The sequence below is a fragment of the Notamacropus eugenii genome, chromosome 3, assembly GCF_028372415.1.
Source record: "Notamacropus eugenii isolate mMacEug1 chromosome 3, mMacEug1.pri_v2, whole genome shotgun sequence".
Classification (NCBI taxonomy): Eukaryota; Metazoa; Chordata; class Mammalia; order Diprotodontia; family Macropodidae; genus Notamacropus; species Notamacropus eugenii.
In genome coordinates, this window is record NC_092874.1 from 157,604,884 (window position 1) to 157,861,415 (window position 256,532).

General features: G+C 36.0%; 1 protein-coding gene and 3 long non-coding RNA genes across 9 annotated transcripts; 1 reads left to right on the top strand and 3 right to left on the bottom strand.

Annotated features, from left to right (window-relative positions):
• Positions 1–4,990: 4,990 nt before the first annotated feature.
• LOC140533464 (uncharacterized) lies at positions 4,991–37,454 on the bottom strand. Of its 2 annotated transcripts, none has more exons than XR_011976929.1 (3): positions 37,334–37,454; positions 6,577–6,705; positions 4,991–6,102 (listed from the first exon to the last, which is right to left on the bottom strand). It is a non-coding gene; the product is annotated as an uncharacterized lncRNA (long non-coding RNA). The 2 variants fall into 2 exon arrangements; XR_011976930.1 differs by lacking the exon at positions 37,334–37,454 and adding an exon at positions 13,588–13,785.
• Positions 37,455–54,677: 17,223 nt separating this feature from the next.
• LOC140533465 (uncharacterized) lies at positions 54,678–65,759 on the bottom strand. Its single transcript, XR_011976931.1, has 3 exons — positions 65,603–65,759; positions 60,709–60,910; positions 54,678–55,183 (listed from the first exon to the last, which is right to left on the bottom strand). It is a non-coding gene; the product is annotated as an uncharacterized lncRNA (long non-coding RNA).
• Positions 65,760–100,322: 34,563 nt separating this feature from the next.
• LOC140533466 (uncharacterized) lies at positions 100,323–110,366 on the bottom strand. The gene is made up of 3 exons (XR_011976932.1): positions 109,955–110,366; positions 105,213–105,342; positions 100,323–100,418 (listed from the first exon to the last, which is right to left on the bottom strand). It is a non-coding gene; the product is annotated as an uncharacterized lncRNA (long non-coding RNA).
• A 9,453-nt stretch (positions 110,367–119,819) lies between these two features.
• CD36 (CD36 molecule (CD36 blood group)) lies at positions 119,820–242,679 on the top strand. Of its 5 annotated transcripts, none has more exons than XM_072653203.1 (16): positions 119,961–120,045; positions 195,988–196,072; positions 202,595–202,686; positions 203,145–203,362; positions 215,871–216,031; positions 219,917–220,061; positions 222,236–222,415; positions 223,047–223,138; positions 224,858–224,904; positions 227,726–227,795; positions 231,362–231,549; positions 234,625–234,743; positions 236,273–236,346; positions 239,039–239,093; positions 240,408–240,572; positions 242,469–242,679. In XM_072653203.1, exons 4-15 carry the CDS (start codon positions 203,243–203,245, stop codon positions 240,570–240,572), a joined length of 1,416 nt encoding a protein of 471 aa, XP_072509304.1. In that variant the 5' UTR covers positions 119,961–120,045; positions 195,988–196,072; positions 202,595–202,686; positions 203,145–203,242; the 3' UTR covers positions 242,469–242,679. The 5 variants fall into 5 exon arrangements, with proteins under 5 accessions (XP_072509307.1, XP_072509304.1, XP_072509305.1 ...); XM_072653202.1 differs by lacking the exon at positions 119,961–120,045 and adding an exon at positions 192,387–192,519; XM_072653206.1 differs by lacking the exon at positions 195,988–196,072 and having other exon boundaries at positions 119,820–120,045.
• The last annotated feature ends 13,853 nt before the right edge of the window (positions 242,680–256,532 follow it).

The following is a 256,532-nucleotide window of genomic DNA, read 5'->3' on the forward strand; positions in this document are numbered from 1 at the left end:
TTTATTATTGAGACTTCTTTTTATTTATTATCTCCAATTTATCAAATATAAACATATATGTGCACATGCAGAGAAAGAGAGAGAGAGATTGCTTGCACGTATTATGTGCATATTGTCTTCCCCATCAGACTCTGAGTTCCTTGAGAGTCTTTTGTTTCCCAGTGCTTAGCACTGACACATAATTGGTACTGAACAAATGCTCATTTACTGATCTATTGTCTTCTCTAATATGTTCCGTTGTATCTTAATCGCATAGTTCAAAGTGTTCAGGTAACGTGAGAGCAATAGAGTTTTTAATTAAGTTTTTACTGTCCATTTGGATTTGGAAGGACCTTACTTTATGAAGTTAAAATATGTACATCTTCAATGGGTGTAAAGTTATGAAGTCCCTGAAAGTAGGGAACTATGCCTTATTTATTTTTGTATTTTCCTATAGTACCGGAAATAACACCATGAAAATATATACATATATGTGTATAATATGTTTATACGCACTTGTATACATGCATGTGTGTAGATGTACACACATTTGGAAGGGTGAACCAGACCTGGGGTTTCTTTCATTGGTATTGGGAATTCCCAATGAAGAAACTCCCTACTAATGCGAATAAGAAATTTAGGGAATTTCCTGGGACATTGAGAGGCGAAGTTTTTTGCTTAAGATCATTCAGTCACTGTGCCTCAGAGGCAGGACTTGAACACAGGGCTTTCTGACCCAGAGAATTTTTCCTTATCTGCGGTTGCCTCAGCTCTGAATTCATTAGCTGCTTAATGAGTGTTTACCGAATTGAATTGAATTCTCCTTGATTGACTGGTGTTCAGTCATAATATTTGTCTTTCAAGTGCTCAAATATATCCCAGCTTCCCATTAGAAGGCACAATGTTATGCTTCATGACTCTCAGTCCACTGGTTTTCCAAAAGAGTAATGAACAATCTTAATGAAAGCTTTTTCTTCCTGAAAGCTTATAAACTGTAACCAAGAATGTCTGGGCAAACACACACGCACACACACACACACACACACACACACATGCTGGAGATGAAAATTTAGAAAATTTCCAAACCAACTTTTTAAAAGTGTTCATTTTGATTCATTTATGTATATAACTCAAGTCACTTTTTTCAAGTCTGCATCAGGGCCATCATTTTGCCTATGATGGATTAAACTATTCGCCTTAATACTCCTAAATTTACTTTCTGTAATCCCCCCCATCCCCCACAATCTCAAACTCTAAGATAAAGAAAAGAATTTCCACCCTACTCCCTAATGTAGCCACAGTACTGCACAGCACAAGATAGCCTAGCTAACGTTTATATAGCTCTTTAAAGTTTGGAAAAGGGCTTCCCAAATATTTTCTCATTTATCCTCACAGCAATACAAAGAGATAGATGATATTATTTTATAGATGAGGAGACGGAAGCAGACAGAGGTGAAGTGACTTTCCTATGATCACACAGCTAATAAGTGTCTGACACAGAGTTTGCTACTTGACTCCAAGTTCAGCACTTTATTCACTGCACCAACTAGTTGCCCATGCAAGAAACCACTAGAAGATACGAGAAAAAGCAGCTCAGTTTAGTGTTTTGCTTTTGTTTTATAGACTAAAATAGAAATTGTCTTATTCATTACTTTTTTAAGTTTGAAAAAGAGAACAAGAACTTTAAATAAATTTTGTTACATAATACAATGTCATATCATATTGTAATATTATCACATCATACTATACCATAATATATTATTATCATATTGCATTAAAGCATCATGCTGCATATCATATTCAAATTATACATAATGCATATTTTAAATCCCTTCATTTTCATATTATGGGCAACTAATGCAGAGAGAATGGAAAAGAGAGAAAAAGACAGATCACAGAATCTCAGAATCATAGACTTAAATCTAGAAAGAACCTTCACGGAGTCCAACTTTCTCATGTTATGCACGAGGAAACTGGTAAGATAAGTAGACAGGGAGGCACAAAGGCACATATTTTCATGGACACACAGATTTGTGGGGAGACACACTTCCATGTAGACCACAATGAAATTCAAATAATCCCATAACAAAGAAAAAAAGGAAGATAATCACAGAGATAGGCTTTTAATGGAATAACATTCCCATCTTGTGGCCTTTTAGGATATTACTGCTAATGGATTGTTAAATTATGTTGCATTTTTACACCTACTGTATAAACAGAGAGAGGAATGCAATTTCTTATCCCTGCCCTGTGTCCTGGCAAAGTGAAGCTGGGCCCTGAAGTCAGAAGGAAGTTCCTGGACCCTAGTTTAAAAGAGAGAGCCAGTCTAAGGAAGAGGCTAGAATCTGCAGATTTCTGCAGAGAATTGATGTAAACTATCTAAGGTAGCATAAGTCCACAGAAGGGGCTAAGGAATGTTTGAAAACATCTATACTGAAGTTATCATTTCTCCCAGGCTTTTGAGGTGCCAGGTAGTTAAGGTTCTGTTTCCTATCTGCGTTAAAAAAAGAGAGCTTTCCATGTGCTCACTCTGAAATGACTTTCTTCACAATTATCTATATCTATGTTCTTGCTGCTGTCGAGAGGAATGTGCTTCTGTGGGCATTGATCAGATCTAATTTTGAGAACTAGTCACTGGCTCTCAACTCCCAACCAGTATAGAAGAGTTTAGTTCTTGATATCAGGGAAAATGGGGAGTTGCTTTTTGGAAGTTAACGTAATTTGTCTACCTTGGGTAAATAGCACAAGACCAAGGCCCAAGAGAATAACAAAGAAGGCAACCTCAAAAGATGCTAGGAAAGCAAGGTTCAAGAAAGTGTGATAAAAATCCACAGAGCTGAAAATATCCAGGACAACAGTGTCAAATCCTTCAAAGAAGCCAAGAAGGACAAAGATCAGGTAATTAAGGAATCATTGGTGACTTGGAAAATGTAGTTTCAATGCCATGGTGGCCAGAAGCCAAATTGCAGTGGGTTTAGGAGCAAGTAAGTAGAAAGGAAGCAGACATAATAGAGCTTTTCTTTAAATGAATCAGTAGGTGAAATTATCTGGGGCAATCACCAATGGGAAGCTTCCTGTTTTAACTAATTATTATTAAAGCTGGAAGAGGTCTGTATCCCAAAGAGATTATAAAAAGGAAAAAAGAACCTGTAAAAAATATTTATGACAGCTCTTTTTGTGGTGGCAAAGAATTAGAAATTGAGAAATCCACACCCTGGATTTCACCATTACCCATTTCCTTAAGAAGAGAGTTGAAAAATCCTCTATCTGAATAAAACCTATCATTCCATCTCTCCCCATGCCTCACTCCTCCTGAATGATTTTTTCAACTGTATCACACATTCCAATACTTTTAAACATCAGTACTTTCTCATACCATTACTCCACACTTACCTTCAGTTTTTCTTTTCCTTTCCAGTCTTACCTCCAGAGTTAGCAAACTCAGGGGTACACTGTCCTCTATTTTTGAATTATTCTATTGTATTTTCCTAAAACCCTAGCCTTTGATTTGCCACCACCACCACCACCACTATGCACCTATCTGTCTCTTCTGCTCTTAATCACATGTGGATGAATGGAGGTGGAAAAAAGTCACTACTATGATGATGAAATAGATAAAAATTTATTTCATCCATTTTCAGCTAGACCCTTGCACCAAGGCAATACCTTTATTTCTCCTGGATTGATCCTATCTTGTTCCTCACAGAAGTTCTCCATCTTTCTGTACTTCTTTCCCACTTACTTCCTCTAGGTAAGGACTTATTTTTACTGAGAAAATGCAGATGATTTTCCATGACATTTCTCTCCTCCCCTTTTCTTTATCTCAAAAGCTCTCAAAATTATTTTCTATTCTTTTTGAAAATTACATAATTTATTTTTTCAGTTTTCAATATTCATTCCAAATTTAAATTCCAAATTTCTCCCAATCTCTCCCCATGCCCCACTCCAGAAAAGTGTGCACCCTTTCCACTTCTTTCTTCAGTGTGTCCTTATTCTATCACCCTGCCTTCTCCCATTGCCCTCCCCTCTATTTGCCTGTAGGGCAAAATAGATTTCTAGACCCCATTGGCTGTACATCTTATTTCCCAGTTGCATGCAAAAGCAATTTTTAACATTCATTTTTAAAGCTTTGAGTTCCACATTATTTCCCTTCCTCCCTCTCCACCTACCCTCATTGAGAAAGCAAGCAATTTGATATAGGTCATACATGTGTAGCCATGCAGAACACTTCCATAACAGTCATGGTGTGAAAGACTAACCACATTTTCTTCTGTCCTGTCCTGCCCTACATTTATTTTGTTCTCTCCCTTGACCTGTTCCCCACAATAGTGTTTGCTTCTGATTATCCCTTTCTCCAATTTTCTGTCCCTTCTATTATCTTCCCTCTCCTATTCCCTTCACCTTGCCTTCCTGCAGGGTAAAATAGATTTCCATATCTAATTGATGTTGAATTGTTGTTGGTGTTGGTGTTGTTGATGTTGGATGTGTGTTATTCCCTACTTAAGCCAAATCCCATGAGAGTAAAGTTCACTTATTCCCTTTCATCTCCCCTCTCTTCCCCTCTATTGTAAAAGCTCTTTCTTGCCTCTTTTATGTGAGATTATTTGTGGCATTCTACCTTTCCCTTTCTCTTTCTCCTAGTACATTCCTCTCCACAGTAAATTTTATTTTTTAGGTATTCTCCCTTCATATTCAGCTCACGCTGTGACTTCTCCCCCCTTTTCTCTCTCTGTATATATATATGTATATATATATATATATATATATATGTATGTGTGTGTGTGTATACACACATATATATATATACACACATATATATACACACATATACCTATTATACATAATATGTATATATATATACACACCTACACATATACATGTGCAGATATACATACACACATACGAATATACATGTATGCATACATTACACATATATATGTATGCATACACATACATATATCCACACATGTATGTGTGTATATACTGAAAAAGGTCTCATGAGTTACAAATATCATCTCTCCATGTAGGAATGTAAGTAGTTCCTTATGTAGTAAGTCCCTTATGATTTATCTTTCCTGTTTACCTTTTCATGTTTCTCTTGATTTTTGTTTCTGAAAGTCAAATTTTCTATTCAGCTCTGATCTTTTCAACAAGAATGCTTGGAAGTCCTCTATTTCATTGAAATTTCAATTCTTTCCCTGAAGTATTATACTCAGTTTTACTAATTAGGTGATCTTCATTTTAATCTTAGCTTCTTTGACCTCTGGAAAGTCATATTCCAAAACCTCCAATCCCTTAATATAGAAGCTGCCAAATCCTGTGTTATTCTGATTGTATTTCCACAATACTTGAACTGTTCCTTTCTGACTGCTTGCAATATTTTCTCCTTGAACTGAGAACTCTGGAATTTCACTACAATATTCCTAGGAGTTTTCCTTTAGGGGTCTTTTTAGGAGATGATTGGTGAATTTTTTCCATTTCTATTTTATCCTCTAGTTTTAGAATATCAGGGTAGTTTTCCTTGATAATATCTTGGAAGATGTTATCAAGGCTAATTTTTGATCATGGTTTTCAGGTAGACCAATAATTTTTAAATTATCCTGGATCTGTTTTTCAGGTCAATAACTTTTCCAGTGAGATATTGCACATTGTCTTCTATTTTTTTTAAATCGTTAAGTTTTGTATTATAATTTCTTGATTTCTCATGAAGTCATTAGCTTCCAACTGCTCCATTACAATTTTTAAAGAACTGTTTTCTTCCGTGAGCTTTTGAACCTCCTTTTCCATTTGGTCTATTCTGATTTTTAAGGCATTCTGCTCCTCATTGGCTTTTTGGACCTCTTTTGCCATTTGGGTTAGGCTATTTTTAATTAAAGGTGTTATTTTCTTCAGCATTTTTGGGGATCTTCTTTAGCAAACTGTTGAATCATTTTTTTGTGATTTTTCTTGCATCACTCTTATTTTTCTCCCCAATATTTCCTCTCCTTCTCTTATTTGATTTTCAAAATCCTTTTTGAGCTCTTCCTTAGCCTGAGACCATTTCCTATTTCTTTTGGAGGCTTTGGATGAAGGAGCCTTGACATGGCTGTCTTCCTCTGATTGTATGCTTTGATCTTTCTCACCCTAAAGGATGGAGGAAAATAGCTTTTCACCAAGAAAGTAACCTTCTATAGTCTTATTTTTCCCCTTTTTGGCCATTTCCCCAGCCAATTACTTTGACTTTTGAGTCCTTTGTCCTTTGAGGTTTAGTGCAACTGTTTTCTGAAATATCTCTAGGGAACCTATACATTTTCAGTTCCTCCAAAGTGTCCTGCACTCTGGTGTGTGAGCAGCCACAAGCACTCTTTTTTGCCTTGGAACTGTGAATAGGATTCCTTCTCCACAGCTGCCACCAGCTCCACCATGGCAGTGCTCCTCCTCTCCCCAGGACCACCATCCAGGACCACCATCCAGAACTTGATCCAGACCAGCCACTTGATTCCCCCCACCATCTATAGGCTGAGAGCTCCTGAAGTGGTCACTGTGTCAGTGGCTGCCACCACCCTGAGGCTAGACCACTCTCCCCTCTCACCCAGGTGAAACAGCTTTCTCACTTACCTTTGAAGCTGTCTTTGGCACTTGTGGGTTGAGAAATCTAGAAACTGCTGCAGCTTCTGGTGCCCTGAGGCCTGTTCCTATTCAGTCTGTGCAGGAAGCGTCCATACTGTACTGTGTTCCACTCCAAGCCTGTTAAAATAGACCATTCCTGTCAGCCTTCCAGCTAGTCTTGGGCTGTAAATCTGTTTCACTCCACCATTTTGTGACTTCTGCTGCTCTAGAATTTGTTTAGAGTCATTTTTTACAGGTATTTTAAACTCTTTGGGGGGAGGGTTTGAGCAGGTCCATGCTTCTACTCTGCCATCTTGGCTCCACCACCCATTTTCTATTCTTTACTCTTTTTCCCAGTCCTGCTTGTCAAGTCCAAACCCTCTCTATACGCCCTTCTTTATATCTACTTCCATGTCTTCTAGCAGATTGTTCCCTCATTCACACGTACTCCTAGTCTTCTATTGGTTTTTTCCCTACTGCCTTCAAATATGCCAATCTCTTATGTCCTAAAAAAAAAAAAAAAAAAACTTGCCCTAGAACCTACCATTGCCTGAAGCTATCCTTTTAAATTAAAAAAAAATTCTCAAAAAAAGCTCTACATAACCACATAATCTCTAACTTTTCCTCTCACTTGTGCCTTAAACCTTTGCAATTTGGCTTCTGACCATCAGCCAACTGAAAATGCATTCTCAAAGTTATCAACAATTTCTTGAGTGTCATATCTAGATCTTTCCTTAGGCCTTATCGTTCTTGACCTCTTTGTAGAATTTGACATTACTGACTGTATTCTTATGCCTGAATAATTTCTTCTGTCTGGATTTTCACAGCCTGCCCTTCTAATTTTCTTCCAATCAGTCTAACCGCATTAGGATTCTTTGCTTACTCATCATCCAGTTGACATTCTTTTACTATGGGTCTTTCCCAAGACTCTATTCTGGGTTCTCTTCTCTCTCTGTCTCTCTCTGTCTCTCTTTCTGTCTCTGTCTCTCTGTTTCTGTTTCTGTCTCTATCTCTCTGTCTCTCTGTCTCTCTCTCTTTCTCTTTCCCTCTCTTGTTGACCTCATCAGCTCCTATGAGCTCGTTATCCATGCAATAGATAGATGGGTCTATAAATTCAGTCTCAATCTCTTCCCTCCATTTCAGACCTGCCTCACCATTATATATTCATACTGGATGTCTCACAAACAGCTCAGACTCAACATTTTCAAAATAAAATTATTATCTTTCTTTCCAAATTAATCACTCTCCCAAATTTTCCAATTTCTGTCAAAGGTACTACAATTCTTCCAGTTTCCCTGGTTTGTAACATCAACTTCATCCTTAACTCCTTACTCTCCTTATCCCACATATCAAATCAGTTACCAGATATCATTTCTGCCTCCACACCATCTCTTTCTACAGTCACATAGGCACTACCTTTATTTAGATCCTTTTGACTTCTGATCTAGGTGGTTTCAGTTGCCTTTAAACTGGTTTCCCTGACTTAATTCTCTTCTCATTCCATTCCATCCTCCACAAAGCTACCAAGGAGAATTCCCTTAACTGGAGATCCCACCCTACTCAGTCATCTCCAGTGGTCACCTTTTCCACTAGGATAAAATATAAACTCATTTCCTTAGCTTTTGAAGATGGTTTGAACCAAAATCTTCAGTTTCATTTTATAAGAGCCCATTTCCCACATCCAATGTCCTAGCTCAATTGGCTTTTTAGCTGTTTTGGTTTTCTTTTTTTTATAATTCTTTTTAAATCATCTATCTCCTATTCATCCCTTTGCCTTTCCCATCTTCAATACCTGGAATGTACTCTGTCTTCACCTTCACTGCACAGCATTCCCCTTTCCTTTAAAGACTCAGTTTGAGGGGGCGGAGCCAAGATGGCGGAGTAGAAAGACGCACATACAGATAGCTCCGAACCCACAACCCATAGAACGGCTACAGGGAAGTAACTCATGGCGAATTCTGCACCCAGAGGCCACAGAACATTGGAGCGAGGGAGATTTCTGTTCCGGACAGACCTGCAAACCTCTCGTGGGGGGTCCTTCGCCCTGCGGACTGGGCGCCGGGACTGGGAACTGAGTGCAGCCTTGCCGCAGTTGTGGCACCGAGAGGAAAAGATCCGAGCAGGCTTCAGGGACAGGATCTCCAGCGGCCGCACAAGTCCCTCCACCCACAGGTAACAGGGGTCGGTGAGAGAGTCTCTTTGGTGGGTTGAGAGGGGAATGGGGTGCCCACATAATTCAGGCCCCCCCCTGGGGAGGTAGAAGATGAGAGGAACCTGCAGACCTGGGCTCCCCAAGGGGGCAGGAGCCTGGATCCATTGTGGAAGGTCTGTGCATAAACCCCCTGAGGGAACTGAGCCTGAGAGGCGGCCCTGCCCCCAACCTGAGCACCTGAACTTAATCTCACAATGAAGAGCAGCCCTGCCCCCGCCAAAAGCCCCAAGGTTGGAAGCAGCATTTGAATCTCAGACCCCAGACGCTGGCTGGGAGGTTCAGGAGGTGAGGTGGGTGTGAGGAGAATACTCAGAGGTCAAGTCACTGCCTGGGAAAATGCCCAGAAAAGGAAAAAGAAATAAGACTATAGAAGGTTACTTTCTTGGTGAACAGGCATTTCCTCCCTTCCTTTCTGATGAGGAAGAACAATGCTTACCATCAGGCAAAGACACAGAAATCAAGGCTTCTGTGTCCCAGCCCACCCAATGGGCTCAGGCCATGGAAGAACTCAAAAAGAATTTTGAAAATCAAGTTAGAGAGGTGGAGGAAAAGCTGGGAAGAGAAATGAGAGACATGAAGTCAAAGCATGAACAGCAGATCAGCTCCCTGCTAAAGGAGACCCAAAAAAAGGTTGAAGAAAATAACACCTTGAAAACTAGCCTAACTCAATTGGCAAAACTGGTTCAAAAAGCCAATGAGGAGAAGAATGCTTTCAAAAGCAGAATTAGCCAAATGGAAAAGGAGATTCAAAAGCTCACTGAAGAAAATAGTTCTTTCAAAACTAGAATGGCACAGATGGAGGCTAAGGACTTTATGAGAAAGCAAGAAATCACAGAACAAAGAGAGAAGAATGGAAAAATGGAAGATAATGTGAAATATCTCATTGGAAAAACAACTGACCTGGAAAATAGATCCAGGAGAGACAATTTAAAAATTATGGGACTACCTGAAAGCCATGATCAAAAGAAGAGCCTAGACATCATCTTTCATGAAATTATCAAGGAAAACTGCCCTGAGATTCTAGAACCAGAGGGCAAAATAAATATTCAAGGAATCCACAGAACACCGCCTGAAAGAGATCCAAAAAGAGAAACTCCTAGGAACATTGTGGCCAAATTCCAGAGTTCCCAGGTCAAGGAGAAAATATTGCAAGCAGCTAGAAAGAAACAATTCAAGTATCATGGAAATACAATCAGGATAACACAAGATCTAGCAGCCTCTACATTAAGGGATCGAAGGGCATGGAATAGGATATTCCAGAACTCAAAGGAATTAGGACTAAAACCAAGAATCACCTACCCAGAAAAACTGACTATAATACTTCAGGGAAAAATTGGTCTTTCAATGAAATAGAGGATTTTCAAGTATTCTTGATGAAAAGACCAGAGCTGAAAAGAAAATTTGACTTTCAAACACAAGAATGAAGAGAACCATGAAAAGATGAACAGCAAAGAGAAGTCATAAGGGACTTACTAAAGTTGAACTGTTTACATTCCTACATGGAAAGACAATATTTGTAACTCTTGAAACATTTCAGTATCTGGGTACTGGGTAGGATTACACACACACACATGCACACACGCACACATACATAGAGACAGAGTGCACAGAGTGAATTGAAGAGGATGGGATCATATCTTAAAAAAAATGAAATCAAGCAGTGAGAGAGAAATATATTGGGAGGAGAAACGGAGAAATGGAATGGGGCAAATTGTCTCTCATAAAAGAGGCAAGCAAAAGACTCATTAGTGGAGGGATAAAGAGGGGAGGTGAGAGAAAAACATGAAGTCTACTCTCATCACATTCCACTAAAGGAAAGAATAAAATGCACACTCATTTTGGTAGGAAAACCTATCTCACAATACAGGAAAGTGGGGGATAAGGGGACAAGCAGGGTGGGGGGGATGATAGAAGGGAAGGCATGGGGAGGAGGGTGCAATTCGAGGTCGACACTCGTGGGGAGGGATAGGATCAAAAGAGAATAGAAGTAATGGGGGACAGGGTAGGATGGAGGGAAATATAGTTAGTCCTATACAACACAACTATTATGGAAGTCATTTGCAAAACTACACAGATTTGGCCTATATTGAATTGCTTGCCTTCCAAAGGGAAGGGGTGGAGAGGGAGGGAGGTAAAGAAGTTGGAACTCAAAGTGTTAGGATCAACTGTCGAGTAATGTTCTTGCCACTAGGAAATAAGAAATACAGGTAAAGGGGTATAGAAAGCTATCTGGCCCTGCAAGGCAAAAGAGAAGATGGAGACAAAGGCAGAGAGGGGTGATAGAAGAGAGCAGATTGGTCATAGGGGCAATTAGAATGCTTGGTGTTTGGGGGTGGGGAGGGGATAAAAGGGGTAAAAATTTGTAACCCAAAATTTTGTGAAAATGAATGTTAAAAGTTAAATAAATAAATTTAATTAAAAAAAAAGATTCAGTTTGAGTGTCATTTTCCCCATTAAGTCTTTTCTAATCATCTCCCCATGCCCTTCTCCCCCCCACACACATTGCTCCTTGACTACCTTGTATTTGTTTGAATTTCTGGCACATGGACAGAGTGCTAGGCCAGGCGTAGGGAAGACTTCTCCTTGTGAGTTCAAATCTGACCTCAGACACTTACTAGCTGTGCAACCTTGGGCAAGTCACTTAACTCTGTTTGCTGCCATTTCTTCATCTGTAAAATGAGCTGGAGAAGGAAATGATAAACTACTCCAGTATCTCTGCCCAGAAAATCCCAAATGGGGTCATGCAGAGTCAGCCATGACTGAACCGAATGGAATTGAAATTTGTTTTCTCTCCTTTTGTAACATAAGGACCTTGAGAGCAGTTACTTCATTCACTAACATATCCCCAGAACTTCAACACAGTGTCTAGATAGTAAGCACTTAAGGAATGCTTGTTGATTGATTAACAGATACTGCTAAGTTAAGCTGTTTCCATGTTGTTTAAGGACTGCATGTGTTTTGAGTTTTCACCACATTTTGGCAAACTGAAGTAAAGCCCCCATTGTTCTGCCTTAGGTGTGACTGATAGTAATGGTTTATATTCAGTTTGGGTAACTAATTTTCTTTTAGAAACTGAAGGTGTTGACTACAATCTTTAAGGGCCTCGGTGTTTTGAGCTCTGGCTACCTTAGTGATCACCTTTATCCTTGCATACTCTCAGGGCAATTGAGATGAACCAGCAAACCCGTGTTAATGGTTCTCAAATATGCACTTCTGGGAATCAACAGTAGGACCTTTTCTCCAGGGGGCTTTTGCCAGGCAAGGTTCCCAGGGAGTTCTTTTATGTTTAGGGAATAAATATAAGACATTTGTTTCTTGTTTTGAGTTCACCTATTCAGGTAATATGCTCATTTCAAATTCTACTAGTTAGGGTATTTTTAAATGCCTTTAATGCTAACATGGTATTTTAAACATGTTTTAATTTCCTGATATTTTTCATGACTTTGAACCAAAGAGGACTAAAATTGAGGAATCTTAGACTATAATGTGAGATCGTTGAAATTCTGTGAGTATATTATACCTGGATTTCCATAAGGCATTTGACAAAGGTTTTCATGGACATCTTTGTTGAGGAGATGTAAAAAATGTTGACTAGATTGATCAGGTGGTCAAATGGATTTCAAAGAAGCTGAACAACCAGACCTAATGAGTATTTGTTAATGGATGGATGAAAACATGGAGAAAGATCTCTGGAGGAACAATAAAGGGTACTATCCTTGACCCTGTTCTGCTAAACATGTTTATCGATGATTTGGATAAAAGCCTAGTTTAGGAAAAGAGCCCAAAGACAGAATTATGAGGGCTAGTTAAGACATTGAAAGCCTGAATTATGATTTGTGATTGTGAAAACTCTCAAGTCTGTTAGTAATAGAAGAAATTTAACAGTGACACAATAAAAATCAAGCTCTATCACCTCATAAAGAGCAAAAAAAAAAAAAAAACAAATGGAGAAGGCACAAAATGTAAGTGAGATAAATCATCCAAAGCTACTCATTAACAAAAGTAGAACAAAACAATTTAAAACCAAACAGACTGTATAGCTAAAAGACAGAATATGTAGCTGATTGCCATTATCTCTAAAACAGGCTTCAATAGGAATGAAATCATTGTATAGCTATTATCCCAACATTGAAATGCCATTTAAGGAGACAGTGAGGGAAAGTGACTGAACAAAAGCCAAGTATAAACAAAAAAAGCACTTTCTGGAGGATATACAACCTTGTAAACATTGAGGGTTTATGTCAAGATGTCTTAGGGAGAAGATATCAGAAGGATAAAGGTCATGGGAGATACTATTACTGAAAAGAAGGGAATGACAGAACATTAATAACCTTTTACCTATTATAGTTGTCCTATGAAATCTTTGTGATAATAATAATAGCTAGTGTTTATAAATCACTTTGAGGTTTGTAAAGTGCATTACAAATAATATATCACTTTTTTATCCTCACCACAACTTCATGATGTAGGTACTACTATTAACCCCATTTAACAAATGAGGGAATTCAGGTAAACAGAAGTTAAATGACTTGCCAGTGTCACACAGCCAGTAAATATCTAAGATTGGATTTGAACAAAGGTCTTCCTGATTCCAGGTTCAAATTTATAACCACCATACCACTTGGCTTTTTCTGTATGAGTCGTGAGGTAATAGGTATTGAGATGTAATAGAGAAATGGAGTTCCCCAGTCAGTACCAAGTTAACACATCACTGCACGAGAAAATTTTCCTGCCCAGGCTCTCAATTTTCTCAAGAATTAGGGGATAGGGGGCGGAGCCAAGATGGTGGAGTGAAAGCAACGACTCACCTAAGCTCCCGCTCAAACTCCTCTGGATATCTCTGAAAGGAGAATCTGACCAGACTTTGGAGGTGTGGAATCCAGTGGGTGACAGACTTTGACAGATTCGGAGCCCAGGTTGGACTGGAAGGTCCATGGGAAGGATCTGTTCCACGGGGGTAAGCCCCCAGCGCACAACGCAGCGCGGTCAGCGGAGCAGGGCGGAAGGGACCTGAGAAGCCCGAGAGTGGCGGGCGAAACCAGCGGAGCAGGAGACAAGCCAAACCGAGCCGGTGAGAGCCACTGAGCACCAAATATCAGCGCAGCAGCCCTTGAAACCTTCAGCCTGAAGACTAAACTTCGGTAAGTCACCTACTTGAACTTCCGGGAGCTAGGATGGCTGAGTGATCAGTAAATGCTCTCTCCTCCCCACTGACGACCGTGAAAGAACCATAAAATTCTCCCCCAGATAAATCCTGGATCAGCGGGAACAGCAGAAGGGGGCAAATAGTCTCATAACACCAGAGGCTAGAAAAATAGCAAAGGGGGATTCTTCCTACTGTGGCAGAGGCGATCTGGAAGGACAGATGACCCAGGGCAGAGAAAATTCGCACTGAGACCCAGGCAAGCCTCAGAGCCGGGAGACAAGCCCCAGGAAGGGCGGGAACACACATTAGCTTCTAGGCGTGCCCCAGCCCTTCAGGGGAAAAGGGAAGACAAAAGGGAAGCTGGGATCACCATCCCCTGACCTTGCCTTTGCCTCAGGTCAGCTGAGGAGATCTCCTGAGACCAGACCACCCCTCCCACACACCTTACAAGCTGACCCCAGGGTTGATCTGGGAAACAAAAAAAAAAAAAAGCCTCCTTTTAGCCTACATCAGCTCAACTTAAAGATCTGTACCTTCTGACTGAAAGAACCAGAAGCTACAACACTCAGCCAACATCATGAATCGGAAAAAGCAGACGAAAAGTGAAAAAACCATAGAATCTTTCTATGGGGATAAGGACCAAAACACAAACACCAAAGAGGTCAGAGCTGAGACTGTACTTCCATCTGAAACCTCAGATGGGACTATGAATTTCTCGCAAGCACAACTAGATTACCTGGAACATCTGAAGAAGGATATAAAAGAAAAAGTGGCCAATGATTTTAAAATTATAAAAAAAGAATTCACTGATGAGAACATCACTCTGAAAAAGAAAATTGAACAAATGGAAAAGGAAGTTCAAAAATTAACTGGAGAAAATAATTCCCTAAAAGGAAGAGTTAATCAAACGGAAAAGGAAACCCAAAACCTAATTGGGAAAATTGGTCGAATGGAAAAAGAAGTACAAAAACTAAATGGAGAAAATAGCTCCTTAAAGGGAAAAATTGGTCAGATGGAAAAGGAGATGCAAAAGCTAACTGAAGAAAACAATACGATGAAGATTAGAATTGGGCAAGTAGAAACTAATGACTCAATGAGGCAACAAGAATCAGTCAAACAAAATCTAAAGAATGAAAAGATAGAAGAAAATGTAAAATATTTAATTGGAAAAACAACTGACCTGGAAAATAGATCCAGGAGAGAAAATTTAAGAATTATTGGCCTGCCAGAAACCCATGATGAAGAAAAGAGTCTGGACAATATCTTCCAGGAAATCATCAAGGAAAACTGCCCAGAAGTACTAGACTCAGAGGGCAAAATAGTCATCGAAAGAATTCACCGTTCCCCTCCCAAAAGGGATCCCAAACTCAAAACCCCAAGAAATATCGTTGCCAAATTCCAGAGCTATCAAGTGAAGGAGAAAATACTGCAAGCAGCCAGAAAGAAACAATTCAAATATCAAGGACATGCAGTCAGGATCACACAGGACCTTGCAGCTTCTACATTAAAAGATCGAAAGAACTGGAACCCAATATTCCATAAGGCAAAGGAGTTGGGACTTCAACCAAGGATCAACTACCCAGCAAAGTTCAGCATAACATTTCAGGCAAGGAGAAAGTCATTCAACGAAATAAGGGATTTCCAGAGCTTCCTGACCAAAACACCAGAACTCAATAGACAATTTGATCTTCAAATGCAGGTCTCCAGAGAATCATAAAAAGGTAAACAGAGGGGAGAAAACAAAAACAAAAACTTGCTGCTTAATTAGGGCAAACTGTTTACCTCCCTATAAGGGAAGATGATACCTGTTAATCTTGAGAACTGTGCAGCTATTATGATAAAAGGGATATATGTAGCGGGAACGGGCATAAAGTAAATGATGTCATGTCAAAAATATGATTTAAGTATGAGAAGGGATTGTAATAGGAGGTGTGAAAAGGGGGAAGCAGAAAATGGCAAATTATATCACAGGAAGAAGTACAAAACTATAGTAGAGGGAAGGAGGGGAGGGAGATGAGCATTGTTTGAGAGGTACTCTCATCTGATTTGTTCAAAGGAGGGAACAATAATCTTAAGTAAATAATCCTAACTAGCTCTATAGGTACTAGGAGGGGAAGGGGGAAGAAAGGGGAGGGTGGCTAAAAGGGAGGAAAGAAGCAATAAGAGTAAAGGGGAGTAAAAGGGAGGGGGGCTAAAAGAAGGAGGGGAAGGCTGCAGGAGGAGGGGGAGAAAAGTGAATACTATTGAGGAGGGGAAGGGAGACGGGAGAGCTAAAAGCACAAATGGTAGGAAAGAGGTTGGAGGGAAATACACAGATTGTAATCATAACTGTGAATGTGAATCGGATGAGCTCTCCCATAAAACGGAGACGGATAGCAGAATGGATTAAATGCCATAATCCAACAATATGCTGCTTACAAGAAACACATTTGAAAGGAGGGGATACACATAGGATAAAGGTCAAAGGATGGAGCAGAATATATTGTGCTTCAGCTCATGTAAGAAAGGCAGGAGTAGCAATCCTAATCTCAGACAAAGCAAGAGCAGAAATAGATCTAATCAAAAGGGATAAGGATGGAAACTATATCCTGCTAAAAGGCACCATAGACAATGAATCAATATCATTACTAAACATGTATGCTCCAAGTGGTATAGCATCCAGATTCTTAGAGGAGAAGTTGGGAGAGTTGAAGGAAGAAATTGGTAGCAAAACTATACTAGTGGGGGACCTCAACCTCCCCCTCTCTGAACTCGATAAATCCAACCTCAAAATAAACAAGAAAGATGTTAAGGAGGTAAATAAAACTCTGGATAAGATAGATATGATAGATCTTTGGAGAAAATTAAATGGGAATAGAAAGGAATATACTTTTTTCTCAGAGGTACATGGAACATTTACAAAAATTGACCATGTACTAGGACATAAAAATCTCACAATCCAGTGCAGAAAGGTAGAGATAATCAATGCATCCTTTTCAGATCATAATGCATTAAAAATTACATGTAATAAAAGGCCATGGAAAGAGAAACCAAAAATCAATTGGAAACTAAATAATCTAATTCTAAAAAAGGGTTGGGTTAAAGAAGAAATCATAGAAACAATCAACAATTTCATTCAAGAGAATGACAATAGTGAGACAACATACCAAAACTTATGGGATACTGCAAAAGCAGTTATTAGGGGAAGTTTTATATCTTTGAATGCTTACATAAATAAAATAGAGAAAGAGGAGATCAATGACTTAGGCTTGCAGTTGAAAAAGCTAGAAAAAGAACAAATTGAAAATCCCCAAGTAAATACCAAATTAGAAATACTGAAAACCAAAGGAGAGATTAATAAAACTGAAATAAGAAAACTATTGAATTAATAAATAAAACCAATAGTTGGTTTTATGAAAAAACTAATAAAATTGATAAACCTTTGTTCAATCTGATTAAAAAAAGGAAAGAAGAAAATCAAATTACTAATATTAAAAATGAAAGGGGTGAACTCACCTCCAATGAGGAGGAAATTAAAACAATAATTAGAAACTACTTTGCCCAACTTTATGCCCACAAATTCGATAATCTAAATGAGATGGATGAATATTTTAAAAAATACAAATTGCCCAGATTAACAGAAGAGGAAGTTGAATACTTAAACAACCCCATCTCAGAAAAAGAAATTGAACAAGCCATCAATGAACTCCCTAGGAAAAAATCTCCAGGGCCAGATGGATTCACAAGTGAATTCTATCAAACATTTAAAGAACAGTTAATTCCAATACTACATACACTATTTTTGAAAATTGGGGAAGAAGGAGTCCTCCCAAATTCTTTCTATGATACAAATATAGTTTTGATACCCAAACCAGGAAGAGACAAAACAGAGAAAGAAAATTATAGACCAATTTCCCTAATGAATATAGATGCAAAAATTTTAAATAAGATTTTAGCAAAACGAATACAGCATCTTATCACGAGATTAATACATTATGATCAGGTAGGATTCATACCAGGACTACAGGGCTGGTTCAATATTAGGAAAACTATTAGCATTATCGATCACATCAACAACAAAGCTAACAAAAACCACATGATTATCTCAATAGATGCAGAAAAAGCTTTTGACAAAACACAACACCCATTCCTACTAAAAACACTGGAGAACGTAGGAATAAAGGGAACTTTCCATAAAATAATAAGCAGTATCTATCTAAAACCTTCAGCAAGCATTATATGCAATGGGGATAAGTTAGATGCATTCCCAAAAAGATCAGGGGTGAAACAAGGTTGTCCATTATCACCACTATTATTCAATATGGTACTAGAAATGTTAGCTGTAGCAATTAGACAAGATAAAGATATTCAAGGAATAAGAATAGCCAAAGAAGAAACTAAGTTATCACTCTTTGCAGATGATATGATGATTTACCTAGAGAATCCCAGAGATTCAAGTAAAAAATTACTAGAATTAATAAACAACTTTGGCAAAGTTGCAGGTTACAAAATAAACCCACACAAATCTTCTGCGTTCCTATATATTAGCAACAAAGTCCAACAGCAAGAGATAGAAAGAGAAATCCCATTTAAAGCTAGGGTAGACAGTATAAAATACTTAGGAGTCTACCTGCCAAAACAAACCCAGGGATTATATGAACACAATTACAAGACACTTTTTGCACAAATAAAGTCAGATTTAAGTAAGTGGAAAAACATTAGTTGCTCATGGGTAGGCCGTGCTAATATAATAAAAATGACAATTCTACCTAAATTAATATACTTATTTAGTGCCATACCAAGTAAACTATCAGACAATTACTTTCTAGAGCTGGATAAAATAATATCAAATTTCATTTGGAAAATCAAAAGGTCCAGAATATCAAAGGGACTAATGAAAAGAAATGCTTGGGAAGGTGGCTTAGCGCTACCAGACCTCAAACTCTACTATAAAGCAGCAATTATCAAAACCACTTGGTATTGGCTAAGAAACAGAGAGGTAGACAAGTGGAATAGACTTGGCACTCAAGATGCAGTAGGCAAGGAATATAGCAACCTTCTGTTTGATAAACCCAAGGACCCCAGCTTCTGGGATAAGAACTCATTGTTTGACAAAAATTGCTGGGAAAACTGGATAACAGTGTGGCAGAAATTAGGCATAGACCCATACCTGACACCGTACACAAGAATAAAGTCCAAATGGGTACATGATTTAGGTGTAAAGATTGATACCATGAATAAACTGGAGAAGCAAGGAATAGTGTATTTATCAGATCTATGGAGAAGGGAAGAATTCTTTACTAAAGGAGAGATAGAAAGCATTATGAAATGCAAAATGGATAACTTTGATTACATTAAACTGAGAAGTTTTTGCACAACCAAACCCAATGCAACCAAAATCCGGAGGGATGTAGTAAATTGGGAAAGAATTTTTACAGCTAAGCTCGGGGATAAAGGCCTCATTTCTAGAATATATAGAGAATTGACCTAAATGTATAATCATACAAGTCATTCCCCAATTGATAAATGGTCAAAGGATATGAACAGGCAATTTTCAGAGGAAGAAATTAAAGCTATCTATAATCATATGAAAAAATGCTCTAAATCACTATTGGTTAGAGAGATGCAAATCAAAACAACTCTGAGGTACCACATCACACCTATAAGATTGGCAAACATGACAGAACAAGAAAATGATAAATGCTGGAGAGGATGTGGGAGAGTTGGAACACTAATTCATTGTTGGTGGAGCTGCGAGCGCATCCAACCATTCTGAAGAGCAATTTGGAACTATGCCCAAAGGGCTACAAAAATGTGCATACCCTTTGACCCAGCAATATCGCTACTAGGACTATATCCCCAAGAGATCATAAAAATGGGAAAGGGTCCCACATGTACAAAAATATTTATAGTAGCACTCTATGTAGTTGCCAAAAACTGGAAGTCAAGGGGATGTCCATCAATTGGGGAATGGCTGAATAAATTATGGTATATGAATGTAATGGAGTACTATTGTGCCATAAGAAATGATGAACAAGAAGACTTCAGAGAGGCCTGGAAGGACTTATATGACCTGATGCTGAGTGAAAGGAGCAGAACCAGGAGAACTTTGTGCACAGCAACGACCACAGTGTGTGAGAGTTTTTTCTGGTAGACTTGGAATTTTGTAATAACGCAAAAACTTCTTATAAAAAAAAAAAAAAATCCCAAAGGTGATTCTCAAGGCAAAATGCCTTCCACACTCAGAGAAAGAAATATGGAAGTCACTCACAAAATGTAGCAGATCATGTTTATGTATGTGTATGTGTTTGTGTATCATGTTCTGATTTGTTATACGATTTCTTTCATTTATTTTAGTCTGACTACCTAGCATGACTATAGTGAAAATATACTCAATAGGAAAGTATATGTAGAATCTATACTGAATTGTATGCAGTCGTGGGGAGGGAGGGGGGTAGTGGGGGGTAGGTGGGGGGGGATAAAATCTCAATTGTATGGCAGTGATTGTTAAACATTAAAAAAGAAAAAAAAAGAATTAGGGGATAAAAAAATCATGGTATATATTTATATGCTCTGTTATTTCTGAAAAACTCATATTTGCTCAGAAAAGGATGTGTGTGTGTGTGTATTTCTTTATTGTATTTCAATATAATTATTTTCCTTTATAAATCTGTGTGGCTTTTTTTGCATTAAATACATAATTCTTAGAAGGGGTCCATAGGTTTCACCAGATTGCCAAGAGTCCAAAAAAGTACAAAAAAAAATATACAAAAACTTATTAACTCCTGACCTGGGAAATACGATTATAGAATACTCTCTCCCAATGGAAAAACCAAATGGGATTTATATTCATTCCCCATCTGTGAGGTTCATGCTGAAACAGGTATAGTTTCTCCTCTCTCCTTAAAAGAATAAACATCTTTTCCCCAAAATCCCTATCTCTCTGTGCATTAATGACCAAAACAAGATTGTATGTAGTTGCTAGAGTTTTCCTTTCCTATATAAAGGTTTTTCCTTTCCTTTATAAAATTTCCTTGATAGTCAGGCATATAGACATAGGATATATGACAGTATCAGTAAACACTTCTTTGGGGTTTTTGTTTGTTTGGTTGGTTAATTTTGCCTGGTAGCCAGGAGGGTCCGCTCTCTGTCCTTCACGTTGTCTTATCCTCCTTAACAAAGTAAAAACAAGTGGGTTAGGTAGCAAGCACCTCACTTTTCACATTATCCCTGTACTGATTCTCCAGCCCACCAGAGTCCTAGAGGACAAAGGATAAGGAGGTAGGGAGCTGACATCCAGGGGTATGACACAGTCAGTTGGTCCCAAGCTTCATTTGCTTCCTACATGGTGTTGTATGATGGAATCTCTTCAGTAATCATCTTACCAAAAGTCTCTAAGTGAAATTCCAAAAGATCAGGAAGTCTGATTCTCTTTACAAGAGAATCTATTTGACCACTTTTCCATGGCAGCACTCTTAGGGCAGAAGCTCAGGAGCCAGGAGATTATGTCCCTTTATAGTTAATTTATCCTCTTTGAAAAATCTTCATGAGGCACATCAAAATGTCTGTCATGATATTCTTGATGCAAATGAGAGAAGGGAGCTTTCACAAATGATTTTCTCCAAATCGTATATTTACACTCAGACAAAGGACTCAATGGTGCAAAAAAACACCAGATGCTTCTGTATTTATTATTTATGTATTAATGAACAAAACTAAACATTTTTTATGGTGGAGCAAACCACAGCCTTCAAAGCTCTTTTACAAAATCTCTCATGCATTATGTGAAGATAATACAAGATGCCTTGATATAAATGCATATATTGAACAATTTCTAAATTTATTGAGGTATATAAAACTCTTGATAAAAAAAATAAATCCCTGTACCCCCAAAAAACCTGCAACATAAATAGTTTTACAGAAATTCCTGGGTAAAAGTAAAATGTCTTTTTCCTTGGGCACAGACAGGATAAAACAGAAGAAAGATTTGAATACATATCTTCCTGGCTTTGAAACTATTTGTCTTTCTATTTTTCCAAGATATTTTTGATAAATATAATCCCTGAAATAATTCCTCAGTGACCTTCACATTATTTATGCTAATTGAAACCTAAAATATTTGATTTAGAGCTGGAAGGAGCCTTGAAGGCCATTTAATCTAATATCCTCATTGGGAAACCAAGGCCAAGAAGTGTTATATGATTTGCATGAAGTCAGATAAAAAGGATAATACAAATTCTTCTTAGGTTTTCATTACCATCTCAGTTGATGCTAGAGTCCAAATAGATATCCTTACAGAAGATATGGCATTTCATATTATCCTAAATAAGTATGTCAAAAAAATTAACTGTACTAATATAAGATGAGGCACACCCATATAAAATATCTCTGAATAATTTAGCAAACTTCAAGCTTGTTGCACTTGTGATGTGGCAAGTAAAAAAAAAAATGATTTATTTTAGGGAACATAAAGACAATGCAGAATGTTAATATATACAAATTTTATGTCTGTGCATGTGTATATGTGTATCAGATTCAGTCAGTCTCACAGACATTATTGCTCTCAAAAGCGTAGTGCATGGGTTGGAGCCAAGATGTCAGAGAAAAGGCAAGGATTTGTTTCAGTTTTCTCTCAACCCCTCCCAAATATCTTTAAATAATGTCTCCAAATAAATTCTAGAGAGGTAGAACCCCAAAAAAGTGTGGAGTGAAACAATTTTCCAGTCCAAGAAAACTTAGAAGTTTGATAGGAAAGGTCTGCTTCATAAGGTGAGAGTAAAGCCCAGCCAAGTGCAGAATGTTCCAGGGCAGACCCAACCCTAGCAAACAAGGGGCAGGCCTTGGGGGCAACTGAATCAGTGGAGATTCTGGATCTCTCAGATGGGAGATAGTAAGTGGGTTGCATAACCAGACAGAAGGTGATTACAGAGGTCCCTTTGCCAGCACTAGAGGCATGACTGTTCCATTGCCCATACTTGAATCTGGGTCTCAGTTCCAGACCTCAGTCCCAGGGTGAGGAGGAGCATTAGCACACCAGAGTTTGTGGCCACAATAGAGTAAGGACTTTGGTCACAGTTCCAGGGTGGAAAAGAGTGTTTGTGGTTGCTCACAGACAAGTATACAGTACGGAAAAGTAGTTAACACACCTCTCCCTAGATAATACCACCTTGGAAGAACCAAAAACTTACAGGTTCCCAGAATTATCTTGGAAAACAGCTTCACAAAAAACTGAAGCTTGGGATGGTTCCCCACCACTCTGAAAGCAGAGCCCCACCTTAACATAGAGTTAAAAGTCAAGAAATAGGATGGCAAATGAGCAAACAGCAGGAATAATCCTGAATATAGAAAGTTATTATGGTGAAAAGGAAAATCAAAACACAAACTCAGAAGAGGACAATGAAGTCAAAACTTCTCTATCCAAAGCCTCAAAGAAAAACAAGAATTGGCCCCAAGGCAAAGAAGAGGTGAAAAAGGATTTTAAAATTCAAGTAAGAGAGGTAGAGGAAAAATTGGGAAGAGAAATGAGAGTGATGAAAGAAAATCATGAAAAAAAGATTCAATTGCTTAAACAATACCTTAAAACACAGAATAGGCCAAATGGTAAAAGAGGCACAAAAAAATCCAAATGAAGAGAATACCTTGAAAAGTAGAATTGGCCAGATGGAGGTAAAAAAGTTTGCTGGAGAAAGTAATTCCTTAAAAGTTAGAATTGTGCAAGTGGAAGAAAATGACTTTGTGAGTCATTAAGAAACAATGAAACAAAATAAAAAGAATCAAAAATTAGAAGAAAATATGAAATATCTCATTGGAGGAAACAACCAACTTGGAAAATAGATCTAGGAGAGATAATTTAAGAATTGTTGGACTACCTGAAATTCATAATTAAAAAAGAAAAGCCTAGACATCATCTTTCAAGAAATTGTCAAGGAAAATCACCCTGATATTCTATAACCAGAGGGGAAAAATATAAATTGATAAAATGTATCGATCACCTCTTCAAAGAGATGCCAAAATGAAAACTCCCAGGAATGTCACTGCCAAGTTACAGAGCTCCCAAGTCAAGGAGAAAATATTACAAGAGATCAAAAAGAAATAATTAAAATATGGAACCACAGTCAGTATAGCACAGAAGTTATCAAGTTCTATGTTAAAGGATCAGAGGGCTCAGAATATGATATTCCAGAGGGCAAAAGACCTAGGATTACAACCAAGAATCATCTACCCATCAAAACTTAGTATGATCCTTCAGGTGAAAAAATGGACATTCAATGAAACTGAGGACTTTCAAGTATTCCTAATGAAAAGATTAGAGCTCAAGAGAAAATTTGACTTTCAAATACAGGATGTAAAAGAAGCATAAAAAGGTAAAGAGGAAAGAAAAAACATAAGGGACTCAATAATTAAACTATTTACATTCCTATGTGGAAAAATGATACTTGTAACTCCTAAAAACTTCCTCATTATTAGAGCAGTTTGAAGGGATATACATAGATAGAGGGCATACGTGTGATTTGAATATGATGGGATGATTACCTTAAAAATTGGGATGAAAAATGAATATTCTGTGAGAAGAGAAAAGAGAGAGATCAATGGGGTAAGCTGTCTGACATAAAAGAGCCATGAAAATACCATATACTCTGGCTCTAGGAAGTTTTCCTGGATTCCCTTGAAACAACAAGGACCCTGCCATGCACAGGAGGGCCTGCTATACAGGTTCATTTATCTGCTTTTCTAAAAGGAAAGCAACTTTTGAGGGGTCAGTAATCACTTTAATCAAGCACATATATCATTCACTTAGTTCAGAGGAAAAAGTCAGCACCTTGAACTTCAGAGAGACCAACAGACAGGGCTTCCAACTGTCTGACTATAAGCAATACATACACCACAGATCAACAGACAGATCCAACCACACATGTACATAGTTACCAGGGAGAGAAGTACCAACATCTGGGTTTTCAAAGTCTGGGGGCTCTTTAGAGGCTTCCCAGGCCAAATAAACACTTCCAATGAGTACACCCCAAAGTAAAACCTCATCTCAGAGTATATATACACTTTTCAGAGCCAGAAGGCATCACAGTCCTTGAGAACCAGTGCCTCATTTGAAAATTAACAAAAGATGTGGGCCTCCCCTAATCAAGCTTCCCTTAATGGACAGGTCCATCAATAGGGGGGGAAGATCTTTAACTCTCATTAGCATTACACTCCTATCCACAAGTATGAGTTCATTCTCACTAAATTACCTTGTATTTGTTTATCTGAATGCTTGTCTTATTCCCACAGGAGAATCAAAGGTTGAGGGCAAGGACTGCTTTGCTGTTATCCTTGCTTTGCATAGTGTAAGCATGTTTGTTGAAATGCATTGGAACACTATTTTCTTGTGGGAATTCAAAATATTTTACATGTCTAAAAGAGCATCTTAGGATTTATGTAAAAGTTGTCACTTGACTGAGCCTTGAAGGAAACCAGGGAGGGTGGGGAGAGAGTGCATGGAAGGATAGCCATTGCAAAATCATGAAGTAAGAAGATAGAGTTCTGTGTGTGCAGAATATAGTATAAGGAGTATATTGGAAAGGTAGGAAGAAAAAAGAATGAAGGGGGGTGGAGCCAAGATGGCAGAGTAGAAAGACGCACATACACATAGCTCCAAACCCACAACCCATAGAACGGCTACAGAGAAGTAACTCATGGCGAATTCTGCACCCAGAGGCCACGGAACATTGGAGCGAGGGAGATTTCTATTCCAGAGAGACCTACAAACCTCTCGTGGGGGGGTCCTTCACGCTGCAGACTGGGTGCTGGGACTGGGAGCTGAGTGCAGCCCTGCCGCAGTCGCAGCACCGAGAGGAAAAGATCCGAGCGGGCTTGAGGGACGGGATCTCCAGGGGCCATGCGGGTCCCTCCACCCACAGAGGGACCTGCAAACCTCTCGCAAAAGGTGCATTGCGCTGCAGACGCGGAGCCCAGCCCAGACCTGCCGTGGCCGCAGCACCAAGAAAAGCAGATCCGAGCAGGCTTCAGGGATGGGATCTCCAGCAGCCACACAAGTCCCTCCACCCACAGGAGATGGGGGTTGGTGAGAGAGCCTCTTTGGCGGGTCGAGAGGGGAGTGGAGTACCCCCATAACTCAGGCCCCCCCGGGAGGTAGAAGCTGAGACGCGGCTGCAGACCAGAGCTCCCCAAGAGGGCAGGAGCCTGGATCCATTGTGGAAGGTCTGTGCATAAACCCCCTGAGGGAACTGAGCCTGAGAGGCGGCCCTGCCCCCAACCTGAGCACCTGAACTTAATCTCACACTGAATAGCAGCCCTGCCCCCGCCAAAAGCCCCAAGGTTGGAAGCAGCATTTGAATCTCAGACCCCAGACGCTGGCTGGGAGGATCAGGAGGTGAGGTGGGTGTGAGGAGAATACTCAGAGGTCAAGTCACTGCCTGGGAAAATGCCCAGAAAAGGAAAAAGAAATAAGACTATAGAAGGTTACTTTCTTGGTGAACAGGCATTTCCTCCCTTCCTTTCTGATGAAGAAGAACAATGCTTACCATCAGGCAAAGACACAGAAATCAAGGCTTCTGTGTCCCAGCCCACCCAATGGGCTCAGGCCATGGAAGAACTCAAAAAGAATTTTGAAAATCAAGTTAGAGAGATAGAGGAAAAGCTGGGAAGAGAAATGAGAGACATGAAGTCAAAGCATGAACAGCAGATCAGCTCCCTGCTAAAGGAGACCCAAAAAAAGGTTGAAGAAAATAACACCTTGAAAACTAGCCTAACTCAATTGGCAAAACTGGTTCAAAAAGCCAATGAGGAGAAGAATGCTTTCAAAAGCAGAATTAGCCAAATGGAAAAGGAGATTCAAAAGCTCACTGAAGAAAATAGTTCTTTCAAAATTAGAATGGCACAGATGGAGGCTAAGGACTTTATGAGAAAGCAAGAAATCACAGAACAAAGAGAGAAGAATGGAAAAATGGAAGATAATGTGAAATATCTCATTGGAAAAACAACTGACCTGGAAAATAGATCCAGGAGAGACAATTTAAAAATTATGGGACTACCTGAAAGCCATGATCAAAAGAAGAGCCTAGACATCATCTTTCATGAAATTATCAAGGAAAACTGCCCTGAGATTCTAGAACCAGAGGGCAAAATAAATATTCAAGGAATCCACAGAACACCGCCTGAAAGAGATCCAAAAAGAGAAACTCCTAGGAACATTGTGGCCAAACTCCAGAGTTCCCAGGTCAAGGAGAAAATATTGCAAGCAGCTAGAAAGAAACAATTCAAGTATCGTGGAAATACAATCAGGATAACACAAGATCTAGCAGCCTCTACATTAAGGGATCGAAGGGCATGGAATAGGATATTCCAGAACTCAAAGGAATTAGGACTAAAACCAAGAATCACCTACCCAGAAAAACTGACTATAATACTTCAGGGGAAAAAATGGTCTTTCAATGGAATAGAGGACTTTCAAGAATTCTTGATGAAAAGACCAGAGCTGAAAAGAAAATTTGACTTTCAGACACAAGAATGAAGAGAAGCATGAAAAGGTGAACAGGAAAGAGAAGTCATAAGGGACTTACTAAAGTTGAACTGTTTACATTTCTACATGGAAAGACAATATTTGTAACTCTTGAAACATTTCAGTATCTGGGTACTGGGTGGGATTACACACACACACATGCACACACGTACACATACATAGAGACAGAGTGCACAGAGTGAATTGAAGAGGATGGGATCATATCTTAAAAAAATGAAATCAAGCAGTGAGAGAGAAATATATTGGGAGGAGAAACGGAGAAATGGAATGGGGCAAATTATCTCTCATAAAAGAGGCAAGCAAAAGACTCATTAGTGGAGGGATAAAGAGGGGAGGTGAGAGAAAAACATGAAGTCTACTCTCATCACATTCCACTAAAGGAAAGAATAAAATGCACACTCATTTTGGTAGGAAAACCTATCTCACAATACAGGAAAGTGGGGGATAAGGGGACAAGCAGGGTGGGGGGGATGATAGAAGGGAGGGCATGGGGAGGAGGGTGCAATTCGAGGTCGACACTCGTGGGGAGGGATAGGATCAAAAGAGAATAGAAGTAATGGGGGACAGGGTAGGATGGAGGGAAATATAGTTAGTCCTATACAACACAACTATTATGGAAGTCATTTGCAAAACTACACAGATTTGGCCTATATTGAATTGCTTGCCTTCCAAAGGGAAGGGGTGGAGAGGGAGGGAGGTAAAGAAGTTGGAACTCAAAGTGTTAGGATCAACTGTCGAGTAATGTTCTTGCCACTAGGAAATAAGAAATACAGGTAAAGGGGTATAGAAAGCTATCTGGCCCTACAGGACAAAAGAGAAGACGGAGACAAGGGCAGAGAGGGATGATAGAAGAGAGAGCAGATTGGTCATAGGGGCAATTAGAATGCTTGGTATTTGGGGGTGGGGAGGGGATAAAAGGGGTGAAAATTTGTAACCTAAAATTTTGTGAAAATTAATGTTAAAAGTTAAATAAATAAATTCAATTAAAAAAAAAAGAATGAAAAGAAGTTTAAACCTGATCATTGCTACTGATGAAATTTTTGGTAGCAAAAATGTTTCTGGAGAAGTAGAGTTTCTGATATTTTTAAATTAGAATTTTGAAAGGAGTTTACCCTGTTCAAGTACTACTATTGAATTAATTTTATTTTAGGCTGAACACCTGTCTTTTGTCTGTCACTTACTTCAATATATTTGTCAATGTGTGTATTCCATGAGCTGACACAGATGGTAACCTCTCCATTTCTTTGTGTGTGGCTATGGCTGAGCAAGGATGGGGTAAGGGAAGATGGAGGAGGAACTCATCAAAACATTGATGACAACTTTATCTGAGTTTTTCAAAGGAGTTCCTTTGATAAAAGACATGCCATCCATTTCCAGGTACTTACTTCAATCCTTTCTGGCATCTTAAGGTCTGTATGAACATAACTTTCCATAATTCAGTGTTCATCCTTGAAGAACAATGAAGCACCAAAGCTATTCTTTTGTAGAAGAGAGGTATGTTTATCATGTCCAAAATATCAGTGCAGAATTATTTCCCTTAAAGTTGGTAGAGATCTCCATGTCAAGATATTAGAATGAATAAATCAAATTTTCAACTGACAATATATTTAGGTCATGTCTTCATCAAGGATTAAGTTGATCTTCCTGTTCTATATCTACCACATCCATTGTTAATACAACATAATGTCTTTTGACCCAGTGAGCCAGTTACTTAACCAATGATGTCACTGGAGCTAGGTAGTGCTTTGGATAGAATACTGGAATTTAAATCAGGAAGACCTGAGTTCAGATGTCTCCAAATTACAGATCCCTCCAAATTACTTAATAGTTGTGAGGCTTTTGTCAAGTCCCTTAACTGCTCCAGTCTCAGTTTCCTCACCTATAAAATGTGGATAATAATAGCACCTATCTCATAGGGTTGTTGTGAAGATCATATAAGATAATATATATAAATTGTTTGCAATCTTTAAACTACAATATAAAAGCTTGCTGTTTTGATATTACCATATATAATACATATGTGTATATGTACATATGTGCATATACAATATATATGGATATATATATACATATATATATCCATATATATATCCATATATATGGATATGGATATATATATATACATATATATATATCCATATATATATATACATATATATATATGTATACAAAAACAGAAATAAAATATTCATGGTAGTAGTTTTTGGGGTAACAAAAAATATAGAATCAAAGTTGTACCCATCAGCTGGATAGTATTAGAATAATAAATCAGGGTATGTGATGAATACAAGAAATCCTTTTGATAGATAAAAAATAAATTAAATTATCAAATGACTCAGAATGAATCAATTAATAAGCGTTTTAGGTACCGGGTATGCGGAAGGCACTATGATAGATACTGGGGATCCAAGAACAAAGTCAAAACAATTTCTACTCTCTATGAGTTTAATTCTAATGAGGGCATGTAACAAGTACATATAAAAATACAGCGTATTTATGAAACGAATAAATGCATCTATATGTGAATTAGGAGGTAAGATGGACATGTATTCTAGACAAAGACACAGTTAGAAGACTGAATATTGTAGGTCAGAAGGCCAGTTTGTCCATGTCTCGTTGTGTGAAAGCAAATGTAAAGTCAAATGGAAGGCAACGAGGTTCCATAGTGGACAGAGTGCTAGTCCTAGAGTTCGGGAAAGGCAGTTCAATTCCAGCCTCAGATACTTACTAATTGTGTGACTCTGGGCAAGCCAGTTTTCTTCGGTTTGCCTCCGTTTCCTCAACTTCAAAAAGAGGGTAATAATAGCACTTATCCACCAGAGATATTGTGAGGATAAAATGAGATGTTTGTAAAGTGCTTAGCACAATGCCTGGCACATAGTAGATGTTATAGAAATGCTTATTCCTTCCCTCCTAGTGAGGTTGGAAAGATAGCATGGGACCAAGTTTTATAGGTTGTGAAGAAAGCAGAACAAGGGGGCAAAAAATTACACATTGACTATAGTAATGCAAAATAAAGCCATAACTGAGTAATAACCAACCATAGCCCCAGAGGGAAGAGGAAATGTGTTTTCCTCCTTTAATTAGAGAACTGAAGGACTATAGGTAGGGAGCATTGTATTTTCTGCCAGCCATAGTCACTGACTCAGTTTCACTTAACTGCTTTTCTTGTTCACAATGTAAGTCCATTGGATGGTAGGAGTATTTCTGGAAATGGCTATGTTGTGAAGAAAATTAATTAAAAAAGACCTATACGTTATTTTAAAAAATCAAAACCAAGTAATTCTAACACTTTTCTATTGAAGGGAATAAGTAAGAATAATCAGAACATGACTATAGAATACTACAAAGACCAAGAAAGATTATCTTGGTGTTCTCCAACTTTAGGCCAGGGGCAGGAAGCCTATAGCCCTATTTAACTCTTGACTTCATTTCACCTAGGTAATATCCAACATGGTGGGATCTCTTTGTTCTGGATAGTTTTTGTTTTGTAGGACAGGATTGGGGGGAGGTAGGTGGGGTAGAACTTAGAAAAAATTTCACATAGAAACTCCCCCATCTCCCTTTTCCATTCCTTTACTCCCCATCATGCTACCTTCTCTTCAAAGGCATGCTAGTAAGTATTCAACAACCAGTACTCCAGAAAAAAGAGACGCAGACATACATTTTAAGTTTAATCTAAATTACTAAAATTTTCTCCATCACTTTCTTAAGTCTAGACAATAACCAAAACAGTAAATCAAGCTCTAATTTGTCTAATTTGAGGGGCAAGTGTTCAAAGTGATCATTTAACCATACACATACATGCTTAAACTCAAATCACTCATTGACTGGCCAACTGTAAGTCACAGAACAAGCTCCACTTGGTCATTGTTTGGGCCCTAACTGCCTTTGAATGAATATAAATATCAATTGCTTCTGTTTTGTCCAGAAACCCCAAGGGTCTTTCCCTCCCAGATTTATTTTTTTTCTTTTTTCTGACAAGGTAAAGAGGTCATTCTCTGTCATTTCTCACCTAACCTCAGTTACTGAATGGTTGTTGACTTAGTCAAATTGAGACCTGTTAAAGTTCTTAGCTTAAAAAAGCTAAGGTCTCCCACTGCATCGTGGGCCACTTCTAGTTGTCCTGAACTACATCTTGCCAATGGACCCAGATGGTTCTAGAAGAGAAAGTCAAGTTGGTGACTTTGCAGAGCCCCCTCTCACTTAAATCTAATTTATTTGCATGTCATGGCATCATTTCCCTGGCATCATGGTTCTCTTAGAGAATGAAGGACAAGTAAGAGTAACGACAACAATCGCTACTAGGTCTGTATCCCAAAGAGATTAAAAACACAAACAAAAAGGAAAAGGATCTATATGTACAAAAATATTTGTAACAGTTTTTTGTGGTGACACAGAATTGGAAATAGAGATCATGCCCGTTAACTGAGGAATGACTGAACAAGTTTTGGTATATGATTGTGATGGAATACGATTGTGCTGTAAGAAAAGATAAGCAGGATGCTTTCAGAAAAACTTGGAAAGTCTTACCTGAACTGATGCAAAGTGAATTGAGCAGAGCCAAGAGAACACTGTGCACAGTAACAGTAATATTGTGTGATGATCAACTGTGAATGGCTTAGCTATGCTTAACAATGCAAAGATCCAAGACAATTTTAAAGCACTGAATAAAAAATGCTATCCATCTCCAGACAGAGAAGTGATGGAGTCAGAATATAGATCAAAGTATGCTATTTTTAAATTATCTTTGTGTGTGTGTGCATGTTTTTAGGGAGAGATCTGTGTTTGCTTTCACAGCTTGGTTAATATGGAAATTCATTTTGCACGATTGTTATGTATATATAACCTTTATTAAATGGCTTGCTTTCTCAATCAGGGAGAAGTGAGGGAGGGAGAGAGAGAATTTAGAACTCAAAATTATAAAATATATGAATAAAACCATTTTATATGTAATTGGAAAAATAAAATTAAAATAAAAGCAAAACAAAGAAAGAAAACAAAGCAACTGACTTCTGTTAATAGATGCAATTCCTTCAACTATACATGTCTAATGGACATCTTTCCCCTTTGAGAATCTTTAAAGGCTCCTTATTTTTTATATTACACAGTCCAAAATTTTATTAATTTTTCATTCATGTCCCATCACGACTTGATGCCTTTTTGACATTCTCCCCCATTGATTCATGGTATAATGAAAAGAATACTGTTTTGATCATTAGAAAACCTGAGTTCTAGTCCTAACTACATCTACCTAGCTATATTCCTTGTTCTGTAACTCACACAAGCTCTGTGGAATACAATTTCATCATCTGTAAAATAAAGAATTCTAATTAGTAGGAATGCAGCATCCCTTCTTGCTAAATAAAATTCTATAAGACTCTAGTAAACTACTTCCATCTATGAAACCTCTGATCCAACCTACCTGTTCAGTGTATTATCTCTGGACAAAACTAATTACTGCTTTTGTTTAGAGGCAGAAAAGTAGTGCAGTGAGTATAGTGCTGGACCTGAAGTCAGGAAAACTTGAATTTGAATCCAATATCAGGAACTTAAAAGCTCTGTGAACCTGGACAAGTCACTTAACCTTTATCTGTCTCAATTTCTTCATGTAACACTGGTGTAATAATGGCACCTACATCTTAGAATTATTGTGATATATTAAAGGAAATAATATTTGTAAAGCACTTTGTAAACCTTAAAGCCCTCTGGCTTTTATTTGTACAAAACAGGTTTTCTTGCTATTTATCACAGACAGCACTGCATCTCTCATCTTCATTCCTTTGCAAAGGTTGTCCAAAATGGCTGGAAAGCACTGCTCTCCTTGAATGTTTAGAATCCCTTAGTTCCATCAAGGACTACCTTCTACATGAGACCTTCCTGATCATCTGAGTTTTTACTGCTCCCGTAACCTCCCCAATTCTTTACAGAACACACATATGTATACATATTCATAGGCACACAAGTACAGACACATGTGTGTATATATGTATGCATGTATGTGTGTATATACATGCATATGGGGCAGCTAGGTGACACAATGAATAAAGCATCGGGCTCAGAGTTAGGAAGACTCATCTTCATGAGTTCAAATCCAGGTTCAGACACTTACTAGTTATGTGAGTGAGTCACTTAACCCTATTTGCATCAGTTCCTCATCTGTAAAAATGAACTAGAGAAATGGCAAACGACCCCAGTATCCTTGCCAAGAAAATCCTAGAATGAGGTCACGAAGAGTCAGATGCAACTGAAATAACCAAGCAATAACATACATTCATGTATGTACACAAACACACACATGCATATCTATCAATGAGGTATGTAACTATAAAATACTCACTCATAAACATACTGTCTCTTTCTCCAGATAGAATGGTATTTGCTTGAAGGCAGAAACTTTCATTTTGTCTGTATTTCTCAGGCATTTAGCATAGTTCTAAGTGTATAGTAGATGCTTAATACATGTTTGCTGATTAATTAATTGATTGATTTCCACTCCCCCCCCCCCCACACACATATTTTCAAAATGCCTTTACCTCTGCTCCACTCTGTGGAGTTCTGTTTCCTTTAAAGACCCAGCCCTGCATCCTGCCCCTTCTCCAAACACCCCTGGCTTCAGTGATCACTCCTTCCTCTTAACTCCTTATTAATAACTTAATGTTCACTATTGTTTATTTCATTAGAGAACAAGAACTACTTCTATTTTTACTTGTATTCCCAAAACATAGCACTATTCCTGGATTATAGATAACACAATAAATTTGTGTCAATTTATGGTGAATTTATATGTGAAAAAATTCTTTAGAACTGGACTATAAAACTCTTAATCAAGGACAATGTTTTAAAAAATCGGATCACCTGTACCTAATACAATGCCCTGAACATGTACATATCCATATATTCTTTGGATTTTCCTTTGAACTTTTTTTCTATTATGATAAAACCATGGAGAACTTTTTAGTCATATTTTTCATTTCATTTTGCAGAATCAGTGTTTTATGTATATTACTTTCCCTTATTCCTTTATTATGATCATAGCATAATTTTAAAATCTAGTTTTCTCTCTCTCTTTCCTTGCCCTACCTTCCTACTCTCCATCCCCTGCATTTTTCAACCTGTGCTGGACCTGGATTCAGAAAGACCTGAATGCAGATTCAGTCCTAGACTCTTTTTGTGGCACTGGACAAATCACTTTATCTCTTTTTGTTTGAGTTTCCTTGACTGTAGTAGGAGGATAATAATAGCACTTACCTATTAGGATTGTCATAAGGATAAAAGGAGATGATATCTGTAAAGTGTTCTGTAAACCTCACAATGGTATATAAATGCTAATAACTATTAGCTCAGTAGAAGCTAAGGTAAATGTAGATTATTTAGATTTTTGTCCTAGTTCCCATGTAGCCCAGCCAGCAAGAAAACTGATTTTTGGTACTAGTGCTCACATTCAAGACTGCTTTGATACATATTTAAAACACAGGTATATGTCTCCTTAACTGGAAGCAACAATAAAGAAAATATTAAGGTCTTGATGTCTTTGCTTTTGAAAAGTGACATGTCACCTTCAGATTACTCAACCTCAGTCACTGTCTCTATCTCATGACTATTTTTGAATGACTCATCCTCCCCCTCCCTCTTGTACTTTATTGCTGTTGCTTTTTTCTATCTTTATATGACTCCTTTCCTTTTCTTTAAAGAACTGATGCGTACGTCTGCATATACACTGAATCATAGAACTTTAGAAATGGGAAAGAAATTAGAGACCTCCTTGTCCAACTCCTACATTTTACAGATGGAGTATTGAGGCTCAGCAAGGTTGCGATTTACCCTTCACTTAATTCGGCTAGTTGGTGGAAGGAATGAAAATGGGAACTGGTTCCAATTATGCTACTAAGTTGATTTTAGCAACCTTGAAATCCTTGCTGTGAGTGATTAGAAAACAAAAATAAACATTTGTTAACCGCATATTACATGCTAGATATTGTGCTAAGTTTTTACAAATATTGTCTCATTTGATCCTCATAACAATCCTGGGAGGCAGATGCTTTGATTATCCTCATGTGACAATTAAGGAAACTGAGATAGAAAGAGGTTAAGTGACTGTCCCAGAGTCATATAGTTAGTAAATATCTGAGAAAGCCTAGATCACATTTTCTCTTTGGAGAGGCAAATAAAAGATTGCAGCCTTCATTTCTGAGGGAAGTATCAACATATCCTCAGAGCCACAAGGAAAAATAAAATCATGTCATCCTATTCCCCTTTAAATACACTGTGTAACCCCATTTTTGGCCCTAACTACAAAGGCAGTAAGTTGAAAGCCTTGGAGTAAGCACAACCAATTTGTTAGCTGGACAGTTCACCCAACAGCACCAAGTTCCAGGATCAGCCTCTGACTTTAAACAGGAAAGGACTTGTGGGAAGAAGAGGAAAAGGCAGGCACCAAGACCTCCAGTGCCTGCTGGGAGAAAACATCAGAGCTTCCAGAGATAGCTCCAAGATGAGGAGAGTGATGGCCCAAGTCAGGGAACAACAGAGAGTTTTTTAAGTTTGATCTATGGGATTCTATGAGTCTGCAGTGCTGACTAAAAAGAGATCACTTTTCTTCTCAGTCAAAGTCATAGGGCAGTTGGCATTGGGGATGTCCCTACACAGAGGTCACTTTGAAAGGAGAACATTTTTCTCCTCTCTCCTTTACCTTAGTATATTTTGGAGATGGATCATCATGAAACTGTGACCAATCCTCTTTGGTACAGGATCACTACCCTGCTGCCCCACTGCCACATCTAAGGTTGCACAGGACCCAGTGGATGAACCAAGAAATCTTGGATGTGAACATCCTTTAGTTAGGAGCCAGATGGAAAGTTCCATAGGTTTGCCCCTGGTACATCTATATTTCAGGCCAGATGGATGGCATTGTTTCCCTTTCTCATCCAGCTTCTCTTGCCATCTCCTATGTTCAGAATAGACTTTCCTCAGACCTACCCTTAACCTACTGCCATAACCTCCATCTTTTAAAGGCTCTTCTTTCCTTTCCCACTTCTCATCCTTTAGTTGAAATTGAGCTTTCTCTCCTCAAAATTTCTCTCATTTTGTCCAAATTTCTCTTTTGCACTTATGTCCTTGAATCATAGTTATTTGTGTAGTCTGTTCCTTCATGGCCCCCTCAACATACCTCATTAGACTATAAGGTCATTCAGAGCAAAGTTCACGGTGTGCATATACTCTATAACTACATATATGTATATATAGTATATGCATGTGGATAATATAGATGAAAGTATATGTATATCATATGTATGTGCATAATGTATGCACATCTGTGATATATAATATAATATGCAATACAATACATATATATTTGTGTATATGTGATATACATGTATATTATATATTGCAATATAGTATATATGTAGTATATAAGTGCAGATACCTAGGCCTTAATCAGCTCTAAGACTTAATGAGTAGGTTTTTGACAAATGTTTGTTAACTTTGTTGTTTTTTGTCTGTTCAATGAATGTATTTATTCTCTGTGGAGTATGTGAGGTAGAATGCTTTGGAAAGGCTTTTTATTTACTTGTTCATTCAATCAAGATGTCTTAAATACTTGCTATGAAGGAACCATGCTAGGCCCTGTGGGGGAAAGAAACACTGTCCATTAATTTAGCGTATAATTCTTTTTCTGGGCGTATATATTGAAGCTCAAGCTAGAAGGTACAAGGGAAAACTAGTTTGTTTGTTTTTTTGACCTTTTAAGAGCAGTGCTCTCTTATCTGGAATAGGATTTGGAAGACACCTTTGATATTGCTAAAAGAAATTCATGGAAAGATAATGAATCGAAGGAACAAAGGCTCAGTGGCAAAAATGCACATGATTCATGCAGAAGTTCAGTTAAGAGATTTACCTGGAGTATGCAGACTGTGGTTCAGAATTTGAAAGAAGTATGGTCTAAAATGACATTAATACTGGATATGAAGACAGAAACATTTGTTTTCAGATTCTTTTCTCTGCTCCGTTCCTCAGTTTTCTTGTCTGTAAGAAAAAAGGAGCAGGACTTGGTAAGCTCCAAGTACCTTCCTACTCAAAATGCTTTTGTCCTATGCTCTTTGTGTGTGCGCAAAGGGTTCCCTTTGGGGAAGATTCTTATTAGGAATACCTCTGACCAGGTGGGAACATAGATCCTGAAAGAGACCAACCCATTTTTACAGAAAAGATAAGACTATTGTTTTCAATTTGTAGCATAAGTGAGTTACTGGATTTCTACTTATTTCACACTTACAAAAATGTTGTATCAATTTCTACCTTAGACCAAAATTTTAACCTAGAGACAAGTCTTTGCACTTAGTCAAGTAAATAACTTCCTTGATAGTGTGATTTCAGGTTTCTCCTGAGGAAGAATAGAACTCTTTTTCTAAGTAAAGGGCATTACACGATATTTTTTACTATGGGGGCTTCTTTTAATTAATTATCCAAAAGCTTTGATCTCTGTTAAAAATACTGTCATGTATTTGTCAGACATAGGTGACTCTATTCTTGTGGGGGAAGGAAACATTCTGAAAAATACCATGATCCCAGTCTGAGGTAAGCAAAAAAGAAAGAAAGAAAATTAACCTAAATTGCTACCTGCTTACTTGTGGCTAAAAAGTTGTTCCTGACTGAATCCACATGCCTATACCTCCTGTGGATCTGCCTATGAGTTCTACTCTCATTCCATTTGAGTCTACTTCTGTTTTGGGGGCACTGCACCCACAGCAGTCATTGACTGAGCCTCTTCTCAGCCCTTTATTATTTTCCCTTCTCCCCAAAGCTTCATAGCAAAAACCAGAAATATTAACTGCTGAGGAAATCCCTAGAAGACACATAATGTGCACCTGGCACTCGGTGGAAGGAAAGACTGGGTATTTCCCAGTGCAAGAAGCCATAAAACCCAGGAACCTTAAATAGTATAAGATACTGACTTCAATATCCCTGATTCCACTGAGGAAAACAAGAAAATAAATGAGAAATCACCACAGTATGCTCAGGTCCTTTGTAATAGTAGGAGGACTTTCATACAAGAATTATACAATGGTTTAAATGATTTGGGGACTGAATTGATAACAGTTGATTGAATTAACAAAATCAAATTATCATTTGGATATTATATATAAATCACAATCAATAGAATGCTATTAGCACATGTTTTCATGAGGCATCTTTAGGGATCTCTTGAAAAAAATCATTACAGTTTGTCATCTAACTGGTGATTGTGCCAAAGTGAATTTAAGGAAACTAAGTTTTTGGGGATGTTTTTCTGCTCTAGGAGTTAAGTTGGGAGTGCAGCTGCTAAACGAAACCCAGGAACTATACAAACAAAATTATAAAAAAAATATCTTTTTATACAAATAAAATTCCATCTAAATAATTGGAGAAATACTAATTATTCCTGGATAGGCAGTGCCAATATAATAAACATGACACCATGCCATACCAATCAAAATGTAATTTTTTAAGAATTAGAAAAATAACAGAAATCATTGAGAAAACAAAAAAGAATATCAAAAGAAATAATGAAAAATAATGTAAAAGAAGGAGGTTCAGCAGTACCAGACCTTAAACTACATAGGTAGTATTTTTCAAAACTGTCTGCTACTGTCTAAGACATAGAAAGGTAGATCAACAGAATAGAGTAGATATACAATTTACAACAGCAAATGAGCATAATAACTATGTATTTTACAAGTATAAATACAAGATATTGGGATAAGATTTCATAATTTGGCAAAAAATTGTTGGGAAAACTGAAAAGTGCTACAACAGAAACTGGGCATAGACCAATTTCTTACACAATTTACCAAGAATAAGTCAAAAATGAATACATGACCTAGAACTAAAGAAAGATTTTATAAGAAAATTAGAACACAGAACATTACTTATCAGACTTAAAGATAGGTGTACTATTTATGAATAAACAAGAGAGAGCAAAGTTAGGTATAAAATGAATAATTTTGATAACATTAAATTATACATGCTTTTGTACAAATGCAGTCAGATATAAAACTGGGGAAAATTTAAAGAGAGTTTATCAGATTAAGGTTTCATATCTAAAATATAAAAAGAACTTTCACAAATCTTTAAGAATATGAGTAATCATTCTGCAATTCAAAACAGTAAAAGGATATGAACAGGTAGTTTTCCAACCAAAAAAATCAAAACAATTCGATATCATTTTATACCTACCAGACTGGTAAAAATGATAGAAAGGGAAAGTGACATATTGGAGGGAATGTGGAAAAACTGGAACACTAATTCATTCTTGATGAAATTATGAACTGATCTAACCATTCTGGAAAGCAATCTGGAATTATACTCATAGAGTTTTTAAACTACCTATGCCCTGTGACCCAACAATACCACTATTTGGTTTATTTCCAAAGATGATTTGGGAAGAAGGAAAAGAATTTATGTTTGTAGAAGCTCTCTTATTAGTGGCAAAGAACTGGAAATTGCAGGATGCCCATTAATTGGGGGATGGCTAAATAAGTTGTGATATATGATTGTGATGGAATGTTACTGTGCTATAAGAAATGATGAGCAAACTGATTGCAGAAAAACATAGTAAGGGAGGAGGGGGAAGAGTCAAGATGGTGGAAGCTAAGAAGTAGCCTGAGCTCTCTGCAGTTTCCTTTGGAAACAACATCAAATCAAGCCTGTAAATGGATTCTGGAGCAACAGAACCCACAAAAAGATGGAGTAAAAACCATTTTCCATTTTAAGATAACTTAAAAGGACTTTAGGAAAGGTCTGTCTTATTTAGATAAAGGAGGAGCACAGCCCAGCACAGATGATGTCTGGGCAAGCCAGTAGGAAGCTCTTACATTTCAACAGCTGAAGCCCCTTGGTCATCCTAGCTCATCAGGCCATTAGTGAGACCTCCAGAACAGAAGGCAAATTGTCAGCCCTGGAGCCCCAGCACAACAAGGGTGACTAAGTTAGGCCATCCCTACTGCAATGGGTATGTTGCAAGTGCCTGAGGCCTTGGTGGGGAAAACCAATGACCAAGGTCCCTTGGTACCCAGCATAAAAAGCTTGAAATAGTGCCCCCTTTCCCCCATAAGCAGAGCTCAATTTTAAAAATCATGAAATAGGCTGAGAAATGAGTAAAAACAGAAGAGATCCCTGACCATAGAAAGATACTATGGTGACAGGGAAGTTCAAAACACATACTCAGGAGAGGACAACATCAAAATGTTTAATGTGAAGCCTTAAAGGGGAATATGAATTGATCTGAAGCCAAAAAAGTCTTCTTGGAAGAGCTCAAAAATTATCTTAAAATTCAAGTAAAAGAGGTAGAATAAAATTGGGAAAATAAATGAGAGTTATGCGAGAGAATTATAAAAAAAAAAGATTCCAATTGGAAAAGGAAGCAAAAAAACTGTCTGAAGAAAACAACTGCTTAAAAAAATACATTTGGCCAAATTGGAAAGAAAAATCCAGGGATATGAACTCCTTTAAAAGTAGAACTGTCCCAGTGGAAAAGGAGGTACAAAAGCTAATTGAAGATAATAATTACTTAAAAGTTAGAGTTGGGGAAGTGGAAGCTAATGACTCTAAAAAACAGCAAGAATCAGTCAAACAAAATAAAAAGAATAGAAGAATGAATCAATAAAAGAAAATATAAAATGTTTTGTTTGAAAAACAAGTGACCTGGAAAATAGATTCAGGAGAGATAATTTAAGAATTATTAGACTAACTGAAGGCTATGATAGAAAAAGGAGCCTGGACAGCATCTTTCAAGAAATCATCAAGGAAAAATGCCCTGATATCCTAGAACCAAAGGATAAAATAGTAATTAAAAGGATCCACTTATCACCTCCTCAAAGAGGTCCCAAAATGAAAACTCTGAGGAATATTGTAGCCAAAGTCCAGAATTATCAGATCAAAGATAAAACACTGTAAGCAGCCATAAAGAAATAATTCAAATATCAAGGAGGCACATTCAGGATGTGCAGCTTCTACATTAAAGGATAAGAGGGCTTGGCATATGATATTCTAGAATGCAAAAGGGCTTGGCTTATAACAAAGAATCAACCATCCAGAAAAAACTGAGCATAATCTTTCAGAGGAAAATATGGACATTCAATGAAATAGAGGACTTCCAAATTTTCATGATGAAAAGACCAGAGCTGTGCAGAAAATTCGATCTTCAAATACAAGACTCAAGAGAAGCATATAAAGATAAACAGAAAAAAATACATTTTTAATAAGATTTAAACTGTTTTCCTTACACAAGAAGATGATACTTGTAACCCTTGAGAACTGCATCTCCGTTAGAGCAATTAGAAGGAATACACAAAGTCAGAGGTTATAGGTATAACCTCATTGTTGTGATTATTTAAAGGATTGTACTTGGAGAAGAGGAAAGACAGAGGCAGAATAGGGTAAATTACATCACATGAAACTCAAAAGACCTATTACAGTAGAGGGAAAGAGGAGAGGAGGTGAGCATTGTTTGAACTTTACTCTTATCAGATTTGGCTTGAAGAGGGAATAATACACACTCAGTCAGGTATAGAAATTTATCTTACCCTATAGGGAAGGAGGGGAAAGGGGAAAGAAAATCATGGAAATACTTACATGAAATTATGAAGAGTAAAATGAGCAAAACCAAGAAAACATTGTATATAGTAACAACAATATTGTTTTAAGAGTGACTTTGAGTGAATAAGTTATTTTGACTATTATAAATGCCTAAATTAACTATAAAGGACATATAAAGAAAGACACTACCTGCATACAGAGAAAGAACTGATAAATAGAAGTTTGTATAGAACAATTATATATATATGTATATATGCGTGTGTGTCTAATGATAGCCATTTATAGGTCAGAGAGTGAGGAGAAGAAAAAAAGGGAAAAAAGAAATTTACATAACAATTTAGTATATTTGAAAGGAATAGCAAGTTGTGCTTAGTAGATTTTAAGTTTCATGTGCAATCATCTTTTTATTGTATTATGTTATGGAAATTCTTGTTTTATTCCCTAAATTTAAAAAATTGAAAATAAGAGACTGCAAAGATAAGAAGGCAGCAGGTTATGAAGGTCTTCAAAAGCCAAACAGAATATTTATATTTGATACTGGAGGTAAGGGGGAAATCCTATTAGATTAGCAGTATTGATTTATAGGGGCTAAGTGAGGCAAAGACTTTGATAAGAATTAAATTAACATTAATTAATATAGGCTTGGTAATACTTTGGTCCGTTAGACAGATTGGGATTAAAAGAGAAGCTAATGTTTAAATGGTTAGAACACTAGACAAGAAATGGAAAGATATGGATTGTACCTTCAACTTTGTGGGTTATTTATATTTCAGATTTCCCAGAATCAAAATAAAAATATTGATGTGCACCACAGCTTTACCTGCTTTATATTAATGTTCTGAGATGCTCCATATGGAACCTTTATTTTCATCCAATAGAAATCTGTGAGGATAAATAAGATTTCTGAAATGTGTTCAGAAATGTTTTATCACTTCAAGCTGTTATTATTGCTGTTATTATCTCTTGAGTCTAGGGACTTTTTTTCTTATTCTAAATTATACAAATATTTTCAAGAAACATAGTGATGAGTTCAGTCCTAACATATAGTTCTATGTGGCCAAAATTCTCTTTTTCTTTTTAAGATACTTGACCTTGAAAATTATGTGCAACTAACTCCTTGATAGCCTGACTGATATTTATTAGGATCACAGATTTAGAATAAACCTTAATGTCCATAAGTTTGCAACAAAGTTTAATGAATTATTTGTATGCTGGTAAGTTTCTGTAGCTGTATGTAGAGTAAAATTCTAGTAAAATTTCAAGACTTTATCATTTTAATGTTGTCTCAAATATAATTTCATTTAACCCTTATTTCATTCCTTTAGAGAAAAGCTGTTTTCTTAAACTATATGCTTTCTTTTTGTGGTCTTGTTTCTTGTGGTTGGGAGGATAGGAAGTTAAGGAGAAGAATGTTTTTTCCAATATTTAATTTTCCCCTCAGTTACTCTTGAGAATGCTGTGCAATTGTTCTTTGTCCAATTTCACTGTACACAAGCAGCCTAATCTTAATCTATTTCCTTTCTCCTTCCACCACAATATGCTATTGTACATAAAGTCTTCATAGTTGAGGTCACCTGCAGCCTTGAGCAATTTGAACGTCATCAAAAATTATACCACTCCTAAAATATCACCACTAATCACTCTGAATGCCTGAAATTCTCACCATTAACAAATATTTTCAGGAGTCCAGAGCCACATTCCTTATTATTGTTTTCCTGAGCTAAAGACTTATTTTGTAAAGTCAACACATGAGCACTAATGAATTAACCTGCATATCTTACAACTTCTCTGTTAGACAGCAGTTTTCAAATCTCAATTCTATGCTCTGATTTTTTAGGATCAGCAATATCTTGCTCATTTTTACAAATAGAATCAAGTCAGTTAGCACAGAAAGGGAAAGAGCAGAAAAGAACATACTATCAATACTATTACTATTGCTACATTACTATATCCATCAATCAATAAGCATTTAATAAAGACCTACTATGTACCAGTACCTACCATGCACTGTACTAGTTGAAGATACAATGACAAAAATGAAATGGCCTCTACCCTCAAAGAGAATATATTCTATTGGTGAACATTGTGCTCTATTGTATTCATTTTTAATGCTTCAACAAGCCTCTTATCTTTCTTTTCTTTTTCTTTTGGCCTGTCAGTAGCTCCCCCTTTCAAAAACCTACTGCCCAAGTGAAAAAAGAAAAACACAACTCTTCTAACAAATAAACATATTGAGACTACTACTATGTTATAAGAAATGATGAGCTGGTTGATGTTAGAAAAACATGGAAAGGTTTGTACGAAATAATGAAAAATGAAATGAGCAGTAGAAAGTTGTACATAGTAACAGAAGTATTGTCTTAAGAATTACTTTGAATGGCTAATACATCTTCAGTATCATAAATATTCAAACCACCTGCAAAGGACCTACACAGGAGGTTGCTATAATGTAGTAGAAGTGCATATAGTATGATCTTACATATATGGTTTTACATATAGATAGAGAGACAGACAGAGACAGAGAGAGAGAGAGAGAGAGAGAGAAAGGCTTATATTTGAGTGTAGCCTTACCTAGGGTAATATTGGGGAGTGAGGGAAAGAGAAAAAAAATACACAGCACAGAACAATAGAAAATTAGAAGGAAGCAAAGAATGGCAGGGTAACATTGAAAACAATATGTAGTATTTACTATTTAGTTTTTTTAAGTAAACAGTCTGAAATGAAAATTCATGGTTTTATATTAAATCTTCTCTATGTTGTACACATGGAAAACTTTTATACCCTTTGTTTTTAAGTTAAAGTGAATGCAATATTTTTAAAAGATCAAATTACATAGATTTGTGGAGAATTTAAATGCAAATGATATCAATAAAATTCTCATATCAATTAAAAAATAAATAAGCATAGTCAAGCAAAATAGATTTATGTATTTGCCATTTCTAAACACATCCCATTCTATACATTGAATCCATCACTCCTCTTTCAGGAGGTGGATAGCATGTTTCATCCTCTGGAGGCATGATTAGTTATTACTAATATCAGAATTCTTCAGTCTTTCAAAATTCTTCTTATTTAAAATATCATTGTTAATGTATAAATTATTTTCCTGTTCTGTTCACTTCACTCTGTATCAGTTCTTACACATTTTGCCAGGTGTCTCTATAACCCTCTCTTTCATTGCTTCTTGCTTTTTCATCTATTTTTAATTGGGTTTAAGTCAAATGGAAAAACAAAACAAAAAACTTATTAAGTGCCTGTTATGTACTAGTATTTGAGATCAAAGGAAAGGCAAAACTAGCACCTACTCTTAGGGAGTTCACATTCTAGTGTAAGAGACAACATATAATTAACTAGGTATATTACTCTATGCCAAACTATTATTACATATTGACAAACTATATATAGAACAAATGGAAGGTGATTTCAGAGAACACATTAGCAGCAGGAGAGGAGCAGAGAAAGATTTAAGCAAGAGGCAGAGGTAAGGAAGAAGAATATTGCAGACATAAGGGACAAACAGTACAAAGAGACAGAGTTGGGAGACTGTTGTGTTTAAGATCAGAAAGAAGGTTCGTGTTGCTATGTCATGTAGCACATGTAGGGAAGTGAAGATAAGAAGGTTGAAAATACAGGAAGGGGGCAGATTATGAAAGGCTTTACAAATGATCTTGGAGGTGATAAGGAGGCATTGGTGTTTACTGAGTGTGTGTGTGAGTGTGTGTGTATGTGTGTGTGCGTGTGTGTGTGTGTGTGACATAATCAGGCCAATGTTTTAGAAATATCACTTTGAAAACTGAGTAGAAAAAGATTGGAGTCAGTAGAGATTGAGTCAAGGAGACCAATGAGAAAGCTACTGAAATATTCAGGGTATGGTATGGAAGATCTGTACCCAGGGTCATGGCTGTGTGCATAGAGAGGAAGGGAGGCATTTGTGAGATGTTGTAATGGTAGAAATTTCAAGTTTAGCTACAGATTAGGTATTTATGGGGAGAGTTAAGATTCAAGGGTGATGCCAAGGTTTAGAATTTAAGAGATTGGGAGTATGGTGGTGCTCTCAACAGGAGTAAAGAATTTCAGAAGGGGAGAAGATTTAGGGAAAGGGAAATAAAATTAAATCTACTTTGGACATGCTGATGACTATAAGTCACCCAAGTCAACCAAAAAAGCGATGGTTGATGTTCTAGCTTAGAAGACATACTTGGGTTACATATATAGATCTAGAAATCACCTGCATAGAAATAACAATCCTTGGAGCTAGATGAAATCACTAAGAGAGCATGTAAAGACAATATGAGTGCTTAAGACAGAGCCTTGGGGGATATCTATGGTTGATAGAAGTAAAGTAGAAGCAAGGAAAACTAAGAATAAGCATTTAGAGAGATGGACAGGAAGAGAACTAGGAGACAGTAGTATCACAAAGTGTTATTCTTTGTTCTCAAGGAGGACCATGATATCAGCAAGGTGATGCCATGACTTGCAAGTGAATTGGATTTAAGTGATGGAGGGCTGTGTAAAGTCACCAAACTCGCTCTCTCCTCCAGAGGCCATCTGGGTGAACTGGAAATATACAGATAAAGATGACTAGAGATGGTCCCAGACACAGTGGAAGACCTTGCCCTTTCTAAGCTAAGTATTTTTCCCAGGTCTCAGTTTGACTGAGGCAACACAAATACTGGGAGAGAGGAAAATTCATTCAAGAAGAAAGGAAAGCAAATGGCCTTAATTTGGGGGAGGTGAAGTATGAAGAAAGAACTTCACCTAAGAGGGTAGAAGGAGGGAAAGAAAGAAACTTGGAAAGAGAAGGTTACCAAGAGCTGCTGTGGAGAGTGAGATAGCAAACTGATAAGGAAGGAACAGAATTTTTGTCTTGCTGCAATAAAATTTGAAAATGTAAATTTGTATTGGATTTAGTAAACATGATTTCATGATTTCCTTCAATCTGATAGCATGTAATCAGAGAGAAGGAGGTAGTAAAGCAAGGAATAATCTAGGGTTGGGTTTAGCAAGCCATGATTGGCAGCACGAGGAGTCAAAGGATTTGAGGGTAGTAAATAGTGTAAAGTTGAGTTGATTCACCAAAGGATAAAGACAGAGAGCAGAATTGAATGTAACAAATGTAGAAGCAGTAGCCTGGCAAAGAACTGGTGGGTGGAGAAAGTGAATCACTATCAGAATGAAGAACTTGATTAGGGTCATAAGACAGAAGGAAATGATATTCTCCTGATTCTGCTAAAACTTATTATACGATAAAGGGATGTCAGCATTTCTGAATGTGGAAGCAGAATTCTTGTGGGTAATGGAAGATCAAAAGCATGACCATCTTTGTGTATAGATGAGGTAGGATGGGGGAGTAGGTCATGGGAATTAAATAGATTGAGGAATATGTTGAGAAGATAGAATGAAGCATTAATATAGATAGGTACATATACATATATATGTATATGTACATATATACATGCACATGTGTACAAAAACACATATATATAGTCCTTGGGACTGTTTTGATCCCCTTCTAATTGGTCTCCCTTCCTCTGCTCTCTCCTGACTTTGATCTGCTTTCACTCAGTTGCCAGAATGATTTTTCTAAAGCATAGGTCTAACTACATCACCCCCTTCTCAAAAATCTCCCTATTATCTCCAAGATCATTATCTATCTAAAGAGCTACAGAAATCTATACCTATGTGTAACTATATCTAATCTAGATAGATATAGATAGACAGATAGATAGATAGATAGATAGATAGATAGATAGATAGATAGATAGATACCATATGATATGACATAGGAATTGAGGGTGAGAGAAAGACTGAGCTAGTCTTTGCCCTCATTAAGGAAGAAAAGAGAATGTCCTAGAGGTTGATAGATAATAGCCCCCAGGAAGTATGTTATGTGATAAATTTGTTTAGTGTGAAATTCAAAATAGGATTGCTTAGTTGTGATGGTAGACAATCTAAAAATGATAATGGGGAGCAAGGAATATTCTGGCTATACCATCATGACCAGAGATTTGGCTCATATGAGAGAAAGTATAGTGAGAATTAGAAAGGAAGCAATGTTATCAGGAAAGAATAAGGTAGTGAGCATCAGATGATGGAAGTAAAAAAAAAAAGTTTAAGATGGAAAGAAGTTTGCTACTTATTGAGCAGGCATTCTAGAAGGCACAGCAGAAGGTGAGGCTTACTCCAAGAAGGATTGCTGATTATGGTTAGGATGCATATGAAAACACATGAGAACCAGGAATGGGGTTTCTACATCCACAGGGAAGGGGTCAGAGTCATTGTGATGGGGAGAGTATAAGGTGTGGAAATATGCAAACCACTAAGAAATATATCCAAGCAGTGTATCAGTGTCGGGAGAGAGGTCCATTGAGGAAGCATGTGATTAGCCTGAGGTCTTTCCTTGAGGCAGATGGTGATGTTCTAATCCTGTCAAATAAAGGCCTGCCACAAAGGAGGCAAGGGGCATCAGGATCCAGTCATACCTTGTCTTCAGTGGAAAAAACCCTGAGTGTGAGAGGCATGGACTTTTTGGATAGCTGATATGATACAGGTCAAGTGGGTCCCTTGGCTGAGTTTAAATTCCCTGTACTAGATGAATTACTTAGTTAGGTACTACAGGAAACAGATAGGTTTGCTGAGTCACTATCAGTGTTCTCTGAAATTTTTTAGAAAATAGGAAAGGTGTTACAGTATTGGTCCCCTTTACATAAAAGGAAGATAATGGGAGTCTAAAATTTATCTAGCACCAGATTATTGTTGACTGTCCTGCAGAAGGTAAACTAACAGCATAAAAATTCTGAAAGTACATTGTCTCGGCACATTCAGCAACCAGAGATGGAACTCTCAGAGTTTTAGGGCTATGCAATGAAGGCCTAAAATCTACTAACAGAACTAGTAACAGCACAAGTAAAGCAAATTCTACCGATGGGGCCCTCAGTCAGCAGACTTCGGCCTAGGAACAGGCTTTCAGAGGGGAATTCCCTCTCTAACTCAATGATTTGACTGCATCACATTGATACCAGAGCCATGTGTAGGAGAGTGTGAGTAGGATCCTGGATAAGAAAACCCTTGCATATCCTATTCCTTTTCCAAAAAAGGATGGATGCTTCCATAGAAGGAGCAAGGAACAGGACTTTTACCACTAAAAACCTCAATTGTTACCAGGGAAGTTCAAAGAGTAAACTGATGAGTCATTGAAGCTGTAGCTATGGAGATGTAATGGCAAGTAAAACAGGATCTTTCACTGTTTTTGTGTTAGTATAATCAATAACTATAAGGCCTCTATTTGAATGTGATTGCGGAGGATCTTTCTCACCCATTGATAGACCAACCCATTGAGGGAAGCTTGATTAGGGGAGCTGTTTTGTAGGAGGGTCCCAAATACTTTTTGTTTTTTCTTTTGAGTCACTGGGTCAGATGGTTATGTTTCTGGCTCTGAAAAGTGTGTAAATACTATGAGAGTGAGGTTTTATTTTGGGGCTTAGTTTTTGGAAGAAGGTTTGACTACCAGATGAGAGTCTAGGAAGCTGCTAAGCAGCCCCTTGGCTTTGAAAACCCAGATAATGATGCTTCTCTCTCTGGTAAAGATGTATATATATGTTTATGGTCAGGCAGTTCGGAGGCACTGTCTGTTGATTTTTGATTTCTCTGAAATCTTAATTTTGATTTTCTCTGATACCTGTGCTTGATTAAAGTGATTGTTAACCCCTCAAAAGTTGCCTTTCCTTTTGGAGAAGTAGATCAAAGAACCCGTGATAACATCTTTCCCTCCACCAACCCTATGTATGTTGGGGTACTTACTGTTACAGGAGATCATTGTCTAATGGTGCCAGTGCAGAAACTCTTTCAACAGCAAACTTTTACATACCAGAGAAGCTCTATTGGGATTTTTATTATTGCAAAGCTGACTAAATAAGTTATGTGCACTACCTGCAGTCTGATCTCTGTCCCATTTTAGGTGTCTAAGAAGGGGAGTTATGGATATTATAAAAATGAATTTCCATTGCAGTCAACTTCCTAATAGTGATCTTCAAGGAAGGGGATAAGATTCCTAAAAGAAAAGATTTAATGGATTTTATGCATGCACTCCCACTTGCCATATCGTATGACCAACATGATTTTCAAATAATTAGATATTACCTCCTGGGTGAGGTCCCACTTGAACGGCTTTGAAATTTAGATATGAGTCACTCTAGATACACAACTACACAGATGTGTGCTGACCAACTGGTGAAATTTGAGTAGGATCTGTGACCTAGGTAAATATTACTGTCAGTATAATAGGTTGATAGAGGGTGATGACACCCAATTCTAGAGGGAGATTTGGATGTGGTTTCTGAAACATAGAATATATAAGTGGGCAATTGATGGCCAGTATATGGTGGTTCTTGGAACATTGTACAATGAAATTGAGCACCAGGATTGTGGGAGCACTTCAATCTTATAAAAACCCAAGGCTCTGACCTATTTGAGTTATTATACAGGAAGGAGTTCAAGGTGGGTGGTAGAGGAGATGGCTGCAGAAGAGAACTCATAAAGGGAAGAGCTATCATGAGCTCTTGAAAGTCAGAATCTAGTCTTCTATGCTGGTTATTTATCCTATGCACGCTAGGACAAAATAGAAACCCTCAGAAATTCCCAAACTATCCCATACAGATAACATCAAACAATATAGGGTTCCTTGGGAGCTAAGGGATGAGAACAGTGAAAAATATTTCTTTTCAAATGATGTAGATGAAAGAAATTGGAGCCAGGTTCCCTTAAAACACTCCTCTGTGGCTTGTGAGGAAGGCAGATGGTACCAGCAGCTAATACTGGACTTCAGGGAACTGAACAACATCATGCACAACTCTAGAGGTATTCCTGACCTTGTCAATATTGTAGATCAAGTAGCCCAGGTTCAGGATGAGAAGTATAGCATTACTAAATATTCCAATGCTTGTTTCGCTAGATATGTAGCTGATACTAGTTTGATATTGCTTTCACTTGGGAAGGAGTGCAGTATACTTTCATTTACTTTCCCCACAATCGAAAAAAGAAGCATGGAGGCTTACTGGACTTTTTGGATTCCTACCTGGGTATTCTGATGACCCTTTATTTACTGAGTTACCTATAGTTCCACAGATATACAAAGAGACCCTGAGAGTCTACACGTTACCCTGCTGACTAGACATATTTAAAATGTTATATATTAAGCACAAGTAGGTACTGGCCTTGGATAAAGTGGTAGAGTTAAAAAGGGCTGAGTTCAAATTCAGCCTCATATACCAAGTTGCTATGAACCTAGGCAAGTCACTTAACATTTGTCTGTCTTAGTTTCTTCATCTCTAAAGTAAGGATAATAATAGTATCTGCTTTCCAGAGTTGTAAAGAGGATAAAATGAGATAATATTTGTAAAGCACTATGCTGGTCTTAAAACATTATATAAATCCTAGTTATTTTTGTATTTCCATATGTAGATGAGTAGGGCTAAGCCAAGGACTAGGGGATCACTGTTGAATATCCTTTTTATATCATGGATCAGTAAGCCTCCATTTTGTTAAATGTTGAATTACCCACAAGTACTCAGTTTGTTTTAACATCAAAGTAGAATTAATAGGGCACCAGTCTGTGTCAGGCCCACCACTAACATATATATTCACTAACGATCCCTCTAATAATATGTGGATTTTTGCAAGTAATGAAAATCAATTTCACTAACCTGTTTTTTAGGCTCCATACTCGTTCTTTTTTGAAAATGGGGACCAATCCTGTGGTATCTCCCAAACTGTCTGAATTTTTTCAAAGATCAGTGATAGTGGCTCAACAATCCCCTCAATCATTTACTTCAATACACAAGGATGTTGCTCTAAAATCAGCACCCTCTTAGTTCAAGTACATGTTGAGGAGAAATGTCACTGAACATGTAACAAAGAAGAGGTTTACTTTTTCTTAACTTAGCAAGGACGTACAACAAAGATACAGTGGTACTTAATGTCTCTAGATATGCTGCTGAGCCCCCAACGCATCTGGTCAATGGGCACTATTTGAATTTCCTGATTCAATATGTATTTCTTTGTCTTGAAAGTTTGCACAATTTACATGGATTCTGATTTTCTTTTAGTTCTCAGTCTTTTGACATCCTGACCATGGAACAGTGAGTATATCAATAAAAATCAATTCTATCAGTCAATAAACATTTGTTAGTGTTTCTTGTGCCTATTTTGTGCCAGACACTGGGCCAAGCTAGGGAAGCAAATGTGAAAAGATCATCCAGGTAAAGCTAATGTAATGTTCACAGTAAGATGAAAACCTGAAAAGAGATGAGGAAGGCACAATGGAAAAGTCCAAAGAAGTCTAAAAGAGTATAACTGAGTGGGAAAAAAAGAGAAGGCTGGTTTGGGCCCTTGCTTAAATGGTGATATTGGAGTTCATGACTCTTCTCTCCAGTCAGAGGAGCACAGGACTCTAATAATTAGATAGGAACATATTCATTTAAACAGTATCAGAAACAAAAATCTCATTATCCTGTAAGAATGAATCGTCTGATAATCACATCTCATTAGTACGCTCTGAGTGGATACTCTGACTAGAGCGCAGGGTCACAGACTCCATTTAAGAAAGAGACTAGCAGAGTCTTCTCCCCATTTCCCAACAGATACCCTGCTTTTGGACTTCTTTAAACCACCCTCTCATGGCTTGCTTCCCCAGGAAACTCATCATTGAGAATCTCATTATTTGCCTGGTACTCACATCACCTAAGTACCTTCTGCCCCTGTGATTGGACCCTGTGACTAGAGGTTGAGGTCATGGGCTCTAGGACTTCCATAAAGGAGGAATAACTTCTCCCCATCAATCCAGACTGCTTCGTCTTCCTTCTTTGTGTCATCTCCCATCAGATTGTAAGCTCCTTGGGGACAGAGATTGTCTTTGTTGCATTTGTATTTGTGCCCCCAGCACTTAGCACACTTCATAGTAGGCACTTCATAAATGTTTATTGAGGGACTATCTCAGCCCAAATGTCTCTTACCTGAAAATGACCTTACGTCATTAGCTTAGGTGGGAGGTGATGAGGACCTATACCAGTGTTTGGGGAGTATCAGAGGAGAGAAGGGGACATATGGGAGAGATGTTACCAAAGTTAAGTTAACAAGACTTGACAACAGATTTTATGTAGAGGAGAATGAAGAGTCAAAGATTACACTTACATTATGAGTATGGTTTACCAAGAGGATGGCAGTGCCCTCGACAGCAACAATGAAAGTAGGAAGATGATAAGGGCTTGTGGGGAAAGACAGAGAGTTCAGTTTTGGACATATGGAGCTTGAAATGTCTATGGGACATCAAATTATCAAGTCCAATAGGCAGTTGGAGATTGAGACTGGACTTCAGAGAGGTTAGGGCTGGATAAATTGATTGGATTATCATCTGTGCAAAGATGACAATTGAATCCATTGGAGCTGATGGAAAAAACAAAGCAAAACTGAGAGAAATGAGGTAATATGAGAGTCATTTAAAATTATTATTATAAACACAAAATTAGACGTAACCATACCCTTAAATATTGTTGAAGTGTAGCTAATGAAAGAAATTTCTCCCCTTTTTTTACAGATGGGGACACAGAGAAGTAACTTCCTCAAAGCCTGGAGAGTGAAAAATGGTTGGTGTGTACCCTTCCTCAAACTGGAGCTTAGTCATTTAGTTTCTTTGAGTCTCAATTTCCTCATTTGTAAAATGAGGCAGTTTAGACTAGTAGGCCTCTGAGGTTTCTTCTAGATCTACGATCCTATAGATTTTTTTCATATCCCATTTATTAATATAATAACATGACCATTACATTTTTCTACTTTATAAATAGTTCTTACCACCTGTGTGGTGCATTGTAAACCATATTTGTAGTCATTGTGAAAGGGAGTTGCCTTTTGGAAAAACTCCAGGACCCCTGGCCTATAATTTACAACATTTACTTAATGGCACAAAAGAAAATAAACAAAAGAAAATTCCTGAATATCCTCTGAGACTTTCCCTATTAACATCCTCTTCCAGATTGTTTCAATTCCTGCTGATAGAGACATCCCTTTGTACCCTTGCAAGTGAGGAGACAATGGTGAAAATACCTAATCATTTCAACCTTTCCCTTAGAAATGTAATTAGCATGAGAAGAAATAAACACACACACAAAAAAAACCCCTCACTATACAGGATACATACTTTCTTTCCCCATTAATGAACAAGTTCCGGATGGCCACCTAAAATAGTAAGCTGTTCAGTCAGTTTGACTCCTAGATGCAATTGGGGAAGTATATCTTATAAATGGAAGAAGGTTATGTTGAAGATAGAACCAAAGGACCAAAACACCAACCATTCTTATAAATAGGACTTGCTAATTATCTTTTCCTTCAGCTGCCAGTGCATTGGGTCATACGACTCACGTTCACTGTATTGACACTGTTTCTGACATATGCCAGGAAGGGAAAATATTTTCCTGTTAGTTACTGAAATGTGATAGATTTCTCTTGAAATTGGGACTTTGGGTTTCAGCATTGCTTTCTGAAAATCTATTCAAAACTCTTAGACTAACACTAGAAAGGGAAATTAAGGAAGGGAAACAAAAAGCCACTTCTGTTTTGTATGGCTGATACCATTCCCTGCATGGTAAGAGTAAGGTGATCTTGCACACATGAACATGCCCCAGGAATTTCATATTTATTCATTTATTTTTTAATGGAGGAAAGGCACAAGGTCTGAAAGTCTCTGTTCTGATTGTGTTTAAAATAAATTTTGCTGCCAGAAGAGGAGAAGTTACTGCTCTCCCATTCCTAAACATCAGGGAAAATGCAGCAAGTTTAGAAAGTCATGTCCATAGGTTACATCTGGAAGTCTGTATTTTAGAATACTTAATCTCTTTCACTTCTGAATGATTGCTTCTTTTGGTGGATACTTACAAATGACAAAGAAAATCCCTTTTATTCCAAAGGACTGCCACTTTCCTAGCAGCCACTAGTTTAATAAAAGCTACCCTAGAGGAGGAGTGCTATCTTGGCTTCAAATGTGTTGCTATGCAACATATCAGCACAGAACTATGGAGGCTGGATTTGGAGACTGAGAAGTGAGGCTCAAATTCTTCTGCTGACATCTGTCACCTGTGTGATCGTAGGCAAATCATTTAAATTCTCTGGCTCTCTGTTTTCTCATCTGCAAAATGAAGCATTTTGGTTAGATAACCTCTAACATTTCTTCTGGTTCTAAACCTATGCTAAGAATTCAAACAAATATTGGGTGATAAGCACAATGTCTGACACATAGCAAGAGCTCAATAAATACCTGTTGATTGGCTGACTGATTTACTCATTGTCTGCTATGTATGTGAGAGGTATTGAGCTTGACAACTTGGACAATTTCAGAAATATTTCAAAATTTCCTGAGCTCAAGAAACTTGCATCATTAGGAGTTCATGTTTAAGAAATATAATGTTCCTTTCCATCCAAATAATTTGATTTGGAGAAATAACCTTTTCTTTGATACAGTTAAGAGTTGAACTTCATCTAAAGATTCCAGATTTATTTTTCTTTGAAGAACATATGTTGAACATATTGCTTAAATAAATGAATACATGTACATATATGTCTTAGAAATCCTATGCCAAGGAAGTATTTCTTAAGCACCTACTATATGCACGGTTTAGTGCTAGGCTCCCAGGATACTTGAAAATACAAAATAAAACTCTGTGGTCTAGTCAAAATACTCTTCCTGCTGTTCCTCACACAGTTTTCAGTAACATACACCATATTAAGCTCTGTGCTCCCAGAGAGTAGGATTTATGTTTTAAAATGTAAAGGGTAGGAATAGAGGAAAATAATGTTTTTTTCCTACCTGTATGGTAGAATGTGTGTATGTATGTATGTAGTTTAACAGTATAGCTAATTCTCTGCTTAAAAGCTGTTGTTCTTGGTTTCAAGATCTGTCCTTAGTTGTTTATCTTCTTTCTTCTCCAATGGATGAAGGACAATTTGATTTAAATGAGTTATCTCATCTCCCACAAGATTGTTTTTCTTCTGCTATCACTTTTCCAGTAATCAGGAGGTATGACACACTGCTTGGCACTTTATTCATGACTCCTTTTCTAACTACTAAATGACTCTGGCTATCTTTAATTGTAGTAAGAAATCATGTCAAAGAACTGAAAAACATGTATGGGTTAGTGCTCTTGACTGGATTGTTTGTCATACATCTAGTCGCCTGATAAGAAAATTAAAGGAGATTGGGAGGAGGTGCCTTTTACCACTATTAGAGAGATGGAGTGGACAGACATTTAGTCAAAGGGTGATTGAAGAAGATCGCAAAGGCACATTAAAAATATTTTGTTTTATGGTGACTCATTAATCCCTGAAGACACTGGTAGAAAAAAATGTAACCTCCCCTTTTCCCTAAGCTTCCTGTCAAAAAATGAAAATCGAAACCAGATGTTTACAAAGTATAAATGAAGGAAAAATGTATAGAAACCATTTTCATGCATGTTGATCACTTGTATTTTTAGGACAATCTTACACTGTCCCCTGGGTGAGAGGACACGTCATGTCTGGGTCTGTAATTGACAACTTGTAAACATGAAACTGTTGGGAACAGATCAAGAGGAAAGGTCACCCTGATGTTTCCTGACTCCCTGCTAGGACCTGTAGCTCTCAAGATTTTATGGTGGATATAGGTGGATCTGCCCTTGTCTTCCTGTTCTTAAGTCACCTTTAGCCTACATCTTAGTAGCCTCTAGATAACCTTTTTTTTTTTTAAATTATTATTCTAAATTTCTCTACCAGTAGAAATTCTAACTGTAGAGATTCAATCTCTCATGTCTCTCTTTGGAGCACAGTTGATGGAATTCCCAATACCTTTGAATTCTGGCTATATATGAACCAGTGATTTATTCCAAGTAGTAAGAAGAGGAAAATAGTTATCCTATTAATCCTGCATTCTCTCCACTTGTATACTGCACAGAAACTGGAATTCTAATCCAAGGAGTGGGACTGAATTCAGGCCATTTCATGATTGTGTAAACTTGGACAAATCACAGTTGCCTCATCTGAAAAATGTTAAACATAAAAAATGGTGTTGAGAGGAAAGCACTTTCTAAACCTTAAGACATGTATATTGTAACATTATTATTAAATGGCACACAAGATTATTTATATGCATTAACTATGCATACCTAATGTGTCATTATGCTCATTTTGCATGCATTTAAGACCTAAAAGAGAGACAAGAATGTGAAAAATGATAGCACTTCATTTTATTTTTTTCACTACCTACTGTCTCTCTTTTTGCAGACTTCCTGTCTCTGTCTTCTTTTCTCCTGTTATCTTTACTCACTTTCCCTCACACATACTCCATTTCCCCTCTCTATGCAATCACAATTGGCTCTCTTTCATGCCTGGAATGTTTTCCCTCCATCCCTTTACTTCTTTGAAACCCTACCTTCCTCCAAAATTCGGTTCATGTGACACTTTCTTCATAAAGCCTTTCTTTCATTTTTTAGGTTAATTAATTTATTTTTAGTTTTCAACATTCACTTTTATAAGATTTTGAGTTCTAAATTTTTCCTGTCATTCCCTTACTTCCTCCCCAAAATGGCATGCAATCAGCTATGGACTATACATGTACAATCATATCACATATATTTAGACATTAGTCATATTGCGAAAGAAGATTCAGAAAGAAAGGGAAAAAACATGAGAAAGAAAAAACAAAGAGAAAATTGCATGTTTCAATCCACATTCAGACACATAGTTATTTCTCTGGAAGTGGATAGCCTTTTCCATCATGAATCTTTTGGAATTGTCTAAGATCGTTGCATTGCTGGGAAGATTCATGAAGCCTTTCTTGATGCCTCCATTTGCTAACATTCTCTCTTTCAAAATCCACTCTGTATTTTTTAAAATATGTTTTCTATACATAGTTTCATATGTATTAGGCATCTCTGATAAGGCTAGTAGAAAACCTAGTGAATCTGCTTATAACAATTTTCCCTTTTCCCGGCAAAACCTCCCTGGTAACTCACATTTCTTCCCAAGCCACTCATTATCCTTTAGGAATATAGTGCATTTTTCTTTCTTTCTTTTTTTTTTTTTAATTTGGCCAATTTTAAAGAAAATTAATTCTCCAGGACGAGAATCACATTTCTGCTTGTTTACAGTAATGATAAAATGCAGTGTTATTCACTCTTCTCTCTCTGTGTCATTCAAGTATTAAGAATGATTATATTTACACAGTGGCTTAATTTTTTAAAAAACTGCTACTGCACTCAATCTTGGATACAAATTTGAGTCTTTGAAATTTTGAAAAGCTGCATGGAATGATCTCTTCTGGTGCATTTAATCAATTTTTTAAATGGTGGGCCCAGAAGAAACACCTCCACATTGGACTGTTCTACTACCTGTGAATACCCCTTGTGCTATGGTACAATTTAATAATGAAGGGGTTGGAGACCTTCAGTTCTTTTGTCTTATAGTAACATTCTTCCTTCTAAGCAATCTGGTCCTTATTGTTTATTTCATTACATTTATCAAGGATATTTTGTTTGTCCTCATCATGAATTTTGCTTCAGAGTTTCTCATCCTTCACTATAGCCTTCATGTTGGAAGTATTAAAGTAAATTCTTGGAAGATAACTTGTATCTCTGATTGTCATCTTTAGCCATATATTTCTCTGCTTCTTGGACCATACACTTAGTTTCCTCTTCTCTCAAGTGACCTCCATCATTGGTGACAGCATTTATGAGGGAAAAGAACACATAAATGAAAGCTGAAAAGAGGGGGAGGAGATACATGGCAAAATGAAGCCTGGAAAAGAACCAGACTGACTCTCTTGGTCTGACTCCTTCTTAAATAGAGATTCTGAAAGGAGACATTCAAGCAGACAGAGAGGCCACAGAGTTAGGTTACTTCTAACGTGTGAAGTCCTGGGCTAGACTGAAGCTTCATGATGAAGAGTTGGGGTATGGAAAATGAAGTCCAGAGGGCAGCTTGGAAAGTAAACAAATCATATTCATTGGGCAAGTAACAGATAATAATTCAGCAAAGGATACTGAAGTGTAGCCAGACAATCTGAAAAGACCTAGGAGAGTGTAGTGTCACAAAAGCTAAAGAGGAGAGCCCCCACAACTAGAGGCTTTGAGCAGTGTTAGACTTTTGGAGGCCAGAGCACATGGAGGTTAGAAGAAGACCTTGAAATGTCTCAGTTACATCTCTCATTTCTTCAATCCACCCTCCACACAACAATGGATGTGGGTTGCTGTGGGAGTTGCTGCTGCCCTATGTGACCTCTGCCTCACCACCTAAGGCTGGAGGTATAGGAAGACCTGCTCCCTTCTTGGCCAGCTGAAAAAACTCTCTCACTGACCTTTGGCACATGTGGGTTGAGGGATCTGCAAACTGTGGCTACTGCTGCTGGGGATTCTGCCCTCGAGGCCTACTTGGGTCCTCCTCCAAGCGCTGTGCCATGCACAGTCAAGGCTGGGCTGGGCTCCACTCCACATCCAGTGCAACAGACCTTTCCCATCGGCCTTTCAGGTCACCATGGGATGGAAATCTCCTCCACTTCAATGTTCTGTGGCTTTTGCTGCTGTAGAATTTGTTGAGAATCTTTCTTTACAGGTATTTTATGGGCTGTGGGGGAAGAGCTAGTGTATGTGCATCTTTCTACTCCACCATCTTGGCTCTGTCCCCCAAAATACTTTCCTTATATTGGCCTTAAAACTGTATAGACTGGTACATCATTTAAATAATCTGTCAAAAGACCCATTTCTAATCTGTATCCTTAGTAATGCTGACATGAAAGTTAACAAGCTGGTCAGCCAGGTTACATATCAGAATATTGCAAAACTGTCTGGGTAATGTAATCAGATACCATGATATAAGTTAGAAGCAGGGACCTTGAAACACAGACAAACAAATACCAAAGGGGAAAAAGAAAAGAGAGCAGTAAAAAGTTTCTATACCAAGGGTTCTTTCTGACACCACCAGTATAATGTTTCCAATTTATAAAGTTTACCTTTGAAGAGGATTCAGGATGTAAATGAAGGCAGATACTCTGATTAGAATGGAACACAAACTGTTCTAGTATTCTCTCTGTTGCTTAGTGAGATTCAAGGTGGGATTGATGATGAGGAAATTTAGATTTGAACACGAGTTTGCTCATCTATATTCCTTACCCCATATTTGACACCAGTTTTTGTGAAACCTTGGTAGGTTTTTGTTCTGAAGTAGCAAAAAGAAAGTTGAAAATTTTTAGACAAGTAGCATGGTATATCTTCTTAGATTTAGAAGCTGTCTCAATCAAGTTCCAGGCCTGAAACACACTAGACGTGTGACACTATGGGCAAAACAGTGCAGCTACATGCTACCTGGCTCATGGAACTATACAACAGCTGCCCTGTGCATCTGAAATGAGTCCATCCAGAAAGTAAATACCTTTTGGTGTTGATTCCCTTAGAGACTGATGTGAATCCCTAAGAGACTGGTTTTCTTTGTCAGTTTCAAAGATAGTGCCCTCTTTTCAGATTTACTTTTTCCTTCGGGAGTGAATATTTTCAGATCTGTTTTCCCTTAGGAGATGGGTGTACAGAGCTTTTCTGTATTCCTATGATTTAAACCTGGAAGGAGTCATTTCCTTCAATACTCTCATTTTGCAGAGGAAGAAATGAGAACCGGAGAGATGATGTGACTTACCGTGCAATAATAAGTGGCCAAACTCAGTTTTGACTTCAGGTTCTTAACTCTAAGGCCTCTGCTCAGTCCATTGCACCACACTGTACATAGCATTCTTGAGATCATTTCCCTTTTAAAACTTTGCATACTTCTGCCAGAGGCCTCTCCTCAGCCATGTTTGCCTGAAGTACTCTGAAAGGGTGCGGCACAGGTGCTCTGTATACTGCAAAGATAAGAAGATGAGTATCTGAAAACGCTCCTACATTTCTGCCTACTCCACCTGAACTTTAACCTTATGAGCTCTTTTTAACTCATGTTCAAGCCGTCCTTTCAGACAGAATCTTTAAGGTTTTCCATTCTTTCCTAAGTATTTGTGGCACCCTAGTAAAAAATACCTTGTGGTAATATGATGCAGGAGAGGCATCTTGATTTCAGAAGATTTAAGACGCGAGCTCACTGTGCTTAGTTTACCACCCAGTTGCTCTAAGGAGGAAGGATGTTCCCTTCCCTTTTCCAGTGAGGTCCCAGGTGAGAGTTCACATACTAATTCATTCCCTCCCCCTACTCTCTATCATTTTATTTAGTGTTTTTTTAGTGTTTCATAAAGCTTAGAATTAGCAGCAGGACTTAGGAGACTGAAAAGTAATGGTATCAGAAGAGGAAAGGCTAAGTTTGCTTTGTTTTTGATCTAAGACAAATGATTTGAAATGCACCTTCTTGTTAAAATTCTGAATCTCTAAGGAGAATGGAGCCCATATTTCCTCAAACTGAGCCCTTTGTTGATACAGAAACAAAGACAAGGAAGATAACAATAAGAGAGCTGACCTTTCTAATCTAGCTCTATAAAGTAGGGGAAAAGTAGGAGAAGGAGCAGGAAGAGAAGCTTGGAGCCTGAAGTCTGAAGTGATATTCCCTTTGAAAAACTAATTTTCTCATTTTCAGGAGGGGCATCATTCTCATCGTAGAAGTAGAATATGCGAATCTTCATCTCTAAAATGAGGGGCATAGTGGAGATGATCTTTAAGAGCCTTTCTAGCTTTACATCCAATGAACTTGTGACGTAATTGATGTAGTAAACATCAACTAACATATTCCTAAGATGGGAATTGCGAAATATGATGTTATCTTTAGTTATGAACTGGAAGGGCTCACTGAAAGCAGACAGCCGTAACTATCAAGGCTGAAATGGACATGATTGTCTCCACCATTGTGACTTAGTCTAGTTAGATAATTTGTTTGTTTTTTTCCTTTGGATCTCCACTGATTCTTCACTGTAACACTTGTTAGTCAGGTTTTCTTGATATTGTGACTACTAAAACATATATTGAGAGGTTATTTATCATGTTGAATAAAGTGCTGATATTAGAGCTAGGAAGACCTGGATTCAGGTCCTTCCTCTGATACATATGGACTATATGACTTAACCTCTCAGTGTCCTGGGAAACAGGCCATATAACAACTTCAGCATGATTTCAATGGGCTGTCATGGAATGATAGGTCTGGTAAACACACACACACACACACACACACACACACACACACACACACACACACAGAAAGAGAGAGATGATAGTTGACCCCAGTTTTCGACAGGTAGCTGGTACAGTGGATAGATAGAATATGGAACTTGGAGTCAAGCAGGGCTGAGTTCAAATTTAACTTCCCATGCTTACTTGCTGTGTGACTCTGAAAAAGTCATTTAACCTCTATCTGCTTCAGTGTCCTCATTTGTAAAATGAATATAGTGGTAGCCCCAGTCTCAGGGTTGATCTGAGAATAAAATAAGATACTCTTTGTAAAAACTTTTGCAAACCTTGATGTGTTATAGGAATGCTTTTATTACTATTAAAATCATCATTATCATCATCCTAAAGTAATATCTGACTTAAACATCAGAAGTCCATAAGCACAATGTTCTAAAACCTCTTAGAGATAGCTGAGAATCTCATGCCATCAGTTCTTAAAAGGTTATCTAGGGATAGATTTTTTTTTTTTGAGAAGACAACTAGGTGAAATAATTTAAAAATGAAAAAAAATATTGCTACTTGATTCACCAGTTATTCGTAACTCATACAAAATTGCAGGTAAGAAAAAAAAAGGATTTTGGAATGGGTCCTGTATTGAATTGTCTTTCAGAGTAGTAAGATGATGGATTCTTATTCATGTTCAGATTATCCTGTGAAGTATTTGGGAGCTTGACTGATAGACAATGAAAGGGAACTGTGTTCTTCTCTACTTCTTACCTTGATAGTAGAGCCACAATAGCATCAGAACCACACTCTCAGATAAAAGACAAATATCTAAACCCTTATTAGCTTAGTACAGAAAGTTGGCCAGTCAGATGACTAGAGTTCCAGCTTGCTTATGCATCTTTTCTCCATCTGCTGCATTCTTCAATCACTGAAGCCCCAGCTTCTCCATAATTTAACTGATACCTCTGATGGTACATATGGCAGGGCCCTAGCTCAACAGTTTTTTAATATGATCATTTTCTTCAAGGTTCCTACATTCTGAAGCTATGAATATCGGCTAACATTAGCAGACAATAGCCACAATTCTAGTGAAATGGAAGGGGCAGCGTGAAAAAGTGTCTAATGAACAATTTTACATCTCCATAGTCCTATGTATTAGTGCTATCACACTGTGTATAAGCAGTTTCTAGAAATCTCTTGTTCAGTATTCAGTATCACTTCACAAGAACCTAAGAAATCCTGTCTGGTAGCTTGATAAGAACTAGACTACTCAGCTAATAATGATGATGATAAATGACATTTGTGAAGAACTTTAAGGTTTACAAAATTCTGTGCATTTTGGTTTCATCTAATCTTCATAACAACCTAGGTAGATGGGTATTATTGGTATATATATACATATATATACTTATACATATATGTGTATATATATATACATACATATGTATATATAGATGCATACACACACACACACACACACACACACACACACATATATATATATATATATATATATATATATATATATACATATATATATTCCTAATTTTACAGATGAGAAAATTGAGTGTAGGAGGGATTAAATGACTTGGTCACCATAACTGGCTAGTAACTCTCTAGTAACTGTGAGAGTTGGGATTTGATCTATTTGATCTATCTATCTCTCTATTGACTACATGCCCAGAACTCTTTTCACTGTATCATACCTCTTGAAATTAATTAGATTGAATAAATACAACTTCAGTTTTCCTTATTCTCTCTACTAAATGAGCTGCTATTCAGTATCAGTTGTATGATTATTATGTGGAGTTTAACTTTAATTCTAAATGTTGAGTAGTATACCTGAGTATATAGCATGAAATAATCCTACCACATCAGTATCCAAATTCTTAGGAGAACTTTGGGTGATGAGAGACAGCATGGCATAGCATTGAAGGAGGCCAGCTCTGGAATCAGGAGAATCAGGATTCACTCTGTGCCTCTGACACAGGCTAGCTTTGTGACATCTGGCAAGTTTTTTTTGTTTGTTTTTTTACTTCTTAGTGCTCCAGACAAATATACTATAAATTTTGGATAAATTGTTGATCTGCATTGGTGCAGGCAGTTTCTACCCTGAAAGTGTCCTACACAAAGGGAGTTTTCACACTGGAATAGCCCTGGAATCCCCCACTCTCACAAAAGAAATTTTAGGTCGACAAGTAAACAGCTAAATTCCTTAGACATATATTTTTAAGCATCTAGAAGAAAAGTCAAGTAGCAAAATCAAGAAACAGCAAATAATGAGTTTGAACATGGTACCCCCATGATACTAAAACAATGGAAGGAGAGTCATTGGGAAGATCTTCTTTGAAGGCAAGAATCATGCAAAATAAAATGATATGAAGGATGTGACTTCTGTACTATGTGAGGAAGTAACATTCTTAACTATTCTTAGATAACTCAAAATATCTAACATATAAAGCATTATTGGAAAAGGTTCTTTGGGATGTACAAAGTTCAGGAAAGCATATTCCCATTCCCTAAAGATTTTATAGTATATTTACTAATACTTTATCGGGGACCATGTGTCCTGCCATTGCTTTCCAAGGTCCTCAAGGCCTTGCCTTCTGCCCTGCTGATTTGCTTGTCAGACCCTAAGTAAAACCTGGCTTTCTACTTGTCATGAGAGTGAGCCTTTATTTATGTGTTCTGACACCCAATTATAATAGGAGTTCCTTGAAAGCAGAGACTCTCTTCTCTTCTATTTGTATTCCTAGCACTTATCACAGTGCTTAACACATAGTAACTGCTAAATATCTGTTTTTTCTACTCCATTTCATTCCATTTAACTTAAAGACTGCCAACTCTGAGGAAATCTCTATGCTGGGAATTATGAAGCCAAAAGAAAAAAAATGTAGTACATGACTCCTGTACTCTAGGAGCTTCCAGTTTGACTGGAAAGGCAAATCACACATTAAAAAATAGCCAACAATACAAATCAGTATATTTTAATTTCCAAATGAGCAGGATGGACAATAAATCCTCTCAGAGGATGGAGAAGTTACTATTGGCTTAGGCAACCAGAAATAGCTACACAGAAAGGTAAAGCTTGCTCTGGCTCTTTAAGGATGAGCAGGAGTTATATTGTGATGGTAAGTTGTCTGGGTTTCCAAAGAGACACTGAGAAATGGAAGTTCTTCTTTACTAGGGAATCATCTGGGGGTATTCTCTAGATCTATTTTTTGACTTCACTCTTGTCACACATGCAGTTCATTCATTATTTATTATTTTTTAGCTTTTTAAGGGGTTGGAATCAGAACCAAATCTAAATAGAGACATATTCACTGTTATTTCCTGAGCACATTTCACATCTGCCTTTTAGAAAAGTCATGCTTTAGAGAATGTAGTGGAAAATTACTGGGGTTAATCCAAACTTCTGGGAATGAAAGCACTAAAAAACTCACTGATGTTTAGGAAGGAAGCTTCTAGGATTCACCCTTCACATGCTATGACCAGGAGTTGTCACCCATCTCCTTTTTAAAATCAGTCAAAATCCGGTCATTTTCAAGGAGTAAGGAGACGGTCTGGAAATGTGTATAAATTGAATCCTTCACGATGCAGCTACGTAAAAGCAATATAACAAAACAAAAAACAAAGAACTTAGCAAAGCAGCTTCCATATGATGCTTGCCATATATCCCTGAGGGAAGACATGATCACAAAATCAATATGATCAGCATTTAGAACAGGTGATTCCCCAACCCATTCTACTCCAGGACTAATACAATCTATGTAAGCATAAAAACTATCATGAAACATGAGTTCTTCTGTCCTGCTAATATGTATTAATTCATTAAAGCGCATAGTACATTTGTCAGTGTGGAATTCAGGACATTATACATTTTTGGACTCACATATTCATATGTACATATGTATATACATGCTTCCATATTATGTTGGACAAGCCTCTTTAGTTCTCCAGTCTTTCATTTTCTCCTCAGTAAAATGAAGAGGTTGGACTCAGTGATCTTAAAAGTCCCTTCTGTCTCTAAGTCTATGATCCTATTTTTGAATGTATATTTTTTAAGATAATATCCTCAATTATATCAAATTCAGCAGTTCCTCAGCCTCTTGATTATTGATGCAGAATGGTAATATTTCAATTTAGTCTATCAGTCTAAAAACATTTCTTAAGGATCTACTACCCCAAATATTGTTCTATATGCTAAGGACACCAATACAGAGAAGAAAATAAGGTTTACTTTCAAGAAGCTTAGTCTTTTTAAAAGTTATTATTATTGACTAATTTATTTATTTTTAGTTTCCAATATTCACTTCCACAAGATTTTGAGTTCCAAACTTTCTCCCCATTTCTCCCCTCCACTTACCCCAAGATAGCATGCATTCTGATTATCCCTTCCCCCAATCTGCCCTCCCTTTTATCAAACAAACTCCTCTCTTCTCTTATCCTCTTTCCCTCTATTTTCTTGTAGGGTAAGATAGATTTCTATACCCCATTGCCAGTATATCTTATTTCCGACTTGCATGTAAAAACAATTTTTAACATTCATTTTTAAAACTTTGAGCTCCAATTTCTCTCCCTTCCTCCCTCCCCAATCACCCCCATTGGACTTCTCCTAGTCCAGCTTGATAGATGCTTCCCATCCACCTTCCCACTGTCTTGGGCTGGAGATTTGCTTCACTCTGTCATTCTGTGGGTTCTGTAGCTCCAGAATTTATTTAGAGTCATTTTTTACAGGCATTTGGCTGGGTTTGGGGGGAAAGTGCTAGCAAGTGTCTGCTTCTACTCCACTGTCTTCGGTGTGCCCCCCCAAAAGCTTAGTTTTTACAAAACATACGCATATGAACATATATGCTTACACATGCACACATATGTGTTCTATATATGTATATATACATATATTTAATATATTCATATATTATCCCTGTCTCTCTTACACACACACTCATACACACAATACACACACATGCCTCCCCTTGGATATATCTCATTTCCCCTCTTGAGGTATCAAGTACTCTTACCTTTTCTCCGATTTCCCTCTGACAGAACCTCTCTGGAAAGGAAGCATCTGGTGGTAATCATATTCACATACAGGTTTAAATGACTGATAATTACTTTGATAAACTTTATGTGGTCTAAAAATATATCTCTTTTGGGACTTGATTTCCTACCATATAATTGTGGGATTTTAGATTAAGCAAACAGAGGAATCTGAAGTGGTTATGTCAGAAATTGCAAAAACATGGCACAGTCCTATGAGAATGTGAAGGATGATACAACATGGAATGAACTGATGCTGCAGAAGAATTCCAAGAGAAAGAGTGTGTGTGTATGTATGTGTGTGTGTGAGAGAGAGAGGGAGAGAGAGAGGGAGAGAGAGAGAGAGAGAGAGAGAGAGAGAGAGAGAGAGAGAGAGAGAGAGAGAGAGAGAGAGGGAGGGAGAGGGAGAGAGAGAGATGGAGAGAGAGAGTGAATATAGTATTGCGGCTGCTTGACACAATGGCAGTGGACAATGAAGGGAAGGAAAAATGAAAAATTACTTGTCTTATTTTGAGTGATATCATCAGGATAGTGAAGATACATGTCATTAGAGTCTAAGATGAAAAGGGAAACCAGAATTTGTTCAGAGATACACTTGGGGCAGTAAAATCCTATTAAAAGAGATTCAAATCAAATAAACATAATACAACATGGAATAACGATGCAGATGGTTTCTCCTTTGCATTCTCACTGCTATCTCTCCTCTGTGTGCCCTCATTTACCGACCAACTGACCTACTGAAATAGCATCCTGGCAGTCATTTCCACCTCCCCCCTCTCCTTTGCCATTCATATTTCACATTAGCACCAGACTTAATCTCCTTTCTGCATACTTCTGGTCATGCCATTTTTCTGCTAAAAATAACTCAGTGATTTCCTATTGCCTGTAGAGTAAAGTTCAAACTCCTTATGTTGAAATCTGAGGCTTTCCACAAACAGATACTTCCCTATCATTTTCTTCGTCATCTTACTCTTTTATCCTCTATTTCACTATTCCCACTTATGTAATCTGCCCTCTTGTCAAACCTGTGCTCTAGATCCTCAAATGCCAAATGTTTTCCTACCTCTGTCTCTTTGCTCATCATGTTCCTTATGTTTATAATCTCTCCCCTGTACTGTCTGGCAAATCCCTGCTTTGCCTTTATAGCCCAGCTCAAATGCTACCCCCTTCATGAACCTTACCCTAATTCTCTTTTGTTGCTAGTGACATTTTCCCCTCGAATATTAAAGGGTAATTTGCTTATACATCTGATGTGGTTATAGATTAGTCTGGAAAATAAGGAGTTTTTTGTTTTGTTTTGTATATTGGGTATATTCCCTTAGACCAGCCTCACATAAGGCTCTAGATTTTTAAAAAATTTCAATCCCCCACTGCTTTCCCACACACACTTAACATCTACTAGCACACATTTTTTTCTGCATGCATTTATTTGACTACACCAAATTCAGAAGCTGACACTGAAAGACTGCCAATTATGAGAGCAGTTTCATGTGATGAGTCAAGAAAATCTAGGCCAAAAGTGAAGAGATTTGTTATGTGTTCCAGGAAAGGCAAAATTTTTATTGCAGGATCACTTACATATGAATGTGTCTCCTTACTAATCTGGAGAATTGAGCTTTGAAAATTCTGCGTATGTGCAGAAAGAGGGACTGCTTTTGGAATGTACAGAGTAGTTGGCTACCTGCTTGGCACGGTTTCTGAATCACTAATATAAATCCCTTTTTTCTGCCAAGAAAATTTTTCTCCTGTTTTGTTAATTATTAAATTCCTTAATTGATTCCTTTGATATTAAAGCATAAGCCAAAATAGGGCTTTATCCTCTGCTACAATATAAATACAGAGTTGGGAAGCAGAGGAATAAACATCATTAGTTATTTGTAGCTGAAGGTGAACATGTTCATAAGATCCTTTGCTAAAGATTGGTTTGAAGGTTAAAGATTCTAGGATTCTGTAAGAAGAAAGGAGGCCAAGGGAGGTTAGGGGAGGATAAATGTCAGCCAGTGCTAGATGCAAGGGCCTGATAAATGGATATTTATTCAACTCCATTTACTCATTCATTTTAAAAGCTCATGAATTACCATATGCTTGTTTTTAGGCTAAAGATTTAAAAGTGATTTGTAAATATGTCTTTTGTAGATATCAAGAGGGTGTTATAGCTTTACAGGAAAGGTGAGATTACAGGAAATTAATAAGTAAAATATTCAGTATTTTTGTAAGACTTAGCAAGGCTTCCTTAGCCACAAGAAAGAGCTTCTTTCTGTATGAACACACACAATTCTGCCTACCTAATCATCTTCTAGATTAGAGTTCAGTCATTGAATATTTATTAAGAAACTACAGTGTGCAGAACACTGAACTAGATGATAGGAAAGATCAAAAGTTTAGTTGTAACAAAACACTGAACCATGGTTCAGTCCAAAGTCTGGAGTCCTTGGTACCAATCTGTTTGGACCAGTTTTATCAATGGGGAGCCTGATCTCTAAAGGGGGTGGGGTTGGCTTCTGTTCTTGCACAGTTTAACTGTTTGCATTTCTATCCAGGAGCTCTGGGGAAGATCACTAGGATAGGAGCTCTCCTGAAAGACAGAGAAAGAGAAAGCATAGTGAATGGAGTACTACTGGACATGGAGTTAGGAATACCTGAGTTGAAATCCAGCCTCTGTCACTTATTAGCTGTTTGACCCTGGGCAAGTCACTTAACCTTTGCCTACCTCAGTATTCTTATCTGTAAAACAGGGATAATAATAGTTCCCAACTCTCTGAGTGATAGTGAAGAAAAAATGAGATTATAAAGTACTTTGTGAATATTAGGGGACTATATGTTAGTCATTTTTATTGTTGTTGTTGTTATTATTAAATGGGGATAGTGACTCTGGGAGCAGCCACATCATTGAGACCTTTGGTCCTGCTTGCAGCCCAGTTCCCAAAGCCATCATTGAAAGAACAAATCCTTGTGGAAGGACTCACCTTCATTATGGCTACCAGCAATAGAGTGAGCACTTATCAGGGAATTCAAACCACCATGGCCATCTTGACCACTATCTTCCCTCAGATTCTGATGAAGACAATCCAGGACCCTGACCACAAGAGCCTTTGAAGCAACCCAGTTTCCAGTCTACAGCCCTTGGTCATCATCCTGGGAAGCAACACCTGTGGTGAAACAGCCTGAACACTACTCATGCAGGTGTTATAGCAATAGCTAGTGAAGAACCAGAAAAGAATTCTCTTGCCACCAAAGTCCTTGACATTGTCAAATAGTTCAACATCCAAAACTGATATCATTTTTAAAATATAATGACATTAAGGAAGTTTTAAATATCTGCTTTGCTGATGCACTCGAAGGACAATGGAACTTTTCCATTTGACTTGCCGCTGAAGCCTTCCATATATACTGTTTCCCTCATTAGAAAGAGAGCTCTTGAGAGTAGGAATTGTCTTCCTTTTCTATTTATATCCCTACTACCTTGTAAATAGTAAATGCTTAATAAATGTTTTAATCAATAAATCATTTTAAATATATTTTTATACCATTAAATATTTCCTGATTACATGGAACTATTTCAGCATTCATTTTTTAAAATTTTGAGTTCCAAATTTTCTACCCCTTTCCTCCCACCCCTCCTTGAGAAGGCAAGCAATTTTGTATCTATTACGCACATGAAGTCATGCAAAACATGTTTTGATATTAGTCATGTTGTAAGAGAAAACAGAAAAAACACACAAGAAAAATAAAGTAAGAAAATAAATTCTTAATTCTGCTTTAGAGTTCTCTTTGAATGTGAATAGCATGTTTCGTCATGGGTCCTCTGGAATTTTCTTGGATTATTTTCTTGATCTTGAATACCTGTCTTTTCCTTATGATATTGCTGTTATAGTTATCCTGGTCCTGTTCATTTCACTTTGCATCAGTTCATATAAGTCTTCTTGGATTTTTCTGAATCCATCCTGCTCACCATTTCTTGTAGCATAATAGTATTCCATTACAATAATATACCATGGCTTATTTAGCCAGTCCCCAATTGATGAGTATCCTCTTGATTTCTAGTTCTTTGCCAGCACCAAGAGCTACTATACATATATTTGTTCAAATATGTCCTGTTTCCTTTTCTTTGATTTCTTTGAGATATAGAGCTAGTGTGGTATTTTTGTGTCAAAGGATATGCACAGTTTTATAGCCCTTTAGGCATAGGTTCAAATCATGTTGGACTAGTTCACAACTCTACCAACAGCGCATTAGTGTCCAAATTTTTCCTCCATACTCTACAATATTATTCATTTTCTTTTTCTATCATGTTAGCCAATCTGATAATTATGAAGTGGCATCTCAGAGTTGTTTTAATTTACATTTCCCTAATCAGTAGTGACTTACAGTATTTTTTCATGTAATTATTGATAGATTAGATTTCTTCTGAAAACTATCTGCTCATATCCTTTGACCATTTATCACTTGGGGAATGACTCTTATTTTTATAAATTAGGTCAGTTTCCTATATATTTGATAGATATTCTCTTATCATAGAAACTTGTAAATTCTATCTCCCATCCCAGTTTCTGTTTTCTTTTTAATTTTGGACTACATTGTGTACATGAAATCTTTTTAATTTCATGTAATCAAGATTATTCATTTTATTTCCTATGATCCTTTCCATCACTTGTTTGGTAATAAAGTCTTACCTCAACCCTAGATCATACTCCTCTGATTTACTTATGATGTCAACCTTTATGTCTAAATTATTTATCCATTTTGACTTTATCTAGGTATAGAGTAAGAGATGTTCTATACCTAGTTTCTGTCAAACCACTTTCCAATTTTCTCAGTAATTTTTGTCAAATGATGAGTCCTTACCCCAAAAACATGAATCTCATTGTTTATCAAACATTAGATTACTATGGTCATTTTCCACTGTGTACTATGGACCTAATCTATTCCACTGATCCATGACTCTGTTTCTTAGCTGGTACCAGATTGTTTTTGATGATTACCAGTTTGTAATATAATTTGAAATCTGGAGGTCTATGCCACATTGCTGTGCATTTTTCCATTGATTCCCTTAATATTTTTTATATTAATATTAGTTCTTCCAAGTGAATTGAATTATTATTTTTTCTAGCTCCATTACATAGTTCTTTGGTAGTTTGATTGCTATGGTACTGAATAAATAAATTAACTTGTCATTTTTAATTATATTGGCTCACCTTACCCATGAATAATTAATGTTTCTCTAATTGTTTAGATCTATCTTCATTTCTATGAAATGTGATTTGTAATTATGTTCATATAGTCCCTGGAATATTGCTCTATCAAGTATTATATTTTAATATTACAGCTATTTAAATTGAAATTTCTCTTAATGCTGAATTGTCATATATATAGAATTGCTGATGATTTATGTAGTTGTCTTGCAAATCCTGCAACTTTGTTGAAGTTGTCCATTGTTTCAACTAGTTTTTTAGTTGATCCAATAGGCATCTCTAAGTGTATCATCATATCATCTACAAAGAGTAATAGTTTTGTTTCCTCATTGCCTATTCTAATTCCTTCAATTTCTTTTTTCCCTCATTGCTATAGCTAGCATTGCCAGTACATTACTGAATAGTATTGGTAATAAAGGACATCCTTGCTTCATCCTTCATCTTACAGGGAAGGCTTCAAATTTATTCCCATTACAGATACTGTTTACTCTTGGTTCTAGATAGATACAAATTATGATTTTAAGAAGGATGCCATTTATTCCTATGCTTTCTAGTATTTTTTGATAGGAATGGGTGTTGGAGATTTTCAAAGGCATTTTCTTGTACCTATTGATAAAATGTAATTGTTGTTCTTGTTATTGATGTGAGCAATTATGCTTACATTATACTGAAGCCACTCTATATTCCTGATATAAATCCCACCTGGTCATAGTATATGATATTTGTAACAAGTTGCTATTACCTCATTGCTAATATTTTAAATTTTAATATTTAAAATTTTTGTATCAGTAATCATTAAGGAAATTGGGATATATTTTTCTTTTCTGTTTTTTTGCTGTCCCTGATTTGGGCATGAAAACTATATTTGTGTCCTTGAAAGAATTTGGTAGAACTCCTTTACCTATTTTCCCAAATAGTTTATGTAGTATTGGAATTAATTATTCTTTAATTGTTTGGTAGAATTCACTTGTCAATCCATGTAGCCCTGGGGATTTTATCTTAGGGAGCTCATTAATGACTTGCTCATTTTCTTTTTCTAAGATAGGATTGTTTATTCTATTTCCTCTTCTGTTAAAAAGGAAAGTTCAGATTTTTTGAATGTTCATCTATTTTTATTTATCAGTTTTCGTAGCATGTAAATGCGCAAAATAACTCCTAATAATTGCTTTAATTTCACTTCCATTAGCCATGAATTAATGAATTAATTAGCCATGAATTAAGTTGCTTCAATTTGCTTTTATTTTTTCATCTTTTTGAAGCTATATTTACCTTTGGTTTATCTATTTTATTTTATTTTCCCACAAAACTCGTGCCCTTATTTTATTTATTAGATCAATGGACATTCTTACCTGTAATTTTATTAATCTCTATTTTGATTGTCAGGATTTTCATTTTGATTTTTATTTGGGGATTTACAATTTGCAATTGTTCTGTTTTTTTCTTTTATTATTTTTAATATCTTATTTATTTTTAGTTTTCAACAGTCACTTCCACAAGATTTTGAGTGTGAAACTTTCTCCTCATATCTCCCCTCCCCCCACCCTGTTGTAATTACCCTTTCCCCCAATCTGCTCTCCTTTCTATCACACCCCTCCTTTCCCTTATCCCTAAATTCTCTCTTTTTGTGTAGGGCAAGATAGATTTCTATTGTCCATTACCTGTATTTCTTATTTCCCAGTTGGATGCAAAAAACAATTGTCTTAAACTTTGAGTTCCAACTTCTCTCCCTTCTTCCCTTCCCATCCATTCCTACTGAGAAGGCAAGCAATTCAAAATAGGTGATATATGTGTGTGTATATATATATGTGATATGCTAAAGACTTCCATAATAGTCATATTGTAAAAGACTAATTGTATTTCCATCCATCCTATCCTGCACCCTATTTATTCTATTCTCTCTTAAGAACTTGTCCCTCCCCTAAAGTGATTATTTCTTATTACTCCTTTCTCCCATTTGCCCTCCCTTCTATCATTCTCTCATCCCACTTATCCCCTTCTCCCATATTTTCTTGTAATGTAAGATAGATTTTCATACCAAATTGAGTATGCATGTTATTCCCTCCTTAAGCCAAATGTGATGAGAGTAAGCATCACTTTTTCCCTTTCACTTCCCTCCTTTTATTCTCCATTGAAAAATTTTTTGTTGCCTCTTTTATGAGATAATTTGCCCCATTCTAGTTCTTCCTTTCTCCTCTCAATATATTCCTCTCTCACACCATAATTTTATTTTTTTAGATATCATCCCTTCTTATTCAACTCACCCTGTGCCCTCTATCTATCAATCATTCAATCTATCTATCTATCTATCTATCTATCTATCTATCTATCTATCTATCTATCTATCTATGTATAATCCCTCCAACTACCCAAATATTAAGAAAAGTTTCAAGAGTTACAAATATTGTCTTAACATGTAAGAATGTAAACAGGTCAATTTTAGTAAGTCCCTTATAATTTCTCTTTCCTGTTTACTTTTTCATGCTTCCTTGATTCTTGTGTTTGAAAGTCAAATTTTCTATTCAGCTCTGGTCTTTTCATCAAAAATGCTTGAAAGTTCTCTATTTCATTGAATGATCATTTTTCCACTGAAGTATTATACTCAGTTTTGCTGGGCAGGTGATTCTTGGTTTTAATCCTAGTTTCTTTGACTTTTGGGATATCATATTCCAAGGCCTTCAATTCCTTAATGTAGAAGCTGCTAGATTTTGGGTTATCCTGATTATATTTCCACAGTACTCAAATTGTTTCTTTCTGGCTGCTTTCAATATTTTCTCCTTGACCTGGAAACTCTGGAATTAGACTACAATATTCCTAGGAGTTTCTCTTTTTGTATCTCTTTCAGGAGGTGATTGGTAGATTCTTTCAATATTTATTTCACCCACTGGTCCTAGAATATCAGGGCAGTTTTCCTTGAAAATTTCATGAAGATGATGTCTAGGCACTTTTTTTAATCATGGCTTTCAGGTAGTCCCATAATTTTAAAATTATCTCTCCTGGATCTATTTTCCTGGTGAGTTGTTTTTCCAGTGAGATATTTCACATTGTCTTCTATTTTTTCACTCTTTTGGTTTTGTTTTGTAATTTCTTGGTTTCTCATAAAGTCATTAGCTTCCATCTGCTCCATTCTAATTTTTAAAGAACTATTTTCTTCAGTGAGTTTTTGAACCTCCTTTTTAATTTGACTAATTTTGCTTTTTAAAGCATTTTTCTTCTCATTGGCTTTTTGGGCCTCTTGCCATTTGAGTTAGTCTATTTTTGATGGTGTTATTTTCTTCAGCATTTTTGGGGTCTCCTTTAGCAATGTGTTGACTGCTTTTCATGATTTTCTTGCATCATTCTCATTTTGCTTCCTAATTTTTTTCCACTTCTCTTACTTGATTTTCAAAACCCTTTTTGAGTTCTTCTATGGCCTGAGACCATTGCATATTTATTTTGGAGGTTTGGGATGCAGAAGCCTTGACTTTTATGTCTTTCTTTGATGGTAAGTATTGTTCTTCCTCATCTGAAAGGATGGAAGAGAATACCTGTTCACCAAGAAATTAACCTTCTCTAGTCTTATGTTTTTTTTTTCCCTTTTGGGGGCATTTTACCAGCTCTTTACTTGAGTTCTTAGTCCTTTGTCAAAAGGATGGTATACTTTATGGACCTGTAAGTTCTCAGTTTCTCTGAGGTGGTACAATCAAGGGAGAGGAGTTTACTCCTCTCATGATCTGTACTCTGATCTGGGAACTACCAAAGCTTTTCTACCCAGGATCTTCAAGTAGAATTCACTTTCCAAAGCATTCACCAGCTCCACTATGCCAGCACTCTTCCTCACCCCAGGGCTGCCACTCAGGGCTGAGACTCAGATCAGGAGCTCAATTCCCCCAGGTTCTTTAGGCAGAGGGCTTTAAAAATGAGTGCTGCTGCTGCTGCTGCCTGGAACTGGAGCTAGCAGAGGACCCTGTTGCCTTGTCACCTGGGTGAAAAAGCTTTCTTATTGATCTTTGAAGCTCTTTGGCATTTGTGGGTTGAGGAATCTGAGAACCACAGCTGTTGCTATGGATTTCACCCCCAAGGCCTGCTCTAGTCCTGTTCTCTCAAGTGCCTCACAGCCAAGTCTGGGCTGGGCTCCATACCATGCCCCATGCAATAGACCTTTCTTGTAGACCTTCTAAACTTCTTTGGGCTGGAAATCTCTTTCATTCTGTTGCTTTGTGGCTTCTGTTGCTCTAGAATTTGTTTAGTCATTTTTTACAGGTATTTTACAGGCTGTGGGGGAAGAGCTAGAGTAGGTACATCTTTCTACTCTACCCTCTTGGCTCTGACCCCTTTTATAGGTTTTTTTAACTTAAATACCCAGTTCACTGATCTCTCCTTTCTCTCTTTCATTGACATACAAAGTTAGAGAGATACTTTTTCCTCTAAGTATTATTTTGGCTGTATCTCAAAAAATTTTTTGTCAATTGTCTCATTATTGTCATTCTCTTTAATGAAATTACTGTTTCCATGATTTGATCTTCAACCCATCCATTTTTTAGCATTAGATTTTTATTTTGCAATTAAATTTTTTAATTATTTATTTTCAGTTTTCAACATTTACTTCCACAAAATTTTATATTTCCAATTTTTTCCCCTTCTTCCCCTCCTCCCACCTCAGGACAGCAAATATTTTGATTACCCTTCCCTCTAATCTGCCCTCTGTTCTATCACTTCCCCCCATCCCCTTTTCTTCTATTGTCCAATAGGGCAAGATAGATTTCTATATCCCATTGCCTATATATCTTATTTACTAGTTGCATGTAAAAACAATTTTTAACATTCATTTTTAAAGCTTTGAGTTCTACACATAACACACACACACACACACACACACACACACACACACACACACACACATTCCCTCCAACTATCCTAATCCAGAGAAAGGTCTCATGACTTAGAAATATCATCTTCCCATGTAAGAATGTAAACAGTTCAACTTTAATAAGTCCCTTATGGTTTCTCTCTCCAGTTTACCTTGTCAGCCTCTCTTGATTCTTGTGTTTGAAAGTCAAGTTTTTTAATCAGCTCTGGTCTTTTCATCAAAAATTCTTGGAAGTCCTCCATTTCACTGAATGACCATTTTTTCCCCTGAAGGATTTTACTCCGTTTTGCCACATAGGTGATTCTTGGTTTTACTTCAAGCTCCTTTGACTTCTGGAATTCCAAGCACTCTCATCCCTTAGTGTAGAAAGAAGCTGTTAAATCCTGTGTTATCATGACTTTATTTCCACAATACTTGAATTGTTTTTATTCTGGCTGATTGTAATATTTTCTCCTTGACCTGGAGCTCTGGAATTGGACTACAATATTCCTAGGAGTTTTATTTTTGGTATCTCTTTCAGGAGGTGATTGGTAGATTCTTTCCATTTCTATTTTACCCTCTGGTTCTAGAATATCAGGGCAGTTTTCCTTGATAATTTATTGAAAGATGATGTCTAGGCTCTTTTTTTATCATGGTTTTCAAATAGTCCCAAAATTTTTGAATTATCTGTCCTGGATCTATTTTCCAGGTCACTTGTTTTTCCAATGAGATACTTCACATTATCTTCCATTTTGTTCATTCTTTTGTTTTTATTTTATAATTTCTTGATTTTTCATAAAGTCGTCTGGTTTCATTTGCTCTCTTCTAATTTTTAAAGAATTATTTTCTTCAGTGAGCTTTTGAAACTCTTTTTCCATTTGGCCAGTTCTGATTTTTTAGGGCATTCTTCTCCTCATTGCCTTTTTGGATCTCTTTTGCCATTTGGGTTAGCCTAATTTTAAAGCTATTACTTTCTTCAACATTTTAGGAGATATTCTTTAGCAAGCTGTTGACTCATTTTTCATGATTTTCTTGCATCACTTTCATTTCTCTTCCCAATTTTTCCTCTACTTCTCTTACTTGATTTTCAAATTCCTTTTTGAGCTCTTCCATGACCTGAGACTCCTTCATATTTTTTCTTGGAGGCTTTGGATTCAGGTGCTTTGGGTTTTTTTGTTGTCTTCTGGTTGTATGCTTTGCTCTTCCTTGTCACCAATGACATAAAAAAATTCCACTTCACCAAGAAAGTAAGAATCTATTTTCTCTTTCTTTTCCTCTGGTTTACTCATTTTTCCAGCTAGTTACTTGACTTTTGAGTTCTTTGTTAAGTGGAGCACTGCAGAAGCAGACTTTGTTTTGGTAGTGGCTGCTGCCACCCTGGGGCTGGGTCTGAAATTTGGGCTGGGGTGGATCCACACTCCCCTCTCAGCCAGGTGAGAGACCCTTTCCACCGACCTTCAAAGCTGTCTTTGACATTTGTAGGTTGAGAATTCTGGACATTGTAGCAGCTGTCAGCAATTCAGGCCTGCTCTAACTTCTTTCACATTCGTATGGCTCACGCCAAAATGATTTCCTTTCCCAGTTCAATGCAATAGACCCTTCCTATCGACCTTTCATATTGTCTTGGGCTCAAAATCTGCTTCAGTTTGTCATTCTGTAGCTTCTACTCTTCCAGAATTTGTCCAGATTCATTTTTACAGATTTTTTGAGGGGTTAGGGGGGAGAGCTCTAGCAGGTCCCTGCTTCTACTCTGTCATCTTGGCTTAGCCCACAATTTATCTTTAATCTATGTTTCCCTATCCTTTTATTGAATGATTTTTATTGTGCTCTGGTCTGAAAAGCATGAATTTAATGTTTCTGTTTACCTGCATTTGATCATAAGGTTTTATTCCCTAATACATATTTGATATTGTGAAAGTGCCATGTGTAGGCATATACTCCTTTCAATTCCCATCCACTACTAGTATTTGTATCCTTTATAATCTCTTTTTGACCAATTGTCCATTTATCTTGATGTTTCTGACTTGAGATCTCTTAAAGTTGTTGCTGCTTCTGTCACTAATGTTTTATCCCACCACTGGTGTTTCATTTATGTGGGTTCTGGGCCAGCTTCCATCAATGTCACAGATCACTACAACCTTCTATGTTTTCCTGAATTTGAAGAATGTAGCACCCTTACCTTTTCATGGCTCTGACACTCCACAGAATTGATATAAGGTGTTATTTTAAAGTTATTTGGAGGGAAATGGTGAGAGTTAAGCTGAATGCTTCCTCTACTGCCATCTTAGCTCTGTTCCCAGAAATCCCTAATTAATAAATCAATAACATTTATTAAGCACCTTTGTGTGCTGTGAATTATGCTAAGGGCTGGGGATACAAAAAAGGGGCAAAAAATAATAACAAAGTCCATGCCCTTAAGGAACTTAAAACTAATGGAGGAGAAAATGTGCAAACAAATGCTTACCAAGCAAGCTACACCAAAGATAAATAGGAAGTAATTAAAGGGAAAAGAGCATTGGAACTAAGAGGGGTGAGGGAAGGTTTCCTGTAGAAAGTGAAACTGAAATATTCCAACTCTAACCTTAATTCCAACTTCATTCATTTTTTCATTATTAAATGTTTGAAACACAAAACATTCAAATGGCTGACAAAGATTTAAATATGGAGAAGTCATGATTAACTCCTGTCATACTCTCTTAGAAGGTTGATATGTCATAAGAGATATTTTATGAGATTAAATTTATTTTTCACCTTTTCCTCAGCACGATATAGTCCAAACAATTATCTCAAGGTAAATGTCTTCTGACACGTTGGTTAGGGATTAAGTCCCCACTGCTGCTTAGTTACCTTCTCTAAGAAGTACCATAGTAGGCACAGGACATACCTCCAGAGCACTGAATGAGGATGCCAGGAGTTCCAAATTCATAAATTCACATGGTTGCTTCTTTCAAGGATGTAAAAGTGCATCTTACATGTTTGCCACTTGCCTTATGCCTGTATTCAGGGAAAGAAATACAAAGCAACAAAGAAAAGCTATGTGTTTGAGGACTAGTCAGGCTCTCTCATGTAACACATTCATTTATTTTTTTTTAGGTTATTATCCCTTCTTATTCAACTCACCACGTGCTCTATTTCTATATACATACATATATATGTGTATGTATAGACAGACATTGATATAGATATTTATAGATATATAAATATCTATGTACATATATACGATGTGTGTGTGTGTGTGTGTGTGTGTGTGTGTGTGTGTGTGTGTGTGTGTAATCCCTCCAACTACCCAAACATTGAGAAAAGTCTCAAGGTTTGTCAATATTATCTTTCCATGTAGAAATGTAAACAGTTCAATTTTAGTAAGTTCCTTATGATTTCTTTCCTATTTACCTTTTCATGCTTCTCTTGATTCTTATATTCAAAAGTCAAATTTTCTATTCAGCTCTGGTCTTTTCATCAAGAATGCTTGAAAGTCCCCTATTTCATTGAATGACCATTTTTCCACTGAAGTATTATACTCAGTTTTGTTGGGCAGGTGATTCTTGGTTTTAATTCTAGTTCCTTTGACTTCTGGAATATCATATTCCAAGGCCTTCAATTCCTTAATGTAGAAGCTGCTAGATCTTGTGTTATCCTGATTGCATTTCCACAATACTCAAATTGTTTCTTTCTGGCTGCTTGCAATATTTTCCCCTTGACCTGGAAATTCTGGAATTTGGCTACAATATTCCTAGGAGTTTCTCTTTTTGTATCTCTTTCAGGAGGTGATTGGTGGATTCTTTCAATATTTGTTTCACCCACTGGTCCTAGAATATCAGGGCAGTTTTCCTTGATAATTTCATGAAAGATGATGTCTAGGCACTTTTTTTAATCATGGCTTTCAGATAGTTCCATAATTTTGAAATTGTCTCTCCTGGATCTATTGTCCAGGTCAGTTGTTTTTCCAATGAGATATTTCACATTATCTCCTATTTTTTCATTCTTTTGGTTTTGTTTTGTAATTTCTTGGTTTCTCATAAAGTCATTAACTTCTATCTGTTCCTTTCTTGTTTCTAAAGAACTATTTTCCTCAGTGAGCTTTTGAACCTCCTTTTCCATTTGGCAACTTCTGCTTTTTAAAGCATTCTTTTCTTCATTGGCTTTTTGGACCTCTTTAGCCAGTTGTTAGCCTGTTTTTAAAGGTGTTATTTTCTTCAGCATTTTTTTGGGTTTCCTTTAGCAAGCTGGCTTTTCATGATTTTCTTACATCGCTCTCATTTCTCTTCCCAATTTTTCCTCCACCTTTCTTACTTGACTTTCAGAATCCTTTCTGAGCTCTTCCATGCCCTGAGACCACTGCACATCCACTTTGAAGGTTTTGGATCCAGAGGCCCTTACCCCTAGGTCTTCCTCTAATGGCATGCATTGCTCCTCCTCACCCAAGAGAATGGAAGAAAATATCTGCTCATCAAGAAAGTAATCTTCTATTGTCTTACTCTTTCTCCCTTTTGGGGGCATTTTCCCAGCCAGTTACTTGACTTTTGAGTCCTTTGTCAAAAGGAGACTATACTTGGGGACCTGTAAGTTCTCAGCTCCTCCAAGGTGGCGCAATCAAGGGAGAGGAATTCACTCCTCTCCTGGCCTGTGCACTGGTCTAGGAGCAACCAAAACTTCTCTGCCCCGAATCTGTGAGTAGTAGAATTTCCTCTCCAGAGCTGCCTCCAGCTCTGCCAGTGCTCCTCTTCCTCACCCCAGTGCCTGGCTCAGGGCTAAGATTTAGATCAGCTGCTCAGTTCACCCAGGGGCTTTAGGTGGAGGGTTCTAAAAATGAATGCTGCTGCTGCAGTGGCTGCTGCTCTTGGTGCCAGACCAAGTTCCCTTCTCATCCAGATAAAAAAGCTTTCTCACTGACCTTTGAAGCTTTCTTTGGAGTTTGTGGGTTGAGGGATCTGAGAACCACTGCTGCTGCTGGGGATTCCTCCCCTGAAGTCTCTTCTGGTCATGTTCCTGCTAGTGCTGAGCAGCCAGGTCTGGGCTGGGCTCCATGCACTGCCCTCCACTCCATGCCCCAGGTGATAGACCTTTCCTGTCAGCCTTCCAGGCTAGTTTAGGGTAGAAATCTCTTTCACTCTGTTGTTTTGTGGTTTCTGATGCTCTAGGATTTGTTTAAAGTCATTTTTTACAGGTATTTTATGGGCTGTGGGGGAAAAGCTAGAATATGTGCATTTTTCTACTCTGCCATCTTGACTCCACCTCCTATAACACATTCATTTAAAGTCATCATAATAGCCTAGTGTGAGGAGAGGATCTTTTCCCATCCCTTCCAACTGTACAAGAAATCCCAGAGAATGCTAGATCCCAAATAAGAACAGAATAAAAAAATTCTAGAAGTCAGAAGTTAGGGAATAGAGGAAGTGATGGGAGTGAATGAGATTGCCAAGAGAAAGAGCATAGAGAAAAAGAAAAGAGGGCCAGAGACAGTACCTATGGGTAAACCCATCTAAATGCAGAAAAAGAAAAAAAGAAAATGAAGTCAGGAGAGTAGACAGAGAAAAAAGTAGGTACAGTGGTAAGAGGTGAATCATGAAAGTATAATATTTCTGGAGCAAAGGGAGATGAGAATATCAGACACTGGAAATCAATGAAAATGAAGTCTGAAACATGAGAATCTGGCAGGATGCAGGTGAGTTTGACAGAAATAGCAAAAATTTGGAGGGAAAGATAATGAATTCTGTTATGAAAATATTTTTATATTCTTGGGCATGACATTATCATAACTAGGTATTTCTTTGTGCCTGGCTTTTCTTCTGCTCTGCTCCCTTTCTCATTACCTACAGTTTATGTCTAAAAACTCTACCTCCCCTTAAGTCCCTTACCACATCCCTGTTATACACATTTTCATCATATTAGCCCTGATTTCACTAATTTCAAGATTATCTACCTGGAGCTCAAAAGAGCCAGTTGTTAAATTGATTAGTGTTAGTATTTACACCTTAGAAATTAACAGATGCTACAAATTAGGACTTGAATTTTTTTATTGATTTTCTAGACATAAGAATATAATTGAGAAAATGTTGATAATGTAGATTCAACTTAAAAGTGTATCATGAGCACATTCCCTATCATCACTACCCCCTAAATAGTGTTGATTGTTCAAGATTTTACCAGTACACTGATCGCATGACAGTATGTGGCAAAAGAAAGATGAATAGGACACAGGAGTTAAGGAGATTGATAATGTATATATATATATATATATATATATATATATATATATATATATATATATATATATATATATATATATATATATATATATATATATATATATATATATATATACATATATACATATATACATACATATATAAAATTAATCAATTTGTCTCTTATAGGTAAATCCTCAGGAAAGGGGTATGTTATTTAAATTTGAACAACTGCCAAAGTTAGATAATTAAGCAACAGCTAAGCCCACCCATCACTACCTCATGTTCCTTGTTGAGATCTTAAAGTCAAATTCCATGGGAGTTGTTTTTAGCATGTCACTAATGTTAACTGCCAGATGTTTCCTTTTGACTAGGTTAGCCACTCTTACGGCTTCCCTTGTCTCTTTGACAGTCTATGTATATCTTTACCATTCTCTATGGTGTGATTGACTGGGGAACATTGTAGTGCTTAGTCCTTGAGCAGGGCTGCAGGAACATTATCTCAGGGACAAGCACTGAGGAAGGAAGCTTTTAGAGGAAAACTCAGAACCTCAAATGGACTTACCATATGAGGCAACAAATCACCACCCTCCAAAATTGTGTATTAGGAATGAATTGAATTTAGAAAAGTAACTTTCAAAAATTCTGCTATTTCAGAATAAAACTTAGACATGCAAGTCCATTGATATAGGAAACTCATGGAAAGAAAATGCACACTATCAATTTAGGTTGACCCCTTCTCTTTATAGTCTTAGTTGCTTAGAGCACTGAGAGGGCAAGGGGCTTGCTTAGGGTCATGTATTGAATTTGTGTAAGAGGCAGAAACAGAACCTATGCCTTCCTGGGTAGGAGGTCAACTCTCTACCCATACCTCCATACTGCCTCTCTCAATCATTTACATAGAAGACATAAAAGTAATTTTTAATTTATGTTATCATAAGTCTAAATAAGCTTATCTCTGTTTAAAGTTCTATAAGAATCTCTTACACACAAGTATTTTGTGACTGTGAGCAACTTACTGAGTCTCTCAATATCTCAGGGAAATGCCTATAACTACTAAAAACTGCAGGCTAAAGGAAATTTCTCTAATGGTAATTCCCTACACAGATCTGCCACAAAATAAATTAAAATGCCATTATTCCTGGCTTGTCATGTTCTTTGGTAGAGAAAAGAAAGTTATTGGAAATAAAGGAAAGAGAATAGAGTTGTACATTAATTCATTCATGGCAGATGTATGTAAGACAAACATGATGAATTGTTAAAAGTTTTATATTTCATAAGTCTATCTAAAACACATTATAGGTTGTTGTTGCATTAATTTGTAGTCCATAAATTGGAAGCTTTCTCCAGATCTAAAATGTTAGATTGGTTATGGAGTCAGAATATTTCTGAACAAAAAAAAAATATAAATTTTGTTTTTATCAAAAATAGAAAGGGTGTTACAGTTAGAGCAATCTTCAGTAACGTGGAATCTTCCTTTTTAGTAACGATTTAGATAACAGGTAGTTAAAAGAGAGAAAATAGGTGTAAACTGATGGCTCATTTTCCAGACTTTTATCCCCACATATTCCCCACCATTGGTATGTGATTTTGGTAAGGAAGAATAATCATTTTGAGAACACATGTAGAGCCCTTTACAAACCCTAAAACACTGTTTAAATGCTACCATCATCATCATCACCACTGCTACTCTAAACTTTAAACAAAGTTAAGCTTTCATTTAGGTAAATAATCTCTAGTTTTCTATTGAATTAAGATGAAATTTCTCAGTCTACACCACTAACACTTATTATGTGCTGACACTGTATGGAGAAAATTGCTAGGTGATGATGGTAATATCATAAAACATATCAACCCTGATAAGAGGCACCGTGGCATGGTCAGTAGGAGCTAACCAAGAAAATAGGAAGACCAGCATTCACCTTCTGCCTCTGAGACACGCTAGTTCTATCATCCTAGGTCTATATCATATTGATTATTCAGTCTACTTTGGTAAATTATCAAATGTCTCCTTCCCATTAAACTTGAAAGATTAAGCTAAGAGGATTTTCCTTTCCATTATTCATTGTTATTATTATGCAGAAATGTTGTTAATTTGTGAGAGTTAATTTTGTAGCCTCCCCCTTTGTGGAAACTATTGTCTCAATATAGTTGCTGTTTCCTTAGGTTTTTCAAACTATACCATCATATCATCAACAAAATTGAACAGTTTTATCTTCTCTTTACCTTTCTTTATTCCTTTAATTCTATTCTTTTGTCTTATTATTATCACTAGAATTTCCAGAATGATATCGGATAATAGTGGAGAGAACAAGGATACTTGCTTCACTGCCACATTTTTTGGAAAAGGTTCTAGAGTATCCCCATTGTATATAGTGCTTGATTTTGATTTAAGATAGAAAATGTTCCTTCTATGCCTCCAAACTTTTAAATTATGGAATTGTGTTGTACTCTGTCAAAGTCTTTTTCCGTATCTATTGAGATGATCATGTGATATTATGTTTTGGTTTTTTAATATGACCATGTTGATTTCCCCCCTTATTTTAAACACTTGCATCTCTGGTATAAATTCCAATTGATCATAATGAATGACTCTTGTATATGACAGGATTTTGCTTAAGAATTTTAAGTTAATGTTCATTAATAACATTGTCTCACAGTTGTCTATGTTTTATCTTTCCACTGATTTAGGTATCTGGATAATATTTATCTTATAAAAAGATTCTAGTAGGGTGCTTTTTTTCTTAATTTTTGAGAATATTTTGTGAAGTATGGGCATTAATTATTCTTCAAAAGATTGATGGAATTGCCCTGTCAATTCATCAGGAACAGGAATATTTTTAAGCCTTTCTTTTTTGAGATTTGGTTATTTAAGATCTTAAACCAGTCTTCTGAAAGTTTAGATATTTTGAATACATTCCTCTATTTTGTGTTCTCAGTTTTTTTAGCATATATCTGTGCATGATGTATTCTAACAATTGTTTTTAGTTTTTCTGATTTTACAGCAATTTTATTTTGTTCATTTGCTATTTTATTGATTTGCTTTTCAGTTCTCTTCTTAATCAGATTAGCTAAGAGTTTATCAATTTTATTGCTCTTTTCAAAAGACCAGTTTTTAGTTTTACTTATCATTTGTGTCATTTTATTTCTTATGTTTATATAATATACATATGTGTATCTAGATAAGACTTTTTCTTTCTAATTTTTTCTTTTCTGCTTTTCTGTTGTCTTTCTAATTTTTAAATGCATATTCAGCTCATCAATAATTTCTTTTTTATTTTGTTAATGTATATTTGCAAGTATGAGGGCTACTTTAGCTGTATCCCAAAAATTTGGGTACATTTTTTTTTCATTGTATTGAGATTGGCTTGTGGAGTCCTCTTTGTCATTCTGCTTCACTGCAGCTATGCCAATTATTACAGGTGTCAGAGAAGATACTGCCCCATGGAGATTGCCCCTACCAAGTCCCTGATTTTTCAGCACATTACTAATCTTCTAACCCATTTCTAATCCTTCCCTGGTTAACTTCTCCCTCCCACCCCCCAACCCCAGTTCAAAATCTCCTCCCTAGGTCAATGCTTTTCTATTCCACTAGGTGCCATTTGCCCCTAGGAATTCTGATTTCTCCCTCCCTCGAAAGGTAGGATGAGTAGACATCAAACACCATTTTAAACGTAGTTATTAATTATTTCTATGACATTCTTTTACTCATTACTTAAGATTTCATTGTTCAGTCTCTATTTAGATCTATACCATTTATTTGTTCGTAATCCTTGAATCAACTACTATATTAATGCTTTATGGTCCATAAAGGAAATATGAACTTTCTGCCTTTTTGCATTTGTTTGCAATATCTTTATGTCAAGGCTCTGATTATGCAACCCCTCACTGATCTATAATCCCCCTTGGTTATCTTTTTTCCCTTTTGCCTCACAGTCTCCTCTGTAGGTCCATGCTTTTCCACTCTCTCATGTGCCCCCCACTCCCAGTGTTAAGACAAATAGACTTCTTAAGCCTCAAATGCCCCAGTCCATACCCAACCTTCACAGACCAACTCTTTTCACTCACAGAAGCATTCATCAGTGGAAATACCTCCTACCACTAAAGCAAAGCCTCCTGCCTTTCTTTGCCTTTATAACTTCCTCCCTGCCTCCTTTTCATCCACTCCCCTATAGGTTCTTCTCTTTCTAAGATGACAGAGTTCCTCTTCCTTTCATTTCTATTCCTCAATTTGACTTTGACACATCATACATTCATCCCTCTTCTCTCCTCCTTTCATGTACTCACCTATGTTGTAACATAATCCCACGTTAAACATTGATTAACTTGTTGGTTGGTGTCTCCAGGTTCTGTCCCTAATGACCCAGAACCATCTCTTTACTGTTACCTCAATAGGACTTTTGCATTCACCTGTGTTTCCTTGTGCACATTTAGAAAGAAATTTCTTATTGGTCTCTCTGCTGTCACTCTGTGGTTTTTGTTGTTCTTGGCTAATGAATTTATTCACTCCTCCATGCATTTCTGTTGTTTGAGACATTCAGGAAGAAAATAATCTCTTTAGTTTTGGTCTTCTTTCTAATAATGTTTAAAATGTCTCTTTAAAATTGAACATCCATCTATTTTCATGAATGGTGAAGCTCAGATTTGTAGGGTAGGTCATCCTGAGCTGCATCCTCAGCTCCATTGCTTTTCAGAACACATTATTCATTCCCTCCTATATTTTTTGGTGAGTGCAAAATACTGATCCATTACTTGAGTTTATTGCTCTATCTTTTGTTTCTTTGGCAATACTTGTCATCAATTCCAGTTGTTGTTGGGCAATGCTGCCCATTATTTTTGTGGTGCAGGCCATGAATTCTACTTTCAAAATGATCATTTCTCTTTTGAACCACTCAGCAAGAGCAATGTATTGTGGTTCTGATGGGGTTCAGTCTCTGGGAACCTGCTTGAACACCCTTGAATCTTCCCACTTAATCTAGCCTTTCATACTCAAAACTGTTCCACTTAACCTAGTTTGGCACTCTACTGTATGTTACCTCTGGATTGCCCTACCTGATTCCCACCCAAGCCCTGCATTGCCTGATACCTCCCAATTTGCTCCAGCTATTTCCCACCCTTGATGACATTACCAGTTACCCCATTCTCATCAAGATCCTCCTTAGACCCTCTTCCCAGAATACTAGACCACCTTTCCATCTTTCCCACAGTCTTACATCTCACTTCCATGAAGGTGCTCAGATTCAATCCAGTTCAGACTCCATCTATCTGAGATTGTATCTGTCCTGCTTATTAATACAGGCATTATAAATGCTGAGGCTCCTTAAGCATCACCCAATATGGTGAACTTTTAATAAACTTTGTTTTACTTTGAATGAGTAGAATTCATTCAGCAGGACCCAGCATGTCAGTATTTTCGGGTCCTGAGCACCCCAAACCTCAATATGGTTCCCAGACCTCAACAGTTCTATATTCTTCTCACATTCTATATTGGTCTCTATCTTTGTGGAGTCACTTTCCTTCATTTCACATTATTTATTCAAAATTCCCTAAACTAGTTTTCTACATCTAGAATCCTTGTTTTCTTTTGTTGCTGGTGTTTTCCCTGTTGATCTAAATATGTATGTTCAAGATCTGAGTTTTATTCTTCCTGAAATCTCTGATAATTTCAGTCTTTTTTTTTTCTCCTTATTTTTCCCTATTGCTCATCTTTTGACTGTCTTGCTTCTGATTGTAGTGTCCTTGGTGACTGAAGGTCAAAGTGTCTCAAATTCCTTTCATGATTGGTGTTTCATAGTTCACCAGCCTAGGCCTCTGTTCCAATTACTATTTAGTGGTTAGAACTACCTACAGCTAGATACTATGTTCTTTCCCTCAGGCTTAGTGGAGTGCTGTATAGTTTCCCCCTTTTCCCTTTTCTCCATGGTATACTGTCATGGTATTTGGTCCTGCTTCCTTCATAGATCTGCAAGATTCCTGTTCCAGCAGGCTTTTGCTCCTAAAGGGCCGCTACCAGTTTTTGTTGACTGAGTGAACTTCTGCAGACTAGATCTGGATTCTCCACAGCACTTGAAAAAAGATGGAGTGGGGTGTGAAAATGTTTGGTTTTGGTTTCAGTTTTTGCAAGTATGACTCCTATGTTAGTGACGGAGTATAGATTCTGGGAACCTCCTTGAACTCCCCTTGAATCTTCCCACTTAATCTGGTCTTTCATACTCAAATCTGTTTCCCTTAACCTAGCCTGGCCCTCCATTGTCTGTTACCTCTGGATTGCCCCACCTGCTTTCTACCCAAAAGCTCCATTATCTGATACCTTCCAATTGTCCCAGATGTTTCCCACCCTTGATTACATCACAAGTTACCCCAATCTCATCAAGATCCTCCTTAAACCCTCCCCCCAGACTATTAGACTACCCCCTCACCCTCATTTCCTCCACAGTCTTTCTGTATATAAGTTCCATCTCACCTCCATGAAGACACTCAGATTCAATCCAGCTCTGACCCTGTCTAGCTGAGATTCTATCTGACCCACTTGTCAATACAAGCATCACAAATTTTTTAGACTTCTTAAGAGTCAACACAATATGACAAATCTTTAATAAAATTTGTTTTACTTTGGCTGAAAGAAGGTGAGTGAGATGAGGAGATTGTGAAGACTTTTCATAATAAAAATATGGGGAATATTGGATTTTCTAAATAAAATTTCTCTTCCATAGGGCCTCTCTCCCTGGATACCTGAGTTTTGGCTATCCAGGGCTTATGGATGGTCAGTTGGTCTTACCCCCCACCCCCCACCCCCAGCTACCAGCTTTCTTTGTGAAAGTGCTGTGGGCTGTAGTCGAAATTTGGAAGTTACTCAAATCTCCCCAGTTTGTTGTACTGTTGCCACATCAATGCTACCAGCCACTGCTTCTCCCCCTCCCCTCTTTTCTAAAGCCACATCAGCAATTAAGTTAGATATTAGATGAGGTAATTGTGTTGGGATAGGTGAAGATTTCCCGGGGTTTGCCTAGTTTTTCATGCTTAGATTGTGAGCCCGCCTCCCAGCCAATGGAGAGGTGGGATAGTGGGGAAGTGGGATTCTCTGCATTAGGGTATAAAAATTGTGCTTCGATTTCTGTAAGTTGCCTTAGGGACGTCCCTTTCTTGAGAATTGTAATAAATCCTTTTCTTTCTGTTCTTATTGAGAAGGCTCTTCATTTATTTAAGATTTTGAGTGAGGGTCTTTTTATCCCACACAAAGGTTTGAGTTGAATTCATTCAACAAGACCTGGCACATTGGTATTTTGGGGTCCTGAGCATGCCAAATCTCATCATTATAGTTCCATGAGCTCATCAGCAGATCCTTGTCTCTCCTACTGTAGCCTCTTTACTGGAAGCATGGGACAAGGGTGAGGCATAAGGTACTATAACAGCAAGGGCTCTGGCATACACAGGAGGGCCTGCTGTATAGGTTCTTAGATCTGCTTTTCTAAAAAGGGAAACAACTTTTGAAGGGTCAACAATCAAGCACAAATATCATTCACTTAGTTCAGGGCAAAAAGTCAGCACTCTAAACTTTAGGGAAAATACAAACAAGTTACAAGTAGAAATTACAAATAGAAAGACCAACAGACAGGGCTTCCAACTGTCTGACCGTACATACATAGTTACCAGAGAGAAGCACCAACATCTGGGTTTTCAAAGCTGGAGGGCACCTTAGAGGCTACCCAGAGTCTTATCTGGCCAAACACTTACAATGAGTAAGCCCTAAAATAAAACCTCACCTCAGAGTATTTATATATTTTTCAGAGCTAGAGGGCAGGACCTCCTGACTCAGGGCCTCAGTAGAAATTAACAAAAGGTATTGAGGCCTATTAATGGGTGGAGAAGATATTTAACTCTTTTCTCCACCCACCATTAACCTTAAATTTCCATTAAAGGCACTCAGGGTCAAGGAAAATCAATTCACACATTTCATTTGTACCTTTTTTTTTTGGATTCTGGGTATCCTAGATCATGGAGACAATTTAAGTTCTTTTACCTCTAATGAATAATTTCTGCTATGAAGAAGTTTTTGAGGCCATGGGGAGCAGAGAAAATATCTTATCATCTCTCTTATTGCTCACTTGACCCTGAAACTGTCTATAACAAACTTTGTACTAGTTTTTTTTTGTTTATAGTCTCTCTCCTCTCCAATTCATCTTTCTCAAGCTACCAATTTGATATGCCCAAAGTAAAAAATAGTCTTTCCATGTCAACCTACTGCCACTGAATTTTTAAGTAGTTTCCTATTAATTCTATAATAAAACAGAAAATCCTGTTCTGCCATTTAAAAGCTTCAAAAATCTTTCTCCTTCCTACCTTTCCTGACTTGTTTTACATTACATTCCTTCAAACACTGTGCATTATGGTCAAAATGGCCTTCTAGTAATTTCTTGAATGAAGCTATACTTCTCTATTCTATTCCACAGGCTGCACCCCAAAATTGGAATGTTCCACCCCCTATTGAAGCTTTTTTTTTTGGCTCTGCTCAGATATCATCTGCATGGGAAGTTTTCTTTGATCCCCCCCATCACATATATCCTCATGATTTCAAATTAACTTTGCTTTTACTCATCTGTATATGTTTTAAACTCCAAGTAGAATGTAAGTTCCCAAGACAAGGAATATGTCATATCTATATTGTATACACAGTGCCTTACATATAATAGGCAGTCAATCCTTTACTGTCATTGCTCCTTCCCTTATTGCGATAAATGTGCAACATACACAGACTTTTGTACAGAGAAACATGAGTTTGATGACATCCCATATAACTTACATATCATAATCTCAGAACCTCAAAATATAACAATCTCAAAGATCATCTAGTCCAACCTATGTCTAAATAGGAATCTGTTTATGCATGTCCCAGTCAATTAGTAGTCATCCAGACTTTACTTATAATCTCTAGTGAGGGGAATTTGACAAGCCCATATCAATTTTGGTTTAGTCTCATTATAACCAAACCATTAGATTGTTTTCCTTGTTAAATACTACATCTTTCCACAATCTGTTCCTAAAGTTACCTCTTTAGTCATAAATTTCAGTTAATAGTACCTTATCTCTTCTATTTCAATTCTAATCATTTGTCACTGGCAATATTATCATGTACTCAGTTTATTTTTGTACATCCTATTTTTTTACTGATGTTAAAGGATTCAACAAAGAACCAACAAATAGATTAGACATTGCTACATATTCTTTGGAAAACACTTTCAAATTAGCTAGTTAAGAGTCCTTGAGATATTCATCTGTAAAATTTCGACATGGTTACAAACACAAACTGTTGAAATGGACGAATAAGAAAATGTGTAGAAGGCTATGGAATGACATTTAGAAGACTTAGCATGTTGATCTTGAAGGAAATGAAAATCATGGACTGTCCCACCTATCAAAGCCAAATACTCAAAGCCAAATACTCATACTCAAAGTCAAAAATGTTCATGAGAACAAAATAACTAGTAGTCATTTTTTGGATATTACAAAGACACCATACTCACTGAAGAATTAACTCCCAGGAAAGAAAGTAACTCTGAAAGCTACAAGATTTTTCAGGAGATTTTGGACTGTGTTACCATTCAGTGAGGTTTAATCAAACTGTCACACATACTTTTTCTGATTCCCCTTCAGCTGAATGAGATAATGATAACTGGTTACATAATGTTTTTAGAATACTTTAACCTTTGACCTAAATGCCAAGAAAATGCTATGTAATGATATGAACTTATTGCTGATCTTGTATTTCCATGGCAGATATTCCCTTTCATTTCCAGTAGGTGCAAAATCTCTTTCACATGTGTTCATTATTTATTACTATTTTCTTCTTATATGCTGAGTCAGGGGTTACATGTGGCAATGATTACTGTCCACCCTAGTACCTGACTGTAATAATAAACTCTCTTGTGATAAAGCACTTACCAATTGTACAAAGTATTCCTGATCCTGAACCATTTCACCTCACCCCAACCCCTCAAAAAACTTACTTCAGAATCTTCGTTAAAACCTATGTATTCCCAGTGCTAGGTTGCTCACAGAAAGTCATTGTCAGGTGCTAGAGATGTGGGGAAGGAATAAAAGAGGCAGAAAAAAAGCATATAGAATTTTAAAGATATAAGGAACTTCAATGTCTTTGTAGTTCAAGCCCTTCATTTTATGTGTTTATGTGTGTTTATGTGTGCGTATCTCTATCTATAGAGAAAACACAAGTTCTCTATAGTTTTAATATTCTATGCTCTATACCCTTTGTACACACATACACACACACACACATACACACACACACACACACACACACACACACCTGTGTACAAGTATATATGTGCATATTGTATATTGGTTGGTTGTTGTCCTTCATTCTCAAGACCAAAATGACATCACTATGTTAGAGTCAAGTTACAGTGTGTCCAACTATGGCTGATCAGACCAATACCATGACTAGGAGTACTCTTCCACAGGTTGGGCACAAATAGTCTGTGAACATTTGCATGTCTCACATTCCTTTTGAATGATAATTTTTCCTTGCTCATAGAACTACAGCACCTTCTCTGATGAGGGTACACCACGCTGGGCAGTCCTTCATCAGCATCCCCCATATCATTCAATCAATTCCAAAGTCCTTAAGAGAGGTCTTTCATTGAATGTTCTGACTAGTGATGGTACATAGAGCTTTATCATTCAGGAATTCTCTATGCAAATGAAATCACCCATCCAGACCCTTTTTCTACCAAAAGCCTAGCACAGGCTCTCAATAATATTTGAATTTAAAAATTGGTAGGGTGTAATAATTAGTCTTGTCATGAATGGGAGTGATTTTACTTAGTAAATTTTACTTAGTGATTTTACTTAGTAAATGTAGTAGATTACAACCATGTAGACAACTGACAACAACATATAGACAACATGCCTCCTAGTAGCTTGCACTCAGGTCAAAAAAAAAAAGGGACTGGCAAAGATTAATGCTCCCTCTTTGAGGAAGCTCTTTAGAGCAATGGTATATATTGACACAGTTTTATAATGTAATATGTGGCTTTTATTGTATATTTTTAATGTTTCCCAATGATTTTTTTATGGGTTATATGTGGCCAGCAAGACATGTTTGATACCTCTATGTTATAGAATGGTACATTATTTGTGAAAAGGACTTGTCCTAAATTCTGAATCAACATCTAACTTAGAGATATTAAGGAGTTATTTGCTTCAGTGAGGTTTTGTCCCTCTTTTAACATTTGGGAAAAGGGAAGAAGTCTGATACCAACTGGAGCCATCTATGAAAATGTAGCATTTAAATTGGTCTTTAAAGGCTACAACAGGATTCAATAGACAAGGAGTCAGGAGAAGATATCTCAGGTATCTGAAACTGTGGGAATGAAAACATGCCAACAAAAAACTATAGGAACATAAATATGGAATGATGAATAGTCCATGCTGAGCATAGTATAGGTTTAATTGTGGATATTAAGGTGATAACCTGATTTCTGGAATGAGGTCAGGTGGCACTACAGTGTTGATGAACTTTAATACCAGTTAAAAGACTTTGAACTTTTCTTGACATGTAATAGAGAGAAACCGAGGGATAAGTAGAGGATTAGTAGAGGAATAAAATCATCACACCTATTCATAACTATTCAACAGTAGAAAAAATTGGTCTTAGAAGGTCAGAGAAACCTGGCTATAGGAAGCTTTTGCAGTTGTCTTGCTAGATAGTAATTAGGGTCTGAATTAGAGCAACAGTTGAAATAAGACCCATGAAAGCAGAAGAAATATTTGGTATCTCATTGCCTATGACATATGAGGGAGAGAGAATTACCAAGTAGCCACATGTCTTGAGGATAGGAGACTGGGTAAAACTGAGGGAAATTGTTGAGTCAGAAGGGGCCAGTTGTTGAATGAGCCAAACAAGCTTGGTTTTGGACATGATGAGTATAAGGTACAGATGTGAGCTTAAAAAAAGAAAAGTTCAGAGATGTAGATGCCTAGTTGGAAGGAAGTATCAAGAATTTACCACAGATGAGTCCTCAGGAGGTGAAGGGAAGGGATAAATCAGAACTATTCTCTCTGTTCATTGACAGCTATTATCAGTATGAGAGAGGAAGCAAGAACCCTAAAACTAGAAAAGGAGATGGAATAGCTATTATAATAGCACTAAACAAAAGTTGAAACTGAGAATAACTTTGGCAAATTCTGGACAGCTGGCAGCAGCCACTGCAGCAGCAACGTCCATTTTTGGAGCCCTCGGCCTAAAGCCCCTAGGGGAATTGAGTGCCTGATCTGCATCTCAGCCCGGAGTGTCTCTCCTGGGTTGAGAAAGAGTGCTGATGTGGTGGAGCTGGAGGCAGTTTTGGAGAGGGAATTGTACTTGCAGATCCTGGGCAAAACAAAATGCTTTGCTCACAGACAAGAGTGCATTCCAGGAGAGGAGTAAACTCCTCTCCCTTGATTTTACCACCTTGGAGGAACTGAGAACTTATAGGTCCCCAGATATACTCTCCTCTTGACAAAGAACTCAAAAAATCAAGTAATTGGCTGGGAAAATGCCTAAAAAAGGGAAAAAATAAGACTCTAGAAGGCTACTTTCTTGGTAAACAGATATTTTCTTCCATCCTTTTAGGTGAGGAAGAGCAATGCATACCATCAGAGGAAGTCAAGGCTTGTGCATCTAAAACCTCCAAAATAAATATGCTATAGTCTCAGGCCATGGAAGAGCTCAAAAAAGATTTTGAAAATCAAGTTGGGGCGGGGATTGGGAAGAGAAATGGGAGCAATGTAAGAAAATGTGGAAAGCAAGTCAACAACTTACTAAAGGAGACCCAAAAAAATGCTGAAGAAAATAACACCTGTAAAAATAGACTAACTCAATTGGCAAAAGAGGTCCAAAAAGTCAATGAGGAGAAGACTGCTTTAAAAAGCAGAATTAGCCAAATGGAAAAGGAAGTTCAAAAGCTCACTGAAGAACATGTTCTTTAAAAATTAGAATGAAGCAGATGGAAGCAAATGACTTTATGAGAAACCAAGAAATTACAAAAGAAAACCAAAAGAATAAAAAAATAGAAGATAATGTGAAATATCTCATTGGAAAAACAACTGACCTGGAAAATAAATCCAGGAGAGACAATTTAAAAATTATGGGAATACCTGAAAGCCATGATCAAAAAGAGTCTAGACATCATCTTTCATGAAATTATCAAGGAAAACTGCCCTGATATTCTAGAACCAGTGGGTAAAATAAATATTGAAAGAATCCACCAATAACCTCCTGAAAGAGATATAAAAAGAGAAACTCCTAGGAACATTGTAGCCAAATTCCAGAGTCCTCAGGTCAAGGAGTAAATATTTCAAGAAAGAAACAATTTGAGTATTGTGGAAAAACAATCAAATCAAGATAATACAAGATCTAGCAACTTCTACATTAAGGGCTCAAAGGTCTTAGAATATGATATTTCAGAAGTCAAAGTAACTAGGATTAAAACCAAGAATCACCTATCCAGTAAAAATGAGTATAATACTTCACAGGAATAAAATGAATATTCAATGAAATAGAGGACTCTCAAGTATTCTTCATAAAAAGACCAGAGCTAAACAGAAAATTTGACTTTCAAACACAAGCAAGAGAAGCATGAAAAGGTAAACAGGAAATAGAAATCATAAGAGACTTACTAAAGTTGAACTGTTTATATTCCTACGTGGAAAAATACTATTTGTAACTCTTGAAACTTTTCTCAGTATTTGAGTAGTTAGAGGGATAATACATACACACACACACACACACACACACACACACATACATAGACAGAGAGTACAGGATGAGTTGAATAGGAAGGGATGATATCTAAAAAAAGTAAAATTAAGGGGTGAGAGAGGAATAGATTGGGATGAGAAAGGGAGAAATGGAATGGGGCAAATTATCTTTCATAATAGAGGCAAGAAAAAGCTTTTTCAGTGGAAGAGAAAAAGGAGGAGGTGAGAGGGAAAAGTGAAGCTTACTCTCATCATATTTAGCTTAAGGAGGAAATAACATGCTCACTTCATTTGGTATGAAAATCTATCTTATGCTACAGGAAAGTAGGGGAGAAGGGGATAAGTTGGGTGGGAGGATGATAGAAGAGAGTGCAAATGAGACGAGGGAGTAATTAGAAGTAAACACTTTTGAGGAGGGAAAAGGTCAAAAGAGAGAATAGAATAAATGGGGGGCAGGATAGGATGGAAGGAAATATATTTATTCTTACACAACATGACTATTATGGAAGTCTTTAGCAAAACTACACATATATAACCTATATTGAATTGCTTGCCTTCTCAGTGGGGATGGGTGGGGAGGGAGGAAGGGAGAGAAGTTGGAACTCAAAGTCTTAGAAATGAATGTTGAGAATTGTTTTCCCCTACAACTGGGAAATAAGAAAAACAGTTAATGGGGTATAGAAATCTATCTTGCCCTACAAGAAAAGAGGGAAGATGGGGATAAGGGAAGGGAGGGGTATGATAAAAGGGAGTACAGAGCGGGGGAAGGGATAATGAGAATGCATGGTGTTTTGGGGTGGGGGGAGGGGAGAGATGAGACAATTTGGAATTCAAAATCTTGTGGAAATGAATGTTAAAAACTAAAAATAAATAAATAGATATTAAAAAATCACTTTTCTTCACCAGAACAAAAATATATTTTGTTGATAAGCAAGTATAAATCTTACTAATTATTTAACAGGTGCTATTAGTCACATATATTTAGCAAATACTGTTACTATTATTCTTGCATTTAATATAAGGGAATTTCATTCTATTTATTTTAGTATGTCTTATTAATGTATATCAAATTAAAAACTAAAAATGACTTTAGTACCTCATAACACTAAACTATCAATCAAATATTACACAAGAAATAACATAAATAAGCTTCCTTTACAATCAAAGATGTTGATTTCTAACTAGAACTGAAAAATTAAATTAGCATAATGGTTTCTCCCATCCTTTATTCAAAAATTATATATTTACACATAAGCAATATGTGGAATTACATATGAATTATACCATATAGTATAGAATTCTTATACTTTTTTATAAAAACATTCTTTCCTAAACATACACTCTATGAAAAATTAATCTTTGAACTTCATGAAAATTTTAACACTAGATATCTCCTAAATCCATCAATGATCAAACAACACCAAAACAATCCATCTGTTTATAAAAGTAAAAAAAAGAATTTCAACTAAGCAGTGTATCTAATAACATGTAGATAAAAAATAATAATCAAATAAAATTAAAACAAACAAGTCAAAAAAAGAACAACTATTATGCAAGAGTTAGAATGATAGAACTCACTTTGAAGGTTTGTGTGTATAATCAGAGTAGAGATATAAAAGTATAGGTAATTATATGTGTGTATATCTATATATAGTTAGATACATACACACACACATACACACAGACACACACACAATAAATTGAGTTCAAACTACCAGGAGAATTGTCATTCTGTAAGGGTACAAAAGATTCAGAAGGATAAGAGGAAAGTCATAGATTTGTGAAACAGAATATATATATGTATATATATATATATCATATATAAATATATATATGTATATACATATATACATATATATATATTGCCTGCCTGTTCATACCTATCTTTTAAAGGTAAGTCATTTCGTATTTACCATGCTCTTTAAAGATATCCATTTATCAGAAGAAAAAAGCCAGATAACAGCATGTGTGTGCAGTTATATTGACTTTTTTTTAACTCGTGCTTTTTTTTTTTTTACCAGTTATTTTCTAAGCCATCCATTCATTTCCCTCACAGTATTATCTCTAATAACAACCCAACTGACAAAATGACTATGCATGTCAGTGTGGGCAATATTTCACATCCATAGTGCCTTTTTCCCTTTTCTTCTGGGAGAGGAGACATACTTTTTGTCATCTGTCCTCTAGAGCTGGTATTAATCATCATCTTTAATTTTAATTACTTTTTTCAATGTAGTTGTCATTTACATTATCATAGCAATTATAGGAGGTAGTGTGTTACATTGGGTAAAAGGTCAGCAATGAAGCCAGGAAGACCTAACTTTTACTCCTGATTTGGACACATATGAGCTATACAAACTACTTAACCATGGGCAAGCCTTCTTGGTTCTCCAGCAATTCTTTAAGTTACAAGGGGCAGCTGGTGGTGTGGTAGACACAGAGTGTGGGTCCTGAAGTCAGGAAGATGTCTTCCTGAGTTCAAATCTAGCCTTAGACAGCTATGTGACTGTAGGAAAGTCACTTGATCCTGCTTGCCTCGATTCCTTATCTGTAAAATGAGCTGGAGAAGGAGATGGCAAGCCATTCCAATATCTCTGCCAAGAAATTGGATTAGGAAGAGTCAGAAAACTGAAATGCCTGAACAACAACAAAAATAGGTTACAAATGATGATGATTGTCATTAAAAATTTTTGTACATAAATGAAATCATCAAAACAAGAAAAGTTATTTGTATGTCTTCCATGTTTCTTTGAATTTCAAATTTTTTGTTATAGCAAAATTTATTTGACAATATTCACTTACCACAATTTATATAATTATTCTTCAATTAGAAGCAGAGATTTAGAACTTACAGAGATATCACAGATCACCTAGTCTCACCTCCTCATTCTCTAGATGAGGAATGGGCCACCTCTTATTTTTAGATTTTATTCCCTAAAAAGTGCTGCTATTAATATTTTGTTAGGTATAGGTGCTCTCTATCCTGTTCCACAAGACTATAGTGTCATTGACAATCTGGTATACTGGGGATTCTCTAAGGCAAGAATGGGGAGAAAGACTACTTTATAGGCCTCTTGAAAAGCATGAAACTGAGAGATGGATTGTCCTAGGTGAGCAATAGCAGAAGAGCCAGGTTAACTGAATTGTAAAATGAATAAAAATGTACCTGAAAAAGTGAAGGTTTTCCCATCTTCCCAATACCAAAATCTATTTCCTGCACAAGTAATTAATTATGTACAGCCTCTTATTTTCTGAAGAATCACTGTGAAAACATAATAATATTCTAATTTAGGACCCAGTAAGTAACTGAAGAATATATCAGTCTGAGTCAGTCATAGGTTCTTAATTTCTCTCTCTCTCTCTCTCTCTTTCTCTCTCTCTCTCTCTCTCTCTCTCTCTCTCTCTCTCTCTCTCTCTTTTTCTCATGTTTGCATGAGTGCAGTGTAGGACAACTTCTTTAAATAATATTTTAAAATGCATAAAATAAAATATACAGGATTCCAAAGGAAACCAATTATACTATGATAAAGATATTTTTTTCTCATCCAAGTTCACAGACCCTTGAAATCTCATATTAAAAACCTTTGGTCTTAGTTCTTCACAAAGCCCTACGAATAAGATAATCAAAGCTCATCTTAAGAAAAACCTGGGACTATTAAGGTATAAAAGTATCAAAAGTATTAATGGCTTCCAAAGTGTCAGAAAATTATTCAAGCTCCCCACTTAGGCAAACAAGCGTGTCAGAGTCCTTTAGCAGATCAGCACCTGCAGCCAGCCCCTGCAATCTGTAATTCAAGCTGACTCCTGCAGTCCCACTGACCTTGACTCTTGTACTACATACCAAGCACAACTGGAGGTCAGTCTTAAAATACACTAGAAAATGTAAGCACATGTTCTCATCCTTAAGTGCCCCAGCTGAATGTAACACCCTTCATTGGAAATGCCAGCAGCATCCCCTTCACAGCAGTTCTACACATATACAATTCAGCTGGTTCTTCCAAGACCCTAATAACTTCCTCCTCCTCACTCTCTACCCTGAGGAAAGGCAGCTAGTGGCTCCCCAATGAGACCTTTTAACAAGTGCAGATGGGCATTACTTTGACTAATTCCCAGGGGCTGTCGTTTGGATAAAACCATTTTCTAATTCACTGGGTAGTAGGAGTGCCCACACTCATGTACAATTTAAGAAAGTATTTCTCCACCTAAACTCACTATGGTTCTTTAAAATACATGAATGTGTTACCATATTGTTCTACTTTCTGCATGGTTCAGAGGGCGGACATCAGTAGTTAGGAAAAAAGGACGAAGGGAATAAGCCAGCTCTCTGTTAGGCCCTGAGCCAAGTACTTTACAAATATTATCTCATTTAAGCCTCAAAACAACCCTTTGAAGTAGGTACTGTTATTATCCCCATTTTATAACTCAGGAAACTAAAGCAGGTAGAGATTAAATGACTTGCCCAGGGTCACATAGCTAGTAAGTATCTGAGGTTAGATTTGATTGTAGATCTTCCTGATTCGATGCCTAGAGCTCTATGGACTGCATGCACCACAAGAGGAAGGATTATAGATCTAGAGCTTTAGGGATTCCAGAGACCATCTAGTCTAGTTCCCTCAGTTTAGAGATAAGAAACCTTATGCCCAGGAAGTTGAGACTTACCCAAGGTCACACAAACTAAGCATCAGAGATTGAATTGGCACTCAAGTTCTCTGAATCAACAATGAATCTTTTACTTCTGAACTACATTGTTTCCTGTAAGTCAGATTTATATGCATGTAAGTATGTTTGGTATATACATATACTACATAGATGTATAAATAGAAATAAACACACACATATTTATACATACATATGTGTGTCTATGTGTGCATGTATATATGTGCACCCACACACATGTGTGTGCACACACGCACACACACACACATATATATATCTGTGGTGCAGTGGATAAAGCATGAGGCCTGGATGCTGGGAAAGTCACTTAACCCTGATTACCTCAGTTTCCTCATCTGTAAAATGAGCTGGAGAAGGCAATGGCAAATCACTCCACTATCTTTGCCAAGAATGCCCCAAATGGGGTCACAAAAAAGGAAGACATAACTGAAAATGGCTTAAAAACATGTGTATGTATGTATGTATGTATGTGTGTGTGTGTTTTAACAATAAGGACAGTTTTTGTGTGTGCCGATAAAAATGGATATAGACCACTAATTATGGAACACCAGTATAAGATATTATTCTGTACCTCATATTATTTCTTCTTTGATTAGCTTTTAATATAATTATATCACATAATACTGTTTATGATAATATAATTAATATATAATTTATATAAAATAGAATTTTATATGTAATAATATATAATATAATTTTATAATTACATATAATTATAGTCATATACAATCATATACAATATAATTAGCATCATAACTACATTTTTTGGAGGGACAACCAGATCTGTGATTTCATTCAAACAGGGAATTTCCAATCCTGAAACTCCCGATGCCAAAGTATATGAGTGTTTGTTGTGCCATTTTTGGCTTTAAAGTATTGCCTGCACCACTGAGAAGCTAAGGGACATGCCTACCATCACATAGCAATTATGTCAAAAAGGTCAGACTTGACTCCAGCTATCCCCTATTCCAAGATCAGTTTATTATCCACTATACCAGGTGACTTCTCCTGCCAGTAACATTTTACAATATAGCTAAGTATCATTCAGATAAGGCTTTAAGGTTTTCAGTTCTTTTCATATGTTATTTTATATGAGACTAACAACAACCATGTAGGTAATAGAGATAATGTTAGCCCCACACCCAAGAATACAGTCAGGCTATGAGTTGTAGAGAAGGTTGACCTACACAGATTAAAATGGAATTTTTTTTATTAGGAATTCTTTTATCAAAGAAATGGTAGGTTCAGTCCCCTATCTCTATTTCATCTTAAATCTACTTAAGTCTTGCAGCATTAGAAAGATTTCCTCTAGGCAGTATGCTGCTGATTTTATTTCATGCTTTTTTTGCTTTTGATAGAGAAATTCAATATATTTGTAAAAATCATAATTATTAAATTTTACCTTCCTCCTACCAAAGAGTCTTTATGACCCCATTTCTTGACAAAGATGCTCTAGTGGTCTGCCATTTCCTTCTCCAGCTCATTGTATAGAGGAGGAAACCGAAGCAAGCAAGGCTAAGTGATTGACCCAGCTAGGAAGTGTCTGAGGCCAGGTCTGAGCTTGAGACTTGCTGACCCCAGGCTCAGAGCTCTATCCACTGTGCCACTCAGCTTCCTTTATGACCCTCTCAAGCCTTCTTTCTTCCAGGCTAATCATTTTCCATTTCATACTGGTAAGTCTCCTTTGAACATGTTCTAGTCTATCAATGCCCTTCATATAGATCTCCAGAACTGAAAATAGTCTTCTCAATGTTGCCTTGTCAAGGTTATTTGTGATTGGATTATTGGCAATCACAGATAACTAGGTGGTGCAGTGGATAAAGCTCTGGAACTGAAGTCAGGAAGACCAGCCTCAGAGATCAAATAGTTTTGTGACCCTGAAAATTTACTTGACTTCCATCTGCCTCAGTTTCCTCAATTTTATAATGGCAATAACGATAAAACCTAGCTTTCAGAGTTGTGAGATAAATTAGATAATATTTGTGAAGTATTTAGCATAGTTCCTGGCACATAATAGTGTGTGGGATGGCTCAGGTCCCCACATAAATCAATTACTCAGAGGCCTCTCAAAGTTATGACAGAAAAGTGATTTATTCGATTTTTAAGAAGCGGGGTTAACCTGTAGGAGGAGGAAAGCCGAAGACAAAGAAAAGGCAGTGATTTATATAGACTCTAACGCAAGTCCCTCCCCCGCCACTGACCATTATTCTCATTAGCTGAGAATATGATCTTACATTCTAGACACAAAATCTAACCAATCCCTTCTGAAATGAAGACAGTGAAGAATTAGGTAAACTTTATCCAATCATTGAGACCCTAATGTACTACACAGTTTTATAGCCTTATATGGAATTATTCCGTTCTAAAAATATAGTAACCTTGAGCCTCTCAGTCTTACCTCACCCCTGGTAGAAGAATTACAATCTGAGAAGTCTTCACTAAACCTATCCCACTCAATCCCTCCTCTTATTTATTAACCTAAAGACTTCTCATGGATATTTCAACCACAGTTCTGTAACATGATCTCACGCTGTCACCTCATCCCAATTGGGATCATTCCTGTCTTTTGTCTCCACTGGTGCCCATCCTTCCTTCTTTAGTATCATCAACCGAATGGCTCCTTCGGTCCTCTCTTCTCTTCTAGCAAGTTTTAGTAGAGAATTTCTAACTATTTTAGTAATAAGTGAAATCAAACAAGGTAAACAAATAAGAAGTAATATGACACCACTAATTGCTATGATGCCAAACCACAGTAATCTCTTCCACCAGCTCTCTTCAAAACAGGACCACCAAGATGTATTGAAAAGAGAGTTCCAAGTTTGTACAGGAACATGAGTAACCTTCCTGATATTTTTGGTGATCTCTTTCACTATTCTTCCATTATCATCAATTTTTAAGCAACATGTAGATAAATTGAGTTTCCCACAAACTCCCCCTTCTTCTCCAAGTAAATAATCTAAGATCAACCTATGTTGCAGTACTGCTTCCCTAGTTTGTGTGGCTTGATTGGCCAATAAGTCCAAATGTTCTGCTGTTTGATTGGTAATAATTTCAACTACTGCTTGGAGTCTATTTAATAGATATATAGGGGTTCTATAACTCCAACTCTCATCTTGAGCCCAAGTTGCGGGCCCATACTCTCTGATTATCCTCTCAGGAGGCCAAGTGTCACCCCACCCATTTGCATTTCCAGTTTGAGTGAGGGAGGTGTCAATGTTCCCCTTCCTTTTGGCTAGATCATCAGACCATCAAAGAATTTAGGTCTCACCAATCCAATATAACAAACACCCCTCCAGTTTAACAGAAGGTGAGTATAAGCTGTCTGTCCACATATCCAATAATGTCCTCTCAAAGCAGGATTTTCCTCTAGAAACAGTCTTACCTTATAATCCACAGCCGGAAAATACTTCACATCTTCCCGCCCTAATGGTCCTCCTTTCATGACCTCTGACTTACACCTCCATAGTTGTTGCTTCCTCTTCCATATACAACGTTGATAATTCTTCCCAGGTCTATTGATTACATTCCAGAAAGTATCAAACATCATTCTATGTGTCCCATTCTCCCACTTCCATACCCATTCTTTATATTCTGTGTTATTCTTAGTACTATTCATATATGTGCAACTCCACAAATAGTCATAGTCATAACCCCTTCACATTCTTTCCCTTATAAATCCTTCCCTTCATACAGAGATTCAAAGGGAAAGGTAAATTAATGAATTGTCCATTTAGAGGTTCCATATCATACAGCAGTCTGGGGAGAAGTATCATCTTATGCAGTTTTCTGATCTGGATGCTCCTTCAAACAGTCTTCAGCACAGCATCTCAGCATCTTCTTCTCTTCATCTTCTTGTAGAAATCCAGATGTCCACTCTCCTGCAAAACTGAACTTAATACCATCTTAGATTACCATTCCTATCACTGCTACAAAAATCAAAATTGAAACTTTGACAATTTGTCATTTTTTTTAAAAGAAAAGAAAATTCACATTAAAATGCAGCTTCTACATTTCACAGTAATTCATTATTCATTCCCTCATTAGGAAGATGAGATTTCACTAAGGAGTCAATACCAGGCTCCAGTACTTATATAAACACAATAAATAATCATTTTTAACACAGTGCATATCACATCATAAAACAATTCCAACTTCTTATCATGTGATGCTTCTTTTAAAGCATTTACAATATAGTCCACAAACCATTTTTCATTTAACATTAACCAACTAAGACAAAATAATAACTATGCATGCTAGTCTCACAAGCCCTTGACCTAATCATCTCCACACTATTACTAAGAATTAAAGGACCCTAACTTATTGTTGTTGGTCTAAAGTCCTAAACCTGTTAGCTCAATTTTAGACTTAACCTCAGATGTTCCCCACCAACAATCTATTATTCAACAGATCTGGTATTATTACTTACAAAACTTATGATTTTAGAAATTTGCCATTAAGAGTAGGGACATTTCAGGGAAACAACATCTCCCTTACTTCATGTCAGTTCCAGGCAGGAGTAGATTGTCAACTGGCATTCAGCCAGGCTTCAAGTCTGCCAGGTGTCAGTGGGGAAATTGAGTCAGGAGAATCCTACCTCAGCCCAGGCTGAACAGCCGCTCTCCCTACCTTCCCATGAGATCACCTTTTGCAATTCATACCAGCATCTCACAGGCTTACTGGCATCATGGATCAGTGGCTCAGACCGCCTCTCTTGCTCTCTACACCTGGAGTTAGACTCAGAAGAACAGTCAGTTAATAGTCCCACAAAAATCTTAAAATAGCAAGCTCCAATAATCAGTTTCAGACATGACTAATTTCACATTGGCCAAGGAACATCTTTTGAAGCAGGTCTTAAGTAGCCTACATGCCTTTCTATACATGTTCTAGTTCCTGATTGAATAACAATCATAAGTCATTGCTCTAGTAGATTTATATCTGTTTCCCAAACTACTTTATCCCTTTCTAACCCTGCTCAATCTAAAAGAATGAGCTACACATGTGATAAGTTCAAACACTAACTTGAATTTTTATGTTCATGTAATGAATTCAAATCAAAACAATCATTTAACTTTCAATGCCAAATATTACCAGACACTACCTACCTCTAAGAAAATTAGACTGAAATTCTTTTTCCCAAACTGAAGATGTCTCTGATTTAGTCTCAGTAATTAATTCAGTTAATTGTTTTAATACTAATTGCTTTTACATCATTTTGTAACATGTAAAGATCTCATTCCAAGTTGGGACCTTTGTCCATTACCCCAAAAGAGTTTTAGTCTCATTTGTCTAAAGGCCTTGGAAAACCTCACCTTGAAAACTCCTTGGTTTTTTTTTCCATGTGAACCAGCTCTCTTAAGGTCCACTCTATCACTATGCCCAAGTCTATTCCACTTCCCACTCTTAGTTCTATCAGTCCAAATCTCCAGTTTACTGGCCACTCCCATCAAGACCATTCCTGGAGCTCCCAGACCACCTGGGGCCACCACCCCCGCCCTTTTTTTAAAAGGGATTCCTTTCCCTGAATCCTTCTGTAAATAAAATACAATTACAGTTAACTTTCAATCCCAATCTTGTTCTACGTAACAATGATACAACATCTATTTATTCCCATTAAATTTTAGAAAAAATGTTCCCAGGGATTTTATTTACATCTTAGATCTTAAATTTGCCCTAAAAAGCCAATCACTGAAGATCATTTCTTATACATTTTCAAATTCTCACCAAAGCAAGTTCTATATACAATCTCCTCAGCTACTGGGGCTGTACTTGTTACTAGCCTGAGGACTGCTTTTTTCCCCCACATATTCACACAGTGTACCAGCTTTAGGTTTTAGCATTAGAATTACAAATGGCAAACATAATTTTCATAAGTGATAACAAATTGTTTTAGCTATGAACCCAAACAATAAATTTCAGAAGACATCAATTGCATTTTCATATCCTATTAGAGAAACTGAATTCTTCCCGCTTTTGTAACTTACAAATACAAATTGGATAGGTAGGCCTTCCAAAAACCCATACAAAAGATTTTACAAAGTATTTCTTAATACAGCAAATATTTCCTCTCTTACACACAGTTTGCAATTTATCATAATCCCCTTGAAACTAATTGACAGAAATCACAAGAAAAGACCTAAACCCAAACCCTTTTCACATTTGCCCATAAACTTTCTTTTACAAACATAACTTTAGAGTAAATGCTTGATTCATGGCAAAAACAATTTTAGCTAAAATTTCCTTTTCAACAACAGAAATAAACTTTTAACATAATACATCCTCAGATGGAACAGGCTTGAAAATCACACTTACATATACATATGTATGTATATTTTTAAAGCATTCTCATTTTCTTAATAAGAATGCTACAACAAGGAAACTCTTACAAAAAAAATTCAGAACAGCTCTTTTTAACCAATTCATTAATTAACTTAACAATGCAATTTCTAATACAATATTTAGATGGATTACCTAAAAATTTAAACTTGTTTAAGTTTACTTAAAACTTAAAATAAGCCATTAACCTATTCAGCTCTTTTTATAACCACATGTAAGTTTCAAATTATCAAATTTCTATCACATCCTTTAAAAAAACCCCAATCTATATGTAATAAATTACAAAATTTAAAATTGTGTAACAGTTACATTAGATTAATGTTGCATCTAACAAATACCTATCCTTTTGTTACTGGATCTAACATTTTTTTTTTTTGGCAGAAATGCCACTGGGTGTCTCTGCCCTCCTCTTATTTGTGCCAGGATTCCCAAGGCCACCCCCTTCTGGCTCTCCCACTCTGCAAAGAAAAAGAAAAACCTAAATTTATTTTTTTTTACTTTAAATACATTGTCTGGAATCAAATATATTGATCTAATTAAACCTAAATTCAAAACTCTCAGCTCTAAGTTCCTTACTTGAGATTTTTTTACTTCCTAATCTTCTGCTTACTTCCACCAAACTTTAATAAATTCTAACCTATCTTAAACGTTAAATTAAGAATGACACGTCATCTATTCATAATTCCAAAAACGACCAGAATGAATTCAATTAACTTTCTGTTATTTCCCAATACACTAAAATTTCTTCTTTTGGGTGAGGCAGGAAATGGTTAAATGGTTGCTAGCATGCCTCTTTGGTCTGAGGGAAAAAGATAAATTCCCTCCCTCCCTTTTGTACTTCTTCCAAGCCTTCTGATTACACGGCACCCCTGCTCCTCTCATCATCTCTACCTGCTTAAATTCTCTTGCCTTTCCCTCAAGCCACTTTGAAACTGCACATAACATTTCTTTCTATTCCTAACCTGACACTTCTCCTACATTCTTTTACTTGCTGTTACCAACCATATAAACTGAACAGTAAAATAATTTTTCTCTCCCTTTCTCTCCCTCCTTGTCCCTCTGCCCTTCTGAAACTAATATGGAGGGGTTGAAGAAGGGGAGTAACAGGAATTTCAAGGACAGTTCAGCTCATCCTTTCTGCTCCTGCTGGCTGGCTGGCTAAATTTACAACCTTATCAGATAAAAAGAGACACACAGACTTTCATTCACACAGAAATACCAACACAACATATACAGACAAAACATTTAACAGAAGAGAATAGTAGATATAGGTTTAAATTTTTTGCAAACCCAGTCCTCGGAGGAACCATATTTGGGCCAGATTGTGCCTCCTCCTCCGATATCTTTTCACCCCATATGAAACAACAATACTTAATCATCTTCTTCTAAATTCTTTTCTCTTTAATTTGGTAATTCATGCCAATTTTGTAACTGACTTCCCAAAGGACTATTTACCGGTATTTCCTGACTCCATTCCGAAGCTCAGTGGGGTTTGGACTGCCCCTTCCTCATTCTTTTGGACGAGGGTTGTTACCAACACCTCCGAGTCTATGACCCAACAAATTTTGCTAGCTCCCTCGCTAGCTCTCAGTGGGGGTCACTCACCCACCCACAGTCACCCGGCAAATGTTTTTTGGGGGGCTCTTCACCCTGGGGTCCTGCAGTCCACTAATTTCCACTAATAGTCCACTAATAGAGTCATCACCTTCTCCCCGACTCTATCTAAGACTCAATGAATTAACCCCCAGGCCACCCCCCCCCCACCTCCCCATCCCCCACCCCGGTGCTTACCGCTGGGTCGTTGGTGTACAAGTTGCCTGACTGCAACCTTCAACACCAACCAGTTGGCATTTTCACACACTTCACAGCTGCAGAGTCTTTGGAGTCCTTATCTCTATTCTTTCTGTCCTCACTGAGTTCCTCTGCTTCGGGTCGTTACCTTGCAGAGAGGGAGGCCTGGCAGCCCTTTTCAAAGACCGAGGTGGGGGAAAAAGGCCTCTCCCACGGGCGCTCCTGTCTTTTGAACTGAGCTGGTAGCCGTCTCTCAGAAAGGTCACAGATCCCGGGAGAATGCCCCCAAACTGTATGGGATGGCTGAGGTCCCTACATAAATCAATTACTCAGAGGCCTCTCAAAGTGATGACAGAAAAGTGATTTATTCAATTCTCAAGAAGCCGGGCTAACCTGTAGGAGGAGGAAAGCCGAAGACAAAGAAAAGGCAGTGATTTATATAGACTCTAACGCAAGTCCCTCCCCCCGCACTGACCGTTATTCTCATTAGCTGAGAATATGATCTTACATTCTAGACACAAAATCTAACCAATCCCTTTTGAAATTAAGACATTGAAGAATTAGGTAAACTTTATCCAATCATTGAGATCCTAATGTACTACACAGTTTTATAGCCTTATATGGAATTATTCTGTTCTAAAAATGTAGTAACCTTGAGCCTCTCAGTCTTACCTCACCCCTGGGAGAAGAATTGCAATCTGAGAAGTCTTCACTAAACCTATCCCACTCAACAGGATCATCATAAAGGCTCATTTCCTTTTTCATTAGCTGTACTTTTGCTGGACACTATCTCTTTCCTAATTCATTGTTCAGTCTAAGTAGTTTTTTTGGCTGCCATGTTACAACACTGTTCATCCACATTTGGTTTGAAGTAAAATCCTCACTTTTATCAAATCAGTTGTTATCTACCTATACCTCTTTCATCTTATGTCTGTAAATAGATTTTTTTTAACTCAATTGTGGGACTTTGGTTTTAATCTTGCTAAATTTTATATTATCAAGCATTGGTCTTAATGAGACACTTGCAAATTCATAAAGGACACATATATCATGCCAAGGAAGAAGCCAAGAATGTCTCCTATAAGGACAGGAAAAATTCTTCCTGTTTATTTCTCCACTGGCATAAGGTCTTTCACTAAAACATAGTACACTAGAATGAACTGTGTTTAACTACCTAAATAGCACTGCTAAGCTTTAGTAACTGATGTTAGGACCCAGCCGTGGATGCTATTTATTACCTAATTCCTTTTCATATCTTCTGAAACTAGTATAAACCGAAGATGGTGACTTGGTCTTGCTCTTTAACTGGTACAATAAGTTGAGATGGATTTATGTTGCTATTTCCTGACTGGTATATTTTTTTCCTCATCCCTCAACTCAACTTGGGTTTGAAAAAAAGGAGTAAATCTAACAAAGATCATGACAGCTAGATTAAACTCTTTCTATGAATTCTTAGGGGCATGTTCACATATCTCTCCTGTTCACTTAATGAAAACATATATTCATAAGATATAAATTGATATACTGTGTAGGAGGTATATAAGACCATTTTAATCACATGGAGGAACAGCTAATCTTCCTTGTTGAAGATTTCCTGTTGTATATTAATACTCTGGAAATTGTTTCCATCTTGCCCAGTGATACAACTAGACCCAGCTTCTAGGGTGTAAATAACTCATGGGTCAACTCAGAAGGGCCCTGCATTGGAAAGTATAATACCTCAGCCAAGTCATTTTTCTGAAAACAGTACTTCTAATGTGGCCATGCTGAAAATCTTCAACACCAAGACTGTCTCATGTTATTCTCCTTCTTAGATATTTAATTTTCTCAGTTGATCCTCATTATCTCTTACATGACCTATAGCCTCTTTATCTCCCACGTCTAGGCCTTTGGGTGCTATCATTCATGTGTTGCTTTTAATTCTTTATCCCATGGTGTGATGGCAATCAAAATAGGATCTTTTGCTGTTTTTGTTTAAGTATAATCAAGTTCCTCTGATTGAATCTTGTCTTTATCAATCAAGTCTTTACAAGGAATAAAGTACAGAAATAAGTGTTTCTTTAACTAGAAACAGTGTATGTATTTGTATTGTTAATTATTTTAGTATGATTAAAGATCTTTCCCACCCATTGATGGGCCTGCCCATAGTGGGAAGCTTGATTAGGGGAGTTGTTTAGTAGTAGGGTCCCAAGTACCTTTTGTTTTTTTCAATTGAGACAGAGGGTTGTGATCAAAGTGTTGGTCAAAGGGTTGTGATGCCCTCTGGCTCTAAAAAAAGGTATAAATACTCTGAGTTGAGGTTTTACTTTGGGGCTTAGCTTTTGGTAAGAAGATATGAGTGCCAGGTAAGGATTCTGGGAAGCTACTAAGGAGCGCCCTGGCTTTCAGAACCCAGATGTCCTGCATTCCTCTCTAGTAACTGGTCAGACAGCTGTACCTGCCTGTTGAATTGTGGTCAGGCAGAGGAAGCCATGTCTGTCGATTACTTTGGGGTTCAGGGTGTTGAGTTCCCTGAACTAGGTGAATGATATATGTACTTGGTTTAAGGAATGATACATGTGCTTGATTAAAGTGATTGTTAACCCCTTGAAAGTTGTTTTTCTTTTATAAATGCAGATCTATGAACCTGTGATAGCAGGTTGCTCCTGTGGATGTTGGGGTGCTTACTGATACACATGGGTTCTACTCAGCCAAGAAGAACGGAGTCCATCAATCATTCAGTAGAAAGATGACCCTTTCAGCATGCATAAGTATAGCTGAATTTGAAGACTTTAGCAACTTGTTAGGCTACTGGTGGTGCCATAGTGCCTAGAGTGCTGGCCTAGGAGTAAGGAAGTCCTGAGTTCAAATATGACCTCAGACACTTACTAATTCTGTGACCCTGAGCAAGTCACTTTAACCTATTTGTTTCAGTTGTTTTTTTTTTTCCATATGTTAAATGAGATAACTATACCTCCCAGGGGTTTTGTCCTGATTAAATGAGATAATAATTGTAAAGAACTTAGCATAGTGCCTGGTACATAGTAGGTACTAAACATTAGCTATTATCATCTTAATATTTAGGAGTTAATATGTTGTAGGAGGAACTCACAAGGTAACACAAAAGATTAGTAAATTAAGTACTTTCCTGGAGCTCAGAAAAACTATCCCTTTTACATTCAGTATAATTCTGACAGCCCTGGCAGCACCCTCATTTCTCATATTTTTATTGGCTGGGCCTTTTACCCATTTGGCAAGACATTGCAAAGGTCTTTTTAGCTTAGTACATATTTAAATGTTGAATGAGAAGGGAACAGCCTGAGAGTCCCAGATACTCACTTTCTTGTGAGACTAGTCTAGAATAAACTTCTGTTAATACAACTTTTAGGTCATTAGTTTAGGGACTGGAAATTAACAAGACAAACATCTGATTGAAGAGTGTTTACATATTTCTTTCTGTGAATAATGTATATTCCACTAGATAACCCTTTGGATCTCTCCTCCCCCCAACTAGAGGATTTGTTAATGATAAGTGACTTTTGTTTCATGGTTGTAAAAATTCCATTATTTCTAAGCTCTTTTGTAACCATTTTAGAGTCCCTCATGGTCTAGTTTACATACTAATACCATAGTTTATAATCAAGTAATCAATAGTTACTTAGAGATGGAGGTAGAAGACATCCATAGACAGTAAACAGACTGGGCTTGAAGTGAACCTTCTTTCCCAGTAAGTGCAGTGAGGCACAATGTGTTTTCCTTTTTATCAGCATTTGACTGGAGAAAACCAAGATGCATATGTAAATATATCAGTATTTTCTAAACAAAGACTTATCCACTCTATAGGTTGTATATGAATACATCTCTTTTTATTTTTATTTGAATAGGAACAATTCTAAGGGTAGTAATAACAACAGACATCAAAGTGTAGTGGATAGAGGCCCACCCTTTAAGTCAGGAATGTCTGGGTTCAAATACAGCATTTATCACATGCTGGCTGTGTGAAATACTTTAACTGTTCAGTCTAGAGGCAACTAAGGCTGTAAAAGTTACAGAGGAGCTGGTAACTTGCAGTGACAGAGGAAGTTTCTTCATGAGCAGTTCCCTATACTCATGAAATAATAGGTCTAGGTCTCAAATGGTAATTTTAAAGGTCTCACATTATATATTTCAGCTAGCTAAACTCTTTCTATGAATTCTTAGGGACATGTTCCCACATCTCCCCTGTCCACTTAATATGCCTGATCTTATCTCAGCTTTACAACAATCCTGTCAAAAGGGCTTAGAGTTATTAAGAATCCAGGACTGGAACTGGACCTGTGATCCTATTAATGGAGGGAATTCCCAAAGAGGAACTTTATTTCACAATGCTTAAGAGTACCCTAATTGGAAAATTCCTCTTCCTGGAGAGTTTCCTAAAGCCTTGAGAGGTTGGATGATTTGGCCAGATCACACAGACAGTATATATCAGAGGCTAAACTTGAACCCAGACCTTCCTTGCTCTCTGGCCAGCTCTCTATCCACTACCTCATACTGCTGCCTTTCCCTCTAGGTCCTATCAATACCACTTGTCAATCTCAGAGATTAAATGCCTTGTCCAAGGTACACAGAGAGTGAATGCTAGGGGCAGGATGTGAACCCAGGCATCTCCTAACTTTGAGTTCAACATTCTTTCCAGTACGCTTCACTGCTGGTTTTCAGAGCAATAATGAGTTGACTTGACCTAGAACGCAGAGTAATGTGAATGTCCCTTTTTCCTAATATCTCTGTTCACTGATTTGCAGTTTAAGCATTTCCCTACTTCCTCACCCCAATAAAAACAAATATTACTCCAAATCTGTGGGTATAACATCTTTGAACAATTGCCATTTATGAATATCTATTTTATATTTTAAAACTATTCAGAAAAAAGGGGTTGGCAAGCATATATTAATGGTGGGTGGTGACAGTTTATTCTATGAGAGCTCAAAGGCCACTGGCTTCTCTGCCACAGATATCTCTTGAGTTTTGACCTTGCAGAAAACAATCTTGCTTTTTTATTTTTTCCCCAATACCACTAACAACAGAGAATGATTTGTAAAGGAACTCACAAAAGGGTAACCCCAAAATTCATACATATATTTTGATAATTATCCTATGGTGCCAAAACATTTTGCAGCTACAAAACACTGTAGAAATGAAAATAAAAATTAAACACACTCAGGGTTCCAAATCTGGGTGTACACTTGATTTAAAAAACAGCGGGACATTGGCTTGGCTGCTTTTGTAATTGGCTTCCATCCTGTTATTTTGTTATTTTAACTACTCTGACGGCTGGGAGAAGGACTTTATGTCCTGTGGATATTATTTGCTCTGAGTCCAGAGGGACCCACATTTTCCATTAGATTACAACATGCACGTGGCCCACAGAGCCAGACACACAAAAGACTTGCAGCACATAGAGTTTCTAGAAGTCAGCATTTCAAATGCTTTAAGTTGTATGCTTTATATCTACTTTCTTTCTCCCCATTTTGGTCTACTTTCTGGCCTACTACATTGTCACCTGGTCACTCTAGATTAGGACTGTGTCTACTACTATCTGGTAAGATTTGCCAATATAAAATCAATCAATCGACAAGCATAAGGAACCAAGGTACTATGGTAGGTGCTGTGGGTACAAATGCAAAAATGAAACATTCCCTTCCCTCAAGAAGCAAATAGTCCATCCAGAGGATAAAACATGTGTACATAGTATGACCTAGACAACTGTCCTTCACCCTGCTTCTCATAGCTGACACTGCCTCTCCAACGTCCCTTTGTTTTGGCTGTTTTCCCAGCGTTTGGAATGCATTCCAGCTTCACCTTCACCAAACATCTTTGGTTTCCTTCTAAATGCAACTCAAGGACCATCTACTGCATGTCTTTTCTTATATCACCAGTTGCTAGTTCTTCCTCTCTAAATCATCTTATATCTATTTTGTGTGTATATATGATATATATAGATATAGATATATGCCTATATATGTAAATATACACATAAAATAAACCTATTTACACAATAGATACAACATGATTCAGCTTTACACAATTGATGCAACATGATTTGAGGAGAAGCTGCTGGAATCAGCAAAGTCAGGTGGCCCTTGAGCTCAGCCAACAAGGAAACTGAGGATTTGAAGGGGAGGAGTGAATGAATTCCAAATACGGAAGGCAGCCGATATAAAGGCACACAAGCCAGAGATGGACTGTCAGTATGAGAAAGAAGAAGGCAGCTGGTTTAATGGATTGCAATATGAATGGATAGGGAGTACTGTGTAATAAATCAGGAAAGATCAGTGGGAACTAAAGAAGCTCCAACATATGAAATGACGTCAGTTGTTCTAGCACTGATTTGCCCCACCCATTTGCTGAAAGTGAGGTAACATTTAAATTCCCTTAAGATTGTCTAGTGACTCCTTGGTTGTGTGGGTTGAGAACTGATCTTCTCTTATTCTTCCCTTTTCGTTCTGTACTTCTCTCAAACCTTCTTCACATAACACACACACACACACACACACACACACACACACACACATACGTATACCACAACACACCATGATCTTTCAGGAGTGCCATACTGTTAATATGCAGTGTGAGTCCTTACAAAAGTTATCTAAGTGGTTGTGTATTCATTGACAGAGAGAAAGAAGGGAACTTCAAGGTCTTCTACTCTAACTCCTTCTTTTTACAGTTGAGAAACCTGAGACTCCCAGTTGAAATGCTTTTCCCCAGTTCACCCAGGTAGTAAATGGTACAATTGAGATTCAGTCTGGGGCCCTCCTCTCCAGATCTCACCTCTTTCTACTTTACTGTAAAGTTCTGTTCTTATTATCTAGGTAGCATCCATGCCCTTGAAGATAAGATGCTCTTAGGAGCTATGTGGCATTAAATAAACTGTTGAAATGTGCTTGCCAAGGTTGATGCATCTGCACAAATAGAACAATGAGTGCCAGATGCAGAGTTCATGACTTTAGTCAGGGATTAGTACAAGGATATCTTCCTATATCTTAAGTGTTTTTCATGAATTCATGAAGCCAGATGTATTGTTTGCAAAAATATCTTTCTATGAAGTCAGCAGTCAGCATCCTGTGTATTTGCCCATGGTTTAGCAAACCATCAAGTTACTCTCTAAAGAATAAACTCTAAGAACTGGTTTCTTGCAGGAATAAAGACAAGTATCCAGTCAGTTGCAAAATCTTGTCATTTGTATCTCCACTGGAGAAGGGGTTATCATGTTAGTTTCTGTGTTCTCTTGTGTGAGAATGTGGTACTGTATCACAATTTCATGTTTATACCACTCTGAACATTGCTAGCATATGGTATGATTTCTACTTTCAAGTCTCTTTTCTGAATACTGTCTCTTAAAGAAGAAAGAACAACTCACAGACTTGACTCCTTCCCACCAAATGCTAGCTATGTAAAATATAATCACCAAAACAAAACAAACCAAACCACACACATTTATCCAAATAGCAAATAGTAACTAGAGAAATTATACAGATTCAAATACATGAGAAAACACAAGAATAAATGATCTTTTTAGAGGAACCTGAGCTACTTCAGTTCAACTAAGAGATGTATCAATCCTGCTTCAGGCAAAATCCCCTAAATTCTCTAGGGAGACTAGCTAAAAATCAGGGACAGGTTGAAGAGGCAGCTTTTCATTATTTGTCTGCCTTCCAAAATCTTTCTCTTTTTTGAAGCAATAATGGATTTTTCTCCTTTCCAAAGCTATCAACTCTCCCTCTCATGTAGTGACGCACTTTAGAGCCATCACTCCACCAATTAGGAGTCATGTTCAAGCAGCTGCTTGCCAAATGTCCCAGGTTTGAAATCTGAGTTCTATAAAAAAAAAGGGGGAGATGATTATAAAAAGTAGTTAGTAGAAAAGATGCTTGAGGAAGGAAATGAAGCAAAGTTTCAGAAAAGAACGTGCAGTTCAAGTGGAGATGATTTGGAATAGATAAAGACAGTTTCTGTCACTGTGGGGGGAAAATGTAGAGATAGGAAGGTGCAACTGAGATTAAAAACATAGTAGTAGTGAATGTGGTACAACGGCGGATCATGAGATCAGAGAACTATAGGCTGAGAGCCAGACGGCATATTAGAGGTATTAAAGCCCAACCTCTCCTTTTACAAATGAGGAAATAGAGCTAGAAAAGTGAAATCAATTGCAGAGAATTACGTAGGTAGAAAGCAGTATTGTAATTCTATGGAAGACAATTCAATTCTGAAGAGAATACAAAAGGAATGACTCATTTGTTTTCAAGATGAGCAACAGATTTCCTGTATCATTTTGTGTCCCTACTCTCCACTTTTAATAACGTGCTGTCTTTCATCATTAGAATATAATCTCTTTGAGGACAGGAATTTTCTTTCCATTTGAATTTATATTCCTGGTGCTTGACACAGAGTGTGGCACATAATAAGCACTTAATAAATGCTTGGTGACTAAGATAGTCTTTATGAAGACTTGCAGAGTGTTTCAAATTTAATTATCCTTTGCCTGGTGGTGCTTTTTTCTATTTGGAAAAAGGAGAGACAGCATGGCACAGAGTCAGAAAGGCATCCATTCAAGTCCTATTTCTGACACACACTAGCTTAGTGACTAAGGGCATGACTTCTCAGTGCCAAAGGTAACTCTCTAGTACTATTCTCTCTCCCCCCCCCACATGTATATACACACGTGTATGTATACACATGTGTATACATATATGTACATGAATTCATATATGCATTTATAACATATGGATATACATGCATTTATAACATATGAATATACATATCTTTCTAGAATGTATATATTTATACAAAATGATTATATGCATATGTGTATCCCAATTCGTTTCTAACCTATATATTAGAGGAAGTTTTACCAGACTAAGAATCCCCACCCTATGAAATCACAGATTTGGGTAAACAAATAATAAAAAGAGAAACATCTACTCCTGGGAGAATGGAGAGAAGACTCTTCTAGTGATTACCTCTCCAATGTTTCCCTCAGCAAGTGGATAAAGGGGATGACTGTTTATTAGTGGAAAGCTTTGGTAGAAAAGTGTCACACAGAGCCTTCCGCCAGAGCATGATGAGAACCCAAGCTTTCCAGCCTGTGTCTGCCAGTGGCAGACTACCTCAAATCCTGCTCCACTTCTCAAATACAGCAGGAAGCACCTATCCCCTGCCTTGCTGCTCAATTCCGAAGGTAGAGACAGAAATGCTACCTAATGAATGTCAATGGAGAAAACCTAGAAAGAAAATTCCAAACCCAAAGGATTATCCTTTATTTTATTTCTATTTTTATTATTTCTTTTATTATATTGTATTTTTGTTTATTATACTTTATAATATGTATTCAAATGAGGGTAAATTTTCTGATAGAGAAAGATAAACTCAAGGTAACTGGAAATTATATTCCCAGTGCCTTCCACAATCACCCATTACTGCATTTTCTACACAGAAAAGCAAGTATTTTGGAACTGCTCTTGATGTGTGACAGGAAAGGAGCAAATAAAGAGAACATAGAGAAGCCTAGACCATGGACTAGGACTGCCGCATACCTGGAGAGAGCATTCCTATTCACTCTGTTGGTGATGGAGACCTATGATTTGGATATGCATATTAAAATATAACTGCACATCTCAAGAACTGCTTGTTTTGGCTTCCTAAGTTTCACAACCACAGCCATTGTCTGTAAATCTCCTCTTGGTATCAAGTTTCAGTAAGAATTATAATGAATTTTTTTCTTTAGTAAAAGGATTAAGTCTTTTTTATTGCTCTCATCTGAGGCACAAAATAAGAAAGATTACCAAGCTAACTTTCATTTAGTCCAGTTCAGGGGTCAGGTGTCTGGGGGCTATATTTAGCTTGCTTTAGGCACGAGTCAGAAGTGTTGGACGTCTCTGGATGTCAATGGCTTTCAAATGGCAGGGTATCCTTGAAACTAAATGGACTTGCAGGACCCTCTACCTACTTTCTCAGCGCTCAGCTGTTGTGCTTTGGAAATCAGGTGCTTGCTTAATAAGTCTGCTTGTGAACCAGTCTTTCAAAACTCCATACTGAAAGGCTTCATCTGGGAAATCAGTGTTCTGTAAGAGTCGGTGAGCAGATTTTTCTTTTTGGGGGACAATGCAGGGGTGATTAGAACGATCTATTTTCTTTGATTTGGAAATTTTTATAATGTTAAAAACTGAATCTGATAGTGATTATGAGAGTAAGCATTTCAAAACCTGTAAGACTTCAAACCACAAGAAAACTTTCTAAAATTCTTAAGTATTAAGCACTTTGTCATAATTCATAAAGTCATTGATGCCTTATTTGACATCTAAATAACATTCTTTAAATTCCAAGGTTTCCATCCAAATTTAACTTTTTTATTATCGCCTTTGTTTCTATGTTTATACTGTGAAATTTGCATTTTTCTTCCTTTATATGAGAATTTTCATGTTTTTCGACTTTTCTATACATAGATTTAACTTAGTTCTTGTTCATTTTTGAGGCTGAACTGAAATGCCTGCATCCAAATGGACATGCTTTTTTTTAAATAGTAGGTATCTCTCTGTCTCTCTCTGTATGTATATATATATATATATATATATATATATATATATATATATATATATACACACATATAGAGAGATATAGATTTATATGTATGTGTGTATAGATTTGTATACATTATGTGTATTTATATGCATACATGCAAGTATATTTGTGCATATATATGCATATTATATATATGTATATAATTTTATTTTTGATAAATTTGACCAATCAGGTTAATGATTTATTTTTTGACAGTTTGTTTTAAGATATTTAAAAGAATAAGAGCCATGACCTTGATTTTTGCACATTTGAGTATGGCCTTCTTGGTTTCCCTGTCAAGTGCAAATGAAATATGTTTAAGAAATAACCTAAAATATGCCTAAATTGTTTTATTCTATTAACTTCTCTGCCATTTATAAGAAAGCTAAGTAATCTTACACAAGGATTTTCTCCAAATTTCATCTCTGGCAGTCATGGAAACCATAGATTACTAGTACTCACAATGTAGTATGAGTGTAATATTAGCCTGCTATTTAAAGTATTTTATTTAAAATGTAAACAGCTATATAGCTGGCTTATCCCCCAACAGTTATGTAAAACTGTAAGCACAGTCTAAACAGTGATATACAAGTTAAATGATCCAGAAAATGGATTTATGTGTACACTTATGTGAGGTAAGAAAAAACCCTGTTGTGAGAAATAATCCTTTCCCTTTTGTCAGTATGCCTCTACAAAACTTTGAAATGAACTGGCAAGCTTGGACTTGAAAGTTTTTCTCTGTTTCTGTGTATCTGTTTCTCTGTCTCTACGATTGTCTCCTCTCATACACATAGGTCTGTAGGGGGGGTGTGAATGGGTGGGTGAGTGCATGTGTGCACACATGTATACACACACACACAACTTTAACTCACTTTTCTTTGATCCTTTAGAAAATGATTGGGTCTAAGCAAAGTCTTGAATCTGACACAGAGAAATACACATCTGAACTTTGGGAAAGATATTCTGGAATGAAATTCTTAAGAACTTATGATTTCCCAGCCTTCTCCTACTGTGAGAACACACATTTGTGCTCAAACATCAGATCACAGATCTAGAGATGAAGGCAACCTTAAAGGCCATCTAACTTTATAGGTAAAAGAAACTGAGACCCAGGGAAGTTAAGGGACTTAACCAGGGTCCCACAAGTAGTAGGTATCAGAGGCAGGATTTCAATCCAGGTCCTCTGACTCCAAAACCAATGTATTACCACTGTACCATGCTGTCTTCCAAATGGGGATTCTGATCTTCATCTGTTTTACAGGAATAGAATTTTACCACAAATTTAGAATGGTTGGGTTATGTTCTCCAGATTTGAATATAGCTGCCTTAAACTGCTTGGTATTACGTTCTGAACCATTCTCCCAGACAAACCTGGGTGAATAATAAACACTGTCCTTGTGGGAAACTATGCAAGATGTTAACAGACTTGAAAAGCCAGAGAAACATATCCAAGTGATAGACAACCTGAGCACCAATTAGTTGCAACTGGAGCCTCCTGTGAGGGACAGTGATTACTTAATAATTGACTGGTTTGGGGATTTCAGTAAGAAAAGGAATTTCTGAGCAGCTTGGGCAATAAGAGGACAATTTAACTAAAACTACCAACCTCAGAGAAAGCAATTCCAACCAACGAAAGACCTAAGCTTTATATAGTAATAAACAAAAAGCAAACACTGTGGTTGTAGATTATGCTTAATAATCTAAAGATATATATTGGCCTTGCAGAACAGAGACAAACATGTTTTATTACTGGTAAAATAATGGCAGTTATGATTATGATTGATGAGCTAATTGTTTTTTTTTTAATAAATGCTATACTTGATTAATTCATTCAAAAAGTATTTACTATGTCACGTACCATATGCCAGATACTGTAGTAGGTTCTAGTGATTTAGATGAGACGTATCAAACTTGGATGGAGAAAATTGGGAAATGTCTGGGAATGTTTAACATTGGGAAATGGGAAATGTTTAACAAATGAAATGAAAATATAATACAACATGAAAAATTCTAATTTGTGTTTTTTAAGTCCATATGCTGCCCAGTCCAGGAATCTGTTTCTATTGGAGTTTGACACCACTTTAGACTGTTAATTCATTGAACAGTTTTGTATTGTTTGTATTTAGAATTTTGACAAAACTCCTTAGAAATGAATGGAAAAGAAGTGAACTGATTTTTGCTTTCATTAGTCATTTTTATATTAAATATTCCTCATGGAGTGAACATGTTACCTGATGAAAAGAAATCACAAAGATATGTTACAGGTTGTTCAACACATAAATCTTGAAAGTAAGAGCAGAGTATGACAGAAGATGGGAAGTGATGAAAGATGGGATCTGTTCTACCACAAAATAAACAGGCTAACACTTTCAGTCTTACATTCCAGATTATGGAAATGCTTCATACAAACAGAAGACTAAATTAGAAAACACTGTACATTTTTAATCAGTAAAAGAAAATATTGTCTATAACTGGTGAAATGCTTCAGGCATTGTAAAGATACAACAGACTAGCATAGTGCCTGGCACATAGTAGGAGCTTATTCCTCCCTCTTCCTCTACACCTTCTTTTCCCAGGTTCTTTGTACATCAAAATCTCAATATTGTCTGTATTTATAGACAAAAAAAAAATCACATGTTAATCTAGGGTGATAAAAGTAAAAACCTATCTCATGGTAAATGAGTTGGATACAAATTTTAAAAGAATATAGTTTTAATAAGAATTTTGGTCACCTTCTTATAATCTGTCCACAACCACTTACCAGATAATGCGCGATCCCTCAAACATAGCAAACCCTTAATAAATGCTTGTTGATTGATAGACCTACCAACCTATGCCAAGTATTGCAGGAGATGTGAAAAAAATAATGAAACAATACCTGTCCTTTAGAACCTTATGCTCTGTATAAGAGGAAATAGCATTATGCATACAAATAAATGTAAAATCTCTACCAAGTAAGTGTACAAAAGGGTTCTGTAAACAGTCCTCTGGGTTTTAGGTTAAAGAAAACTGCATAGAAAATGAGAATGTTACTTTGGGATATGTATTTGGAGATATTTTTCAACTGCTTTAAAATTGTTTTAAATATGCACAAAGACATTTTTGTCACAACTGCCTGTGAGGGAAAGTTAGAGCTAATTTACAGACAGGAGGATGAAACTTCCCACCAAGGACACAGAGATAGATTTTTACTGAGATGGAAAAAATTCAGAGAGAGGATAACTATAAAAATTCTCTTTTAAAGCCATTCTTTAAAATACATCCTCAAAATGAATCTTGAAGAATAGTTTTCCCCACCAAGTAACCTCACTTTAACTTTAACTTTTACCTTCAGATGTCTGAAGAATCTAAAACTTAGCCTAGTCAAATATATTGTGAACGAACTAATATTGAGATGATCTAAACCCAGTGAGATTCCTATTATAAGTTTGAAACTCTGCCAATTAGTTTCCATTATTAGAATGTCACATATTTTGTTCTTCAGTAGATTATTTTAACAGTATTCTTGGATTTCAAGAAAAAACAATATTCATCTTTGTCCATAATCTATGTGTCGTTAAGTGGTATCTATGTGATCACAATGTTAAAATGAGAAATGAAAAATTCAGTTTATTCTCGTAGTAAACAAGAAGACTTTTCTGATCCCCTTAACTGCTAGTGCTAAATTAACTGCTAACCTAACATTATTTTGTACATATTTTCATTTATTCACTTTGTACTTATGCTATTATATTTTCTTCTTCCATGGTAGAATATGAGCTTTTTGTGATTAGGGAGTTTTATTCTTGCATGTTTTTAAAAAATATTTCATTTTTTGAATGAACAAATATGTATTTTTTTGTCTTTCCTACCTTCCCTCCCCTCCAAAGGAAAAAAGAAAAAGATAATTCTTGTAATAAATATTCGTAGTCAAGCAAAATTAATTCCCTCATTAGCCAAGTCCAAAAATAGTTATGTTTCAACCTCTGTTGAGTTAATTGCCTCTCTTTTAAGAGATAGGGAGCATGTTTCATCATGAGTGCTCTGGAATTGTGGTTGGTCATTGTGTTCATCAGAATTTCTGTTTCAAAAGTTCTTTGGTTTAACATTGTTGTTATTGAATAAATTGTTCTGGTTCATCTCAATTCACTCTGGAAAAGTTTATTCAACTCTTCTTTGCGATTTTTTTTCCTCCTGAAATTGTCCCTCTAATCATTTCTTATGAAAGAATGTTATTCAGTTACATTATTTGCCACATACGTTCAGCCATTTTCCAATTGGGAGGCATGCTCTTTGTTGCCAGTTCTTTGGACTCATAAAAAAATGCTGCTGTAAATATTTTTGTGTATATGGGTACTTTTCCTCTTGCTTTGATTACTTTGTGGAATTAACCTGGCTGTATTATTTCTGAAACAAATATACACCTTAGTGAATTTCGGCACTTATTTTCAAATTACTTTCCTAAAAGATTATGCCAATTTAAATGTCTGTTAACTATACTTGAAAGTACCTGTTTTCATACAGCCCTTCCATCATTTGTTGTTTTCCGTTTTTGTCAGTTTTCTCAATCTGATCTGTGTGAGACAGAATTTCATAGTGTTAATTAATGTTTCTCTAATTATTAGTGATTTAGACCATATTTTCTTTTGTCTATTGCTATGTCAAGTTTTTTTTTTTTCTGAGAAAACTTCCTATTCAAACTGCCATTGACCATTTATCAATTGATAAATGGCTTTTATTATTTTAATAATAATAATATAACTCATACTATGTGTCAGTCACTGTGCTAAGAACTTTACAATTATTATCTCAATTGATCTTCCTCAAACAAGATTTAAGTGACTTGCCCAGAGTCACATCAGTAAGTGTCTGAGTCCAAATTTGAATTTGATTCTTTCAGATACCAGGTCCTATGCTCTATCCACTGTTCCACGAGCTGCCCCTCAATTCTTTATATATGGTGTTCCCACACTCAAGATTATAACTTGAGTAGGATTCAAGCTTAAAGCTGCCTGATTTTTACAACATCTTCTGTATTTAAAAATGAAACTCTTATCAGAGATACTTGTTGTACATATCCTCTACACCATCACTGGATATTTGTTTTCCTTCTAATTTTAGGTGCATCTCTTTTGTCTGGGCAAAATCTTTTGAGTTTTATGTAATCAAAATTGACCATTTTATCTTCAATGATGCTATAAGCTCATTGTCTGATTGTGAATTCTTTATTCAGAGGTCTGAACAGTAATTTTGATATCATCCTTTATGTTTAAGTTGTCTATTTATTTGGACTTTTTTTTTGGTATAAGGTTGTTTGTCCTTCATTTCTGATGTTTTGACTTGTGTGTGAATTGGATTTGTTAGGCAGTCAGCATCACTTCTTTCTTTCAGAGTAATCAAAGTCCAGTGGCAAGACAAAAGTCAAGACAACTTGACAACTGATCTAATTGGAAAGAACTCTCATTTATTCCTATCATGTATAACACTGCCTCTTGGTTTTAGATAAATTATATTTATTAAGGAAAGGTCCATTTATTTCTATGTTTTGGGTGTTTTTTTTTACAGGAATGTGTGTTTAAGCAAACCAAAATATTTTTCTGCCTCTATTGAACTAATCATTTTTTTAAATTTCTTGTTCTCTCTATTACCAAATTTGTGTGTGTATGCTAATAATAAAGTAATTCATCATTCTTGGCATAAATTCAACATAGTCATGGTGCATTGATCTTTGTGATATATTGCTTTAGTGTCCTTGTACATATTTTATTTCAATTATATCACTGTTCTTTTGGGGTAGTGGTCTATGGATTTCTTTTTCTGTTTTGATGTCCTATGATTTAGAAAATATTTGCATCATAGAAGGACTTTGCTAGAAACTATTTTCATAATAGGCTACATAATGTTAAATTAAATGTTCTTTGAATATTTGAAAGGACTTATTTACAAATGTACCTGACTGTAGATTTTGTTTCCTTTGGGAACTCATTTATAGCTTTTTTAATTTCTTTTCTGAGACCATTCTCTATTTTGTCTTCCAATAATATAGATTTTTTAAAATTTTTCATTAAATATTTTCCAGTTACATGTAAAAAATGTTATTGATTTCTTAAAATTTGGCATTCTCTCTCTCTGTCTCTCCCCCCTGCCCCACCTCCGTCTTTGAGAAGGCAAACAATTTTAATAGTGATTATGCATGTATGTGAAGTCATGTAAAACGTATTTCCATATTATTGTAGTTCAGTCATTTTCAGTTGTGTCCAAATCTTCATGAATCTATATAGGGTTTTCTCAGCAGAGAGGAAGGAGTGGTTTTCCATTTTTTTTCCATTTCCTTCTCTCTTTTTTCCATTTCCTTTTCTATTTTTATAGAAGAGAAAACTGAGGAAAACAGGATTAAGTCACTTGAGCAGGTTCAAAAGCTAGTAAGATTTGAACTCAGAAAATAATTATTCTTTCTGACTCCAGGCCCAGCATTCTATCCACTATGCCACATTTTTCCCATAGTAGTCATGTTGCAAAAGAAAAAACAGATGAAATAATAAAACAAAAGGAAAGAAAGTGTAAAAAGTATCCTTCAAACTGCATTCACAGTGCATCAGTTCTCTCTCTGGAGTGGATAGCTCTTTCCATCATGGTTACTTTGCATTGTCTTAGATCGTTGTCTTGATCAGAGAAGCTAAGTCCCTCACAGTTGATCATTCATACAATATTGCTGTTACTCTGTACCATGTTCTCCTGGTTTGTTCACATCAGTTTGCATTAGTTCATATAAGTCTGTCCAGATTTTATTGAAAATATCCTGCCCCATAGTATTCTACCACAATCGTATACCACAACTTATTCAGTCATTCTGCAATTGATGGGCATCCTTTCAATATCTAGTGCTTTGCGACCACAAAAAGAGTTGCTATAAATATTTTTGCATAAATATGTCCTTGTCTCTTTTCTTTGATCTCTTTGGGATAGAGAAATAATAGTGATATTGCTTAGTCAAAGAATATGCATAGTTTTGGGCTTAGTTTCACATTATTCTTTAAAATGGTTGGAGTAATTCACAACTCTACCAGCAGTTCATTAGTGTCCCATTTTTTCCATGTCCCCTCCAGCATTTGTCATTTTTCTTTTCTGTCATGTTAGCCAATCTGATAGGTATGACATGATATCTAAGAGTTGTGTAATTTCATATTTCTGTAATCAGTAGTGATTTAGAGCATTTTTTCATGTGATTATAGATAGCTTTTATTTCTTCTGAAAAATGCCTATTCAAATCTCTTGTGCATTTATCAATTGGGGAATGGATTTTATTTTTATAAATTTGGCTCAGTTCCCTTTATGTTTGATAGATGAGGACTTTTTTCAGAGAAACTTGGTATGAAAAATTTTCCCCAAGTTCCTTGTTTTTCTTCTAATTTTAGCTATATTAGTTTTGTTTGTGCAAAAGCTTTTTAATCTCATGGAATCAAAATTATCCATTTTACATCCTGTCATCTTCTCTACCTCTTGTTGGTCACAAACTTTCCTCTCATCCATTGATCAGACAGGTAATATCTTCCATGCTCTGTAATTTATTTATGGCATCAATCTTTATTATGAAATTATTTATCCATTTTTACCTTATCTTGGTATACAGTGTGAGTTCTTGGCCTATACCTAGTTTCTTCCAAACTGCTTTCCAATTTTTCTTACACTTTCTATCAGATGATCAGTTCTTGCCTTGAAAGATTTGATCTTTAGGTTTATCAAACACTAGATAACTAAGAATATTTATTACTGTGTATTGTGTACCTAATCTATTCCATTGATTTGCCACTCTATTTCTTAGCCAGTACTAGATTGTTTTGATGATTAACACTTTGTAATATAATTCAAAATGTGGAATTGTTTGGCCACCTTCCTGCACAATATTTTTTTCATTGATTCCCTTAATACTCTTGACCTTTTGTTCCTCAAAGAGAATTGTATTATTATTATTCTATCTCTATTAAATAGTTATTTCATAGTTTGATTGGTTTAGCACTAAATAAGTAGATTAAATTGGTAGAATTGTTATTTTTCTTATATTTCCTCAGCCTACCCTTGGACAACTAACATTTCTCCAGCTTTATTGGTCTTTATTTGCATAAAAAGAATGAGAATTCTAAGTCAGATTCTACTAATCAAGCCTCGGTTAATTTTGTAATTTTTCACTTGAATGATATGAGGATAGGTTAATTAACTTACTTTAGTTTTGGGAAAACAGAAGTAAAGTGTTTATGTGACACTGTGTAGGCTAGCAGGGTATTAGCTAATTGCTAAATTCTCCATTGTCTGAGTGATTTTAAAAAAATGTCTAGAAATGGCATTTTAAAAGTGACCACAGAATATCCCAAATATTTTTCAAGGCCAAGATTCCTTGTCCTTGCAGCAAAGCTTTATTATCCTTGTGATTTTTTTTTTTTTAAATAATGAACTATTAGAGAGACAATTTTTTTCACTGATGGTTTTTATTCCTTCAGTTTCTTTTTCTTATCTTATTACTATAGCTAGCATTTTGTTGTGTTCATGTCCTTCATTTTTGAAGAAGACCATGACATCAGAGAAATGATGACACGACTTGCACTTGACTTTGTTTTGAGTGAGGGCAGCTAGAATTTTAATATAATATTGAATAATAGTAGTAATAGTGGAAATCCTCACTTCACTCCTGATTTTAATGGAAAATCGTCAAATTTATGCTCATTACAAATAATGCTTGGTCTTGGTTTTAGATCAATATGACCTATAATTTTAGGAAAGGTTCCATTGATTCCTAAGCTTTCTAGTGGTTTTTAATAAGAATGAATTGTTATTTTATGAAAAGCTTTTTCTGCATCTATTGATATAATGTAGATTTTGTTGTTATGTTATTGATATGGTCAATTATGCTGATATTTTCCTAATACTGAACAAGCTGTGTATTGCTGGTATAAATCTCACCTGGTCATAATGATATATTGTTTTAATCTCCTTGATAGTATTTCATTTAACTATTTTTGCATGCATACTCATTAAGGAAATTGATCTGTAGTTTTCTTTCTCTGTTTTTGCTCTCCCTGATTTCAGTATCAAAATAACATTTATTAGATAGGATTCCTTTATCTAAAAAAATATTTTGTATAGTATTTGGATTATTTTTTCACCCTTAAATGTTTGATAGAATTCACTTGTCAATCCATTGGATACTTGGGATTCTTTTTTCTTAGGGATCACATTGATGAATTGTGAAGTTTGTTGTTGTTGTTGTTTTTTTTTTTTTTTTCCAAGAGAGGGTTATTTAAGTATTCTATTACATTCTGTTCATCTTGGCATTTTATATTTTTGTAAATATTCATCCATTTCACTTAGGTCAGTTTTACTGGCATATAATTGAGCAAAATGACTACTACTAATTGTTTTAATTTTGTTTTAATTGGTGGTACATTTACCCTTCTCATTTATTATACTAGTAAATGAGTTTTCTTGTTTCTTTTTCAATCAAATTAATTATTGTCTGTTTGTTGTTTACATTTTCATAAAACCAGTTCCTAGTTTTATTTATTAGTTCAATGATTTGCTTAACTTTCGATTTATTCATATAACCTTTGATTTTCACAATTTCCATTTTGGTGTTTAATTCGGGATTTTAAATTTGTTCTTTTTCCAGGTTTTTTATTTTAAAATATTTATTTATTTTTATTTTTCAAGATTCACTCTCATAAGATTTTGAGTTCTAAATTTACTCCACCTTCCTTCACCCCTCCCCAAGATAGCAAGCAATCTGATACATTCATATTAAGCATGTCTTCACATTAGTCATGTTGTAAAGAAGAATTAGGACCAATGGGAGAAATTATGAGAAAGAAGAAAAAAAAGAGAGAGAGAAACATTATGCTTCATCTGCATTCAGACTATCTAGTTCTTTTTCTTGATGTGGACAGCATTTTCCATCATGAGTCTTTTGGAGTTGTCTTACATCTTTGCATTGCGGAAATTTTTGTATTTTTTTAACTGAATGGCTAATTCATTGATGTGCTCTTTCTCTCCTTTATTGAAGTATGCATTAAAAGATCTAAGATTTTCCCTTAGCCTGCTTTGGCTACATGCCACACATTTTGATATGTTGTCTCATTGTTATAGTTTTCTTTAACAAAATTATTCATTGTTTCTTTGAACCATTCCTTTTTTAAGATTAGATTATTTAATTTCCAATTTTTAATCTATCATTCTTTGGCACTTCATTAAATATGACTTTCATTGCATTGTAATATGAAAATGGTGCATTTAAACTTTTTGCTTTTCTGCATTTGGTTGTGAGGTTTTTACACGGTAATATATAGTCAATTTTTGCAAAAGTGCCATGCACAGCTGTGAAAAAGGTATACTCCTGTCTGCTCCCATTCAGTTTTCTCCAGATGTCTATGATATCTGACTTTTCTAACATTTGATTCATCTTCTTAACTTTTTCTATATTTATATTATCTGGCTCTGAATCTAAAAAAGTTAAGTTCTTCTATTGTAGTTTTACTGTCTATTTTTTTCCTATATTTCATCTAAGTTTTCCTTCAAGAATTTGAAGGCTATGACATTTGATGGGCATATGTTTACTGTTGATATTTCCTCCTTATTTACAGTTGCTTTTAACAAGACGTGGTTTTTTTGACTACCTGATTACCCCCATTTTTACTTTTACTTTCCCTGAGATCATGATTGCCAACCTTCCCATTTTTCTTCAGTGGAGGCATGATAGATTCTGCTCCAAACCCTTATTTTAACTCTGTGTATGCCTTTCTATTTGAAATATATTTCTTATGAACAGTATAATGAAGGATTCTTGTTTCTAATCCATTCTGCTATTCACTTCCATTTTATGAGTGAGTTCATTCTATTTACAGTTATGATTACTACCTGCTTTTCCTTCCATCCCATTTTCTTCTGTTTAACCTTTCTTTCTCTTTATCCTGTCCTTATAAGCATGCATTTTGCTTCTGACCAATTCCTTATTTTGTCTGCCCTCCCTATTACCCCATCACTTCCTGCCTTGGTCTCTTTTTCCCTTCCCTTCCTACTTCACAGGTGGGTAAGATAGATTTTTATTACCAATGGAGTTTGTGTGTGTGTGTGTGTGTGTGTGTGTGTGTGTGTGTGTTCCCTCTTTGCACCATACCCTCTTTGCACCAACATAGATGTGAGTGAGATTTAAGAGTTGTATGTCCACAAACTATTTTACCCTCCATTGTAAAAGTTCTTCCTTACACACCTCTTTTATGAGATAGCTTCTCCCATTCGTTTGCTCCCTTCTCCCTTCTCCAAGAGCATACCTCTTTTTTCACCTATTTTTCATACATTATCCCAGCATAATCAGCTTACTCCTGTGCCCTCTTTCTATGTTGAATCCTTCCATTTGCCCTAATAATGACAAGATTCTTACAACCTACATGTATCATCTTTCTGTATAGAAAGGAACACATTTTAACCTTATTCAGTCTTTTATAATTTCTCTTTCATTTTTATCTTTTTATACTTCTCATGGGTCTGTATTTGAAAATCAAATCATTTCTAATCTTTCTTTAGGAATTCTTCAAAGTCCTCTATTTCATTAAATGATAATTTTTCCCCTTGAAGGATTATACTGAGTTTTGCTGGTTAGATTATTCTTAGTTTAATATATATTATATATATTAATACATATAATATTTTCCAAATCCTCCAATCCTTTAACATGGTGCTAAATCCTATGTGATCCTGACTGTTGTTTAGTTGTTTTGGTTCTTCTGACTGTCTGTGACCCACTTGGGATTTTCTTGTCAAAGATACCGGAGTGGTTTGCATTTCCTTCTCCAGCTTATTTTACAGGTAAGAAAGCAGTGGCAAACAGGGTTAGGTGACTTCTTTTGGGTCACACATCTAGTTAGCATCTGAGACCAAATTTGAGTTCGAGTCTTCATGACTCCAGTCCCAGCACTTTATCCATTCCTACACCTAACTACCCTGATCCTGATTGTGGTGCCACAGTATTTGAATGCTAGTTTTCTGGCTGCTTAAAGTATTTTATCCTTGACCTAGAATTTGACTATACCATTAACTATACTATTCATAATAATGTTCATCTTGAAGATTGGTGAATGCTTTCAATTTCTATTTTACCATCTGGCTCTAGAATATCAGGGCAGTTTTCCTTTATAAATTATTTAAACTTGATATATAGAGCTTTTCTTTCATAATGACTTTTAGATAGTTCAATAATTCTTAAATGATCTTTCCTCAATCTATTTTCCAGCTCAGTTTTTTTTTCTGGTATCATATTTTATTTTTTTCTATTTTTGAATTTCATTTTTCCTTTTTTGGTAAAATTTTATTCATTTTAAATTTAAATACAAGACAAGGAAAAAAAAGAACATTTCCATGGGTGCAGTAGAACATAAGAGAGGATTCAATATAAAACAATAAATTTCCATTTCAAAAGAACACATATAATAAATACTACACATTGTTTTCAATGCTACCTAGTTTTTGTTTGCTTCCTTCTATGTTTTCTTTTGTTCTCTGCTATGCTTTTTTACTTTAACTTTTTCTCCCTTACTCTCCCCCCACCTCATCCTAGAGAAGGTTACAATTAGACATAGATACATACATACACACACATATTCACATATATGTATGTATATGTATATATGACTGTACTATACATATATGCACACATATATGCATTCATATATACAGATATACATTCATATACATATATATGCATATCTATATGACTATACTATACTTATTTCTACTTGTCATCTCTTTCTCTGTAGATGGGTAACATCTTTCTTTATAGGTCCAAGTTTTTTATGTTTTTCTAAATAAAATTGTTCATCATTTCCTATACCACAGCAGTATTCCAGTATAATCACATTCTACCTGAAAGACTGTCTATGAGTGTTTGTACACAATTTTCTATATTCCTTCTAATCTTGGCTACACTGGTTTTATTTATATAAGAACTTCTTAATTTAAAAAAAATAATGTTGGGATTGGAAGCTCAATTCCGTGTGGACAGTCTCGGGTGGGTAAAGGTGGGAGCTTCTAAATCTTAAAGCTCTCACGAGACCCCCCCAGGAAACGGCAGGGGATCGAGGTGAACCGAGCTATCTCGAGTAATTCCGCCTCTTCCAGTGAGAAACGTGATGGGAGAGAGATCTCCCAGCCCTCGAGATTGTCCCGGATCTGGGCACACCTAGTTACCTAACAGCACGGTATTCAGATGCAAACTATGCGGTTGAAGGTTAAGTAGGATTGAGGAAGCCTGAAAGCTCTCTTAGCACGTGAGGAGCCAAGAGGACAGTAGGCTCCGCTTTTCTTCTTTCCTCTCTCCCCTCCCCCTCTCTCCCTGCTTGTACTTCTACTTCCAATCCCTAAGATCTTAGCCTCCTTAGGAAATCTCCCCCTCTTCCTCCTAAGGAAGACCACCCTGCACTTGTAACCGAGACCCTGAAATAAAGCTCAACCCTTGTTCGACTCTGGAACGTCCTTTCTCTCATATGAGCATCCGGTTTTGGCCAACCGAAGACCTCGGAGGTGAGGTAAGAAGACTCGGGTAGCCCACACAGGCCTCTAGGCCTGGCAAAATAAAATTAAACATTTTCCATTTCAACAATGCTCAAAGAACAAGAAAAAATATTCCAATTATTTAAATCAGACTAATTTGTGTAAAAAGTATTTATGTTTATGTTCATATAATTCTGCTTTATTGTTTCTTGATGTCTCATGGTGTCATTAGTTTCCACTTGCCTAATCATGATTTTTGTGGAATTATTTTCAGTGAGCTTTTGTGCCCCTTTTCCTATTTGACCAATTCTAATTTTTAAGGGTGTGATTTTCTTCACTTTTTTTTGCCTCTTTTACTGAGGTATTAATTATCTTTTCATAATTTTCTTCCTTTTGCTTTAATTTCTTTACCCAATTTTTTCTGTACCATTCTCATTTGATTTTAAAAATATTTTTATTCATTCCAAGAATTCTTATTGAGCTTCTGTCCAATTCATATTTTTAATTTGAGGATTTGCTTCTAGTCATTTTGACTTCATTGTCTTCTCCTGAGTTTCTGTCTTTAGCTTCCCTGTCACCATAGTAGGTTTTTATGGTCATGTTCTTTCTTATTGTTTGCTCATTTTTGCATCCTACTTTTTTATTTTTAACTTTATGTTAAACTACGGTCTTGTTCCTGACTGGGGGTGGGGGAAGGATTATGTCTCAAGCTTTAGGCTTCTTCACATTACTATTTTCAGAGTTAGTTCTGAGGGTTTGGAATTTTTTGGTGCTTCCATCTTGGTGTGAAATAGATTTCCAGCCCAAGACAACCTGGAAGGCTGACCATACACCAGGTTGGAGATGAAATACAGCCCAGCATGGGCCAGGCAGCAAGGACAGGACTGGAGCAGGTTTCAGGGCATGGAATCAAGGGCAACTGCTGAGTTTTCCAGATTTCTCAAACCACAAATGCCAAAGACTGCTTCAAAGGTTAGTAAGAAAACTCTTTCACCTGGGTGAGAGGGGAGGATGGTCTGGTCTGACCCCAACCCTGGCCTCAGGACAACAGCAGCCACTGAGGTAGCAGCTTCCATTTTGGAACTCCCAGTCTACAGATCCTGGGAGAATCAAACCACTTATCTGGGTCTCAGTCCTGAGTGGCAATCCTTGGATGATGAGGAGTACTGGTGTGGCTGAACTGGTGGCAGCTGTGGAGAGAGTATCCTGCTCTCAGTTCCAGGGCAGAAAAGAGTGCTTTGGGTTGCTCACAGACTAGAGCATAGGCCAGCAGAGGAGTTTACTCCCTTGATTGTGCCACCTTGGAGGAACTGAGAACTTACAGGTCCCTAGACATATCGCAGAGAACAGCTGCACAAAACCTCTGAAGCCCAGGGTAGTATACCCTCCACTTGACAAAAGACTCAAAAGTCAAGTGACTGGCTGGAAAAATGCCCAAAAAGGGGAAAAAATAAAGAGATATAATTTTAAAATTATTGGTCTACCTGAAAACCATAATAAAAAAAAAAAAGATCCTAGACATCATCTTCCAAAAAATTGTCAAGGAAAACTGCCCTGATATTCCAGAAACAAAGAGTAAAAGAGAAATGGAAAGAATTTAGCAACCACCTCCTGAAAGAGATCCCAAAAGAAAAACTCCTAGGAATATTGTAGCCAAATTCCAGAGCTCCCAGGTCAAGGAGAAAATATGACTAGCAGCCAGAAAGAAACACTTCAAGTACTGTGGAAATACAATCAGGATAACACAGGATTTAGCAGCTTCTATGCTAAGGGATCAGAGGGCTTGGAACATGATGTTCCAGCAGTCAAAAGAGATAGGATTAAAACCAAGAATCACCTACTCATCAAAACTGAGTATAATATTTCAGGGGAAAAAATTGAATTTCAGTGAAATACAAGACTTCCAAACATTCTTGTTGAAAAGACCAGAGCTGAATAGAAAGTTTTTCAAATACAAGAATCAAAAGAAACATGAAAAGCTAAACTGGAAAGAGAAGCCTTAAGGAACTCATTAAAGTTGAACTGTTTACATTCCTAGATGGAAAGATGTTATTTGTAGCTCATGAGACTTTTTTCAGTATTAACATATTTAGATGGGTGGGGAGAGATGAGGAGAAAATTTTTAATTCAAATTCTTGTGAAAGTGAATGCTGAGAACTGAAAAATAAATTATATATATTAAAAAAATCAAAATGCCTTCATTCAAAGTTTCTACACAGAATGTGAATTGGTCTCAGGCCATGGAAGAGTCAAAAAGGATTTTTAAAATCAAGTAAGAGAGATAGAGGAAAAATTGGGAAGAAAAATCAGAGAGAAAAAAGATAATCATGAAAAAAAGTCAACAGCTTGGTAAAGGAGGCCCAAAAAATACTGAAGAAAATAACACTTTAAAAAACAGACCATTCAAAAGTGTAAAAGAGGCACAAAAATCCAATAAAGAGAAGAATGTCTTTCGAAGTAGAATTGGCCAAATGGAAAAGGAGATACAAAAGCTCACTAAAGAAAATAATTCTCTAATAGTTAGAATTGAGCAAGTAGAAGTTAATGACTTTATGAGACATCAAGAAACAATTAAGCAGAATTTTTAAAAATGGAAAAAATGAAGAAACTATGAAATATCTCATTGGAAAAACAACTGACCTAGAAAATATATCCAGGACAGATAATTTAAGAATAATTGGACTAACTGAAAGTCATGATTAAAGAAAAGAGCCTAGACATCATCTTTCAAGAAATTATCAAGGAAAGCTGCTCTGATATTCTAGAACCAGAAGGGATCATAGAAATTCAAAGAATCCACCCATCACCTTCTGAAAGAGATTCCAAAATGACAACTCCCAGAAATATTATAGCCAAATACCAAACCTCCTAGATCAAAGAGAAAATATTGTAAGCAGCCAAAAAGAAACAATTCAAATATTGTGGAGCCACGGTCAGGCTAACACAAGATTTAGCTTCCACATTAAAGGATGAGAGGACTTGGAATATGATTTTCTGGAGGACAAAAGAGTTAGGATTACAAAGAAGAATCATTGACCCAGCAAAACTGAGTATAATCCTGGGCATTCCAAGGAATTGAAGAATTTCAAATGTTTCTGATGAAAAGACCAAAGTTGAAAAAAAAAATGTGACTTTTAAATACTAAACACAAAAGAAATATAAAAAGGTGAACAAGAAAGAGAAATCATAAAGGATTCAATAACGTTAAACTGTTTATATTCCTACATGTTGAAATGATATTTATAACTCCTAAGAACTTTGTCATTATTAGAGCAATTAGGACTATACATAAAAAACAGGTATGTGTTGTGTTGACTCTGATGATATGCCTATATACACACACATATATGTATATATACATATATACAGACACATATATATGTCTACATTAAGAGACAAGAAAGAATGCACTGGGGAAAAGGGAAAGGTGGAATGGGATAAATTATCTGTCATAAAAGAAGTGTGAAAGAGATTTTATAGTGGAGGCGGAAATGGGGAAAGTGGGGAGGGGAGCACATGACCTTACTCTCATCAAAAATTGGCTCAAAGAGGGAATAATGTACACACTCAGTTGGGTGTAGATATCTATCTTACCACAGGAAAGTATGAAGGGAAGGGTTTAAGAGAAGGGGGGAATTGATGGGAGGAAGGGAAATTTGAGAGAGGTAAAATTTAGAAGCAGAATACTTTTGAGGATGGACAGAATAAAAGGAGAGAGAAAGTAGGATAAACAGGGAAAATAGGATGGAGGGAAATACATAGTTGATAAAAATTATTGTTAAAAAATATTACAGTGAGTTTTTCTGATAAAGACTTCATTTCTCAAACATGTAGAAACCCGAGTCAAGTTTATAGAAATGAGTCACGTCTTGATTGACAAATGGTCAAAGGTCAATAGGCAGTTTTCAGACAAAGTAATTCGAAGCTATCTTGTCATGTAAAAAAAAATGTTCTGAATCACTATTAATGAGACAAATGCAAGTTATCGTGACTCTGAGCTACTATCTCATACCTGTCAGATTGGCTAATGTAATAGAAAAGGAAAATGACAAGTGTTGGAGGGGATGTGGGAAAATTAATAAACTAATGCGCTCTTGGTGAAGTTGTAAACTGGTTCAGTGGTTCTGGAGAGCAATTTGGACCTTTGCCCAAAGGACTATAAAACACTTTGACCCTGTAATATCGGTACTATGTCTGTATTCCAAAAAGATGAAAAAAAAGGAAAAGGACCTATATGTACAAAAATATTTATAGCAGCTCCTTTAGTGATGGCAAAGAATTGGAAATTGAGGGGATGTCCATCAATTGGGGAAGGACTGAGCAAGTTGTTGTATGTGATTGCTATGGCATAGTATTGTGCCTTAAGAAAGAGGAGCAGAATGCTCTCAGAGAAACATGGAAAGACTTACATGAACTGATACAAATGGAAATAAACAGAACTAAGAGAACATTGTACACAGATACAGCAATACTGTATAACAATCTACTGTGAATAACCTAGCTATTCTCAGCAATACAATGATCCAAGACAATTCTGTAAGACTTGTGATGAAAAATGCTGGCCATCTCCAGAGAAAGAACTAGTAGAGCTTTTCTGCAGATCAACCAGTTTTTCTTTTGTTTGCTTTTCTTGTTTGTTTTTGTCTGTGTTTTCTTTCACCAAATGACTTGCATAATTACACATATAATCTATGTCAAATTGTTTGCCTTCTCAATGAGGAAGAGAGAAGAGAGGGAGGGAATTTGGAATTCAAAATTTGAAAAAAAGGATATTATAATTGTTTTTACATGTAATTGGGAAAATAGAATATTAAGTAACTTAAAAAACTGATCAGGAAAAGGAACAAAAAAGTCAATAAAAATAGTTATTGAAAGAAATAAAAAAAATAGTTCAAAAAGTTCCCTTGCTTTCAGCCCAGGTATTGGCTTCCATTATGAAATAGGAAGTTAATTCAGTAAATTCAGGTCTTGAAGGCTACAATTCAGAGCAATTTTTCAAGGTCATTTGTCAAGGAGGTCAGCCACGGGAATTATAATAAAGAAACATGCTAGGGGTGAGGGTGGAGTTGACTAATCTTGTGGGCAGTTTGGACTGTGTCCTGAGAACCAGTTCTTGGCACACACTGGGAATTAAAGTTCAAGGTTGTAAAGAAGAGTGAAGGTCAAATGTGCCAGGAGCAGAACAGTGTCAGAGAAACAGCTAACCAGCCTACAATTTTCATGGACCCATTCCCCCAGAATTCATGAGACTACAGACTGAAATTACAATGAAGACTGAGGGGCTTGGTTGTATTTAATAGCAACTGACAGTGAGCCTTTATATTTGTATTAGACCCATTTTATGAATAAAATTTGAAGCATATACTTTGAGCCCCTGGAGGTATCCAGCTTCTATAGACTCGGTCAAAAAGACTACCTATATCAGGGTATATATCAAAACACCTGTACCTATATCACCTACCTACCTATACCTAAAACACCTACCTATATCAAAACAATTTGAATTCACAGTCAATCTCAGGGGTGTCAGCAAAGAGATAGACAGAGATACCTTGGGGTGAGAAGAGCCAGGGGTATTCCCAGTATGACTATGATGATTGAAACAAATGCTAGTCTCTTTAGAATTATTACTGAGTACTATGGGCAGAAAGCAGGAGTCTAATGCATCAATACTCTCACCATCCTTGCCTCTCTTGTAGACCTTTATAAGAAGATTGAAAGCAGTGTTGGTAGAACATCCAATATTCTCTTGCAACCCCAAAAATATGGTTGTACTCTCTAAACCAGCAGAGTCATTGATGGAGCTTGACAAGTTTGATATTTAAGACTCCTCAGTACCTGGAGGATGTAAAGATTGTTTGAGGACAAAACTAAGAACCAGGAGTGGAGTCCACCACCCACTACCTACCTTCATGCCTCCTAACCATTCCAAAAACAGTTTGGAAAAATTGCTCCTTCTTAGATAGGGGAATCTAAGGAACTACCTGAAAGAGCTGCTGTCAGCAGCATATTTATTGAATCCCATGGTCTTGATCCTCAGAAGTGTGGCATAATGGACAGGAAACTGGCCTCTGAACCAGGGAGACATGGGTTTAGGTTCTGCTTTTGATACATGCTGGCAATGTAACTATTTAACCTGTCAGTTCTTAAGAGTTCCAGAGAAAGTGCTAACCTTCATTTTAGGGTAGTTTTCTTCCCCAGGAAGTCTCTGTAATAATAATAAAAGGGAAACTGCCTTCTTTTGCCCAGCTGGGCTTTGTACATTTGAATGTTTTTCAGTAGATTATGGAGAAAGTAATGGGTTTTAGAAACTACCTGTTTCTAAACTACCTGTTTTAGAAATTACCTGAATATTCTCATGGTGTTTCAGAAGGATGGGACAAAAGACTACTAAAGATGTTAGATAGATTAGGGAATGGTGGACTAAATCCATCCACTTGCAACTGTCAGTTTTTCTGACCATCTCTCAAATATGTCTCTCAAATATATAATCTCTTTTTAAAGAACATATATACTCTGAACTGATAGAATCACTCACTCTTGGCACTGAATAGGATCAGATATGTATTAAATGTCTGAAGGCGGCAGCAGTTGTATTGGATGGAAAATACTGCCAATTCCAACTTACACTGGTGAGCATAAGAAGTATAAAACCTTTCGAATTGCTGAATGGCTGTTACTTGATATGCATTGACCTACCCTACTAAGAATCAGAAGGCCTCTATCTTGGCATAAATATTTTGGAAGAAGTATTTCTCAGTATAAAACTTCCTTATGTGGTTCTATTTTGCTCAGGGATGAAATCTTGAGTGTAGGCTACTGAAGGACTTGATCTTTTAGGATGTAAGAAAAGTGTGCCTTACCAGTTCTAAAGAGATGCCCTATGTTTTAATCCTGTGTGTTGAATATGCTGAGAATGCTCAAGTCAGAGAATTAGGCTCAGTTGAATCAGTATATGAAATTTTTGGTTTACACTGTTACCAGAAATGATATAACTGGATTCATTATGTTGCTTCTAATAGAACATCAGTTGCCCACTGATATCTGCTTTGGCATGTTGGAGAATGGGAGAGAGACATCTCTTCCTATTTAAGAAGCTACACCTGAAATCTTTCAACTTCATGCCTGCTACACCCCAATAGAAGATTCCCCCCAAAGAGATGCTACATGATGTTTCACACTCAGAAGCAGTAGGCAGTCTAGAGATACCTCACATGACTTTGCAGCCAGATTCCAAGCCTGAGAGATAGCCTGTGATCATCATAGTTTATATCCATATAGTGTTTTTAAGGTTTGTAAAGCATTTTACATATATTATTTCATTCACTCCTCATAACATTCCCTGTGAAATAGACCCAAAATTATCATTATACCTATTTTACAGATGGGAATAATGGAACACATTAAGGGGGAAAAAAAAACTCAGAAAATATCTGGAGTAATTTATGGAAACTTTTAGCTTTTTTGACTGGGGAAAGGGTATGTACTGGAATGTTTTCTTCTACCTCTGCTTATTCTGTTGAGTAACTGAGGAAAATAACATTTCTGCCTTAAGTAATATACATATTAGAGGTATAGCTTATAACTGAAAAGATACTGAAAAAGAAAAATGGAGGATAGGTCTGAAGAAGTAGAAGACTGGAATCCAGGGAAGAAGATGCGGAATCCAGAGAAGTTCATTGAGTTCTATTCTAACAGTGATTAGAGAGTCTTGAAAGATAGAAATATTTCACAGAGAATGAGTACCTAAGAACTTGTTGACATCTGTCACATATACCATATGGCAAGGAGCAATAAGCACACAAATGCATGATTGATAGAGCTATGAAGTTGTCCAATGATTCTATGAAGTTATATGGAACTATACCCCAAATACACTAAACTGTGACTATCCTTTGACCCACAGATACTAGTACTAGGTTTGTTCCCCCATGAGATCAAAGATAAATTTCAAGAACTCAAATATATAAAAATATTTGTTGTTGTTTTAACAAAAAAAATAGACACAAAGTAAGCACCCATCGATTTGGGAATAGATGAACAAATTACATTGTAAGAATGTAATAGAATATTGTTGCACTGTAAAAATTGTTAAATGTATAGATTAAAAGAAACTTGGAAAGATTATGTGAACTAATTTGAAGCAAAGTGAAGCAGACCCTTGAGGAAAATTTATGCAACGATATCGTAAAGGAACACAATTCTGAAAAACTTCAGAACTTTGATTAGTAGTATGAGCAACAGATGACTAATAGTGAAATGTGCCTCTAACCTCTTACCAGAGAGGTGATAGCTTGTAGGTGTAGAGTGATACATACATTGAAAGTGAACTTTTACTGGTGTGATTTCCCTGAGATTCCTTCCCCTCTCCTGCCAGACAACTATTGCATATAATAACACTTGTTTAAAAACAGAAAAAAAAGAAGAGGAAAACATCAGCATAATGATTAACATAAGAAAAAAAGTCTTAAAATATGTGCATCTCCTATCTCTGCCAAGTTTTGGGGTTTGGGTGAGATGTACATTTTACTTTTTTTTAAATTTAATTAATTTATTTGTTTTCAGTTTTCAACAGCCACTTCCATAAGTCTTAAATTTTCTCCCCTTCCCTCCCCAAGATGGCATGCAATCTTATATGAGTTCTACACATACATTCTCATTAAACACATTTTCACATTAGTCATGTTGCATAGAAGAAGTGAAACGAATGGGAGAATCCATGAGAAAAACCAAAAGCAAAACATAACACACGAGAAAATAATCTGCTTCATTCTGCATTCCTATTCCATAGTTCTTTCTCTGGATATGGAAGGAATTTTGCCTCAAGAGTCCTTTGGGAATGTTTTAGGTCCTTGCATTGATGTGAAGGGCTAAGTCTATCAGAAACAGTCCTCTCACAGTGTGGCTGTTAATGTATGTCGTGTTCTCCTGGTTCTGCTCGTTTCATTCAGCATCAGTTCATATTAAGTCTTTCCAGGTTTTTCTGAAATCTGATTGTTTGTCATTTCTTATAGCACAATAGTATTCCATTACTTTCATGTACCACTGCTTGTTCAGCCATTCCCCAATGAATGGGCATTGAGATAGACATTTTCAAACCCTACCGTTGCAATGCAAATGATTTTGCTCAATTATATGTTTTTAGTTACCAAGGAGAGTTCTTATTTGAGAGGAATGGAAGGGGATACTGAGTGATAGTGATGAAAACAAAGAAAAGAGCATCAGCGAATCATTTTAAAATACACAAAAGAAAGTTCAGAAGGGGACAGAGACAAATAGGACAATATAGTACTGCATGCTAAAGTTTATATAGATACATGTATATATACATACATTAACAGTTAACTGTAATTGATATTTATTTATGATTTTATGTAAAATTCTAATTTTCTAACCTTCTTTGTATGTAAAATGTTCATGTTGATTGATAATTTTATAGTTCAAAAAATAACTATGCTCAATCAGAATCAGTGGAGAAAAGGGAGAAGGGAGAATGGGCTTCAAGACATTTTTCTCACTCATTCCCACTTCAAGAAAAAGGAATTGTAAGGAAATAGTAAACCAGGATCTGCTTTGTGGGAGAGATCACAAAAATTGACATCTGTAAGGCTAGCTGCTCATTCAAACACTTCTGTTTTCCTCCATTTAACAAAACTTAATTCTGTAATATTATGAACAACAGAAATGGGGATTCAGTCTCTGCTTACTGGAGAGCTGGAGGGTGGTACCATATGTGTTTTGTCCCACGTTCCCTAGGTAGTTATTAGGGGTTATTAATCAAGAAAGTGAGAATTTTTTTCATAATCGGTGTGTCCATATGTGTGTCTATAAAAACACATATGGTAGGGGTGATCATTTCTTTAATAGTTCTTTTAAACATAGAAATTAATTCTGAGTAGCATTCTGAATATTAATTTCACAGAATTTTTAAAAAAATTGGTAAAAGGAAACAGAACTGATATTTATCTGTCATTTCCTCTCTTCTCTGACTAAACCAAAAGGGTTTTTTCAGTTGATCCTTTATTTTTCTTTGAAGGGAAGATCCAAGTAAAGAAAGATTCCATGTTCATCTGCTTTCTGTGGCTTATCTTTCTTCATCTTTTTGTTTTATCTTCACTCTTTCTAAGTAAGTTTTATCTTCATTCTTTCAAAATAAGTTATTGATTATTTGAAATGAGCTATTGATGTGATTTCAAGTTATAACTAATTCTAATGGACTCGTTAGGAGCATTAGTTAAACATTGCCAGAGTAGATAGGGTAGCTGAATGTATCAATGAGAAGAAAAGTCCTGGTTATGAAGCTTAGTCTTGTGATGTGCAGTTGGTTAAACTCCATGTCAGGGATTTTGGAACCCCAGGATAGGATTTCTACTTCTCTGACCTAGGTTCCAGTACTATAAGTAAGTAAAGTGCCTGAAGCTTCCTACATTTCAAGTAAGCTCACTGCTAGTCAGTCTTTTTTTTTCTTTTCTTTTTTTTTAATTTATTTGACATTCATTTTAACAAAATTTTGGGTTCCAAATTTTCTCCCCTTTTATCCCCTCCCCCCCAAACACCAAGCATTCTAATTGCCCCTATGACCAATCTGCTCTCTCTTCTATCATCCCTCTCTGCCCTTGTCTCCATCTTCTCTTTTGTCCTGTAGGGCCAGGTAACTTTCTATACCCCTTTACCTGTATCTCTTATTTCCTAGTGGCAAGAACATTGCTTGACAGTTGTTCCTAACACTTTGAGTTCCAACTTCTTTACCTCCCTCACTCCCCACCCCTTCCCTTTGGAAGGCAAGCAATTCAATATAGGCCAAATCTGTGTAGTTTTGCAAATGACTTCCATAATAGTTGTGTTGTATAAGATTAACTATATTTCCCTCCATCCTATCCTGTCCCCCATTATTTCTATTCTCTTTTGATCCTATCCCTCCCCATGAGTGTCAATCTCAAATTGCTCCCTCCTCCCCATGCCCTCCCTTCCATCATCACCCCCACCCTGCTTATCCCCTTATCCCCCACTTTCCTGTATTGTAAGATAGGTATTCATACCAAAATGAGTGTGCATTTTATTCTTTCCTTTAGTGGAATGTGATGGGAGTAAACTTCATGTTTTTCTCCCACCTCCCCTTTTTATCCCTCCACTAATGTCTTTCGCTTGACTCTTTTATGAGAGATAATTTGCCCCATTCCATTTCTCCCTTTCTCCTCCCAATATATTTCTCTCACTGCTTGATTTCATTTTTTTAAGATATGATCCCATCCTCTTCAATTCACTCTGTGCACTCTGTCTCTATGCGTGTGTACATGTGCGTGTGCATGTGTGTGTGTGTAATCCTACCCAGTACCCAGATACTGAATAGTTTCAAGAGTTACAAATATTGTCTTTCCATGTAGAAATGTAAACAGTTCAACTTTAGAAAGTCCCTTATGACTTCTCTTTGCTGTTCACCTTTTCATGGTTCTCTTCATTCTTGTGTTTGAAAGTCAAATTTTCTTTTCAGCTCTGGTCTTTTCATCAAGAATGCTTGAAAGTCCTCTATTTCACTGAAAGACCAATTTTTCCCCTGAAGTATTATACTCAGTTTTTCTGGGTAGGTGATTCTTGGTTTTAGTCCTAGTTCCTTTGACTTCTGGATATCCTATTCCATGCCATTGGATCCCTTAATGTAGAAGCTGCTAGATCTTGTGTTATCCTGATTGTATTTCCACAATACTTGAATTGTTTCTTTCTAGCTGCTTGCAATATTTTCTCCTTGACCTGGGAACTCTGGAATTTGGCCACAATGTTCCTAGGAGTTTCTCTTTTTGGATCTCTTTCAGGTGGTGTTCTGTGGATTCCTTGAATATTTATTTTGCCCTCTGGTTCTAGAATCTCAGGGCAGTTTTCCTTGATAATTTCATGAAAGATGATGTCTAGGCTCTTTTTTTGATCATGGCTTTCATGGAGTCCCATAATTTTTAAATTGTCTCTCCTGGATCTATTTTCCAGGTCAGTTGTTTTTCCAATGAGATATTTCACATTATCTTCCATTTTTTCATTCTTTTGGTTTTGTTTTGTGATTTCTTAGTTTCTCATAAAGTCATTAGCCTCCCTCTGTTCCATTCTAATTTTGAAAGAACTATTTTCTTCAGTGAGCTTTTGAATCTTCTTTTCCATTTGGCTAATTCTGCTTTTGAAAGCATTCTTCTCCTCATTGGCTTTTTGAACCTCTTTTGCCAATTAAGTTAGCCTATTTTTCAAGGTGTTATTTTCTTCAGCATTTTTTGGGGTCTGCTTTAGCAGGGTGCTAACCTGCTGTTCATGCTTTGACTGCATGTCTCTCATTTCTCTTCCCAGCTTTTCCTCCACCTCTATAACTTGATTTTCAAAATTCTTTTTGAGCTCTTCCATGACCTGAGCCCATTGAGTGGGCTAGGATACAGAAGCCTTGATTTCTGTGTCTTTCCCTGATGGTAAGCATTGTTCTTCCTCATCAGAAAGGAAGGGAGGAAATGCCTGTTCACCAAGAAAGTAACCTTCTATAGTCTTATTTCTTTTCCTTTTTCTGGGCATTTTCCCAGCCAATGACTTGACCTCTAAATATTCTCCTCACACCCACCTCGCCTCCTGATCCTCCCAGCCAGCACTTGGGGTCTGAGATTCAAATGCTGCTTCCCAGACTCAGGGCTTTGGGCGTGTGAGATTAAGTTCAGGTGCTCAGGTGGGGGCAGGGCCGCCTCTCAGGCTCAGTTCCCTCTGGGGCTTTATGCAGAGACCTTCAACAATGGATCCAGGCTCCTGCCTGCTTGGGGAGCCCTGGTCTGCCGCTGCCTCAGCTGCTGCCTCCCGAGGGGGCCTGAGTTATGGGGGCACCCCACTCCCCTCTCAACCAGCCAAAGAGACCCTCTAACTGACCCCAGTCACCTGTGGGTGCAGGGACCCATGCGGCCGCTGGAGATCCCATCCCTGAAGCCCGCTCGGATCTGCTCCTCTCGGTGCCGCGCTGTACTCGGCTCCCAGTCCAGGCACTCAGTCAGTGGCATGAAGGACCTTTTGCGAGAAGTTTGCAGGTCCCTCTGGAACAGAAATCTCCTTCGCTCCACTGTTCTGTGGCCTCTGCTGCTCCAGAATTCGCCGTAAGTTCCTTTTTACAGATGTTCTGTGGGTTGTGGGTTTGGAGCTATGTGTATGTGTGTCTTTCTACTTCGCCATCTTGGCTCCGCCCTAGTCAGTCTTAAGAAAACAGAAACTGAATAAGGAAAAGTGGATGAGAAGTTATTTGGAATATTAAGCTTTCATTGCTGAAGGATTTCACCCCTTCCCATTCACATACAATATTGGTGGCTACACTCTTGACTCTGCACATCTTTAATTGTCAGGATCATATATTGTCTGTGACAGTCACATATTCTGATAGATGTCACAGATCTAAGCTTTAATTGCTAGTTCAACCATATGTTCTGTTATGATCTTTGGAAAAGATTTTCACAATATGCTCTGCTCAGCAAGATAAATATTTAGAAATAAAAACAAGCGTAAGATCAGTGTGCTGATGAAATTCAGGCATATGTCAAGTATACTGTATAATCTTACACAATGAAAAGGTAACTAAACCCAGTATCAACTGGGCCCTGATTTGTGATGCAAAATCCTGTTAATAATTTCTATAGCTCATATTATCCTTGACAAAAGTTTTATTCTGGAAAACTTAAATACATACATATATGCATATATATATATATATACACACACATACAGATATATATGTGTATGTATATATATATATATATATATATATATATATATATATATATATATATATATGTGTGTGTGTGTTTTTTACATAATAGGCATTGTACTAGTCCTTGAGAATATAAAGACAAAATTGAAAATGTTCCCTTTCTTCAAAGACCTTATGTCCTACATAATGTACACAGATAAAGAAATAGAGTTTTGGGAAAGTGCTGTGATTTTATAATTATGGGATAGCCTCAGTGAGGAAATCCTTTCTACCAATGTAGATCTGGAGCTATTTCTCAATGTTTAGTCCTTGAGAGTTGTATGGGAACATTGAAGAGGTAGATGTCACGCAGCCAGGGGTTGGCAAATGTGAAACTTGAACCCAGGGCATTGTGACCACAAGGATGCCTCCCCTACCTAGCAACATGGTAGGGAATGTGACTATCAACTTAGGAGGATTAGGAAAGGCTTTGTGTAGGAGCTCAGCCTTTAATGGAGACCAATATTCCAAGAGATGGAAAAGACACAGAATTCTAAGGTCTGCAGATAGCTAGCCTGTACAAAGGCACAATGAATGGAGAAAATATTGTGAAATAGGAATAGGAAATAACTAAGTTTTGTTGGAAAATAGAATGCATGAGAGGTTGTAATATCAAATCAGCTGTGAAAGATTGGTTGAAATCAAGTTATAGTGGGCATTACATGCTATGAAGTATGGTGTTATTTTATTCTCTAATAATAAGAGCTAACATTTCTATTTCACTTTAAGGTTGCCAAAATACTTTGCAAATATTTATTCATAAAATAAATTTGCAAAACTTGTCTCATTTCATCCTTGCAACAACTCCAAGAGGCATGTGCTATTTTTATACTTGTTTTATAGATGTGAAAATGAGACAGAGATTAATTGACTTTCCCAAGGTAACAAACCCCAAGGTAACAAACCTAGTAAGTGTATGAGGTTGAATTTGATCAGTTATTCCTGGCTTCACATACAGCACTATCTATCCACTGGACAACCTAGGAAATTACTCTCACCTAGTCAATGAAGCTTTTTTTAGCAGGAGAATGACCTGTTCTTTAGAAATTTCATGTTAGTGACTCTGGAGAGGATGGATTAAAAAGAGGTGACAATTTGTTTTTACGAGGCCTCACATCCCATGAAATCAATGTGACCAACAAGTAATTTGATGTAGAACAAGTTTTATGTAAACCAACAAAAGAATGCAGAGCAATTCCATACTTGACCTCCCTCATAGACAAAAAAACTACTTTTTGGAGGGCATCAAGTACTGATCTCTTCAAGTGGGTTCCCCCCTTTTTCTCTGAACCTATAAAGTTCATGTGAAACATGATAGCAGTGAATGGCTAGATTTAAGTCATTCCTTAGTGCACACAGTCCCCTTTTGTACCCATCTTCCTTCCCTTTTGGTGATGAACAACTGGGGAGGCTCACAGGTCACGTATCCAGTTCAAGATAGTTGGACTTTCTCTATCTTCTTTTCCTCTATTTGTAGAAATTCCAAATACATTTTTCTTGTTTTACTTGAGATACTGTCTCTCTTTCTACATCCCTGTTTGGTGCTCACCCTTCTGTACATGGGGTTTCCTGTAGGGACTTCTTTGATGAGAAAAGTATTCCTCAGGTCTGTATGTGGCCTATCACCTGTGCGTTTGCCCTCAATAAATATCATTTCATATAATCCAGTAAATCTTTGTCTATGAGTCAGTCTGTTTCTTCTCAAAGCACAACACCTAGCTCATGTTTTCATGCAACTAGGAAGTTGTGAATTTGCATCAGTGAAATAACAAAGGCCTGAGGCAATGAGGGCTGAGGACAAGAAACTTCTGAACCTTGTCTGCAGAAGAGGGAGAAAGGAGGGATTGTTGGGCATGCCAGATGAACACCTTTGATTGCTAAGTACTTGTAAGCAATTTAACTTAAGTAAGGTCAAGGTGTGTAACTTTCCTTAAGCTTATGTTTCTGGGATAATAATTTTTAAGATCAAAATCTGTCCTGAATTCAGAGTTAATGGTGTGGGAGAGAAGAAAGGCAGTCTAGGTCTGGTGACAGCAGCAAGATCTTGCATAGGGGTAGAGAAAGCAGATCAGCTTCTCTTACAGCCTGGGTATGTGAAGGAGAGTAGCACAAGAATGGAAAGGTTCAAAAAGGAGTACAGAGGTACTAAGGATAGGGAAGACTTTGAATGTAAGACTCAGGTCTAGAAATTTTATTCTGAAGAGCAATAAAAACCAGTGAAGGGTGCTGAATGATATGACAATATAGTGCATAATGACTGTATCTGGGAGAAATATGATGATGTAATAGAATACTGAGACACAGAACAACTGCCAAAGGCAGAAGAGAGACCAAGAAGGATGAAAAATAAAAAAAGACTATTGGAATTGGACATTCAGAAAACACTGCTAACTTGTCAACAATGTAATATAGGAAGATAGCTGAGTTCAAGAAAGTGTGATTTTGTGGAAAGAATTTTGGGCTGAGAGTGAAAAGAACTTGAACATGACTACTGGGTCCAACACTTACTGGCATTTACAATAGAAATTCATCTATACTGGGATGTGAGTAGAAGAAATAAAAGGGGGCAAAAAAAATTGATCGCATAGATGCAACTCATTTTGACTTTAACCTTTTTGTTGGGGGGGCAGCAGGAATCTTCATGTTTTCCTTTGAGTGTTTCCATATTTCTTTGGGTGATATCCCTCTCCTGGTTGGAGCCTGGCTAGCATGACTATATATGTCCTCTTTGAATCCTTAACAGTCTCTTTTTACTTCTGTGAATTCTGGTGTTTCATCACTAGACAGAAATTCGCTTCACTCGTAAAACAATGAGACTATGTGTCTGCAAGATGGTTTATATAATAGCTATTTGTCTTCTGTTATCTTTTTCTTAGGTTATTGTCATGAATCTTAAGGTAATCTCTAAGACAAAGAAATCAAATGTTACTTAGGCATGATTATAATGAAAAATCTTGAATTGTATCTGAAGTAGTTCTATTGATAATGTTGTGTGTGTGTGCATGTTTATGTGGTGCGTGATTAACCACCCACAGAGAACTAATCCATTGGCCTAATTCTCTTTTTATATTCTAGGGAAATAGCATTGAGACTCTACCACCTACTCTTTTTAAGGCTTCCTGATTTGGTCTGTGTAGGACTAGTCTTAAGGACCAGACTGAGGTATCCATACCATCATTTCAGAAGTGCACGATTTTCTCCTTAATGTCATGAGACATGGTTCTGTTTCCTTCCTAGTGTGTGGATATCATAATTTTGATTAACCAGTAAGTGAAGCTGACAGCCATTCATCTGAGTCTAGTCAATAGAAGGACCTTGTCACTGGTAAATCCCCCATAAACACTGGTAATTATGCATTCTATCCAGTACCATGGAGAGACCTCCCTGCAAGGGCAAGTTCTCAATAATTCTCAATGAGAGATTTTCCATCATCATCTTGACTCCTCTTTAGTTGGGCATGTTGAAGTCCAAGGCATGTGAGCAGTATAACTTTACCTAATTCAGCCACTTTTAGCTTCCAACCTAATAGAAACTCCTGGGTCTTCCCTGAATCTTATATTTTTCCAACCCCTACACATATGAGCATTCCACAGTGGCGCTGGCAACACAACCAGACAAACAGACTTGACCAAATACAGTACGTTTACTCATAGACATACAAGTGTTTTATTCCCATACAAAAGAAAAATGCTGAACATGAAACATTTACAACCAGCATAAACAGAACAATTTAAAATGAGATTTAGTAACTTAATTTACAATGTCTATTAAAATATGTTATCAGGAATAAAGGACAAATTATTAGGTTTTTTTTGCATTTCAATTTGGCTTTACACTGCCCAATAACCTAAAAGTCATTTGCTGGTAAAACAGGCAGACATGAAACAAACCTTTTGCCAGGGAAGGCAAACCTTTTTTTTTTTCAGGGAAGAAGCTTTCTCTGACAAATACTGTAATCAGGACCTCTGGATGTTTTGAACTTACAGGGTCACCCCCAAGCCCAGGCATGGCTCCATAAGAGATGATATTCTATCACTTTCTCAGGAAAGAAAACAGAAAGCAGGAAAATCAGCCAGAGGCCCAGGCACAAGCTCCATTTAGGTGGGTCTATACTATGGAATTGATAGCAGAGGGGGAGGAACATAGTCTCTCTTTTCATACCTCTCACTAGGAGCCTAGAGTCAGTATATAACTTGCCACACCAGAGAGAAAAAGCAGAGAAAGCATGGCAGATGTCTCCTCTCTTCCCTGACACCTCACCATATTGCCCCTGTCCCAGTGATGGGAAAGAACTGGGGCCCTATGTAGGGTTTGCCACAACATAGTAAAATGCCAAGTCCTTTCAGCCCTGAATCCCCATATGGTCAGAAGCAGTTAGGGAATTCCTCATTTGATGGGACCCAATGCTAAGTCATACATATCCCTGACCAGAAGTTGCAAGGAATATATCAGCAAGCTCTGTATAACACAAATTATTCTATAATGAGATTCCTCTCCATTTAAACTTCATTCAAGATGAGCCAGAGAGATTTCTGAAAGCATAGTTACTTTAAGTCAACAGTTACTGTATCAGTAATTCTTCAGAGTTTGAATTTCTTTTAAAATATTTATTGATTATTTTTATTTTTATATCACCTATTTGCCAGTGCTCCCTTCCGTTTTCTCTCCCAAAGAACTACTCTTTATAACAAATAATTAAAAAGAGGGAAAGAGAAGCCATTTAGCAGAACAAAACAATATAGACATGTTAAGATTTCACAAAAAGAATCATTAGTTTGGTGAAAACTCTACTGTTAGGACTATATCTCAATGTTTCATTTAAGAGATGTTTTAAGCAAGAAAATTCAGGATTATCTTCTAGTGACTGGAATATAGTAAACATGGAGTAAGTGCTTACTGATAAATTATTTAAATTTCATGCTGAAAACCTACAACTTTTTTTTAGCTATACACAAAATTATGATTATGTTGTAAAACACATTTCTAGGCAGACATGTTATTACAGTAAGAAGGTCATTAAGGCCGTTAGCAGGGCAATGACAGTGTGCAAAGACAGAAGGGGATAGATACAATAGATTTTGCCCAGATAGAATCAATAGCACTTAGCAACAGATTTGATAATGGGAGTGAGAGAAAATGAAGAGTTTAGGATGGCATCTAGGTTTTGAACCTTAGTGAGTGGGAGGATGGTGGTACCCTAAATAGTAACTTGATAATGCAGAATAGGAGAGAATTTGGAAGGAAAGATAAGGAGTGAGAAGATTCTGGGAAGATGATAGAGTAGGTCAGAAAATTTCAAGCATTCCATATTTCCCCACAAACAAGATAAAATAACTCATCAGGAGAAATATAGACTGGTAAAAATAGACAAGAGTTGGGGCAGAACAGTAGTCCTCCTGGGACAATAAGGAGAAAATCTGAAGAAAAATCCCAGGACCAAGATTTGGTCCCCATGAAGAGCAAACACCTCCAGCCTAGTTCCATTGAAACAGCAAGAGACATGTAAGTGCAGAAGCAGTGGAGTGGGGATGCCATTGGCTGTGTGTACTTACAGGAGCCTGGAGGTCTTGGTTCTAGTTCTAGGCCCTAGGGGAGAACTGAAGGAAGATATGAGGCTAGAGGCACCATCCCTCCTACCTTAAGAGGAGAGGTGATTATAAAAAATAAGCTACTACAAATAAACAATGCACAGGCAAAGGAGGAAGAATTCAATTATATGAAGTTACTATGGGAATAGAGAAGATCAGTGGGTTCATCTTTGGAGGAGGATGCTAAAGCAAAAAAAGTCTTTTCTACTCCAGTGAGTAATGTCAAATGGTTGCCTGCCCAAAAAGAATTCATAAAAAGAACTTAAAAAAGATTTTAAAAATCAAATGAAAGAGATTGGGGAAAAGCTTTTAAAAAATAAGAACAATACAAGAAAACAAGAAGATTATGAAAAGCCAACCAATTGAAAAAGGAACTTTAGAATCTTGAAGAAAATGACTCTTTGAAAATAATAATTGGTCAAGGGGAAACTAATAAAGTTATGAGACCAAGAAATAATAAAATGTAAAGAATGAAAACAATTGAAAAGAATGTGAAACATCTCATAAGAAAAACAACTGATCTGAAGAACAGATCAAGAAGAAAAAAAATATAAGAATACTTGGACAACCTGAAAGCTATGATAAAAAAAAAATCTTGATACAATAATGTAAGAAATAATTAAAGAAAAGTGTCGTGAAGTGTTAGAGCAAGAGAGGAAAGTAGAAATAGAAAATATCCACCAATCACCAGAGATCCTATGAGGAAAACCTACAGGAATAGCATAGTCAAATTTTGAAACCTCCAGCTCAAGCAGAAAATATAAACAACAAGAAAAAAATTAATATGGTGGTGCTACAATTAGAATCACACAAGAACTAGCCACAACAACACTAAAAGATCACAGGTCTAGGAACACTATATATCAAAAAGAACTGGAATTGTAGCTGAAAATATCATACCTAGAAAAATTAAGTATAATCCTGAATGAAAAAAAAAAAGGATATTCAATGAATTGCCAGACTTTCAGGATTTTGTTTGAAAAAAACTGAATTTAATAGAAGATTTGATATGTAAGACCCAAGAGAAATATAAGAGACATATAAAAGACTAATTACAAGCAGCTCAATAAATTTGGAATGTTTACTTTTTATATGAGGAAATGTAAAACACATATCTAAGATTGCTATTAGTAATTGGGTAGTTGGAAAGAAAGTCTGGGGTAGACCTGAGTATGATGTGAATCTAAAAAGTAAAACCATTTAGAAAAAGGTAAAAAGAGCAATTATCTTTTACAAATGAAGTATGAGGAATTAGATGGAGGAAGAGGACTGGTACATCTGAAACCTTACTTTTGTCAAGAATGGGTTAAAGAGGGAAATAAATATATGCGCGCGTGCACACACACACACACATACATACACATACACATATATGTATATATGTAAGGGTATAAAATTCTTCTAAATTCAGAAAAAACTAAAAGGCTAAGGAGATAGAGAAGAGGTAGAGGAGGAAATAGTATAAGGTGAGGTAGAGAAGGGTGTTTAGATTAACAGGAATGGGAAAAAGACCTGGAAAATAGATCCAGGAGAGATAATTTAAGAATTATTAGAGTACATGAAAGTCATGATTAAAAAAAAGCCTTCTTGAGAAGTAGAAAGGAGGAAGGGGGGATAAAGAAGTAAGAAAAAACAAAAGAAAGCTTACAAAACAAAAGAAAAAAAAGCAAACCAAAAAAAGATGGATAGCTCTGAACATAATGTGTTGTATTTATTATGTAAGCTTTCTTGAAAATGGAGATTTATTGCCATGTATTTTGAATCGCTTTTTATGTTGTTCTATGCATATAGCAATGCTTTTCTTCTTTTCTTATTTTGTATTTAAATTTATGTTTCTTTTTTCTTATTGTATATTTAAGTTTAAAATAAATTAATCTTTGATAAGAAAGAAAAAAGAAAAATGGGTTCAGCTTTGGACATGTGTTTTAAGAAGCTTATGGAACATACATTTTGAGATATCCAACAGGGAGTTTCAAATATAGAACTAGAGGTCAGGAGAAAGGTTGGGGCTGTCTAAATAGATCTAAGAATCCTCTGCATGGAAATAATAATTGAGTCCATGGAAGCTGAGATCACCAATTGAAAAAGTAATTGTTACAAGGAGGTGGAAGAGCCTTGGGTATATCCCAAAGTTAGAGGTCATGATCTGGATAAAGATCCAGCAAAAGAGACTGAAAAGGAGTGGTCAGATAGGTTGGACTAGAACCAGGACAGAACAGTGTCATAACAACCTAGAGAGAAGTGAGAATCAAGAACAGGAATTAGCAGTGTTGAAAGCTGAAGAGGCGTCAAGAAGTAGGAGGAATGAAAACAGGCTATTGGAGTTGACAATTGGGAAAACGTTGCTGTCAATAAAGCTTGTGATATAGTCATATAGTTTAGTTCTAGAAAGTGTGGTCTTACAAAAAGAATGTTGGGCTAAGAGGGAAAAGTGCTTGAACATTACTCCTGGGCCTAGCACTAGATGGCAATTTTACATAACCTTTTTAAATGTTGTTTTTTCATTTGTAAAATAGGAATGATTTTACACTATAGACATCATATGGTTTCTGGGAGGAAATTGCTATGCAATCCTTAAAGCAACATAGATTGTGAGCCAGTAATGTCAGCCAATTCAGTGAAACCTATAAATGTATAATAAAAACAGGAACACATGTGAAGTTTAAATCAGACATAATCCTTATTATCTTGGTGTTTGCTGGTAGCTAGTAGCCAAGCTGAAAGAGATCTAACAGATAATATGCCTAAAGGGAGTTAAAAAAACCATCATAACAGAGAGGGTGAGGAGGCTGCAGAGAGGCTTCACAGACAAGGTGGTATTTCATTTGGGCTTTAAGGAGTAGGTAGGAATTTGGCTAGAAAACAGACAGAAATGATTTTCAGAGAATAGGGACAATTTGTCCAAAGCCCAGAAGCAGGAGAGTGAAGGATGTTTGACAAAGCAAATAATGAAACTGTGATCACTTGTGACTCCAAATTATGCTGTTTCTGTATGTAGTCCCTGGACTTTTAACCACTTCCTGGAAGAGTTTTTAAAATAATTTTATTGTAACGATGTTAAGGCATTTATTAAGATTGTATACTATATTTTTGGTATAAGTCAAACTCACCATTGTTTTGCCAAGGTCTGTACTAAACACACCAGGAGCCTACATAATTAATAAAAAAGTAACAAATACCAGGTATTTTTTTAAGATCTTTATCAGGCCTTTTCCCTGAAGAAAAAGTACATTTGTTTCAAGAATTTAAGGAACTTTTTGTATATTTTCTCATGGTACAATTAGATATCTGGAACTATGACCATTTTTTTTTCCTTTTCAAAGCCCAGGGGACTAAGATATAGTAAAGTTCTCCCAGGAAATTAAGGGCAAAAGAAGATGGAAATGAACATCAGGTCAGGTAAACGCTATCCCCATACTCGAACCAACAGGGCCAATAGGATCTGTAAAGTTGGTATTTTGTTTTGTTTTGTTTTTTTGACAGACACATATTTGTCTTATGCCTCTGGCAAAACTGAAGCAAAATTTAATGTCCATAATCTAGAGCAAAGTGATATAAATGAATAAGATTAATAATTCTTTTCTGATAGATAAGTGGTTAAATAAAAATGTGCAATTATCAAAAGAAGAAATAAAAATTTAAGTAACCACTTGGAAAAAAATGTCCATAAAATATAATCTATATATTCCATCAATAGGTGTTTCTTGCTGGAAATTTATTGGGTATAAACCAATTAATTGACACAGTTTGATATTGTTACATTTAACCTAACTATCCTACAGCAGCTCAGTCCAGTGACTATCACATGCTAATTACACAATTCCTACATAGCCATTGTCCTTACATCTGCCACTCTCTCTCTGGATGAGCCTCTCTATTAGGTAACAAGCAGTTATTCATCAGCCAATGAGTGGCAACATGATATGGAGCAGCAAGAGTTCTTAACCTTTTTTGTGTCCTCCATCTCCAACTATGGGCCAACTATCCCAATTTGAAGAGTGAATGGTCAGAGTAGCTTTAATTTGCTTTTCTCTAATAATGATTTTAAATATTTTTTCAAGTGGTGTGTGTGTGTGTGTGTGTGTGTGTGTGTGTGTGTGTGTGTGTGTGTGTGTGTGAAATCCCTGATACTTGCTTCTTTTATGGATTCTGGCCCTAACACTAGAATGGAAAAGTATGGCAGGAGGAAAGCATAGCATATAACTAAATGTTCAGATTACCTGAGTCTCAAGTAACCCCATCTTGACTACATTTGTTCAGGTATTATCAACTATCTTTTCTCTAGCTACCCATCTACCTAGTTTATGATAACCATTGAATCTTAACACTAAAAGAATATACAGAAAAACTTCTTGCCCTCTCATCCAATGGTTACAATATTTTTGGTTATTTAGACCATGATCCACTTCCTCCATATGCTACCAGTTTGACATATTATCAAATTCTCAGATGAATCTTTTATTTCAATGCCTTGGAAAATCCTCCTAAGCATGATAGTTATAAACCATCCACATCTTTAGGAATCTTGATCACATTTTGCCAAAAGTTTTCAATTAGTCTTTGGACTAATCATAGTTAAAGAACCAACAATCAGATTGAAGATTGTTCACAGACTAAAAATGGTGATTCTTATTGTCCCAACCTTTGGACTCCTTTATCTCCTTCCAGTCTTTAAAAATTAAATTTGTGAGCATTGTGTATTTCTCTTTCTCTTCACTAAAATTTTATCTTTTGAGCATATCTGTTCTGCAATACTACACAATGACAATGACTAGATGCTATCAAAGTGTGTAATAAGTGACAGTGTAGAAAATGAGTAAGTCTAAGGCTCTTGAGAACATGATTCAATATTCTGATACATAAGTTTACTAATATTTTTCATGTAAATAAGATGATGCATTTAAGATCATTTATGAATATCGCTATTCAAAACCTGGATGTTGGGGTTAGGATGCAGTTTGTGATTCTGAAAATGCATCACAATTTTCCAGGTTAAATATAGTCCATTCTTTCTTCATTGAAGGCAGGCTCATTCTCATTGTAGTCCTTTTAATAATTATGTAATCTGATGGACTAATTCAATGGCTTCTCTATATAGTTGTATGCATTTCAGTCCATTAGCAAATATTTATTAATCACTTAGTATGTGCTAACCTTGTGATGATACCTGAGAATACAAGAAAAAAAGAAAAAAATAATGTGACCTTAAGAAGCTCACATTCAAATGGTAGAAAATGAAGGAGAGAGAACGTACAAAAAACTATGTATAGGCAAGATATATAATATCTAAATTGGAGATATAACTGATGGAAGGCACTATTAGTTAGGGAACCTGGAAAAATGTCTTGCTGAAGGTGAAGATTTTAGCTAAGCTTGGATGAAACCATGGAAGTCAAGATGCTTTGATAAGGAAGGGAGATTGTTCCAAGCATAAAAAAAATGTGAGATGGCACATTTTGTGTGAGAAACAGCAAGGAGCAGCTGTATCATGGACGACATGGAGCAGAATGTGCAAGAAGACTTGAAAAGTAGGAAGGAGTCAGGTAATGAGGAGTTTTAAAAGACAGAGGATTTTACACAGGGAACTACTGTAGTTCATTGATTAAGGGGTGACATAGCAGATCTACACTCAAGGAAAATCACTTTGATAGATTAGGGAAGAGTTGTCTGGGACTGAGAGAGGCTTGGAGTAAGGAGAACAACCAGTAAGATATCACAGTTGTTGATATCATTGTTCATTCTTGTTCTCAAAGAGGACCAATAACCTCATGAGGGTGATATCTTGAGTTCCATCTGAGTTGGATTTAAGTGAGGCAGAGCTGCACAAAATCATCAGCCTCACTCTCTCCTCGAGAATCATCAAAGTCCAGTGGCTAAACAAAGTCAAGATGACTGGCAATGGCCTAGGATGTAGTGGATGACCTTGGCCTTTCTAAATTAAGGTCTCAGTTTGTCTAGGTAAGCCCATTCAATGACTAGGACTGGGTAAGTACTGAGACAAAAGATTGCCTAATTTACCATTGCAAAATTATCAATCTCAGAGGGGAAAATCCCTAAAGTTTCTGGGCAGAACAGAAAACACTTTCTATTTGCACTCATTCTAGGCCATCAAAATCTAAATAATAAGCTAGAGAAGCTTGAGTCTTGGTGTCAGGTGATGGGTGTCTGAATCAGGAATTTGGCAGTGTCAAGGGATAGAAAAGGATAGAAACAAAAGATATTGCAATAATAGAAAAAAGTGGACTTGGCATCAGATTGATATGAGCAATGGGAGTGAGCAGTCAAAGATGACATAGGATGTGAGCTTGGGTAACTGAGATGATATTTCATAATAAAGAAGTCTTGCATCACTTTTTTTTTCTTTTCTCTAAGTGGATTGTAAAGCTCATCTTTTTTGAATGCCTATGGATTTCATTGAAAAAAGATTGTAGTATTATTCTTCTTGTGTGACGCAATAAACAAAATTTATTTGCAAACAAGATCTACTGTATTGCACTGTCCATCAGGAATTGACCTCTTCAACTAGACTCTGCACAGAACATCCTCCACGATAGTGGTAAACACTTTTGACAAATGTACATTTCTCAAAGTCCATTATTATAATAAATTTTTTACAGATATGATAACCATGGCCTTATATTACTGTTTCATACATTAACTATTAATGTATCAATATTAGACTTTTGCTATTCTAGTGTGAGTAAGGGAATAAAGACACAGAAGTATCAAGTGTGATGTTCATGGGAAGAACGGGTCCCTATAGATAGTACTTAGAGTATATGATGAGGTATAGTGTGAAATAAGCTTAAACAAAGTATGTCAGATAACAGTTACTGAAAAGAATTGAACAGAGAGGAGTGACATGATCAAATTTATAACAAGATGTAATATACTTTGGTGCTTTCATAGCCAATGAAAGCTTGGGGATTTGTGTCTTTTGCACTCAAGTAATTTTCCAATCTACTTCTCTTACCCTCTGCAATAAAGAAAAAAAAAAGTGAAAAAAAAAACAGCTGACAAATGACTTTAAAATAAATATGTTTTTGAAGTTTTAATATTGCTGTCAATTCCCAATGCCTTCCTCCCACCTCAAAGAACTATCCCTTGTAAACATGAAGAGTAGTTAAGCAAAACAAATAAAAAAATTGGTCATGCCTAACAATGTATGTCTCGTATTGTACCTGTAGTCTCCCACCTTTCTGTGGAAGGGAGGGTGAACTATACAGTCAATCCTCTGAAGTTAAGATTGGTTATTGCATTGGCCAATGTTATTTTCCTTAACATCATATTACTTTTTTTTATAAATTTTCCTCAACCTTAGTTCACACAAGTTTCTCTAACTTCTTCATACTTTTATTTTTATAGTGAAATAATATCCCATGAGCTTCATTTTGAATAGATTGTTTTAGCCATTGTACAATGAAGAGTCATCCATTATGTTATCAGGGTAAAATGACTTCTTCTGCCAATATATACAACATTTTGCACCCATAGTTCCTTTCCTCAAAGGATAGAGGGAAGAATGTTTCATAATTTGTTCTCTGGAGCCAAGATTGGTTATTCCTACTAATCTGATCATCTCTTAACTGAAAAAAGTCTATCACAGTCTACAGTAAAACTCTGGATTTTCATACAGCATAGAGATGAGGTGACTCTAGAAAGTATGAGAGACAGGGTTTAAATCCAAGTCTTTCTGGCTCCTAGTCCAGAACCCTATCTGTTATCCATGCTGCATCTATGACAGAAACTTGCACAGCCATTTTTATTTGTTTATTTTTTGCTAAAGTATTTATTTAAAGGACAATGGAAAACATCAAGCTACTCATTATTGAATTAATCAGAATTCATGAAATGAATGCCTATGATGTTTTAGTTCCCCCTGAACACCTGCCCATTGGACTCACTTCAGACATGTTACCCACATACTGAATCTTGCCACCACCATCAGTTCACCTAGCTTAAGAGTCTTTAAAGCTTAGGTTTTTTGGACAGATTAACAGGAAATTCCTTCTTCAAGGAATTTAAATGGTACTTACTTGGAAAGGGGAGAGTTTTAACAGGAATGGACTTATTGCCTCCTTATTAGTTGATTCAGAAGAGCTGTAGAACATGAACAAGAGTAGTCCTGGCTCTCAGAATAAATTATTGAGAATGGGAGCAGATATCAGACTTCAAGTTGTCTACTGCTTCTGGTAAGGTTAGTAATGGTTTAAAAGAACATTAATAGTTTGGGAGTAAAAGAAATTATTTTTAATCTGAGGTAAAGGGAAGAAACATACCTGTGTAATTAAAGATTAGGGCTCCTAAACCCTGCTTCTTGTATTCAGTTCAGAAATAAACAGAAATATAAGTATCTCCATCTTGTCAGGAAATTTTATATGATGAGACAGGGGAGAAATAGAAAGTACTTCCTGATAAATATAATGATGCTTTTGTTAAACAATATGTCATCTATCTGGTTACTTATTCTCTTAATAGACTCAGACTTAGGAGGGATCTTAGAGATCCAACCTATTATTCAAACTGAAAATCTCCTATATAATATCCCACAGTAGTTCCAATGAGGGAGAGTTTATTCATGGAAATATGTCAATACAACAAAAAACATTTAGAATGGAAATGAAATGACTTTTGAGGATCATGATTACTTTTTCCCAATTATTTCCATTTGTCTAATGTTTGCATTTATGGGAGAGAAAACTGAGGTTTAGAGGTTTAAAAAAGGATTTACTCAAAAACACAGCACTAATTAAAGGTGAATCTAGGAATTAGATGTCTCCTGATATCAACTCTCCCAATTCCCAAGTTACTGCTCATTCCATGATGCCATATTGCCCATGAAGGGCTGCCATATGGAAAAGGGATTATACTTGCTCTGTATACAAAGGAGAAAATTGGGAAATTTTGAGGGGATATATTTGGGGGAAGGTTAAAAGAAGAACTTTCTAATGAAGTTGCCCTAAAATGGAATAGTTTATTCTATTAGGTAGTAAATTATGTCACTAGATTTGTTAAATCAAAAGCAAATTGGTCGTTGTTCTAGAAGCAATGCATGTATATAAACAGAGGGTTATACTAGGTTCCTCTCAGGTATGTTTAGCAAGAGATTCTATATTTCTAAACATGATTATTTACTGCTTCCAGTCTAGATCATTAGTTCCCTCTGACTTTTTCCTGACACTTCAGGGGCTGGCTGTTTTCTCACTGCAAGATGATCTGTTTAGGTCTTGTTTACAAATATACAAAACTACTTTTATTTGAATTTCTTCAGAAAAATCCAGTGAAGCAATACTTGCTGTAAATAGGATTTAGGTGCATTTAGCTTAGCATAGATATGTCCTCTACACTTATAGTTCTTAACCTACTGAAATGGCTCAAAAATTATATGTTATTTTTCATTGATTCAACATAACTTTAATAATAAATGGGTAGTATGTATAATATTAAATAGACTCATTTGATTTCCCAACAACTCACTCTTTTGTATTCTCTCTTTCTCTGTATCTGTCTCTGTCTCTCTCTGTATCTCTTTCTCTTTCTGGCTCACACACACACACACACACACACACACACACACACACACACACACACACACACACACACACATATATATATATACATATACACACGGTACATATAGTCACATGACTAGAAAATAAAATTGGAATATTTTAAAAATATTTTGAGAAAAAGATGCTTTTTTTAATCACCTGTCTACTTTTCAAATTATAAAAGAAAGTAGCGCATTTAGTAGCAGATAGTAACATCTTTCATTTGCAATATGTACAAGTTGCTTTATAAACCTAAGTCAGAATAATGCAATCATATTGCATGTAGAGTAATTTTAAATTCTTATTAAATTGAAGTTTATGGTTCCTTTAATTTCTTCAACCTAAACCATATTTATTTTGAAGAAATGTTTTTACATATGATTTTACTGGAGAAGTGACTTCCTCGTAGTCTGACTTCCCAATATAACATTCTACAACTTAATGTCTTATAGAGTTGCCTGAGGCATTGAGTTAAATGACTTGCTCAGGGTCTCACAGGCAGTATGTGTCAGAGGTAGGATACAATGAAATTTTAGAAATGGTAGATTAAAAAAGAGACAGAGACAGATTTTGAAAAGAAATAGCAGCCTAAAACTTTTGTATTACTTCTGTTTGGTACAACCTGCTAAAAATATAAAAAGATATTGGATTTTTATTGTAGCCTTTGTCTAACTAAACAAAATGAAAAACTGCTAATTTATGGTTTAGAAAGCACAACTAGGAGAAGTGTGACAGGACTAAATATCTGACAAAAGAAAATGCAAGAAAGTAAATGTAGACAAGGAAATAAGGGAAAACACTGGAAAATCTTATACCCCTCTCTGTATCTGTCACTCTTCATCTAAAGATATTTTTATCGTGTTCCTTTTCCCACTCTGTTATTAACCACATCCATATGCAGAGACTATATTTCCTCAAATGTTTTATGTTGTATTTGAGCTTTTAGGGGCCCAAATATTATTTTTCAATTAAACTGCATGTCCCAAGTTTCTTACAGAAGAGTTAATTCAGAAATATGAGGAAAGAGTAAAAAGGATGTGAAGGAATGTGATTATTCTTTTTAATGGTTAAAAAAGAAAACCAAAAGAGACACTGCATGGAGTAGATCCTGAAAAGGAAGACAGAATGTAGGGATGAGAAAGAAGCAAAAATTACTTTGATGTATAGATAGATACTATATAAATATACATGTGTGTATATGAGTATGTTAGAGTTACTGAAAGAGAAATTATAAGGACAGGGAAGTAAAATAGAAATCAAAATGGAAAGACACAAAAAAGGGTTCAGAAAAGAACTAGGAAAGAACTGAGCATGGCAAATGGAAAGATAAGAGTTAAAACAAAAGATGGATAAACTACATTGGAATTAGGACAGACAGAAGACATGGACAAAGAAGTAGATAGCTAGGTGTAATACTAATATGGGAGGATAAAGAGGATTAAAGTCAACAGAAGAACATGTAATAATGAGAAGAGCCAGCCAAAAAATGAAGAAATAACTCTTGAACTAGGTGGGAATAATCATCTACATCTGTAAGTAACTTGGGGTGAGAAATCATAGAAACCTATAGAATGTTAGAGCTCCAAAGTACTTTACAAGTCATTTAATCCACTTCTCTCAGTTTTATACATGAGGAAACAGAAACCCAAAGAGGGGGACACATGCTTTGCTAGTGAGGAGTAAAGCTACAATTTAAACCTAAGCATTCTAATTTCAAGTCAGTTTTCTTTTGTATAGAGAAAATGGGTTTCCCGAGATATGTTTTTATAGAAAATAAAATCTAGTCATTACAGAATGCAGCAATACAATTGCCTAAAATTATCCTGTAGAATTCCAGAGAAGTTAATACAAATCTTTTTATACATATGTGTATGTCTTTAATGAAGCAAAATGCATCAAATTCTTTGTAAAGTGTTGAAAGTCTAGATAGGGCGTTTTCACTTTTACCTTCCTCTCTATCTTCCTATAAATCAGAAAAGATGAAGTATGTTGATAAATCAGAAAAGATGAAGTATGTTGATGCTTCAGCCAAAACCTCTCCACCCCTACTCCTCTTGGAAAGCCAGTAGCTATGTTGTTGCATGGTTCCTAAGAGAGGTGGGAAAGTTATAGGCTAGGACATAGGTTGAAAAGAGACCAGGGAATTACTAGGAAGGAGCAAGCAGTAAAATCCCTGAAGAGAAAAGTACTGCTGTGTTCTTTTAAAAGCCAAAGAGTAATTATTTTAAAAAGGAAAGAGCTGTGATGAATAGTTTGGCAGTTACTGTTTTGAGAGATTAAATTGACCTGGCCATCCCACAGCCTTGTTTGAGTATTTATCAAATTCAGCAGCCATTCTTGGATATGTGAAGGTGAGGGTGACTGATAAATGGCAGTCTTCGGCTCTGGACACAGGTCAAAAAAAAAGTAAGAGCCTGCAGTGTTAGCCACGTAGTCTTCCAACAACAATTTCATTGGCTGGTTTACATTGGTGATCTTGTTCCTGGACTTCTCGTTGGGAAATGTATGTATTCTGTAGATCATTTGGATGGCTATGCCCCTGATGACTTAAACATTCAAGTCTAGAGGTTGCTGTAATAGAAAAAAAAATTGTAGGTTTCATGATGTCTTGAAATACATTGCTTTTATTTAGTTTTTGTTTTTGCATGCGGATCTTGTTGTCTCTACTAAAAAATACGAAGAAATTAGGCATCCTGATGGATGCGTGGGTTTGGGCATCATTATCCTGGACATTTGGTTCTGGAGCTACTTAGTAAAAAAAAAGTGGAAAACTTTGCCTTCAAATGTAATGACTTTAATCATCAGCTTGGCTGCCACTCTTTTCCAACACCTGTTTACATAGCACACTATTGCAGGTGATTGTAAAGGCATAAAAAAGTAGAGCATTTAGCTTGAGCTCTCAAATGATAAGTTTTTTGAGAATGGGATATATCTATCTCTTTATTTCCATTACCTAGCCCCGTACCTTGACTGTAGTATTACATTAAAATTTACTGAATTGGGGGAGGGAAAGGGGTATAATGTATACAAGTATCAGAAAAAAGGAACATACTTCTTTTTCAAGTCAATAAATCAACTTTAAATTGATTGGTAATTTTTTTTCTAAATTTTCCACACTAGAGGGTTCCAACAGAGGATTTGTGTTTGTGTTGGTCACCTTCATGTAGCTAGTGTAAAAAAGGCATGTCATCTGTCACACAAACTTTTCATTCCTCTTCATCCCCTTCAAGTTCTGCTGTTTGACCTTTCCTAATACTTATTCTAATCTAACTTGTGTTATTTGTGAAGGTGTTTTATGTTCCCATGGGATTATAATCTCTTTTGAGGGTAGGATCTATGTAATTAAAGGACAACAAAAAACAAGCAAAACTTTTATCCCCAGAAGCTAGCACAGTGACTTTCATATAATACTGTTTAAGATATATTTTTGAATTGAATTTATATTTCATATGTGAAAAATAGGAATGTATCAGTCTACAAACACTTCTTAAGTGCTCATTATGTGCCAGGCATTGTGTGTAGAAAAAAGTAAACACAAAGGTACAAATTTAGTCTACCCTCCCTAATCTCTTTATAATGAAAAAGAACTGGGCTCTTCCTTTTTCTTACATGATAGTTTACGCAAATGGTGATATAGGAGACAGGCAGTTCATCATATTTCCCCATGCAAATATTTTTAAAGTGCTTCTAATTCAGAGATTATCACTGTTAATTATATGGTGTTTCCCTTTACTCTTATTCAACACTTACATCTTTTTGCAAGGTTTTGACTTGGGCAATCAGGTGTTTATTCTGGCTATGGGGCAGAAAAAGCAATAATTGAAGTAACCAGTAAGAGAGTTCATTTGTGGGTAATTCCTAAATTTTCATGGGTAGCTTTAGAAATTAAAAGGATTTCTTCCTTTCATTATGGAAATAGGAATAATTAGTCAATTACTTGATTCTTCCTAGTCTGTTTTTTCATCTGTAAAATAGTCTACTTGTATGTGATGACCTTCAATGTTACTTCTAGCTCTGAATCCTTGAAGAGAAAAGAAAGTGGCTACAAATGCTACTTAGCTTTGTACTGCTTTACCTTCTCTTTGGCAGACTGTGATGTTATATTTTCTACTCTCCCTTGATAGAGTGGGACTCTGTCACCTTGTCCAGGAATATTCCAGAATTTAAGTGTATCTTGATTTTATTATAACATTATTTTAAGTTGTTGACAACAAGGAGTGTCAGAAGATGAAATGAGTTCAGTGTTCTGTGCCCTCCACTCTCTTTCCCCCGATACTCAGGCATGTTTGTAATGGTGGGGCAGGAGGAGGGCATGCTAACAGAATCAGTGCCAAAGTATTAGGGGTTCCAAAAATACCTCATTCAATGATGTATTCCTGACTTTGGAGCCAATTTCTAATGACTTTCCCCAACCCCAACATTTTTCCCCTCTACAGACTTGAGGTTCCCATTTGCCACACTTTTACCTGATACTGTTGGTATTGTGAAAAATAATGAAGCACTCTGAAATACTAAGCATGTCAGCAAAAGACCAAAGCATTTACTCATCTCCAGTTTCCTCCACTGAAGTTTACAAAATGTGTTTGTTTTGGACTGTGGCATATCTCTCACAATATAATAGGATACAGCTGACTAATTTTATGCTAATACATTAACCAGTCCTTTTAAACAAGTATTTAAGTAGAATTTTTCTTTTGACATTGACAGCTTTCTGTAGCAAGAGGTCTTAATTTTCCCTCACGCAGGTGAAAATGTCATTCTAAATGCAAGTACCAAAAATTGTAAAATATCCAGCTATGAATTGTTTTTCTCACGTTCAAAATATAAAAGGTCTGACTTTATAAGAAAACCCCACAAATGTCCATTTTACATCAGCAATTTCCTTTTTTTCTTTTCTTTTTAAGAGGGAGAATTATATTCTGGAATGTTTAATCCTTGCTGTGTTTTTTTTCTTTGTGCATCCATTTGTTTGTTTGGTTTTGGGGTTTTTTTTTTTTTTTGATCTATTGGCTTCCCCAATTAAAAAAAATGATAAAATTGACATCATGGGAAATTTGGTGCCAGGGTGTTTCAGAAGTTCTTGCTTATGGGTGATGAAAGATCTGTGGACTCATAAGTATTGGGCAGCCTATGGAGTCCTAGGTTGCTAAGAAACTTAGTGACTATGGAATTGCTATGGTAACCCAATTTATCAGTGAATGCAAAACTAACTTACCTGGCACTTCTCCAATTCTCCTTATTCTGCTTGAAAGAATATTTAGAGCAGTTCTTCCACAAAACAGGTATGTAACAAATTACAAAACTGTATATGACTGAAGAATAATGGAGCATGGGCCAAGCTTGGTTGGGGCAGGGGAGGGGGGAGATTGTTTATAAGAGAGTCATAGATTGTTTTTTTTTTTTTTCATGCTAGATGGAAATTATAAGAAAAATTCTTTCATGTGATATTACTATGTGCACAGACAGTAATTTTTTTAACTTTAAAATGTCATTATGACTGTTCATTCCACTGAATGCTAAGCAAAGAGATAATTGTAACAATAAGATAATGAGGAGTATTTTAATTAGCTTTGTACCAGTAAATGCATTTCTTAACATAACAAAGTAAAGCTTTGAAATTACATTTAATTTGTAAAGATTCAACTCATCAAACATTTATTGAGATTTAATCTTTAAAAATTTCAATTGAAGCAAAAATTATAAAAAAATGACCATGTTTTGCATTTTAAATTATTCAATAATTATACTTGCCACCATTTTCTGTTGTTTGTACTACTGAGCTAAGAGGCTGATTGTTCTGGCTTTTTTTGTTAGCCTCTGCTAAATTAATATATTCTGTTTTACAATAGTCTAACATTCTACTAAGCATACAAGAAAAACAATCAGTTTAAATTCATGTTATTGAAGAAATGAAAAAGATACATTAGATCATTATCCTAGCCCTGGGTTTGAGTATATGATTGTTCCCTCCATTATCTCTTTCTATTGTTTCACCCTTTCTAATTGTAACTATATTTTACTGAATTTTCATCTCCCTGTCTCACTTAATGTAGCTATACTGTGTAATGAATATCGTGCATAGGCAAAATTTGCAAGCACATTTGTGAACTGGATCTGTGCTTTCCATTTTGAAAGCAGCATTTTCTATTCATACTGCATTTGGGATCCTACCAACATCCAGAGATTTCCCTTGAGATAAAATTAATAGGTTTTATTTAGTTTCCTTTTCTCTGGAGTTTTGGAGTTTCTACTTTTTGTTTTGTTGTTTATAAGTAAATTGCATGAAAATGATAAATATAGTTTATTATGTAGGGAATAATTAAAGATAAAAGTTTTCTACCTTATAAATATTATTGAAAATGATCAAGTGCCATAAGGGGCAGGGTTCTATTTTCAGATTTTTTTTTTCTACCTCACTTCTTTTCATATATTTCTTTGTCTGGATAATATTCCTGTGAGACCAGTAATATCAGTCATTTCACAGATGGGGGTGTGGTATGAACAGGGAAGAGGGAAGTTGGCAGAATTTAAATCCTTTTCCTGGGATTAGCTCCTGAAAGTTACGTTTCCAATCCTGATAGGAGCCATAGTCTAAGGTCTTTGTTTATTTTTTACTCCTAGGTCACATTGTACCCCTTGACAGTAGAAAAGCCAGTAACCTAGGCCCTAACCTACTAATTTTAAACGTGATCAATATTCAACTGAAAAATCAATTGAACAGTCCAAATGAAAACCTGAACTGGCTGGGTTTTAATAAGACATGTTGATAAAGCTGGTCACCTAGTTTGTGACACACACACAATGAATGTATGTATGTGTGTGTGTGTGTGTATATATATGTATATATGTATGCATGTACATGGATATGTAATATATATGTGTACATTTATAATCAAATATGTTTGCAACTCAAATATTTTGTGGAAATTATAATCCAATAAAACAGAAGTGTTTGTTCTGTATCCCAATAAACATAGCTATTACAATTGTATGTTTCATGTAACAATTGTAGCTCCTTTAATGTATATGAACTCTTTAAACGTTGCATGTAAGTCAAACATGATTTAAGAGTAAAGAAATTTTATGCTGAATTCTTTAGTAATCATAAAACGTCTTCCTAGTAAGACTACAAAACAACACGTTTGATTATTCTGTGGCATATAATGAGTCCGATTATTTTAAAGTAATGACTCAAATATGAAATATTTATTTTATATTATGTATTAAACAGATTCTATTCTATGCATGTCCATGTGTTTGCAGCTACATATGGTTTATCCCAAAAGTCAGTACAGTTTTAAGTTATTAAAATTTAAACTGCTCTAAAACTTTTGGCCCACTTCCAATTGCTATGTATTAGTGATATTATGAAAACATATTTTTCACTTTTTCTTCACGGAAGAACAATGAAGTTGTATAGGTTTTGGTATTATATATATATATATATATATATATATATATATATATATATATATATATATATATATATATATATATATATACGTATAAGTATATGTGCATATTTGCAAATGTGTGCATGCATGTGAATCTATATGTATAGTTATGTATATACATTTCTTTATGTGGTCATGCCCATGTGTGTAGAGTATGTGTTTTTCCAAGCTGGTTATTTCTGTTTCTAAGATTCTTAATTAAAACTAATGTTGTGCACCTTGCTTAATTATTAATGAGAAAAATTACATAGGATATTGTATTAGTGATTTTATAAACAATATGCTTGGGAATAAAGCTTCAATGCCTAACCATTACCATTACCAGTATCTACCATTACCAACTACAAATTTCTTTTGTGCTCAGCTGTGAGTCTAAGAGAAGAGTTCATAATGACTTTCTTCCATACAATGCTCATAGTGGTTACTCAAAATTATTATGTAGTAGTCATGTTGTTGAAATGTCTTTTTTTCCTTTTGCTCCTTTTGCTTTTTGTTTGTTATTAATTTTTTGATCATTATGATCTAAGAAAAATCAAGTATTTAACAAATAATAATTCAGCTATCCAAAAGGTCTATAAATATTTATTTCCCTTTATGATGGAATGTTTTCCAGAGTTTCAAAAAGGAGCTCTAAAGTAATCAAGTGACTTTTAAAGATGGCAAAACTAGCACAGCACATTCAATCAAATATTTATCTAGCAGCTACAATGTGTAAGTTATTGCATATAACACCATATTAATATAATTATGATCAAAATAAAATGCAGATTAGAAAAAAAGATTCTTTATTCTTATCTGTGGAAATCTTTGGAATTTACTTTTAAATAAAGATTCACAAGACAGAAACTTGTATTTTAGAAAAATTTTCAAACCATAAAATTTCTGGGGGCAAAACCTTTCACTCCTCTAGGTTTCAGATTCCTCATCTGTAAAATGAAGGATTTAGTTGAGATGATTCTCAGCCCTAGTCATATAGCTAAATGAAAAGACAGGATAGTTTAAATTTCAGATAGAATTTATGACTCTAATACTGTTGCCTGACTTCAGTATCAAGGTCACATACTAGCTCCAATAAGGAAAAAAAAAGTTCTTCTTCCCAAAACATAGGATATTGTTAGAGAGATTATAGATCTAGGGCTATAAGGGAATTCAGAGACTTTCTAGTAGTCCAGAATTTTAATTCTACAGTTAAGGAAACTGAGGTCAAGAGTGATGAAGTTATCTACCAATAATAAATGTTAGCAGTAGGATTTCAATGGATGTTATCTTACTCTGAAGTCAGTGCTCTCCACCTTGTATAACACTTCTCTAAGACTAGAAAAGAAAGAAAGCAGGTCATATGGTGAGAGAAAAGAGAAGTCTCTTCCTCCCCTCCCCCCAACCCAAGAGTCATCCCAAATTGCTTCCTGCAATAGCACAAAGATTTAGAAGGTCTCTAGTCATAATGGCTGCAAAGCCTATGCAGGACTCATTGGAAGACAGAGATGAGAGTTTCACAGAATAAGATTGAAAGGATGGGATCTATATCCATGAATTGGATGACCAAGCTACATAATGTATCCTCAGAAATACAGTTTTCACTGGTGATATTCTGTTTATACAATGTATGGTAATCAAATCATTTAGTTTCTTTCATATATAGTGTATAGAGACAGCCTAAAGTTGTGGCATGATAATTAAGGGGGGAAAGGAAAGCTTTTAAATATATTACACTTAATTTGCACAGAACTAATTTGTCATAATTTAGTATATGTGTATACACACACACACACATACACACACACACATATATATATGTATATATATATATACATATACATATATCCACATATATATGTGTGTAGTTCCCCATCTCTGTGAAGTAGAGAGGAAAATACATTTTCTTACGTCTTACGTTTCTTCATCCTTTATCTCACAGCAAATATATTCCTCATAATTATCCAGTGTTCTGTTGGATTTTTTTATAGTTGGTCATGAATAAAATTTGCCCTATACAGTTTCAAACACAAAAATGAAGCCATGCCATTCACTTATAGCATCCTTTCTCATACTCACACATTCTTGTTCTCCATATTACCAGTGAGATAATGTGTGTATCAAAGAATCAAAGAACAAGAAATTCGGCCATTTTTTTTAAACTTGATGAAGGGATGCAACAAAAGGAAGACTTGGATATACAACTTGAGATCCTACAATAATAGAGACAACTGACAAGTGTCCAAATTTCCCCAAGAATATGTCATTTCAGTGTCCCCAACAAGTCAAATAGAAATATTATGACAATGTAGAAATAAACACACAGATAAAGGAGATGCAGCAAAGAGATAGGAAGCTGAATATACAGATCTAATTTTCAATTTTTCACTCAGGATAATAGGATTTAAAGTTAGAACCCTTTATGTTAGATTCACCTACCAGCAGTGGGGAACCTGCAGCCTCAAGGCCACATGTGACCCTCTAGGTCCTCAAGTGAAACCCTTTAACTGAATCCAAACTTCACAGCACAAATGTGTTGTGAAATTCTATGAAGTTTACATTCAGTCAAAAGGCCACATTTGAGAATCTAGAGGGTCACATGTGACCACAAGGCCGCTGGTTCCCCACCCCTGAGTCCTAGGTCAACTAATTTAAATACTATGATCTCAATTAATGGGTTGAGAGCACTATAAATGAATTTTGTTAGCCTAGATTGTTTTTATCAGATTGACGATTTAGCTATATGACCAAGCTGTACAGTGTATCCCCAGGAATACAGTTTTCACTGGTGATGTTTTGTAATACAATGTGTGGTAAGTAAAACCAATCAAACCTTTTAGCCTCTTTCACATGTGGTGTATAGAGACTCCCTGAAGTTGGGGCATAATAAATTGCTCCATTGTGGTAAGAAGGGGAAAAATTGGAAACTTTTTAATGGACTCTACTTAATTTGCACAGAAGTAATTTGTCATAATTTATTGTATGTATGAGTATGTATATATATACATATGTGTAATATATCCTTATTCTATGCACACACATATACATACACACATGCATCCTTGCATGCATATATGCAGTCTTCAATGCAAATGTAAATTGAAGGTAGGCTATATGATATAGTAATATAGACCGAGCCTTGAAGTCAGAAGGACTCTGGGTCAAGTCTCACTGATGACACACATTGGTTGCATGATCCTGGACTTCTCAGTTTTCTAGTTTAAGAAATTCTCCGAGACTGTATGCTGCAGAAAAGATGCCAGCCTGCAGTGGTAGGAGTTTCTTACCAGGAATTCCCTATGCCAATATAATTCTGAATAATATAGTTTTAAGTCAAAAGAACAGCAGACTGGGGGTAAGGTGACCTGGGCTACTCTAGTCCAAATGCTTTCATTAACTACTTGTGACACCTTAGCAAAATCATGTAAACTGTCTGAGCTACACTTTTCTCGCATATTATGTGAAGTGATTGGACAAACTGACCTATATGGTTGCCTAAAGCTTTTAACATGTCAGATTCTGATAGAATTGTGTGGCAAAAGTCAGAAATGTTTTGTAGTCTTTCTAGGAACTGGATGGTACAAAACTAACCATCTGCTCCTATTTGAACCATAAGAATTTTGACATGTCAAATTCCCATGCTCAAGTATATGAAGCACTTTGTATAGAAGAGGAAGATAAGCTCATTTTAATCATGATAAGACTTAAATTAATTTGGTCATTAGGTTGAAATTCTCTTGATATATTATATCCTTGATATATTATTAAGAAAGTAGAATCTCCAAACAGAATATTTAACCATAAAGTAAGTCAGATCTATGACCTTAATAAGTTGGATAAATTGAATAAAATCTTATGGTTGTTTCTAAGCCTGGACTTCTCTTGTTCTGTGACTTCATGAGTAAAAAATCTTTTAATAATAAATTTCATTGGTATCTTTTGCTTGTATTTTAGCTTCACTGGCTAATAATCCTTGGTTTCTCCTCAATCTAACTAGCTATTCCTTTAAAAAGATAAAGAGAACAAAAATCAGTTCAAGAAAACAAACAATTTTGACAACATACTCAGTATTCCAAACCCATAGTCTCCTACTTCTACAAATTGAAAAGGGAGATTAATTTCTTTGGTTTCATATTGATTTTATTGATATTTTTTTAGATCACAAAATGTTACATTTTTTCACCTTTTCCTCACTTGTATGTGTACATATACATACATATATGTATATAGATATATAAACATGTCTACATATACACACATACATATATACATGTGTATATATACATATACATATGTCCAAGGTTTATCTCTTTTTATTGTGCATGAGGGAGATTTATTCTATCTTTCTTTGTGGGCAATCAGAAATACAAAGAAATACAAACACTCCCTTGTCTCTTTTTCACCCTTGCTCATACTCTCACCATACACACTTTGCCACATAGCCAGATTTAAAGAAGGCAGATTAAAATTAGAATAAATGAAAAACTATTGGAGTTCCAAGATATAAATGGGAAGTAGAAGGTGAAAGTTGTGAAAGAAGGAGAATCTAACTGAACAATCACTCTGGACTCCTACTTAAAAGATGGACTTGATTGCTTCATAGAAAATAATGGTACATAAAAAATTGGGGGGTTTTCTTGGCAAGGGCACCTAAAATGAGCTGGGTATCAGCATTCATCCACTTGTTTTCCTTCATAGGAAATCTCTTCTGCCCCTTGTAGGACTCTTCCTCTCCCATTTTGTGATTATAAAGTATTCCCGGATGAGCCACAGAGAATGAGAAGGAAATCAAGTCCAGAGATTTCCTTGAGTCATGCCCAGAAAATGCTTTAGACCTTGGATTACAGTAAGGATCCTGTCGGAAGCCTTGTAATATGGAAAACACTGATATTCTTAGCTTATTCACAGTGAACAGGAAAGCTCTGTTTACAAGAAAAGCAATTTTACACATGTTCAACAAACATGCTCAGCCCACATATGTATCTTTACCCACAGACCTGAGGTTTTGCAGGGTAAGAAGAAAGGTTATGGATCCTAGCACTACCAAGATCAGAAATTGAGGACCAGAAGGTTATCCCAGAGACCAAATAATCAGTTTTAAAAGAAGGTTATTCCAAAATTCTTAAGATCACATTGGTGTGTAAGTCATTGATAAACCTGCCTGCTTGGATTGGGGCTGAGGAAGGATTAGAAGGGATATGGTTTGCAAATTCAATTGACCTCACGCTATACCTGTTGCTCACTATTTATATAACCCCAGAACAGGGTGTAGCAATGTGATTGCATGACTTTGCTACTAGGGCTATAACAACTGACATAAAAGTTGTGAGTATGATGGGACTTGAAGACAGTATGAAAGGAATTTGAGCTGAGACCAAGATCAGAACTTCTGATGGTATTTGGTGGTGGCAACATTAAAACTGTGAAAAAGGTGAGCTGACCTCCTTCATCCTCACTTTCCTCCCACCACTCCCTCTACCCCATCCCAATAATATATATTTAAGAGAATTTGAGGAAGAGTTTAATCAGGGAATTCTAAAGGGGAGTTGATTATACTAGAGACTTTTCAGATATAATATTCTAGAGATCATTTATTTACTTCTTTTGAAACTGCGGTGGTGGTAGAGACTTGCATCTATTCTAGGTAAGGTTTGCCGTTGTTAAACCTTGTAATGAAGACTATATTTGATTACAATGCTTAAGTGCTTTTGAAAGATACTTTAATAGATCACTTCCCCCATGATGTTCTAAACACAAAAGAGTTTTCCCAACTATACTAAAATATCTACTGACTAAATGGGAATTAACAAAATGGCAAGGAGCATATTGTATTTTGAACTTAAATGCTGGTATTTCCCAAGGGCAAAATCTTGAGAATTCTTTACAGATCTTGGCCTGTGTGGGCACAAGTCTTTCAATGAAAGCAATCTTCATTCTGAAAAGCATCAATTGTACCATGCTTGTATTTCCAAATCTGTTTTAAGTTGCCAAAAAAACCCCAAAACTATCAGGTTTTAACAGATATTTTTGTTATTCAGAATAAACCTACAGAAAATGTGGATTTTTCAAATGTGAGTCAATTTTTTCTATTTCCTTTGCTATTTCTATATGCTATATTTCCATCAATTCCATAGCTTCATAGGTAAGGAGATTTGAACCAAATGGTCTCTGAGATTCCTTAAAGTTTTAAACCTCTGATTTTCTGGTGTAACTCTTTTGTATTTTGGTTCCAAGCTTATAATATGTCCCATCTGTTGTTGTTATTCAGTCATATCTGACTCTTCATGACCCCATTTTGGAGTTTTCTTGGCAAGGACACTGGAGTAGTTTGCCATGTCCTTCTCCAGCTTGTTTTACAGGTGAGGAACTGAGGCTAATAGGGTCAAGTGACTTACCCAGGGTCACACAGCTAGTACTTGTCTGAGGCTCAATTTGAACTTATGAAAATGAGTTTTTTTGATTCTGAGCCCCATTCTCTATCTACTGTATTCCCTAGTAGTTGTCTGCAATTTGGATCATGTCAGAAGACGATTCTGCTATTCCCAAAGCTTGCTCATCCTAATTAGTGGATTTGCAATTAATGAGAAGTATAGAATAAGGGAGTTGCCCTGGACGATGACTCACAAAATGTGAGTTCTAGTCTAAGAACTCAAATCAGTTCCTATCTGATCTTGAGCAAATTAACTTTACAGACATCATTTTATTTATTTGTAAAATGACAAGAAGATGATCTTAAGATTCCTCTGGGCAAGATTTTCAGTGGGAGCGCTTCTATCCCAGAAATTTCAAAGTGCTACAAAGTCTTTTTTGATTGTCTCAACTTAAGAAAGTGGTGGAGAATAATGAAGATCAAACTCACAGTATCTTCTGGGTACTTTCTTTGCCTTAGAGATTTGATTATTTACCATTTAACAACCCATCTTTGCTTCTGAGTCTAAAATTCAGTGCTTAAACAGACGTATGTCTAACTTTGATTTCTGAATAGAGAACAAATTGATAATTTTCTCATTTGCAGTGGCTCAGTGTATAAAGTGCCAGACTTGGAGTCAGGAAAACTCATCTTCCTGAGTTCAAATTTGACCTCAGACACTTACTAGCCTTGTGACTCCCTGCAAGTCACAACACTTTTGCCTCAGTTTCTTTATCTGTAAAATGAGCTGGAGAAGAAAATAACAAACCATTCTATTGTCTTTGCCATGAAAATCACCAGAAGGGGTCACCAAGGGTTGGACACAACTGAAAAAATATGTTCTGAGAATGTCATAGTTAACTGGAACATTAGTGGTCATGTAATCCAACTTAAATCTGAACAAGATTTCTCTACAACATATTCAACCAGTGGTCATTCAATTTCTGCTTGAAAATTTCCAGTGAACAAGCAAAATCGTAAGTATTTGATAGCATTAAGGGTATTTTACATGATGCAGTACAATAGATACACTGCACCTTTGTACTAAATTCCACACTTGAACTGCCACTTAGTGCCTGTGTAACTTTAAGTTACTTTGACGGGCCTCAGTTGACTTATCTACAAAGTGAGGAGATTGGACTACAAAATATATAAGCTTCCTTCTACTTCTAGATCTATGATCCTATCATTCATTTAATCTTCAAATAATCCAATGAGGTAGGTAGCTACTAACATTATCCACATTTTACAGATAAGGTTATTGACACTCAGGCTAATTGAGTTGCCTATTATCACACAGGTAATAACTATCTGAGACAGGATTTGAATTCAGGTCTTCTTAAATGAAAATTTGGCACCCTATCCAATGCACAATACTGCAGTGTAACAAAACCCAGTAGGATTTTTTCCCCTTTACCTCAAGTTTTGAGTTTGCTTTTTTAATACTTTCTTTTTTTTCCTCTTTCTTTCTTTTTATTTTGAGGGAATTGGGGTTAAGTGACCTACCCAGAGTCACACGATTAGTATATCTGAGACTGGATTTGAACCCAGGTCTCTTTGCTGTTTCTTCTTGCCATTACTTCTGATTCTGCTTTCTGAAACCAATCAGAATAACCTCCTCTAAATGATGTTCATTCAAATATTCAGAGGTAGCCCTTATGTCTTCTTTAAAAAAAAAAATCTCTGGACTAGTTTATTTCAAGCAGCTTTGAAGGCGCATTCTGTAAAATAGATATCCCTTGAAATTATAAAAACCAGGGGGTCTTTTAGGGGATTCTAAAGGCCTAGCAGTGGCTTGAGAACTTTATGGTGACCTTGAAAAAAGGCAATTTCAAAAAAGTTTTTGGCACGCATGTGATCCAATATACATAAATAGATAATAGATTAAATTATATATAGGTGACATATAGATAGATAATTTTTGAACATCATAGGAACCAAACAGGTTGCTATGCAAGTTAATATGTACAAGTAAAACAACTTCCCCAAGTTTTTCTTCTCTTCCCCTTTCTCCCCAAAAGGCAAAAATTTCTTTATAAAACCAGAGATTTTTATGCTTTTAGAGATGATTTATTGATGTTTTCAGGTTTTTATTATACAGTGTATCCTAGCAATCATTGATACTATTATTTATTTATTAAATGAATCATACGGTTATGAAGATTTCCATGGTACTAGATTCATTTGATTAAGCTTGCTTAGAAACATGCTAAGAAACTGCAATAGGGGTCACCCAGTGTAAAACCCAAGCAAGTAAACAAAAAGCTGATGGTACATTTCTGTCAGTTTAAATGTTCAGTATCCAACCACACCGAGGTACTTTGTAAAGTTAGGATACCCTTAACTGCTCTCATTGCCCTACCATTTAAAGTGGATATCCTTATAAAAATCATTTATGGTTGTGACATATTGTGTATTCTGCTTTTTATTTTGGCCTTCATGTCCAATTTATTGTGTTTTCCATACTACGTCATTTTTTTCTACAAGGAAACTTCCTTCAAATTATGTACAGTAGAAAAATAAATACAGACCCTGTGGTCTAAAAATTTTGAAAAAAGAGTTCTGTGATGAGATTTGCTTTATATCCATCCAACAGTTACTACAAAATGATATTTCTGAAGTATGTGTGTGTGTGTGTGTGTGTGTGTGTGTGTGTGTGTGTACATGTGGAGAGAGAGAGAGACAGAAAGAGAAAGAGAGAGGCTGGCCTCTCGCTCTCTGTACATATGTTTGTATGTGTATGTATGTACCTCATTCTACTGTCAAAGGGTGTGTGCTAGTTAACAAGTCCTTTGTGGAAAACCCTGGGGATTTTCTTGCTTCAACTTTTCTTTTTCTCTAGTTATATTGTGAAATTCAGTGCTCTTTCTTCTCTTCTATTACTTTCCATCTGCCCCATGCCAATTATATCAGGTGAGTTTGTAAGAATGCTTCAGTATAGTCAGGAGCCAAATTCAAACATTGACCAAAGACACCATCAGCAGATTAGAAGGAAGGAATCATTTAGAGCCTCAGATAATGGCGTTGGAGGGAGGAGAAAGATGTGAAGGTATTTTATTAATTGTATTTCTTTAGAACCTATTATGTTCAAGGCACTGTGTTGATTTCTAGGCATTTATTTTCCTTTTGAACTGAAGCAATGCTTTCATTGGCATGGGGAACTTCCCCCTCTCAGTGTTGCATTTCACTTCAACTCGTGATCTTCTACAATTTCCAGGAAGCACTAAGAGGGTAAAACATTTGTTCAGTCCCTTACTAGTATGTGCAACAGGCAGGATTTGAACTCAGGTTCTCCTGACTACAAGAAGTACTTTTTGTGTACAAGACATGCAAAGACAAAAATGAAATAGTCTTTTTCCCTAAGAAGTTTAGGCTTGGGAAAGGAGCCAAGATGGCAGAGTAGAAAGATACACAGACACTTAGCTCTTACCCCACAGCCCATAAAATACCTGTAAAGAAGAACTCCCAACAAATTCTAGAGCAGCAGAAGCCACAGAACAAAGGAGTGGAGGAGATTTCTGTTCCAGAGAGCCCTGAAAAACTGACAGGAAAGGTCTGTTGTGCACCAGATGTGGAGCAGAGCCCAGCCCTGCCTTGGTCGTGTGGCACCAAGAGGAGCAGATCTGAGCAGGCTTCAGGGACAGAATCTCCAGCAGCAGTGCAGATCCCTCAACTCACAGGAGCCAAAGGTCAGTGAGAGGGTCTTTTCGGTTGCCCAAGAAGGGAGCAGGGTGTCCCCATGACTCAGACCCCCTCAGGAGGCAGCAGTGGAGGTAGCAGTGGACAAGGGCTCCCAAAACAGGCAGGAGCTCAGATCCATTGTTGAAGGTCTCCTGGTAAACCCCCGAGGGAACTGAACCCTGTGTGGTGGCCCTGCCCCCACCTGACAGTAGATCTTAATCTCACACTGAATAGCAGCCCTGCCCCACCAAAAGCCCCAGGAGGCTTGGAAGAAGCTCTTTTGAATCTCAGCCTTCAAGTGCTGGTTGGGCAGAACTGGAGGCAAGGTGGGTATGGAGAGGAAACTCAGAAGTCAAGAAAAAGCTGGGAAAATGCCCAAAAGAGGGGGAAAAAAATAAGACCATAGAAGGTTACTTTCTTGGGGAACAGGTGTCTCCCTCCATTCTTTCAGATGAGGAAGAACAAGGCATACTGTCAGAGGAAGTCAAGGCCTCTGCCTCCAAAGGGAACTTAAAATGGGCTCAGGCAATAGAAGACCTTAAAAAACAAGTTAGCAGCTTACTAAAGGAGAACCAAAAAAAATGCTGAGGAAAACTGCCCTGATGTTATAGAATCAGAGGGCAAAATGGATATTGAAAGAATTCATCGATCACCTCCAGAAAGAAACCCAAACAGAGAAACTCCTAGGAATATTGTGGCCAAATTTCAGAGTTCCCAGATCAAGGAGAAAATACTGCAAGCATCTAGAAAGAGACAATTTAAGTACTGTGGAAATGCAATCAGGATAACATAACACAGGATCTGGCAGCTTCACCATTAAGTGATCGAAGGGATTGGAATGGGATATTTCAGAAGTCAAAGGAACTAGGATTGAAACCAAGAATCACCTACCCAGCAAATCTGAATATAATACTTCAAGGGAAAAAATGGTCATTCAGTTATATAGACGACTTTCAAGATTTCATGTTGAGGAAAAGACCAGATCTGTATTTAAAAATTTGACGTCCCAAGACTAGAATCAAGAAAAGCATGAAAAGGTAAACAGAACTGAAAAATCATAAAAGACTCTCTAAAACTGAACTGCTTACATTACTACATGGAAAGAAAGTATTTTTAACTCTTGAATCTTTTCTCAGTATCTGGGTAGTTGGAGAGATTGTACCTACACACACACACACACACACACACACACACATAGATAGAGAGTACAAGGTGTGTTATATCAGAAGAGATGATATCCACACACACATACACACACACACACACACATACAAAATAAAATTAAATTAAATTAAAATTAAGAGGTGAAGGAGGAAAATTCTGGGAAGAGAAAGGGAGTAATGGAATGGGGCAGGCTATAACTCATAAAAGAGATAAGCAAAATCTTATTCAATGGAGGAGATAAGGGAGAAGGGGGGGAAATTAAGCTACTCTCCCCATGTGTGGCGGGAGGAGGGAATAATATGCTCACTAAATTTGATATGAAAATTTATATACATCACAGGAAAGTAGGAGAGGAGGCGACAAGTGGAGTGAAGGGAATGTTAGAAGGGAGGGCAAATAGGAGAAGGAGGTCACTAGAAATAAACACTTTCAAGAAGGGACAAGGTCAACTGTAGGGGGGAAAATAAGGGGGGATAGGGGAGGTCAGAGGGCAATATAATTAGTATTACACAACATGATTATTATGGAAGTCTTTTGCAAAACAACACATATTTAGTATGTATTGATTTGCTTGCCTTCTCAGTGGGGCTGGGGAGGGAGGGGGGGAGGGAGAGAAGTTGGAATTCAAAGTATTAGAATGTTGAGAATTTTTATTGCATATAATAGGGAAATAAGAACTACAGGGATAGGGGTATGGAAATTCATCTTGCCCTGCAAGAAAAGAGAGAAGATGGGGCTAGGAAAGGGGTGGGGTGCAATGGAGGGGAGGGTACATTGAGGGAAGGAGTAATCAGAATGCAAGGTATTAGGAAGCAGGGGGAGGGGAGTGATGGGGAGAAAAATTGGACATGTTACAAAGTGAGGTAAAAGCAATTAGTATTAAAACACTTGACTAAATTAATTACTGAGAATAAATCAATGACATCTTTAGTTTGGAGAAAAGAATTTCATTCTAAATTTCCAAGAGGAGGGTAACCTTGGGTAAAATTTGGCATTGATGGAAAAGTCAAGGTTTTAATGGTAAATTCGATTTTATGATTGCCATTTAACCAGGAACTAGAACATGTATAGAAAGACATGTAAGCCACTTAAGACTTGCCTCAAAAGATGTTCCTTAGCCAAAGTGAAACTATAATCATATTTGAAACCTGGTTATTGGAACTTGCCATTTTTAGACACTATAGGACTATTAAGTGAACTATTATGTTCTTCTGAGTCTAACTCCAGGTATGGATAGCAAGAAAGGTAATCTGAGCCTCCAATACATGATGCCAGTAAGCTGATGAGATGCTGGTAAGAATTGCATAGGTGATCTCAAGGGAAGGGTGAGAGAGTGGCTGTTCAGCATGGGCTGAGGTGGGATTCTCCTGACTCAATTTCCCCACTGACACCTGCCAGACTTTAAACCTGACTGAATGCAAGTGGATAATCTAATCCTGCCTGGAACTGACATGAAGTTAGGGAGATATTGTATCCCTGCAATGTCCTTACTATTGGTGGCAATTTCCTATAGTCCAAAGGTTTGTAAGCTTTATACCAGATCTATTCAATTATAGATTATGGGTAAGGGAACATCCGAGGTTGTCTAAAATTAAACTATTAGGCATAGAACTTTAGACCAATAACATTGAGTTAGGGTCCTTTAATTCTTAGTAATACTGTGGAGAGAATTAGGTCAAGAGCTCGTGAAGTTAGCAACGTAAATATTTTCTGTGTCTCAGCTGGTTAATGTTAAAAAAAAAAAAAAAAAAGAAGTTTAGACTCTATCCATGATGAGGGAAGATATAACATATAAGTTGAGAAGTGATCAGAAAAAATGTTTTAAGAATATTAGAGAAGGGAAGAAATGCCATTGGCTTCAAGAAACCAGGAAAGATTTCCAAAAAGACTATTCTGTATACAACTCATCCAGGGCAGGCACTCACATGGAGATTAAGAGAAGGCATACAATGACACTTTCAAGGTCTCTCTTAAGAATTTTGGAATTGATTGTGTGACATAAGAGACACTGGCACAGCACCACTCAGCATGGTGTACCCTCATCAAAGAAAGCACTGACCTCTATGAGCAGAATTTAAATAACTCAAAAGAAAGGGTGCACAAATTTAGAGGATCTACCCCAAATGTTCTCATGGACCATTTGTTCTCAGCCTGTAGTAGAGCAATTCCAGTATATATTGGTCTGATCAGCCATAGCTGGATTCACTGTAACTTGACTCTAATATAGCAATGCCATTTTGGTTCTCTCTGACAACAAAGGACAACAACCAACCAGGGAAGAGCTAGACATGATGGCTTTCACATGTGGAATCTCTGTGACTGGGACACTTAGGCTGGCAGAACTCTTAATCTGGGGTTCTGTGCTACAGAAGACTAAATTGATGGGCTGTCCAAATGTTAAGCATTAATGCAATATGCCTAATGGAAAACTATAGAGGTGTATGAAGTTTTCTAAAAAAGGATGAATTTTCTTGTCAGAAACTTATCAAGTCAAAAAGCTACCATGCTGATCAAAGAGGGACTAAGCCTGTGAGTAACCTTTATACTTCAAGCCTAGGTAGGAATATCCAGCCCATAAAAAGGAGTGAGGGAAGAGAGAGGTAGAAAAGAGAGTGTGGAGGGAAAGTTAAGAAACATTTTAAAGGAAAAGGATGAGAAGGGAGTTCATTCTAAGTGTTAGGGTTTACAGAAGGGGAGTCAATCGAGACAAATATATAGAACACAAGGGAAAGCTAGTGTCTACTGTAGTAGGAATGTAGACTGTGTAGTCATGTGAAAATAGCCTGGGAAAAAAATAACCATTTTGATTCCCATGGATTACAGAACAGGAGGTTGCAGAGATTAAACAGGGGCAGTACCAATAGAGATAAGCTTGGAAAAGTCAGTTTAGGTCTCAAAGGTCTAATTGCATAACAGATGTGACTATGTCTAAAGTGATATTCTTTCATGAGACTGAAACAGACAACCCAAGAGTCTATTGTAATAATCACCATAAAGACACATATTGAAGGGATAGCTAATTTCTTCCCTCTCCACAATAAACCCTGAAGGTAGTGGGAAAGAAGAAATGAAGTCACAGAAAAGAAGCAAAAACTGGTATTTTCTTCTACCTTACCTTCCTTCCACAATGTTGTCCTCTTTAAACATCCCATAATTCTGTAATTTTTGAAAATGAAGCTATAAACAGGTGTATCATATAAATAATGAATTTTTAAAATTTTACTCAAACTGAGAGCTGAAGGGGTAGTTATCCAGTTAGCCTTTTTTTTAAATGAAGAAACAAACCCAGAGAAGTTAAGTGATGTTCAATGTCACACAAGTAATAGCAGAGTCAAGATATAAACCCAGGTACTCTGTCTCTAAACCCACACTGGTCTTGGCCTTGCAGTTTATTGATGGAGGTCTCCGGATGCTCGGGCTAAAACTTCCCCACCATTATGCCACACTGATTAAACTTGAGATTACCAATATAAAAAATCACAAATCCCCAAATTTCCATCTTGAAAATTCACACAGAACAGGAAATCTTATCCAATATTCTTTCAAAATCCTTAAACACAACCCAACTTTGTACAAGATTAAAGATGGTAAATGATTTTAAAACTAATCTAATACCAAGGGTTTTTAACCTTTTTTTTATGTCATGGATGCCTTTGGTAATCTCATGAAGTCAATAAGGGCCTTCTTATAATAATATCTATATATGCATGAAAGAAACAAAAATGAAAGAATCATAAAGGAAATTAATTAAATTGAAAAGCAAAAATTAAAATATATTTTTTAAAAAGTTTGAACCCAAGATTAATAACCTGTGATAATCCTCCCGACTTATACTTTATTGTTTATTAAATTTTTAGAGGCACACACTCTATAGCTTGACTTTATCCTACAAAAGAATCACTTAAACTTAAGGGACCAAATTAGTTAGCAAATACTACAATATTGGAAGCTCTTTTATATTGCCATGCTTAAGATAACAAGACTCGTTTTCCTTGGATTTCTTTATAATATCATACTTTTTTTTTTTGTTTAAGTCTATGCCCAGAGAAGTTTCAAATCTGTTGTCAATTCTTCCCAAAACATATATGTATATATATATATATTTTTATTGTTGGCAATGGGCATTGGCTGACTGAATGCTTTTATGTCCCTCCTGTTTCCCCATGGAATCCTCTGAGCAGGATAACCCCTTTATCTGTGAGTTTGCCATTCTCTCACTAATAAGTTCCTATCCACAGAACGTTACATTTTCCTTGTCACTATTAACATTGCTTATTATCTCCTTACATTTTGAGTCACTTCCTTTACCATTTGCTCTTTACAATTCTTCATTATCATAGAGTCTTACAAATTGCTTTAAAAAGTAGTTAAGTCTGCCAAAGATTGAAGGCATGGACGTTTACAAATTAATCTACCTATGCCCACAGAATAACACAAATTTTGAAGATTCCCATCTGCTTGAGCATTCTCTTCTATTTTTGCTAGAAATTCCACTATAATCATCTATAATTTCTTAATCTATTTGACTTTCGTTCAATCAATATATGTTCTTTATGGTCTTATCTCTTGTTTAATATGTTCTTGCATATTAACCTCTTCTTTCAATTTTCCATCTTACTCTAAATTTCACCAAACTTAGCAAGCATTTTCTCATACTATCTTTTTTTATAGTCTAATACTGTTTTTAGTTTTAACAACTTATTAATCTTTTATTAATCCAGATAATAAGAATCAAAACTTTGATCCCTTTTTCCTTCAGTTTGGTAAAATGAATGTTGATATGTTATGGATTCTCAATTTTCCAATTGATTTTTGCAAACCATTTAAATATAAAATCCATTTAAACAAATAGACCACGCAGCTCTATATTAGTAGCTAAAACAGTAAATGAAATTGAAGGTGGGTTTTCTTTCTGCGTCTTCTTCAGTTTACACACACTCAGTTTTTTAATTATAGAATGCCCTATTCATACCTCTCTCATCCTTTGTGATATCATCTATTTAAAAAAAAATCCATTCCTTTTGTTAATAAACTTAATTCATGTGCTATTATTTTTATTCAATTCTTACCCTTGTATTTCTACAAACTTTTGAAAATGAGAGAATTGACTTGAACATCACAATTGCATCTCATTTAATGTGTTAGACATGTTCCTGAAAGTCTCTTTGCAGCTTACATCTTTTTAATTGGAATCAAATTATTAATATATTTAGAACTATTTTAAACCACATGTTCCCTTTTTTTTAAAATTATTTTTGAGAGTGAATACTGAACCCTGTAACTAGGATTTTCCATATAATATGTTTTTGCCAACATTTTCAGGGTTCCTGCTAGGTCCTGCCCAAATAAACCAACACAGGATATAGACAAACAGGTAAATTGCAATTTATCCACACAAGAGTGTGACACACACCATCATTAGATGATGGACATGTATACCTCACAATTCTGTAGATGACATATATGAATATGCATCATACATGCATGTTTGTATAATGTTTGTGTGTATGTGTACACATGGGTGCGTGTGTGTGTATATGTACGCGTGTATATAACTAATTTCTAAGGAAGATAATATTTTTCTTTAGTCTGTATTCTTTCCTTCTGAGCAATCAGAACCCAGAGGCAGTAACAAAACAGATGTGCTTCTTACAAATAAGTTTTGGGTAAGATCAAGGAAAAAAATAGGCAGGAAAAGTAAAACAAGAAAGGTTAAATGCTTACATTTTTAGAAAGAAAAGAATATATCCTTTAGCACAGATATTTACTCCATACCAAAGAAAAACAGTACCTTCTTTATCAGAAAGTTAATTAGCATTTGTAAAACCCCTGATACATACTTATTAGACAGGAAAAAGATAAAGGGATTGTGTGTCTGGAACTCTGGAGATACTATGAATTTTATAATTGGAAAGTTTTCAGAGGGAAAGTATCCACATCAAAGAGCCATCAAAGGGAAAAAAATAGAAAATATAGGATAAAATGGAGGCAGTTATGTTCTCCCCAAAGTCCACTTTGAACAATGTTTTACTGAAAGGGCAGTCCAAAAGTATTTTGTCATACTATATGAGTCATTGCCAGATAGTGGAAGAGTAAATATACTTCTTCTTTTTCATAAATTTTCTTGAAGTTACCAAGAAATGCATAAACAAGAAAATTTGTAAACACTTAATTTTTTTTGCTTTTTTTATTGTGTGTTTTTGGTTCTTATTCATGGTTTATAACAATGCAACATTGGGATGCAGGCAAGGGTGAGCTAGAGCCATTTCCAAACATTTGCATCTCAGAAACTGGCAAATGCTTCAAACCAGATTTTGATTTATTGTTTTGTTAATTATATAGTCTTAGGAATGTGATTGAGGAAATGGCCTAGTGTTCTTATGTCCTCTCATGCCCTTTAAATATATAGACGGAGACAGAGTCAGAAAGAAATAGAGCAGACAAGCCAATGCAACTTTTTCTGTGTTACTCAACTCTTTATATTGTCCTGTTTCAGGTTGCAAGTCTCAAACATCTGAGCTGCTTTCTCTGGAGAGCATTACTAACTATCATATATGAGATAAGCTGCTTAACTGGCTCTAATCTTTTGATTTTCTTTTCAATGACAATAATTTAAATTGGATTTAATAGTTTCATGTCATTTTGATCTTGGATTGGAAATCACACCCATAGAAGCTTCTATGAATGACCTGGAGGTACCTGATGGTATCTCTTCTATCTTTTGTTGTTGTTAACTACTTCAGCAATGACTCAGGTTCTCTAAGTAGAATGCAACACAGATTTTCTTATTACTGCTGCTATAAATTTTGTGGGCTAATCCATAATCTAGGACAGCTAAATGATTCAATAGATAGAGCTTGGAATTTAACAATAGGAAGATTCATCTTCCTGAATTCAAAATATGTCCTCAGACACTTACTAGCTATGTGACCCTGGACAAGTCACTTAACTCTGTTTATTTCAGTTTCCTCATCTGGAAAATGAGAGCTAGAGGAGGAAATGGTGAACCACTTCAGTATCTTTGCCAAGAAAATCCCAAATGGGATCATGAAGAATCAGACACAACTAAAATGACTGAACTACAACAATCCATAATCTGCACCAGACTTACTTCAAAAGAATGCTCAGGGTGCCAATCTACAAAAGACACTCCACTGAATAGGTTTAGTGAATTTAGCACTTGGATAATGTAAACTATTAAAAGAGACTTTCCTGAAACCTAAGAAGTGAAGAAAGGCTTGATGATTCTATGATCGAGACAATTAAAATTACTTTTTTAATTATTAAGTGATAATTAAAAATGAGAGATTTGGAGTAAGTAAAAATGTATGAACTCACTTCCATATTTTCTTTTCCTCAGAGGATGTTAAAGTAGTTTACAGAATGTTCAGCTTGACTTTTCCTCTTTCTGTGGGCAGGAAATGATTGTTGTTTCTGGTGCTGAGGTGTAGGTCCAGGACCAGGAGAGAGATAGAGGTGCTGATCTTACTTTATGATCTTAGTTAACATGTGCAGGAGAGAAAGAGGGAGAGAGGAAACTAGAGAGAGACTCTCCTTAAGTATAATGTAGAGAGAGTTATCAACAGATGAAGTTTACAGATTGTCTTTCGGATAATATCAAGTGGTGGACATGTAGAGTAATGCTCTCAGCCTTGGCTATAATCCTAAATATTTAGGGCTACACATTGGCAGTTTCTTGGATGTGACCTTGTAGCAGCAAGAAAAGAGGGATTTGTTTGTTTTCTTTTTGGAGTTTTTTCCCAGGCTCAAGCGAAATTGTGAGCATCTGAGGGTTCAGTCTCTTTTGAACCCTGATGGTTCACAGTTGCACTGAGTCATGTGGGTTTCGTGCCTACTGACTCAGAGACAATCTGGAGACATTTCTTCATTTTATACATCTACTGGGAGATTGGTATTTTACTTTGGGAGTTAGTTTATGAGAAGATCTTGTGAGTACCTGGTTGAGACTCTGAGGGACCCTATGTTCAGACGCTACCTCCTCCTCTCCCAACCCCCTCCCCTCCCAACTGCTCAGATGTAAAGGCTCTCTCAATCCAGGGATGTATGTAAAATGTATGGCCATATTGCTTTGATTCAGGCAGTAGGACCCTGTCTGTTGGTTTATGATATACATCTATTGTTTATATCAGACAGTTTGTAAGCTCTGTCTGTTGATTTTGATTTCTCTGTATTTTCTCTGTTTGTGGAAAAGATAGGACGTTTGGTAGCTTTTGGAAATGTCTGGAAGCATCTGGTTGAACTAATTAAAGTGACTGTTGACTCTTCAAAAGTTGCCTTTCCTTTTATAAATGCAGATCTAAGAATCTTTGACAGTAGGCTCCCCTGTGTATGTCGGGGTGCTGACTGATACAGAACTGAATGGATGCATCTTTTTCACTACTCTAAACCCCTCTGACATGGATCTTTCCCTTCTCACCTCCAGGAGGATGAGTCTCCATACATTTCAATGATCCCTGAATCAGAGAACCATGCTTAATGAATGCTTAACCTCCAGAATTAATACCTGAGAGATTGGGAAATTCAGAATGTACCTAAATGTTACAGATTTAGAATTATAGTTTGGCATGGATATTTTGTTTGTTAATTTACCAGTACACTTTTGCCTATTTTTTTAAATCAGAATTTAATTGCTCTAGGGAAGTTCATAGTCTTAAAAGAATCTTATAATGATTTTTTTGTATAATAATATTCATCTCCCTCCCCACCTCATCCCCAATCTCCATGTATCTGTTTGGTGTAAGGGATAAGGCCTGGTCCTGTAATTTCATTGGAATATGAAATTCCCCTGACGAGATGAGATCTGGGAAGGAAACAAACATTTACACAGCAAGTACAGGCACTGGGCTAAGCACTTTACTATTAACTCATTTGTCATCACAGTCCCACAAAGCAAGTGCTATTATTATCCCTATTTTACAGATGAGAAAAATGAGGAACACAGAGGTTTACGTGACTTGCCTAGGGTAAATGTCAGAGGCCAGATTTGAACTTAGGGCTTTTGGGTTACAGTGGCTCAGCGGATAGAGTGCCAGACCTAGAGTCAAGACCTGAGTTCAAATCTGGCTGTGTGATCCTGGGCAAGTCACTTCACCCTGTTTATCTCAGTTTACTCATCCGTAAAATGGACTGAGGAAGGAAATGACAAACTCCTCCAGTATATTTGCCAAGAAAACCCCAAAAAGGGTCATGAAGGGTTGGACATGCAGAAAACTAAACTAAACAAACAACATTTCCTGACTCCAGGTCCAGCTCAATCCTCTGTGTCACCTAGCTGCCTCAACTTTGTCACTTTTTTTCCCCGTTTAAGTGACTTGCTTAGGCTCACATAGCCAGTATGTTTAGCAAATGGGAATTGAACCTAGGTCTCTTTACTTTATTCAAAGCAAAGTACAATTGTGCACACATCTCTGTTGAACTCTTCTGTTCTGTTAATTTTTTACTTTTTCCACTACCTTGGCATTGGAGCATTTCCAGACTTTTAGGAATAAACTGTAAGAAAATGGAGCAGTTGTAAAATACTACATGCTTCTATTTTTAAGACAAAAAAAGAACCCTGAATTTGGGTAGACCCCAAAATACCTTTTATATATGTTCAATATGTCTTAGATTATATATATTTTAAAAACCAAGTGTGCTGTTTGCTTTTGGGCACTCTTTCTTAGAACAATGACTCCTCTCTCTGCACGAGAATTTAAAATGCACTAGGGAGACCTTGATGTATCTAAATGTCAAGGTAAGAAGAAACTAAAAGTACGATACCGCCTAGATTTAACATAGTCTAACGAACTGCAATTCTGCAGTTGCCTTAATTCATGGTTAGGGGTTAGGAGGGTTTTTATATGACTGACCTTTCTGTGAAATGATTATTTTATTTCTCTTAGAGCTCTTCTAGAGAAATCCTATGAGTTTCTTTTATTTAAAATCCCTACCTTCGAACGCCTCTATTTTTGTTTTTGGGCAACATAAACTCACATAAGCAATTTTCCTTTGAAAATTGCCAGTCAATATAATAATTGTATAATACTTAAAATGTCTTTATTTTAATTATTTTGCTTTAATATCACTTGATGGTAGTAAATAAATGAATCAGCCTAGAATTTGGTACTTTCTGTACGTGGGACTACAACAAAATCCAGATAATAATATCTTGGCTTAAGTATTCAAAGGACATTTTTGCAGATTACATCATACCTTTTAGCTTCTATGAAACAAACAGACACTTGATAAATACATAAGGACTTCCAGTTAGAACAATAGATCATTTCCTTTTTTCTAGGTCTGTATTTCATCCTTGCTGATTGATATTCTTTTCAGCTATAAAAAAAAAAACAGCTGTTTTGACCAAATCAATTTGGATTTCTGAAATTATAATACATTTTAATGAATGACAAATATACCAATTCAACAACAGACTTCTCATCATCCTCATGACACAACTTTTGAAGACTAAAATTATATGTAAGGAAGTGAGTTGGTAACTGGTTGTTTCACACCCCCAGCTTCTGCATTTAAATTTATAACTGTACAAGACAGCATATTATTGGCAGCTCAGCAACTAAGTTCCCTTTTGTCTGCCTGGCCCCTGACTTACTTGGATAGGAGTTTTACCAAAAGGAAAAAAAAAATGCTGTTCTTAGTATTTATCATGAGATATAGGTAATAGGTCTTTGTCAGACCATAACAGTACAAGTCCCCTTTTTTTTTTTTCTGGCAACAAACTACACACTGGGATCTGACGTCTTCTTGAATATTTAAACTCTCTCACAGTCTTTAGTGGATGTTTTCTCAGTGTGAGGATTTAACTACAGATGCTACTTGACCCTAATGAGCACTGTGTGAACAAATCCTGGAATAATCAATTGAAATTTCATTTTCAGCTTTTCAAAGGTAAGTCTTAGGTTACTATATGTAAATCTGTTAAGTAAAGGGTTTTCCCATCTTCCACCAGACAGTGGGACATAAAGTGTCCCTGTAAATGCTATAAAATAAATGTGTGCAATTTTTAACTATTATTCTTTTCTTCTAAATCTCTAAAGTGGAAAGAAACGTTGTTCATTTTTTTTGCAGTGTCCAGTATTTACTCCTAGTTTTCTGAAGAAAAGGAACTACTTTGCAATGCACTGCAAATATTTTCACAGGATATATTAAGAAATGTAACACTTTTTTTGGTCAACAGACAACCATATTCCATCTTTCTATGACTTAAAATTCTTCATTGTGGAAATAGAGTTGCAAATACTTGATCTTAAAGTCAGATACTAATATTGTATTCTAAGTAATACATTTTAGGAAATACATTCTGTAAGTCATACAATAGAAATGTTTTAATACAAATGCTTCAACTTTAGAAGAATGGAATTTAAGTTCTGACTTTGTAACCTACATCTTATATGACGTTGGGAAAATTAGTTTACTTCCCTGAGTCTTGGTCTCTTCCTTCATAAAAGGAGATTTGACTAAGTGAGTCCTAATATCTTTCAGTGTTAAATCGATGATCCTATGTGTTACACTTGAATATATTTTTGTTCATATTTTCAACTTTCATCAACATATCAACTATCATCTGATATGTCTATTGTTTAGTTTTATGTGTTACTTGTTTACTCATATTGAGGGCAACATATCAACCTGTACCATGCGATTATTTAATGCTTGACATCAGCAATAGATTATTAATCTATTTGAGTTGTATAACTCTAGGAGTGGACTCTGGTGAGATAACTAAAGCAATATGTGCTTGAATAAGTCTTTTCATAGTTAAGTATTAATAAATGGATAGAAGTGCTACTGATTTATAATCCTAGTAACAATATGTTATAAAGAATTGATAAAAATTTAACTTATTGTGTGACTATATACACCAAGCTAACAAAAAAAAATCAGATGTTTCTCTTGAATCCTATACTTTCCTTCCTACTCTTCAATGAGACTTTAAAAAAAAAAAAGAATGTTGAGTTTGAACAAAGGTGATGCTACTTCAGAAGAAAGATTTAGGAAACTAATAATTCAGCCCAGTCACTGTCTTCACACTAGAGCTGTTATAAAGTGGATTCAAGAATGGAGAGTTTCAGATATATTGGCAGATACATAAATTGAGCTAAATTAGTTATTCTGTGTGGTTTTGGCACCCTATTAAATCAATAGAGCTAAATTTTTAACCAAGTGGATATATAGATTCTGGCTTTAATTTAAAAAAAATTTCAAATTCCAAGGTAAAGGTTGAAAATAGTGGTTATGTAAGCTATGCAATGGAGTAGTGAAAATGACCATGGGAAATTCATGCATCTTTATTCAGTTTGCTAGATCACTTGATTATGATATAGACCCTCTCCCCCTCCCCCCATAGCACTGTATAACAAGTTAGTGTAGTGAGTGAGGTAGCCATTGTACACTCACAGTTGTGTTTGGACAAAATGTACAATCATTAATATTTGTCTAACAAACTGAAGTTAACAGCCTTATTGGTGTATGCATTATTTTCTTAATCTTATTCGAACACTTGTTCTAAATTCTTGCCTTAGAGTCTTCTATTACAATATTCTTTAGTATTCTGATCAATTTTTTGGAAAATTTACCCTTTCCTCCACCATACCACATAGGGATGTTAATATGAATAATCTGACAAAGCCCTTGTACATTCATGGGTTATTAGTCATTGCACTGAATTTTGCTTTGCTTTGCTTTCCACAAATATTTCACACTTCATGGCAAATAGATGTATGGGCTCATTTATTTTTTTTCTTTAACCAAAATGGAACACCCATAATGATCTATTAGGATCATTCTGCAACAAGGCCTGCTATCATTCTGGAAATATGACCCATGCCATATTATGGAATAGACTACATGAATACATAAAATATCTATGGTCCATGCACAGTGTGTGTTCGTCCTTCATTTCTGAAGAAGACCATGCCATCAGAGAAATAATGATATGTCTTGCACTTGACTTTGTTTTTTGAGTGAGGGAGGGCTGTACAGGTCACCAGCCTCACTTCACCTCTAAAGTCATCTAAATCCGGTGATCAGATATTCATCAGGATGACTGGAGATGACCCAAATGAGGCATTTGGGGTTAGGTGACTTGCCCAAGGTCACACAGCTAGTGAGTGTCAAGTGCCTGAGATGAGATTTGAACTCAGGTCCTCCTGACTTCTGCACTGGTGCTCTATCCACTGTACCACCTAGCTGTTTCATGCATAGTAGTTCTAAAATGGAACAGACCTCAAACCTAGGGACCAGGTGTAGCACCAATTAGCCTACAATGTAACACTATCTCCATCAAAGAACAGGCAGAACCAGCAACAGAGTTTTGGCAAGGATCTTCCAGTTTAACCAAAGGTGTAGAGGGAAGACTGCATTCTCACATGGTGTAGAAGTGACCTGTACCTTAGGTTTGGAATCACTTTCTCCTACTCTTAGACTAAGTGTTAGAAATCCCTTTTGATGATCTCATCTTGTGACTAGAGCTAGTATTAGAATACAGATCTCCTGATTCCTAACTTGCCTCTTTTCACATCAAATTTTGTTGCCTTTCAAGAAGTAAAGTCCACATATATAGACTATATTAATTTGCACACATAGAGGTTTGGTGCTAATGAACAGAAGAAAAGGAATTTATGTCAAACTTTTTAGTAAATTATTTTCAAAATATTGAATTCAAAACATTGTTTGACTCAACTCAACCTGTTTTTTGTTTTCAAAATAAGCTGTTAGTTGAATGAGTAGAACTTTAAAAATTGAGTTGTATGTGTCAAAAAGTCTTGAAGTATATGAAGCAAGCAAGGTTGGGAAGAAATTTGAAAGATAAGATGCATGAGTAGATCACAGGATACAATAGTTTATTGTACTTTTGCAGGGAACAAAAAACATGAATGTGGGTAGATAAAGATCCGAGTCCCATATCATCTCTTCAGTAAGGAGACATAATTGAGAATCTGTCATTCATTTGTGGTAGTAGTCTTTTGGAAGACTGGAACTGATTTTGTTGTTCAGCCTTCACATTCTATATCTCAGGAAACCCCACTGCTGGGTCATGCCTCTTCTGGGTGGGGTTTCCCAAGTCACATAGCATCTATCCACATATGACAATAATTACAGGTTGTCTAGAAAACCATATGCTGTGATCTTCTGGCATATAGGAGGAGTTTCTTAGAGTACAGCCTACAACAGGATTTGCCACTAAGTCAACATCTCACTGGCTAACAGATTGCCAACTTCATAGTCAAATGTTCTATCCTAAAAAAGAATCTGTGGATTAAAGAGCCAGCAGGATTCTTCTGTTGCTACTGTTTGTATGTGTTTTTCCCCAAGAAGTGCCTGAGGGATCAGAAAGGAATTTTCTTTGTTTTTAAGTGGAAAAGGAGAAGACTATAGAATCATAAAGTTTGAGGACTGAGGAAAAAAAAGTTATCTGATCTGCCTTCTGAGGTCATTGAAGGTATGTAATTCAAGGAGAGTTTTAACAATGCATTTTATTTTTCTCCTCTTGTTTTTTATTCCTTAGCTCTTTCTATCTTTCTCATTTTCCGTTTTTTTTGTATTCTCTTTTCCTCTAAAATTAAAAGCATTAAAGCCTGTTTTTAATTATGTATTCTATTCCAGATATTGCTGTTGCTCAGCATTTTATTTCAAAATAGAAATAGTGAAGAATGAAAACTATATCTTAAGTCAACATTTTTGAGAATGAGAGAATGTTTGTCTCTCTTATTTCATGAATCCAAAGAATGCCAAATGTACAAGGCATTCATCTTGCATTTCAAGAATAACTGCATATAAAATGGCAAATTATAAGGTTCTTTGACAGTTGAAGGAGGAGGGGAATTGCCAACTAGCATGTGGTATGGCAAGATGACTTTTCTCCTATACTCAACTCCAAGTCTCACATAATTTGTACTTATGGACTCTCCTTTGCCTCAGGTCCTCTTGAGTAAAAAAAAAAAAAAAAAATGATGATCATGATGATAATAATGGTAAAATTTTCTCAGAGGGAAGTGCTATAGAAGTACAAAGCATAATTATAATAATACTCCTTTGGACATCAAAGAATTTAAAATAATAGATCAACCTAAGTAATAGCAATACTTATCCCTTTTTATGCTAAAAAAAAAAAAAAGATGTTCCTTTAAGGTCAGAAAAAAATTGTTTTTATAGTTGGAGAATGGAATACCTCTTAGAAAATTCAACATAATAGATGGAATTGTATTCAACCAACTAATGACTTCCTGTAATATCAACATTAACAATATAACAATATTAGACTAATATTTCAGATGAACTGCAACTCTAGGTCAGTTATGGACATACTTCAGTAAGAAGGCAGAAAGGATAATAAGGATGTAGCTGGAAATCAGAGGGTTTGCTAATAAAGCTGATTGCCTTGAAACAGAGAATTAAGGAAGTTATGTGGGTTGTCCTTAGTATACCTAGTCTGCTCCCACCACTATGCATTGACCTTATGCCCGGGACATTGTGGGTCACAGAAAGAATCACTTTGAGAGTGTAGCTTAAGGTATATATAAAAAGCCAACCAAGAGCTGACACAGCTCCCAACATTTCTTTGGTAGATCCTTATAAATTACTTACATGCAAGACTTTCCACACACAGTCAATTGACCATTGAGTGCTTGACATGTGAAGTCCACTGAGGCATTTTAAAAAAAGTAAGTGTTTAATGTTTTTCCTTCCACCTTCTCCAATAATCCCACACTGTCAATTCAAGGGGAAAATCAAAATCATAGTATAGTCTTTTTTTCCCTCTCCTTTATGACAGCTCTACTATTTTTTCAACCATTTGTGAAAATATTAGTAGTAGTAGTAATAGTAGTAGAAGTGGTGTTGGTAGTGGTAATGGTTGTCAGTCGTGGTCATAGTAGTAGTAAGTAGCGGTGATGGCGGTAGTGTTAATGCCAGTCATACTAATTGAAGGACAGCTAGATGTTGCAGTGGATAGAACATCAGTGCAGGAGTCAGGAAGACCTGAGTTCAAATCTCACCTCAGACACTTGACACTCACCAGCTGTGTGACCTTGGGCAAGTCACTTAACCCCAATTGCCTCATCCTGAGTCATCTCCAGTCATCCTGATGAATATCTGGTCACTGCAATCAGATGACTCTGGAGGAGAAATGAGGCTGGTGACCTGCACAGCCCTCCCTCACTCAAAACAAAGTCAAGTGCAAGTCATGTCATTATTTCTCTGATGGCATGGTCTTCAGCAACGAAGGACAAACACACACTGTAAAAACAGTGATGGTGTCTTGGAGGTGTTCTGGAACAGTGGCAAAAAGCGCTGACTCTGAAGTCAGAAGACTGCTTTAAATGCCACTTCTGATACTACTTGTGGCACCTTGGACAAATAATAATAACAATAGCCACTAATTACATAGAACTTACTAGGTAACAAGCATTGTGCTAAGAGTTTTAGAAATACTGTCATATTTTTATCCTCACAATAAGTCTTGAATGTAGGTGCTATTATTATCCCCATTTTACAGTTGAGGAAACTGAGGCATACAGAGATTAAATGACTTGTCCAAGGTTACACAGCTGCTATGTGTCTGAGACTGGATTTCAACTCAGTTCTTCCTGATTTCAGGCCCAGCTTGCTATCCATTGCAACACCTAGCTGTCTCTGCAAGTCAGATTATATTCATGGAGTTTGGTTTCCTGATTTGCAAAAGGAGGAATTCAGACTCTGAAGTCTCTTCTAGTTCTAGACTTGTAATTCTAAGTGACTCCAAAACACTTTCCAAAGTGAGTAACAGCTGTAACAGAAGACTTTTGTGGCATACATCTATAGCTTTAATGTTAAGCCAAATGGTTAGGAAAACCACTGAGCAAATTTCAGGGTGGTAGTTCTAGTGCCTTATGCTGGTCAAAACTCTCTTTATTTCCTGTCATCTAACACTCACAATTTTTTCTTTCTTTAAGGGAAATACGGAAGTTACCAGAGTCAGACTAGGGTGAAGGCTATAAAAGAATAATATTTATTAAAAACATTTAAAGAATACTACTCATTTCAAGAGCACTGATCTTAAGTAGCATTGGCTCAGCTAATTAACTTCCCTAGAAAATGTGTTGCCTCCCGTTACTTAAAAAATAATTAAATCCTGAGAAGCTTCTAGATTCTCTCTGAAGAATGCATAATAAGAGTGCCAAATTTTATAGAGGATGGTTTCCAGCGCTTATAGCCAACACCCAGAATGACTAGAATTATTTTATTTGGAAATTTTTAGTACAATCTTCCCAGGGGAGGCATTATGTCCCATGGATAGAAAGAATGACAGTGAGAGTCTTCTTGAATATATAACAGAATTACCAGGCAATGGAAACAGAGCTTAAAGAGGTGACTGTATTATTCTTCAAGATCATATCAAAAGACACCCATCTAAATATGATTAATTGATAAAGGGGTATTATAGATGAGTTTTAGGTATTTTTTCTCTTCAAAAGATAGGAGATTTTTTTTTTAAATGCCAGATTTAATTTACCACAGTCTAGAGTACAAAAAGTTTTAGTTAGGACTTGGGATAGCAAATGAAAGAGTGAGGAAGTCTTTAATTCAATTTTAATGACTCCATAAAAACAAGAAGTTCATATTGTCTTCGATGTTGATCCTTATACATAAAGATTTTGAAGAAATCTTCTTTTGAGAAAACTATTTGGTATTGTGACTATGCCTCCATGCATAACAAATTAATCGGTAGTATTTTGTGACTCATTTTTAGTCAGAAATCAAATGAGAAAATGAGATCTACAAAAGAGCATGAATTGTGTCCAAATTTGTGACCAAAGTCTGTGCTTTGTTTTCACACACATAGTGTCATTACCTTTTAGACATGGATTTTAAGAGGTCATATCACTAGGCTAACTGGCAGCCTAAAATCTACTAATCTGACCATCTCTCACATGCCCTGGCTGGATAAATTTACAAACAAGCCAACAATAGCACTCCCCTTCATATCCTGGCATTTAAAGACCTCTGTAATATTGTCCCCACCTACCTTACCAATGACCTTTCATATTCTCCATTTAAATCGAACTGACTTCTGTTCCCTCCTCATGACATTCTACTTCCAGCTTCTATCTCTTTGTATAAGTTTATTTTTGAAACGTTCTCCTCACCCATGCTTTATCCCAGCATGTGTTGCTTCCAAGTGGAACAATAATACAGAAAGTGAACTTGCCCTTGTTATAGCACTTGTGCTGATTAAAAATCAGCAGTTATTTTTTAAAGTTTCATTAATGTCATGTTTTTACATTACAAACATTTACATTATTATTCTTACCTTAAGGGAAACCACTAGTAACAAAATAAAGTAAATAAGTAAAATGAGCAATTGTTGTTTAGTCATGTCTGACTCTTTATAACTTCATTTGGGGTTTTCTTGGCAGATATGCTGGCATAGCTTGCCATTTCCTTCTCCATCTCATTTCTCAAATAAGGAAACTAGCAAATAGGGTTAAATGACTTGCCCAAGGTCACACAGCTAGCAAGTATCTGGAGCCAGATTTGAACTTAGGAAGATGGGAGTCTTCCTGACTCCAGGGCCAGCACTCTATCTACAGTGCCACCTAGCTGCCCTTAAAGTAAATAATACACTGCCTCTATCAGAAAATGCATGCACCATTTGTAGCTATAGCAACTCCTATCTCTCTGTTAGAAAAAAACAAAAATCTATTTTCTCTCCCTCCTACCCCCAAACTAATTTTTAAATTTAATTTTCAAAAAAGTAATTCTTATAGCAAATATGGATAGTGAAGCAAAACCAATTCCCTCATTGGTTGTATAGAAAATATACTGCACCCTAAATCTATCAACTCTCTGTAATGGATAGTATTTTTTCATCACAGGTTGTCTGAAATTATAAAAGGTGAATTATTGATCATAGTTTTTAAAGCTTTCAAAGGTGTTTGCTTTTACAGCGGCAGTGATTATTGCAGTGTTGCTGTTGTATACAAACTAGTCTCCTGATTCTGCCCATTTCGTTGTTCACCAGTTTGCAAAACTCCTAAAAACTATTCATTTTTATAATGTTGGTGTTGTAGTAAAATGCTAAGTATTGGAGCAGCTCTTGGGAAACAGGGAGATTGATGCCCTGTTGAAGGAACAAGTGAATGGATAAAACCGTTCTGAGAAGTCAGTTGGGATTATACACGTCACTAAGCAATAACTAATGGGAGCCTTTGACCTAGGCATAGCACTTCTAAGTGGATAAAGTCCTTTGTCTGGAGTCAGGAAGACTTACGTTCCTGAGTTCAAATCCAGCTTCAGACACTTACTAACTGTGTGACCCTGGGCAATCACTTCATCTTGTTTGCCTCAGTTTCCTCATTTGTAAAATGAGCTGGAGAGGGAAATGTCAAACCACTATAACAGGCTTGCCAAAAAAGTTCCAAATGGGGTCATGAAGAGTCAGATATGATTGAAAAATGGCTAAACACCAACATATATGTATGTATAATATATGCACATAAATATATCATGTGTGTGTTTGTAAATACACATGCATACATACATATCAACTCATACATGTATATGTATATATATGAGGTATGTGTATATGGAAAAAACCTGAAAATTAAGGATTACACTACACCAACTGAGGAATAGCTGGAAAAATAAGAAATGAATGTGATGAAGTACTATGACTCTGTAAGAAAGGAAATAAATGCTTTCAAAGATATGAAAAAATGTATTTGAACAGTGGCAAATGAAGTAAGCAGAAGTAGGCCAATCTGTACTATGACTTCACTATTATGGAACAATATCGCTATAGTAGATTTTTTTTTTTTTTTTTTACCAATGATGTAGGGAAAGAAAATACAGAACAGCATTTTTCCTTATCTGTTATTATATCCTTGTGATGATGACAAAATTGCTGTATGTGGTTGTCTTCTGTTCAGGTTTTTTTTTTGGGGGGGGAGCTCTGTATTGTCTGTTTATTTTTCTGTACCATATTTGTCTATGGGCATTTCCAGCATAGGGACTGGTTTGCCACTTTGTTTCATAAACGCATTAAATGCAATTTTCAGACTAAACTGTGTCCCAATAAATACCATCACAACCAAAAGTCCTTGTGAAAATGTCTCAAAAGTTTCAATCCATAACATCTTTTATACCTTATATTTTACAATTGCAAAGCACTAACTTCAAGCATTGATTAATCATCTAGCAAGTTAATCTGCATATAACAGTGGCTCCAAAGAGGAATAAGGTGCATTCTCTCTCAGCTCTCCCAAAGCTTTTATAGTCTTATAAAAGATATTTTCTTACAGTTTTTGTCCATAACAATAGCTATTCATTATTTCAAAAGAGAAAGCATTATTCTGATTATACACTACAAGAAACATATAGCTGCTGCTTTGTGGTAAAAAAGAAACTTTAACTTGTAGCTCTAGATGATACAGAGAACAAAATCAAGGGTTATTTTTCATTTAAAATAAAAACTGAAAGTAAGAGTAGTTGATTCAGTTTATTCGGTCATACATTCTCTCTATTTTATATACCATCTCAAAAAAGTGTTGCATTTCAGTGCTTCTCACAGGGACATATTGATAACATCTGAGCTGAATAAATGATGGATTTTTTATTTACTTAGATATTCAAATCTCTCAGTTAGATCTTACGTATAGCAGTGATTGTCATTATAACTAATATTAGAATCAATCCTTTGGCAAGTGGCAACATGGTGTAATGGTAAGGTCACTGAACTTGGAATCAGACTTTGGTTTGAGTGACTAGTGAGGTAAGACCTGGAAAATTTACTTAGCTTCATACAACGTTAGTTTCCTCATCTGTAAAATAGGGATAACAATACCTTCCTTATAAAGTTGCCATGCAAAAGGTGATTTGTAAGATACTATATAAATGTGAACTGCATTATTGTTCTTATTGTTTTGTTTTCTAGCATTTTGCTTTCACTCCTGTCTCAGCTTACTGTGTATATGTATTTTTGCAGATTTCAAATTTTTGGAAGAATTGAGGTCTTCCTGAAATAAATCATCTCAAAATTTCTATGTATCGTACCTCCTGCTGCCGATTCTAAAGAAGGTATGAAGGAAGGGAGTATTAAACTATTATTTTAGTAATATGTGGATTTATGGGGACATACTTAGAAAAATCTGTTGAACTTGCAAAAGAACCTGTAAGGGTGTGGATGTGATTGACTAGAGAAACCAGAGAGTGAGGAAGAAATAGGGAGGTGGAGATGAGTTTGATAATGTCATGTATGTGTAATTTTAATGAGGTGGTTATTTGTCATGCTAAATATCCTAGAAAAAAAGAACACAACAGTTTATAGGATACACTCGAGCCAATTATATTCTTATATTATGAAAAGAAAAGGGTGGGAAACTTTAGAGTATATACTGGAAGCACAAATGAATAGAACCTCGCATTTGTTTATTTATAACTAGCACCATTATCTCCTCAATCAGTGTTCATTGCTTGTTTTTTGTACTTTGATCTTTTCCAACTGATACTTAGCCTCTGCTTTATGGTGTTTCTAGTAATAAGATCAAGCTCCTTGGACGTTCGGCGTGAGAGAGACCTGAAGGGTAAAAAAGAACCTGGTGCCCGACGCTACGTGGTCCTTTAAACAGAAAAAATGGGCTGTGATCGGAACTGTGGGCTCATCACAGGTGCTGTCATAGGAGGAGTACTGGCTGTACTGGGAGGCATACTCATGCCTGTTGGAGACATGATTATTCAGAACACAATTAAAAAGGTACATATTAGTCTGGAGGAAATAGCTGGTGGCTCTGACTCTGATTTTCCTTTGCTTCTTTTCCATTTCAAGTGTTTTCTTTCTATTAAGAGGTTAACATCATATTTCTCAAATATTTAGAGTATAACAGTAGTTGTATCGATAAGGAGCACTGAAGAGAATGTGAAGGACAAAAATAAAAGGTTTTTTCAGTTAATTTAATATGGCAGTGATATAGTAACATGTCTTATTTTCATAATTAGCTATAATTAATTTAACATGCCTTAGAAAGATAGGACAATAGTCATGGATTTCAAGCCAATGATGCAATATTTCTAACCTGAGTTTCTATCGATTTGACTTGAAGTGGGTGGAAGAGGGTCCTTAGTGCATTTCTCAAATGAAACAAATGCCAATTCTGAAAAAGGCTGCCTATAAGTCTCCATTCCACTAGCAAAACAATGCATGTGTGTGTGCGCGTGTGTGTGTGTGCGCGTGTGTGTGTGTGTGTGTGTTAGTTATTCCTTCTTTTATGATGTTTCTGGTAAGAGGTTCGAGCATTTTATAATGGACCAAGGAATTATCCTGGTAGGTAACAGAATCAAAGCTGGTGAGCAGACTTCATTTTAAATTAGGATGATGAACTTTAGAGCTGGATAACATAGATCTTCATCTAGTCCAATCCTCCCTTTTTATATATTTGGAAATTGTGTACTTAGAGATAGGATACTTAGCATATTTACTGTCATGGCCCCTTTGACCCAAATTGGTGAAGCCTATGGACTCCTTGAAATGATGTTTTTAAATATATAAAATATACTACATTACAAAAGATATTAATCATGTCAAAATGCAGTTTATGTATACATGTGTATATCTACCTATGTATAACTCTCTCTGTATATATATATACATATATATAATTTTGTATGTGTTTATACATGCATATAAGTTTTTGTGTGTAATATATATGTATGTGTGTATATATTTGCATACCTATATATCTATCTATCTCTATAGATAGATTAGATAGATAGATAAGATAGATAGATAGATAGATAGATAGATAGATAGATAGATATTTGAACCCATAAACCAAGTTAATAGGTTCTAGGATAAGAATCTCTGAGTTAGAGAATCTCAGGGATTTCTCCAAAGTCATACACATTTAAAATAGCTGGGCTAGGTTTGAAAATTTGGTCCTCAGAACCTGGATCAAGCACTATACACATTGACTAAAACTATTACCTGGTGTTTATTACTGAGCGGAAAAACAGTTACACAGATTTTTTCAACATTTAAAAATGTGAGATCAGTTTGAAGTCTTCCCCAAAAGTAGTTCATGACCCTTGAAGCTCTTAGTAGGTCACTTTTTTTCAGTTATGGCACAAGTAAAATAATTACACCAGGTGATCAAGGCTGGTGGTAAAGCTTTCTAGACTTCTCTAGTCTAGCAAGGGGGACCTGAGAGGAAAAATATAGTCCTTTACGTGACCATAGTAAAAGCCTGTATATCTACTAGAGCTTATACTTGGGAAATAAAACCTCTGAGCTCCATTCTAATCAATAGAGACACGTTGAAATAGGACTTTAAAAAATGTGTGCTGGTTTTAGGGTTCAAAAGGTCAACTCAGACTTTTTTTTAGAATTAATGAGGGCAATTTATGGGCCTCTGGAATGATGTTCTCCAGAATTATTATTTATACTTCTAGCATTTTTGAGCACTTACTGTATACGTAGCACTGTTGTAAGCTTGTAGGTGAGGTATCCAAAGTAAATAAAAGGAATTATCCTGTTCTCTAGAAACTTCACAAATGTATTAAGAGTTTAATTAGGTTACATACACTTGAAACAGATTATGCCTGTGTTCTGATTTGGATAGCTTTAAGTATTAGGGAATTCTTTGAACCTACCAACCCTATCTCTGCTTCTCTTCAACTTAGGTACAGAGCCTAAGAGACAGTCTAGTGCAGTCGTCTCACTTTACAGATGATATGAAACTGAAGCCCAGTGAGGTTTAGTGACTTGAAAGATCACCTCTACCCATTGTTTTTCATTTTTCCTCCAGTTCAAGCAGAACAAGTGTAATACTACTTCGTAGCTAGCTCTACAGATATTGGAAAATAATCATGTCCTTATGTCTTTTCTTTGTCAGACTAAGCATCTTCATTTCCTTCGACCTACCACCATCTAGTAAGGTTTCCCATCCTCCTCCTTGGTCACATATCCTTCTTTATGTGCTAATGCACAACTATATCCTTAACTAAAGTAATTTAATTGACATATCACCAGTACATTCTTGTGACAAGAGATGAATTCTCCATGCACAATCTACCTACATTTCATCCACTTTACATTGCTTCTGTAAAAATATAGATTTACAAAGAGAAAATTTTACTTGCAATCTTCAAGCTGCTGGTAAATGTTGCATGACATCTGGGACAGTCTCCTTAATTAAGACCAGCCTAGAGATCTTTATCTGTAAGAGGTTCTCTGTGTTCCCAACGCAGCTGATCTAACTGTCCTCTAAAGTCCTTATGAGGCTATGATCTGTACTGATAGGAGGTGTTTCCTTGTTGAAGATCACAAATATTTTTGTAATATTGAAGTAATTAGTGTTCATTATTTCCTCAGCAGTCATTAGCATGGAAGAAAAAAAAACATTTCAAAATCCTAAAAACTTATTCTAATAATTGGTCAATGAAGGCAACTGAGGACTAGGTAAGGGGTAATAGTAATGAAAAGAGGGAGCTAGAAAGTCAAAACCTGGGCTTGACTTCATAGATAACTTTGGGAAAGTCAGTTGGCCTCCATTTCCTCTTCTGTAAAATGTGGGAATTGTCCACTGAGTTTACTTGTAGCACTAGGCTTATGGTCCTAGGGCCCTAAAATATAAGCTGAGTGAGATAGATACAGGGAACTTATCCTTCCCCAATGGACTGATAATCATCTATCCCGAACCAAAATTCAGAACATACTGTTTGACATGTTCCTTTTTAAAGGAATAACTTTTCTTCCCCCAAAATTGGGTTTGATCTGGAAAATCTAGAATATCTGTTCCCTTTGCCTATGTTGCCACAGATGTTTATGTAGCATGCAAATAAAAGAAACCAAATCTATCCTCTACCTTATACTTTCTTCCTTGTCCCTCTACTGAAATCATTTTGATTGTAAGAGATTAATGAGGGATGTCTTAAGAAATGTTAGACCCAGAGGAAAAGAATTTCCAAGTTACAAAAGAATTCTTGTGCAAACTCGCTGGAAGCCTGAAAGGTCAGCTAGTCATGTAATAATTGACAAACAGATGTCTGCACTTGCTCTATTCAGCAAGAATTTCCTAACTCTGTGAAGTACAACTCCCAACAGAGCTTGCCACCAATTTATTGAAAGATCATTAGCTCTCTAAGATAGTACAGTAGAGTTCCAATAGGATCCAATTGGTTTGGTTAGTTGGTTGGTTGTTGTCTTTCATGCTCACAGAGGACCAACAACCTTACTATGTTGGGGCCAAGGTTCAGTGTGGCCACTTGTGGCTGATCAGTCCAATACAAACTCAGAAGGCTCTGCCATAGGTTGGGCACAATTCATATAAATATTTGGAGTATAGATGTCTCTACATTTATGCATCTCACATTTCTTTCTTTTTTGGAACATCTGAGAATTCATGATACTCAATACCCTCAATAAGAAGGCTCGACTTTCTAAAATATGTGTTATGGAACTATAACTTCTGAATCTTCTCCATTAAATAAGAATGTGAGATGTACTGACTTTTCCTGATAAATATATTTTTAAGAGCCAGCTGTGGCATTGTAGATAGAGGGCCAGCATACAAGTCAGAAAATCCTGGGTTCAAATCCCACCTTTGACACTGATTGACTGTATGACCCTGGGCATGACACTTAACTTTTTGATAACCAGGCAATTCTTTCTCTACAAGTTGCACAGCAAGTACTGATCTCATCAGTAAAAGGAGTTTCTTATACTGATAAAAATCACAGGTCCAGTTCAAATACACATAAACCTATTCACTTGGCAAACTTGGACCAAAGATGTTCTTACAATTGCAAGTCAAGTCAACAAGTATTTTTAGTACTTAATGTTCCCACTTCTAGTTTAGAATAGGACAGAAATAAAATTTTAAGCCCTTAGAAGAATGATTGTGCTTAACAATGTAGTCTAGTGAGGTTGAATGGTGGTATATCTTCACAGAAAAAAAAATAAAGGAGAGAATCATGCTATTGCATATGTATTCAAGAAGATGAGTGACTAAATAGATGCAAATGAAAGGTGGTAAAGGTGTGTGTGCGTGCCTGTATGTGTAGGGTGGGGTGAGGATGGAGAGCTTCAAACCAAATTATGTCAGCATTTTACCAGGAGTGATTAAAAAGCAGCTGTGAAGTGGAGTAAAGTTGCATAATGAAGAAAAAGAGTAAATTCAGAACTGGATTACTGGATTCAGGAACTGTGAGGCATACACGACTTCCTCATCTCACATACTTAGAGACATTTTTAGAAGTTGTCACAGAAGTCATTGGAATCCTGAAAGGCTCCTTTTTTTTCTGATTAAGTTTTTTCACACCTCTTAGATGAAAATGCATAAAGGAATAATGGATTTGAAGAAGATAGATTTTCAAGTAAAACACTGAAATGGGCTTCTACTGCAGGCTTTATCATTGTGCTGTAATATAGACTTTCACCCTGAGGCTGTTTTTTTTTAATGGAACCATTTACCAATGGATGATGATGATGATGGTGACATTGATAATGATGGTGATGGTGAAGATGAAGAAAATCACACTTCTCTAACAGTTATTATATGCCAGGCAGTGTGTTAAGTACTTTAGAAATATCTCATTTGATCCTTACAACAGTTCTGAGAGGTAGGTGCTATTATTACCCCCATTTCACAGATGAGAAAACTGAGGCATACAGAGGTTAAGTAACTGAACATAACCTTTAAACTATAGTCATTCTGTCTCTTTCTCTTTGTCTCTATCTGTATCTCTCTTTCTCTTCCCCCTTCCACTCTTCTATTCCCTTTTTCATCCTGATACAGAACCATTCTTTTTGTAACAAGTCTTTTCCTCTCTTTGTCAAACCTTAGTCTCTCTCACTCTTCCTCACTCCCTCTTCCTACTTTTCTCTCATTTCTTATAAATAAATTTTTAAAAAATACTCTAAGATCATGATCCTAGCGATTCATTGATACTATGAATGCTTCATGAGTTCTTTGTATAACTATTTGAGAAAAAGTATACAACTTCCCATGTCATCTTAGAAAAAGTTTCATTATAAGTGAGTCACTTTTCAGAAGATTTGAATAATTTTATAACAATAGAAAACATCCCATCTGATAAGCATTTATTAAATATCCAAGATAGAGAAGACATTACTGCCAGACTGTAGAGAAATAATAACAAAATGAAAAACAGTGCCTTCCCTCAAAGAATGCATATTCTACTTGGAAATATGGCATCTAAATGCAAGTATATGAATGATAATTTGTGGTAGGTGAGAGTATTAATAGCTTGGAGGATCAGCAAATCTTCCTATAGGATGTGACACATGAAATAAGCCTTAAGTGAAACTAGGAATTCTGACGCTCTCTCCACCTAGAATCTTACTTCTGAGATGACTTTTCATCTAATATGGACAGAGAGTATCTATATCTATAAATACCATCTCTAGTCAGAGATAGGTTGTATACTTGTTTGATATTGTTCCCCTCAATGAATGTGAGTTCCATGAGGGCTGTGGCTGTTTTTCTTTTATTTCTTTGTATCCTCAGAACTTAGCACTTACTACTACATAGCACGTATTTAATAAATACTTGTTGACTATTGACAGACTAGAGTATACTTCAAGGGGTGGGGAGATGGGGTGGTTATAGTGAAATAGTCTATACAAAAGCAAGGAGACAGAAAATGGAGTCCTGAGTTTAAGGTATAGCTAGTAGGCCACTTTGTCTGAGAGAGAATGTATGAAGAGGTATGTGTATTGAGGTTTGGGAGGGGGTTTGTCATTTAAGAAGATCATTAGAGCAGTTCTTGGAGGATGGAGAGAAGGGGGAGAGGCTATGAACCAGGAGTCCAGTTAAAATTATGGTAGTTCAAGTGAGTGGTGATGAGTCTCCAAATAGGGTGGTGTCATGCGAGAGTAAAAGAAATAGAATTGCAACTGACTGGGTATAGGGTTGTTGTGAAAGAGAAGGAATTGAGAATGACTGAATCCGAAACTGATTGAATGATGGTAACTAGTGGAAAGATGATTTTTCAACTGAAATAAAGGCGGTTGAGAGACAGAATTAATGCAGAGGAGCTGTATTTTGGCCATGTAGAGTTTGAAATGCCTCCCGGACATCCAGCTGGAGATTTCCAAAGGATAATTGTTAATATGAGAATACAAATCTAGAGCAAAATTAGGACTAAATATAGAGATCCAGGAATCATCTACAGAGAGATGACTGAATCCATGCTATGCCAAAGAGGGAAGGAATAAAGAGAAAAGAGAAGATCCAGGTCTGAGTCTTGACAGACCCATGCAGTTAGGAGGAGAAATAGGGACTGGAAGGAGTCTCTGGACATTGAGTCCTAGTCATCCTCATTTTATGAATGAGGAAATTGAGACCCAGAGAAGTTAGATAACTTGCCCAATATCACCAACATAAGCCTAAAAGGCTAAATGTAAGCCAGATTTTATGACTAGAATATATTCTTTCCTCTGTTTATGTTGCTTCCTATGGATAATGGGAGGCTAGGTGGTGGCGCTATAGTGCACAGAGTACTGGAGCTGGATTCAGGAAGAACCAAGTTAAAAATGATCTCAGATACTTAATAGCTGTGTGACCCTGGGCAAATCACTAAAACCTGTTTGCTTCAGTTTCCTCACAAATAAAATGAGCTGTAGAAGGAAATGGCACACCACTCCAATACCTTTGCCAAGAAAACCCCAAGTGGGGTCACAAAAAGTCAGACACAATTAAAAACAACTGAACAATCACAAAATAGATGATGACTGAGTAACAAAATGGTCCATCAGGTAAGAGGAGAAGGTAGAGAGAGTAGTGTCAAGGAAAAGGAGCAAGAGGCAGGGTGACCAGTAGGGTTGCAGCCTGCAGGAGATTTCAAGAAAGAATGTTTCACTTGAGTGTTGAAGTCAGAGAGAATCAAGAATACAAGAGGCTGAGTAATCGAACACAAGGGAAAAAAGAGCAATAAATGTATGACTATTCTATTTTCCAAAAGACTTGGGGGTGGAGTGTTGCCCTGATTCATATATATTCTCTCTTGTCCATTTACAAGTTTATTGAGTAGGTTAACAATTCAGTCTGTGTCCTTGAAAGATTAATTTTCTTTAGTGTTGTTTAATGTATTTTTAATGTCTTGTGAAAAGGATAGTTCTTAGTATTATTAGTTGATAGGACCATAAAATGGAAAAATCATTGGATAATAGTATATTTATTATCATTATTGCAATTATAAATAGCATAATAAATCACCAACCTACTAATAATAACAATTATTTTTATTGCTGTTACTTTGAGAAATAAACTTTTGTACAAAATTGAATGAGTGAAACTGAAAAACAGGACAGGTTAGATAATTTAATCTATCTACTTACAAGTTATCCTTACTCAATACAGTTAAAATTTCAATGATTGATATTCATACTCTCCCCAAACACTACAAGACTATAGTTAGCAGCTTGAGATTCAGCTACTTTATGAGCTAGATTGTCTGCTGGAATACATCAGTTTAGAGGCAGATGCCGATCAAAAAGATTCAAGCTGATGGAAAAATTCAGGATCCTTTATTATCAAAGTCCTTTAAAATTTACTCACATATTCCCATATTCACATAAGCTGTATATCTTATTTAAAATGCCTTAGACTCAGAGGAGGGAATAATCAAACTTTCCTTCTATTCCATTGTCAAATAGATAAGTCTCATACATCTATTTAGAAATTAGGAAATACATGGGATTTCTCATCATGTTGACATAGCAAAGAGTTGCAAACTGAAAAAAAAACCCCTAAAATTGCAAACAAAAAAAAAATTCTAGTGTAAAGCATCAGAATCATCAGGAAGACCTTAGTTCCTATTTTAGCTTATTCATTGTTTCCTTAAGTGACCTTGGAGCAAGCTCCAATATAATGGGAAGAACATCGGCCTAGAAATCAGAACTGGGTTCCAGAGCTGGCTCTTCCACTTGCTAGGCCACACGATCTTGAACAAGTTAAGAAATCTCTGTGGGCTCTAATTTCCTTTTCTGCAAGATGTGAAGTTCCTTTCCAGGTGTGAACACCTATTTCACTTGAATTCATAGGAAAGGTACATATGGGGTAGTGATTACAATGGTAGTAAGAGAGGTATTGAATCCTATTTGTGAGCACAGAGCCAAATGGAAGAGGGCCTGTTTCCCCACTTCATGGTTGATACAGGCAGTTAATGCTCCCAACTAAATTCCACAAATTATGTAATTATCTAAGTGTACACACTTAGAGTAAGCACAGTACTATGCTTAGGTGGCAAGGGAGGTGGAAAGGGAATATGTCTGTGTTCTCATTACTGCAAATAATGAATCCCCTGAAGGGGTCTCATGTATTTGAATGTACACTATTTGAAGTTATAATTATGTAAAATATGGCAACTGGTTCCAGCCCAGAAGAATTATGTAGTGCATATTTGAATATGTGGGAGTCCTCCATTGGATTAATTATTCAAACTAATTGGGACCTAGCTGTAGATCTAAAAAAAATGGTGGTTTATAATCTGCAGAAGTTTATAATTCTAGTAGACATAAACTTGTAAAAGAAAAGCAATTCAAACAAATTAATAGTTAAGCAAGTAGGAGAGAAGATAATTATTCTTACTAAAATTTATAATAGGAGCTGTAATGCTACAGGAGGGGGTTCTTTTTTAATGAGTTTACTCCTCTTCAAAACACTCTGATACCCCTTCTGTCACAGGATGATCTTTCCCCTAAATAAATTTAATATAACTTATGCCAGAATCCCCAGCTTACGACAATTATATAACTAGTTACAGATTTTTTTAGCAATAGCATGTAATTTTTTCCTGTACTGAAAGCTATTCAAATAACCTTACCCTACTTGGGAAAAGAATTGTTCTAATCCAAACAACAAATGCTAAACTACTAGTCTAAAATCTTGCCTTCATCAGCTAAATGTTTGGCACAATGTATTTGCCTGAAAGTGAACATTCTTTCACCAAATGAAATGTACTAGATATCAAATGCCTTTTTTCCTCTCCAAGATTGTCACTTATCATCTTTTTTGGTAAAATTTGATGTTTGTAACCCTTATTCCAAAGAGTATACAATCCTCATGTAAGGAATTCTGTCAACAGAATTTGTATATATGACAGCACATGGAGAGAGTGTTTATTTTCTTAGATGCTACATGAAAAAAAGTCATTTTTGTGCATGATGAAGTGTGTATATAGAAGTATCCTTTGGTTTATCATGGTGAAACTTATTTGCCACCTGTTGGAATTAGTATGAGACCACTAATGAAGACCACAACCCATTAAGGACTTGTATGATGGAATTATTTGGACAGAGAGGTTAAGTTTCCTAGGGCCACACAGCAAACAAATGTGGGAAGTTGTATTTCAACCTAAATCTTCTTCCTGACTAGACCCACAACTATCCACTCTGCCATGATGATTCTTTTGATGGGTTTAGTAAACTGTGGGAAGAATTATTTTTGTGGAATCTTAGAATACTTTTAAGGCTGTGAACATACTTCAGAACCAGTGTATAATACAGTGTATAAATAAAACAGAAACATCGGGTTTGAGTTTAAATCTCAGCTTTCCTACTTACTAGATATCACCTTGGAAAAGTAACCTAAAATCACTCAAATCGGCAATGTGTGTGGTATCTAGCACATTAGACTTCTAATCAAAAAGACCTGGGTTCAAATTCTGCATCAGACATGTATTAACTAGGTTATACTAGACATGTTATTTAATCAACAGCAACTTCAGTTTCCTCGATTATAAAAGGGAGATAATGATATCAACATGTTTTTGTTAAGATCAACCGAAAGAAACTTAAGTAAAGTTTGGTCTCTTTTTCACTCTTTCCCCTCTTCTCATTATCGATATCTGCCTACACCCCTGTCTCTGTCTCTCTGTCTCTGTCTCTGTCTGTCTCTGTCTCTCTGTCTCTGTCTCTCTCTCTTTTCCCCCCCTCTGTTCTCTGTCTCTCTGTTTCTCTCTCTGTCTTTTTTTGTCTTCATCTGTGTTTCTCTCTGTATCTCCTCGTCTCTTTCTTCTCACGTCTCTTTTATCTCTTTCTCTCTCATCTCTCCCTGACTCTCTCCTTTGTTCTGTCTATATATTGTGTTAGCTGCTATCACAACCAACACCATCATCATCGTCGTCATTGTGGTCATCATCATCAGAGTTTTTCACAATAGTTACATGAAAAATACCTACTTATCTTATGATATGTGAGGGCCAATGGAAGTGTTTTATAAATTGTGAAGTACTTTATATCATCATGACAATGACAAGAATAATAGTACCTTACATTTATAAACTATTTATGGTCTACAAATTTTTCATAAAAATACTTTGGAGATAGGTAGTGGGAATATTGTTTTCATTTTATAAAGAAAGAAAAAGATTTTGACGCTGTCAAAAAGTGGCAAATATAGAAGTCAGATCTTAGTCTTTCTATTCTGTTTTCTTCCAGTCATCTCTCCTCTATATTACTTTACATTTTTGGATGGTTATAACAAATCATTTGGGCAGCCACTATCAACTCAGTTCTAAGCAGATCAAAACTACAGAATTTTTTTAAAAATATTACTTTCCACTGAAATCTGGAGCCTGTTCTCCTAAGAATTCCTTTGTCTCACACATTAGACATCAAGAAAGAGCTCTGAAGATAGAAAAGACATCTAGAACTGAAGTACAAAGCATAGATAGTGTACAGAAAGGTTCAGATGTTAGCAATCCTTAGAAAAAGGCCAATTTATAAAAACTATTTCTCTTTCCTTGTTTTTTTTTTTTCAGGTTGAATGTTTGTGATGTCTCTTCCTTTGTCTTTTCCGTATAATTCTAAGACAAAACTGTCCTGACCTGGGCACTCTTCCTATGGTCCCTCATTTGGAATACTGTCTACCTCAATCACTATTTTTCCCCTTTCACATGGTGATTGTGTTCATGGCAAGTTAATTAAGAACAACAAACTAATTCATTTTATGATGCCTTTTCTTTTATAGGAGTTGTACCACTGTCCCCTGAAAAGAATGACAGACTAAAGTGTTTTAATGTATTTTCTTTAAAATTTTATACATGTTTTTCCCTGAAAAGCGAGATCTGTTACTAAACCAGACACTACTAGCTTTTCATTGAGGAACTATTGCTTTGATATTTTGGAGTATTTGCATAGTTTATGTAGAGGAATAACACATTTAAAGAGGCTATGTATGCCATTTGCAAACATGGATACTGTCCCCTACAATGTCCTGCTTAGGAAGATTATGAAGGCACTGTACCATGCTTGTCAAATCATTTTCTGTCTGAAGTAACTCACCAGTAGCTATGGAAATACATAATTTGAATTCACCTGAGGTCTGGAATCAAAGACTAGAGCAAATAAAAGGAAAAGTATATTAGAGTTGAATATGAAGAGGAAAAAAGTTAATACATGATACTTTTGGCTACAAACTTACTGAGATTGCGATCTTCCCTTACATTTCTATTTCAATAACTTTAGATATGAAAAGCTAAGCCAATGGAATGTCAGCTGTCTCAGACCCCAAGCTAGATAGGCTTCAAAGGATGATTTGGGGGTAAATGTCTCTTATCAGAGGACTGACAAAGCTAAATTCAGAGATTTTTTTTTTTTTTTGCCTATAAAAGCTCTGAAAATTACTCTCTCTTCTTAGTTTCTCAAAGACTTTGGAGTTGCTTATTTAGAATTCAATGTTTCTAGAATAGTGCTTTTTTTTTCTTTAAGGAAATAGCTTTAAAGTATTTCTGCGTTTTTTTGGGTTGCTGTTTTGGTTCTTCCCACCGCCTAGTTTTTTTATTAATCTAAGTGAATTACACACAAAATCCAGGTAGCTTTTTCACTGCTATGAAATTCTCATATATTCAAAATTTACCTAACAACATTTTGTTACTAAATTTGCAATAAAGTTGCTCTAAGGTTAATCCTGCTCGTGACAACCATTTCCTTAATATCACATGAACTTGTTTGCACTACTGCAGACTTGCTGTCTATTGGCAAAGAGTTAACTTGAAAAGATTCATACAGTAATTTAAGACAAATTCTGTTGCAAGTATGTGGCAATATTGCAGGATGATGTGTGCGCGCGCGCGCGCGCGTGTGTGTGTGTGAGTGTGTGTGTGTGTGTGTGTGTGTGACAAGGTTGCTCTATTAGTTTTCCATTCGGGTGATGAAATGTTATGAACTCCCAGTGCTATGATCAGCAATTTTTTTTTTTCTGCAAACTAATCCAAATTTACTGTTTTTTTTTTCTTCATAGCAATGTGTGATTGAAGAAGGTACAATTGCTTATCAAAATTGGGTTAAAACAGGCACAGACGTTTACAGACAGTTTTGGATATTTGATGTGCAAAATCCAGAGGAGGTGATGGTTAACAGCAGCAACATTAAGGTTAAGCAAAGAGGTCCTTATACATATAGGTAGGTGAAAATTCAGTCAAATGAATGACAATGGTTCCTGAATGACAAGTGCAGTCTGCTCGTTGCCAATACAACCACTTCACTAAGGATGTGTTTGTGGATCCTTTGCCTGCTTTGCAAAATGGTACATGCCATGTTTCTTCTTGGTTTGAGAGAAATAAAGACACAGAAGAGTCAGGTCTGGTGGCTTCCTCGATACTTTAATCAGTAGCCAAAAGAAATATCATGTATGTTTTAAAATCCCAGCAGCTTAAACTCTGATTAAATCCAGATTTCTTCAATAACTATTTTCTTTTACATATTTATTATCAAGAAATTCATTTTTCTATCTCTCGAGTTGTTTATGCTTACTATCATGTTTTCATATTAGTTTAGTGGCTGAATGTATGTGTTAAGTACAGAAGTCTTCTCAGAGACTTAAAGCAAAACTCAGTTTTGCCAACATTAAGTGCATACTAGTTTCCTGTATGGTTTCCACTCAAAGAAATGAAACTTTTCTCTGGGATGTTGAAAGTCATTCCAAAATTTTTTTCATATATTTCTGGTTTTAGAGCCTAAAAATCCAAAGCCTTCTTTTATTTTTTTCCCAATAATTAGAATCTTAAAATGTATGTTTATATAACCTCTGAGTATATTCATAGAATCTTTGAGCTAGATATATATCTCAGAGGTCACATCCTCTAAAACCTGTATTTTACAAAGTAAGAAACTGAGGCTCAGGGGAAGTAACTTAAGTAAGTATGTGACAGGGTAGCAATTATCATTTTAGCTTCTTAACTTCTAGTTTTATTTTTCTCTCCAATATAATTTTCTGCATCCTATTTCAGTGATTGAACTTAATCTTTATGTTAAATTAAATGACATTGTCTAAATGGGAAAACATAGAAAGGGATAGAAAGAGCCTGATTAAAAAAATATATATACCACGAATGTGGTATTTCTGATTCCCCAACTAAATCCTGCTACATTATATCTGGTAGGGGCCAACTCTTTGAAGAGTTTCAAATTTGTAATCAGAGAGCTGGGGTTCAAATACAAGTTCTATTATTTGCTACATGTGATCTTTGGCAAATCAATACCTTCTTGCAAGCCTGTTTCCTCACCTGCAGATTGAGGTGGTTGGAAGACCTGAAAGGTCCTTTCTATCTATGAATCCATGATTCTCCTTCTTTGTGGATTTTTATACTCCTGTCTAAACCATTTATAAAGCTTCTGTCCTAACTGGTCCCATAGTTGAGCATCCTATTTGCCCTCAGTCAATGTCCACATTTAAATTCTATTTTTCCTTATTTTCTTTTATTGTAGGCAACATTTTTAAGGTAAAAAATGAAGATAATACTCAATGCAGAGTAGTTCCTTTAGGATGAGAGTTGAGTTTTTATTCTTTCTTTTCCTTTTTTTTCTTATCCCAACTACTTAGAACCATGCTTTATAGTTAATAGGTACTTAATGAATGCATGTTAAATATACAATCTCACTCCAAAAAAAGTATAAAATTTTGTTCCACTTATATTCCATTATCTGGTGCTACCACCTCCTCTTCTTTCTTCTCCTCTCCTCCTCTTTTTCTTCTTTATATTTATTATATTAGTTTATTATTATAACATTATATTAATTTATGTGTAAATTAATACATATTAATACATTGTAATCTATATTATATATTGTATATATTATTAATATAATGTAAATTATATTAATAATATATTATTATTATATTTATATTCTTCTAAAAACCTTTCCTTCCTTTTCCTTCTCTTCTCCCTCTTCCTCTTCATTATCTTCTTCTTCCTTCTCCTCTTTTTCCTCATCCTCCTTTCTAAAATCACCTCCCAGAGGAGTAAAAAAGAGGCCTGTTTGGTTAGTGACTAGTTATTCCCAATATGATGGCAAAAAGTAGCAGCTATTTCTTCTTCTTGATCCTTCTAAAATAAAATAAATAAAAATGAGGAAAAACCACCACTATTTCCCTATTTTCACAGACCAGCCTTTTATGCACAGGAGATTTCTGGACATATGTCTGCTAGCTAGGTGACAGTATTTAGGATTAAAAGTTGCCATGAGGAAAGAAGTCATTTTTCTTCATTTTTTGATCTTTAATTCAACACTATGCCTAGACCCAGAAGGGTCCATTTTTATAATCCTCTCACGATTCTCTAAAGTCTATTTCAAAGTTTAGTTCTTATGAAATTTTTATATCCAGACCAAATCCTTAATATATTTTAACTTTGAAGCAGAAAAAAAAAATAAAAGCAATCATTTGTAGTAGGACAATGCTTACCATTTCCTTTTGAACTCACACTTTGATAAAAACATGGATAAAATGCATATTAGGCTTCAAATTCAGATACATAGAGCAGTTACAAATCTTTTCCAGAAATTGAAGGATGGAAAAGACTACTTTAGTCCAGCATTTTCTTTTAAAGAGTGCCATCTCTTGACTAGATTTTGTAATTGCAAAAACAGCAACCAGTCAATTCAGGTATACATCATTGCTGTTATGAACACATTCCTTTAAAATGCATGTGAAGAATTGATCATGGATGTTGTAATAATCATAGCCATTTATAATATTATGAATGTATGAATATACTTATCAAATTACCTGAATATAATTCTCAAAAATCCAAGAAAATGCCTAGAATGGAGCTAGGGCTCAGCCTGATCTACTTTTAAACAATTTATAGAACTTCTAATAAGGAGTTAATACATTTATCATCTTTAATAGTTGATCTTTCAAAGTGTTAGATACTATATAATTCTATCATATCCTAAATATAATTAATGAAGCTTTGGCTTCATAGTCATAAAACCCACCAATTTTGAGTATTGATAGCTCTAGAATAATCATTTTCTCAATAAAGCAGATGTTGTGATAGCCATGAAAATCTAATCGATTTATTTTGTGCTTTATGATCATTCTCAAAATATTTTGCCCTAAAAGAAGTCTTTTACATATTTGCAAACATCTCTATTCTTACAGATTTTTTTTTTCAGATTATGGTTTATATGTGAAAAAATAAGTGAACTTTAAGTTCTAGATAGTGAAATTAAACTCAACATATGAAATTTTCCCTTGATCTTTAATCTCTCCCTTCATCTTCCTGATCACCAAGATATAACACTTTTTTTTTCCTTCTAACCATCCCCCTTCAGCCTCCATCTTTTAAGAGTCTAGTTGAGTTGTAAGTATATTTGGGGAAGATCACCTTCATCCCCATCTTCTTTAAATAAAGCATATGAATAGGAATCACCTTATATATAGTTATGGCTTAGATGTATGGACCAAATTCTCTTTTCTCCCTCAATTAGCTATCTTCAGATGCAAAAGGGGATATGAACATTTATAGTCTTTCTTATTGCATGCTATAACCCTGGATGTATAGTTCTTCTGATAAAAGTATTTGGTGTTTATATAACTATAACCAGACTAAACATGACAGGCAGCCTCTTACGCAATCAGTTATCTCTGTGAAAGAGATTTGATATCATTTAACTTAAGCTGTGACTAGGTGATGAACTGTGACTTTTTATATTGTAAACTATTTTGTAAGTTTAAAATTACTTTATTAGTGTTAACTAAGTAATCAAACCAGAGACTCAGCAAATCTAAATTATTATTACTTAAATCCCCTCTCTACGTAAGTCACTTCTCCTGAGTCTCAACCTCTCTAAAGAAATCCGTTTAAATATGTAGTTAACCTTCTATAAAGTTCAGCCTTTCACTCAAATATACATTCACATGAAAACAGTTTATTTTTTATTCTTGGTATTACTTTACATGTAAAATTGATGATTATTTATAATTTGGGGAGATTATACCACAGCATTTATTATAATGTGTGCTTAAAAAGCTATCTTTTAGATATTCATTTTGTTTTTCAGAGTCCGCTATCTACCCAAGGAAAATCTAACTCAGAATGCAGACAACACAGTTTCTTTTGTGCAACCCAATGAGGCCATCTTTGAACGTAGCCTGTCGGTTGGGACGGAAAATGATACTTTTACTGTTCTCAATCTGGCTGTTGCAGTATGTGTGTTGGGATGGGGCAGGGAGGGGGAGGGGTGTTGGAATGGTGAATAATAATATAATTTGTTTCCAAATCCCCTTGGATTCCATTAAAGGCAGCTTATTGTTAAAATGTTTCTAATACAAAGCAGGTTGAAAAAATTCTTAGTCTGATATAACACATTTTGCTCATAACATGAGTATTAATACAATTCCCAAATATTAGTCTTTAAAAGGAGTCTTCAACACATGGGAAGTTTAACAAACAAAACAAGTAATTGGGGGAAAAAACTCAAGCCTTAAAATGGGACAATGATTTATGTGAGGCTGTTCTTGACTCCTTTCTCAAGTTTATTGATTAATTTCCTTTCTATTTTTGCAAATATTTAAATATCTAGGTCTTCCATTTATACTGTGATGATTTTGGATTTCATTGAACTTCCTTGGGCCTCAGTTTCCTAATATATAAAATGAGGTAGTTGGACCAGATGACCCCTCAAGGCCTTTGCAATTATTTATTTGTGACTCCCAGATGCTTATTCAGCCAGTATGTAATATTGGAATTTTGACAGTGAAACCTGGTTGGATTTGGAAATAGACCTTAAAGATGGGGGGAGTGTGGCTAAGCTTTAAAAAAAAACCAACATATAAGAACATGAGCATGGCATGTTTAGGTTCTAGCTAGATTTAAAGGTTCAAATAGGAAAGAAGTGGAGGAAGAGATTACATAAACACAACAAGTGTAGTTTTGGGAATATTAAGTGCCAGGATGAGGAGCTTTGACATAATTCCGTAGTCAGGGAGAACTAATAGCACATTTTAAATGGAGGCCAAATTATGAAAGTAGAAAGAGGAATAACAGGTTAGTTCGTATACATAATACATCAGAACAGGAAAAAAATAGATGTCAATTACAAGGTTATTGAAACCATTATAGGAGATAATTGTCAGTGTAAGGATGAAATTGTCTAGAACTTCTTTCTACCCTCTCCCAAGACAGAGAACTTATGTCCTTTGCCTTTGTTTTTGTGTTGTTTTTTTCTTGGTGCCAGAATGTTAATCTCTATAATTATTCTAGAAGTTATCACACTGGGTCTGTATCTTGAGTTCTATATTTTGGAACCTTGGGCAAATCATGATTTATCTCAGCATCTATCTAATTGAGTCATGAGATCTTAGAATTAGAGGGAATCTTACCCCAAACCGGAATCATCACTATCACATGCCTGACAAATAACCATTTTGCTTCAGTTTGGGAAATTGCAATGATGGGTGAATTCAATACTCTAAAGGAGGGGGGCATTCCATTTGGGAATCATTTTAATTCATTTTAAAAAAACTTTCTCTTCTATTAAACCCAAACCTAATGTCTTCTAAATTCTTCACGTTAGTTTTGGACTAGACTAAAACAATAAATCTAATTTTCTTTCTTCTATGATAACTCTTCCCATTTTCGAAAAAAGAAATGTAATTCATGTCCTCTCCCCAAGTTTTTGATAAGATGGATATTATCTGCTGACATTGTTCAATTTGAAGGTTGTTTGTACATAGGGATGTAGTTACTTTTCCCCAGATGTCTAATTATGTATGAGTAATTTCAACATTCCTTTGAGTTATAAAATATTATCTAAGTTTTGAAATGATAATGATAGCTCTTTGGAAGAAAAGGCAGTATAGGCATAGCACATGTCCATACTATCAAAATGATCTTGACTTGGCTGTTTAATCCAGTTTTATTATAAATATCAGTGTATGGCATCACAGATGATGAACAATTTCATTTTACAAATAAGGAAACTGAGGCCTCGAGAGGATAATAACTTACATAAGGCCAAATAGGTAGCAAGTGGCAGAAAATTAATTCCAACTTCTCTTAGTCCCAAATGAACACTAGTTAGTTTATTTATGATCACTTGGAGGTATACATATCACCGGACCAGTCATATGGTCACCAGCTAGATTACAAAAGCATGAATAGTATTGACTGCAGCAAGCAGCAAAAATTATTGAGGCTACAATAGTCTGATTACTTCTTAGATGTGTCAATTAAATCAGTAGTGGTTTCAGTGGATTTGGTGACCTAAATCTATTGGTCTTGACAAGATTTGACAACAGTCTTAAGCAAATGCTGCCAGTTTCATTGAAGTTTATTGTAACATGCTCTTTGTCAAATTTTATTTTTTTTTTTTTTACAGGCTGCACCCATTGTGTATCCAAATACCTTTGTCCAGATGGTATTAAACACATTTATCAAGAAGTCAAAATCTTACATGTTCCAAGTCAGAACCTTGAGAGAACTATTGTGGGGCTATCAAGATCCATTCCTAAGTTTGGTTCCTTATCCTATTGATACCAAAGTTGGTGTATTCTACCCTGTACGTAACAAATGTTCTGAGTTCATTATACTTTGTGGATGAGTAAAGAAAATGGACTGATGTTCATTTGAGTCATTGTGACTTTTAATGTCTTATTATAAAGAGAACCAGTAACATAGATATTTTAAGACCATTTAGGAAAAATATTGTTGAAATAATGGAAACAGTCACATACACAGGGAAATCATTAGAGTTATCCTAGTGACTATTAGTACCCAGGGAATACAATTGACTTTAGTTTTAGCACCCAATATGGTCATCATCATGTATTAGAAACTATCTCGAATATGATTTAGTCTTTTTTTATATTATTTCATTTCAATTGTTAATCCAAATCTGTTTCCTATCAATTTGTATTGTTTCCCACCTCCTTCATAGTTCTCTTTTCTCCTTTTTTCATTATGCTAGTAAACAATTGGTTTGCTTTCCAAACTAAACAGCCCTATTTAATTTTCAGTTCTTGGTTAGAGTGATATGTTTAAATTTAACAGCCCATGGATCTTGAATCTTGAAGATTTTCCTTTGCCTTAATTTGTATTTTAAATAAAAAGTCACCATTTTCATTAAAATGATTCCTTACCATTATTCAGCTTTGTTGCAGAAACAGATTTCTCTCTTGTCTTTCTTGCAGTACAACAATACAGCAGATGGAGTTTACAAAGTTTTCACTGGAAAAGATGACATAAGCAAAGTTGCAATAATTGACACTTATAAAGATAAAAAGTATGTAATTTTTCATTGAGACCATGTTATTTTTCCTTGTGTGTATCTAAAACCTTTTGAGAGCTGGTTTAAATTGGAGAGTTTTAAAGATTTTTTTTTCTAAGTAAGTACTTAAGTCTTGAGCTAAACCTGTTTTTTTATGGTTATTTTTTTAAACCACAACAACCAAGTGAAAAAATGACAAATTGGATCAAATAGTTAATTTTATTTTATGTGCAAAAAGCCAATGAATTGGTTTCAATTTTGTTGAGAGTATCACAAAAGTTGGGACATATTCATTGGCATTAGAGTCAACTTGAACGTGTCTGAGCATGACTGAGTGAATTATCGTCTTTTTCTTATGTGGAGTACCGTCATTGAAAATTCTTTTTAAGGTAATTCTTCTTCTCAGGATTTGTGCCACCAAAGGTAATGGACAGATTAGATTTGCCTATCAAGTAGTCCTCTGGACTGAGGAGCAAAAGTGTGAAATACCATTCTTTGGACTTTTTCCTATTGCCACATGTGACCAAAAAGGATATGGAAAGCTTATAAAACTCAGTTATGAGAAAGTGACCTAGTATTTCTATATTGATAAGTCAATATCTTCTTTTGATAGTACAGAAGTAGAATTAATGTGAAAGAAGAGTTAGAATTTATAATTTATAAGTGCATTTGTAATCTCTCTGTATAATTTTAACTTTGGAGATAGAAAACATGGCTCTCTTTTCTTATCTTGGATTTAGCTAAGAAACAAAGCTTTAAGAAGGAAATCAATCACCTACTTGCTCCATATTTTCCACTCTACTAGGCAAATGTTTTAATTCCTTGATTATTTGATTTCCCTGATGTATATTTAAGGATACTGTTTTTGTTTTTTTTCTTAAGTTCATATGAGAAAACCCTGGGAGAGGGAATCATTTAGTGTATTGAAAGCTGATGTGCATCATTAATGTATCATGATAACAACAAGAAAAAGCTAATGTGAGTTTAGTCCAAATTAAGAGGAACATAGTACTCAGTGTGCAGAAGGTTATTGCCTTGCTATACTTTGACTTGGTCAGACCACAAGTGGAATATCATGTTCCTTTCTAAACACCGCCTTTGAATGTAGATATGTGATTAAGTTGTGTAAGTATATAAAAGTGTGTTGAAAGTTCTGACTCACTTAACCTTTTAGAATCTTAGCAGTTATCTAAGACTTAAAGTTCAAAAGAGCTGTCTTATCTTCATTAGTAGAGGGAATTTATTCACTAAGCATTCTACCAGTGGAAGTAGTAGGTCTGACTGAAAACAAACAAAAGTAGAAATGCATTACATAAAGTGTGGCATATATATTCAAATAAAGTTTCTGTATTGTCCTTGTCCTTTTGTTTTATATAGGCACAAATCAATTTTCTGTATTACCTGCAAAACATCCCAGCTAGAACAAAGGTTAAAAAAAAAGCGGTAGAAATTATATACTTTGTAGCTTCATTGCGAAAAGCTTAACTTCTCTATTATTTTTACCTATAGCAGCTACTCTTCACGTTCATATCCTTTACCCATATTTTCCCACTATAATTGAAAATGCAAGTAATAATCATTTCATAACTCTCCCCACCTATTCTGCATATATATGTGTGTACATATATGTATATACAAACATATATACATACATATGTATATATACATATATATTTGCTAAAGAGATACATACAAGTTTGCTATGTCAGCTCACTGGAACGTCTTTTGTTCTAGGAATCTCTCATATTGGCCGGGTTACTGTGACATGATCAATGGCACAGGTAAGGATAAATTGTCATGGCAAGAATTTTAGTAAATGTTTGAATATTGTGGCCATCCAAAGATGGCATACAAAGGCTCAAACCTGTATGAACACAGAGATTTACCTGAATCCTTTCAAAAAAGTCTTTGCTTAAAAGAATCTTCTTTTTAGTAACAACAATATAGAATGTGAAAGTGCTGAGTACTTGATTGATTTGCGTTCCTATCTCTTGCAAAAATTTATAGAGATAATAATGTGGACTGGAAAGAATGGAAAATCAGGATAATTATTCAAAGGCAAACACGTCTCTGCCTGAGTTTTGAAAGGAAGAATGAATGAAATGACAAAATAGGGCATGTCCATTTTAAAGGGCCGGAAATAAGGGGAGAGGGGATGAATAAAAATGTGGAGAAATATATCTTTCCCATATTGTAATTATCTAATCCTGTGACAGATACATTAAAATTAGGTATTCTCTTTTTTCAGTGTCAACAAGGGAGACAGAAAACTAGTAATAAAAGGTTTGAATTGATAAAGTGAGGTAACATAATAATATAAGGCAATAGGAACCAGAGCTGAGCTTTTAGTTACAGGGAAGTTAGTGGGTATTAATATTCAAGATTTATCCATAATCAGGCAATTATCTGGGTTCAGTTTGAAGGATGTTAACTCTGGAGTCAGCAATCCTGGGTTCAGATTCTTCCTCTGGTGCTTAGTTCCCCTGGGATTGAGGAAGTCAATTAACTTCCCTACCCTGGGTTTCAGTGTTTGCTTCTTTCAAAGGATAGGCTTGTACTTGATGAGTTTTTGAACTTTCAGTTTTAGATCTCACCAAATAATCTTGTGGTCAGTGTAAGCACGAGTCAAGAGAGGAAGGAAGGAGAACAAAGTTGTCAAATTTTAAGCAGAAGTAGCATGGAGGCAGCATGATAGAGAGGTGACCTTACAGTCAGAAAGATTTAAGTTCAAGTTCCAGAGCATATCATCTCTTGGTGCTCCAGGCAACTTTCTGACTAAAAAGCTGCAGGCAAGGTACCATCCTGCCTCAATAGAAGTTCCTTATAACAATGGCATCACGGGCACAGTCCCTGTCTCTTCACTTCAATTGGAAAATATAAGAATAAGAAAGGATTGAACTTCGTATGATATGTTTTCCTGAAAGCATTTGGTCTTCTCTGCTTTGTGTAAAGTAGTAATATCAATTCCAGACTTTCAGTAGTCTTTTACTTTCTGAATATTGATTCTACTTTCTTTTGCAAGATTTCCTTGTCTCAATTATTCCCAGTCTCCTAAGGAATGAACATATTGGCCTAGTGCTCTAGCCTGTATAGCAAATCATTGCGATAAATAACAATAAACATTCAGAATTTTGGTTGAAGTTGTTATGGCAAATGAAATTTGAAGTGGCCCAGAATGAGTGACTAGAAGCATTTCTTCAAAATTCTATTTCTGCAAATACAAAAAGAGAAGGCATCTTGCATTATCCTGAAATAGCAGGTCTTTTTTCCTAAAGGAGAAAACTTCCATTAATAACAAAAAAACATTTTTTGTTCTATGTCAAACAGAACTCTGAAATGAATTTTATTAAACGTGAACTGACGGAGATGCTAGGAAAGGCAAGAAGAATGATCCACAACTGTCACTCCTAGAAAAAAGATATGTAAAAGAAAAATCTAAGGATAATATGAGAAACATGAAAAAATAAATGGGGCCAGAACAGAGTCCCTGGAGGAAATTTTCTTAGTAACAGCCCTTAGGGGACCCAAACCTAGGAAAACAAGTTTTCAAAAACTGTTCTGGTATTGGAGACTCTTTCCCTTGCCCTCTTCAAAGCATTTAAAACAATCTAATGCTAAAGTCAAATTATCAGATGTGAAAAGAATGCTTGTAGCAACTAGTGGAAATAGTCGTTAATGCTATTTCCTTCATTTGCAACTCTTTCAGCTTCACAACTGTGAAATTTGTCTTTCCTAATTAGGCATAGCTATTGAGAAGGCCATTGTATGGCTCTATTCCCTGAAGTGTCCACATTAAGTACAAATCACAAAGCATTTGTAATTGCTCCCTAATGTGCAAAAGAATCATTTATTTCCTTTAATATTTTCCAAACCTAAACACTGGAATGAAGATGGGAAAGAGAGGAAATATCAGGACTAATGATCAATGGTGGTGTATTTCTTTAATCATATACAGTGGCCAGTCTTGGTGATAACATTATATTAAATGGAAAATTGATTTCTTGGATCAAAAATAATGAAGTTTCTCCTTTGTTTTGTATAATTTTGTACAAGTTCATACACACATATTATGTATTTTACCAGCAATGCCTTGGATGTGGTAGATAGTCAATAAGTTACTTCTGGAAGAATGAACATACAGACCCCACTGTTTGTTTTTTAACTAGTTAAATTTCCCAATTCTTAAGTGGGAGACTTGCACCTATTGAGAGTTTTGTACCTATTTTCAACAATTATATAATAGCTTCTAGGGCAAATAAAACATTTAAAAAAATGTAGTAGTTTCTAGAGGAAAATCTGAGGCAACCTAAATGTTTATTCAAAGAGTCAACAACTGTCATCCAGATTCTCAGGCTTTTCTTTTCTTTTGAACAACCACAATTAACCGCTTTCTACTTTTCATAAGAAAAACAAGATTTTTTTCATGTATTTTAAAAATTCTTCATTTCATTTTTAATAGGAGAAAAAATTAATTCACACATGAAAAACACATGAATTTAGGTTTTGTCTGTGAAAGGATTTTTTTTTCTAGCATACACATAATACTCCACCCAGAAAAATCTGATTAGTTTCCCACTTTATCTTCCATTGTTTTAAAAACAGATGCAGCCTCATTTCCTCCTTTTGTGGAGAAGTCCAGAATATTGAGATTCTTTTCCTCTGATATTTGCAGGTAAGATTGAGAGTATCCCTTTGAATTTCATTTCAGAATCGCATTCCACTTCCCCCCATGTGATGAGTATAAGGTTAAAGATATCACGCTAATGGGTCATATTTAAAGAAACATAATTATATTTTTCTACTAGATTGCTGTAAGCAGCTTGATGTCAGGAACTCTGTCTAATTTCTGTATATCCTACAGGGCCTAGTACCTAATCAATCGATAAATATCAGTTGAATTACATGCAACGTGAGAGATTTTGCTTGATTTTTTAAAGAAAAGACAGGAACGGCAACTTAGTAGTGTGTATCTACTCTCTAGGGATCTAAAGATTAACTCTTACATCATTTCAAATAAGATCACTGCTGTTTTTCAGTTCTTCCTTTTGATCAATGAATTTTCAGATTTATGAAACTCAGAATGTCTTTATCACCTTCATGTCTTCTGTTAAGATATGGCCAGTATTTATGAAGCATCTGTTGTGTAGAATTCACTGTGGAAGGCACTGAAGATGATTAATAAATAAGATATCCATGTTCCTAAAGATCTTGCAATGTAGTAGGGGAAGTAAAACCCATACTTAAATGACTATGATACAAATTAGAACAAAGAGAGACAAAAAAGGTTATTAGACATTTGAGATGAAATGGCTTAGAGAATTTGGAAAACCTTCATAAAAGAAGGAACATGGGAGTTAAATCTTGGAGGATGTAGAGCATTTATGTCTATTTCTTAAATACTCATTGATAACTTCTGCTTTTAAATCACCATAATTTCCAAATATATAGCCACTTTCCCTTCCCCCTATGAAGCCAGGTACCCAGAATCCATCTCTTAAAAAATAAAAAGATTGAGCAAGCAGTGCTATCAATTATCAAACATTTATTAGATACATATTAGGTGCTAGGTACAAGAAATAAAAAGATAAAAAAGATGATCCTTGCTTTGAGCAGCTTAAATTCTAGTCAATGAAAGATAATACATGTAGTATGTATATATATATATATATATTTATAGATATATTCAAATTGTATGCAAAATGCTTGCAAGATAATTTGGAAGAGATGTGGAAAGACTTCATATAGAAGGAGACATGTGAGCTTACCCTTGAAGAAACTAGGGATTGTAAGAGGTGAAGGGAGGTGATAAAAGAGTTAATGCCAGACATGAGGGACAGCTACCGAGCAATAGTATGATATATGTATGATTTCATTGGGTAGGTATTTTAGGGATGGGGAATGGGACAACATTTTAAGTGGTAGAAAAATATGGCAAAGAAAGAAGTCTCAGGAAGCTTAAAAAGAAGCCAAGCATAACTTGGCAAGTGTCATAACAGTTTGTTAATGCATCAAATGATGTTTTGTAGGATAAGGATAGAAAGGAATCTGGAACCAGACCACGGAAGTCTTTGCATGCTAAATTAAGAAGATTAATCAAAGTTATTGGTCAGCAGGATACCATTAAACCTTTTTGTACCATGGAATGATGTTTGAATCATTTCAATCTGGAAGCAGTGTAAAAAATATATAGGAAGTGGATGAGATTGGCAGAAAAGAGATAGATTAGAAGTCTATCCCAGGTATGTGATAAGAAGTATCTCTGGCAGGATAGTAGCAATTATAACAGAAAGTAGACAAATTACAAGGAATGTCATAGGGAAAATTAGCATTCCTTGACATCTGGTTGAATGTGGGCAGTGAAAGATAGGAGACAAAAATAATACAGGGTTCCAGGTCTGTGTGACCAGGAACAAGTGATTCCATTAACAAACATGGAAAAGTCAAGAAGAGGTACAGGATTAGAGGGAAAGACAAAGTCTTTTTTCTAGGGTCACGTTGAATTTGGTTCTCTAGGTGTAGATCCAAGGAGATGTGGTCATGCAGCAGAGATGGAAATCACTTGAATAAAAGTGATATTTGGAGTAAATGAGAACAGATGAGATTCCCACAGGAGGGGTATATAAAGAAATGGGGATGGAAAGAAAGGAATGAGCAAAAAAAAAGCCTCAGGACAGGCCTATATATTGGAGATAAGAAGGGAAAAGCAATACCAGCAAATGAAGCAGTGAAGGAGTAAGGCAGAAGGAAAGCTGGGATCATACAGCACCATGGAAACAAGATAGGAACTTATCAACAAACAGGGTCAAATACCTCCAGAAAGTAGAGGAGGAAGGGCACCAACAAATGCTAACATGAAGTTATTGACCTTTGGAAACACAATTTCACTTGAGTGATAGGGCTTGACACTCGATATTAAGGAACTGTTGTTATGTTCGTCTTTTATTTTCAAAGAAGACCATGACATCAGAGAAATGATGACATGACTTGCACCTGACTTTGTTTCGAGTGTAGGAGGGCTGTGCAACCTCACTCCTCCTCTGGAGCCATCTGGGTCCAGTGACCAGATATTCATCAGGATGACTGGAGATGGTCCAGGATGCAATGGGAGACCTTGGCCTTTTTAGGCTAAGGCCTTTTCAGATACTGACTTAGAAGGAGGTAACACCCATTCAGTGAATAGCATTTTTTCAGAAGTAGTCAGGGAATGGCCCCTTTGTAGTAGGCATAGAAAAAGAGAAAGAATAACAACTGTAGTAATTTGTATAGCTCAACTTTTATAGTTCACAAACTAGCTTCCTATACTGTGCAAATAAGGAAGCTAAGGAACTGGGGATTAAGTAAATGTGGAGGATGTAGAAGAAAAACATGGATGTTTTTTCAAGAAATGTTGGTCATGAAAGGGAAAAAGAAAAAGAAGTTCTTTTAGGATAAGAGAAACATAAGCATATTTATCAGTGGAAAGGAAAGAGACAATGGAGAAGGAGAAATTGACTAGTCAGGAGAGAGTAGGATTGGTGGAACCCAGTCCCGTAGAAGGCAATGGCATTGTTACTAAGGGTGAGGTATTAACATTTACAAAGAGAAGACACATTCTTCCCAGTAGATAAGAAAATGTATTTGAAAACAAATTCTGAAGAGGAAGAGAGCTGAAGGAATTCAGGGTGGATTACCTTGATCTCAGAAGTAGGAGAGTGTCATCTACTGGCAGTTTAAAAGAAAATTACTTTTTCTTTCCTTAACCTAAATCTTATAGTTGTTATTGTTCTCAATCCAACACTACTGTCCAGTGACAAGTATACTTTTTAAGGAACCTCAGAGGGTTTTTCATAAATGCTGAGGAGTTATGCTAATCTGTTTGGTGACATTATAGTTCAGAGGTTTTTTTGTTTTGTTTTGTTTTTAACAACCTTTGTCCCGAATAAATATATTAAAACAATATGTGCCCACTTACATAGGATGTAAGTATAAGAATTCCTTTCAGAATTCTAATTCAAATGCTGAAATGTCCTCTCTTTTTTGACATGAAGAAAAAATAGTTCATTTTCAGGTTCTAGGTCTTAGTAAGACTATAACATTTCATAACCACATTTTGCCATCACTGGGTAAGGCAAAGTTTAAAAATTTCACAAGAGTATTTTATTACCCTAGCCAAGGGCAAGGTTGTGGAGAAATGTGAGAACATCTGCAAAGTAAATTTTAAGTGTGTCTGGAACAAAGTAATATGTTTTCTACTTTTAGGTCAATCTATGCTGAATTTGAAAATGAGATCAATCTGAAAGGGATCCCAGTCTACAGATTTGTCCTTCCAGCTAAGGCATTTGCATCTCCTCTTGTAAATCCGGATAATGAATGCTTTTGCACCGATAAAATTATCTCAAATAACTGTACATCAGCTGGTGTCCTGGATATTAGCAGCTGTAAAGACAGTGAGTGAAATATTATTGTTATGAATCAATAGTGCCACTCATTCAGAATTTACTTTTTTATTCCCAGAATATCTCAAACTTCTGAAATTGATTGGAACAAAATGATAAAAATTGTATAGAACAGTAATTAAAATATTTGTTTAAAGGCAAGTCTCCACATTTAAAATTGGGTTACCATGTTCTATGAAAATGAGTAGTTACTATTGGGTAAACAGTTGTCTGCTTACCTAATGTCTCTTTTAGGATGAGTAAAATGAAAGTAACTCAGTGAATAATATCTTGTGCTTCCTGCGTTGCCCTTTTCCATTTGAGCTATTTCTTTATCTTCTTCTTCTCCTGCCCCTCCCACTCTGTTCACTCTCTAAGCCACAGCTCCATGGATCATGTAGACTTAATATTATTTTTCTCTGTACTTGATTTCATTAGGGTATAGACCTTCTGATGTGAAAGTTTTCTTCAGTGATGCAGATCAGAAATTAATCAATAGCTTATAGCTTTAGCGAGTTGCCTGTAGCACTGAGATTAAGTAACTTTCCTGTGGTTATATAGAAAACATGAATCAAAGATATGACTTGAATCTAGATTTTACTGATTATCTTATCTCTATGATATTTAATTACATCAAATTCATTTATCTCCAAATTATTTCTAGAATAAGTTTTTCAATCATATTATGTTCTGAATCTACTTGTGAATTTTACCCCACTTTATTATGTGTATTACACATATATATATAAATATATATACATATGTATAAATGTACATATGTGTTTATATACAACGTGTATTTGTAAATATATACACATTGTATTCCCACTACCAAGAATTGGATGGGGGGGGGGGTGAAAGGGGAAGAAGAAAGTTAAAGTATGTGGGAAAGGCTAAGGTGGGAGGAGAAGTTAAAAGGAGATCAAGGTCTTCTAGTCTAGTGTCCAATTTCTGAGCAGGTCATTTCCCAAAATTTTCAAAACTTCATTTGGAAATATACTTTTCCATTTGTCTTTTCACATTTTGAAATTATTAGCTCCAAATTAAAAAAAAAACCCTATAACTACAAGTGTCATCTAATAGAATTAGTAGCAAATTTCTTTTAAATAGCTTAAGAAACTAGATTCATTCTTGAGAGTGGTGGAATTTACCATATTTGGACACTAAGATCTCATTCCCTAGTGTACTAAATGAGAAAGTATCCAAGTCATTGAAAATAATAAAGTTAGGAAGAATAGGTTATATGATCTAGAGCACTAAGAAATCAATTTTCAAAGTGCCTATAAAAGGGGAAAATGCCAAGTGACTTGACAGAATACTATGGATTTACTATTTATTTAATTGAGAGAATATCAGTTTCAGGGACTGATTTTCCTACTTTCTTCAATAAAATTATCATGAGAATTGTAATATGACTACACATGTGTCCTGATATCCTTGACTGAAAATAAGAAGGAAATAAGCAGGATTTCCTATAGACGATCACATCATCAGAATCCAAAATGGATACATTTCATTGTGTTACTGATGTTAGAGGAGCAACTAGGTGGCACAGCAGATAGAGTGCTGGGCCTGGAAGTCAATAAGACTCATTCTTCTTCAGTTCAAATCTGTTCTCAGACATTTGCTAACTGTGTGATCCTGGGCAAGTCACTTAACCCTGGTTGTTTCATCATAAAATAAGCTGGAAAAGGAAATGGCAAGCTGCTGCTCCATTATCTTTGCCAAGAAAACCCCAAATGGGGTCATGAAGAATCAGATATGACTGAAAAATAGTAAAATTATGTTAGCTAGGTTCCACAGTGGGTATAGTACAGGAACAGGAGTTGGAAGACCTAAGTTCAAATCTTGCTTCAAACACTATTTGTTGGTGGCCATGGGCTAGTCATTTAAACTTCTGTCTGACTCAATTTCCTCATCTGTAAAATGGAATAATCCCAGGATGGTTGTGAGGATAATAATATTTGTGAAGTACTTTGAAAACCTTAAAGCACTTAAAGTTGCATATTTTTATGTTTTTTAGATCATTTGCCAAGCAGAATTCCTCAAGGCTCTCTCTTCTAATAATGTCTTTAAACCATATAAAAATAATTTCATAACTGTAGCTATTGTTTATTGATATTCTGAATATTCATGTCAAGCAAGTAGGATAAGCATTTTCACTACAAGTGTTCACTGCTGTCATGAAAGATGAATGGTTTAAAAGGGAGAGGTGGACAGCATTGCATTAATATTTCAATCTCTAAAATGTTTGAAATCCATTATTACACAGAAGATGTCAGACTAACAGTATATAAAAGAAAGAGATAATGGGTGAATAGCAATTTTTCTGAATTAATGTGTATGATTGGATAGTCACTCCCTTGAATAAGTGCATTAGTGCATCTTTCTAGAAAAAAATGTTTAAAATGGGTAATGAATTGAGCCCAAAATTGAATAGGGGAAGAGTTCATTAGGAAGTTGGGTAATGCTTTCAATTATTCCCAGGTGCCCTCTAAGACAACATTTTCCCATGAGAAACAATGGAAAAGAATCACAAAGGATAAAATGGCATAGATATAGATAATTATACACTCCAAATGCCCTTAGAAGAGAGTATCTACAAAAATGAGATCATATTGAAGTATGAATATCAACTTGTCTATAGTCAGTTACCTTCTTAAAAAGGTACTATTTATTTTACCAGAGCTGTGAATTCATCCACATAGAGAACTACAAATGTAGATTAGCACTGTAACCTTCTGTCTTACAGTTTCCTGGAGGTACTAAGAGGTTAAGTGACTTGCCCAGGGTTACCCATTCTCTAAGTATGAGAACTAGGACTTGAACCCACCTAACTCTTCCTTCCTCAGAGGCCAGTGCTCTATCCATCCTGCAGCATTTAACCTCAGTAGTACACTTCTGAACTCTATTTTCGGACACTAGCATAAGAAAATTATGCTTTACTTTTTTTCTGTCGGTTTAGCCTTGGAAGCAAAGGTGCATTTTCCATTTAATGATTTATTTTGTGGCAGCTTTTGTGGATGTTTGAAAAGAAAATAGTTTTATCAGTGTCCAATTTTTTGTTTTTTTTGCATTTTCTTCCAGAAAAGCCAGTGTACATTTCACTTCCTCACTTTCTCCATGCAAGCCCTGATGTGCCAGAACCCATAGAAGGGTTAACACCAAATGAAGAGGAGCACCGGACATACCTGGATGTTGAACCTGTAAGCAAATGTACAAAGGATAATAATCCTGTGATTAGAAATATATTTAAAAATCCATTTGTACCCAATAAGCGTATATATGTTATCCACAATTCATTTCATGTCTTCATGTCTCCTCTAAATTTATAAAGTTTTCCTTATGATCCCCTTTTGGGAATCAGCATCCTGTAATAGAAAGGACAATCAATGGACTTGAAGTCAGACGTGGGTTCAATTAATTGTGTGACTTTGGAAGGGTGGTTAATACCTTTGAATCTACTTTGTTCATCAGTAAAATGGGATTCTAATACTTGTGCTATTTATAACGTTATTTTGAGGATCAAAGGAGATCAAAGCTGTAAAGTGCTTTGTTAAAACTTTATAAAGGTTTGGGATAGCACTTGGGTTTGGGATTCCATTGGTATTCATATAGCCAGAATGTGACAGACATGGGACTTTAACCAGGTCTTCTTGGCTCCAAGATTAATTATCTCTCCAATATGTGTGCCTTGTTTCCCTCTGTAAAATGTAAATTATTGTAACTACTAATAATAAAGGATGATTTTCTACCTAGTACAACGGAGTTGGAGGATCAGGATTCACATCCTGCCTCTGATACTTATGACTTACATGTTCTTGAGCAAGTCACTAAACTTCCCAGGAACTATTTTCTCATCTATAAAATCAAGTGACCTCTGAAGTCCCTTGCAGGTCTCTACCTTTATGATCTAAATGATGCTCATACAATGTCAAAGATAATCCCATTTCAATTTGTAAGCAGACAAACTTTTATAAGGCAATTTTTTTTGGTTCAAATCAGAATTTAATGTTTTCCTCAATATTTCAAGAATCTATTATTTCACCAACATGGGCACACTCCCCAGCAATACAGATCACAAGTCTTCTGTATTGCCTTAATTTCCAAACTATCAATATATCTTTTAGAGATAAGAATTAATCATATTATTTTGTTATTTTAATGACTACATAGTATGGATAAGTTTCTGATTCAATTTATCAAACACAAAATAATTGAATAATACAATCTGGTTGTTCTAATCATGTCTGCAGATTTGTTCTTTGCATGTGAATACACATATATTCACATATATGTAAAGAAATGTTTATACACACAAGCCTATCTATATAGAGAAAACACATGTATATGCATAGATAAACATTATAAATATAAATACACACTTATACATACACATACATGCACACTGGGTTGAACTGATAGAGGATGAACTTGAAGACCTGAGTACAAATCCTGGCTCAGACACTTACTAGTCATGTGATCCTGGGCAGATCAAAGTTACCTCTGTCAGCTTCAGTTTGTTCATCTGTAAAAAAAAAAAAAAAAAAAAAAAATTGTGGGCTATGAAAAGTAAATGAGATAGTATATATAAGGTGCTTTACAAACTCTAAATTGCCATATAATTATTGTTATTACTAATGTTATTATTTTATAAGTAATCTAATCATATATTCCAGATAGTCAACATATAAGCCTGGATGGGTAATTTTATTTCATTTTTATTTTGTTTTAGATCACTGGATTTACTCTGAGATTTGCAAAACGACTGCAGGTTAACATTCTTGTTAAACCAGTAAAAAAAATTGAGTAAGTTTTTTGGATCCGGTTTAGAATTTTAACATGGATGAAAAAATAATCTCTTCTAATTAGATCAAATGGAGCTAGAGGATTGAACCTATAAAATGTCAAATTTCAAATGTTATTGAGTTTATAAACAACATATCTATTTTTCAGTTATTTTGCAAATGACTTTCACTGAATAATTTCATCTCAGCTGCGTGGAGTCTAAATGACACATTATAAACAATTGAAACAGGACAGAGTATCCCCTGCCAGAGTACTAGGTCAGGTGGACTCTTCTTCCTGAGTTTAAATCTGGTCTCAGACACTTACTAGCTGTGTGACCCAGTTAACCCTGTTTGCCTCAGTTCCTCATCTGTAAAATGAGTTGGAGAAGGAAATGGTAAACCACACCAGTATTTTTGTCAAGAAAACTCCAAATCAGGGTCACAAAGAGTCAGACAGGACTGAAAAACAACAAGAAATACTTCAAATATATAGGTCTGACAATCATTAAATGGAAATTAAATGATGAATATTTAAACTATTGGATTTTGAAAAAAACTTTATAACCCCTCTTGAGTATTTTGCTCTCGTACCTTTCACTTTCTGTTGAGCATCTCCCCCTGAAAGTCTTGCTATTGCATCAAACTTTGTGTCATGTGGAGTTGACCTCCTCTCCTCTCTTTAAAGTTCTTTGTACTTGCTATCATCTATTAATGGAACTGTCAATCTCTCAGTCACCTAGACAGGAAACGTTTAATTCCTCCTCTTTCTCCTGCACTTTCTTCACTGTTTGTGGCCAGATGATGTCCACAGTATCTCTTTCATCTTTCCTCTAATGGCTCCTCACACACCCTACTTCAAGCCTTCATCACTTTTGTTCTGGAGCAGTGTCTCTGCCACTAGTCTCTTCTCTTTATAGTACCTCATCCAACTGCCAAAATAATATTCTTAATGTGTAGACACCTTCCTCTCTCCTCTGCTTGAAAGCCTTCAATGGCTGCTTAATGCCAAGGAGGGAAAATTCAAACTCCTTTAGAACCTAAAGTTTTCCATCATCTGGCCCTCACCTTTCCAGGTTACTCATCTAACTATTGGGGCAGCTAATAAGCAAGGGCAGGAGCTTTCTCCCTATAAGCACACAGCTTTAGGCACTAACCCTTTTTAAAAGCTAATTCATCATCTGGCCCTTCCTCTGACTGGGTTAAATTTTGTACTTGTTACTCAACAGCTTGTAAGGGCTTGGAAAATAATGTCTGGCACATACTATTATACCTAAATTCTTGTTGACTGATATGGTTCAAAGGCATCCAACCACCTATATCCCATTAGATTGAAAGCACTTTTTCTCTCCAGCTTATGGACTTCCTTATGATTTCAAGGCATATTTCTTAGGCTCAGATACCATTGCAAGGGAAAGTTATGTGGAAAGAACACCAGAACTGATTCTTTGACTATGGCCCTAATCCAGTGTAGCTGAGCAAACTATAACATTTTATACGCATATATATATTCATGTATACATATATATGTATGTGTATATGTTTATGTATAGACACATACACATATGTATACACACGCATCCACACATACATATATGTAGTCACCTTTGTAAGTAGAAATCCATCCTTCCTCTTTCAAATAATTCATGTGATAACCAAAGTAAAAATCAGCATCTTTGCCAACATAAATAATCAAAGTAAAATAGAAAAATTGAAACCTTTCAGTGTCAATGATTTCCATAGACTTTGCAGAGGTCAAGGTAAAGGAACAGGAAGTTAAGGTGTTTTTTTTTTTTTGGTTGATTTCTTTTTGTTCCTATTATTTGATTTTTAAGGGGTGGGGAATAGGGTCCTAACAGTGAGCAAACTTTAAGTTCACAGAGAAAGACAAGGAAGTTGTCAGCCAGCTGAGATCTCTTGTTGCTCACCATCTACATTTTTCCTAACTTGTGCCTTAGTCAGCAATGCAGATTATGTCCCAGTTTTAACTTTTGATCTAAATAGTCTGTATGTTTCTAGTATCCTCTCCTCCTGGTAATTATAGACCGACGCTGATAGCTCTTCCTGCCCCTAAAGCCTCACAGGATGACTTTTCTTCCTCTTTCTCCTCTGAAGTCAGTACAAAGTCAGGGACAGGATCTTAGAAACTAGGGAAAGTTGGGTAACTCAATAAAACAAAGCAAACAAACAAACAAACAAACAAACAAAAAACAGCAAAAAACTCCATTGGTCACCAAGGTTTTCTTATCAATGCCCCTATAGCCAGAGGCAAACCCATTAAACTCTTAAGTATACACTCTACCTTCTGGGAAATTGAATTATGAGGTATTCTCTAACATCTACGTGTCAGTTTGTGCCTCTGGGTAATCAATCTTTTGACTTCTTTCTCTTCCTTCCATTGGTGCCAGATCTTTCATGAAGCCTTCCCTGCCCCCTAACCACTACCCCCTCCTCGCATTTGTATACAGCATTCTGTCCAGATATGTCATTTGTCTCTCTTATATTACACCTTGCATTATTATACTTGGTGTTGGTGTACAGATTATAACTTACACAGAAAACTGTAAGTTTCTTATGGCTAGGAGCTATCTATTTTCATCTTTATAATCCTAAGGCAATTACCATAACTCATTACATGTAAAAGTTGGTTAATAAATGGCTGAATTGAATAATGTATATTTCAGTTTTTAAAAATCTCTCTCATTGTGTTACAGTACTTTAAGTAAACTGAAACGGAACTACATTATCCCAATTCTTTGGCTTAATGAGGTGAGTATTTTGAATATATTAATTACAAAAAGTCAGGACATTTTTCTTTTTAAAAGAAGTCTTTTAATGACAGGTCTCTTTTTTGAGCTTAACATCTTCCCCAAACCTCTCCCTCCTCCCTCCACATTAACTGAAAAATATGTTCTATATTTATTATGTGTTTGGAATTTTAGATTGGATGTATTGAATTTTAGTCTAAGGACATGTCAATGAATTTAGGCAGTATTGATCATCTGTGCGTGTGCACATGCACATGTGTGCATGTGTGCGCTTTCTTATTTGAATATATGACCAAAATGGACAGGAACATAAAATTTTTGCTTCATCTTGACAAAGCAAGAATATGTTCTGCCAATTAGTAACATTAGGATTGTCTTAAACCTTTATCTCCAATATCTGCTTGTAGAGAGTCTTGCAATAGGAACTGCACAAAAGAGAATCATTGAAATTTGTTTGGCTCTTAGCAAATTGGGCCTCTTTCATGGAGTGGTCCTAGTTCAGTCTGGTCACATTTTGTATTCATAATTCCAAGTCAAGGACAAGTTCACCAATATCATATGATAGATTACTGGTAAAAGCCTTTGAAACTGTTTTTTAATCATTCCAGACAACTGGACACAGAACTAATAAATACTTTGGGCCTCTGGAGTGAGAATGAACCAAAAGACTGTTTGAATTTTCCTTCTGATACTGGGGAACAAATGACTGATGACAATGTTGTACAACTAGCTCATCAGCCTTACCGCTGGTTAGAATCTTGGGCATTCATTGACCATTGTTACTATCAAAGTACTTTACTGAGAATAGAAAGAATTTGAGAAAGCAACATGTAAAAATGCCTATAGTTCACTAACTTCCTGTTTTCATGCCCTGGCTCAAACCTGATCATTCAGTTCTGAGCTTGTTTGCAAAAGAGAAAGAAACTGGACAGAAACAAGAATTTGGTGGAAATAGCGACTTACAATAAGAGGAAAGAGTAGTGGAAAAGAAATAAATTGAAACAACATTGGTGTTTCAATATACTTTGCATGTATCTTTGTCCCAAGTCTACCTTGATCCACAAAGAGTAAAAACTTTTAGTGGGCAAAACCTAGGGCATGGATATAAGTTTCTCTCTTAGGGAATCAATGATTCTCTTTTTTTCCTGAGTTAGCCAAAGTAAATCCTCGTTACTCATCACAATTTCTTAAGCTTCTCAGGCATACTTTCATGTGTGAAAATGGACACACACAAGAATGCAAGAGGAGAGAATGTGTTATATGCTTATTGTTTATTTTACTGCTTCATCAGTAATACTGTTTGCTTTGGTTTCAGACTGGTACCATTGGTGATGAGAAAGCAGAAATGTTCAGGAAACAAGTAACCGGCAAAATAAATCTCCTGGGTCTGGTAGAAATGATTTTACTCGCTGTTGGTTTAGTGACCTTTGTTGCATCCATGATAGCATATTGTGTATGCAGGTCAAAGAAAATAAAATAAGTAAGTACATCTATGAACAAACAAATAAAACAGCAGCCTGTTGATGACATAACATAGTTCTTTACTTTTAGTGTTTTCATGGTATTCAAAAGAAGAGTCATACAACTGAAAGCTGTGAAAGTTTCTGTCTGAACTACTCAACTTTCAGTTTCAATTTTAATGGGCTTTATAGATATAAAGTACGAAGTAGTGAAGGCATAGCATTATAGGTTCATAGAGCTGGAAGGCACCTTAGTGGCCATTAGACCATTCTCGATGTAAACATTCCTATTCTACAATATCATGGTTATTGGTCATCCAACTTCTGATTGAAGATTTCTAATGACTAAGAACTCACTGTGTTGCAAGGTTGTTGTTAAGATTGAATGAGATAATTTGTGTAATCAGGCTTGCAAACTTTCTATTAAGGTATTTCCAGTTGTTAGCTAATAAATCTCGTAGATGTACAGTCTGAAAAACTTGAGGTCCAATGCCTCCTCAGAAGGTTACTAGCTGTGTGGCTCTGGACAAGTCATTTGACCTCTCAATTTACTCGACTGTAAAAAGGAAATAATGATAACACCTACGTCCCAGGGTTGTTATGAGGATTCAAATGAATTATTATTTGTAAAGCACTTTACAGTATCTTTCTGTGACTTGGAGCCTTATAGAGTTGACTAGAGTATGGAGTGGCTAAATTAAGTGATCAGCATCAAATGGGTAATATGTGAAGAAGGAAGACTTGAACACAATATGTTGAGAAGTTGAGTGACTTCCCGAGGATCAGATGGTCACCATACATTAGACAGAATGTAATACTTGAGAGAAAGCTTGCTCCGTCTTTCTGTCTTATCCAAAAACTGAAGAGTCAAATATACAAATGTACAAAGTAAAGACTCTTTAATACCATTTTATCCATTCTCCATTCAGCTACTAAAGTGATTTTTCTTAAAACATAGGTCTGATAATGTCACCTTCTTACTCAGCAAACTCCAGGGGCTCCCTATTGCCTGTAGTAGCAAATGTAAAGTGCTCTGTTTGGCATTCAAAGCCCTTCATAACCTAACCCTCTCCCACCTTTTCAGTCTTCTTAACACTTTATTCCCTAAAACATACTTCAGTCCAGTGATACTAGCCTACTGATTGTTCCATGAGAAAACACTCCATCCCTCTCCACTCTAGGTTTTTTCTCTGTTATCCCCCAAGCCTGGAATGCTCTGCCTCCTCTACTATGACTATTGACCATCCCACCTTCTATTAAGTGTCAACTAAAATACCACCTTCTACAGAAAACCTTCACCAACTCCCAGTGTTCTCCCTAATTAGTTCCTCTTTACCCTGTATATAGATTGTTTTGTATATATTTATTTACATATTTTAAGCTCCTTGAGGGCAGGGGCTATTTTCTACCTCCATTTGTACCCCCAGAGCTTAGTTCAGTGCCTAGCACATAGTAGGTATTTAATAAATGCTTATTGAATATGCAAAATGAATATCAGATTCATATCATTATATCATATTACCTTCATTGAAATCTGATCCCAGATCATGAAATTAATCTTCTATTTAGTAAGTCATGGTTACTTTAAGTCTTTTGGGAAGACCAGGGTATATATCAGCCTGATTTCTTCACCTTGCTCTATAGCATGGAGGCCAAAGAGAAATGGGATAGAGTTTTCTCTTTATTACTACTGAGAAAATATTTTTTTTGTTGTTCTAGAGGATTTTCTTTTATAAATTTTCAACAGCCTCACAGGTTGGAGAATTAAAATGTTGGGTAACAAAAAAAAAAAAATACTGACTCCTAGAGACTTGGTATTTAATACCAGCCTATTTATTTATACCCTTTAAAAAAGCTGTCAACTTTTCAACCTTTAAAAGGGTGTAACTTGTTGCCTCTTTTTTCTCCTTTTACAGGTAACTAGAGACACTTTGGATTCCGAGAATAGCTATGTCAAAATCAGAATCTTCAGTAACAATGGCTCAAAAAATCCAAATTTAACATAATTTGTGTGCACAGACTATACATAAGGAGAAGCTGAGATGGTGATCTTAAAGCAATATTTTTTTTCTGAAGGACAATTATTAAGTTGCCATTACATTAAATAAAATTCTACATCCCCCATCATATCTTTTAAAATGTATCATGATTAAGTTGGTTGCAAAATCCATAGAATGTAATTATACATGAGAAAATTGCTCCTATCTATGTCTGGTAAGAGATTCAGCACAAAAGTTGAAGTTAGTCCCAAGGACTGAGATTTTCCAGTGTTCTAGGGTAAAAAAGTTATAACCAATCATGTTCTCTATAGTCGGTGGCAATAAGTCAACTTGTTTTTTTCTTTCTCAAAACTGTCAGTCCAACATTTCATAAGAAACAACCTGAAAAGCCAATGGGAAATATGTGAATATTGGCACCACTGTTTCTACCTTAGTCTATTCAGAAACAAATAGGCATCAACCACTTTTTACTCAAGTGTAAACCCCGTTCTTGACCCTGTGCTCATGAAAAGGAAAGCCATTCAATCACCTGCCTTTTCATTTTCATGAATATGGGCTTGGACACTGTCCCCATGCTTTTCAGTTGTTTTAGGAAGCTTGTGAGTATAGTCCTTCATATCCCCCATGCATCTGAGACTTAAGACTGGTTATAGCAGAATGCTGCAGTGTCATCAGGGATGTGAATCCTAAGTGTTATTTTCATGGACTATAATCAGTGATAGAATGTGTATATTAATAAAGTTATTTGTGACATTAGAACTGAGGATTGCATAGTAATTCCCAAAAGGACTGATTGAAAAGTCAAATTATTTTGATTAATCTCTTCTTTATTGTTGTACCCCTCTATTCCTTCATTTTCATGTGATGTATACCTTTCCTATTTTGTTCTCCCAGCACCTGAATTTTTTAAGGTTTCCTTTCTTCATCTAGGCTCTACTAAAGTTTTGCTAACATTTGATCAACAGTGTCTAATTACCCTTCAACTTCATTTGTTTTATGTATTTTTTTTTCTGAAGAATTGGGGAAGAAAAGACAGAAACATGCAAAGTTCCCTCTCTGGTTCGCTTTCAAAAAATAGAAGTTGAGGTACTTTGAGTAGAGTTCCTGCACCCCCACATTGGTAGAAGCAATTACTGACTTTTTAATGTGATTATTGATGACACCAGCGTATGGTAGAAAAGAAGTTCATTTTCTTGGAAAAAAGAGTACGTTTCTAGCATAGAAAATAGAAGCAAAATAATTATGTATTTTTATACTAAGTACAAAACCAAGAAACAGAACGTTTATCATTTTTCATATTAAAATTGGTAACAGATTAGGATCTCAATAAGTACTATGGCATATGGGACAGGGGGAATCTCCTTAAAGAATTCAGATCTAACAAAATTAATCATTTGGAGATATAGATGTATATCAGTGTATCAAACAATTACTACTTTATTCTGAGGTACAAAATATATTTTCAGACAATAACCAATCAATAAGATAACTAAACTCATTAACTTAGAAGATAACATGTATTCATGTCACCCTCAAGAAATCTCATTTAATTAACAAAAAGTTTAGATGTGCTTCCTACAATGGAAACATTTCGTATTTTATACTTCTCTAGAAGATGAAACATAAACAAACCACATGTTTTTATGTCTTAAGAAGAGCCTACAAGGACTAGACTAGTATAGTTTTGGGATAGGAAATATATAATCTACCTCCAGTCCCCAATCTCTAAGTCAATAGTACTCCCTGAAACAAATCTAGACCTGCGTTCAGCTGAGTTACACTGCTAGAACTTAATGACATTCATAATGGCTGCTGGCCCTGATTCAAGCACTTGGAAATCAGGGAGGTGAGATTGGGCGTGTTCTTTTCCCATATGCATTAATTGTTTAAATGTAGCCTTAACTTGATGGCGTTCCTCTTTGATTCTAGACATTACATTTCAGTTTTTAAAATTCTCTATATGACTGTCAAAGACTGAAAATTCTCATGCAAGATGTCTGTATTGAAAAGGTTCCATAGTGAACCGAAAACTGTTTCATCTTTGAAAAGACAATACAAAACAGACAAGGTTATGCTTTTCATATTAAAAAAAAAAAATGAGTGAGTTTTTGATAGTTTTATTTCTTGTGCATTTGGGCAAAAATAGTGGCTTTTTTCAAATGAATGACTAGTTTTCAGTGGGGTTAAATGTTTGGTGATTTGTAATTGTATGTGGGTGAAATGCATGATTTTTTAAAAACACAAAACTATATGGAGTGACAGAAAAGCATTTTTCATCCTTCATCTTAATTACAGAAAATCATGAAAATCCTTGAAAACTGGTTTTTATGCATAAAAATTTGCCATTCAAAAAACATCTGTTTTTTGTAGACAAAATAAATGCTTCATGTTGTTAATATGTGAACTGAGAAACCAGGGGGAAAAGGCATTGTGCTGGGATTCTCAGGAAAAAAAACTATATTATATATAATATATATGCATATATATATATATTTAGCGCTATTTGTGAAAACAACAGATGTAGTTATATACAGCCTGTTTCTATATTGAAATCTAAGTTTGTAAAAGGGAGTAATGCTTGTCTATAAGGTGTGTGTGTGTGTGTGCATTAATGTCTCAATTATTTTCTGTATTTTTTATTACCCATGATAAATATCTGAGCTATATACAAAGCATTGTTTTTCCTCTTAGATTTTAATTTGAATGGCATGATGGCCCAGTTTTTTATTTGAAGTCACCCAGAACAGGGGAAGAGTAGTAAACATTTTTCTTTTTTTTTTTTCCTCCCCCGCAAAACTATGGAAATCTAGGATGTTTGGTATCATCCTGACTGCATTCTGGATACTTATGAAATTCTTAACTCTTTACCTATGTATTAATTGAATTACATTGTCCCTGCCTCCATAGGTACCCTCATTCTTATTTGTTTTGCAGGGTAACTGAATTAATCATTTCCAAATGAGTTAATAAATTATATTTATATTGAAGATACAAAACATTCTGCCTTTCATCTTCATGGCCCCCAAATAGCACCATTTTGAAATGTGTGAAAATAAATAAGTTTCTATTAATAAAAAAAGCAATAAGTGTTTTCTCCTTTCTTCCTCCTTTTCTCCATTGATTTTGCCATTTTGAATATTTTATGGACAAGTTATTACTTTGATTTTAGTTGTATAGACATCCTCTTTAGATTGTGTGGATTCATAATTTTGTGCCTTTAATTCCATTTAATTTTGTTAACATTTAAATGTACTTTCTCATTGTAGAATGACAGAATTAGATCAATAAAGGACCTTGGAGATATGGTCCAATGTCCTCATTATACAGATGAGGAAATAGAGGCTTCAGGGAGTTTAAATGACTTATCTAAAATCATACCAGTAGTGTTAGCATCCAGATTTAAACTCAGATTCTTTAGCTCCAAAGCCAGAACATTTTTTTCACTGAACTATGCTGCTTCCCAAAGTATTCTCATATGACAAAACCCAGGAAGGAATCTGTTCAATTTATACATAGTCCTATGGGACAAATAATATAAGACTCTGGTAAATTTTAAAAGTTCTATATAATCTTGAAATGAGTTTTACAGTTGCTTTGTTACTTAATGATAATATCACTGTGATTCTGTTTATTTCCCACCTAGAAGAAATAGGACTACAAAGGGAATCTATTTAGTGTGAACAATGTGTGTCAATAACTTCCTAAGGGAATTATAAACATCGATGCTTTGGAACTCTTAAAGTCTCTAATATCAATTTCAGATTAAAATAATAAAGTGAATCTATAGGATGGTGTAACTTGGTGAGTTGACACAACTTGGAATCTTGTTGACAACCCCATCATGACAATAAAACAATAGATGCTACCTCAAGGTCAAGTGTCTGTACCTTTCCTCAGTATAGGAATGTTCATACCAAAAGGTTCGCATTTAACTCCTCAATAATCCAATAACTTCCTGAAAATTAATCCTTGTTCCAGGCAAGTTATCAGGTGAAGTGATTATTTCTTAAATTAACATGGGGCAAAAGATCCAAATGCAACAACTGAAAAGTATCATCTATTTCACCCACTTCATCCAATTAAGATGCTTTACAGAGATAAGGACTTCGGCGTTGTGGTTGGACTCTATCCTGCAATATTTATTCACCAGTATTGTGTTCTCCAGAGGAAATTACACTGTTCAAGCTTAAGGTGTTGATAAGAATTATCAGCATTTTCTGATCAGATCAGTAGCAGAGAGTCTTCCATCCAGTCCCAAATTCAATATAGTTTCCCTAAATATTCACTGATATAGACCTGAAAGGGACCCCCAAGGCCATGTAATTCAACAGATTCATTTTACACAGGAGGAAATGAAGGATCAGGAAGTTTAAGTGATTTGCCCAAGTTCACACAGCTTCAGGATTTTGAACACCTTCTCCAACCCTGTGATAATAAAGTCATAGATAATAGAGCTAGAAGGTATTTCAGAACTTTTCTCTCTGTCTCTCGCTCTCTGCTTGTCTCTTTGTTTCTGTCTCTGTCTCTGTCTCTGTGTCTCTGTCTCTGTCTCTGTGTCTCTGTCTCTGTCTCTCTCTCTCTCTCTCTCTCTCTCTCTCTCTCTCTCTCTCTCTCTCTCTCTCTCTCTCTCTCTCTCTCTCTCTTCAAGAAGCAACATGCTACCCAAATAAAATAGATTACCATAATGGTCTTTTTATTGTTTTACGGAATGAAACATTTTTTTCCCATAAGGATTAAGCCAAACTAATTGCAACCCCTCCCACAATAGCTCCACTAATAATCAAATATTCTGAAAATATGCCATTTAGCACCCTAGATGTTAGCTTTAGCTTGACCATGTTATTTGTTTCCCAGTATTTCATGAATCTTCCATCATTCTGCAATAGATCAGTCATATAATCTGAGATCAATTCCTTGGGCCTTAACAGGCATGAGTTTGTCCCTATCTCCTCATACCACAGAATACATTCTTGTGCCGTTCAGGCTTCATTTTTTCCTACCTCCTTATTTCACTTCTTCCCCTTGATGAAGCCTGGTCTTTTCTTTTTATACGTGAACTCAGTTTTCCCTATTTCTTTCATCATCCCCTTCACTATAAGAACATATGAAGTAAAAATGTCACACATTAAATACAACAGTGACTTAACAGTAATATCGTCAAATGTTAGAAAAATTTCCCTTTCAATAGATTCGATGCTAGAGGAAGAAATAGCAAGCAAGATTCCAGGGCCCCACCAATCTACTTCATCTCTTACCCACTGGATTTCTAATATGTTCCTGAAGTAGCCACTAGATGGCACAAAGAGACCTAAAGTTAAATGTTCTGTTCTAAGAAACAACCACAAAACCACACAGGAGGGAATGTAACGATAATTTCTTTATTTTGTTTATTTGACTGAATTACAATGGAAGTCTAACACCGATATTTTCACTATATTTATGAAGATAAAGGGGCCAAATTTTAACTCAGATCCTCCTGACTCCAGGCCCTCTATCCACTGAACCAACTATGATGTTGGGCAAACCTTAAACCATCTGGCACTCAATTTCTCCTCCTATGTGTGTGTTCGTCCTTCGTTGCCAAAGAAGACCGTGCCATCAGAGAAATGATGATGTGACTTGCACTTGACTTTGTTTTGAGTGAGGGAGGGCTGTGCAGGTCACCAGTCTCACTTCTCCTCCAGAGCCATCTGAATCCAGTGACCAGATATTCATCAAGATGACTGGAGATGACCCAGGATGAGGCAATGGGGATTAAATGACTTGCCCAAGGCCACACAGCTAGTGAGTGTCAAGTGTCTGAGGTGAGATTTGAACTCAGGTCCTCCTGACTCCTGCACTGGTGCTCTATCCACTGCACCACCTAGCTACCCCAGTTCTTCTCCTATAAAATGAAGGGGTTAGGATAAGTGATATTTAGGATTCTTTCTAGCTCTAAAATTATTCTAACTTTATTAAAAAACTTTTTGGCTTGCATATAAGACTTTCCAAAGTGTCCAGATATTTGGTATTTTATCCTTGCCTTTTAATAAAGGATACTTCTCTTTGTTCCATTAGAAATCTATAGAAGGGCTAGAGAACTCTGGAAATTAGGGTTTTTTTCTATCACCGAAACACTGTTTCTCTTAACTTTTCACATGGTCCCTATCATAATTGGCATTTTCACATAGCTTTAGAGCTCTGAATTCTGAATACAAATGACGTACTACTCTAGGACAATTAGGTGATGCCATGTTAAGTTTGTTGCTTTTTTTCTCATTGGTCTTGGCTATGAATAAGATATAGATGCAACTGAAGTATGTCTCCCAGGAAACATAGCCTGAAATAATATGGATGATGTTTAAGGTAAAATTTCAGATATTAGCCTGAGGGGGAGAAGGAGAGTTTATGGTTTTCCTCCAATAAGTTTTTGAAATCTCAGCATTAGCTATCGTCAAGGATTTATATGCATAACATCACCATTGACTATTATAAATCCACTGTTTTAAACTAAAGAAAGCCACATACTTATGTTCAGCTGGAGAGCATTAATAGAAGTGAAATAATTATAAATATTGTAAGCAAGATGAGTGCAGAAGTTTTTCCAAATTTGTCGAAATTACAAGCATCCTTAATCCCATACAAGTAAGATTCATTATAGGATTAGATACTTAAAGCTCTCACTCACCATTACACACACACACACACACACACACACACACACACACACACACATATGCACTGGTATCCCTAAGGGGTGGCCATGTGGTCAAAATAGAAACATTGACAGTGAGTGCCTATTGGGAAGTACACTTTCTCCTACTTCAACTCACACTCTGGATTCCTCTGCTTCCTCACCAGTGTCCTTACCAACCTTAAGAAACCCTAAGACGTACTCTTGTGATGGGTGACTCTAGCCAAACCCATCACTAAGTAAATATTTCTCTCTCACTCTTGCTCTCAATCTTGTTCTCATCTATCCTTCTCCCTCATCTATCCATCTATTGCCTTGGAAACAATCCAGGATAGATGTTCAAGCTTAATTTTTTACTCCCTACAGCATTAACATGTCACAGCCCCTATAGTAAGGGGCCTCTCTAGCTTGGGGAGCAAAATTGGCATGATTGATGGGACCTTTTGATCAATGTGGTACAGGAGAAAATGTGCTGACTTGGGAGTCAGAACCTTGCCTCCCGTGACCTTAAGTAAATCAAAATGATCCTGGGCTGCAGTTTCATCATCTGAACAAAAGAGGGAGCTGGATGATATTGCTTCTGACGTCCTTCCAGTTATAGGTCTTTGATGCCATGAGCAATCAGGCAAGTTATACCTTTCTTTGTGGGTGTAAAAAAAAAAAAAAAATTGTGCAGGCAATGACCCTAGGAAATAGAACCAGCCTTCTTATCCTTCTGTTAGAGATATGTAAAGGTACAAAAAGCCAGAGTTACTTTAAAAATTTTGCAATTATCCTGCTTATTCAATCCCAGAAACCTTTAAAACACTTCTCCATTGGACAACCTAACAGTTGAGTACCAACTGCTACCTGTAAACATGCAAGACATTGCATATATCAAAAGATAGGTTTCATTTAAATTTAATCATTTTTATTTATCAACTACTTTATAAAAATAATTTGAATATTGGAAAGATCTCAGGAAGCTGATTTTAAAAATACTAATTTCTATGCATCTTTATAATTTTTGATTCTAAAAAGGTTTAAATATAATTAATTCTTCTGTAGGGCAACTAGGTAGTATAGTGGATATAGCACCAGGTCTGGAATCAGGAAGACATCTTCCTGAGTTCAAATCTGGCCTCTGACACTGTATACCCTGGGCAAGGTATTTAACCCTGTTTACTTCAGTTTTGCTCAGTAAAACAAGTTGGAGAAGGAAATGGAAAACCACTCCAGTATCTTTGCCAAGAAAACCCCAAATGGGGTATTGAAGAGTTGAACATGCCTGAAATGACTGAACAAGTTCTTATGTATATAGTAGGCATTCTAAGTAATTAAGTTGTTCTTCCTTCTTGAAGAGGAGTAAAATGACATTATTATGATAAAATCAAGTTTCAATGTGTCTGACGGTGGCTGATCAGACCAATACAAGCTCAGAATGCTCTACCACAGAAGGGGCACAGATGGTCCATGTGAACATGTGGGGTGTATTCCCTAAATACGTTTCCTTTGAATTGTTTGAGCAGTACTGTGCTAGCATCTCCCATGTCACCCAATCAATTCCAAACTTCTTGAGACCTTGAGAGTGTACTTGTATTACTTCTTCTGACCACCATGTGAACACCTGTTCCATGTGAGTTCTGCATAAAATAGTTTTTTTGGCAAGTGCATGTTTTGTACTTGAACAACGTGGCCAGCCATAAGAGTCGCACTCTCTGAAGCATAGTATAAATGCTTGGCAGTTCAGTTCAAGTAAGGATCTCAGTGTCTGGTACTTTATCCTGCCAGGTGATCTTCACAATCTTCCCAAGACAATTCAAATGGAAGCAATCCTAAAGAACATGTATAATGCCTGTATCTTTCCCTCAGAAAGGTAATTATCTTAAGAAATGATGAAGGGCATGGTTACAGAGAAAACTGAGAATACTTGAATGAACTGATGCATAGTGAAATGAACAAAACAAGAAGAATAATTTCTACAGTTAACAACAGATTGTAGACAGAGACAAAATTTTTTTTGACATGGTCAATCAGGTAGTATGTTTACTTTACTATACATGATTTTAGCACACTATTTTTTTCTTGCTTTCTAAATGGGGGAGGTTAGAAGGAGAGAAAGTGGATCTTATTCAAAAAATTAATTTAAATTTTAAAAATGTACAATATTGTTGGGAAGACAAAATGGAGAGAGTGCAGTATAGAAAAAAAGAGAACTGGTTTTACAGTCCAAAGAGCTTTGTTGAAATTCACTTATGCTACTAATTCCTTGAGTAATCTTGGGCACATCACTTCAGTTTTCTGGTACTCAGTTTACTTATCTTTAAAATGAACAACTTAGAATAGAACATCTTTAATGTCATATTAAATCAATCTACAGAATCTCTGAATGCAAACATAAGCAAAGTTAATTACAAGTAAAATACCAATTCAAATCAGTCTTATAGGAGATGACAGGAGGCTTGAAACTCCATGAGAGCAAGCATGATTGTTGAACTTATTTCATGTGTATTAAGAGAGACATGCATTCCTATATTCTGAAGAGACCAAATAAAAAAGGAAAGGGTCCATACGAAAACTATATATTTAAGCAACTCTTTTTGTTATAGCATGGAACTGGAAATTAAGAGAGGGTGCCCAGTCATTGAAGAATGGTTAGACAAATTACAGTGTCTGAATATAATGAGATATTATTGAGCTGTAAAAAATGATGAAAAGGATGCTTTCAGAAAAACTTTGGAAGATTTGTCTGAACTTATGCACTGAAGTGAGTAGAACCAGGAGAATAATTTCTACAACAACAAAAACTTAAACAACTTGGAAAGATACAAGAACTTTGATCCAAAGAATAATCAGTCACAATATCTGAGGACCAGAGATGAAGCATGCTATCTATTTCCTGACAGAAAGTGGATAGACTCAAGGTACAAAATGAGGCATACGTTTTCTAACAGAACCAGTGAAGGAATTAGTCTTGCTTGAAGACAAATATTTGTTAAAAGTTAGAAAGGGAGAAGAGTGAGAAGGAAGAGAGATAGGGTTAGCAAAAAAAGAGAAAAGAAAAGAGATTCATTGAACATTTCTTTTTTAAAAAAATTATTTATTGAACTTTTAATTTTCATTTTCACAAAATTTTGGGTTCCAAATTTTCTCCCCATTTGTCCCCTCTCCCCACCCCTAAATACCGAGAATTCTAATTGCCCCTATCACCAATCTGCCCTCTCTTCCACCATCCCTCCTTTCACTTGTCCCCATCTTATCTTTTGTCCTGTAGGGCCAGATAACTTTCTATACCCCATTACCTGTATTACTTATTTCCTAGTAGCAAGAATAGTACTCTACAGTTATTCCTAAAACTTTGAGTTCCAACTTCTCTTCATCCTTCCCTCACCACCCATTCCCTTTGGGAAGACAAGCAATTCAATATAGGCCATACCTGTGTAGTTTTGCAAATGACTTCCATAATAATCGTGTTGTGTAAGACTAACTATATTTCCCTCCATCCTATCTTGATCCCCATTGCTTCTATTCTCTCTTTGGATCCTGTACCTCCCCAAGTGTAGACCTCAAATTGCTCCCTCCTCCCATTGCCCTCCCTTCCATCATCCCCCCCACCCTGCGTATCCCCTTCTCCCCCACTTTCCTGTACTGTAAGATAGGTTTTCATACCAAAATGAGTGTGCATTTTATTTCTTCCTTTAGTTGAATGTGATGAGAGTAAGCTTCATGGTTTTCTCTCACCTCCCCTTTTTTCCCTCCACTAAAAAGTCTTTTGCTTGCCTCTTTTATGAGAGATAATTTGCCCCATTTCATTTCTTCCTTTCTCTTCCCAATATATTTCTCTCTCACTGCTTAATTTCATTTTTTTAAGAGATGATCCCATCCTATTCAATTCACTCTGTGCTCTCCATCTGTGTGTGTGTGTGTGTGTGTGTGTGTGTGTGCGTAATCCCACCAACTACCCAGATACTGAAAAGTTTCAAGAGTTACAAATATTGTCTTTCCATGTAGGAATGTAAATAGTTCAACTTTAGTAAGTCCCTTATGACTTCTCTTTGCTATTTATTTTTTCATGCTTCTCTTCATTCTTGTGTTTGAAAGTCAAATTTTCTTTTCAGCTCTGGTCTTTTCATCAAGAATGCTTGAAAGTCCTCTATTCCATTGAAAGACCATTTTTTCCCCTGAAGCATTATACTCAGTTTTGCTGGGTAGGTGATTCTTGGTTTTAGTCCTAATTCCTTTGACTTCTGGAATATCATATTGCACACCCTTCAATCCCTTAATGTAGAAGCTGCTAGATCTTGTGTTATCCTGATTGTATTTCCACAATACTTGAATTATTTCTTTCTAGCTGCTTGCAATATTTTCTCCTTGACCAGGGAACTCTGGAATTTGGCCACAATGTTCCCAGGAGTTTCTCTTTTTGGATCTCTTTCAGGCAGTGATCAGTGGATTCCTTGGATACTTATTTTGCCCTCTGGTTCTAGAATCTCAGGGCAGTTTTCCTTGATAATTTCATGAAAGATGATGTCTAAGCTCTTTTTTTGATCATAGCTTTCAGGTAGTCCCAAAATTTTTAAATTGTCTCTCCTGGATCTATTTTCCAGGTCAGTTGTTTTTCCAATGAGATATTTCACATGATCTTCCATTTTTTCATTCTTTTGATTTTGTTTTGTGATTTCTTGGTTTCTCATAAAGTCATTAGCCTCCATCTGTTCCATTCTAATTTTGAAAGAACAATTTTCTTCAGTGAGCTTTTGAACCTCCTTTTCCATTTGTCTAATTTTGCTTTTTAAAGTGTTCTTCTCCTCATTGCCTTTTTGAACCTCTTTTGCCATTTGAGTTAGCCTATTTTTCAAGGTGTTATTTTCTTCAGCATTTTTTGGGTCTCCTTTAGCAAGGTGTTGACCTGCTTTTCATGCTTTTCTTGCATCTCTCTCATTTTTCTTCCCAGTTTTTCCTCCACCTGTCTAACTTGATTTTCAAAATCCTTTTTGAGCTCTTCCATGGCCTGAGCCCATTGAATATTTATTTTGAATGTTTGGGATACAGAAGCCTTGACTTCTGTGTCTTTCCCTGATGGTAAGCATTGTTCTTCCTCATCAGAAAGGATAGGAGGAGATATCTGTTCACCAAGAGAGTAACCTTCTATGGTCTTTTTCCTCCCTCTTTTCTAAGCATTTTCTCAGCCAGTTATTTGACTTCTGAGTTTCCTCTCCACACCCACCTCACCTCCAGATCTACCCAGCTAGTGCTTGGGGTCTGAGATTCAAATGCTGCTTCCCAGCCTTAGGGCTTTGGCTGGGCAGGGCTGCTATTTAGTGTGAGATTAAGTTCAGGTGCTCAGGTGAGGGCAGGGCTGCCACATGGAGCTTAGTTCCCTCAGGAGGTTTATGCTGAGACCTTCAACAATGGATCTGAGCTCCTTCCTGCTTTGGGAGCCCTTGTCTGCTGCTGCCTCCGCTGCTGCCTCCTGAGGGGGCCTGAATTATGGGGACACCCCACTCCCCTCTTGGCCAGCCAAAAAGACCCTCTCACTGACCTTTGGTGCCTGTGGGTGGAGGGAGCTGTGCAGCTGCTAGAGATTCTGTCCCTGGGGCCTGCTCGGATCTGTTACTCTCAGTGCCACGCGGCCAAGGCAGGGCTGGGCTCTGCTCCAGGTCTGGTGCGCGATGGACCTTTTGTATCAGTTTTTCAGGTCTCTCTGTAATAGAAATCTCCTCCACTCTGTTGTTCTGTGGCTACTGCTGCTCCAGAATTTGTTGCTAGTTCTTCTTTACAGGTATTTTATGAGCTGTGAGTTAGGAGCTAGCATATATGTATCTTTCTACTCCACCATCTTGACTCCTCCTTGAACATTTCTTTTCTAAGTCACTGAAGAAAAAGGAAGGAAGACTAAAAGGAAACATTCCAAGCTCGTATTGGTTTGATCAACCACAGTCGTACAGATTGAAACTCTGTTTTATCATGGTGAAATCATTTTGGTCCTCTTATAGAACAAAAGACAACAACCAACCACTAGTGAGGGACCTCAATATTCCCCTCTCTGAACTAGATAAATCTAACAACAACAACAACAACAAATAAACAGAACGAAGTTAAGGAGATGAATAAAATTCTGGAAAAGTTAGATAGGATAGATCTCTGGAGAAAATTGAATGGGAATAGAAAGGAATGTATCTTTTTCTCAGCAGGACATGAAATCTACACAAAAACTGATCATGTTTAAGATGTAAATAACACAATCAAAAGTAGAAAAGCAGAAATATTAAATGCATCCTATTCAGATCATGATGAAATATTACATTCAATAATGGGCAATAGAAAGAGAGATTAGAAATAGTTGGAAATTAAATAAGCTAATCCTAAAAAATAAGTAAGTCAGAGAACAAATCATAGAAAAAACTGATTATTTCGTTAAAGAAAATAAAAACAATGAGACAACATACCAAAATTTACAAGATACAGCCAAAGCAGTGCTTAAGAGGAAATGTATTTCTCTAATTGCTTACATCAATGAAACAGTGAAAATGCAGATCAATGAACTGGACATGCAACTTAAAAAACTAGAAAAAGAACAGATTAAAAATCCCCAAATAAACACCAAATTGGAAATTCTGAAAATCAAAGCAGAAATTAATACAGTTGAAAGTAAGAAAACCATTGAACTAATAAATAAAATTAGAAGTTAAATTTATGGGAAAAAACAATAAAATAGGTAAACCATTGATTAATTTGATTTAAAAAAAGGAAAGAAAATCAAATTACTAGTATGAAAAATGAAAGTGGCAATTGCACTACCAATGAAGACACTCTCTCAGTGGTTTGGAGTAGCCTAAAGACTCTGTGTCTATTTGCTACTTGCTAGCTTCATGCCTACCTATTGCTACACATATCTGCACTTTTTTTCTGTGTCCCCATTTCTCTTCTTAAAGATGTTTTAGTTTTTAAAGATGGCTCCACAGGCAGTGTGAGAATGAATAATAAGATAGACAACAATGACAAAAGCTGTTTTTAATAAAGATAGTCAATAAGTGCATCCAGATGCAGCCCTCCATATCCCCACTCATTAGGACTTATCTTGATAAATAACAGCCCACCCAGGAATAAATATTTTGTCAAATCTGAAAAGTTATCCACCCTCCCAAAAAGATCTATGTCTTTTCCTGGTCTTCATGATTAAGGGCTAAATATACATAAAATCACTGCTATGTGACCTAATCTGCCTCTTGTAGCCTAAAGTTTGACAATACCTTACCAGCAGTGAGACTGTGGCCAAGTCACCTAACCTTTGTCTGCCTCAGCTTACTTAACTGCAAAACAATAAC

Bases quoted from the DNA above. Each gene is read 5' to 3' on its own strand.
- CD36 (XM_072653206.1), top strand. From the start codon at position 203,243: ATGGGCTGTGATCGGAACTGTGGGCTCATCACAGGTGCTGTCATAGGA. The intron at 223,139-224,857 runs GTATGTAATTTT...CTTTTGTTCTAG, and splicing joins GACACTTATAAAGATAAAAA to GAATCTCTCATATTGGCCGG. The intron at 239,094-240,407 runs GTGAGTATTTTG...CTTTGGTTTCAG, and splicing joins CAATTCTTTGGCTTAATGAG to ACTGGTACCATTGGTGATGA.